Source organism: Haliotis rufescens, unplaced genomic scaffold (assembly GCF_023055435.1).
Source record: "Haliotis rufescens isolate VD_foot unplaced genomic scaffold, xgHalRufe1.0.p SCAF_3, whole genome shotgun sequence".
Lineage (NCBI taxonomy): Eukaryota > Metazoa > Mollusca > Gastropoda > Lepetellida > Haliotidae > Haliotis > Haliotis rufescens.
Window position 1 is genome coordinate 30,132,143 of NW_025964001.1, and position 288,358 is coordinate 30,420,500.

General features: G+C 39.0%; 5 protein-coding genes across 6 annotated transcripts; 2 read left to right on the forward strand and 3 right to left on the reverse strand.

The window, feature by feature from the left end:
- The first annotated feature begins 18,548 nt into the window (after positions 1-18,548).
- On the forward strand, positions 18,549-27,615 carry LOC124145662 (kelch repeat and BTB domain-containing protein 8-like). Of its 2 annotated transcripts, none has more exons than XM_046515531.2 (2): positions 18,549-18,611; positions 25,204-27,615. In XM_046515531.2, exon 2 carries the CDS (start codon positions 25,251-25,253, stop codon positions 27,108-27,110), a length of 1,860 nt encoding a protein of 619 aa, XP_046371487.2. In that variant the 5' UTR covers positions 18,549-18,611; positions 25,204-25,250; the 3' UTR covers positions 27,111-27,615. The 2 variants fall into 2 exon arrangements, with proteins under 2 accessions (XP_046371487.2, XP_046371478.2); XM_046515522.2 differs by lacking the exon at positions 18,549-18,611 and adding an exon at positions 18,621-18,976.
- Positions 27,616-41,540: 13,925 nt separating this feature from the next.
- LOC124145672 (unconventional myosin-VIIa-like) lies at positions 41,541-144,772 on the reverse strand. The gene is made up of 42 exons (XM_046515543.2): positions 144,591-144,772; positions 122,769-122,875; positions 116,511-116,573; positions 114,751-114,894; positions 111,165-111,273; positions 108,680-109,254; positions 107,773-107,922; positions 106,585-106,677; positions 104,676-104,750; positions 103,491-103,541; positions 102,183-102,422; positions 100,531-100,670; positions 98,609-98,726; positions 97,454-97,618; positions 94,491-94,602; positions 92,308-92,414; positions 91,038-91,195; positions 89,599-89,824; positions 87,441-88,235; positions 85,559-85,672; positions 83,733-83,957; positions 79,922-80,053; positions 78,796-78,954; positions 77,637-77,707; positions 76,117-76,306; positions 75,105-75,202; positions 68,768-68,855; positions 60,360-60,764; positions 59,616-59,752; positions 59,035-59,234; positions 54,165-54,287; positions 52,221-52,387; positions 51,896-51,972; positions 51,235-51,316; positions 49,778-49,859; positions 48,872-48,972; positions 47,908-48,027; positions 46,423-46,487; positions 45,129-45,297; positions 44,865-44,948; positions 43,730-43,849; positions 41,541-42,032 (listed from the first exon to the last, which is right to left on the reverse strand). Exons 1-42 carry the CDS (start codon positions 144,640-144,642, stop codon positions 41,859-41,861), a joined length of 6,663 nt encoding a protein of 2,220 aa, XP_046371499.2. The 5' UTR covers positions 144,643-144,772; the 3' UTR covers positions 41,541-41,858.
- An 11,904-nt stretch (positions 144,773-156,676) lies between these two features.
- LOC124145677 (zinc finger protein 318-like) lies at positions 156,677-175,110 on the reverse strand. Its single transcript, XM_046515556.2, has 7 exons — positions 174,728-175,110; positions 167,349-170,033; positions 165,573-165,710; positions 165,199-165,298; positions 164,058-164,176; positions 160,317-161,982; positions 156,677-158,643 (listed from the first exon to the last, which is right to left on the reverse strand). Exons 1-7 carry the CDS (start codon positions 175,070-175,072, stop codon positions 158,564-158,566), a joined length of 5,133 nt encoding a protein of 1,710 aa, XP_046371512.2. The 5' UTR covers positions 175,073-175,110; the 3' UTR covers positions 156,677-158,563.
- Positions 175,111-178,266: 3,156 nt separating this feature from the next.
- On the reverse strand, positions 178,267-200,749 carry LOC124145686 (GRIP and coiled-coil domain-containing protein 1-like). The gene is made up of 10 exons (XM_046515568.2): positions 200,672-200,749; positions 197,669-197,786; positions 195,643-195,797; positions 192,637-192,759; positions 191,251-191,340; positions 189,460-189,588; positions 188,531-188,722; positions 186,250-186,616; positions 183,947-184,086; positions 178,267-181,996 (listed from the first exon to the last, which is right to left on the reverse strand). Exons 2-10 carry the CDS (start codon positions 197,751-197,753, stop codon positions 181,205-181,207), a joined length of 2,073 nt encoding a protein of 690 aa, XP_046371524.2. The 5' UTR covers positions 197,754-197,786; positions 200,672-200,749; the 3' UTR covers positions 178,267-181,204.
- Positions 200,750-283,761: 83,012 nt separating this feature from the next.
- On the forward strand, positions 283,762-284,982 carry LOC125384367 (forkhead box protein G1-like). Its single transcript, XM_048403394.1, has one exon. The coding sequence runs from the start codon at positions 283,762-283,764 to the stop codon at positions 284,980-284,982; it is 1,221 nt and encodes a 406-aa protein (XP_048259351.1).
- Positions 284,983-288,358: the final 3,376 nt, after the last annotated feature.

Consider the following 288,358-nt stretch of genomic DNA (forward strand, 5'->3'; position numbering starts at 1 on the left):
GATATGAGTCATAATATAGTCAAAAATCTCTTAATATTAGAAATATTGATCCATTACAGTCAGATTCTGTCCACAAGTGTGAAATATTATTTACTATCATCAACCGACAAGAAATCTTAAGATTCCATTAATTGTAGATTTTAAAGGCATTATCCCACTTCTGGTCAAGCTGATATGGGTCATAATATAGTCAAAAATCTCTTAAAATTAGAAATATTCACCTATTACATTCAGATTCTGTCCACAAGTGCGAAATATTATTTACTATCATCAACCGAGAAGAAATCTTAAGATTCCATTAATTGTGGATTTTAAAGGCATTATCCCACTTCTGGTCAAGCTGATATGAGTCATAATATAGTCAAAAATCTCTTAAAATTAGAAATATTGACCCATTACATTCAGACCTTTGTTCATAGGTTTGAAATGTTATTTACTATCATCAACCGACAAGAAATCTTAAGATTCCTTTAATTGTAGATTTTGAAAGGCATTATTCCACTTTTGGTCAAGGTGATACGAGTCATAATATAGTCAAAAATCTCTTAAAATTAGAAATATTGACCCATTACATAAAGATTCTGCTCACAAGTGCGAAATATTATTTACTATCATCAACCGACAAGAAATCTTAAAATTTCATTAAATGTAGATTTTAAAGGCATTATCCCACTTCTGGTCAAGGTGATATGAGTCATAATATAGTCAAAAATCTCTTAATATTAGAAATATTGATCCATTACAGTCAGATTCTGTCCACAAGTGTGAAATATTATTTACTATCATCAACCGACAAGAAATCTTAAGATTCCATTAATTGTAGATTTTAAAGGCATTATCCCACTTCTGGTCAAGCTGATATGGGTCATAATATAGTCAAAAATCTCTTAAAATTAGAAATATTCACCTATTACATTCAGATTCTGTCCACAAGTGCGAAATATTATTTACTATCATCAACCGAGAAGAAATCTTAAGATTCCATTAATTGTGGATTTTAAAGGCATTATCCCACTTCTGGTCAAGCTGATATGAGTCATAATATAGTCAAAAATCTCTTAAAATTAGAAATATTGACCCATTACATTCAGACCTTTGTTCATAGGTTTGAAATGTTATTTACTATCATCAACCGACAAGAAATCTTAAGATTCCATTAATTGTAGATTTTGAAAGGCATTATTCCACTTTTGGTCAAGGTGATACGAGTCATAATATAGTCAAAAATCTCTTAAAATTAGAAATATTGACCCATTACATAAAGATTCTGCTCACAAGTGCGAAATATTATTTACTATCATCAACCGACAAGAAATCTTAAAATTTCATTAAATGTAGATTTTAAAGGCATTATCCCACTTCTGGTCAAGCTGATATGAGTCATAATATAGTCAAAAATCTCTTAAAATTAGAAATATTGACCCATTACATAAAGATTCTGTCCACAAGTGCGAAATATTATTTACTATCATCAACCGACAAGAAATCTTAAGATTCCATTAATTGTAGATTTTAAAGGCATTATCCCACTTCTGGTCAAGCTGATATGAGTCATAATATAGTCAAAAATCTCTTAAAATTAGAAATATTGACCCATTACATAAAGATTCTGTCCACAAGTGCGAAATATTATTTACTATCATCAACCGACAAGAAATCTTAAGATTCCATTAATTGTAGATTTTAAAGTCATTATCCCACTTCTGGTCAAGCTGATATGAGTCATAATATAGTCAAAAATCTCTTAAAATTAGAAATATTGACCCATTACATAAAGATTCTGTCCACAAGTGCGAAATATTATTTACTATCATCAACCGACAAGAAATCTTAAGATTCCATTAATTGTGGATTTTAAAGGCATTATCCCACTTCTGGTCAAGCTGATATGAGTCATAATATAGTCAAAAATCTCTTAAAATTAGAAATATTGATCCATTACATAAAGATTCTGTCCACAAGTGTGAAATATTATTTACTATCACCAACCGACAAGAAATCTTAAAATTCCATTAAATGTAGATTTTAAAGGCATTATCCCACTTCTGGTCAAGCTGATATGAGTCATAATATAGTCAAAAATCTCTTAAAATTAGAAATATTGATCCATTACAGTCAGATTCTGTCCACAAGTGTGAAATATTATTTACTATCATCAACCGACAAGAAATCTTAAGATTCCATTAATTGTAGATTTTAAAGGCATTATCCCACTTCTGGTCAAGCTGATATGGGTCATAATATAGTAAAAAATCTCTTAAAATTAGAAATATTCACCCATTACATTCAGATTCTGTCCACAAGTGCGAAATATTATTTACTATCATCAACCGAGAAGAAATCTTAAGATTCCATTAATTGTAGATTTTAAAGGCATTATCCCACTTCTGGTCAAGCTGATATGAGTCATAATATAGTCAAAAATCTCTTAAAATTAGAAATATTGACCCATTACATTCAGACCTTTGTTCATAGGTTTGAAATGTTATTTACTATCATCAACCGACAAGAAATCTTAAGATTCCATTAATTGTAGATTTTGAAAGGCATTATTCCACTTTTGGTCAAGGTGATACGAGTCATAATATAGTCAAAAATCTCTTAAAATTAGAAATATTGACCCATTACATAAAGATTCTGCTCACAAGTGCGAAATATTATTTACTATCATCAACCGACAAGAAATCTTAAAATTCCATTAAATGTAGATTTTAAAGGCATTATCCCACTTCTGGTCAAGCTGATATGAGTCATAATATAGTAAAAAATCTCTTAAAATTAGAAATATTGACCCATTACATAAAGATTCTGTCCACAAGTGCGAAATATTATTTACTATCATCAACCGACAAGAAATCTTAAGATTCCATTAATTGTGGATTTTAAAGGCATTATTCCATTTATGGTCGAGGCAATATGAGTCTTAATATAGTCAAAAATCTTGTAAAATTAACAGTATTAACCCATTGCATTCACATTCTACTCACAAGTGCGAAATGTTATTTATTATCATCAGCCGAGAACAAATCTTAAGATTCCATTAACTGTAGATTTTAAAGGTGTTATTCCATTTATGGTTGAGCGAGTAAGTGACTATGGTTTTATGCTGCTTTTAGCAATATTCCAGCAATATCACTGGGGGACACCAGAAATGGGCTTCACTCATTGTACCCATATTGGGAATCAACCCAGGTCTTCGGCGTCACGAGTCAATGTTTTAACCACTAGGCTACCCGACCGCCCCCACTTATGGTTGAGGTGATATGAGTGATAAATAGAGGTTATCACGCGAGTGTGTTTTGGGATGGTAAATATCCTGTATTAGGAATAAACATTGTATTTAGTGAGCCTTGGCTTGTTAAATACATAGTAATTGATATTTCTCCAGATTCCCGATGGTTAATTCTGACTTGATCCCCGAATGACAAGGGCGATGCCATGTTTGTTTATAAACAGTGAAAGTAGTCCCAACTTGACCTTTGACAATTGCATCTCTATCCGCATATGACCCCAACGGATATCGTTTTTATCCATTGGCTTTATTCTGCTGAGAAACCTACCCATTATATGATAATACAGTATAAAATCTCATAAAATTAGAAATATTGACCCATTACATTCAGATTCTGTCCACAAGTTTGAAATGTTTTTTACTATCATCAGCTGAAAGAAAATCTTAAGATTCCATTAACTGTAGATTTTACAGGTGTTCTCCCTTTTTCTGGTCAAGGCCATATAAGTAATAATATATACTGAACAACAAAAGTTCCTGTGACATTAAATAAGATTTAATGCAAAGTTATGTTTTTTACCAAATCTGAAACAATTTCTGTTTGCAACAGAACAAAAGACTCCTGTAAATGTTCAAATGGTTTAATTTGTCATACTAAATGTTTCTGAATCAGCTCCAAGTCATATGGTCTATGGCGAATGTGGTAGATACCCGTTATATATTTGTTCATATTTACGTTTACTCAGATACTGGCTCAAAATAACAGAGATGTCGCTGGAACGAATCCCAAGAAAATGCTACGAAATGATTGTCTATCGTGAAAGTGTTGGTTACGTAACCTGGGCATCAAACATTAAGCATTTACTCTTCTCTCTCGGATTTGGATATGTTTGGCTAAATCAAAGCGTTGGAGACAAAATGTATTTTCTTAGCTCTTTTAAGCAGGTAGCAATTGATATGTTTACTCAAAACTGGAGGTCGTCACTAGATAACAGTACACGCTACGACGTCTATAAAACCTTTAAATATTGTCTAACACCAGAGGTTTACCTGCATACTATAACAGAGATAAAAATTAGAGACACATTTATTAAACTCAGGCTAGGGTTAAATGATTTGATGTGCAACAGGGGTCGCTTCTCCTCTATTCCTAAGGATATGCGTTTTTGTCCATTCTGCGAAAACCATATTGAAAACGAATTACACTTTTTGTTTATATGTCCAATTTACGACAACCTAAGATTGAAATATATGCCTGATATCACTAAGAACCACTATTCCATGAACAAAATATTATCTTTTAATGGTATCCCTAGTAAAAAATTAACTAAGATATTACAATACATCTATCAAAGTCTACGAGTGCGTAGTAAATTACTTAGTAAATCCGATATGTCCAGAAATAATTAGTTGTTTTGAAACTTTCGCATCTAGATCAGGAGTATCTACATTTCATTTTTGTCTGTTTGTTTCTACTAGAAATGCATATACATTTAAATTGTCAAATTGTCATGACATGATGAGTATATTACTGATAGATCCTTTTGTATTGAACGTCGTGCTATGGCTGAAAGCCTTTGCGACGTAAAACTTCATATTTCCATTCCATTCCTTTTGTATTTTATACTACTACTGCTGCCACTGTGGTTATTACCACTGTTATTACAATACCTCTATTACATGTCAAGCATCATATTAGTTATCCAATAATTATATAATGCGCTGTACAGCTGTAAATGATATTGTTTATCTGTATGTGTATATGGGCCAATGGCCTTTCATACAATAAAGATTGATTGATTGACTTCAGAAAATGTGTGATTTCATAAAAAACATGAACATGCCAAAATGTCAATTTACAAATCAATAGGGTGTGTGTCCACCTCTGGCTGCAATGCAAGCAACATGTCTTTGTCTCATGGAATAGACCAGGCGTCTCACAAAGTCCTGTGGGATATCTGTCCATATCTGCTGGAGCATGTTTGAAGTTCCTTCTGTGACTGTGGAACACGTGGTTGACGTCGAAGGCGCCGATCCATCTCATCCCATATGTGCTCGATTGGTGAGAGATCTGGGGAGTGAGCCGGCCAGGGGATGACAATTACGTTGGTTGGTTGAAGAGAATCCTGAACAAGTCGAACAATATGAGACCGAGCATTGTCATGTTGAAAGGTAATGCCTGGGCCATGATGACGACAAAACGGTAGAACAACAGGGCCAGTGATCTCGTCGCGGTAGCGCTGTCCATTGAGATTTCCCTCTACCACTATCAAACAGGTCCTCTGTCTTGCTGTAATCCCACCCCATACCATAATGCTGCCGCCCCCGAACCAATCTTCTTCCATAACACAACGATTGAAGTAACATTCACCTTGACGTAGGTACACACAAATCCGTCGATCGCTTTGGCTGAGGTGAAAACGAGACTCGTCAGTGAATAGAACTTGTCCCCACTGCATGGCCGTCCAGCGTAGACGCTGTCTACACCAGTGTAGACATGCTTGACGGTGGTTTCCTGTCAAAATGGGACGTCTGGCGGGTCTTCTGGCGACAATCCCTGCACATCTGAGGTGGTAAGGTACGGTTTGTGAAGATATTCATCAAAGGCCAGGGATGCTTCTTGCAGTCACTGTTGCTGGCTGGAATCGATTTCGTAGGTGTATTGTTCAAATCAAGTTGTCTTGTCGATTACTGGTTACGCATGGCCTGCCACTCTGAGGATTGTGTCTGACTGCATTCGTCTGTTGCCAATGTTGCCATAAACACCAAATTGCTCACAGGCACTCATTTTCGGACAAGCGTGGCATTTCGTAATGTGGAATAATTGCGTAATTTTGTTGTTTTTCTGAGTAGTTGTTGTCAGCATGATGCTAAACAATGCACATGGAATCCAGTTAACGCACATGTTTTTATACCCATTCTTGGGTAGTGAAATGCATGGGGCTTGCATAAAAGTCAACTTTTGCATCGAATGCATGCTTTTCTGTAGCAGTTGCGTTTTTGTGACTAGATTCCATACATGTACTACAATATTGAAAACCAAACTTTACTTGTTTGAAAAATACACTAAAATATTGGTGTCACAGGAACTTTTGTTGTTGAGTATAGTACCTGGCAAATGAAACGAGAACAAAGAAATACTGCTTATTACCATAGTTAATGTAGAGATCTACTTGAATGTTGAGGTAAAATGTACATATTGATAATCTATGTCAGGCAGAATAGTTTCTTTTTGTCTTTGCTTCAGGAGTTCAGACATGGTGTACAAAGTATTAGTAAGAATTAGTCTTCAGGCTAATCATATGTCCTGTGATGAAAATATGAGGGCTATATTGAATTTTACTTATCGCGTACATGACGACACTTTCAAAGACATGTTAGGAGGGCTTACTTTGATCAGAAACATTATTCTTCAAGGTCAAATTGTTGGTTCTCAAACTTGCTCCAAGAGAGCATTGCTACCTTTTATTGGTGCATTCTCACGCAATTTATTTGGTGCCGCCCTGACAGCGACGTGAACATAATACGACAACATATCAATATCTTATCAAACAGAATGAGAGCTGAAGAAGCAGCTTTTAATGTGTCACAGGATTACATGGGTTCGTACATATCTAAGGCTAATGACAGAATGGATGGTTTGAAGCAAGGTATAATTCAAATAATTCCAGTAAAGTAAAATTATTTTTTTCTGCTACAACATTAACAATATGAGCTTATGACCTTGCTTAAATTTACACTGAAGTTCTCACACCCTTCATAGAGATAGTTCCTCCTTGGAATTCAAGTATCAACAATCTCCTGAGCAGTAAGAGATCTGAACAGACAACTACTCAGTAGTAATTAGGGAATCATCTTGTGACATGTTTATGGCTAGTGTGTCAGGTCAGTGCTAGCAGTAGCTTGCCTGTATTCAGTTGTTTGAGCCCTCAACAGACCAATGAACCCTTCAGTATAAACTATCAATTTCCACTTTCCCCAGTTTGGCTTTAGCAAGTCTAGAAATAGACAAATACACATATCCATGGAAGGTGGTAATACATCAATCTATACAGATGTTCACAGGTCATAATCAACCTATGACATTTTATACACAATATCATCATACAATCTACACTTAATGGAATGTTAAGATTTCTTCTTGGCTGATGATAGTAAATCACATTTCAAACTTGTGAGCAGAACCTGAGTGTTATGGGTCAATATTTCTAATTTTAAGAGATTTTTTGCTATTTTATTACTCATATCCCCTCGACCAGAAATGGGATAACACCTATAAAATCTACAGTTAACGGAATCTGAAGATTTTCTTTTGGCTGCGGATAGTAAATCACATTCTAGCTTGTGAGCAGATTCTGAATGCTATGGGTTAATATTTCTAAGTTTAAGAGATTTTTTACAATATCATTACTCATCTCCCCTCAGCCAGAAATGGGATAAAGTATATAAACTCGACAATTAATGGAATCTTAAGATTTCTTCTTGGCTGATGATAGTAAATAACATTTCTAGCCCGTGAGCAAAGCCTGAATACTTTGAGTCAAGATTTCTAATTTCTTGTCGGTTGATGATAGTAAATAACATTTCAAACCTATGAACAAAGGTCTAAATGTAATGGGTCAGTATTTCTAATTTTAAGAGATTTTTTTACTATATTACTATTCATATAACCTTGACCAGAAGTGGGATAATGCCTTTAAAATCTACAATTAATGGAATCTAAAGATTTCTTGTCGGTTGATGATAGTAAATAATATTTCACACTTGTGGACTGAATCTTAATGTAATAGGACAATACTTCTAATTTTAAGAGATTTTTGACTATATTAATACTCATATCACCTTGACCAGAAATGGGATAACACCTTTAAAATCTACACTTAATGGAATCTTAAGATTTCTTCTTGGCTGATGATAGTAAATCACATTTCTAACTTGTGAGCAGAACCTGAATGCTATTGACCAATATTTTTAATTTTAACAGATTTTTTGCTATTTTATTACTCATATCCCCTAGACCAGAAATGAGATAACACCTATAAAATCTTCAGTTAACAGAATCTGAAGATTTCTTCATGACTACTGATAGTAAATAACATTTGAAACTTGTGAGCAGAATCTGAATGCAATGGGTCAATATTTCTAATTCTAAGAGATTTTCTACAATATCATCACTCATCTGCCCTTGACCAGAAATGGGATAACGCCTTTAAAATCTACAATTAATGGAATCTTAAGATTTTCTCTTGGCTGCTGATAGCAAAGCACATTTCTAGTTTGTGAGCAGAATCTGAATGCAATGGGTCAATATTTCTAATTTTTAAGTGAGTTGGGTTTAACACCACTTTTAACATTATTCCAGTTATATCACGGTGTGTCAGCTTAATGTGGGAGGAAAGCCCAAAGTGATGGTGCTGACAAACCTAGAAGCATTATTGGGGTGAACCGGGATTCGAACCAACCATCATGGTTGCTGGCGGATCCAAGGGACGCAACTCTGCACAGACACGGCCACCTGTGCCCCCTCTAATTTTAAGAGATTTTTAACTATATCATCACTCATCTGCCCTTGACCAGAAATGGGATAACACCTTTAAAATCTACAATTAATGAAATCTTAAGATTTCTTCTAGGCTGATGACAGTAAATAACATTTCAAACCTGTGAGCAAAGCCTGAACACTTTAAGTCAAGGTTTCTAATTTTAAGAGATTTTTTTACTATATTACTATTCATATAACCTTGACCAGAAGTGGGATAATGCCTTTAAAATCTACAATTAATGGAATCTAAAGATTTCGTGTCGGTTGATGATAGTAAATAATATTTCACACTTGTGGACTGAATCTTAATGTAATAGGACAATATTTCTAATTTTAAGAGATTTTTGACTATATTAATACTCATATCACCTTGACCAGAAATGGGATAACACCTTTAAAATCTACACTTAATGGAATCTTAAGATTTCTTCTTGGCTGATGATAGTAAATCACATTTCTAACTTGTGAGCAGAACCTGAATGCTATTGACCAATATTTTTAATTTTAACAGATGTTTTGCTATTTTATTACTCATATCCCCTAGACCAGAAATGAGATAACACCTATAAAATCTTCAGTTAACGGAATCTGAAGATTTCTTCATGACTACTGATAGTAAATAACATTTGAAACTTGTGAGCAGAATCTGAATGCAATGGGTCAATATTTCTAATTCTAAGAGATTTTCTACAATATCATTACTCATATAACCTTGACCAGAAATGGGATAACGCCTTTAAAATCTACAATTAATGGAATCTTAAGATTTTCTCTTGGCTGCTGATAGCAAAGCACATTTCTAGTTTGTGAGCAGAATCTGAATGCAATGGGTCAATATTTCTAATTTTTAAGTGAGTTGGGTTTAACACCACTTTTAACATTATTCCAGTTATATCACGGTGTGTCAGCTTAATGTGGGAGGAAAGCCCAAAGTGATGGTGCTGACAAACCTAGAAGCATTATTGGGGTGAACCGGGATTCGAACCAACCATCATGGTTGCTGGCGGATCCAAGGGACGCAACTCTGCACAGACACGGCCACCTGTGCCCCCTCTAATTTTAAGAGATTTTTAACTATATCATCACTCATCTGCCCTTGACCAGAAATGGGATAACACCTTTAAAATCTACAATTAATGAAATCTTAAGATTTCTTCTAGGCTGATGACAGTAAATAACATTTCAAACCTGTGAGCAAAGCCTGAACACTTTAAGTCAAGGTTTCTAATTTTAAGAGATTTTTTTACTATATTACTATTCATATAACCTTGACCAGAAGTTGGATAATGCCTTTAAAATCTACAATTAATGGAATCTAAAGATTTCGTGTCGGTTGATGATAGTAAATAATATTTCACACTTGTGGACTGAATCTTAATGTAATAGGACAATATTTCTAATTTTAAGAGATTTTTGACTATATTAATACTCATCTGCCCTTGACCAGAAATGGGATAACACCTTTAAAATCTACAATTAATGAAATCTTAAGATTTCTTCTAGGCTGATGACAGTAAATAACATTTCAAACCTGTGAGCAAAGCCTGAACACTTTAAGTCAAGATTTCTAATTTTAAGAGATTTTTTTACTATATTATTATTCATATAACCTTGACCAGAAATGGGATAACACCTTTAAAATCTACAATTAATGGAACATTAAGATTTCTTCTAGGCTGATGACAGTGAATAACATTTCAAACCTGTGAGCAAAGCCTGAACACTTTGAGTCAAGATTTCTAATTTTAAGAGATTTTTTTACTATATTATTATTCATATAACCTTGACCAGAAATGGGATAACACCTTTAAAATCTACAATTAATGGAATCTTAAGATTTCTTCTAGGCTGATGACAGTAAATAACATTTCAAACCTGTGAGCAAAGCCTGAACACTTTGAGTCAAGATTTCTAATTTTAAGAGATTTTTTTACTATATTATTATTCATATAACCTTGACCAGAAATGGGATAACACCTTTAAAATCTACAGTTAACGGAATCTGAAGATTTCTTCATGACTACTGATAGTAAATAACATTTGAAACTTGTGAGCAGAATCTGAATGCAATGGGTCAATATTTCTAATTCTAAGAGATTTTCTACCATATTATTATTCATATAACCTTGACCAGAAATGGGATAACGCCTTTAAAATCTACAATTTATGGAATCTTAAGATTTTCTCTTGGCTGCTGATAGCAAAGCACATTTCTAGTTTGTGAGCAGAATCTGAATGCAATGGGTCAATATTTCTAATGTTTAAGTGAGTTGGGTTTAACACCATTTTTAACATTATTCCAGTTATATCACGGTGTGTCAGCTTAATGTGGGAGGAAAGCCCAAAGTGATAGTGCTGACAAACCTAGAAGCATTATTGGGGTGAACCGGGATTCGAACCAACCATCATAGGTTGCTGGCGGATCCAAGGGACGCAACTCTGCACAGACATGGCCACCTGTGCCCCCTCTAATTTTAAGAGATTTTTAACTATATCATCACTCATCTGCCCTTGACCAGAAATGGGATAACACCTTTAAAATCTACAATTAATGAAATCTTAAGATTTCTTCTAGGCTGATGACAGTAAATAACATTTCAAACCTGTGAGCAAAACCTGAACACTTTGAGTCAAGATTTCTAATTTTAAGAGATTTTTTTACTATATTATTATTCATATAACCTTGACCAGAAATGGGATAACACCTTTAAAATCTACAATTAATGAAATCTTAAGAATTTCTTCTAGGCTGATGACAGTAAATAACATTTCAAACCTGTGAGCAAAGCCTGAACACTTTGAGTCAAGATTTCTAATTTTAAGAGATTTTTTTACTATATTATTATTCATATAACCTTGACCAGAAATGGGATAACACCTTTAAAATCTACAATTAATGGAATATTAAGATTTCTTCTTGGCTGATGACAGTAAATAACATTTCAAACCTGTGAGCAAAGCCTGAACACTTTGAGTCAAGATTTCTAATTTTAAGAGATTTTTTTACTATATTATTATACATATAACCTTGACCAGAAATGGGATAACACCTTTAAAATCTACAATTAATGGAATATTAAGATTTCTTCTTGGCTGATGACAGTAAATAACATTTCAAACCTGTGAGCAAAGCCTGAACACTTTGAGTCAAGATTTCTAATTTTAAGAGATTTTTTTACTATATTATTATTCATATAACCTTGACCAGAAATGGGATAACACCTTTAAAATCTACAATTAATGGAATATTAAGATTTCTTCTTGGCTGATGACAGTAAATAACATTTCAAACCTGTGAGCAAAGCCTGAACACTTTGAGTCAAGATTTCTAATTTTAAGAGATTTTTTTACTATATTATTATTCATATAACCTTGACCAGAAATGGGATAACACCTTTAAAATCTACAATTAATGGAATATTAAGATTTCTTCTTGGCTGATGATAGTAAATAACCTTTCAAACCTGTGAGGAGAATCTGAATGCTATGGGTCAATATTGCTAATGTTAAGAGATTGTTGACTATATTATTACTCACATCCCCTCAACCAAAAGTGGCATAAATGTTATGCTTTCAAGAATGAAAGGAATCTTGAGAGTTTTGTTTTCTGAACATTGTCAATCACATTTACAACCTTTGAGAAACATGTACTTTGACAATAAGCTTTGAATATGAAACTACATAGTTTTAAAAAAAGCTTCGTCCCCTTCACAGCTGTAATAGGCTAACTGATCATCATGGAGGGACTGACTGCACAATGTATGACATTGTGCTAGGTCTGTATCTGCCTTGATAGAAACCACAGAAAAAAGGTAAAAAGTAAAGGTATAATGACTTACCTACACATTCTCGTCTTTCAAAGAAATATTATCTTAGAAACTTCAGCCACTTGGCCTTCAACAGCAAGGACCAGACGACCATTTTGATCAAGTTGTAAAGGGAGGATAACTCTTACTGTTGCTTTGTCTTGCAAATTTTAATGTCAATGATGACAGAGCATGAGATAACAAGTTCAGTTCTCTATTAGTAATGGGTTTATTAAATATATGTTATCTGTCTTAAGTTGGTAATTTTGAAACCTTTCTAAATATTTCAATCATATTAAATAATATCATTTAGATTCCATATGGTCTCCCCAGAAATATGAGGGCATTTTGCTGGCAAAACGGTTTTGAAAGCTTCAACGTATATATGTCAATAAGCTACCAGGAATGGTTCAATGAGTTTCCCAGTTATTTTAATACTGACCAGGAAGGAGATTTTATCATACCGGTTATTACATATGTATTTTTTCCTTTAAAACAATGAGAAAAAGAATAGTGTTGTGGGTGAATCAAAGGAACATTAAAGAAATCTTTTTTTAACAAGAGAAATCTTTTTCAACAATTTCTACTCTAATATTTCTATATGTAATTAGTTTCTTTTATTTTTTAAGTTAGACTTCTAAGATGAAGCACAAACTTTCTCACATCCTGCATCTGCTATGCCTGGAAGCAGTTACATGTACCTCCACCATTAATATAAGAAAATAGTTGCTTTTATCATCATGTACACAATAATCAAATGGAGTGATTTTGAATAATTGTTACCACTAAAATCTAACATGATAATGATAGTAATATTTACAAAAAATGACTTTGGGACTTGAGAATACAAACAAAAATACACACATCAGTTGCCAGAGGGCTGTGAGGTGATGGGGCTTAGAAATCCCTTGAACAGTACAAATTTAACTGTACCCCTTTCAACTCTGACATGTTGAGTATTCATTGTTTGATGTTAAATGACACACTTAGTTATATTCAAAATAATTAATATTATTATATTGATGTACATACCCTCCCACATATATTTTGTGAACATCATGGCCTATTGTACAATGTCATGAGTATTTATTCCTAGACATTTACCTGCTGTTTTACTGTGTATGAGAAGAAATATGTCGAACTCTCATAACTCTTGCAAAATTGCATAACACAAACATCCTAGGAACTTGAATTATTACGCTTGTATCCCCACCAATGAGTGGCATAACAACTTTAAAATACATAAATTAGAGAATAATTTTATTTTCATTTGGCTTTTGCATTTTTGTAGGAAACACTGTGTTCAGAAGTGGCCAAGATAGCTATTTAACAGAAAATTTACTCTGTTATTAAACATGTCACCACCTCACAAAGGTTATGATATGATAGACAATTAAATAATACATTTGGGAGTGATATCATGGTTAGAAATTAAACATGGCAATGGGCAGTAATTACAGATAATAAGCAACACGACCATATTTACAGGAATTGCATTTTGTCATGAGCGATATTGTATTCCGCTTTAGTTCCGCATTACCACTTTTATACGCTGCTATATTTAGCTGCAAATGTCGGACATCGACACAGTAGCATTGCCATTGGCGCACTTTGCAGAACGGAGTAAAAATACAAAACACAAGAAGTACAGATGATTTTGCTCTTATTAAATGTTTGTCAATTAAACACATAGTTGCATGCCACAGATATAATTCTCTACGGTGTTTATCCCAGTTCTGGTCGTATCCCAGTTCTGGTCGCTACACACGCACAGCAAACACAGAATGATACTTCAGAACAAACTGAACATCTACTCACACCTAACATTTACAAAACTCCTCAGACCGTCAAACAATACACAAACCTTTAAAGCGTTAGGCATCTTCCAAATTAATACTGGCCTTCTAGAATATATATAAGCACACACACACAGAAACCAACGCCAATCTAAAACATAAATAAATTTAAAAAAGATCACACCACCCCAACTCTCCCTTCGTCCTGGGACATAGCGCTCCTTGTATATATCTATATGTATAAAGTAAACTCCATGTTGTCACTTCCTCCCGGGAACCATACGCCGACCCCTCCCATATAGGAATATGCAAATAATAATGTCTCCAAGACACGTGCTGCCAATGCGTAGTCAATACGACGGCTGTCTACGAGTGCTTTCGAGGGCATGTGAAGAAAAAGCATAACCGATCCGATATCAAACGTATTATATAATTTATTCTATTTTATTTCATTAAATCAGTAAATATATTTTTTTATGCTACAATTGTATAACTATTTTACAAAAATAACGATACAAAACCTACTACGAACGCCACAGCGCTAATATTTTATAATGCTAATAGTTCCAATAAATGAAAATTCCACAATAAACTAGGAGCGTTGTTAAATGAATATTCGATATTCGCCGGTAAGCAAATGTTATTAGTTAATGGCAGTTTGGGGCAAGCAGTGATAATGCGATTTGTTGGAGCAAGATCTTTTTTATCAAAGGGAGGCTACTCTTAAATTCCAACACAAAGAGGACGATCGTAATTTTGCAATCGTTACTTCATATTACCTGTTTAGTTTGAATAGTTCAGCATACAAATAATTAGGTCTTTCAGGTATAACAGCATAGCTTCAACAAGCATGGTACCAGACATATATAAATTGTAGCGTGTAGTAAAATGTACACACACACACACACACACACACACACACACAGTGATAGTTGCTTTGGTACCACAGCTTATTGGGAATGTAAGATCAGAATGACTGCAGCCGCCGGAGACGTGTGATGTGTTCAGAATGATTTATGAATACATTAAAATGTTGTGGTAAAATGTGGGAACTATGACCATTTACTATTTCAGTGACCGCATCTGTGGTCCAGTTGATAGAGCGTATGCCCGGAGAGAGGAGGCCGCGTCATACCAAACAGTTAAAAGATGGTACTTGTTATCCTGACTGGCGCTCGGCATTAAGAAGATGAAACAAGGACTGGTCGGCTCCGAGTCAGTATTATGTATATGAGTGGGATATTCCTGTCAAACTGCGGCAAGGTATCTCACTGGGCTAGTACTATAAAATCGGTATTAGTCTGGATTGGTACCAGCAGCGACACACACACACACACACACACACACACACACACACACACACATATGTATGGTACAAATGGGTGCGAAGCGCTCTCTGTGAAGAGAGGCCATGTGTTTTGTTTACACGTGGTTGACGTGAATTGTCAAATGTCCGCGTGTGGTACATTGTGGTTAGTGAATAAACTTATGTGTGTTGAGATTCTTCTTGAGTCCTTAATTTAGCGGTTTGTAATTTGAAATTATTGAGGGTTTGAAACAGAACCACCACCACGCATCTGTCTGGTAACAACAGGGACCGTAAGCTCCAGTGTATCCCAGTTAAAGTAAACAGGCTTACCATCTGTGACCATGTACACATCGTTATTAAAGGGGAAGTGTACACGCAAAAATCACTTTCTTTCTTTTTCTAAACAAAACGCAATTTTAGAATTAGTTAGTATCTGTGTTTGAAAATATACACTCATTTTTTTTCACAGTGAAAGTAGGAAGCTCACAATAGTGTTAGGGGGCACGGGTGGCCAAGTCGTCTCAGGCGCCGCAATTCGCTGTGCAGAGTTGCGTCCCTTGGGTACGCCAGAAACCCGGTTCGAATCCCGGTTCGCCCCGATTATGTTTCTAGGTTTGTCAGCACCATACCCGTGCTCGTGGGTTTCACTGAAGTGGTAAACGTCTAAGACCTGCATCACTTCGGGCTTTCCTCCGACATTAAGCTGACACGCCGTGATATAACTGGAATACTGTTAAAAGCGGCGTTAAACCAAACTCACTCACTCACTCACTCACAATAGTGTTAAAATGATATGCCGTTATGAAGCCTTCGTTTTACGAGCGAAATAGGCCTGAGTTATCCCCCTTAGATTATGGCGTAATTGGTGCCAATTCAACTGGGTCCCTGTCTATTCTCAACGCAAAAGATATCAAGGACCAGTTTGCGGTAAAACAACATGGTCTACGACACACTCCGGCGCAGTGGTGACTCAGCATAACACAATTCTGGCTGGCATCTGAGACGCTAGAATCACAAAACTGTACCTACACCACGTGAAGCGGCTCTAACAAAGCATGATGACGTCATAATTTTTATCAATTGGCACCAATGACGTCATATTGCAAGGGGCATAAGCCATGGTGTTTTTGTTATGGAAATAGAACACTTGGTAAATGTGAAAAATATAAATCGTTTTAATGCAAAAAATATGTTAATTAAATTTGATGTTTTTATATTTTTGTCTATGACACTTCTATGTTAACACTTTTAATGTGGAAAAAGTACAAGAAAAATTGGTTCATTTCCGTGTGAACTTGCCCTTAAAACATGGATACAAGATTTCAATTGTTCCCTGTGAACATGGTGATAATCCTACAATATGTGAGGCATGGGTCAAGTTTTTGCGACGTTACACTGCAGCTAAACTGATGCATGGCTGTTTCGCGGACATAATTTTGTCCGTGCCTTATGGATAAATGAAAACAAATATATCATATTTCTGCATCGTTAATTGTCAAGGGTATTTATCATAATGGAATGGAGATGTTATATAGGGAATCTCACCCGAGTGTCTTTTGATATCAAATACATCAACACGAGGTGATAAATGTGGAAACATTCCGAGGCTTGTCGAGGATTTTTGCCATTTTTATCAACGAGTGTAAAAAGTACTGCTAACAGCTTCAGTAGCAGAGCCATTAGTGATGTAATTTGATTGTGACGTCATGGTAACCAATGACGTCACAAAGGCCTGCAAAGCATTGTGATGTAATTTAATTGCAGCGATATCTACAGTGTAGATATCGCTTGATCTCATCCAAGCGATATCTCCTGTGGGAGCCAGTTTTGGATGATAAATAGAGAATCTCACCCGAGTGTCTTTTGATATCAAATATATCAACACGAGTTGATAAAAGTGGAAAAATTCCGAGGCTTGCCGAGGATTTTTGCCACTTTTATCAACGAGTGTTGATATATTTGATATCAAAAGACACGAGGGTGAGATTTTATTTATCATCCAACATCATTCTTGAATTTTTTTCAATTTGTAGACAGTAATTAGCAGTGTCTTCAGTGTAAAAAGTACTGCTAACAGCTTCAGTAGCAGAGCCATTAGTGATGTCATTTGATTGTGACGTCATTTTAACCAATGACGTCACAATGGTCTGCAAAGCATTGTGATGTAATTTTATTGCAGCGATATCTACAGTGCAGATATCGCTTGATCTCACCAAAGCGATATCTCCTGTTGGAGCCAGTATTGGATGATAAATATTGATAATCAAGAATAATATTTCTGCAACACCTTCAGTGTATTAAATATAATAAAATAAATCATTAGTGAAATTATTAACTGGTACTGAAATGTAATTTTGAAAATCATTTTTGTAAGCACCTAGAGGGGCGGTCGGGTAGCCTAGTGGTTAAAGCGTTCGCTCGTCACGCCGAAGACCCGGGTTCGATTCCCGACATGGGTACAATGTGTGAAGCCCATTTCTGGTGTCCCCCGCCGTGATATTGCTGGAATATTGCTAAAAGCGGCGTAAAACCATACTCACTCACTCACTGTAAGCACCTAGAACTCATTTAACGGGTACAACTACTCTACGGTAATAAAATATTCGTTATTTTTATAACTTATTTTTACAGCATAAAATAACTTGTATTTCTAGTAAACAGTTTAACTACAGCTTAACTAATTCCTATATCTCTCAGCGCGACGTCAATATGGGAGGGCTGCACTAAGTCGGATGTGACGTTAAATAAACGAGCTGTGCTATACCGGCTCCCAGCTTGGCGCAAGTTGACGACGCGCATAGGGATTCAGGGAACCAGCTTATGCGAGGGAGAGGTTCCGCGAATGAGTTATCCCCCTTTGTTTATATTCAACAGATGTCGCTGTGTGTCTTCACTTGGCCTTCCAAGCCCGTTCTTTATTAATTAGGTATGTGAGACGTTTTCTGTAACCATTTATCATTTATCACGAAGTTTGAAAATCAAACAATCAATATGGCTCCTGTTCTTAGACCTTTAAGTCACGATGAATTTTCTTTCAACGCAAACAAATACTGTCTGTGACATTTTCGGTGATCCACATAATCAGCGAATATGACTCATTCCGTCTCCGACTGTCTGCTGAGATACTGATAGCAAAGGTCCATTCTGTGTATTATTTCACTGAGTGTAAACAGAAAGTCCACTTTTGCTTCCACAAGACATGTAGGACTGCATCGAAAGATGGATTTGAGGAATATGAAATCTACTATGTTTTTTCCTTGCCGAACGCAGGCTGTCCAACAAGATTTAAGGGTAAGGACTGCCTCTCACGTCATAGTTCTATGGGGAGTTAGCTCTACCTGTGGACTTGTTGGCACATTCTGTGCATTAACTATGATCTATAATCTGTTTCCTTCCAGATTTTAGAAGTGAGACCCAGTGAGCTAATGTGGTCTGTTGTTAGCGACTGGGAAGCATTTTAAAATTATTATCCAGTCACCTTTTTTTCAGAAATAGGTACATGGTACATGGAAAAAAACTATCACGATCATCTTGAGCATCAGCTGGAACACCCCCCACCCCCACCCCCCAATTGCATGTGCCAAACTTCAACTTTTCACAGTTCTTCACCTGCATGTTATTTGGTGGAAAATGTAACCTCACTCAATAGCATCAAATGACCTCTGAACTTCCATGAACACATTTAATCACATGTGTGTCTAGACCTTCCTGAATATACAGAATCACAAAGCTGAAAAATGGTTCTTCTTTTTATGAAGTTGAAACAATACAGAGATCTGTCAGCTGATCAAGGTGAATCTGAAAGAGAATGAAAATGTTTAGTTTAATAATTTTATGTGTTTTTTCTTTTATTGATAGAATGAAAGATCATTTATTGTCTGAATGTGAAATTGCATATTTAATATCAATGGCACAGCTTTAGGAAAACTTCAAAGATTTATACCTTTAACTAGCCTATTGACGAAGAATGAAATGAATTTCTCCCATTCTTCCATTGATTGTCAGGGATGTTATCAACACATCTTGTTATCAACATGATCAACAAGGTTATGTGAAAACAAAACAGAAAATAAACATATCCTGGCATCATCAGTTTTTGCTCGGATAAGACACACATGCTCATGAAATACAAGGAATATTAGAACAGTTAATATGGTACCTACCTGGTGGTGTGGTCAATGTTATGTTATTCAAATGTTTAATTTTAAATATGAAAGTCTATTCAGCAAAAGTCAGTGCAGCCATGCCGCTTTGGAATGACATAGGTTGTTTGCCCTTGCCTCATGCACAGTGGGGCAATCCCCATCACAAAACAACAATAAAGTTAACTCCGGGTGAAAAAAGTGTCAAAACTTGAATAATTGAATGTATTACACAAACTCATAAAATATTTACACAGTGATAATGCACATCACTCCCCTGGCTCGTTAAGCCAGGGACACCTGACACAGACAGGCATGCATTAGATCGGATTAGTCCAATGTGAATATGTGGGGCGTGTGCATTGTGCCCATTTCATAAATATGAGCGATGTACATTGCCATACTTCTGGTTGCCACTTTTTGCACTTGCCGCAAAGTCAACTCTCATCACATTGTGATTCTTCTGTATCTGTCGACTCTGCATCAAGAACTGCCATGCTACTGACACCAGAAGTACCAAGAGTCGTTGAAGTGGGCGTGGTATTCCTTCGAACAGTAGAAGTTGTAGACTTTCTGGACATTTATGTGCAGGTCACTGGTGTTGATTTAATCTTTCTTTACGCGCCACTATTGTGGACAAGATATGCAAATTGGATGTAACCTTCAAATTGAAAGTTAGTGTCATGCATGATTGGTTGAAACTGATTTGCTTTCTATTACATCTGATAAGACTAATTGTGCCACTTTCTGAACTGTTGTATTCTGGGTTGGTTTCCTCACTGTGGTCAGCAAGTTGTACAGGAGGGTTGGTCTTTGACGCATGCAATTGTTCAAATTTGGCAAAATTAGAGGATGAGCTATAACAATACTTGAATTAGCACCCTTGTCTGTGCTATTCCAACACTGGCAGTAGGCAGTTATTGCAAGCAACTGAAGTATGTATGTGCTGGAAGTTAAGATCGCCTTAAATATGCCGCTGAGCACATGCGAATCAAGGGCACATAAGTATGTTTCTAATACTAATAGACCCTTTACGGGGTGGTGCCTGTCTCAACATTCTCTTGCATCTCTGATGTAAGAATTCCCGGAACACGTCATGTTCTGAATTGTCATCGATGCATTCAGAAATTGTATCACCAACTGTTAACTCAGTAATCACTCTTTTATATTTGGATGAATTTATGTTTCTATTTTTTTCAACCACCTACATTGAATCTGAGTCAAAATTTTCATAAATCTACTGATAAAACATTAATGGCCTAACTTGAGATTTTATGATACAATGTTCATGTAGCTAGGAGCATCTTGCTTCCCTAAATAATATCTCTGGTTAAATGGGCTTTGATTGATATATGCGAAAGGTATACATGATTTATATACCCTGACCGAAGAACTATAACTAGAAAACTACTTCATGGATTCTTTTCAAATTTAGGGAACAGTTTCTATACTGATAGTAATAGAAAAGTGCACTGCAAAGTTTACTTTTGATGTGTCTATTTTCTGAAAAAATAAATGATATTTTTCATCTTTTGAATTTAGATTATTTATTTAATTCAACATTTGTGCGACCTATAACTTAAAAACTGCTTCATGAATTCTTTTTAAACTGGGGGTACAGTTTCTATACCAATAGGAGAGGTGCAGTGCAAAGTTTGAGTTTCTGAGTAATATTGCTTTTTTCATGTTTTGAACTTAGAAATATGTTGGCGTCGAAGTCAGGGGTATTAGTTAGCCCTGCTCACTTTTTGTCTTGTTTATTACACAATTTGTTGAAACCTTTGCTATCACTCGTGATTTGTATATACTCCTAAAAACATTAAACCAGATTTTGGTGCAGGAAGTAACACACATATACTATGATATAGTGCACATGATGAGTTATGACATGTCACTAACAGTAACACACATATACTATGGTATAGTGCACATGGTGAGTTATGACATGTCACTAACAGTAACACACATATACTATGATATAGTGCATATGATGAGTTATGACATGTCACTAACAGTAACACACATATACTATGATATAGTGCATATGATGAGTTATGACATGTCACTAACAGGACAATGATGGGCACGTGTCAAGCATGAAGAGGGGTAGGAAAATGACGAAATGTCATGAGAGCTTGGTATCTTGCATCAAGTACTACCTAGCACCTCTTGCCCTTGGCAGTTGTTTGCAAGTGTTCAAGTGTCTGTGGTTCAGTACGGCGCTGACATGCACAGCAATTCAACTCATCCCATATGACCTGCACATTATAGAGGAATACTGCTGTTACACTTGCATGTATGCAGTCTAGTATTGTCATGTTGAAAGATGACGATAGCACAGTTCATAATCATGATAATGGGAACAACATTCGGCTGTGGGATTTCATCAAAAGTTGGGGGCATTAATTTGCCTTTTACTTGCTTCATATTTGTTCTAGCGGGGAAAAATAACCCACATCATTATGCTGCCACCACACCACACCTCCTATGTGCAGTTTTCGGCAAAATGTTCATGTTGATGTCATTTCATCCTGGCTCTCCAATCAGCTCAATGCATCCGTTCACCGATGGAATTAGTCATTCCATTGTGTTTCAGTTAACTTTGAATTTGTTGCTAACTGACAATATTTTGGCAAGTAAGAACACTGTTAGAAATTAATTAGGGCTCCAAGCCGAAAGGCACAATTCTGTTCCAATTTTTTATGTGCATCACGACAGTTGAGTACAAGTTACCAAAATAATCCCGCTGGTTAACTTTCTGTCACACTTTACATGTGTCTGCTGCTTTTGGTGCTGAACATTTCATATTCTTTGACTTCAGTCATTAGTCACACGGTTTGACAGCCATATTGGATTCAAGATGTTCAGAGTGCATTTCACTTTGTTTTGGATACATGTTTTTAAAACCCGTCTACCATGACTACTCTGTTGTATTTTATGTTTTCATTACTTCACAAAAATCATCTGCTACGGAGTTGCCATCTACATAATGGTGTAAGTGGTAGTTCACAAGTAAATATGGGCTTCGATTCCATACATGGGTACCATATGTGAAGCTCATTTCTGGTGTCCCTTGCCACGATATTGCTAAACCGTTGCACACACACACACACGCACGCACGCACACTTTTATAAGCCTACTCATGCTGTTTCACATGAAGAGCATGCACATTTATTGCTCCTGTGGTTTTCCTGGGGTGTTACTTTTCTGCATTGTTATGTTTGGGTTATGCATCGTTCATTGCTGCTTTTGATGATTTCAACATGCAACAACTTCTCACATGCTTTGGAAAGTCACATGATCAACATGAAACATTATGCATGAATGTCTTGAATGATCAGTGCAAATTCGTCAGTGTTATTAGGAGGAATTAAAACATGCAATCAAACCCCCTCTTTGTCACTCAAGGACATGTCATGGTTCTATCATAATCTTTTACTGACATGTTACTCAACTAATTGCTTATTATTAGTCCTCTTTCCTGTTTGTTCACATTATTTAACAATAAAGTTTATGTTGGCATCCGTCGGTAGCATTCATTAACTTCTTGTGTTCATAGGGTACAAATCCAGTTTTTACCCTCCCGAATTTGAAAAAAAGGGGGAAGGGTTATTGCGATTAGCATGTCCGTCCGTCAACCGTCTGTTTTCCGTTCCCAGAGCAGAACACCAAAACCGTTAAATATTACTTGTTGAAACTTGCTATATAGATTAGTCTAGTGATGAACTGGTACCCTTGGATGATTTGGGATTTTTCTTTTTGTTTATTTTTTTATTCATGACAAGTTGGACTTATACTGAAAATGAGGGTAGTTCTCATTTCTGAAGCAGAACTCCAAAACTGTTGAATATTTCTAGAAGAAACAAAATTCTTATATGCCCCATGGCATAGTGGATAGTGATGATGCTATTTATAATGTTACATTCGTTTTCTTGTTTACGTGCATAAAACTCAAAATACATCACACACCCAGATTCAGTGCACAGCCTATTACCATAAAACATATTTCACACTCAGTTTTAACATACATCCCCGAATTCGTTGAACATTTTAGAATCAAGTGTCAAACTGTCTTTGTCGCTATCGCAAATTGTTTAGATAAAATCATACAAAATATACCCGGTTTGAAAATGAAAGTTGTGCTCTGAAAAACATTAACCATGTTAACATTGAAAATGTAAACACGCATGAGAGCTGTAATCTGGTAATATGGTAAGCTGATTGGTGATACTGCGGTGACAACTAGTTGACAGTGAAGAGGACTTCTGTTGAATTTGGCTATGATTTAACAGAGATAGTACGCTTAGAATTATTAACAAGGATAGCTTTTGTTCCTCTGATCATGGGTTCGAATCATGGTTCGCCCAGATTTTCTCATGTACGTTATTTTCAATAGACATCATGAGACTAATGACAATGTTCTGTTTGTTTTTAATAAAAGTGAATGCATATGTTCACAGTCACAACAAAAAACAACTCTTGAAGACAAAATACTGGTATTTGTTTGCAAAATAAGGTCTTAAATGAAGTGTGATTCAAGTAAAAGGGTGTCCCGTATTTAATTAGTATATAAAAACAAGATAAAGAAAACATGAAATGTCTAGATTCTTAAATACACAATGTTGTTTGGCTAATGCCAACCATTTGACAATGATTCCAGCCATTCGGCAAAGTTGGCAATTTTTACCATGCTATCTGGTTCTCCTATTAGATGATATTGTAGATCAAAGAAATTATTATTATTATTATAAATGGTTGGAATTTGATGAAAGCTGATCGCTAGGATGGTCCAACTGTGACTAATGTTTTATGACATTTCAGATGAGTTCATCTACATGATCTATGCACTCCACAGGGGGCACGGGTGGCCCAGTCGTCTAAGGTGCCGAGATTCGCTGTGCAGAGTTGTGTCCCTTGAGCACGCCAGAAACCTATGATTGTGGGTTCGAATCCCGAATCCCCCTGATTATGTTTCTAGGTTTGTCAGACTCAGCACCATACCCGTGCTTGTGGGTTTTACTGAAGTGGTAACGTCTGAGACCTGCATCACTTCGGGCTTTCCTCCCACATTAAGCTGACACACCATGATATAACTGTAATACCGTTAAAAGCGGCGTTAAACCCAACTCACTCACTCGCTCACTCACTCACAATATACCAGGGCCAAACACTCAAGGGATTAATATCATGACAATCTGTCCACACAATTGGGATACAATGAAATGCAATTAATCTTTCATGTTGCTAAAAAGTAGCTGTATCTTTGTCCAGACAGAGAATATTCCTAATGGACATTTTAACACCCTGGGAATTCCTTTTCAGATGCTAAAATGGGCTAATAGTAAGTTTATGTCTTTATCTTCTGTATGTTTCAGAAATGTAAAGAATCACATGTCGGCTGCAGCTTCCATTGAAAGACACAATGGAATCGATGAGTTATGAAAATGACGCTCATCATGGTTCTGTCCTTGAAGAGATGAAAAGTATGTTTGATGACAGACAGCTAATTGATGTTGTAATATGTGTCCAAGACGCACGCATTCCAGCTCACAGAAATGTTCTTGCTGCAACCAGTCCTTATTTCAAAGCCATGTTCACTACCAACCTGACTGAGAGCCGACAAAGGCAAATTCTTCTTCATGAAGTTGACCCAAAGTCTGTATCTCAAATCATCAACTATGCATATACTGGTAATCTTGAAATTACACGTGGAAATGCACAAAATCTTCTTGCCACTGCATCTCTGTTTCAGATTTTGCCTGTACAAAAAGCATGTGCCAAATTTATGGAACTTCAGTTAGATGTGAATAACTGTGTAGGAATATACTACTTTGCTCACATTCATAGCTGCGAAGAGCTGAGAGTAAAGGCCAGAGAGTTTATTGAGAAAAATTTCCGTGATGTATATAAAACTGAAGAATTCCTTTCATTGTCTCACGAAAAAGTGTCAGAAATCATATCATCAGATGAACTGAATGTTGAGAAAGAAGAAATTGTTTATGAAGCTTTAATTTTGTGGATCTATCATGAAATTGAAAGTAGAAAAGAGTACCTTGGAGACATGCTGCCCTTAGTCAGGTTAGGACTTCTGACAGTGAAATACATCCAAGAAAACATTGCCTCAAATATACTAGTAAAACAGTCAAAAAAGTGTGCAGAATTGCTAGATGACCTCAAAGATTTTGAACAGTGTCCTGAAACATATGATGGTGAATACAACTTTGGGTTGTGCCTGAGATCAGGGATGATTCAACCAGAACACTGCATTCTCTTTATTGGTGGTATTGACCAAAGTAAACCATCAATTAACTGTTACAATCCATTAACTCGTGAAGCATTCCTGATGGAAACATTCCCAGAGACGGATGATCGCAGTGGTTATTACTGTGTTGAAGATCCAGCTGTATGCGTGACAGAAGACAATATCAACTATGCTGCTGGTGGCAATTACATTTATCATGAAAACTATGGAGAAACCCCTTCAGATGACTCATTTGATGATTTTGATGACGAAGAGTCTGTAAGGAAAGACTTCTATCAGTATGATAATGACCATAATAAATGGATTGCCAAAGCACCAATGCTGTTTCCGAAATCAAACTTTTCTCTTGTGTATCTTGATGGAAAGATTTACAGCTTTGGTGGGCTTACAGTCAATCAACACCCAACTGAAATAGTGGAATGTTATGATATTGGGAAAAACAGATGGAATTATGTTGGGATGATGCCAACAACTCTAGTAGATTTGTGTGCTGTTACATACAGAGGTGAAATCTTCCTGTTGGGCGGAAGAACTGGAGTGGGAGCTCACAATGTGGTTATGAAGTTTGATCCAAGACGCTTCGACTGGACTTCACTCGCGGGAATGCCTACTCCAAGGTTTAACTTTGGAGCACATGTAGTCGATGATGATATTTTTGTTGCAGGAGGTCAAATCTACTCCCATCTGACTCTTACAATAAACAGAGAAGCTTTGAAGTCAGTAGAAATATACAACATTCCAGAAAATAAATGGAGACAAGGTCCAGATCTGCCTGAGGAAATGTACAATGTGTCTTTGATGCAGGTAAATGGAGCTCTCTACGCTTGTGGTACAACGGAATACCAAAGATCTCCTTTTCGCATATATCGTTACAATGTTGTGTGTAGACTGGACATGTATAGAAATGAGTGGCAACAAATTGAATCTGACTTGTGTGACATCCGTAGCTATGCATGTGTGTCAGCCAAACTCCACACAAGAAAATTATCACAAGTCTTCCGACCTGAAGTTGATACATAAGAAAAGGAGAAATGAAATCTTGGAAGTTTGTTCCATGGGATTATTATTTCTTATTTCTGCATTGTTTATTGGCTGTCTTGCCATCAAGCACATATTTGCTTGATAAACTTTTATACCTTATCATCTTTTTTATATTAAATTTGTTTTGAATGAATGTGAAGGTGCAGAAGCACCTATGAATGACTAATGTATCAAATGCTGTCAGAAACTGACTTGAAATATTGGGTTAATAATTTTGTAACACAATCTGTTATTTGAAACTTGGACATTTGTACTTGCTATTTCAGCTGCAAAAAAATAAAACTGTGTTGAACGTATTATTTTTATTCAGTTAAGTAATTGAGTGAGGCTGCTGTCGTCATCAATTACACCTAGTGTTTGTTGCAAGTTTTAGAACAGTAAAGAAACATGCTCGACTGGAAGTGCACTTTTACAAATGCTTACAAATGCTAGCATATATCTCCCGGTTTGATCTTTAGACAAATAAACGGCTTCTTCTACTTGTGATTTTGCTGACATTCCATTTCTTATACCTGAAATTCCCACTGGATTTGAAAAGCAATCCTCGTTCAACAGTCTTTCAAAGATCATCATTATATCATTTTAGATAACATTGAAATGAGGCATTTAATTATAAAATTGGATATGAATCTATAATCCAAAAGAAAATTAATAAATATATAGACATATTAAACAAGTCCCTATTCAACAAACTGAACGAAGATGCCCTTAATCATTTTCAATATTTTTAAACTTAACCTATCTCACACTATGCATTTCTCTTTCTTCTTTCAATCCTAAGTAGAAACATGTCTGAAATAAAGGTTCTTAAGTTTATTCACCTGCATGTACCTCACATTGCCATGGTCACCTCCCAGATCTGGGTCATGCACTCTTGCAGGCTGGTTGACCTACATGCACCGTTAACATGTCAATCCCAGCCAACTCATTCTCTTTCAAATCGCCACACAGTGTAGACGTGTTTGACCTACAGGGAATCCATTCTTGGTTTGTTCGTGTTTTGCCATTTTGCCTCCTCCTACGTCTTCCTGCCTGCAACGTCTTTGCCCTTCTTGAGTTCCAACCTCCATATTTTGCCAGATCTTCGCTTATATCCTTGTTTGGATAGTTTGTCTTTTTTCATCATGGACGAGCAGCCCTCATGGTAACCAATGCGTACGATGTGTCGGCATGCCTTCTCTCCTTCAGACCTTCACTTCAAGTGCCCTGGCATGTGTAGTATTTCAGAGTGTTGTGAGCTTTGTGGCGACATTCCAGCCGAATCATTCAAACTCGATCTGCACAAGTGCTGGCGCTGTGTATCCGATATCTAATTGAAGACTAAACAATAGACTAACAATAAAGTCTAAGAAGATTGTGATTCTAAATCCTTTCTCACTGAAGACATGTCAACCGTTTCTACGAACCTATCTTCAAAGTCAACTTTACCCTCGACAGCTTCTGGAGGCTCAGACGAGGCTCAGTACTTTCGTTAGACGTTGGTGCAACCAACCTCACGCCATCTCAGCTTATCAAGACCTCTCATAATGCCTCAAACCCTACCAATAACCGTCCAGTTGCTTTGTCGTTCCCTATGACTGACACACAATGGTCACTCCATTCGATCATGCAGGCTCTTCTCAACACTCTCCTGCTACATCTCGACAATCGAGATCTCCAATCCAACACTCCTAAGGAGGCCACCATACGAACCTCCCACTCTCGAGAGGTGTTGCATGAGGATCCTCATTCATCTGTTGAGAATCGACAAACTTCATCTTGATGCTCAACTTATCGTCTAGCATCTACAGTCAATTCACTCTACCTGGTACGACTATCAAATAATCGGCACTCTACAGATCTTCAGTCGGGGTTCACGAAATGAACCTTCGAGTCTCGTCTAACCCTCTGAAGTGTGTCAATCCTTAGAGGTCCGTTTAAACTTTGATGTATGCTTTGATGTTCAGTGACGTTCGTCGAACCTTCAGAGGGTGGTCATCTGGAGAGTGGTCTTAATGCTTCGAGGCGTACTGACCTCTCTACCTTCTTCCAGGTTGACAGACACTACATCGTCCTTAGTGGATCCACCACCAGAAAGAGTCCTCCGATCACTATAAATTCCCGGCCTAGTCCTCAGTGAGTTTTGACAAAGCCGATCTGGTTACCATTCTCATCAGGATTGCAGATAAACTGCATCTTGTCCCATTGGCCCCTTGCCTAACATCACGCTTCCTCCCAGACCCATCCCACAGGACATGGCCACCAACTTAGACAAAGCTTTCGGTTCTTTTCGCTGACAACGTGATTAGCTTAAGTCTACGCACTTTGTTTCAGCTGATGCAGGTACACATGGCTTAGCAACGGTTGCTCCCGTCCTGGATGGTGACATTGCAAACTTAGCTCCTAAGCGTCCTCTCTTGGTCTTTTGTGGATGATAGGGATCGTGTGCCTTCTCAACCCTTCCAAAGTGCTGTGACCCTTATTCAAGATAGGACGACAGCTGTCTTCGATCTTCTGCAGGATCAATCACCACTCTTCGCAGATGTGGTGTTTTGCAAGAATGCTCTTAGGATGACCAATTTAAGAACCGGTGATATCAACAACCATGGTCTACACCCTCTGACCGAGAAGGATTTCGAACACATTACACAGAATTTTGGCCCTTGCAACGGCGGCTCGAGTGGGCGAAATTCACGCATTCGCTAGCCTACCTGCTCCAGTCGCAGACCCGTGCTGTCGCTTCCACTATGGCTTCACAGTAATTGTTTTTTCTACTGCAATCATGGAGGGATGCTTCTGGAAATTTTCTATTTTTTTACATAGGTCTTGCCAAGCAAGTCCATGTGTGTTTCTGCTTCTCGACATCCCAAATCCTTCTTGGCACATTGTAAATAAATTCAAATTCAACGTGAACGTAAATTTCACACTTTTTTTACTGAAAGACTTCATCATTTTCTAGTCTAGACCACGTAAATTGTGGTACGATCCACGCCATTGAAGAGCATGACAGGCAATTAACAAAGTCACAGAATCAAACCAACCGACTACCCCCTCTTACTGCAAGCTAAATGAGTATTCTTTGACAGGTCTGCATGAGGTTTGTAACTTCAAACCCAACTTCTTTATTCTGTAGTTTGGAAGCATATTATTATATGATATTGAAATAAATGTGGTTAGAAATGAAATCAGAAATATATTTGCATTGTGTTTGATGGAGGGTCGACTGACTACATCTGACTAACTAGCCTTTGAAGTGCATGGAACTGTGAAGTAACTACATACCCTGTACAATTCGGGGCGGTCGGGTAGCCTAGTGGTTAAAGCGTTCGCTCGTCACGCCGAAGACCCGGGTTCGATTCCTGACATGGGTACAATGTGTGAAGCCCATTTCTGGTGTCCCCCGCCGTGATATTGCTGGAATATTGTTAAAAGCGGCGTAAAACCATACTCACTCACTCACTGTACAATTCACATTCATTATGTATACTCATCGTCAAACAAAACGCGAATTCCATACATGTTGGTTATTAAGTGAAGAATTACTCATATTCAAGAGATGTTATATTGGTTAGATGCACAGATGAACATACTAGTATGTTGTGTGAACCGGCGCCCATGAACGCATCACATGTGACGTCATAGATCCATGACTCGAGGTGCACCATTTGTCTCATGCAGGATAAGCATGTAAAGTTTTGAAATCACGTGCAGCATATGATAAGAATAAAGACACTGTGGTAAAACTTGATTGATTGTTAGTGTTGTCATTAATTGGTACACATTGGAAACATCTCTTCTTAAGAACATGCTTCTCTCTATATGTTTCTATGGTTCGCGTTTCTTTTGGCGGTGAGTATATTAAAATAATACATACTATCATCATGCAATGCAAACAACATCGCAATATCCAACCAAATCAAACAATACAAATAAGATAATGAATGACAGGATGTCCGGTTGCTCTCCAGTTTCATTGAACAAGTCCGCCAAATGCAAAATATTCACTCTTGCATAGTAGAGAATACTTTATGACAGGAACGCAAACTCTATCATGGAGATCGTGAAATAATGTGAATAGTTGAATAGCGATGCTTCTGGAAATCAGTTGACGTCTTCGCATCCAATTACCTCTGAGACATCTTTGTGACGGACGTCAACGGCCTTCACCAGTTCGGATCCTTGGTTCTTGCACAACAAGTCTCCAAGACACATCTGCACGGATTTCTTAGCCAGCATTACCTCCAAACACATCATATATAGATGATACAATATTATATAGTGACTATAAGTTTATCCTAATAATACCAGCAATTAAAATGCATATTTCTCTTTTCAAGTAATTATTTGACATACTTTGAAACATGTGCAATGTATGATTCTCAATTAATTAATTAATTAATGCAATGTGAAATTACAAAAACAATCGATATATATTAAATCTGATTTTTAATTCATTTTTTTCACATATATAATTATATTGGTTGGGTAGTTTCAAGATTTTGTTTTCCCATTATATATCTTTTCAGGAAGACATTATTCTAATAGTAAAATAATATCATCAAATACATTTAGATGTGACCGCTTCGTGGTCTAGTGGCAGAGCGTCTCTGCACGGAGAACGGACGGTCGGGGGCTCGATCACCGGCCGCCTCATGCCAAAAGACGGTAAAAGATGTTAGTTGTTGTAAATTGCCATTATACAATATATACACATTGGACATTATGTACACATTACGTATTGCGATAACATCTTCAATCTTCATTGTGTCTTAGTTACGTATACAAACCCCAAGAAAAATCAAGCTGGGAGAAATCATTTTACAGGGTCTTCCAAAATGTCCCACTGCTTTGTTTTCGGCAAAATCTACAAAAGCAGGCGCGAGAAGATAGTGTAGAAGATGCCAAGTACACACAGGAGTTGCCAACTGTAAAGCTTCTGCCAACATGGACCACAATTAGGTACACGTAATATACTGGGACCCAGTCAGTAACCAAATATAGTTAAATATACCTTAGGCACCATATCCACCATAGCGATATAAATATATACTCTGGAAAAATAGAAACGCAAACAAAAAAAAATCGTTAATATCTGTTGCCGACATACAAACTTAATACCGAAAATGAATTCGTAATGGATTGGAATTGAGTTGTGTGCAAAGAATTAGGTACTGTGGACATTTGGTGAAAAGACAGTAAAAACACGTGAGAGTCTGGCGCCAAACCAACATGACATGCATCTGCAACAACACTTTGCATGCCATCACGATCTTACAGCAAGCGAACAGCGAAAATATGCCACGAATGATGGCAGCCCATTCCAACAACGCCAACGACCGACTGCAAACGAAAGAATCATCTTCAGTTGTAGCCAGCGCACGCAGCGCCATTACAAGACTGTGGAACCGTTATCAGAGACAAAGCACAACACGGGACCTTCCCAGACCCGGATGCTAAAAATGCGAAGCTCTCAGGTGAACAACTCAGTTTTCAGGCTACATGTATTTCCATGGGGACGCTTGCATTGATCTTTAAATATTTCCACATATGAAGCCAGCCATTGCATAGAATATATAAACCGGTTATCAAGCAATTCCGTAAAGTCCACAATCATTAAGTATTTTTTCACAAAATAAATACATTGGAGTTTAGCAGCAATATGGGGTCCATTAAGAATGATAAACTGGTATAAAATGTTGTTTTAATTTGGGGAATTCCTTATTTGTTGCAATTTTTTGCCAAAATATGTTTATGCGTTTTTACAGTTAATATACATTTCAAATTCACTACAGACTATGAAATTTGGTAACGAAGTAACGGAGACCAACTACAATTTTCAGAATTTTTAAAAATACTCCATAAATCATAAATTTCCGAACCATAAAAATCGGAGCAGAATGCCGAGAACATGCAATCAAGAGGCAAAACACAAACAAATAAACAATATAAGAACAAATAAGTATAGGTTTGATCGGAACGACGCCACCCTCTATACTCCTTCTATTGCGTTGAGCTTACTTGTATAAACTCACAAAGAGACTTGGTGGCATGGGGTATATTGGACTTTTTTATGCTATTTTCAAACATTGTAGGTTAGTTCGTCGAGTAAATCTGACGATAACGATACAAATGAACACAGGTTAATAATGTACAAAATATATTTATGTGAATATCTATATGCAGATTAATACATACAAAGTATTATCACATTTGTCATCACATTGTTGCATTCTAAATTCATCAATATGGACTTACAAATTTACAACTTAACAACACCAGTATGCAACTCACTTGAGTCTTATTTTAGAAGATGCAAGGCAACATCGGCATAATGGATCACGTTGATCTCTCCTTTCAACAAGCGCAGTGTTAGAGTTTCCAGTTTCGATTTTCCTGTACTTAAGTTTCTTCAAAGGGCGTTAATGTGTGATAATGTGTTTATAATGTGTTAAAACATTTTAACAATTTTTATATATATATTTGAAAACACTTTATCTATTTGCGGATGCTGTGGTTGTCGTCGGTTCTTGACACAAGTCGTTTAGAGTTGTCGCTGTGGCTCTACAGTCTTTGGTGGTGTACTATTATTTATATTATTTATAACCCACGAGCACGGGTATGGTGCTGACAAACCTAGAAACATAATCAGGGCGAACCGGGATTCGAACCCACAATCATAGGTTTCTGGCGTGCCCAAGGGACGCAACTCTGCATAGCAAATCGTGGCGCCTTAGGCGACTGGGCCACCCGTGCCCCCCTTTAGTCAGAAGCTAGATAGATGTCACATGGCTTTATCAAGTAACATAGTTACAAAGATGCCCCAATGATCAGTTGTTATCCTCTTCCGGTTCATTGATCGAGACACTTTATTGTGCTTCAAACTACCACGAATCTATAATGGTCTTGTATTTGAACGTTCATCTAAAGGTTCTGATACACTAAGCAACACCAACATTTCATAGTTGGCATGTAAATTTGGCCAAGCATTAAGTTTACTTTCCTTTTTTGATAGTTTTTTTAAATGGGGTTATACGTCGCGTCCAAGATTATTGCACTTGTATAGCGATGTGTGTGTGTGTGTGTGTGTGTGTGTGTGTGTGTGTGTGTGTGTGTGTGTGTGTGTGTGTGTGTGTGTGCGTGTGTGTGTGTGCGTGTGTGTGTGCTTGTACTAGTCCGGACTGATGCCGGTTTATAGTGCTAGCTCACTGAGATACCATGCCTCAGTTTAACATGAATACCCCACTCAGACACAGTATACTGACTCCGAGCCGACCAGTCCTTGTTTTAGCCCCTTAATGCCGAGCGCCAGACAGGGTAACAACAAGTACCATCTTTTAACGTCTTTTGGTATGACGCGGCCGGGGATCGAACCCCGGACCTTCCGCTTCCGCTCCGGGCGGACGCTCTACCACTAGACCACGGAGGCGGTCATCTTCGATGATGATCGTCATGGAAGGGATTCTCCCGTCTGGACTTCATTCCCACCAATTCATTGATTCTTCACTGTTCTGGTTGACATCCACCTATTTGGATAATCATTATTGCTTCAGAACAGATGTTGCAAATGGTTGAAGACGTGTAAGTCCAAGCAGGGCTATCTCCTCACGCCTTGGCGTCATGCGAGGTCTTGCTAACCATGGTAGATCCTGTACAGCATTGGTTTGCCTGTTTTCGTACCAGTCTGCTGATTACCGTGTACAGCTACCTGAGGACTGAGGTGACGTTCAATGCTCGTGAAGGTCATGCCTGTCGAATGCATCTAATAATACGCCTTCTTTGCGCCTCTGATAACCTTCTTCTTGCTATGTTCACAGATAATGCTCCAACAATGCAAGCCAGTGATGTTAAATACGGACAGCTAAATGATCGATGAAGATGAGAGTGTCACGATATTCTTATAACTAAGAAAATAAAAATAATATTGGCAAGAACATGTCCTTTATTGAAATTGAGGATTGTTCACTATTGTATAAGACAGCAGAGATTGCCTCTGGAGCAAAGTCTTTTTTATGATAAACTTTTTATAAGACAGACAAACATTTTCAATCTATTGAAGGTCCAGCAACAATAAAAGCCCTGTGTCAGATGGCTTCTCATTCCATAAGTCCTTTTGGGAAGATACTTCTTATTAAGGTCACTGAATTATTGTTACAGTTGGCAGTCTCTCTGTGACACAAAAACAGGGTATTATCACGTGTATACCTACTTCTGATAAGCCTAGACAATATCTTAAGAGTAGGAGATCGATTTCTTTGTTGAGTTGTTCTTAACAACGTTTATCATCTGTCCTTGCTGAACGATTGAAAACTGTTCTCCCCAAATGAGTACAAATCAAACTGGTTTTATGTCTCAGATATATTGACAATAACATTAGATTATTCTATACTCTGCTAAAAGAGAAACGCAAAAGCGATTGCAGATGTATATTTTATAAACTAGTATCTCTTCTTCATAATTCCGTCATGTAGCCAAAGAAGTGATGGTTGGTCCATGATGAACATGGCAATAGCCTCCCTTGCATATAGGAACTTGGAGAATGGCCGTATCAAGATGCATCCCAATCCTCCATAATTATCATATGACTCTTGGGATTGAGCTTCTGAATATCAGTGTCTAGTTCCGGTGAAGTGTCAAGTGGCCCCATATGATGTGTGCAGCACTCCATTAAGTTAAATTGTGGAGTCTTAAGTCCATCACGCATTCATTTGAGAAAAGTGATGGCATTATCTAAATTGTTGCCTAAGTCAAGCATCACCAATTTAGCTGGTAGTTAGTGATATCTCTTGACGAACGTGTTCCTGGGGGGAGGGCTCCATGAACCTCTATGCGGAGGTCTTTAGGAGAGGAAGCCGAAGATGTGATTCGGCTGGCTTATCTAGTCGTACGATTACTGAATGAGGAATTATAGAGTATATGGGCGTAAGGTCAGGCTTCTAAAAAGAGTCTGAACCTTCCCTAACAGAGAGTTACGGATTGTTCGATGAAGGGACCTTCGTTGTTCCCTTCGAAACATGCTCGAAAGACGCAGACTTAGAGCGCATATCGCGTATCCGAGCACACTTATGTCTGTAGAGTTAAAAGTTCTCATCAGCTAAGTTTCAACAATGTTCACATCTGTCTAACCAGGGACATACACCATGGCAGTCACTGCACGTAATGTGTGGATCACGTGTAGAAAAAGTTGGTCACAAACCTTCCTTTCCTTTCTGTTCATATTTACAAATAACTCTAGAACTCAAATACCCAAGAGTAAGTTTTTATTCTCCTTCAACTCAAATCACGATAAGAAAGAGAATGAATTGGCAGGTCAGATCACATGTTCAGGCAGCACAAGATCCATGCTTTGCAAGTGATAGTGGTGACCATTGTCACAGCTGGGATAAGCTCGAGTGAGGCGTTTTTTTAAAGCTGGAAACTGGTTCAAGGAGTGTTTCCGCTCTAGGATTGGCTGAGAACAGAGAAATGCAAAGTGTGAGGCAGGATAAGTTTACAAATATGCCAAATTTCAACTTCATCAATTATGCAGTAACATGCAAAGGAGAAGATATTTTAGAGGATGGTAAAAGTGCCAAGGCCAAAGTTGGGGTTACAGGGGGTCACTGGGTCATGTATCCAGTATTAGGTCGTGTTACAATAAAGTGACCAATCTTTGATGTGCTGTAGGTCCCTTAATTTACCTTTGATCCACCACGTAAAGCATTATGTTGCAATATGTCACATAAATGTTTAAGATTGCAGTCACTATGATTTTTTCACAATTTATTCAATATTTGAACATCTTTTTAGGCCTACCTGTACTATCAACAAATTAACTTACTTCATACTTAATACTAACAATTAGAGTTACCTGCTTTTCAGTGGGAACCTCTCCGGCCTTACCTGTCCTTTGTTGTTAAATGCAATCAGCAATATCCAGCTATATGCAACGGTCTTTAAATTATCGAGTCTGGGCCAGACAATACAGTGATTGACATCATGAACATCTATTTAAGCAATTGGGAGCGAGTCTGACCACCCAATCACGTTAGGCATCTCTTACAACAAGCATAGTCGCCTCTTGCGGCAAGCATGGGTTGCTGAAGACCTATTCTACCCCGGATCATCAAGAGTACAGAGGGCACCGGTGGCCCTGTCGTCTAAGGCGATATGATTCGCTGTGCAGAATTTGTGTCCCTTGGGCACGCCAGAAACCTGATTGTGGGTTCGAATCCTGGTTCGCCCCGATTATGTTTCTAGGTTTGTCAGCACCATATCCGTGCTCGTGCTCGTGGGTTTCACCAAAGTGGTAAACGTCTGAGACCTGCATCACTTCGGGCTTTCCTCCCACATTAAGCTTACATGCCAGGGTATAACTGGAATGCTGTTAAAAGCGGCGCTAAACCCAACTCACTCACTCACTCACTCACTCGTACAGCTTATGTCTGGCAACCACATATGGTAGCCCAGCAGTGGTAGTTGTTATTTGGGCTGGCAGCAGTAGTTGCCACATATGCTTTGCAATGGTTGTTGCCATTTTGGTCAGGAAACATTGTTGCCACATATGCTACCAGGCCAGCAGCTGTTCAGTAAATACTCAAAAGTACAATACCAATGTGGCATCTCGTGAGATAATTTCTGCATTATTACTTAAAACTCAATTCTAATGATGTAAACAAAATATGATGTCATCATAAGAAAATACATGCCAAAGTTCAGCTCTCTCAGTCTGCCAATTTTAAAGAAAAAGAAGTTTACAGAGCCAAAATATGAATTTTAAGAGAATTTAACAGCATGATCAAAACAAGGTCATGATATTATAAACAAAGAGCCCCAGAACTGATCCCACAAATGGCTAAAAGAGAGACCAAATTTGTAAAAAAATTGCAGAGAAATAACCAAAAATAGTATTTTCAATATGGCTGTCACGAAAAACAAAACACGATATATACCTTCAGATGAGCTAAAAAGTCAAAGTAATAATATGGTCTGCACATATTCATAAAGTTACAACTGTTTGTGATAGATTTCGATGTGATTTAAAAAATTCTATTAAAAACTTAAATTTTTTCCTGTTTTGTTAAACAAATAAATTGAGATTTTCTTTTCATTTTCCTGGAATGAAGCTGAATTCCATTGTATTTTCACAAATCATATTAATGTTTCATATTCTTTAACCTTGTAGTTTGAATGAAGACATTAGAGATTTTTCAGAAGGTCTTATTATGTTTATTCTAATATATGCCATGAATAATTTCATTTTAGAGTATGATGCAAGATCAGCCATAAGCATATTTGAACCTTTGGTCCTGATGAGCTAAATAAATAAGACAAACAAATATCACATCAGTTATATAAATTTATATATCATTCATTTGGTGTATCTGTTCTGGTGGCATGTCATCAACTTCTTTTTGACTCCTCCATAATCCACCAATACCAAACATATAGTAGTTGCAAATAACTTGTATTTACACTCAACATATTTGATTTCCAATATAACTTGCTCTGCCAGTAACATGTCTCCTGATAGTAACAAGGAAGCAACCATTGATATTTGTTATGACTCAATGCGAGGTTCGAAATTAAGCAGGAGAGTCAAGGGATCCTTGTAAGAATGCTAATGTTAAAAGTTAAAGATTTACATTCCCTAGATTCAAATTCCATCTTAATTTCGAACACTGTTGCACGCATGGAAACATACTCGTAACACATGGATTTATTACATTTCTTCTGCTGACTGACAGATATCATAGAAAAACATAAGATTCATTCTGGTCATTAACCCGCTGGATGCCAAGTTATTTTTCTGATGCACACTTTCATAATATCTGAAAGTGACCAATGTGCGAGAATAGTGCTCACACAGCACTGGATCTACCTCCGGCTATAAAATTATGCAAAGATGGTGGATATTAAATTTCCTACCTGATGGTGTAAATTTATGATACTGAAAATATTAAACTGGTATGAAAAACGGACACTGCTGTGTGTTGTCCGATATATTGTTATGCAAAAGAAAATCCTGCAAATTTTTCACACCATTTTGTTCGAGTTTTTTTTAAGCCTTTGATGATGTCAGAGAAAGACAACATTAGTATGTTGATGAATATATATCTCACCTAAATTTCAATCATAGAATGAAAAATCTAGATTTGTTATGACACAATGACTGTTTTTACCAAGTAAATGATGTCTTGAATAGAAAATGCACCTGTCTGGCACCAATGGTTATTCATTAACCTGTTTATATGAAAATAAATTAAAATCTAAACACTGCAAAGGAAATATGTACATGTTGCAGTTACATTTACATTTCATCTTCTAACACTTGTCTTAAGATAAGAAATATCACTTCTGACTTCTTATGTAGACTATGTGCAAAGAAATTGGAGATTATCAAAGGTTAAAAAATTGTGTTGCCTTAATCTATGTATGATATAATATCGACACAAATATCCATAGTGAAATTAATTGCGTGAAAAGATATGTAACAGATACGCAAAATTAATTTCATTTGGAATCTGTAAGTGTTCTTTTATTCATCCGGCCCCAAAGAAATTACCAAATATGTACAACAATGTTGACGTATGACATCACAATGGGTGACCAACTTTTACAAAGTGGCGTGTTCACCTGCACATCAGTGCTCAAGATTTTACGAAGGGACTTTCATTGATTCTGGGATCGTATATATACATAAAATGTGTCATGTAAGTTAAAGCAATCAAAACCATTCTGACATCCGGAGCATTATTTGTTTTTATGTTTTTCCTTGTAATCAAGAGAAATAGTCAGAAACTTTGTCGACTGAGCATCATTTTGTATCAGTCATGGCATCATGCAGGACAGAAACTCAGACAATTTCTGTTGATTCTAAGAAATAATTGTAATGTATCTATTTTCTTGCTACAAAACTCTTCCCATGCATATTCTAAAAATATTGAGCCAATGTATGCAATGAATAGATAAATGGATCTCTCAAAACAGGAGAAAATGCAACACAGTTAAAAATCTGAATTTTGTTTTGTTTACATTTCAGACAAGTTTGGTTTCAATTCTCTGAGTAAATATTTGATATAACTTTTATAAAAATGCACTAATGCTGTTAACAGTGATTTAGTAATGTGGAAAAATTGTCGAGATTTACAATGTACCCAATTTTCTGGGGTCATAATTTCATAATTTTTGTTTGCCTAAAATGACAGTTTCTAATGTCACAGAACAGAATCTGCTGCAGAATACCTAACAATGAAGTGTAATTGTGTGTACGTGGTGTATTTTGAGTTTTATTGGTGTTCAAAGTGAGGGCTGAAGGTGTGGGTGGAAGAAGAAGGACAAGTATGTCACTCTGGCATCCAGAGGGTTAAAGGCCTACAGCCGGCTAGTTTGACAGATCACAGTGCATAGTGTATTTTGGACATTTCATATCCTAGAAATGTACAATGTTCAGTGGTTGTAACTGTATTCATATATTATGTTGACAGACTTGTCAAATGCACGACATCAGAAATATCAGCAGCTCACAGTGGAAGAGTACATTCTTCTGAAATACAATATTCACCAAACTTTGATGGTCACACATTATAAATAAGGCTAAAAAATAAAAATCTTGGTTCTCAGGCACCACCTGCTTCATCACAAAGTCCGCCGCACGTTTCATTTTTATTTCCATTTTTAAAAATAAATAAAAATCCTTAAATATTCCAAATCCAACAGTAATCAAATACTGTATTCCACTATTTTACTCATCAAGGAACACATTTATGTAGGGAGGCCCTGTCCCAGGTTGACTGTACACAACTTTTTATTTGGTTGAACAACTTTTTATTTGGTTACATTCTTTAAACAACAACAAAAATGACACCGCCCACCCGCACTATATTTTAAAAAACCATTGCCTGAGAACCAATTCTTTTATTTTATTAAGCCTAATGTCACTGTGTTTAATATCATTGGGTAGGAGTGACTGACGTGATGAAAGGAATGCGACATATAATGTAAAGCACATATCAAAAAGTGTAAAGATAGGGCATCAAATACAACATTACAAACGTCATTCTCATACATGTAGTTCTGGAAACCTTTACTTAGCGATGGAATTAAATTCCATCACATTAGCATCAGCAAATGTATACTCACTGACAAAAGAAATGCAAATGCGATACATATTGTTTAATATATGAAGAAACACTCATATTCAAGAGATATTAGTTTGGTTCGATGCACAAATTAACATACTGTTATGTTGTGTGAACCAATGCTCATGAACGCTGCACATGTGACGTCATAGATCCATGACTCAAGATGCTCTGTCTGTCTCATGCAGGGGCGGTCGGGTAGCCTAGTGATTAAAGCGTTAGATCGTCACGCCAAAAACCCGGGTTCGATTCCCGACATGGGTACAATGTGTGAAACCCATTTCTGGTATCCCCCGCTGTGATATTGCTGGAATATTGCTAAAAGCGGCGTAAAACCATACTCACTCACTGTCTCATGCAGGATTAGCGTGTAAAGTCTGGAAAACGTCAGCACAACGTGATTAGAATAAAGACACTGTGGTAACACTTGACTGATTCTTAGTTTTGTCATTAAGTGGTACACATTGGAAACACATACTTAACGTACATATTTCCCTATATGTTTCGATGGTTCGCATTTCTTTTGGCATTGAGTATAGGATAGAAAGTATTTCGGTGACTTCATCTGGATTTTACTGTTTTAAATCCATCCAAACTGCATAATACCAGTACATGTAAGGATTTTTGGTATCTACTCCTGTCTGTGTGCAAGAATCACAGTGTTTTGTGAACCGTTTCTCTCTCGTTCAATCTCATCCATGTCAATAAGCCTTGACATGCGTTGTGTGCCCTCTGTTGGCAGCAGAAGACCCTGTACTTGTAATTCATCCACATAGTCTTTCATCAGATGCGCTATCTGTGATGCCTGAAAATATGCCAAAGTATAAATGTTACCATGGATTGTAATAAGAGTTATCAGTGACTACAAACTGATGACTGTAACAAGGCTTTCATATTTGACAACTTTACACGGACAATTTGTACACGTTGTTCATCTAAAAAAGGACTGTAGTTCACATGCTTATATATTCAAAGGCATATTAATAATGTCTGCAGTAGTCTCCATCAGTTATCTAACAAACTCAAACAGTCATCATTCTGTATAAGAAAAGATAACATTATAAGTTGTAGCAGGATCACTCTGGGCAGATGGGGTTTTATGCGTCCCTCGTTACGTTTTATACCACTCGCACACGGGTGAGGCCAAGCCTTCCACTATTGTTCTTGCAACTGTTTCTTTGCAGGACGTCCATCTGTTGACCAAATTATTTTCACAAAGTCTCAGGGTGGTAACCTTTGATGCGTAATCCACTAAACTGTTGTTGTTTTACCTGAGGGGCCATCTTGTAAGTTAGTTCACCAACTTTCAGTTTCATATAATGCAGTGAGCGATGAAATTTGATATTTCTAAATATGTTCAAAACTATTGAACATGTGTATATGTTTTATTTTATAATCAACAACCATAGGCTACCTAAATGTTCTACCTTTGTTTGCTATATTGATAAATGAAAGCTTTCATTTTGTATACTCATGGTGATGTAAAGCAAGGTTGCGTATTGTCGCCACCGTTATTCTCTGGTTTTATTTATTACCGGGTTGACAAAATTAATGACCTGAACAGTGGTGTCAAAATTGATGAATCTATGCCGAATATGATACACAAGTGTTGGGGTAGAAATAGTGAGATGGATGTAGGGATATGGTGTGTTGTGTACGCATGTCAGGTGTATGGATTCACAAAGAATGGCATAGAAATAGTGAAATATATGTGCCTGTATGCGGGTATATGTGTAGATACATGAGGGGACATGGAGACCTAGGGTCGAATGGGTGGGTGTGCTTGTATTTACTTTTCGTGTTTCTTTTTCATCTAAACATGTTTTGTGCTTCTTGAAGGTTGTTTCGGCTGGGCACTGTACATATCCACCCCGAAATATCTAGTATTTTATGTGCTGTACAATGCTTGATTCTTAAACAAAAATCCTCATCTTTTTCTTTATCTTAAATAAAACAACTAATTTGGTGAACACTTAATTATTAGCTCTTTGCTTTGGTGATGAACCCCCTCTTAATCCAGGTTAAGCAAGACACCTGCTAGACGGATTTCGACAAAAATTCGCACAACATCGCATTAGGGGATTCGTAAGTATTCAGTTGGTCACCGTCCTACAAATAAGCCGTTTCTTTTTCATCCTTGTAAATTACTCTCACAAGTCCTCTACCTGTCTTAGAGCACAGCCAAATACTCACATTTCATGAAAAGCATATGGACAGCCCAGGCATTAATCTTAAAGTATATGCACATGATGCTCAAACAAATAATTTGGTTGGAAGTTGGAGAACATGATTAGGATAATTGTACTATACATGACAAATTCCCATCTGATCGGAGCCTTTAGCTGTGCTCGAACTACTGGCTGAGTACTTACGAGGGATGAAAACAAAGGTTCAGCAGTTTTGATAAATAAAGGGAAGTAATTTGGGAGAACATTTTAGACGTAATGGCTATTTTCTTCAAGCCAAAATAGCCTTCTTTCAATGTTCAAATGGAAAACTCACCTGGTTTGTATTAAACATGAACTTTGTTCCCTTGGCAACATGACCAATGACTATCATGATGCTTTTGATGGCAGGACTCGAGTGAACGATCTCTGAGTAACTGTAGGCAGCGAGCACTCTCTACAAAATAATCAACAACTTCAGTGGACAGGCTGCTATATTAGTACACTTTATTCTTGATGTAATTTTATGAAGGTGGATATCAACTTTCCTTTGTCCAATATCAAAATACAATCACTTACAAGTAACCAAACATAATTATGTTCCATTTGAGAGTTTTCAAGCTACACATGGCTATTACAAAAAGTTGATACATAATATTGTTAATATGGATATTGAAGGCTATTGGAAAGTTGATTTCACGAGAAATATGAACACCATGACTGCTGAAATAGACAGCACATATATACTAGACTTAGTCAACAGGTTAACACTACATACAAACTAGGGGTGAATACATACAGCAAGGTCATGATACAATACCTATCACGATACACAGGCCACGATACAATATGTATCACGATACACATATTTACGTCAAATCGCCTGGAAACTTCTTGACAAAAAATATTTCAGGGCAGGTTCAAAAGGAAAAGCTAGCTGTAGACACATGTTCGTTGTGGCTATATTTGTAGTGAACTTGAAACATTAATTACAACACATTTTGCGATATCTCACTGACAAAAACGCCAGGGGTCAAACAAATAGTAAGTAATTTCTTTCAGCAAGTGTATCATCTTGTAACGATATTGAAAAAAGGTATCGTGTATTTTTGGCACAGGCTGTTTTTACAATTTGGTTGCATGTTTGAAATTGGAAGAACAAAGTGTGCAGGTCAAAAGTACAAAAGGGTAAACACAAATCTTCAAATAATCTGCTATACCAAAAGATAAATTTGGGAGTTTGAGGAAAGATCACCTAAGAAAAATACATCCTATGAGATAATTTCCTCGCAGACAGACTAAACCTTTTTAGGTTCATTGATATTAGTAGCTTCATGGTTTTATATGGTTAACTGCAGACTATTCAAGAAAAGTCTCTTTGTAAATTAATCATATTTTGATTGTCATCTTGTCCACATTTTTAATTTATCTAATCCTCTCTTGTTGGCATAACCCATGAAAACGTTACTTACAAAGGTCTTGCTCTCCAGAAGATGTATTCCACCTTGGTCAACAGCCAACAGAAGAGTTTTGGGAAGGACAGATGTATATGTTTGCTGAAACAAAATTCCACTTTCTGTTTATTCTGGATACAGATAAAGTTCATGTGAGAAATGGATTCTACATTACGTAATGTATTATTGTTGACATGTCAACAGAAAACATCTTGTCAGTTAATTCATAAATAAATCAAGAGTAATCTGATGATGACAAAAAAATACTTTGAAACTATTTACCCCAACTTCGAAGACTGTTGCACCAAATAGTTGCCAGGCCATGAGGACCTGAATGAAGGACAAGACGGCACTCTGGGGACTCATATCCAGCACAGTTTTGTGAGTCGTGGAGATATCTTCAAGTCTTATCATCATCCTCAAATCCCTTGGTAGTATTCTCACCACAGAGCTGGAAATAAATAAAAAACACCATAAATCATATAATGAGTCAGTGAGTTGGGTTTAATGCCACTTTTAACATTATTCCAGTTATATCGCGGCGTGTCAGCTTAATGTGGAGCAAAGCCCAAAGTGATGCAGGTCTCAGACGTTTACCACTTGGGTGAAACCCACGAGCACAGGTATGGTGCTGACAAGCCTAGAAACATAATTGGGGCGAACTGGGATTCGAACCCACAATCAAAAAAAGGTTTCTGGCGTGCCAAAGGAATGCAACTCTGCACAGCAAATCGTGGCGTCTTAGAAGACTGGGCCACCCATGCCCCATAAGTCATTTAGACAGGTCCATGAAATCAAATGAATTATCATCACAACCAGGACTTCTACTGAGGTTCCAATATCCCCTAAACTCTCCTGGATATGTAGTCATCAGTTAAATATGTCAACAAAGTATGTTGCTATCAGCATTGCTAATCAGATATTTTCGGCATAGCTACTGACAACAAACGTATAAACATAAATATGCAGAGACGTTTGCCCCATGATACAAACAAAGATTTACAAGAGTATGATATATTCCCGCCCAAGCCCCCCCCCACCCCACAATCTTGTGCAATTTGGAAAAGGAGTTTGGCTACTCATACACCACTTTTGACACACACCAGACAATACACATGATGACCCATGGACAACTGGACAAACAGGCCAGGACAGAAAAATTACACAAGAATTTCAGTCAGGTGAGCTAAATAATTATAGAATATTTTAACTGATCATGACTGATGTGGCTTGATGAGCATACAATATTCAGCACTTGCCTAATGTGTAAACAAAGTTTCTCAAAGAAATGTGAAGTGTGCTCTTGAAGGAAACTTTACTTTAATACAACATTTATCAGACTTGTTGCCTTAGAAGTGCATCAATTTTCTTAATTTCCTGAATAACAAAAGGTACCAGTTCGGCACATGTACGACATGTTTCTAAAGTATCACAAAGAAATATTTACTGGTTTGTGAGTTATGCTCAGGAAACAAACATTACGGATGGACGTAGAGCCCATTTCTATACCCACTTCCAAATAATGTTTTGGCAAGGGACAACCACCTTAAATTCTGCTTGACTACACTGGCCATACCTGTAATCAATCTCTCCACTCATGTCCTCGATCTCCGACTGAACTTTTAAAGCACACAGGTGAACCTGAAATAATAGTTTTATGAACATTAATTAAGTATCTACCTCTAAATGAAAATAGACCGTTTTCAAGATATGCTCCAGAAACGGAATACCCTTTACCATAGTTCCTCAAAGCTTCTAAAGTTTTTACATTATTTCCAAACCTTGACCTAAATAAAGACAACTTCTTAAGATCCAACAATTGTCAAATCTCAGGCTTGTACAAGTAAAAATAGTTACTAATGACACAAGCATATTCCACAATAACCTCTAAGATGACCCTGACCTTTGATAGCTAGCCTCAATGCAGTAGGATTTGTAACCCTACATGCAAATATAAAGATTCGGTAGCAGTAACCATGCCTCACAAACTGACAATGACACGACCATGTTTTACATGTCTTATCTTGACCAAAAACTTTTCAAAGCAGGGCGACCATGCTAGAACAGTCACATATCACATGATGCATGAAATGATACATGTAAAAATCCTTTTAGAGAAAGCGTAACCACAAACATTTTGGGGAGAATGTTCTTGTGATCTAGACTTGACCTTCTCAGTGCACATGCTAAAAGAACTCCCCAGGTCCACATGGAGTAGATCCATTGAAGGATATCCTCTATGTCAAAATTCTTTGTGCCACATTCAAGAAAAAAATGATACATCTACTTTTGACAATTTCCTTGACATACATGCACTTGACATTTGATGTGGTAGGGTTTGATGAGAAACATGCAAATCCAAACGTTCAATGCCTGTAGAGGTAGGTTCACAAAAACCTGGACTGTGACCTTGACCTTTGATTAACCTCTATTAAAACTCTTTCAAAGATTGGCCTCAACCCAAAAAAGTAATTTCTAGATGTTGATTGATGTTTCATGTTTACGACTTGATTTGATATTCAATTTTGTGGTTTGATCATACAAACCACACAAATGCTAGCAGGGTCATTGTTTCAGAATTTTGTTTACCTTTATCCCCCTAGTTTTCAAAAAGGCATTCTGTTGCATGTCCCTGTATAAAGAGCATCAACCAAATATGGACAACAGGTGCCTTGTATAAAAGCAAGTGTACCACTAACAGAAAATATTCTTCATGGAATTGATTTGGCAACAGAGAATGAATGTTAACTGAAGCCTGCCAAGTTGCATACAATGCATGTCAGCACAAGACAGCCACAAAGTTAATGCAGTTAATCTTTATATTATGTCATCATTAACTGGTATTATGATTGATTTGGTCCTTCGTTGCCAAAATCCTACCTGATAGATGCAAACGTCTGACTTATACTAAAGAATTAATGTGCCTAACATCTTCTGACAATTTTTCACATATATGGAAAAGAACTGGATGGAATCACTAATGGTTCATAAGCCCATTATGGGATACTTTAAGAGTAAATAGTCATGATTATAGACAAACAAGTATCACTGGAAAACTTACAGCATCTTGAGTGGAAAGAGGTTTTCGTTTTTCAAACACATCTTCGAGCAGCTGGTGAAACACAAGATCGCACTCCACAGGGTCCCCAGAGTTAATGTAAGGCTTGATAAACAACCGTTTCTGTAAGCATAGATTGATTGGATTAATGTACACATGTATACATGTACAATAGTTAAATCAGCAACATCAGTGCCACAACACTGTAGCTCAGCTGTACATGTAGACAACAGAAAAGTTGATGTCAGCATTGAGAATTGCAATGTTTGTGGTGTACTTACACAGCCAACAAAGAAACGTAAGGCCAAAAGTGTAAGCAAACTATAATAAGCTAAATGCTGGACGATACAAAACTTTAACTATGTTATATGGTACTGTATTTTATTGTTCAACAGTGATTGTAATTGTGTTACGTTGTTTATTTTGGGTTTCAGTAGACGCTCATTGTAGTTTGTTTGGACAGTGATTAGTTGTCAGGAAGTTACTATATTTAGATTCTAGTCTGATGTACAACTTCCAGTTTGGTATACCGCGGACAGTGATAGTATGTTCTAGTACCAATGGACTGATGAGGGCACTGTCTGTGGCTGGGAAGGTTGTGTATAAGGAGAAATATAGAAAAAATGTTTTCACTTGCTTCATTTATGCATGCCATCAGTTATATTGTCACAGGTGGAATGTTTTCAATACATGTAACTACCGGCTCCCTGGTTGGTTTGTGTGTCAGTAGGACACTAGGTGCTGATGTTCCTCTGGAGATGAAGCTTCTTATCAAGCCACAGATCCTTGACAAGTTCAAAAAGCTCATCCAAATAGGTGTTTGTTACAGAGAGATTGAACTTGGAGTGTAACGATGTATCAACTACCAATATAATGCAATCGTTAGCCCTGCGATTGTACTATACATCAATAGGAATAAGGGTGAAGTAGCTCCCAATAAAACTGGCTGTTCTCTTTCCATCCTTACTTTGAAAATAAGCTTCAGGTCCTTGACAGCTCCACTTCGTGACAGTCTTTCCCACTTGCTCAGTGTGTCAGACAGTCTTTCATCCACTGCCATGCATCTCTCTGAAAAAATACACACATTATTAATTGGTCTTTTAAATTTTCTTAATATCTCCTTATGCAAAATGCAGAGTGAGAGGTGTTTAATAGGCTTTGCCTGTTCACAATCCCATTCCTTCTTTTTGGAAATATATATTGTTTATATCAAAATGCAGAGTCATTGTGTTCCAATTTGAAAGTGCAATATGTTCCAAAATTTCAAAAAGAATCCAGGTAACTATTGGCCAGTTAGTCTCACATACAGCACAACCGCCATGTTCACTATGTTTCACTATGTTTCACTATGTTTCACTAAAGTCGAAAGGAGTGATTTTTCCATCACTAAATTTCATCAATGACTGCTTGGTTGCAGATTCCAAGCCAGGATTTGACCATTAGTTTATTTTAAGTTTTGGAGGGTTGATGAAATTGAGCTAAAGTGTATTAAGCATAAAAAGTAACAGAGAAGGTTTCAGGACTGTGGCTCTGTTGCCAGGAGATGTGTTTGTGTGATGTTACAAATGACATGTTTAATGGGTTTTTTTGTTTTTGCTTTGTTTGTTGTTTAACGCTGCATTCAGCCATATTCCAGCTATATGATGGTGCTAGAGTTTAATGAAATATATGAATCAAAATATAGCTGAAATAGCAGGTATATAATATAAAGTCTTTATCATTTGCACAGAAAGTTCAATCAGTTTCATTTTATAAAGTCAAAATACAAGGCATTTTATTTATGAAGCCCTCTGTCATTTTGATATCAGTCTTAGTAGCTGAATCTCATTATAAGTACAAATATTACTGGCCGCTGAGCCAAACACACACCTACCTGAACCACTCATTACTTCATACATAGCAAACCCTTCAGCATCTGATCGCATTCCAATTTTCACCTTTATCATTTTGGTGAGCTGAAACAAATTTGTTGAAATTGATTAACACTGACAAGAAAAGGAGTCACTGTGACAGGCGATATCATGGAGACTTGTTATTCATTTTAATACACATATTAATGGACTTTCGAAGTCAACAGAGTCTAAGCTGTGTGAGGTCCAGCTGAAAAAGAAATTGTTCCAACCAGTTGTGTGGCTAATCTCATCACACAGTGCCTAGACCACGAAAGTGATGACGTCACAGAACCTCATATTACTGTGAGTGAGTGAGTGAGTGAGTGAGTTTGATTTTACGCCGCTTTTAGCAATATTCCAGCAATATCACGGCGGGGGACACCAGAAATGGGCTTCACACATTGTACCCATATCGGGAATCGAACCCGGGTCTTCGGCGTGACGAGCCAACGCTTTAACCACTAGGCTACCCGACCGCCCCGAATGAAGAAGGAAGTAATGAGGGCTTCATTTATTGTAGGCAGAAGGGAGCATGTCCAGATGGGAAATAAGAAGGCTTTTTGCGTCGGGATGAAAGAATGATAACTGGCTAAGTTGCAAATATTCTAAATATTAGATTAAACAAACTGCTTTCAATCCAGTGAGCTCACCTTATAATAGAAATTAAAAAAAATTATTCACCTCAGCCTGTTATCACATGGCATTATCACACAGTTGATGCAATAAAGGTTTTGTATATCCAAAATTATGGGCTGATGTGGTGGCCATATTGATTTTTTTATAATGAAAAGCATGCTCTTGTAGACAGGGACATGAAGAACAAGATGAGATTTGATATGTTCAGTAGTCTAGAAGAACAGGGCTCGATATTAGGAACTTGATTTAACTTGCACCAGGTGCATGTTGGTATGAAAAGCTCATTGCACCAGACAAAACCAGGTTGCACCCTGCTCTCATAAAGTTATCAATTTGAAATATATATACATAAGCTAGTCTAAAACAGTAAAATCTCTGATGAATGTGTCATGTGTCATGAATTGCACATACTACAGCAATTAGTTATGTAACAGTATGGTAAATAATGCTTAGATATACCGAGTGTGTCCAAAGGTAATAAAAAGATTTGAATTTTCTTTTGACATGCACTTGATGCATGTAGACATTATTAAGGCTGCATTGTTCAATTATAGGTTGCACTGGTGCATGTTTCATATAGTCAAATCAAGCCCTGAAGAAGATAGGTTTCTGTGTGCAGTGCCAACAAATAATGCCAAAAGCACACTTTGAAGACATGAAGGGGAGATAAAAATGAACACAATAGTGCTTTGAATTCAGTTGCTTTAATGAAATTTCTTGCACAACAAATTACTTCATGACTATTTTCTCACATTGTTCAGGGAGGTAAAATTTCAGAACTATACCTGTGAGTTAAACATACCTCTCCACATACTGCTGCAGAATCAAACTCGATGATACGATGTTCACCATTCAGGAAGTACATATGCTCGGTCACAGGCCGTCTATAAAACACCCAAAAAGCATATAAATATCATTTACATGATCCAGGTTTGTTGTATGATAAATGCTTGTCATAGGCAGAATAGTCCAGGTTTGTTGTATGAGAAATGCTTGTCATAGGCAGAATAGTCGAAATGATTTGTTATGTGAATCTCTCTCACACACACACACACACACACACACACACACACACACACACACACACACACACACACACACACACACACAAAAACACACACACACACACACACACACACACACACACACACATATATTGTTTACATCCTGCAGAACAGACCCATGAAGATCCAGGGTAGAATAGGTCTTCAGCAACCCATTCTTGCTGTAAAAGGCGACTAATCTTGTCGTAAGAGGCGACTAACAGGATCGGGAGGTCATGCTTTCTGACTTGGTTGATGCATGGCATCATATCCCAATTGTGTAAATCATTGCTAATGATATCAACCACTTGATCGTCTGGTCCAGACTCGATTATTTCAGACCGATGTCATATAGCTGGAATATTGCTGAGTGCTGCATTAAAAAATAACCAAACAAATCCTACAGAACATCTTCCTCACCTCTGAACTGTGCAGTGAATTTCTTGTTTAGATGGTGGGAATGTTCTTCTTTTTGCATCCGAGGTTCTTGAAAGAGTCTGAAAAAAGTGAAAGTCGTCTATTGCTTATGCCTAAAAAAGCAGCCGCAATCTCAAACATGTCCTCAGTGCACAACACTTGCCACCAGAAAAAAGTATCTTGAACTATTTGGATCAAATACTACTGAACTATACATCAATTGGGGGGGGGGGGGCACATATGATGGACAGTATTGTACAGTATTTATGTAGCAATGAAATGATTTACCCTCCCTTTTTGGAGAAAAAAAATCAAAATGGAAACATACCTTAAAGCAGAATCTTGCAAATTTGCCTTCTTCTGTTGTGGTGTCAAGAGAACACTTCTTCAGATGCACCTGCAAGTATTTCAGCACTCTTGTATTAGCTGGAGCCATCACCCCAGCTGCCACACACATTAGTTGCCAGCATCTACGATTAACTTGACTGTTAGGATCTGAAAGACATTGAAATAGAGACAATTCAACCATTTACCATGGATACATAGTAACCATTCCTATATGTAAAAAGCCCAGAAAAATCAGACAACACGATAGATAACAAACTTGATAACGATACATGTACAGTCATAATAGAAAGTGTTCATTGTACATCTGGACTGTTAATGCCGATTTTATAGTGCTAGCCCACTGGGATACAACGCTGCAGTTTAACATGAATACCCCACTCAGATACAGCCGACACACTGAGCCAACCTGTCGTTGCTTTAATGCCGGGCACGAGACGGGGCTACGACAAGTACAGTCTTTCAACATCTTTTGGTATGATGCGGCACCGGTTTACCCTAATGCAGAAATCCTGCATATTTGATGCAATCTAAATGGAAAATATGCAATATAATTTCTCCACTGCATCAGTCATGACACAGATCGTTCAGATTGTCAAAAAGAACTAATTGCACAATACTGTCAGAATATTAAGATTAAGTAATCATTCACGCTTTTTCGGTCCGGCTTTTTCCCCACTGAATTAACAAAAGCATTTTGTTTTGATACAGGTGTCTGAATGTTTGCACCACTAATTACAGGTTTATAATTATCTAAATATTGCGGAAAATAATCCCATTAGTTCTTGTTAAGCAGAAAAACCCTTAAAAAGGCAAGATTTATACTACAGGTAGTCCTTATGATACCTTAACTATTGGGCAGTTTGGCAAGGACTATAGGACTAGTGCCAATTTCTAACACTTATGTTATTCAAGTTGGTATTTACAGCAACAATTGGTATCCTGTAAAGCTGAAGGTGTGTTATCTATTTTAGATAGCAGCACTGCATTTACACCAACTTGTGGTATTTTCTCACTTACAAAAATATTTGTAAAAATCTTTCAATACCTTCAGAGTTGTCAGTAATTTTTGGTATGTGATTTGTATTCCTAGTTCTCATTCACATAGCTGTTTTCACCTAGAACCAGTGTAGCCTCTTACCACAAGCATAGTCGCCTTTCACAGCAAGCATGGGTTGCTGAAGACCTACTCTACCCCGGATCTTTACGGGTCAAGTCATCAGTGTGAAGATATACCATGGGTAACAATTTCAGGTGGCACCGCCAGAAACGGTAACTGTCAGGTTTTACACTGGAGAGCAGGCGCTTGGTTGGACTTGTCACAAGACTAGAACTAATAAACCTCATCATAACACAAAAGTGTTATCTATTATCATTAAACAAGGATACAAGTCTTTGTTATAATTGGCAACACTTAGTGGGGAGGGAATGGATGATAGGTCACTGTGTCAGTCATCACTTGTCATAGATAAGTATTGATATAATATACCAATATAATGCATGAGACTTAAAAACAATACATGTAGATAAAGTCATTTCAGATGAAATGAGAAACATACTGTGGGAATGACCTTCACTGTTACCTTGACCATATACGTAGGTCACTCAACCTTTTCAGATCTGGGCCCACCTCTAAGCAAGACCCATTACATGATGCAGATTATTAGTGATGTTAGGAGGGAGGGAGAGGGAGAGGGAGAGGGAGAGGGAGAGAGAGAGAGAGAGAGAGAGAGAGAGAAAGACAGAGACAGAGAGAGAGAGAGAGACTGAGGGACTCAGGGGGAGTTACTGTAGAGGCAGTGAAAGCTTTATCCAGAAGAATAGATGCTATTAGAGAAAGATTTAAAACAAAACAAAAACAATTACATAAAACAGACAGAAATACATTTAAAGAAATTTGAAATTTTCATATCGAATCAGCTCTTACCAGGGTGATCTGTTGTTTGCTTGATCAGTTGCATATAGAACTCATTACACAGGTGGTCATTCTCAAGGCACTTCAGCATAAGGTTCTGTATCATTCCAGTGTTGTCATGTGAATCACCTGCACCTGAAAATAATAGAGTACTGGAGTCATGAATTTATGATCTAAAAGAAGTTTCTTATTTGAAATAATGGCTGACACAAATGAAAATAGAACACAGACTATGTAGTTTTGTAGAGCTATTCTCTTTGGGTCTGTTCATATCTATTCCTATTAAAATTCATATGAAAACACATGTCAGGACATTGCCATGTTAGTACAGCATCCAATGTTTAAACCAATTCTTTTGATATCCAGGAGAATTAGACCAAGTTTTCTGCAATTCAGCAGGTTACTGCTGATGGCCTAGAGGAAGAATAACCTAGAGTGGAGGAGATACAGAAGCTCACCTTTGATTAGTAATAAAACATTTGAGGCAAGAGATCGAAAGAAGGAAAAATGCATAGTGTAATATAGGAAAAGCATTAAAAAATTCAATTTATTGTAAGATTTTCAATTTTTCATAATATATTTATGTACATATTACGGTGGCCCATAAGGGACATGGAGTTTGTTTTTCAATATTTTGATGTTTCACTTACTTTTATCGTAACCTTTAGCAAATGAACACAATTTTTTATAAAAATATGTTATAAATCATGTATAAAAACAACTGAAACATGGAAAATGTACTTTCAAGTAGCTATTGAGTCGCTGAAATGTGAAGCGAAAATGTCAAAAACTAAAATGGAAATGTCAAAAACCAAAACGAAAAGGTCAAAAACTAACATGAAAATGTCAAAAACAAAAACGACAATGTCAAAAACAAAAGCGAAAATGCCAAAAACTAAAATGAAACCACAGAAAACTATTTCCACTGGGTGATAATATTCCCACCGCGGTGGAAATAGTTTTCTGTATTTTCATTTTTGTTTCTGACATTTTTGTTTTTGACATTTTCATTTTCGTTTTTGACATTTTCGTTTTTGTTTTTGACATTTTCATTTTAGTTTTTGACATTTTCGTTTCACTTTTCAGCGATTCAATATCTTCTTCACACATGATTTATCACATATTTGTAAAAGGTAATGATAAAAGTAAGTGAAATATCAAAATATGGAAAAACAGACTCCATGTCCCTTATGGGCCACCGTAACATATGAGATTTACATTTCATTCCTCCATTGCAGCCAAATTGAAATTTTAGGGGTGGCCCCATATCTGAAAATATTTTGAATGTCATTGCCTACAACTGTGCCAAGTTTTATCACAAAGTGCACACTTTTTCATGAAACTCCTGCACCAAGGAGAACTAGAAAGTGTTTTTACTCGTAAAAACATATGTCTCCCCCCACTCCCCTAACCCCCATTCATTCGTTTACTTCACGTTAAACCCCATCTCTTCATTCCCACCCTCCATTACTAAATAACAGAGACAAAAAAAGAACACTTAGAAATTTCAAACAACTAATGGGCACCACTTCAGTGCTGGGTTAATGTGTATACAAAGTTTCGCGAAAAAATATTAAACGGTTTCTGAGTTATGGTCAGGAAACAAAGCTTACCCCCATTCAGAGTCTATGTTCAAGTTATCTCCATGGAAACGAGAAAAAATAAAAATGTCAAAAATCTCTAAGTAGCAAAAGGCACCACTTCAGTGCTGGGTTAATGTGTATACAAAGATTCGCGAAAAAAATATTAAACGGTTTCTGAGTTATGGTCAGGAAACAAAGCTTACCCCCATTCAGAGCTTTGTTCAACTTATCTCCATGGAAACGAGAAAAAATAAAAATGTCAAAAATCTCTAAATAGCAAAAGGCACCACTTCAGTGCTGGGTTAATGTGTATACAAAGTTTCGCGAAAAAATATTAAACGGTTTCCAAGTTATGGTCCGGAAACCAAGCTTACCCCCATTCAGAGTCTATGTTCAAGTTATCTCCATGGAAACGAGAAAAAATAAAAATGTCAAAAATCTCTAAATAGCAAAAGGCGCCACTTCAGTGCTGGGTTAATGTGTATACAAAGTTTCGCGAAAAAAATATTAAACGGTTTCTGAGTTATGGTCAGGAAACAAAGCTTACCCCCATTCAGAGCTTTGTTCAACTTATCTCCATGGAAACGAGAAAAAATAAAAATGTCAAAAATCTCTAAATAGCAAAAGGCACCACTTCAGTGCTGGGTTAATGTGTATACAAAGTTTCGCGAAAAAATATAAACAGTTTCTGAGTTATGGTCAGGAAACAAAGCTTACCCCCATTCAGAGCCTATGTTCAACTTATCTCCATGGAAACGAGAAAAAATAAAAATGTCAAAAATCTCTAAATAGCAAAAGGCGCCACTTCAGTGCTGGGTTAATGTGTATACAAAGTTTCGCGAAAAAATATTAAACGGTTTCTGAGTTATGGTCCGGAAACCAAGCTTACCCCCATTCAGAGTCTATGTTCAAGTTATCTCCATGGAAACGAGAAAAATAAAAATGTCAAAAATCTCTAAATAGCAAAAGGCACCACTTCAGTGCTGGGTTAATGTGTATACAAAGTTTCGCGAAAAAATATTAAACGGTTTTCTGAGTTATGGTCCGGAAACCAAGCTCACCCCCATTCAAAGTCTATGTTCAAGTTATCTCCATGGAAACGAGAAAAAATAAAAATGTCAAAAATCTCTAAATAGCAAAAGGCACCACTTCAGTGCTGGGTTAATGTGTATACAAAGTTTCACGAAAAAATATTAAACGGTTTCTGAGTTATGGTCAGGAAACAAAGCTTACCCCCATTCAGAGCCTATGTTCAACTTATCTCCATGGAAACGAGAAAAAATAAAAATGTCAAAAATCTCTAAATAGCAAAAGGCACCACTTCAGTACTGGGTTAATGTGTATACAAAGTTTCGCGAAAAAATATTAAACGGTTTCTGAGTTATGGTCCGGAAACGGTGGGAACGCCGACGGGAACCGTGCCAAAAACAATATGTCTCCCTCCATTCTGGGGGAGACATAATAAATGCTGAACAAAAAGTAAGACCCTAGTGACAGTAAGGCCCCAGTAACTGTAAGACCCCAGTAATAGTAAGGCCCCAGTAACTGTAAGACCCTAGTAACAGGAACACCCTAGTAACTGTAAGGCCCTAGTAAACAGTGAGACCCCAGTAATAGTAAGACCCAAGTAACAGTGAGACCCCAATAACATTGAGACCCCAGCAACTGTGAGACCTTAGTAACAGTGAGACCCCAGCAACAGTGAGACCCCAGTGACAGTGAGACCCCAGTAACAGTGAGACCCCAGTAACTGTAAGACCCCAGTAACAGTAAGACCCTAGTGACAGTAAGGCCCCAGTAACTGTAAGACCCCAGTAACAGTAAGGCCCCAGTAACAGGAACAACCTAGTAACAGTAAGGCCCTAGTAACAGTGAGACCCCAGTAACATCGAGACCCCAGTAACTGTGAGACCTTAGTAATAGTGAGACCCCAGTAACAGTAAGACTCCAGTAACAGTAAGACCTTAGTAACAGTAAGACCCTAGTGACAGTAAGGCCCCAGTAACTGTAAGACCCCAGTAGCAGTAAGACCTCAGTAACAGTAAGACCCCAGTAACAGTAAGGCCCCAGTAACAGTAAGACCCTAGTGACAGTAAGGCCCCAGTAACTGTAAGACCCTAGTAACAGGAACACCCTAGTAACTGTAAGGCCCTAGTAACACTGAGACCCCAGTAATAGTAAGACCCCAGTAACATTGAGACCCCAGTAACTGTGAGACCTTAGTAACAGTGAGACCGCAGTAATAGTGAGACCCCAGTAACAGTTAGACCCAGTAACAGTGAGACCCTAGTAACAGTTAGACCCCAGTAGCAGTGAGACCCCAGTAGCAGTGAGACCCCAGTAACAGTGAGACCCCAGTAATAGTAAGACCCCAGTAATAGTAAGACCCCAGTAGCAGTGAGACCCCAGTAGCAGTGAGATCCTAGTAACAGTGAGACCCCAGTAACAGTGAGACCCCAGTAATAGTAAAACCCTAGTAACAGTGAAACCCTAGTAACAGTAAGACTCTAGTAATAGTAATACCCTAATAACAGTAAGACCCCAGTAACAGAAAGACCCTAGTAACCGTCAAACCCTAGTAACAGTAAGACCCTAGTAACAGTGAGACTGTAGCCAAAGTAAGACCCTAGTAACAGTAAGACCTCAGTAACAGTAAGACCATAGTTACAGTAAGACCTTAGTAACAGTAAGACCCTAGTAACAGTGAGACCCTAGTAAGACCCCAGCAACAGTAAGACCCTAATGATTTGACAAAACATGTCATCACGATAAAAATATACATATCAGCTTCCTGATTCTGGCAATTTCATAGGAGATGTTTAAAGAGCCAAAATTGCATCTGGGGACATGATAAGAGCATTACAATACATTGTAAGCAAAAATACTTAACAGATCAGATTTGATCACTTGCGGAAATTGACAAGTCATCATTGGTTGGAACAAGCATGTAAAGTTCTGGCTTCATTGGTACACTGGTTTCTGAGGAGGTGATGCTTACAACAGATGACTCATGATTTAATGTATTTTCCAATATGGCCACTGGCAGCCATATTTGATTTCCGAACATGCATTGAACAAAGATGGTACCAAGATTCCAGTTTTGATGCCTTGGGCCCTCTTTAAGTAACAAACAACCACACAAAATTTCAGCTGAATTCATCAAGCCATTTTAGAGGAGATTTAAAAATCTTTATAAACGATGAGGCTGATGGACGATATAAGCTCATGTGGCTTTTCAGGACAGATGAGCTGATAAAACATTACGATATCAACAAATTGACAAATAAACATGGACATACTTGAATCTTCAATTCCTGCATAGACTAAAATGGAGTTGAACATTTTGACTGCCACTTCCTCCACTGAAGGGTCATGGATCACTGAGAGGGCTTGACGGAGTGGACTTTTGGTGTATGACCAGTAGTTAACATTAAACTGGCCACTCTCGGATGAAGACGTTGCATATGTGCGGAGTCTTTCAAGTTTTGTCTTTGTCAATCTGAAAGACACAGACAAACTTTAAGCACAATGTCATATGCGGTCATTTGAAAATTGTTAGTTCTCAGAACAGTTTCATATTGTAACAATCATATTTCTATTGTAATTCTTTTTTTACATAAAATACTTATATCTGTATAGGTAATTGTATTATTGATAGTATATCATACATACTCGAACCTCGTTGTGTCAAATTCATGGGGACCTAGAAAAGTAATAGAGTTATCCCGGATTCGAGGTAACCAACAAAGTGAATTTCCCAAAACCAAACATCATGTTATGAGCTATTATTATGTTATCTTGTTGTATTTTTTTTAATACTACATTTCATCATCAATAACCATATCATAACAAATGATGAAATACATGTATGATAACATACCTTCGAAGGGTGTTTCTTAAGAAATTGGAGCTACTGTCTTGCAGTGGACGCTGAAGCAAGCGTGATTCAGAAAGAGCTCTACGACATCTAACTATTTCCTCGTAGACTTTTAACTTCTCTTCGTCAGTCATCTTTATCTGAAATAGAGAGGAAAATACAACATATCATTTTGATTTATCACAAGTCCCATTATATGTTCCACAATCATCACATGCTGTATGACCCCCTCACACTGCTACACCTGCACACGTATTTCGTACATAACAGTTCCACAAATTCATAATGGCCAACAAAACAGAGACAAATTTATTGTGATCAACATTGGGTGACAACTATATACATATACTTTCTTTTTGAGGGACATAAACTACTTCAAATTTTGATATGCATACCATACATAAGTTATGATTTGAAAAGCTTACTTGGTAAAAAGTATTTGCAAGTTTTATTTGCGGTTGTCAATATGCTATTTGCCTGGGGGTTTGACAGCAACAACATAGCTAGTAGCATAGCACTCTGTCGAATGGGTTTGACAATAGCACTAAAAGCTTTAAGAAATTTTCAGATCGAAGTGCAGCCCCAAGAATGACATGTTAAAAGTTTCATAGATCATTAGTAACTGTTTCTGATACATATACTTGATATTACAAAACCAAATGCAGTGGTGGCATCAAATTCTGAAAAAGATCTCAAAGCATCCCCATTTACTTAAACAAACTATCAGTAGTAAAAAACACATCTGACCTTTTTCATGCTCTCAAAGTCCATTCGTATCCATGATGCATGAGAAGGTGAGTAGCTTGCAATCAATAGGCCAACATCTTCTTTGTAGCTTGTCTCAAACATATATGTCTGTTGTGGACTTTGTGTGTGGATCTGGTTCCTCAATTCCAAGGTAATGTAATTGTCATTGGGATCCATGGATACAGATTCAATATCCGAGAAGAAAAAGTCATTTATAACAGATTTGTCTTTTGCTCTCACAAATTTGATGCCATCCATGTTCACAGCCAATAGAGCATCACTGGTATGAGACCACAGTCCTCTATGCACAATTGGAAATAATGTACATCCATACAAGGGAAACTGTTTCACACATGTCAGATACCATACTTTTGCTGCAAGCTCAGTCTTTCCACTTCCAAAATGCTGCAATGAAAAATGTTCTATGTTTGAATAATTTGAAAAATGGCAAAAAAAAAACTGTAATGTTCTTTGTCATGTACCTTAATTGAAAACACAGCCATGACCTCTGTAGCTCACCTATGCCTTATTATGAGGCTGACTTTAATATTATCCAGGAAGGTGTGATCTGTTTGGACACTAACAGACCAACTACATTATAAATGTACTGTACTCCAAATGTACAATACTACAGTACCCTTTAAACACTGTCCAAATGTACAACTACATATGAGAGTGCCAAAAACATGGTCATAACATAGAAATTCAGTACTTGTACATTCTGATATATTGAGGTGACAGAAGAATGCATTTCTCTTTCTAATAAACATCACATATCAGAAAAAGGCACTGCATTTTCCCCAAATCATAAGTTGATGTTGTGAGATGCTGCTGCCCAAAATCACACAATAGTTAACATTGTTAATATACTCTGCAAAACAAGAAATGCAAAAGTGATTTTAAACATCATATAAATAATCAACAGATGTTTATGATTGTTAAAAATTGCCACACATCATTGTAATTATCCCAGGTTCCATATAGTACACATGGAACAGTAGATTTTCAAGGTGAAGGTCATCTGTTCTCAATATCCTGTATGGCAACCTCCAGAGTCCCGAATTGTGGCCAGAGTGTTCACCCACTCTGCCTGCAGTGTTGTGCCAAGTGTCAGAGGTTCTGTGGTTGATGCTGACATGCTTGCAGTCTCAGTGCATCCCATAAATATTCGATTTGGCTTTAATCTCAAGACCTGAAGGGCCAAAGCAGGACCTGGATGTTGTGAGTCCTGAAAAAGTCTGTTGCCACTCTTACGCATCGTGAGGTCAGGCGTTGTCTTGTTGAAAAATGACGTTGCTTGTTGCAAAATGGGAAGGATGTGTGGCCGATGAATCTAATCCGTGTAACGTTGTGCCGCTAAAATCTCCAGAAATGGCAACTAGTCTGTTACCCCTACCAGTGTAGGGGATGGCTGCCCACATCATCACACTACCACCACCAAATATGTCCACCTCCTGTATGCTGTTTTGTGCATAACGTTCCCTGCGAAGCCTTTAAACACGTCTACCATCTGCACGGCGAAGTATAAAATGTGACGCGTCATAAAACCAAACTGGTCTCCATCGCAGTTGTGGCTATACTCTGTGACCTTGACACTAGGGTTGAAACTATACAGCAAGGTCATGATACGATTTGCATCACAATACACATATTTATGTCAAATCACGTGAGAATTTCCTGACTATAAATATTTCAGAGCTTGTCCCAAAGGAAAAGCTAGCTGAAGACATGTTCATAGCAACTCTTCTTAGTAGTGAACTAGTTAACTTTGACCAAAATGCTGGGGTGGGGATCATTAAACAAATAGAAAGTAATTTATTTCAGCAAGTGTATCATCTTGTGTCGATACAGAAACGTATTGTGTATCGTATCATACACCGATGTGTCATTTCACCCCTACTTGACACCATTGATGCCACAGATGACATTGCAGGTCTGTCAAAATGACACCTTGACTTGGTCATAATGTGCGAACACCTTCAGTGTGTAAACAGTTCCTCACTGTCTGGGCCGACATCCTACTCAATCATGGTATTGGCATAGTTGTAGTGGAGGTCGTGGTGGTTCTTTCATGTAAGTGACATAGCCGTATGAATCTGTCATGTGCTATAGTAGTGAGATACATGGTCGCCCAGATCTGGGAAGGTCACGTGTTGTCCCATGTGTCTGGTAACAGTTTCATAGATGAGTCTCCTGGATGCAGTCGGCTGATGGTGTTGTTGCATTGGGCTTCCCTCAGTCGTGGCATGTTTTTGCTGTTCACTTGCTCTTAGATTGTGATTGCATGCCAACGAAAACCCAAGGTTTTTATAGCCCAACAAGTGATGCTGGAATGTGCTTGTCAGTTGGTGTGTTTCAGCGCCCATTCCATGCAGAAATGACCAATTCATTTTTGGTATTAGTTTTGTGTGGATGTTCTGCAACACTGTCAGATATTTACGACTTTACTATTTTTTGTTTCTTTTTAGCAAATAATTTTTTTATTCAAAGAATACTACCAATTCATTTTTGGTATTAGTTTTGTTTTGATGTTCGGCAACACTGTCAGATATTTATGATTTTACTACTTTTGCGTTTCTTTTTAGCAAATCATTTTTTATTCAAAGAATACTACCTTTTCTTATCAGTACCTAAAATCCTGCATTTGATCTCTCTTCACTGTCAACAATCCATAATTAGTTGCAATACTAATAGTATCTCCCTTCTCATGGCTCTCATGAATGCACAAGGCAGGAAAAGCTCACTTGGAGTATTCTTGGAATTATTAACAATGATAACTATTGCTTCATATTTCTAAAACCTTGATTACATCAGTGTCACAATATACCCTGAGGATCGGTGGATTCTGACATAACACCCTGTACAGTTAACAGTTAACTGAATTTAAAAGAAATTTACCCAAAACTGATTCCCATCCAATTTTGGTGGTTTTTTTCATTCTAAATCTAGTAATCCGGGGGTACCTAATCCTACATATCATCCCTAAACCACCTCAAAATTCCAATTTGGGGAAAACATCAAGGACCTGCAAATATGGGGCAAACTTCGATGAAATTATTGTTATATTTACATCAAATCAAACCTCAGCAACCTTGGCACCACAAAGACATGCAAGTCAGCGAGCCTGACCACCTGATCTTGTTAGTTGTCTTTTGTGGCAAGCATGGGTTACTGAAGACCTATTCTAACCCAAGAATGTCGAGTTCCTGTAGAGTTGCCGGAAGGACAGGGCATTGTGAGAGTGCTGGCCATTCCATGCAGAGAGTAGTCTCCTGCTCTAAGTGGGCATCAACAACCCTGGCACAAGGAGATCATATGAATGAGGAAGAGAGAGAAGTCCGGTCTGATTGTGCCAGCATATTGTCTCATGTACACATCCAGAATGTCATCCCTGTAGCATACAACTGTCATCATGCCATGCTACATGGAGATCAGTTCTTCCAATGCTACTGATCCCACACCAAATCATGATTGAGCCCCCTCCAGAGTGGTTAATATGTTCCGCTATGTGGAATCCTGAAATCTTTGTCTATGCCACACTCGGGCATGTCTTGTCGTAAGAGGAAACTAATGGTATCGGGTGGTCAGGCTTGGTTAATGCATGTCATCGAATCCCAATTGCATAGATCCATTCTCATGTCACTCACTGGATTGTCTGGGCCATACTTGATTATTTACAGAGCACCGTTATATAGCGGGAATATTGCTGAGTGTGGTGTTAAACAACAACAAAAATCATATGAAATACCAACCAAAAGTGTGTATGTATTTGGGATAGGGGTTGGTGGTGGTTAGTTCGGTGAGAGGGAGAGGAAGCCTCCACCATAATATTTTCCATATTCTCACTTGTATACATGTCATAAAAGCATGTTGTGTTTAATTACAGAAACACCTAATTTACAGGGTGTTTTCAAAACCTGCTCTCGCTTGCATAATGTTCAAATTCAATCTGCCACAGCAACCATGAATAAACATGTAAAGTTAGATTTCTGATGATATTTTCTAGTGGTCTGTACGTTGTGCCATTACGGAGTTCTCAGTTTGCATTCCACAGACTATAACTTCTAGTTTCTTTTAATGCTCAAGTGTGGTTTGTATCCTTGCATTCATTACATGTTGTGCATGTATGTAGCTACCGAGAGATTGTCATGTAATGGTTTGACAAGGTGGGACAGTTGGTTTGGGGCAACAGTGGAGAGAGGGAGAGATGGCGGAGGGCTGAGCCGATTGTGTCTCTAGGTGTATGTTATCTTAAGTTGGGTCCACTGATTGCACCGACTGCAGACTTTTTCAAGTCGAATGAAGATACAGGTGGTTCATCCTGGTGTTATTTCTACAAACAGTTATGTAGGTGTGTACGACAGATGAACTGGTGCCTTGATATACAACAAGAACAAATCTTGTTTATTGCTCCATGATTCGGATGTGTATCATCATCTTATGGTTCATTCTTTTACATGTATGTTTGGAGGCAAGAACAAAGGCACCGCCCATCCTTATCAGACTGAGATGCAATGAAGTTTTACAACTCAATAACAGAACTAGTTTACTTTCCACGATGTGAAATCCAACTCACTATCTGAACATGACAGACTACATTTGCATCGATATGGAATAATGTGGCCACTGTAACTTCTCAGCTTGACTGTTGACTTTAGTTGTTCATAGCTTTCTATACTTCAAAATTTGCCAACTGGAATGATGTTTGCCTATGACCCTGTGTCAGCACTGAATCTGGTATCTGTTCCTTGTAGTGGTTAAGTTGAATAAATATCATTTTCCTTGGTCAATGTATCTTGTATTCATCCTATGAATAGAGTTTCCTGACCATGCTCTGTGTCTTCACTGTGTGTAGACATATACTGATCCTAAATATACAGAATCCGAGTCTTCCTGTAATGTCCTTCTAGATCATGAATGCTAAATTTGCTTCTACAACACTGTTGAAAATTATACAACTTTTTACATTTGTGGCATACTCTTCTACCATGAACCTTGGCACAGTTTCTACATCTAAATGTGAACTTGGCTGAAATTGTGGGATTCTGATAGTAAGGCTTATTTCTTATGCCATAAATACTAGTTTCCTTGTCAAAAAGTGATTTGTTTTGTAGATTCTTCTGCTTTACAAATGCTTATGGCCTTCTGAAGTGACAAGTCTTCTGTCCTTAACAGTCTTTCTTTCACACTCTTTTACATAGTTTGTCCCATAAACTATTCTATCTCTAATGTGTTTAATCTTGTACTGTCCCAAACATGCATCCTTTCGATTCGGTTCTCAACTGTTACATATTCATCAATAGTTTAATGATTTCCCTGAAATCTTGTATTGAATTTCTGTTTTGGTATTGTGACATTCTGTTTTGGGGTACAATAATCATGGATTTCTGAAATAATACTTCCATCTTGTTTATCTCACACTGCTCCAATGTGAAAGTGTTTAACATGTCTCTTCCATCTTGCCCAATGATATACGGAAATGCATCACATTGGTCATTCTGTTTTGCTTTTGACATTCCTTAACTAAGAAAAAGTTCCATGGCTCATTCTCATCTTCTCCAATTTTCTGCTATACTGTTGTTATGGAAGTCTAATTCCAGTGGTGGCTTTAAATGTTCCATATTTACTGTAATTTAATACTGTAAAATTCCGACCATATTTATGAGGGTGTAAAAACTCTGGTGAACATGATGGTAGCGACCATGTTTTCATGAGCTTACAAGCTTCCTGTTGAAAATCTTAAAGTTTTGAGGCTGGTTGGCGGAGTTCGTCAGAGCAATTTGAGTTGTTTACTCACTTCATAGTAAACTTAATGATAGATATGCCACCCCTTCTAACACCATGTTGTGTTTGCACAATTGTCCGTTGGACAATAGGCAGAAAGAACGGACACAGTGCGACCAGCCATCACGACTTTACTGAACAAACTGTTGTTACAGGGAAAGGCCAGTGTGCATGTCTCCTGGCTCATGATACTTCTTCTACAGCTAGTTACAATCACTATAACTGTCTTCCTGGCTGCTTCCACCCTCCGTAACTTCTTCCAGGATTCAGCAACCTGAAAACAAATCAACCTGTGGGAGAGAAACGCTCTTTGTGCATCTCGACTCCTGTGTACATCTTGTAGATGGGCACTTCCAACAGGAAGAGTGTGCGTCTCTGGTGATATTCCAAGTGCCTATAGTACTTGGGAAGGGAGTGAGTGAGTGAGTGAGTGAGTTGGTTGGTTTTAATGCCGCTTTTAACAGTATTCAAGTTATATCACAGCAAGGAGGAAAGCCCGAAGTGATGCAGGTCTCGAACGTCTACCACTTCAGTGAAACCCATGAGTATGGGTATGGTGCTGACAAACCTAGAAACACAAATAGGGCGAACTGGGATTCGAACCCACAATCATAGGTTTCTGGCGTGCCCGCGGCACGCAACTCTGCACAGCAAATCGCTGCGCCTTAGAAGACTGGGCCACCCATGCCCCGTCTTGGGATGGGAGATACTATCAGTGTATAAACTAGTAACGGATAGTTGACGGTGAAGAAGACTTCTGAATATAGTTTTATGACAGTCGAAACACAAGATCTTTGGCAATAACATAATTAACATTTTTTGTATTTGTAGGAATTCTGTGAAGTTTCAGTTTTATTGGTGAAGTAGTTTCTGAAGAAATTGAAAATTTTACAATAAATTGTATATTTATATACTTATCCCATCTCATGCATTTCCTCCTTCTTCGATCCTGGTGTGGAAACAATCCTAAAACAAGTTTCCAGCTTAAAAAAAACCCCACTTCACCCAAACACACGTCAGTGTCACCATAGCCACCACCATAAACAGTGGGTCATACTCTACCTCTAGACCACGGAGGTGGTCTTCAGTGAAGGCGATAGTACCCTCCTAGAAACATGTAGATTAAGTGTCTGTACTGATGCAAAACACGTTTACTTAAGAGCTCAGGGTTTTACCTTGACTTACAAAAGTGGAGGTCCAGGGCAGCAGCCATATCAAAAATATGATTGAACCTTTTTTATCACATTTAGGTGTCATCATTAAAGGGGAACAAACATGTTTTCTGGCCAGTGGTTCCTGTGACGAAGTTTATAACAATGTTTACAGATGACAGACAAACAGACCATGATATAAGCTCACTTGACTTTCAGTCAGGTTTGCAAAAATTACATGATTGTCACAAACCGCCTAATATTTCACAACTTTCCCACTTGGATTAGCAATTGTATTGGAAAATTGTATTTGTCCACCCATATTTCTTTCATGTGTGTATCTCCAATCTCTGCCAAGAAGAGTGGGCAGACAAAATATTAAATAAAAAATATATACTTTGTTTCACTAATTGTCTATCTTATTTTCTTACATTTTGAAGTTTAAAATTTGGTACCAGTCCTTAAATTAACTTATGACAAAGGTTGAGTCGCTTTGCTTCGGAAATGAGTAGCTGAAGAAAGATCAAGCTGACCTGGTTCTTTAATGTGTCTGCAATTGTAGCGGTATTTTTCCATTACATGGGAGCATAATTTTCCACAGCAGTGGGGAATATTAAGACACAAAACCTTTTTATTAATTCACTTTGGAATGACTCAACTCAAAGTGGGCATCAGATTAGAAACTCAGAACAAAATATGGACAGCTTTATTCAATATATGATTAATTATTTACACCTGCCTTTTCAATAGTGAGATCAGAGGACATATTTTGTTTGTTATTTAATGCCAGCAATAAAAATGGCAGCCTGTTAATAATCCACACAAACCAGGGATTGATATTATTAGAAATAAACCACGCAGTCAGGATGCAATCAACCATGTCACTGAGTCACTCCATTTAGTAACCTCTTATGACAGGTATAGGTAACTGGAGTGAGTGAGTATGGTTTTACACCGCTTTTAGCAATATTCCAGCAATATCACAGTGGGGGACACCAGAAATGGACTTCACACATCACACATTGTATCCATGTCGGGAATCGAACCCGGGTCTCTGGCGTGATGAGTGAATGCTTTAACCACTAGGCTACCCAACCGCCCCTATAGGTAACTAGAGGCAGATCTATTTGAGCCAACTACATGCAGACATAGACAAGGACATATTACCCAAATGACTAGTAGCAGTAAATGTGACAGAATGATTAGACACTGGTCAGATATCCGCCAAAGATTTGTTACATATCTGGTATGCAGATGCAATGTGTTTGTCCTGTGGATTTGCTAACTTGAACTCTTACGTATTGATTGGAAATATTAGGTATTAATCAGAGCTGGAACATATTGCAAAGAAGTGTTTATTCAGAAGAGAACATTCTTTGCCTTATTACAGACAATATGATGACATGTTCAGAAGGGCTATGCACTGTTGAGCTAATACTTTGCTTGACCGTAGAAGAAACTATTAATTCATACCTTGTGAGCTCTGGAAACTTCCATTGACCAGTTCCGACCAGAAGAAGCAAGTATCCGACCAGTTAGATACTGCTCAGCTTCACTGTATCTGCAACAACAACCTAACATTAATTCTTCGTTACAATCAACAATTGCTAGAGAGTACCAGCACACTGTTTGTATCCCTTGGTACAACAGTCCCACATCTCTGTGTGTGTTGTTGTTGTTGTTGTTTAAACGTCCACTCAGCAGTATTCCAGCTATATGACAGCGGTCTGTAAATAATCAAGTCTAGACCAGATAATCCAGTGATTGCCATCTTGAGCATCGATATACGCAATTGGAATATGATAACATGCATTAACCAAGTCAGCGAGCCTGAACACTCGATCCTGCTAAGCAACTTACGACAAAAATAGTAGCCTATTACGGCAAGAATGGGTTCCTGAAGACCGGATCTTCACGGGTCAACTTGCAGGATTTGGGCATTACATTGGTTTCATTACACCAAATAACCTTAAAATCATGTAAGTGTTTATTATGGGCTATGGAGTTCAACCAACACAAGGAATAGCTCAAACATATCTTATTTCAAAATGTAAATTTAAATGTGATTGATAAACAAGCCAAGAGATCCAAGTTTCTTTCCCTAACTAAATGAATTACAAAACATAATTTCAAGTGTGACAAGTAAATAGTGAGTAAGTTGGTTTTAAAGCCTCTTTGAACAATACTCCAGTTATATCATGGTGTGATAAAGATAAAGAAGAAAGCCCAAAATGATACCAGTCTAAGACGTTTACCACTTTTGTGAAACCAATGGTGCTGACAAACCTAGAAACATAATCGGGGCATATCAGGATTAAAACCCATGATAATAGTTTCTGGTGTGCCAAAGGGACACAACTCAGCGCAGCGAACTGCAGGGCCTTAAGTGACTGGGCCACCCGTACTCCTGACAAGTTGAAAAACAAAATAGGAGTACCTTGAAAACATGTATTAGTTGTTAAATGGAATTATAAGTATATAACAAGATATTCAAGGTGTGGCTAAGATTTCATTTGGCCAAGGAGTAACATCCCTTGAAACATCAAGTGTACACAAGTATTTCCATTCAATAACAATGTTAAAGCAAGGGCCGGTCAGTCTAGCTTTCGGTGGCAACAAGAACAGGGGCGTGTTTCACAAAGCAATTGTGGAAATACAATCATCACAAGCCTATGTTAAAGTAATTACAATAGTCACTATTATCACTAAAAATTGGGCCCTGGATTTGATGGAGTTTGTTGCTCATTATTTTTAAACATCATGCCTTGAACCAACTGGTGTTGGCCTAAAAACATGAAGAAATAGGAAATATCTGAAGTACTCAGGTTGAGAAGGTACACAGCCCTGTACAAGGAGAAGTTTGTGGAAATTCTGAAGGACTGGTTTGAAAGGATGCAGAACCCAGGGACATGAGGAACAGGTACTGAAGATTGTTCAAGGAACCCATCTTGGGATTGTGAGTATTACAGATTCTCAGGGATAAATATTTTGTGCGGTGGACGACAATGAATGAAGATGTCTTGTGAACATGTGTCACCAGTTGGACCAGAACCAGGTATTTCATCAGAATTACCCAGTGGACTATGGCAGGAATTAGTATTTCATTTCTCATTCCCATCAGGACCATTTGCTGGTTTTTCAGTAGCCTTTTATTCTAGTTGGCATGTAGTTATGTTGCTCTAGATGACAATTACCCAGTGTGTAATCAAGGTTTGTTTACAAGATACAAGGGGTAGCTGAAACATTCTGAGCCTATGATCGATTATACTGGTGGAGTTGGTTTCTATTCTTGTTCAGTGTAATCCCCTCCAAGGTCCAGAACTTTCTGGCAATGATGCTGGAGACCCTTGATTCCACAGGTGTAGAAGGCTTTTTCCCTGTGTAGACCACAGAGAAATTACATCATCAATTGCATAGTACTTGCCAATGGTTCTTTCTTCATGTTTGGAAAGAGGTGGAAATCTGATGATGCCAAATTTAGTGAATACGGAGGATGCTCAATAGGTTTCTGAAGCCAAAACATCAAGCCCAGTTCTTTCTTTCTTCAGAATGTTCTCAACTCTCTCAGGAGAGATGCCTGCTGTATTGGCTATGTATGTTTGAAAACAATATGCTGCCTGGTTGTGTATTAAGCATGCAAAGTATTGTAGTTAGTTCTGTAAACTGTTAAGGGTGTTCCATACATTCTTCGTAGCTTGCTTCATAGCTTTTCTGACCGCTTTTGCGCTTTTGGGGTCTAGTAGCAGAGCATCTCCCCAGAGAGGAAGATCGAGGGTTCGATCCCCGGCCACATCATACCAAACGATATTAAAAGATGGTACTTGCTGTTACCCTGTCTAGAGCTCACCATTAGGGGTTGAAATAAGGACTGGTCGGCTTGGAGTGTTAGCACTATAAAATTGGCTTTAGCAGCCACACACACACACACGCAGACGCGCACACGCACGCAGACGCACGCATGCACGCATGCACACGCACAGCTATGTAAATGCAATAATCTTGGATGTGACGTTAAACCCCATTTCACCTCACCTCACAGGTTTTCAGACACCCCTTATACCTCTATCCATCTCAGAAGTCGGGAGTTACTATTAAGAATATTTGGAGCCATGGCTATCATCCAACATCCACCATCTAAATGAAGGATGTGTCATTGACAGAACCTTTTCGATCATTAGAAGCGTGGAGGTGAATCGATCATCTGGAGGGCAGAGATATCCTGTGATCAAGTGGGAGCGAGCTCCGATGTAGATGATGTCCTGGTTAAATGTTAGTTTTTATTTGGAAGGATGAATGATGTGTCAAGAGAAGAGTCCAGACACACTTGTAGTTGAGATCTGTCCTGATTGGCTGCAAGGATGTCGTCGTCCAAATATCCATGGAGACAAACCACATGTAGATGGGCGAAACTGATGACTGGGGGCGTAATCCTGGTGAATAACCATGGGGCGATTGAGATCCTGAAATCAAGTACCTGGAACTCAGATCGGTGGCCATATCGGAGATATTTCTGGGACTGGGGATGAATCGGCACCTGCAGATACCCACCCAGAAAGGTCAATGCTGAAGAGCCAATCTCTTTGATGTAGTGTCAAATGTAATTTGAAGACAGATTCCATCTGGAATTTTTTTTAGGAGGTATCAAGAAGTGCTTGTACAGGACCTTGAGATCTATGATCACTCATCTTGGTAGAGTTCTTCTTGAGAACCAAGAACACAAGGGAGTAATAGCCATACTGGTGTCTGTGTCTAGGAATTTCCTTATGGCCTGCTCGTCTAATGAGGCTTTGATGGCTAGGTTGATGTCTTGAAGTGTAGCTTGTAACCGTGAGAGATGACGTCTATAATCTAGCGGTCGGACTAAATGAGTCTTGATATCTGTGAAAGGACTTTAAGGCCAGAAGGCACTGTGAATGTTACACTTTTCATAGCCAGCCAGGAAATACTAGAGATTCTGCTAAGCGGGTTGCTGAACAGTTCCTGTTATGATTCATGTGTTTTACGCCAGTATAACTTGTAATGTCGTGATGAAGGAGATGTAAATCGATGTATTGTATTATGGGCCTCATATCACGATACAATACTGTGTCGCCATATCGTTACACCACTATGACATCACCATCCTTCTGGCATGAGATGAAACAGCCTTAGATGGTACTTGCGACAGGAGTTGACGTTGCATCCAAAGTAGTTGGAATGAAGTACAGATTTGCATAGACAGAAATTCCTCTTGCATACTTACCATACCATGAAGTAAGCTGTGGATCAATCCGACTTTGTCTAGATGAAGTGACCTACTTATTGGCGTGGCTCTCATACAGATGACATGTCCGAAAGCTATGAATTCACAATGCCCTTCAGAAAGTGGGCAAATATAAAAAATGTTATATTTGGTAAAACACTTTCTTAATAAAGAACAGATTCTAGAACTTTCTGGTGTTTGAGTCCCATCCAGGATTCGAACCCACACTGCCAAAGTGAGGCACCTAATTGCCTCGCATCAATGCACTGAACCGACGAAATGTTCATTGACACATATGGTAAGTGTGGTTAAATGAGTTCCAATTGAGAACGGTTGGGTAATTGGTACCACAATGCATTTTTGTATGGTTTACCGTATATGACCGCGTATAAGTGGAATTTTGAGGACCAGAAAAAAGATTCTGTAGAAAGGGGTCGGCTTATCCACGGGATACATTTTCATGATAGTATTTTTCAGATCGTGATCTGTCAGAAACATCGCCTGAATGACGGTCCGATAGATAACAACTTCCCGAAAGTTTGGAAGTTGCCACGACTAGAGCCATTATTGTTATAAATTATCAATAAAGTTATTATTATACACCAATGTTGTCATTATTAAAAAAAATGTTATGCATGTTACTACTTCCGATAATAAGTTTTCAATTGAATGTTCAAAGTTTATCGTTCTTCGTAAACTCCACAATCTTTACATGTAACAATATATGTAATTCACAGCTATAATATATAATCCCCAGATAAAATCGCCAATAGCTATTACGTACGTTTTGCAAAGTTCATAAATTGAAAGTGAACAAGTGTCTACCTTTATTGAAAGCGGCAAATAAACAACTGTATCGGCGAGTTATTCCGTTCGCAATTTGCATGTGATCATCTGTTTCCTGTGACGTCACAAACGGTGACCACTGTGATTGCTTCCTGTTGTTTAAAGCAACACGGTACACAAGGAAATGAGCATTGATAATAACGGGCCGATTGGTATTGTCATGTTGTTTACACAAACATTTTCAAGTTGTGGGTGCTTAGCGATCGTGTTGGGAGTAGGGGCTTAATTCCTTTGTTTTCGAGAGATTAGTTTAATTAACTGGAAAAGCCTGTGAGTAAGTGATGGTCATTCAATGTGTTCCTAGTATGATAGTTTATTTAATTCAATTGGATTAACATACAATAGTGGTGTAAAGGGGGTTATAAAAGTTGGTATATTTTTACTGACTGACATTTTCATCATGAGTTTTAAACGAAAACGCCATGCTTACGATGCTGAATTCAAACTGCGAGTCTTCGCTCCAGCTGATATATTTTCTCACGGGTTCATAATTCTATATACACCGATTCACAAAATGGCGCTTGGTTGTTGATGGGAACATATAACGATCATTATGAGATTTAAAAAACCCACGAGAAACGGCTTCCCACATTATGAAAGTGGATGACTGGTTTGTTAAATCTTTATTAGAAATAATAATGACTTTTTCAATATAATTACAACGTTTTTCATCTTATATTTCTGCGAGTACCGGCACATGTCTTTCAGTCCGACTTCGCACTGTTTTTTGTCTTTCAATTCCTGATTCGGCTTATCTGCGGGTCATATCATTTTCTTTCGTATTTCAATGGTCAAATTAACACCTCGGCTTATCTACGGGGTCGGCTTATCCGCGGTCATATACGGTAATTGGGTGGAAATGCAATTTTCAACAGGGTACAAAATACCCCAGAAAGTATACATGCTATATTACAAAATCAACAGTATTCTTATCAGAAATATTTGTTGTCACCAGTAATGTATATTTTTAGGTAGCCATTGCAAGTGGCGAACAATAGCCAATAATAGAATTTAAGTCACATAGGCAACTGAAATTTTTACTTCTAAGAGGGTTGGATAACAATTTTGAGACCACATTCTTTAGATTTCATGCTATGTTTATGAGTGAGTGAGTGAGTGAGTGAGTGAGTGAGTGAGTGAGTGAGTGAGTGAGTGAGTGAGTGAGTGAGTGAGTGAGTGAGTTTGGTTTAACGCCGCTTTTAACAGTATTCCAGTTATATCGCGGCGTGTCAGCTTAATGCGGGAGGAAAGCCCAAACTGATGCAGGTCTCAGACGTTTACCACTTCGGTGAAACCCACGAGCACAGGTATTGTGCTAACAAACCTAGAAACATAATCGGGGCGAACCGAGATTCGAACCCACAATCATAGGTTTCTGGCGTGCCCAAGAGACGCAAAGTGAATCACGGCGCTTTAGACGACTGGGCCACCCGTGGCCCCCCCCCCCCCCCCACACCATTGTTTATGAAGGGAGAGATACATGTTAGTTTTACAGTACTGTGTGGTTCAGCAAGTCATGAGAAGACTTTACAGAAAAAGCCAACTATGAACATACAAGCAGGCTATGACAGGTCACCTGATCTACAGACAGATGAGCAGCTCAAGGCCGTGACATGAACTCACTTGACTTTCAGCCAGGTGAATCAGAAAATAAAGAATGAGCACATGAATTAGAATATATCTGGACAATAAATTCTGTCGATGAGAAACCCAAACAATTACCTAAATGGTTTGTCCTCCTCAAACTCTCCCCAAATCACTTGTGCCTGCAAACCTGCCAACTGCAAGGCAACTTTCTCCGACACAGAGAATTCATCCAACTGAAAAACATCCAACAACAAAAATCAGTTCATTTTACACCTCAGTTTTAACACAGACAACAAGGGAGTACATATACCCATATCTTAGTGACATGTGACCAAAGGCTGAGATCGTCTTCACAAGACAATTACACATGATAATCTTAATCTCTGCATATAAATTAATGCCTAGCATTACAGGCAATACGACTGAAATTGTAAATAATCATGTCTAGTTTTGTTTTATTGCACATTTCTCCAGTTTGTTCACCAAGGATAAATGGCATTTCAGTAACAAGTTTAGTGAAAATGTTAAACAGTTTTCAAATGAAGTTACATGTTGGTAACTTTGTACATGTCATTCTCCTTGAAGCATCGGTCAAAAAATCATCTTCAGACTTTGACCTCAAGGATGACCTTGACCACTGACATGACTGGTCAATGTGACAAAAAACACTTCCCTGGGTTACAAAGGAGATGTTCATGATATATCACCGACGATGTCCAAGTGCCCAGAGACAGCCAAGCACCATGCAAGTGTGTGTGTCTTTGTTGTTTAACGCTGCACTCAGCAATATTCCAGCTATATGACGGCGGTCTGTAAATAATCGAGTCTGGACCAAACAATCCAGTGATTGACCACATGAGCATCGATCCACGCATTTGGGATTGATGACATGCATCAACCAAGTCAGCGAGGCTGACCAATAGATCCTATTAGTCATCCCTTACGACAAGCCAAGTCGCCTTTCACTGCAAGCATGGGTTGGTGAAGACCTATTCTACACCGGATCTTCACGGGTCCCAAGCACCATGTGGTTATCAAGATGCTGGCCCCCTCTCATGGCGGGGGCTAAGTTGATGAGATATTCCCAAATGAATCCACCAGTCTTTCCTAATGAGCTGCAACCTGGTGTAGACTGCCGCATGCTTACCTTCACAACTTTGTTGACAGCTTCAGCATACAAGAGATGGTATTCCACTGGGTCATTTGGAATGTCATGAACATGGCGGTACACTCGTTTCTTGAACACCAACTTTGCATCACTTCCTCCTAAGGCTAATTTTGGGCCCTTCTTGTTTACAGTCTCATATTTGCTTGGTTGTGCTGACAGTCTGTCCAAGCTAAACAAATGAAATCAAAGTTGAAAAGACAGCAAATAATCAACTACAAACAAGGAGACACAGGCAGGATTTCCCCTGCTCTTGTCTTAGATGTTCATAACAATCATAAGCTTCAGTACTTCTCTGGCAAATATCTGATCATACCATCCAAACCTGTGGTTTGTCCTAGAGCCTTTGAGTGACACAGGGAGAGTCAAACATGATATAGTTACATCAACTGATTCCTTCTATACTTTAAATGAGGAGGGCATGGGTGGCCCAGTCGTCTAAGATACCACCCAAATTAAGGGGACACACCCTGACATAACTGTTAAAAGCAACGTTAAACCCCACTCTTAATCACTCTTTCAATGTGTTTGTTGTCTTCTGTACTTTCCTATTGTTTTGTTGTTGTTTAACGCCGCACTAAGCAATATTCCAGCTATGGTGGTCCGTAAATAATCAAGTCTGGACCAGACAATCCAGTGATTGACATCATGAGCATCAATCTACCCAATTGGGATACGCTGGCATACATCAACCAAGTCAGCAAGCCTGACAACCTAATCCCGTTAGTCGCCCCTTATCACAAGCATAGTCGCCTTTTACGACCAGCATGGGTTGCTGAAGACCTATTCTACCCCGGATCTTCACGGGTAGAGTATAACCCAGAAGAATATGTAGTGTATGTCGAAACTACAAACTACATTAGCACAAAGGTAATGTTAGACGTACCACTTCTGTTAGCTCTAACACCTAAGAAGTAAGTTTCACAAAGAACTCACATGACAAAGTAGACACAATTTATGGATAACAACTTTGATAGCAAAAACGTTATGTTGACATATAATATGACATATAATAGTCAAACTACAACAAATATGACTTTCGAGTCAATGTATGGCATTTATGATATATATATGTCCATTGTCTATCCACTCAAGTTCATTTCAAGGCATCAATAGTGGCAATCTGACCATGGTTGCTATAAATAACGGTGAGTTATGCGATCTTCCGATCACTTCACAAACGATTTCGCCAAAATGAAAGTAAACAGATTTACAACACTTTTTTATAACCCAACAGTGTAAGTACATGATTAGTTTGCATACTTCAGTACGGATTTGTTGACATGGTATATTTCTGGTGTTACATGCTGGCAGTAATGTATTTGTGTTCGGGGAAAAAACCCATCAAATCTCTTCAACCCCGTGTAAAAGACAACCCCCCTTGAAAGCCCCCTAATTCTAGATACATAAAACTTGCCTTATACACAGCGATATATGGTATGTGTTGCCTACAGTTATGGTGTGTTTTTTTAAAAATGAAAGGTATGCAAAAACATACGTACTGTTCCCACTGGGCCAGAATGTCACTCACATATTCATATCTCCTTACAAATCTTTCAATATCTCCAGTAACCTGCAATATAAGACATACATACATGTACATCATAACAATATTACTTCATCATATTAAATCTATTTTGTCCACAGTTTAAACTAGCTTTGAAGGGCGTCCCATTCAAGACAACCTGCAGAGTACATCTCCTACAAATTCAAAATCAAATCCCAAAATTCATTATGTATCATTTATCCATAAATTCTGTGAAAGTGAGTGAGTTAAAATTTTACGTCACATCAGCAATATTTCAGCCAAATCATGAGACAAAAGTATACATTAATAACAAATATATTTAGAGTGTTTTACGCTACTTCACCTCCCCTCAAGGGTACAGCCACTAACAATCTAAGTTACTTAGTAGCACTACCAATTTACAACATAACACTACGTACATCAAAACTAATCAATTAATTCAATTTCTTTTAAAAAACAAAGAATTAATTGTTTGATAGGCATTACTTAGAAGTTGACAGATGACAAAGTTCAGATAATTCATGGATAACAACTTCTGTATTCACTGTTAAGGCGAGGTTTCAGTATACACAACTGGATACCATATTCGACGTAATAAGCGCCCAGGGTGCTCTCAAAATTAGAAATAGGGGGCTCTTATTAGATTATTATGTTGGTGAAAAAAACAGAGTTGAAAGATAAATTTCGTGGTTTATAGTGACAACCTGAAATGTTTATGTACGACAGATATATTTTTCCAGAATTTAATTGCCCATAATTAAGGGTGCATATAACACACGAGTGTGTATTATACGCGAATAAATAAGTCTTGTGTACAATCAGAAGGGGTGCTAATTGGGATTGTTCACTAGCCAATATATCAGCAAATATCACCGTGGGCGCTTATTACGTCGAATACGGTATGTCATATTGTCGAGGGATATGAGTATTTCATGCTTGTTAAACATGGCTGCCGTGACATCATTGGCCTTGTAGCTTGAGATTTTATCAATTATGTACAAGGTTATGACAGATAAATGTAGCAAGACATTAACTCGGATATGAAATGAGAGAAATACGGTACAGATGGGAATACAAAGACGAATGTTTTCATATGGTAATTGATAACTAGATGAATATATTCAGTCAGTTACCTCATAAATTGACCATCCTTCCACACTTCCAAGTCCGATCTTTTCTGCTAGCCTTTCCAACAACTCCGTACTTGTGTCACAAGGTAGAACTGTTACAGCTTTTGTCTTCCCATCCATGAAATACACCTTACAAATAATTGGGCTCAATGCTCTTACACTCTGGAAACAAACAAAAACATTTCTAAAACAGTGCCCAGAGTTCTTTAGCTCATCTGAAAGAGGTTCTGATATTTGCAACAATGTGAAATACGGCACTGTAGCTCAACTGAATGAAAACAAAGATGGCCACTAACAAAAGTTGTTGTCAGCACTGCTATTCAAATATTTTCTACCCAGATACTGAGAACTAAAAACTAACACCAAATGCTATACATTTGAGCAAAACACAAACACATAAGTTTGCTTCCTCATTCTGGCAATTTTAGAGGAGGAGTTGTTTACAAAGCCACAAATACGTATTGAGAGAACTTATGGGCATGTTATAAACACAAAGATCAAAACATGATCAAACTTTAAGATAGCAACAGAAAGTAGAGCCTAATGGCTTTTTAGCTCACCTGAAACAAAAAGAAACAAGAAAACAGTGATATCACTATGCCAAGTCACGGGGCACATAAGAACTGTGTTTGTTCATATAGTAGTAAATAATATGGAAGATAATGTTGAACATGCCTTTGGAATTGCATTCATTGCAATAATTTTAAACAAAGCAAAAAGCCTTTTCCCCCATATTGGTCCTGTTGTCGATGAAAATACTACTCACCTCGTTAAAGCCATAACATCAGTTGCAACCATAACAGCGTCGATTGGGAAAAGCTTAATTCCAATTCTGGGACATTTGCTGAATACTTCAGCCCCTAAGCAGGTCTAGGTAAATTCCTCAGTGATGACTAGCACTTCTAGACACTAAACAGTGATTTTGACACAAAAGGCTGTATCTAGGTCAATGACTTGGACCCAAGAAATGTAACAAGTCAATGGCAAATGTCAGTAAGTCAAAAAACCCACAAACTTCTGTCTGGACAGCCTTTAATAATTTCACAATGGCCAATATATATGAAGTGGCCAGTGAACGTTGAGATAAGAAAAGCCCTACCCATTTACATGCGGCTGCAACATTACTTACCATAATTTCAATTGCTGATGGCGGCAATTTTCGTGAGGACACACGGGGGACTGTCAAATGTTTGTGACACATCAGGGCATACTTGCCAACAAGAGCATCTGAGCAATTCATCTTCACGTAGGAGAGCAGGTACTGAAAAACAATCCACATGGCCTTGTAGCTCACCTGAAAACTTCAGGAATATTCACAACATTACACTTTAGGCGAGGTGAGGTGAGGTGAAATGGGGTTTACCATCGTGTCCAAGATTATTGCACTTATATAGTGACGTGCATGCACGTGTCTGTGTGTGTGGCTGCTTGTACTTGTCCGGACTGATGCCGATTTATAATGCTAGCTCACTGAGATACCATGCTGCAGTTGAACATGGAATACCCCACTCAGACACAGTATACTGACTCCGAGCCGACCAGTCCTAGTTTTATGCCATTAATGCGGAGCGCCAGGCAGGGTAACAACAAGTACCATCTTTTAACGTCTTTTGGTATGATGCGGCTGGGGATCAGACCCTGGACCTTCACCTCTCCAGGCAGATGCTCTACCACTAGACCACGGAGGTAGTCATAAGACAAGGATAAACAGGAACACACAAAAATTGACTGTCGTCAAAGCATCTGAACTGAACAAACTTGCTGTCAGCATAGCCATGCAAACAAGTTCTGCATAAATATCAAACAATAGTTATTACTGTTAATAATTCAAAGAATACAACTTCTGTTTACATCAGTGTCATAGTTCTTGTATTTTGGCTGTCATCACACTTTCAAGTCTTCAGGTTTTCAACAAAAATCCTTTTCACTGTAAACTATACATAAGCAATTAAGATACTAATAGTACCTGCCCCTGAACCCTGTACCTGTGCAGCCAGGATACATATAGAATACTTAACATGCTCCCATGAAATACCAATCTTATAAGTCAATAGGTCTCGCTTTCACCGTCAGATACCAGAACTATTCACAAGTTTATAAAATGTTATTACACGGAAATGGGTTTACCTTTTTATTTATTACTTGCCATTTATAAATTCTTTTTTTTTTTAAATTTCACTGTCGTGTGTACATAGGCAGACATCTACACGAACCATGGCATAGTGCAATGGAGTTTAACAGAATAATACTTCAAACACGGCCAACCTTTAGAATTCAGGGGTCCATTCCACAAAGCTATCGTAGAGCCATATACTCCCATACAATAACATGGACTTCCGACTGTCGTTGTGCAACAATTGCCTTGTGGAACAGGGTCTCAATGCCACAAAGCTTACAATCAAGTCTCAATATTCTATGATGTGATATGAAGAGTATTGTCGCAAGATCCATCAGCGAAACAATGCCAAGTGACGTCAACCTAGCAACAGGGTTGCTGGTAAGGGGAGACAGCCTAGTAACAGGGTTGCTGGTAAGGGGACACAGCCTAACAACAGGGTTGCTGATAAGGGGACACAGCCTAGCAACAGGGTTGCTGATAAGGGGAGACAGTCCATCAACAGGGTTGCTGGTAAGGGGAGACAGCCCATCAACAGGGTTGCTGGTAAGGAAGACAGCCTAGCAACAGGGTTGCTGGTAAGGGAAGACAGCCTAGCAACAGGGTTGCTGGTAAGGGGAGACAGCCCATCAACAGGGTTGCTGGTAAGGGGAGACAGCCTAGCAACAAGGTTGCTGGTAAGGGAAGACAGCCTAGCAACCCTGGAAGACAGCCTAGCAACAGGGTTGCTGGTAAGGGGAGACAGTCCATCAACAGGGTTGCTGGTAAGGGGAGACAGCCTAGCAACAGGGTTGCTGGTAAGGTGAGACAGCCTAGCAACAGGGTTGCTAGCAAGGTAAGGGGAGACAGCCTAGCAACAGGGTTGCTGGTAAGGGGAGACAGCCTAGCATCAGGGTTGCTGGTAAGGTAAGGGGAGACAGCCTAGCAACAGGGTTGCTGGTAAGGTGAGACAGCCTAGCAACAGGGTTGCTAGCAAGGTAAGGGGAGACAGCCTAGCAACAGGGTTGCTGGTAAGGGGAGACAGCCTAGCATCAGGGTTGCTGGTAAGGTAAGGGGAGACAGCCTAGCATCAGGGTTGCTGGTAAGGTAAGGGGAGACAGCCTAGCATCAGGGTTGCTGGTAAGGTAAGGGGAGACAGCCTAGCAACAGGGTTGCTGGCAAGGTAAGGGGAGACAGCCTAGCATCAGGTTTGCTAGCAAGGTAAGGGGAGACAGCCTAGCGACAGGGTTGCTGGTAAGGTAAGGGGAGACAGCCTAGCGACAGGGTTGCTGGTAAGGTAAGGGGAGACAGCCTAGCAACAGGGTTGCTGGTAAGGTAAGGGGAGACAGCCTAGCAACAGGGTTGCTGGTAAGGTAAGGGGAGACAGCCTAGCATCTGGGTTGCTGGTAAGGTAAGGGGAGACAGCCTAGCATCAGGGTTGCTGGTAAGGTAAGGGGAGACAGCCTAGCAACAGGGTTGCTGGCAAGGTAAGGGGAGACAGCCTAGCATCAGGTTTGCTAGCAAGGTAAGGGGAGACAGCCTAGCGACAGGGTTGCTGGTAAGGTAAGGGGAGACAGCCTAGCAACAGGGTTGCTGGTAAGGGGAGACAGCCTAGCATCAGGGTTGCTGGTAAGGGGAGACAGCCTAGCATCAGGGTTGCTGGTAAGGGGAGACAGCCTAGCAACAGGTTGGCAACAGATAGGCTTGTGGCTGGATGTACCTGTGTGGGGTCCTTGTGGTGACCGGGATGACCTCATAACAGTCGCTGTCTAGGCCTTTGAAGCGTCCATGGTGAACAGGAAGACCCTTTATAAATTGATGGCATGTGTCTGTGTGGTCCATGTGGGAAGCAAGCGGTCATCAGCTGGGAGGCTGCTTATCCTTATAATAGTATTGACTGCCGTGTGGAGACCATCCATCTTGGTGGCTATGACGGCCAGGCAAGAATCCAATAGAGATTCCATCACCGTTTTCTGCTTCATGAACATCTGTTCTAACAGGTTGAAGGAGAAAGCAGGAGTTGTAAAGGGTTGGGGATGTAGACGTTTCAGCAGGAGCAGCAGTTGATGGAGATGAGATGATGTTCGCAATCTTCTTGGTCGCCTCCTTTCTCCTAGAATTCTTGATAGAATCCAATAAATGGTTAAAGGCTGACTTTGATAGGAGGAGCACAGCTGGCATTGAGTCTCTTCAGTCCAGATGGCATCTCTGCATTTCTAGAAAGCAGGATGAATCTTCCACTGATTTTCAAGCTGGGGGAGAGATCAAGGATGCCATGACTGACTCACACCAACACAACTTATCCTCACATTAGTATCAAGCAACACAGTGACGATGTAACACGAAAATCCTCGGCTACAAATCTGCTACCAAGCTGCTGGAGAAACCGTGAAAAGCTGATGTCTCTAACACACAGAGGAAAGAAGTGAGGATTTTCCCGCTTTAGAAAGCTAAAGAGTGGTGGTACTAATGCAGTGACAACTGGTTATGTGTAGTTCAGCTGACAATGAAGAGGACTTCTGTGGAAAAATTTAAAGATTATTTGTTGTGTGATTGCAGCCAAAATACAAGAATAATGGGTTTCTTGAGTGCCCAAGGGATGCAACTCTGCACAGCGAATTGCAGCATCTGAGACAACTGGGCCACCCCTGCCAGGTATGAGATCTGTTAGGTTTGAAAAAAAAATCAAATTTGGTGGTGGTGGCAGAGCTCAAATACATTAAGCAGCCCTCCATGCAAGAGACTGCCAATAGATAAAATTTGAAGAAACTGCATCAACACTAAAACAATATCTCTTCTGTTCTATAGCAGTGGAGAATATGAAATTTAAGCGATAATGTCATACCTTGTGCAAGTTTTTACTTGGTGAAAATGCAGCTGTACACAGGCAAAAGATGATCCATGCAATAACCAAGCTGTCAGCCTCAGGGTTGCCATTGGTTTGTTTTATCAACTGGCAGAATATTTCATCACGTAGTGCAATGCGTTCTATTCCCATTTTCACTATCGTCTGCATAATTTGCATTGAAGCGTCATCCGTCATTTCATCTCGCATAACCTTCGTCAATTCCTGAAAAGAGAAAAAAACAACAAATGTAAGCCTTTGAACCTATCATGGTGGGATATCACATTCACAGTTAACAGATGGTTGAGGGTCCAAAACATCAGTATCTTGCAGACAATCTAACCAGCAAAACAAACTTTTTAGGAAAGATGTGTGATAGATTCCATGACATGAAATAGTAATACACTGTAGCTCACCTGGATATGTAATTACAGTTAAACATTTAGTAATGTATTTGCCTTGCAGAGGTCCTTGCATTTCTTTGATAACAGAACCAATAAACAAGAGGCTTTAATGTCTAATATTTACATTTTTATATTGAATGAAATTTTAAAATGCCCCTGAATTGAAACAAAGAGTCCTTAGAAAAAGACAAATCCTGTCGGCCCCCACAAATTCGAAAGTACAAATCATAAGAAACATTTCTAAATAGCAAAGATACTGGTAAAGACAATGTTCTCTTCAACAAATTAAGCTGTTAGCATCGGGGGGAACAAGAACATTAAGGTTTAGTTTTACTACTTAAGTTGCTTCGAAAGAGATTAGGGGCAGTGGGTTACCCTAGTGGGTAAAGCGTTCGCTCGTCACGCTGAAGACCAGGGTATTGTTCGATTCCCCACATGGGTACAATGTGTGAAGATCATTTCTGGTGTCCCCTGACGTGATATTGCTAGAATATTGCTAAAGCCGCGTAAAACAATACTCACTCAAAAGAGATGATGTTTACAGTGTAAGGTCAAATTTAGGTCAAAATGTAAAATATTGCAACAGACCAAATTTACATTTAATTTTGAAAAAAATATGATTGAGTAATGGTTATAAAAAGTGCAAAGGCCAAATCAAGGTCATAGGAATACAAATATATAATTTGCAGAAAAAAATTAAATGTTTGAAGAATAACATGCAGAGCACATATCATAATATAGGGGACAGTGCCAGAGTACATGTTCATCTTCTAAAACAGAGAATTCAATACGAAGCATGTCCCTATTTAGTACAGTACATAAACCTTTCCTAAGTTTCTGAATGCCTAATGCATTATACCCGTACCCACTACTTCTATGTCATATATATATTCTTCTTTTTTCATATCACTTTTCAAAGTCAACCAACATCTTGAGCAATCCATACCTCGCCAAATCCATAAAAGCAGATTTCTAATATGTGTAGCCCAATTTGAGTACGTTCTATTGCAGGTTTGTTTGAGCATATCATAGCATTGCAAAGGATACCTCTCACGTGGCATTGAAATCAGACGGAGCCAATATCCGATGCAATTCACTTAACGGGTGATTTAAAGGGACTCTCCCACAGTCACCAGTCGTTCTTCTTCAGAAGTTCCATACTCTATTACTGGGTGAAAACAACCAACTTCGGGGCTATGCGCTATTAATTTTCATGTTGATAGTTAGCACACACTGGAAAGGCTTAGGAAGTAAAATACTATTAGTATCTGAAATGGTTAAGGATAGTTGACAGAAATACAGGACTTCTTGCACTGATGTATTCAGGGTTTTGGATTTGTAGGATTTATAGTTGGTTTGCCTTTAACCAGGTGATTCAGTTTAAATATCCAACTTATCACACTAATTTATTCATATACATACCTTGAACACATTGCAAGCCATAGTGATGTTTTCACAGTCGTGTAAATGAACAAGTGAAGTTGGAATGAGACCTGACTTGCAGAATGTAAGCATTTCCCCTTTTGTCAGACGATCCTAGAATATAGAAGTACATTCGAAGTTAAGATAAAAAGAACAAATTTTGATTGACATGTATTCCAGATTGATCAACATTTCACAATTGATCCCAAGCCAGGTCATCCCTCTGACAGCTAATCCTCTTGGCAGCCAGAGTGGGTGAGTGAGTGAGTTGGTTGGGTTTAACACCGCTTTTAGCATTATTTCAGTTATATCATGGTGTGTCAGCTTAATGTGGGAGGAAAGCCAGGTCTTGGACGTTTACCACTTCGGTGAAACCCACAACCTAGAAACACAATCAGGGCGAACCGGGGTTCGAACCCACAATCATAGGTTTCTGGCGTGCCCAAGGCACGTAACTCTGCACAGCGCATTGCGGCGCCTTAGACAACTGGGCCACCCGTGCCCTCCTTGGCAGCCAATCATGAACTTCTATGCTATGCCATATGTTATGAAGCATGTTTTATGAAGCAGTCAGCAATTTCAAGGATGTCTCAGTGACCTGAAAACAATGGATTCCGCACCAGGACCACCTCATCTCCATCTTTATTATGTCTTGTGGTATTTGACTTTTTCTTATGTATTTAAAAATTGTACATTATTAATCCTGTCCAATTGAAAAGCCCCTGTCATATAGCTGAAATCATATATTGTATGATGCGTAACATGTTTCTAGTTTTTACGCTGCGACTAAATTTTTTCCAAAGTAAGTATCGAAAATAACCAAAATATTACATACATGTATTTCAAAATACAAAACAATGAAACCTTGTACATGCACAATGATTTTGAATCCAGTAACACTTCTTATTTATTCATTCTAGCCTGGTTTCATTTTAATTCTTGAAATGATTAATTGAAAACAGATATGGGCCTTGATTTGAAAACTCAAAAATATATTTTTGAAAATACTTCTTCAGTAATGCTTACATGCATTCTAGATAATTATTTGCTTTCCAAATAGGTTTGGTGTTGTTCAGAATAAATATGATCACAGGAATGCTTCACTCTCAAATGATGTGTACAGACACTACCATGATCACCTGGAAATTTATGTCAAAGCTGCAACAATTCAATGAAACAATACATTGATTACTATCTGTGTAGTATCTGCAAACATAAAATAGCTACGGGATAACTCGCAAAGAACAATGAAGAACAGCGTGTTTTATTTCACGAAAAAACATTGATCTATCATGACGTCATTTCTGAAGATTCAAACATGCGCTCGCAACTTGATGATGTATATTTGACGACGTTTTTTTTAAGAGGGGAGTGTCCAGTGAGTTTTTCCCCATAGATGTAGCTGGGCAAAGCAGAACGATCGTATCCAGAAGTGGGAGAGATATGACAGTCAGGATTGGGAGAAAAAGGTACAGGAAATCAACGCGAGGATTGTGAGAATATGCAGGAAATACCCCCTGCAGCGTTTTATTCTATGATAAACAACTCTCACTCATCGTTTATTTCTTAAACATAATGTAGTAAATCACAGAACTGTTATCATGGCCACGGAACATGTCTGAACATGTTTCCTCATAAAGCAAACAGAACGAGGGGAAGTTTGTCAGATATATTATTCTCACACATGATGGAAAATTGGACATGGACCTCTTGAACAAATATAAGTGTCATCATTGGTGGGAACATGCCAAGTTTCCGTTTTATCAACAGAGTGGATTTAGAGAAGATGTTTACAAGGTACAATGTACAACAGATGCCAGACAAACAGGCCACAACCAATGTCAAGTGGGATAAATGTACTCTGAGCATATAACATACTTACTGCATCAGACTGTCTTCGTTTCTTCAAACTTTTTATAAGTGTTCCCCCGCTATCTTTGATGTGTGAATTGAAGTACCTTCCAGCGTACTCCAAAATATCATGAATGATGTCACCCTCTCCACTGGAGCTGTGTTTGTCGAAAGCATCAGGGGTCTGTGAGCGAATCGTGTCTACAGAATGTTGTTGCATAAGTCTAGAAAGTTTTTCCTCTGTTTCAGGGGAAAGTTCAGTTACTTCGTTACCATGAGGTTCATACTCACTAAAACCAATCTGAAACGGCAACGTCATTTCTTCCTTGTCACGCGGTGGTGAAACTGACCGAGACGTCAAAGTTGATCCCCTACGAGGTGGTGGTGGTGGTGGAGGAGGAGGTGGATTTGACGAAAAGATTTGACCACTATGACCAATTTCTTGATAAACACTCGACCCATCAATGTCTGTCTTCCAAACACTTTCATTTCCTTCTGTTTTGGGGGGAAGCAGCTCATCTGTTCCAGGAGAAGATGGTGGATCTGGTAGTCTGACATCTTCAGAAATTTGATCTAAAGGTGGAGGTGGGGGCGGTGGTATAGTTGGTGGTGGAGGCATACATATTGAAGACACCATTTCATCATTTGTGGATGGTAGAGCAGGTGGTGGAGGTGGCAAAGATGATAGTTCATTTCTGTCATCTGCGAACACATGTTCCTTTTTCTCACGCGGTGATCTGCTGTCATCAAATTCAGCAATAGATTTATCCACCTCAGCCAGTGCTTGTTGGATTTCATGGTCATGCAATAACTTCTCTGCCGATTCCTTAAAAAAAGAAGAAGATTAAAGTAAAATATTATTCATGGTTATAAGACAGATAATCCTAGTAATGCTGGTCATGCAAAGATAATACCCTTTGAAAGTGACTTACATTTATTTAAAGATGTTGCTGTCAGCATAAATTTTCTATATGAAATAAGGAACAATGGAAATTATGAAACAAGTTCATTTTAACACTGCCTTCCAATGTACAACAGTGGATGAATGTTAGGTATATTACATTATGACTATTTCATTCAAAACACAGAATAATCTGTGAGGCTTGTGCCGTCATACAACCACTTCAAAATAGTACTATGGCACTGTCGCTCACAAGGTATAATCAAAGAGAGGCAAATGTTTATATCAATAAAATCTAGTACTCCTGGTAAACTTTTCTGCGCGTGGATCTGAGGACAACATGAGGACATGCCAGGGGAACATTTTAATGAGTCAATCAGTGCCGAGGATTCTAAATTCTCAGTATGAGTAAGCAGAGCATTCAAACAAGTATATCTGATTCCTGTATCTCAAAATGAATATAATCGAAGAATTCCAACTGCCAAAAAAAATGAAGTCACAATATCATTGTTGTGGATATTTCATACATCCTGTCGTTTCTGAGCATCTACACCATGTACTAGTGAGGGTATATTTCTGTTCTGTTGTCATTTCTGTTTGCTTGGCTTATAATTACCAAATTGAGGTGTTAAAGAAATTAACCTGAATCATTTTAGAATGGTGATATCGGACTGGTTTAAGAACCTACACATATTTCAATGAGATTGGTGGTTGAAGTTTGCTCAAGTCCACCTGACATGACCTCTGGAAGTGTCAGATCTTAACGCAGAGAAAAGGTTACCGTCATTGTGAAAGCATACAAACACGCTTCTATTTTTTTTTAGCTGAAATAAACGAAAAAGGTATGCTGATTCGCGTAAAATTTTGCGTGGAATGATTGTTTATCATCTGTTATCAACTCGCTGTTGTTCGTGGAAGCGGAAAACACACAGTTTTGTAAGTATAAATAATACAGCAGATCCATATTGTCGAATTGTCGTAAGCTCCTACGACAGGTCCGACCCTGTCTTAATTTTTCTCATAAACTTGAGATAACTTTACGTTAAGACACCTTCAAGAATAGACTTAGCTAAAATGTTTTTCGCTACGACACCTTTTCGTCAATCTTAGCGCTAAGACAGCTTTGTGAATAGGCTCCGTCTCTGGAAACAAGCACTACCCACATTTTCAGTAAACAACCAACTTGCCAGCATTAAAACATTAAAAAATATAAAAATATAACTCCCAAATCATCTAAAGGTACCAGTTCACGACAAGACTGATTTGTAGAATAAAAAGACAACTATACTTGAGCATCAATGAGGAGAGAACCAAGGACATCAAATTCCTCGTTAATCTCATGTAGCGCCTCCGTCTTGTCCACAACAACAGCAGCTTTTCGCTCTGCCTTTTCCTCCTGCAGGAATTCAAACATGCTGTCAAGGTCAAGACTGTGAGGTGTTACTGCAGGCTGATGGTGGGTCCACATTGACTCAATCAATGTTGTCAAGGACTCTAATTCCACCTGTGATTCCCTGCAAGAAAACAAAGACTTCATAAGATCTATGAACTAGCACTAAAAAATATTGAATGTTTTCAATGACAGGAAACCATTTAGCTGAAAGTTTAAAGTAGGGAGTTTTGCATTTTGTCAGAATAAAATTCAGCCATACAATCTTTTTCATTGTCTGAGATTGTTCTCATTACATTGAAAGTTTGTAAGTCATTAACACGTTGACTGTTGATGCAAGTGCTATAAACTAGTTATACAGCATGTTTTTTTACACTTGTTTTGATGCCTTTTATAAAACTGAATCTAATTAGGGACAAACATTGACCAAGAGTTTCAGACTATTTCAGTCTACTGTACCTGAGAAAAAGTTAACTAGACAATTGTATGCATTTCTTGATAAAAAAGCAGCAGCAGCCCAATCAGGGCCCTTTACATGTACAGGAATTTATACTATTCATTAGGGCTGGGACGATACACCAACTGTGCGATCTGATACGTATCACGATACTTGTAAGTGCTCTTATCTGTGGTGTGTAAGCCATCTTTTTCATAGACAGGATAGTCAAATACCTGGCACACTGACGATTTACAGCTCCACAGTTATGTAGTTCAGAAAATAGTAAGTACTGTCCATTTGCTAAAAACATCTCTTGATGACGTCTACCAATGAACAGTGAATAGACCCTTGATCGTGCATGCCAGGTTCCAATCTTGCATGTTGGTTTGCAGATTGTCCTGCACCAGAATGCCATTGTGTTCTTAGTGACCTCGGTTTGGCTCCAATACGCCAGCAGAACAGCCTCTTCCACTGCTTCTATATACTAACTAGACCTTGCCACAAGTAGTGCATGAACTGGGCAGAACTGATAACAGTGGCGAAAACATGAAACTTTGATCGATCTCCCCAGTTGCTTGTGTTTGACATCAGGCTGTCAAATTTTCACTGGGTTAAATACAAGGTCTGGATTTTCCCAACAAGCAAGCTGCCATACCCAAGTCTATCACTACTAAAAAGTTGATTGGGTTAAAGACTGTAAATCCATCTGCTCTATCAGTTCATATGGCTGTCATTCCAAACCTGTGGGACTACTCTTACGTCCCATGAGGGAAATCTGAAGCGCTTCTTTTGACCTTCAAGTCTGAATCTCCTCAGCATGGCTGTTGTCTCTGGCACAGTGCTGGACCTAGGAAATGCTGGAAGAGAGTTTATGGACGTCTTTATTACTTATGCTTGCCTGATTGTTTTCTGAATGGAGTGCTCTTCTGCTTGCATTCGCAGTTGTTGTTCTTCTTCACGCCTTCTCTTTTCCTCAAGTCTTTTCTTTTCCTCAAGTCTTTTCTCTTCTCGTAACATGTGTGCTGTACGCCTTGCCAGAACACCACGCATATAGCTCTGAGGTAAAAAGATTCAAAAGCAAGAAATTAGCATATATGAAACCTCATATCCCTGAGGATTTAAACTTGACGGAACATGTAGACTATTCACTTTGCAGAACTTGCGATTTCACTGACTAGTCATCAGTCCAATTTGTCCAACATTCATATGACCAAAAAAGTGAAATGTTTGTGCTGAATACTTTCTATGTATTGTCTGTCAAGGAAGGCTTGTATGAAATGAATGCTACACAAGAAGACCTGAGATGATAATTGAAATAAAACATGCATGTTTGTTTTCATGAATACTTTATGTATGACTGTTGATAATTAAATTAATTTCATGTCATATCTTTGTGGTGTTTACTATTCACAACCAGCATCTTTCACAAACACTGTGGATACTATTCCAACGTTTACTTAGGGAGGTCATGGGGTCTCACTGGCATCTTAATAATTTTGTATCAGCCGAATTCAGCAACATCAATCTTGGGAAACCAGTATCTATCACTCTTGGCAAATCACATTCAAAATTGCAAACTTGGGTGGTGCTACAAATATTTAGAATCCCTACAATATGGACAATATTTGAAAGAGTATTTGTTCGAACTTCTTGGTTGTTAACACCGCATTCAGCAATATTACAGGCTATGTGAGGGCGGTCTGTAAATAATCAAGTTGGGACCAGACAATCCAGTGATTGACATCATGAGCTTTGATCCACGCTATTGGGATACAACATGCAGCAATCAAGTCAGCAAACCTGACCACCCGATCCTGTTAGTAGCCTCTTACGACAAGCTTAGTTGCCTGTTGCGGCAAGTATGTGTTGTTGAAGACCTATTCATGGGTTTCCATTGACCATGATTAATGTTCTATTGTGGACACTGGCTCACCTCATAGTGAAAAGGTAAGCAACTCCTATATGTTTTAAGGGATTTGTTCCATGCCAATCATCTTGGCAAAAGGTCATTGCATACGGTTTATGGTTTATGTTCTCTGCAAATAAGCTTCTTTGATTGGCTAAATATGGTACAACATAGTTCAGATTTACCATGATTGTTACACATGCAAAATACATGGAGATGGCAATTTCAAAGCAATGATATATAACAGCAGCATACTGGATACCTGAATGGTGACAGCAGCTTTCCTTTTCCTCAAAAACGCCAGTCGGCTTCGAAAGCATCGAAAGTTGAATTGCAGAATCAACACAGCATGTTTTTTCTCCAAAAACGCTGTAACATAAAGGGATAAAACATATACCACATAGTAAGACCATTAAACCCATACGCTTAAAGCGGCATTTGCAGTAGGAACTAAAACACTCTTCATGGGCAGAGCTTATACGAGTGATCTGACTGGTCAATATGACATGATAACACAAATGTCATTGGTTAATGCATAAACCGGTGATGAGAAGACATGACATGTTAACACCAACCCACGTGGGCCGTTCGACAACAAGGATGTAAGTCTTAATGGTAATAAAACTCAAACCATTCCAAGACTTTTCAACAAACACGTAGGTCTTTGGGTTCAAAATCTACCTGCCATGTCGTCTTCACATCTTCAAAAAAATGTTACTGTGGAATGTCTACAATTTATGTTTTCATTCCAGTCCAACACACACAAATTAGTCCTGCACTTGTATTCTCTGGACGAGAATGAAATACGTTTGTCGTGATGAATAGGAGCAGTGAACAATTTACCAAAGTGACAGGACAAACTGAAATATGAAAACTTTATATATCTCTTCAGAATGGAGATGGGGAACTCAGATAAAAATATGGACAGCCTTACATACTTCGAAAAGATGGTCAGATAAATATTTGTTCTCACTAGTAATTCTGTCATGTGTGTGAACATGGATTTCAACATTACTTTCATCAAATTTATTCATGTCGCTGGCTACAGGGATCATCCTCTCTTGTAACTACTTTGGCATGAACACATTTTTTGGTTTCGCAGCTCAAAGCAACAATGTCGCTCTCAACTTAATTTTTTCTCCATCCATGACGGAGCATCTGAAATATTGTCAATGCCTCGACAATCTTCCTGGTCAAATAATTTCAACAATGGAACACTCACAGCCACATTCACGGCGTCATCACAAGATTCCTTAAACACACACCCCATGTGATCAGGTTTATGACCTTGGGATGAATAAATAAATTTGCATTTTTAAGTAAAGAACTGTTTTCGTTAATACTATGATAAAAACATGCTGTACATAGTATTTTGGGATTGCTTCTAAAACTATTTTTGCCCCCAATCGACCACGCTATCTCCTTGCAATCATGCCCCGAACATGCATCGGAATTAGATAACTGCTTACGCCAACTGTCAAGTATTTGCAAGTTCATTTGTCTTCAATATGAGCAACAAAACACTTTTTGTGATGCTTAATTTGGCGAAGAGTTGTTCAAAATTATCAGGCACCAATGGTGTTAGGGGAGCATCAGTTGAAGGTGCAAGCATTAGGCCAGACACAGACAGATGTGGCAGGGAAGCAGGCTAGCGGCACACCAGAGCAGTAGCACTAGCAGGAGCAGGGGCCAGACCAGGTGCAGGCAGCGTCGATGTGAAGGGTGCAGCTGCATGCACCATATATGCAGCTTCAAAACTGAAGGAAGTGGGGGTTAAGACATTTGGCAGCCTGCTAACCATAGAGAAAACCAGAGAGGAGGTAGTACCTGTAGACACAGCAATACTATGTTGTAATTGCTGCTGCATACAGCGCTAGAGCAAGCGCCTGAAACACCAAAAACTGAGTTACGGACAGGTTTTGGCACTCAACACACTGGTCACCTGTATGACTTATAACCAATATTTTGATATCAAAGTAGAGTTTCCATCATAAAGGCAGGAACAGGGTCCTGATCCTGCTTTGGTCTTGTGGTTTTGAGAATTAAAAGTTTTTCTATTTCATTCCACATTCCCTGAAGTTTCAGATTCATCGTGCCTGTCAATTCAGAGAAGATATTAAAAGTTAAGGGATGGACAGAAGATGGAATAAAAGACAATACCATGAAGTGGCCTGGTGAGGTAAAAGAACACAACATTGCTCCAAGACAAAAGCTAAAGATAATGATGTTCAGCCATGTAACGAAAATATACTACTCAAAACAAGTTAAGGAACACCCAATTCTTTCATATTACTACAGTTATATAGTCATGACATGACAGATTAACTATAGTAAAATGAAAGAATATGTGTTCTCTAACTTCTTTTGATTAGTATAGTTCAGATTGACAAGCGAGAGTGAAAAGGTGAATCTTTCACTTTGTATTATGAGGAGAGCAAATCTAACCTTTCCTGAGCCAGAATCCACGCCAGTGCTTCTGGATGCATATCACTTTGATTGTTAAGAACTGGAAACGAAGATCCTCCAATGGTTCCAAAACACTGTTTCGCATGAAAACCTAAAGAAAAAACTTAACTCATTAATGAAAGATCAAGGATCTTGTTCTGGAATACTTGTTCTAAGATGCTCTGCTAAAAGATAAAAGGCTCGGACTGCAAATTATCTTGTGACAAAGTACACTTTTTGAGTTACGTCATAACGGCTTGTCGCCACAATGCTGTTCAGTCTAACTCCCCCTTTAACAAACTTATCCTTGGTAACATCCTTTTTTCATGGCGGATCCACATCAATTATCAATCAGTGAACTAGTTTCTTTAAACTTGTAGAATAATTAATTGTTATTACCTGGGGGTAAGATGAGCTGAAATTGAGTTTAATGTTGTGTCCAAGGGTTATTGCACTCATATAGCAACGTGTTATTACCTTGGAAGAAATTTAGCAATATGATGTCAACCATCTTTTATGCAGCGGGGTTTTCCCAAACATATTCAAACCACCGTGTTCATGCCACCGCTGCCACAAAGCTGCCTCAGGGGGCACTGGTTCCGTAGGAATTATGCATCTCGACACAGGCATGAGCACAATCTCATTAAAATCAGATCTTAGTTCTCACTATCGCCAAACAAAGATCTGAGGACATCCAATTATGGGTTACGTCAGAACGACCTTTCATCCGACCAATCAAAGCATCGCTTACCAGATATTGAAAGTGACAGTCAGAATGTGTTTTCTAATCATGCAACCTTGAAAACATTAACACAGGGTATTCCGAACGACAGTTACGGCCCGTAGGACTGTTTCCGTCAAAATTATCCTCTATCTCTCGCTTCCGTGGGATAAACATTTGAATGGAGGAGGCGTTGCACAGTACATGGGAAGCACTGCCATACAATCTCAACCATATATCAGACATTCCGGAATGTTTTTTTTTTTCAGTTTTCAAAATTTTAATCGAGAAATGTGTCAACATATTTTTCAAGAGTAGTCTGAAATGTCGCCAGGCTGAAACGAGTGAAGTAAAGCTCGAGAAAGCTGCTTTCTAATTGGCTGATGTAGACTTCTTGTTAGTTGTTTCGGTGGTTGTCAAAGTTCGCTAAAGGTCGTTCTGACATGACCCTAATGGGATGCATTAGGTAAAATAATTTACATCTATTTATGTATCATACACATTTTCTGGGGGTCGTCAGTATGATTTGTTGTTTGTGGGGAAAAATCATTTTAATTTAATTCTATATAAAGAGCATGAGTATTAAAACGTTGTAAGAAATGGATCAATACAATAACACCTCTGATGATTCATAGTACTAATGATGGACACATGTTAAAAGGTACGTATATAATGCGTGTCCAATGCCGGATACCACGGATCTCGTATCCCGCAAGGTATCTGCCACCGGATACCAGGATGCGTTTTGGGTAAGTGTACGGAGGTATTCGGAAGGAATCCGGATACCGGAAACGTCATTTTTTTGCTGTGTACAGAATAATTTGGATAAATCCTCATTTTAAACCCTGATGACTGGTATGTATTTTGCAACTGAGTAAAAGTTGGTTGAGAGATGCAAAGTAGATTATCATTTGTAAGAATTCTAAAAGATATTGTCAGAATTTTAAAAAATTGAAATTAGAATTAAGTAGAAATGTTGATATAAATAACATTAAAAATCAGTTTTTTATTCTGCACATTATTCTTTCCTCAATTACTAGTGAAGGCATTTCTGTGACAAAGGATATTCGTGTGTTGCATATGTAGACATGTTGAATGCTGCAATAGTTAAGGACTTGTGGGAAATAACACAAAGGCTGTTTAATAAAGAGAGTTATTTCATTGATGCAAGTTACCCAGAATGACTTGTTTTCTGATGTAGGAAAAGCTGTGGCAATATACCGTTATCAAGGCGGTTTTCTCATTCTCTTCCATCATGTCAGTTCAGTTGAATATTGTTAGTTTAGAATAGCATCATTTGCACAATCACTACAAAACAAGTGCTAGTTAAAAATATTCAGTAGTTAACAAGTGGTTTTGAATAAAGGTGCATCAGGGAAACATTTCAGATTGGCTCCATCTTTACATTCCACAAGATGTCGCAGCTCACAATGAGCAAGGAAACAGGGAGAAGTTTTATTCAACGCTCTTTGAAAGAAAAAACATAAAAAGATTGCAGCTGTTGTGTCATTTTGGGCTTTTTTTGTTTGTTTGTTTGTTGTTTAATGCCACACTCAGCAATATTTCAGCTTTATGACGGTCTGTAAATAATCGAGTCTGGACCAGACAATCCAGTGATTGACATCATGAGCATTGATCCACGCAATTGGGATACGATGACATGCATCAACCAAGTCAGTGAGCCTGACCATCTAAGTGCATTAGTCGCCTCTTAAGACAAGCATAGTCGCCTGGGATTAATTCAAACATTAAGCTTTACAGACAACAGGATACGAGTGAAATACTGATCAAAGTGGCATGAAACCACACTCGCCCACAATAAGATTATTCCCTGGGATATTGGACCTTTTATCCTACCTTATTCATATGTATTCATTATATATTTTAGTATACCGTATTCGACTTAATAAACACTCACGGCGATATTTGCTAATATATTGGCTAGTGAACAATCCCAATTAGCACCCGTTCCGATTGATCAATGTACACAATACTTATTTATTTGTGTATAACACACACTCGTGTGTTATATGCACTCTTAATTATGGGCAATTAAATTCTGGAAAAATATCTCTGTCATATATATACATTTCGGGCTAAACCACGAAATTTACGATCTCACCAAAATTTATTCTTATAAGAGCCCCCTACTTCTAATTTTGATAGCACCCTTATTACATCAAATACGGTATGTTTCTTCATAGTACTTTCTGGTTTAATTGCTTTATACAAAAGTACTGACCTTTGTGATGCCAATTTGACATTCGGTTTTTGGCAAATTCAATTCTTCCAAAATAGTCTTCACATGGCTTCTTGGTTCCCCTTCTTCCAGATGCGAGGAACTTGTGCCAATCAGCAGCCCATACTTCTGCAGGAATGTTGTGATATTCATATGAACCGGGTACCCCTTGCAAAAGAATGCAGAAAAACTTTAGTAACAAGACAGAGATTGTGATTAAGCCATGTTTCTTGTCCCATAACCTGTTTTATTGAAATCATTCATTACTTTTTCTAACTTCTAAATTCATTTTAGAATTATCCTTCAGGTATCATATTAAAGATAACATATGTGTTTTAAAATGCCTCTCAGTAGCAAAACTATACTCACCACCAAAAGAAAAACGGATACAATACATGTTGGTTAATATATGAAGACTTACATTTTATCAAGAGATATTAGATTGGTTTGATGCACAAACGAACATACTGGTATATTTGTAACAACTTTGGATTTGGGTGCAATAATATTTATTGAACTAAATGACATACCGGGGTAGTGAAATACAAAACTTTGGCAAAAAAACAAATCCAAATCACCAAAAGGCACCAGTTCCCCACTAGGCTGACATGCATAGCAGTTTCAACATCTGATGCTGACACAAGAAATAAAAAACATAGAAAATTTTGCAGAACATGAAATATTGACCTGATAATATATGGACATCTCATGACATGTGCATAGTGTACCTGGGCAAGATAACAGGAGACAAACAGGATATCAGATGCTGACACAAGGCAATACAAACATGGGGCCGGGGTGCTTATTTTTCAGCAGGGCACAGCAGCCAGCCAATATGGTATGTACTGTACTTTCTTGAGTATTGTGCACACCCAAGTATAATGCCCATCCCCCTCTAGGGGATTCAGTATTTTGGAGAAAATTATTTTTTCAAGTAATATGCACAGAAAATAATTACACTGTACCACTTCAGCGAATTCAGGTAAACGAACAGGTGATAAAAAACTTGGTCAGTACAAATTTGAAATTTGAGATAAAAAAAATCACCAGACATATTGATTTATCATTTAAAGTGTATTTTCTGTTCTGCTAGGCATTGTTTTACATGCAGAGATAAAGATTATCTTGTGTATTTTTCTTAAACTGGTAATTTCTTACCTCCCTCTTTATTCTGATGATGTCAAGCATCCCGGAATAACGGAGCTGGGTAAGTACTTCATCATCAACAAACTCACTAGCCTTTTTCATAGCATTGGGTTTCAAGCAGCGCACATACCTGTAATATGACAAAACTATTCAAAAGAAAGCATGAAATAGTCACATACCCAGTCAATAATAGTATGTTATACTGAGTGCATGACTAAAGTTCCTGAAAACAAGAGCTTAGACTTGGAATCAATGACTTTCAAAGCCTTTTCTTATCACACATTATTACATGTACATGTACTATATTGCTGAGCGACTGATGTAAGGGAAGTAACTCTAATGATTTACTATTCAGTGACTCGCCAATATATTTCTGATATCCAAATATTTTATACATAGAGAATTAAGAATTGACAAACTGATAAACATGAACAAGTAAAACATTTCAACAATGCATCTTGTTTTGTAACAAAACTTTTCATCAATTTCTTTCTTAAAGAGGAGTGAGTGAGTGAGTATGGTTTTAGGTTGCTTTTAGCAATATTCCAGCAATATCACGGCGGTGGACATGGGCTTCACACATTGTACCTATGTGGGGAATTGAACCCGGGTCTTCAGGGTAACGAGCGAATGCTTTAACCGCTAGACTACCCGACAACCCCTTCTTAAAGAGGAACTTATTTAATCTAGATTTCATACCAGAGCATTTGTTTGTTTGTTGTTTAACGCCACACTCAGCATTTCAGTATTCTAACTATATATTAGCGGTCTGTAATTAATTAAATCTGCACCAGACAATCCAGTGATTGACATGAGTATTGATCTACGCAATTGGGATACGATGACATGCATGGACTAAGTCAGCAAGCATGACCACCCGATCCCGTTAGTCACTACATATGACAAGCATAGTCACCTCTTATGGCAAGCATGGGTTGCTGAAGACCTATTCTATCCTGGATCTTCACAGGTCCATAACAGTACAACCTTATTATGGTAACATTTATGCCAAGTTCGAGCAAAACAACATCAACAGATTTTGAATAAAAAAGATAAATGTTTTCTTTTCAACAAAGTCTGTGTCTACACAATTATTTATGCCCTTAATGACACCTTGAATCTTCTCACATCCTTTCTCGTATACACAGAGGTTCAGCTTTCTAAGCCTAATACTCTTGAGATTAAAGTTTTGAAAAAATATCAAGAAAAATCCGTAGAATATTAACAAGGTATGTCATGAACAAGAGAAGAAGCAGACATGCCAAAAATTCAGTTTCGTAATCCAGCAGTTTTGGATAAGATGATTTTAACGCCGCCAAACCTGCATCTAAAGAGAATGGTCAAACCAAGCTCGTACTTGTTCATTAAACTAAAACTAAAACTTAACATATATTCTCAGCCCCACTGCATATAAAGCAAATTTTATTTGACTTTAAGTATTGGCCAAAACATAGCAAAAGTCAACGGCTGCAACTGAATCAGAAATCGGTATCAGCTAAAAACTATCATGCACAATAAGTTATTTGATAAACTACATGCTTGCTTGCTGCATGGCAACTTTCATAATGATATATGCAGAAATGGCTTGAGTAAAAGTGACATTTTCGAAAATCCAAAATGCATGTTCTGTCGTGTGAGCCAAATAATTATTTGCAAAGAAGATGTCAAATTGGCCTTGAACATTTTCATCAAATATTAAGCTCTCAAACCCTCATGTCTCTGAGAAGCTTCTAAAAAAAATTCAAAGTATAAACTTTTTCCATTTCTAGAAAAGATGTGTTTCTTTTATTTTCTGGCAACACCAAGTGAATGCCTCTCACTTCTTCATTCACCAACTGTCAAGAATAAAAACAAAGACAGAATAGATAAAAAAAACCTAAATGACAATAATATTAATTATGATATTAATAATGGGTGAAGCATGTTTTACTTACCAAGGATTAGTGAGAGCTAAAACATCAACAAGGGCAGATAACTGATGCTTGAAGGTATCCCCAACAGTTGGTTTATTACGAGCAGTGCGGGATATTGTTTGTCTTCCATCAAGTATTTCTAACCTCACTCCAAGAAGATCCTGTCAAACAAAATTCATCTCCTTTGTAGTAGCCTCAAAATCAGCACAGTGAAAGATGGTTTCATTACATGCAAAAACAGAAGCCGTCCCATCCCTACCTTTTTCCTGCCTAAAACTATTCTACCAAATTTACTACCCAGGTATCTGACCCCCTATCACCCGACCCTACCCGGGTACCCACTGCAGGTCTTAAGGGTTGGGAACAAAATGTCTGATTGGGAATTGTTTTACCGCAGCCCTGGCCATAACTATTTAGATACATGTATCAAACGATCAGATCATGCATACATAGAAGTTGACTGAAGCATATCTCTACTCAAACATATGCAGCAAGTCAAAAGAAATGTGTGCATCGTCAGAATGAAATGTGAACACTGGCGACATGTTGTGTAACCATTGAGCAAGAGTGAGTTTTTGTCTTAAAAAATATATCACGTGACTAACCAGGGGTCCGGGTAGTCCTGTGGGTACCCGGGTCCTACTCAGGACCCACCCGACCCAAGTACCCGAGTTACCCATCCCAGCCCTAATTCACAGTACAACTTTACAACAGAAGGTCCCATGCCAAAATTGTAAAAACAAACTCAAAAGCAGCGTCAAATAACTTTACTTGCTGTTGGGAAAACATATGCCCTCATACTACCCTACTCTAAGAAGTTATGAGCAATTTGGTCAGATGACCTTGACCTTCAATCTCAGCCATGAGCTGTCAGACAATTTTAAATAGAAAGCATATTTGGGGCACAAAGGTAATGTTACTTTGGCCTACTCCCAGCAGGCACACATTTGAGGTTGGAATTTTCTGAGGTTTCATAGTAAAAACATTGTATGAACATTGAAGAGGCCAGTGATGCTATTACTTGCACAACTTATTATGGATAGTAGACAGAGAAGAGAACATCTAAAGATTTTATGGTGTGATGACAGGTGATCTACAGGGTTTAGGCACTGACGCAATAGAGCTTTACGAATATCTTTTAAAAGGGACTGACTGTAGTTGAACCAAGTCATATTTTTTTAATTGTAAAGGGGATGGCATACACAAAATGTTCTGTGGTATAAGCTCTACTAGTCTGTGAGGTTGTGAAATTGGGTTTAACGTTGCGTCAAGATTATTGCACTTATATAGCGACGAGCATGCAGGTGTGTGTGTGTGTTTGTGTGTACTAGTCCGGACTGATGCTGATTTATAGAGCTAGCTAACTGAGATACCATGCTGCAGTCTAACCCCACTCAGATACAGTATACTCCGAGTCAAACAGTCCTTTTTTAGCTCCTTAATGCCAAGCGCCAGTCAGGGTAACAACAAGTACCATCTTTTAACATCTTTTGGTATGACGGGGATGGGGATTGAACCCCGGACCGTCCACTCTCCGGGCTGACGCTCTACCACTAGACCACGGAGGCGGTCACGAGTCAATGACAGTTGAGATGAAATGTACTCAATCTGAATGACAATACACATTTTGTACAAAATCAAAAGGAAACATACTACATAGTTAAACATTGTACCTGAAATCGGGTGAGGTCCTTCACAAATTCGCTGCTTGAGTTATGCATAAGTTCAAACAGCTGGTCCTGCTGTGTATCCTTGTTCTTGTCCAGAAAGCCTGTGGCATTATAAATAACAACACCCGCATAATGCCTGATCCCAAATTCCTGTTCCCAAACCCGCCTGTCTTGACCCTTCAGGTAGTTGTCATGGTCACCAAACTCCTGATGCTGCTTGTTGAGATAGGTCTTGTCAGTGCCCTGTATCAATTGAAACGAACAATATCATGACACAAACAGTAGTTCTCACAATTCAGTAGCTCCACAAAGTCACTTTCACCTAGAACTGTAATACTTAAAAGTTGTATTGGAATTTATGTTCAATACATTGCAACTGTCTTCATTCATCGTACTGGAATGAAACTAGAAGTCCCAAAGTATGATTGTATAAAACTAATCAACTTACAAATATTCACCAATCCTAATTTCAAGTGTTTTGGTGGAATATTTTTCATATTCAAACGTACAAATCCTGTGTCGTAATGCTAGCAAAAAAAACGGAAATCAAACCTGGTGCGCTTTGCCCGACCTCAGCATAAAATGTTGCTATTTCAATATCAACAAAGTCTTCAAATATACACCTTGGCAAAAGTTGACGTGAGAAAAACAAAAACAAAGATTGCGAAATCTGACTACAAGTTTTCAGTAAGTGCAAAGGTCACCGGATGTGATATCACAGACAGGGGTAGTCAGCTGATAATCTTTCGACATAAAATATTTACAGTAAATTTGGAAATATATCCTGTTACACCCAGAATAAACACAAATCAGTACATAATGTCAGTAAGCATTGCTCATATGAAAATTTACTATGTGACTTTGATGATATAATTTGCATATTATTAAATCTGTTTGACCTTGTATGCTCCTGTGACCTGGTAGGAGATGTATCAACAAGCCACATGCAAGTTTCTCAGTATCTTTTATTTGAAGTTTTGTTGTTACAAGGATCACCCTTTGTTGTTATATTGAATATGAAAATATGATTCATCTAACTGTGAGGTATGCTGGTGATTTTCTTTTGCAATAAAAATAATATCCGATCCAATAGATTCTACATCTAGAGATATCGCAATGACCAGCTTCCATAACAGTTGCACGAATATGGGTGTGACAAATATCGTTTAAAAATAACATTCATGCTTTCTTAAATTTGATCAGGTATTCGCATATATAAATATATTTTCCTTTTAAAGAGGTGTCCAGATAAGCAGGGTTCCACTGTATGATAAACAGTATCAGTTCAAATGAATCCTCTTCATACATTACCTTAGGAAACCTGCATTCCTCATCCAAAATCTTCATTACACATCTTGGAGCCTAAAATATAACATACGGTACATTATTATTCAAAACTGATTATTTCTAACTGATTTTAACTTCAATGTTTTAAAAACTAAGATTGAGTTCCAGTGGCAATTGCCGCCGCCACCCCCCCAAATCTCCCATGTTACCAGTGTTCACTACGAGGAAGTAGATCACCATGAACACCTTTGAATAAAAATTTGATTCAGGAGTTACATAAGAAGGATTATTAAAAGGACCAAAAACTTCTTGATATAAAAACACATAAAAAATGGAACAATATCATATAAGAAAATCAATACATTAATAATTTCCATCTAGTCTTAACAGATATGGTAAAGAATTCATAAATTCAAACTAACACAAAGCACAGATACTTATGATGATCTACATGTGTGGAAACAATTTTGGAAAATATATTAGCTATACAAAACCAGTCATCAAAATTTCTAAATTCCATCATGTTTCCATGAAAACAGCAAAAGAGAAAACTTTCAGAATCTTATAAAAGATAAAAAACAATCATAGTGGTTAATGTAGCAAGTTTGCTGAAGCTAGGATACATAATATTGTAAACATGGATCGTACAAAAACTCTACCCAAAATTTATGTTTCACCATGATTCCATGGAATCGGCAAAAATAAAAAAATTCAGAATCTTCAAACTAGCAAGAGGCACAAGTACTCATTGTGGTAAATGTGTGTAGCAAGTTTGGTGAAGCTAGGGTGCATGGTTAAAAAGATATAGGCCGTACAAAACACCCACCCTAAAAGTTTACGTTTCTTATGTTTCCATGGAAACAGCAAAAATTTAAAAATTCAGATTCATCAAACTATTTGGTGCATAGTTAAAAAGATATGTGCCGTACAAAACACCCACCCTAAAAGTTTACGTTTCTTAATGTTTCCATGGAAACAGCAAAAATTAAAAAATTCAGAATCTTCAAACGAGCAAAAGGCACAAGTACTCATTGTGGTAAATGTGTGTAGCTAGTTTGGTGAAGCTAGGGTGCATGGTTAAAAAGTTATGGGCCGTACAAAAGCTCAGACGGAAGGATGGACGGAAGGCTATATACCCCCGATTTACTTCGTAAACGGGGGTATAAAAAGCTTTTAATACACGTTAAAATACATTAAAGACATACCAACCTTTTCAATCAATTCAACACATTTGCTGTTGTCTGTGAATGTGATGTGAGAAAACTCTATTTCTTCTTCTTTATACTGGAAGAGAATCAAACGATATTGAATTAACAGTTAACTGTGTGGACTTCTTAAGAAGTATTGAAGGTTCATATCAGTCCCTTTTACAGAAATCTTATCCGAGAAGATAACAAGCAGTCTTTTGGATTTGTTCAGCAGTGGATATGTTCAACTTCTGACCACTGAAAAATAGATGATTTGATTTCAACACTCTTCATCTACAATGAATGTTACATGTGACACTGTAGAACATTGTAAAATGATTCCTGTCTGTTAACAAACAGTTATGGCTGTGTCAAAACAAAAAAAATCTCAATTCTTGTCAACAAAACTGTTGACACCTTGTTAACAAACTTATTCCAGAAAAAGAACAATGATATTATTGTTAAAATATTTTTATTTTCATAATTGTTAAGATGAAGCTGAGCTGGACCCTGCAGTAATGTCAGTGTTGTAAACAAAGCATTGTGTGCTACATGCCCTGGCTATCCTCTTTCAGACAGGAACTGACTAATCCCAATGCATCCCCATACCATTGCCCATATTTATTAATATCTAACCGGAGGGATAAAAAACTGTGGCAGAGTATCATGCGCCCAACAAACACGCAAACATCTAAACTGTGCGCCGTGCATAATCAAGTGAGTGAGTGAGTGAGTATGGTTTTACGCTGCTTTTAGCAATATTCCAGCAATATCACGGCGGGGGACACCAGAAATGGGCTTCACACATTGTACCCATGTCGGGAATCGAACACGGGTCTTCGGTGTGATGAGCTAACACTTTAACCACTAGGCTACCCGACCGCCCTGCATACGCATAATCAAGAATCTCCCATCAAGAATCAACAAATATTCAAATCAAAATAAGCTTCCTTCAGGACCCTGGGCTAGATATTCACCAATCATATGTCAGAATAATTCCCCAGGGAATTTGTAGTGTTTGCAAAGCTTAAATTTGACCAATCGCATAACTGGAGGCTTCTATTATCCTACATACCATATTATGATGACCTATACCAATACCTATTCCATACATAATCAGTGTGTCACAACAATTCATAAAACCATTATTGTTTGTTTATTCCTTGTTTAAAGTCACACTCAATATTCTCAAGATTGTGGACCAGACAATCTAATGATTGACATCATGAGCACTGATGAACGCAATTGGGATTTGATGACATGCATCAACCAAGTTAGCGAGCCTGACCACCCGATCCCATTAGTCGGCTCTTACAACAAGCATAGTCGCCTATTACGGCAAGCATGGGTTGCTGAAGACCTATTCTACACCGGATCATCACTGGTCCATAAAGCCATTACATGATATCCCATATATAGATCAGATAAAAATGGCAATGGTGGGCAAATTCTAGAAACAGTAAACTATTTGCAAGAGCAATAAAAAGGTTCGACGTGAATTTTTTGTTGCCTTCCCAGTGGATTGTTTCTTTATCTCTGCAAGGTTTGTGCATTTTCACAAGCCATAGAAATTCATTGTTATGAGAGTGAGTGAGTGAGAGAGTGAGTTGGGTTTAACGCCGCTGTTAACATTATTCCAGTTATATCACGGCATGTCAGATTAATGTGGGAGGAAAGCCCAAAGTGATGCAGGTCTCAGACGTTTACCACTTAGGTGAAACCCACGGGCACGGGTATGGTGCTGACAAACCTAGAAACATAATCGGGGTGAACCGGGATTCGAACCCACAATCGTAGGTTTCTGGCGTGTCCAGGGGACGCAACTCTGCACAGCGAATCGCGGCGCCTTAGACGACTGGGCCACCCGTGCCCCCTCATTGTTATGAGAAGCATATATATGTGTGTGTGATGACATAAATACAAATGCATACCTTCTCCTGTTCCAGTGCAAAAACATAGTGGTTGAAGAACCTGTGGAGCTTCTCGTTGGTGTAGTTTATGCATAGTTGTTCAAAACTATTTGTCTACAAAACAAAGAAAATATTGGTTACAAACAGATAAGAAAATAGGAAAATATACACTTTTAGAAAACGCTACAACAGATGCTGAGCGTAAGTGGGTGGGGTTTGAAGGTAGCCATATATCAATCATTCTAAGTGTTGTTGAATCTTAAAACAAGAATGCCAATCACTTCACACATTCTTCCTCCAAAATTAACCATATAAAGCAAAGTGCCTATTGATACTCAAATGAAATTATGCACAAGAAAATTGTTCCTCAAAGACTGTAGCCATGACACATTGCCTGTGTGGTACCTTTAATACAGAGCACATAGATGACAACTGCCGTGACAAGTCACTTGCTATCTGTCGACTCCTGAGTGAAGCCCATAGCTAGTGCTTCGAATCAAGAACTGGCTTTACCTTATCTGTTTCTGTGAGGGGTTCTGTGAGGGGTTACAGATACACGTTTAGCAAAGATATGTTCAGTCAAGTTGCTTTACTGGTAGTTTAACCTTTAGCCTGCTGAATTGTTTCAGCATAAGGTGCTGTAAAGAGGATGCACAATTTCAAACAGTCGGTGCTTCATTAAACAAGGGCCAATAAAAGGGTCTTTTTTTGGTTATAGGTATCAAAAGACGGCTCCCACAAAGGCAAATTGTAAGAGTATGTCTGTTATTTAACAGACGATACAGGTCGTAGACATTTACCACTTTGGTGAATCTGACAGCACAAGGACTTTTTTGTGTTGAAAACACAAATGATTAGAAACAGGATGAATCGGCTAACAACTAACAAACTAACAACTGAACAACGTGACTCCACATCACTGAAAACTAGGCACCTAGATCACAAGGAATGAGCCTCTAAACGAGGGCCGCGAGACAATGCAGCACTTTCATGCAAGACTGTGCATGATCTGCAATATTCAAAGATGCACATGCGAAACATTTATGGCCGCTGCTGCCATCACACTGACATGACAACTTGCAACAACATACATTTGCGTGGTCTTTTCAGCCAGATGAGTGAATAAATACTAGTTGAAGGAAGAGCAAAATAATACCAGAATGATCACATGTGTATTATACATTAAAATCATGCTATTTAAGTAGTTACCTGGAAGTTTTCAAAACCAAAGATGTCCAATATCCCAATGAATTGTGTCTGATTTGATCCCGGATTTGTACACTTGTTGATTGCATCAACCAGCCAAGCAAATGTGCGTGAATACAAAGCTTTTGCCATTGCATGTCTGTTCTCACTAGCCTGGAAAATAAATAGAAACATCAGAAATCTACTCATACTTGTGCTTTATTATCATTGTAGCTTCTAACTATCCTACTATTGTTTGTTTGTTGTTGTTTAATGTCACACTCAGCAATATTCCAGCTATATGATGGCGTTCTGTAAAATAATCGAATCTGGACCAGACAATCCAGTGATTGACATCATGAGCATCGATCCACGCAATTGGGACACAATGACATGCATCAACCAAGTCGGCAAGCCTGACCACCCAATCCTGTTAATCAACTCTTGCGACAGGTAGGGGTGACTATTGGTCTGGAGATCACCATTGCGATAACTATTGATATTGAAAGAAACTATTGCAATAACTATTGATATTGCAAGCAACGATTGCGATAAATATCGCAAGAGGTGATAAACCGGATCGGGTGGTCAGGCTCGCTGACTTGGTTCATGCATGTCATCGTATCCCAATTGCGTAGATCGAGGCTCATGATATCAATCACTGGATTGTCTGGTCCAGATTTAATTATTTACAGACCGCCGTCATATAGCTGGAATATTGCTATTATTATAGTGCGGCATTAAACAACAAATAAAACAAATCACTGTGTGGTGGTAGTGAGCACTAAGATCGGATTTAAATGAGCCTAACCTTAACATAATTAAGTAAGTAAGGATTTTCAAAGTTGATGAACTGACCAGCAACTATATTCATTTTTTTTTTACCAATTATAAAACAAATATGCAAATAAACAGAGACAGTATTAATTACCTCTTGAAACTTGAAGGGTATGCTTGTGACTGTGCCCCGGACCTGGATTTGCCGATATAATGCTGCATCTCGCAAACCATCCATTTCAAATCCTAACAGATTACAAACAATGCTCAAGATCCTGTCATCTTCTTCAGTCAAAACACTTTTCTCCCCTTCATCATCCTCAAATGACAAATTTCCAAGCAGTAAAATGGCTGACAGTACTGAAAACATTCCATTCACCATATCTGTTGAAATGTTCAGAACATTCATGGCAAGGCGCAAGTTATCAAACATGGTGGAATCATCTACTCCAGGCAGGGTGAAGCATCCACTCTGGTTCAGATATGCATACGACTGTGGTTGGCCAAGCTGGAACTGCTCTGCTACTTCAGGACAAGCCTGTGCTCCTGCAACTAACTGGTAGAAGACATGGTAGTTGCGCTCATTCGGAGACTGGAACGTGATTCTTGACTGTTCCAAGAGATAGTCTTGTACTATGCACCCTTTTATTTGACAATGCTGATCAAAGCACACCTGCATGAATTTTCCAAATCGACTAGAGTTGTCATTCCTTACAGTCTTTGCATTCCCTGAAACAGAAAGGCGCAGTAATTATTGTAACACCAACACTTCAGACTTGACACTGGTCATACATCCCTACTGACAAAAATTTGAAGTTTACGCTCCAGTTTTAGAAACTCAAAACTTATAAACCATTTTCTGAAACAGGAATTTGGTCATGTCCTTGAGGTTCCTTGCATCAGAATATGAAAATACCTTCTTTTCTTGCGCATAATGCACTTTTTGCTCAACTGAAATACAGCTGTGTAGAGGTGGGGTTTGAGCATTATATACATAGACATTACCACTATTATGTAAACCAGTAAATGAAGTGTCGACTAAAATCCATAAGATCAATTAAGCCTGCACAGTCATCCCGATTCAGAGTTTCTGATGGATTCCATGGACTCCATCCGACTGTACCTATTGAGCAATGTGTAATGTCTTCATATGCTCCAGCCTTTGCTCTGAGAATTCCTGAACGAGGGATCCCAGGGAACCAAATATTTTTTTAGAAATGTCCTGATCGCCAAACTGTATCAAGTGCTTTCTGAACATCCACAAACGAACAAATTATTTCTGTTTCCAAGCTTTTAAAAATTGAGTTGATATTAATTATACTCTCAAGACCAGTAGCTTTTTTTTTTTAAATGCTGAACAAAGTTTATGATTCACCTCTTATTTAAGCTGCATAAAGGCAAAAGAAATAAGTCTTGGTTCTCAGGCACTGTCCACATCATCATAAAGTTCATTGCATGTTTCATATTTGTTTCCATTTTCAATTTTGTTTTTGTTTTGTGTTTAAGTATTAGGATTTTTATATTTTTTTGAAAATGGAAATAAAAACAAAACGTGCGGCAGACTTCATGATGATGCAGGCGGTGCCTGAGAACCAAGACTATTATTTTTTTCAGCCCAAGTATTGCATTTTCTTCATTCTTAACACCACATAGATTATCTATATCAAAGACATCTTCTGCTGAAACTTCATTAATAGTTTTGAAATAATTGAATACTGATTCAACCCATGAGAGTAAGCATAAGCTGAAAAGGAATAAGTCGTGGTTAACAATCTTATCTGTTGGACCTGATCAAAGACATTTACGCTAAACATGACAATTACCAATAACCATGCTTGATTAAAATGTGCTAGTGATTTTGTCAATTATGTACCTCGATAAATTTTTATATCCATACAACCTCTTTCTTTGTTTAGGTTATATGGATGAACAACTTCTTTATTACAATTAGGATTTACGTTTCAGTGTAACACCATTATCAAGCAGGTGATGTACAGAGTATGGTTGACAAGCGTGTGTACAGGTAGGTGGCAGTGTTTATACAGATATACAAAAGACTTGATCATGGTTGATTGATGGTTGGAGTCGTTTGATGTCGATGGCAGTGTACCACATTCCACGTAATTGTGGACAAGCTTACATTGGCGAAACATCAAGTACCCTCAAAACCCAAATTTTTAAATCTCAGTCTCCCCAGTTGACTCTAAGTCAGCTTTTTTAGACCATAACCGTGACAACCCCAGCCACAGCATCCAGTGGGCCAAAATCAAAGCCCTTATCAGGCTTGCAACCAACCTCAAAGACTTCAAAATCAGAAAACATCAACATTGAAAGACTCAAACCATCAATCTGTCGTGATCAAGGCCATTACATACCCCTTACGTATCAACATATCAAAGACCCCAATCAGTCATAATCCTTTTGTTTGTACTCCTGACTTCACCTGAACATGTCAAACATGAGGCCAGTACAACCAAATTTGTGGCATCAATTGGTACTCTTGCCCTGGTGAAAATGTTCCCTATAATTCTCTCTAATTTCAGGTCAAATAGGAGTTCTGGAGATGCCTCCCTGGTTGCAGCATAACTATTATTTCATAGTAAACTCTATGCTTTAAGTCAAAGCATTAACCATCTTACCAAAAGACTCTAGAACTGTGTTTGCTTCCAGAATTTGCTGCTCAGTCCAGAACGATGTGTGGTTAGTCACAGAACACAGATATTGCAGGATGAACTTGGTACTCTCAGTCTGTAACACAGGACATCAGTCTATAATATATTTTATCACATATCTAATGAAACAAGCTTATGACAAAAAATGTTATTTCCCTACATCACGTTTTCGAAACACTAAACAATACGTAACCATGTGCTTAATAATATCATCAAGGTAGACTTCGAAACCCACTGAAGACATCAAAGTCTTCGCCACCTGCCGCTGAAGTTTTGTTACGAATTAAGCTGCATGAGGTAAGATAATCAATAAGTAATTAAAACATGCCTCAAAACCTACTTTTCCACAAATGCACATTTTTATCAAACTTGTTCTTAAGATAATTTTGCATCAGGACAATCGTATGCACTGCTGATGTATTGGCTGATGTGCATAAACTTCTTGTCTGTAATGTCATGTGACTGATCATGTTGTGCATCTATCTTTAACTTGACTGTAATTGAGGAGCTCCAAGTCATGTGACTGTAACATGATGGCGCCTGATCGACTTGCATTACCACTATGAAATCAACAAGACATGGTCATTTGACCATCTAAGTGTTAACAGAAATAAATGTGCTTAAAAAGGTCAGACCTAATTTTAGTGCATTGGGATTGTTATTAGACACGTAATCAGAAATACTTCTTAGGAGCACAGTACACAAGGATACATTGGGTTGCAAATAACCGAGTACATAAAAATCACATGTTGCACATGTGTCAGAAACACGAGAAGGATTAATGCCCTTGACCTCCGTGACCTCATCAAATCCGGATTATGAAATACTACCAAGGGTAAAATTCGGTTAAAACAGGACGATCTGTTTCTCTCGAATACAACGATAATCTAGGAATAAATATGACACAAGACCGACATACCGGTATTTATTTACAAACATTTATACATAAACCTGTTATTTAAAATAGACACTGAAATTGTTATAGATCTACTCTACCAATAAAAATATCAGCAGCATCGCAGACAGCAATTTTTTTTATGAGCCAAATGTGCAAAGAATTCAGAAAGTGGCCGATACAGAAATTGCTGACTTCTTAAAGGAAAATGAAAGACAATATGACATATTAATATTGACCTCCAACCTTAGCCTAAATCAAACAAAATCAGACGATTTCAAGATAATTCTCCCACGAAATTAAATGAAATACTGTCCAAATGTTTCATGAGTGCCAGAAAATGCACTGGTGACGAATATCAACCTGCTTCATTACATGAAATGCCTTCTAGTTTTGATAAGCAATTAAGAAAGCTAAATTGTGGCAGATTCCTCTGAACTGATCGCATTTTCAGGCAAATGCAAGTTGTCCTGGTGTCAAAACAAGGACAATTAAAGAAAGATGTAAAAGACAACTTGCCCAACAAATCTGAGCCCTGACAGTTGTGGAAGTAGATAAATTGTGGTCATTGGGAGAGTTGTGCAATAGTAATCCCGAAGCCATAATAAACACTCTCTGGTGACTAAATTCGATCCATTTTGGTACAAGGTCATGCCCGCATCACAGAAATTTAAGCTGCGGGGACAACAGTGTTAAAACTGAAACTGATGGTAGAGAGTATCACGAGATAGACGGACAAAAGATGCGGAAAATCCGACAAGGTATGTGGTTGCAATGTTCAAATTATACAAATCCCTCAGACCTGGGGATTATTGTATTGTTGAGAGTCCCTTCCATGTTGCCACTGCTTGCAAATGTAGGGCCCCTCCATGCCATATTTGGTTTAAGAGGCAACCAATACAAAAACAAAACAAGCTTGGAAGTATCAATAAAAAACATGGCTTCCGGAGCCGACATTACCATTGACAAACTGAAGAACTACTACAGTGCATGTACACACCTGATATAAAAGTTGTAAGACAACAACGTTGCAACAACTGACACAAGTGTGAACAATTATTCTCGCCTTTCAGATACACAACACAGGGTACAAGGCAGTCTAGTTTTCTTCACGGCAAATTTGTCATGACCATCAATCCACTGTTACTTCGGCAGCTGAAGTCTCCTCCATGAGTAGTGCACAAGTTGCATCAGTCACCAACACAAGTTGAGCATGTTGTCTGATGCTGTTCACACAATCTGTGGCAGTCTTCTATGAGGTGGGTCTTGCACATCAATGTTGGGGATTCCATGAATCCTTCCAATTCATTTGACAATGACCAAGTATCAAAATGTAGATGCATTGCTTACTTTCCAATCAGTGCTTCATCGGGTGATGAGTAAGTAGACAGTTCATGTGTACTCGCCTCATTTCGAGTTTTTTCCTTTTTTCACCCCACCTTTATTGACAATAGACAAACCACAGTTAACACATTCCCTTACATACCCTTGTGGTTAAGGGTTACTGGGATGGTAAGAATGTCCTTCTATGGTGAATGACACAATAATGAGGTGGACAGGATAGGGATTGTGCACCAGAAAAGAAGTAGGCTGTGTAGGAGGAGACAGGATAGCAAAACGTAAAGTTGAGACTTGACCATTTTTCTTTTATCTTAACACAATCTGAGGTATATATATATATTTTATTTTTTTTCTATGTTGTAATAATTTGCCACACTTCCTTGTCCTAGTTTAATGGATCAATCTCAAACCTGACAAAAAAAACTGACCTCCAGCCTACTCCAGTAATCTTTGCATAGCATTATTGATGTTTGAAATCAGGATGGTTTTACATAAAATATAGTTTATATATTTAAACGCTGATTTAATCATAAATTTGCTTTGATAAAATGCAATTTCAAGAGGCATTATTGTCAGTTATTTGAATAGTGCCGAAATGTTTCTATTCATTGGTCACTATTTTCATACGGGCACTGCTTAAAGGTGTGATTGGTTTTACAATCAAAGGGGGTCAGGATATCAATACACAAACTTCACTTTGATCTATATTTAGAATGGGTTGCCGTTTGGTCAGTGAATTTAATTCAACACACTCGCTTGTGCATTAATCTATGTACATTTCCTTCATACAAAAAAAGCATTAGTATGCAAATCTGGTAGCCAGAAACAGGATATTTTTACTATAAGCAATCCTTAAATTGTCCACATTTCTTGTGTCTACACTTGCACGTGACACAGCTGACAGAAATATTACAGTTGATCTAGTTAAACCTCAAAATCTGGTTCCAAATCAAAAAGCACTGGATTAAAATCAAAGTGACATTGTGTAAAATGTATTACTGCCCACATGACATTCTGGCCGATTTAAGTTGTGAAATAATATCAGACATAATCATATTTTGCAGAATAGGTATTCCACATCTCTGAACCAATATCAAACAAAAACACAATATCTCCAAAACTCATAAAACACCACCAAGCACCTGACAGACGAATAAATTTACTTCTGGTTTGTTAAAAAATATCATGCCAAGTTCCGTTTGTTATCAAGCCAGAACACCCCATGGCTCTAGCTACTTAAAAAGTTCATCTGGAAACAATAGGATCACAACAAAGGCATATCAAGGACTTTATCCCATCCACAATAATTGTACTGACCTTGCCAGCTCCACTTTCCCCACTGATGATACAAGACTGGTTGATGTCCGTTTCTTGAAGGTTTTGGATGGCTGCCTCTGCTATTGCGAAAATGTGAGGCTCAACCTGGCTTATCTTCTTTTTGCTGTATTCAGTGACATTTTCCTGGGAACAAAAAGCAGAGTAGGAATAATAAGATACCAATTGTGGGACATTATAGGAAATATCCTACAGCAACAGGATTCAACCTTAATTTGTTATGGTCTAGCATAGAAGGGTTTAATCACACAACAAATATCAAATTTGTATACTTTCAACAAATTTGTGTCAAGTTGTGGTAATGCAGGAACACCAATTTCAATCAACGCCTTCTTATCAAGAAGTTCCAGAGAAAAATTCTAAGAATGATAATTGCCTAAAAGGAGGCGTTGTATTAACACAATATAGTGCCAGAGCACTGTTGCTCACTTGGCTATGTAGTCCACAATTAACATTGTCAAAATTGACAGCCACTTAACAAAAGTTGTTGTCAGCATTGATATTCAAATATTTTCTACATAAATACTGAGGACAAAAGTAATAACAAATATAAAACAAGTAACTAAATTTCCACAATGTTTCTAAATATGCAAGAAAGATGCACTATTTCCAAAGATTTGAACATGTATGATGTGATCAAATGGAGAACTATACAAGCCAAAGTCCAGCTCCCTCATTCAGCCACACTACAAACCACTAATACCAAATTTCGTTACATTTTGAAAACAGATGGTTGAGTAATGGCCATCAGGTGATTGATCGATTCCAAGTCCTTGAATTTCTCTTCTTAGGGGCACTCATGCTAGTTGAAGGTGACCTGACATAACTAAAAGTTGTGTTGATAGAAGGTGGTTGAGAAAAATGGAGACCCATGTGTCATATTTTAAAGTTGACCGCTTCATTGACAGCAGCGGCAACTTATCATCCAATTTGGTGCATGAGAGATTGCCCTTTGCAGAGTACTGAAGATCGGGGGCAAAAGATTGTGGAGCAGATGGTAGAGATCCAGTGTGAGCTCCAGGAATGAGTAGTCAGGAAGAATTATTCCAGTAGGCTCACACTCTCCCAAGCTACTGGCCTCAGATACATGTCCTACACAGCCTGTTGTAGATCGGCGATAGATTCCGACTTTAGATTCTAAACAACGATCCATTTAGCTACCAAAGCAGTGGTTGAGGTTGGCTTGGATGCGACCCTAGTCGATCATGCGAGGGTCCAGGTGGGAACTGGTGTAGGGGTTGTTCACGAACCCCATCACAATGCAACACCACATCCTTCCTCCCTGGCTGGGATATGGGACAGTGCTGGTTAACCTAACAACTTGTTGGGATGACTGACAGTGAAGAGGACATCTGTTAAAAATCAATGTTTATTCGTGTGAGCCAAATTGCTGGAATTGTGGCTATGATGTAACTGAGGTAGGATACTCAGAGGAATTAAAGCCTTTTTAATATTGCTGCCATGTGGTCATTGTTGGTGGGAACAAGCATGTGAAGTTTCAGCTTCTGAAAGTAATATGTTTACAGACACCAACAGGTGCTGGACAAATTGGGATCGATGACATGCATCAACCAAGTCAGCAAGCCTGACCACCCGATCCCGTTAGTCGCCTTTTACGACAAGCATAGTCGCCTTTTACGGCAAGCATGGGTTGCTGAAGACCTATTCTACCCCGGAATCTTCACGGGTCCAAAACTTTATGAACTTGAGGACGAGGACTAAAGACTCGACAGACAACATACCTGTTCATATATCTTGATGTCTTTGTAAGGGTTGACTGACACCAGGATGGATCCAGTAAATGTCTGTTACCTTGTCAAGGAAATTGTCAAGAACAAAAAATGGCTCTGAAGCTCACCTGAATAACAATGAGTTTGGACTAAAGCCACTTTGAACATTATTTCAAATATATTACAGTGCGTCAGCTTGGGGAGGTGAGTTGAAAAAGAGTTAACGTTGCATCCAAGATTATTGCACTTATATAGCGACATGCATGCACGTTTGCGTGTCTGCTTGTACTAGCAGTTGGACTAATGCCGATTTTATACTGTGCTAGTTCACTGAGAAACCATGTCCCCTCAGACACAGTATATTGACTCCGAGCCGACCAGTCCTTGTTTTAGCCCCTATATGCTGAGCGCCAAACAGGGTAACAAGAAGTACCATCTTTTCACCTCTTTTGGTATGATCATGATGATGCAGCCAGGGATCGAGCCCTGGACCCTTCCACACCAGGGTCCCACCCAGAATAATGATGTCATTATATGGTTGAGCATTGGGGTAACAGGGGGTTTGAAAGAAAGAGACTGTACTCTGACAATCTGTAGGTCCCTTGCCCTCCCTTAACGACCAAGGCAATGGATCAGGGGTATTCTGTAACTTGGAAAAACACTGATAACATCCTAATAACATACAACATGATGCTGGTAGCATGGTTGAAGTTAGTGTGATGCCAGTGAGCTGTCCCACTGCCATAAAAGGCGGGAAGTGTGATCTTTGAAGTACCTGTTAACCTTGATAAAACAGGAAGTTTTATTACATATCATGACGTTATTAAATTGGACACGCTCAAATGGTACGGGTATATGCTTAACTGTCATATGCATATTTCAATCCCGCAAGTGGGAATAACTTTGTAATCAACCGAAATAGAGCAATGACACTTTCTGTTTCCACCTCTAACACAGTTTTCTAAAAGCAGGAAGGATGTAATAAGACCAGACGTATTTATTTCCAAAACCTAAGTGACATAATGATATGTAGAAGTTTGGTGCAGTATATTTGTTTAGTGTATAACAATAACAGAAGACATGCAAATGGACCTCCATGTACTGCCACTTGAAGCCAGCTATCTCTGCTTGTAGCTATATTTCAATTAAGAACATTTATCTCAGTTCTGATCTGCATGACGTATTATTTGACTTGAGCGAATATGTATGGAAGTGAATTAATTTGTAAATGCCTTTTTCATATTATGTAAGAAACAGAGATGTGGTTAAGTCCCTTGTTCTTTTCGCCAAAGTAGGGTGTAAAACGTCTGCACAGTGTGTTAGTTTACACACTACTTTGACCTAAGACGAATGTACTTGTATACGGCAACGAGGAAATTGCCTCTGCTGAACACACTTAACAGTCCCCCAGTGCAGGAAGTTGAAATCAAAATAGATATACCACAGAGCATACATTCCCAACAGCATACAGCATATTAAAAACAGAGACAAGGCGCTGTAGCTCTCCGGGGATTAACATTTTGGTGGTAAAACATCCCTAGTGAGTTAAATCAAAATCAGTGCAATAGAAAACACACGTTTGCAAATTGAGGCTTCCATTTCCTTGACACCCAAAGAGTTACTTCCTTTAATTTCAAGAAATTGTGCAGGAAAGAGGTCATAAAACTTGTCATAGATCTTTGGCTGTATTATATTGATAATAACCATTATCCCTGTAGGTTCTCCTGATTCCCGATGCTTACTTCGGACTCGATGCCATGAGGTGAAATGGGGTTGAACGTCACGTCCAAGATTATTCCACGTGTTATTAAAGGACGTGTGTGTGTGTGCATGCGTGTGTGTGTGGCTGCTTGTACTAGTCCGGACTAATGCCAATTTATAGTGCTAGCACAATGAGATACCATGCCAAAGTTTAACATGAATACCCCACTCAGACACAGTATACTGACTCCGAGCCGACCAGTCCTTGTTTTAGCCCCTTAATGCCCAGCGTCAGACAGTAACAACAAGTACCATCTTTTCACGTCTTTTGGTATGGCGCGGCCAGAGATCGAACTCAAGACCTTCCGCTCTCCAGGCGGACGCCAAATGTTGGTTATAACTATTACCAATGTTTTTTCAGGGCCAGTAGTAACAAAGGCTTAAATAACTGTCACATTTGATATTGAAATATTGATATTACTAACTGTTTTTTCACCCCACTTTGGCTGCCACATGCAGGAAATATGAATAAAACTTAGATAAATCAATCAGAGCTTTTAGCAGCATATAGCATCGTCCTGATTATAACATAACCCTCCTTTGTTGATGTCAGACAGTGATCCGGTTTGGTGTTATTGTGATAAGTATCTCATTCAGAGCTTTTGGAGTGGCTGGTAGGTTGTGATAATGGCTTCTGTGATGGTTTGGTGTCATTGTGATAAGTATCTCATTCAGAGCTTTTGGAGTGGCTGGTAGGTTGTGATAATGGCTTCTGTGATGGTTCCTTCGACATGTTGCATCTGCTATTAAACAAGTGTCCTGTTGACAAACCCCAGCACGGCATGTTTTACTCCTAGAACGAGAGAAACTCAGTTACATTGTCTGGTAATGGGCTGCTGTACGAGGGCTGTTCAAAAAGTTCTAAGCCTAACAAATAAAACAAACATTTGTGAAAGTGTTTTTAATACACTTCTCATATAGATAGTGAAGCTTTTTACTTCCAGTCAGGAAGAAGTTTTCTGAAGCCACCTTCGAAAACCGCATTCACGGCAGCTTTGAGGCCATCGTTGTCTTCATAGCGCTTTCCACGAAGGTGTTCATTCATTCAGTCAGCATTCCTCACAGCTTTTCTTTGATAGAATCTCTCAGGCGATGAAGCAAATTTGCATAGTAGGCACCGGTAATCGTCTTTTGACTTTCTAAGTAATCAACAAGTATCACACCCATTGCATCCAAGAACATAGTTGCAATAACTTTCTGCACTGATCTTGAAGACTAAAATTTCTTTTGGGCCGGAGAAGTTGAATGGTGCCATTCCATGGATTGACGTTTTGACTCGGGATCATAGTGGTAGCCCCATATTTCATCACCCATTACTAATCCCTTTTTAATTTGACAAAATCCTCCTCAATTACCTCTAAATTTTCTCTGGCATTGTCAGTTCTTTTTCCTTAAGATCAGAATTTCAAAAACTTTGGCATCCAACGAGCAGATATCTTGTTCATCTGTAAATGTTCATGAATAATAGTTTCAATGTATCCATGGCTTAGACCTGTGTCTTCAAGAAGTTCAGCAATGGTAATACGTCTATATGACAGTATAAGTTTTTCAAACTCCTTAATTGAATCTTCATTGATGGAAGCTGAGGAATGTCCAGACCTAGGGTCATTATCAAGGCTTGTTCTCCCAACCTTAAACATAGCTGCCCAACGTTCAACAGTGGAATAGCTAGGGCACTTATCCCCATACACTTGTCACTTGCAGTCATGAATTTCTTAGGGAGTACGCTTCTCTAAAGTAAAAAAACTTGATGACTGCTCGGTACTCATTCTTTTCCATTCCTGTGTCCATTTGGACCCCTATCACGTTCAACTGGCTGTCACTGATATACAAACAGCCTCAACAGACCAAATACACTTGCCATGAACTACTCAAACAATGTTCTACATTGACTAGGTCACTTTGTTCAGGCCCATAGTTGAAAGTTAGTCAGGCTTAGAACTTTTGGACCAGCCCTTGTATACACTGGTTACCAGTAATGTACCAGATTATATGTATATGTGTTACTTGTCCTGTGGGTACCCAGGTCCTACGCAACCCAGCTGATCTGAGTACCTGACTTATCCATCCCAGCCCTAATATTTACATATATTCTCGGCATTATTCCAGAATAGGACCTCTTGTCATTTCGGGATTGGTTGCCCACAATTGGTCAAAGCAACTGAAATGATGGTTTGAAGCAATCAGGAAGCCCAGGGCACTGAATTTAGGGGTGGAGGCCCAAATCAAATTTGGGTTGATGCCAATGATGCGGTTGTTGCCGTTGACGCCAATATCTGTCTTGGTTTAGGCATTGGAGCTGGTTGTGTAGGATGTCCTTTCCTAGGCCGAGGTGGCTCTTGGTTCCTCTTGGTTCTCAGGCTGTGGAAAAGATCCAATTGGAAGTAACAAGTTCCTGTGTAATGTGCACTTTCGTCCTGCTCCTCAACAACTGTATACACTCGTATGGATGGATGCAGCAGGGCCAATTTATGTCCACCATCAAAAGCCTCTACCTTCACAAGTACTCGGTCACCTAATGCTAGAACAGCCGCTCTAGTCTTCTGGTTGTAGTACTTCTGCTTACTGCGTGATTTAATAGCTTACCAAAAGCAGTGTCATACGCCTAACAAGAGTCATTTCTGAAGTTCCTTTGTCTACTTATTGATGGACTTGACTTACTTGGCTCCATGTCTGACCAACATGCTACATCCACCAGCAAACGAGGGAGCCGTCCATCAGGAAGAAGGGGGACAACTCTGTTGAATCATGCCCGGTACAATTATAAGCATGGACCAATGATCCAACATGATCTGTCACCACGAGAATGTGTTGCTGACCTTTCAATGATTTCAGGGTCAGGAAGTCAATGCATACAAGCTCCAAAGGTTATGATGTTACAATGCCAACCAATGGTGATCTTCAAGCAGTTGGGAGTCTTTCTCCATAAACAAGTTACACGGTTCTGTATGTGTGCTTCAATATCACAAATCATCCCAGGCCAATAAAATCTCTCATATATTACCGATATAGTCCGATCCCTTCCTAGATGTCCAAAATTATCAGAGTGATCGTAATGCATGACGTGGCGCAGAATTTGGAAGAACCACCTGATCCCGCTTTTCTCCATCCTTCATGGTCATTTGATAAAGCTTGACAAGTGCTGTGAGATTGGCAACATCTGTAAACGGTATTCTGTCGCGCCTTGTCTTCTCCCTTTTGTGTCCAATGACAGTAGCCAGGGCTTGGTCCTTACCCTGAGCTCTCCTCCATTCTCTAACATTGCCTTCACACTTATCATCAATGATCATCAGATTGCCATGATCATCCATCATTATCGGCTGAGACACAAAGACTCAATGTAGATAGATAGGTGTAGGGGACGCATTGCAGATGGCCTTAACAGAGTCCACTCGTAAACTGGTCCAGTTTTGAGGGATCTGATGGAGTTGAAAGTCGGGAAAGAGTATCCGCATCAACATCTTTCCCAGGCCGGTACTTGATGGACAAGTCCCACTTAGAGAGCAATGCAAGGCACCTATGTCCAGTAGCATCTAATCTAGCTCAATTGAAATATACATTATTTCATAAGTCATAAAATAGCAATAGAAGGTTTTTTTCAATATGGTTGCCATGATGACCATACTGAAAATTGAATTTGTACTTTGTAATTTGAATTAATCTAGGTATCATCCATGTGAAATGTTTTGCTTCATTGGTCCAGTACTTTCCATGTTGAAAATGTTTACAACAGACAATGCAAGACAGACAAACAAGCCAAGCTAACTTGTATTTAAACCAGGTGAGCTGAAAACACGGAATCCATGAATGTCCCAATCTCATTAAAATCATATCTTAGATCTCGCTATCGCTAAACATCCTATTACGGGTCATGTCAGAATGACCTTTCATCCAACCAATCAAAGCATCACTTACCAGATATTGAAAGTAAGAGTTGAACGGAAGAGGCGTTGCACAGTACTTGGTAAACACTGCCATACAATATCAACCATATATTAGACATTCCGGAATGTTCGTTCGTCCAGTTTTCAAAATTTTAATCGAGTAGTGTGGCAACATATTTTTCAAGTGAAGTCTGAAATTATAAAGCTAAAAAAAGCTGCTTTCTAATTGGCCGATGTCGACTTCTTGTTAGTCATTTCAGTGGTATAACCGAAAATTCTTTTACGGTTTTCAGTTATGCTCAGGAAACAAAATACGGACGGATAGATGGACCCGATGATGACTATTTCCCCCCTGCATTACATCCGGGGGGGGGGGGGGGGGGGGGGGGGGGAGGAGAAGAGAGAGAGAGAGAGAGAGAGAGAGAGAGAGAGAGAGAGAGAGAGAGAGAGAGGAGGGAAGAAATCAAAACACCCCAAAAATGTATCATTATATTACACACTACATACTTATTGCATCAAAAATTTCATAATATTTGTATAAATGGCTGAGAAAAAGGCAAAAATATTATTATCAATATGACTACAACCACATGTTTAATTGATCCATTGTGGTCCAAAAGGATACATAAATCTTGTCTTTCTGATATCTTGTTTTCAAATTGATATTGATACCATTTTCATCAATATCACTGATGACTGTCATATTCGGAACTCCATCTTCTGGTCTTGCACCTGGTAAAAGAAAAAATATTGGATGTGACAAGTAGACAATGAGGTAAATTCATAGACTGCTGTAGAGTGTCCCCATCAGTCGAGTCATGGAGTAAATCAATAATTTTGCTCACTGGCATGGGTCGTAGCAATGACATTCAATCTCTCCTTTGCCAAATATGCTGAATTGTTGAGTTCAAGATTAATGAGTCCAAATGATCAGAAACAACACCTAGGTCATTTTTCCAAGGCAATGGAGTTGCAATGGAGTTGCAATGTTAATGACTGTAAACATAGAGGTTCCACTCATGCTGAACTAAGCTGGAATTACGATGGTTACATTTTGGCTGGACTAACGAGTCTATGCCTTGTCCAATCAAAATTGCCGAAAGAACTGGACATGCGGTTCGTAAACATGGATTTCAACGTGCAGATTCTGATCGACTGCAGGATTTGCAAAGCATGTGTACCGTCAACTGGGCATCTACAGATATTTTCCAAATATGTTTATGTTTTAAATCAAGGTGCTCAAATGATTTGATGCACTTGCATTTTATTACAGTATAGATCTTGATTATCCTTTTTGCTTAAAGCAAATGCAAGAGATATGAGAGGTGGAATCTGATTAGTCAATGAGAGGGACATAACAGCCACTGGTACCACTACGTTCAAGCCACGAAATCCCAGCGAAGTTCGTCAAGCATGGAAACTGGACTTTTGTTGTCAGTTAACACCCTTGCCTCAGGAAGATGACCTCAGGTCTGTGGAAGGAGTCTGTCAGTGTTAGGTCATTTCAAGAATAGTCTCGCGTGAAGCAGTTGAATATCAAAATGTGTCGTTCATACTCTTGTGGGGCGGCCATACTGTAAATCTGATTCAAAAGTCATTGGTGGGAACCAGCACATGAAGTTTCAGCTTATATCTTTTCTGAGGAACTGACTGACAATGTCATGAGCTCAGTGGCCTGTCAGTCAGGAGCACTAAAATGATTTCAATACAATTACTTTACACAAAGGTATAAAATACAGGCCTGTAGACTGTCAGTATTTCTGCAATAAAAATATTGAATAAGCCCTTTCACTGCACATCCTGTTTGTGATATTACTTTTGTAACAGTTAATAGCAAGCTGCGTCAGTGCGTCAATGCCCCAATGTTATGCTCTCAGCACAACACAATTACAGCGTATGATTTTGTGGGGGATTTCTCCACTGCAGGCTGCAGTTAATAGCTGACTGCAACACATTCTTTGCTGGAAAATTAAAACAATAATAATAGGCCATTTACATCATGTACATTGCAAGTATTTCCACTCCAGTCAGCATGTGGTCAGAGGCATTCTCAAAGCACTCTTATTACCCCAGTCACTGGATCAGTGTCAATCAAGAATCACTCTCAACTCCTTGGGAAGTATAGAACCCAAGCTGCCTGATAGGCACTAGAATTACCGTAATACATGATCATAATCACCTCAAAACGATGTTACAATTAATCTTGATCATTTCACTAACGAAAAGGTTTTGGACCAGTCCTAAACGCATCTTCCCACTTTTGACATATTTTTGACATAACATACATTACAGTCAACAGGTTAGCCAATCCGTGCAGATTGAAAATTGAACATCTTGACTTCGCATGCCTAAAACCGAAGATGTCTGTGTCCCACTACTAGGTTTAGATCTAGGCTGCACATCCAAATTGTGTGTCTGCATATCTGTATCAGACAGATCATTATTTTGTCATATGTTAACATTTGACAACTTCGATATCACTTGCGCTGTGTCCAATTTTGCGATGGAAAAAGGACTGTTTTCTTTATGACATCTTCAGAGAGTTCTAAAATAATTATTTTATAATCTTTTGTTTAATGTCTGTATTTATGGTCCAAACTATCCATTTGTCCTTCAAGCTTTTAATACCACTTTCATAGAAATCCGCAGATTGGCCATCTAACCACGCCTCAGTGGTAGCCTTTATGTCCTCGTCATCCTGGAAGCGCCTTCCACGTAGGGCAGATGGCATTTGCCGGAACAGGAAATAGTCACTGGGGGCTAAGTCTGGGCTGTACAGTTAAATAACCCACCCTACAGCCCAGACTAGTATTAAAAGCTTAAAGGACAAATGGAATAAGTGTATTGAGGTGAATGGAGATTATATTGAAAAATAAAAGTGCAAAAGATAATCTGCGACTTGGTCTTATATTGAAGTTGCAAAACTTATTGAACGCCCCTCGTATATGCCACATTTATGTGAAATATTCATTCCATCGACATTGAGATGTCTCTGGTAAATACAGGATGTTTTCTCATCCTCAAGTCTGTTACACTGTTTATAGATATATATAAGACAGCTACACAATAAATCGCAAAGAACAATGAAGAACGAAGCATGTTTTACTTCACGATAAAACATGTTCTATGATGACATCACTTCTGGAGATTCGAACATGCGCTCACAACTTGATGACATCGTATATTGGACAACGTTATTTTTGAGAGGGGAGTGTCCAGTGAGTTGTTCCCCAAAGATGTAGCTGGGTAATGCAGATAATCGTGATGGCTGAACAATCGCATCAAAAAGTGGGAGAGATAGGCCAATCGGGAGAAAAGGTACAGGAAACTGACGTGAGGATTGGAGAAGATGCAGGAAATACCCACCTGTGCATATAATGGATTTGTCCGACATTGCCGAGGTTGGATTCTATTGAGGGAGTCATTATTTAAATATAGGGTAAAAATGTTTAAAGCTTGTACTTTTATCAATATCCTTCAAGAATCTGTACATAATGTTGATCTCATTAGAAATAAACGACTCGTGGTCTTTGTTTATCGTACAATAAAACAACTCCCACTCGTCGTTTATTTCTTAAATATCTCATTCTAATTTATTTCACTATGTAAGGGAGTGGGCAATATAGATAGTTATTGCCAGTACATAGCTTCGTTCTTTTTTTAAAAAAAAGCTGTTTGATGTAAAAAAAACAAAGTTATTTTTGCAGTTTTTGTGCTTATTTACTTCAGTGTCTAAGAAAGAGTTGGACATTAGTAGACCTACTACTGTATATCATAACCACAGTGACTGGCTTATAAACCATGAGACCCATGAAGATTGGTCTTCAGCAACACATGATTGCCGTAAAAGGCGACTATGCTTGCTGTAAGAGGTGACTAACAATATTGTGTGGTCAGGCTTGCTGACTTGGTTGATGCATGTCATCAATCCCAATTGTGTGGATTGATGCTCATGATGTCAATCACTTGATTATCTGGTCCAGACTCGATTATTTACATACCGCCGTCATATAGGTGGAATATTGCTGAGTGTGGTGTTAAACAACAAACAATCATATAAAGCATGAATTCCAAATTCCTCACAAATAACACAATACAGTTTCTTCACTTTATCTCAAAGGGAGGCAAAGGTTGTTATTTTATGCTACCTGGTACATAGCATTGAGTTTCAACTCTATTACAATAAACTCAACTCTGTTTACATCGGGCTTCTTCAATAGATAAGTTCTTTTGACCATTACCAAAAACCTTGAACTTTTCATGAGTTTTAACGTTAAGTTAGGATTTATGATTAAATTTTTTAACAAAAGAAGAAAATTAACATATTTATGAAACCATCTTTCAAGTATTTCACTTTGTAGTATATACAAATATTTGTAGGAAGCACTTACAAGTTTCCAGTCACACATTGTATGTAACCAGTTTCTACTGTATTCACATTGAATTGTATTCACACCAAAGGTGAATTGTTGAATATGATTTTATGTATCACAGTAACCAAGCGCTATTAAAATTATTTTTTCATTTTGTGAGGCGTAACAGAGTTGAACATCCTCGCGGATTAAGCTAGTTATTTATAAAAACAAAATTTAAATAATTAAACACATCAATGTACTGCGTTGATCAAGAAAGTACTTCTCAAGTATCGTATTCTCCAATTCCAAGAGAAAAATTATTAAGGACACTTATTTTGGCTAGTTGATCATCAGAAAATTTATCGTTTTTCAGATTTTTACCCGCTTCCAATGGTAACAGCGAAATGTTGCATTGGCATTTACATCCGTAAACAAAGTCATAAAAATAGATTAAAAACCTATTTATATCTTATATTAGGGCTGGGACGAGTCCAAATTTACTACCCAGGTACCCACACCCCTATTACCCGACCCTACTCGGGTACCCGCTGTTTGTGTCAAGAGATAGGTACAATATGTCCGATTGGGAATAGTTTGCCAGTAGCCCTGGCAGACTGTTTTTAGATACATGTATAAAACGATGTGGTCGTGCATACACTGAAGTTGACTACAGTTTTAGCTTTGTTCAAACATATTTAAGTTTGAAGGAACGTGTTCATAGTCATGAAGAAATGCGAACATTAGAGACTTAAAATTGTGGTGTAACCATTTAGTTATGTAGTGATTTTTTGTCATGAAACAATATCTTACGTGACTAACCACGGGTCCGGGTGGTCCTACTCAGTACCCACCCGACTCGGGTACCCGAGTTACCAATCCCAGCCCTACTTTATATAACCTTAATATCGATGACTGAGCTGCCAAGAAATAAGCCAAATAAATAGATATTAGAAATGAATGTAATTCAAACAAATTTATTCTGTGACCTTGATATTTAATCAAATACGGATCTATGTTGTTTCAGAATATTCCAATACAAAATGTACGACACATTACACAACTCTCACCTGTCACCTGAAACTACCTTTGCAACATGGCAGCAGTTACAGCTAAGTGGAATCCTTACCAGATCTAAATATGAATTACTTCACACTTCCTTAGCCATTAAAACACAAATATTTAGGTCTTTATTTATGGATGCTTCTAAATTATGTTCTGAACGCTGTTTTTGTTATATCTGAAATGCCCACAGAGTGTCACAACTCACCAATCAGGTGAAATATGTTGATTCCTTTAGGACCTTTTTGCATATTTGCTCAAAGTTAATTCGATATTTATCAACAATTGATCGGTATTTAGTTCACGATTATCGATCTCTCTGATCTATATCGAGAGCCAGCCCTACCTATTTGTCTGATCATAAAACTTGACCTACTCCATTTTCTCCCAAAAGACCTATTGGTCATAGTCTTACCTAAACCAATTTTCTTACATTAACCATAGTACCATGTGAACGGATCAACAATGACTGAAATAAGCCTTGAGTAGATGTATTGGTGTTAATGTACCTTTAAGGTATATGTGTTGCGCAGTGGAAGGCGACATTCACGTGTCTACCTTTCGTCTCTTCTACTCCACTTGAAATTATACGATCAATGGGGAACTAAACATGATTCTCTTCCAGTGACATATGGGGAACTAAACGTGATTCTCTTTTTATGACATGTTGGGAACTAAATGTGAATCTCTTATTGAAATATGGGAAAACTATGGTAGGTCCATGACCACAAATGCAGGAATGAATAGCTATCTATAGGACAGGGTTAGAAATTGGCACTAGTCCTATAGTCCTTGCCAAACTGCCCAATAGTAAAGGTATCCTAAGGACTAGTAGAATTTTGCCATTTTTAAAGGTTTTGCTATATGCTATCATTATAAGAACTAGTGGACTGAAACTGTTAGTTTCTAATGCTGTAGGAGCAAGTAAACACTTTACGTTTCTAAGGGCCACGAATATTGGTCCATCTAGTATATACAAAGACCACGAATATTGGTCCATCTAGTATATACAAAGACCACGAATATTGGTCTATCTAGTATATACAAAGACCACGAATATTGGTCCATCTAGTATATACAAAGACCACGAATATTGGTCCATCTAGTTTATACAAAGACCACGAATATTGGTCTATCTAGTATATACAAAGACCACGAATATTGGTCCATCTAGTATATACAAAGACCACGAATATTGGTCCATCTAGTATATACAAAGACCACGAATATTGGTCCAACAACAACTAGTTTGTATAAAGACCACGAATATTGGTCCATCTAGTATATACAAAGACCACGAATATTGGTCCATCTAGTTTGTATAAAGACCACGAATATTGGTCCATCTAGTATATACAAAGACCACGAATATTGGTCCATCTAGTATATACAAAGACCACGAATATTGGTCCATCTAGTATATACAAAGACCACGAATACTGGTCCATCTAGTATATACAAAGACCACGAATATTGGTCCCTCTAGTATATACAAAGACCACGAATATTGGTCCATCTAGTATATACAAAGACCACGAATATTGGTCCATCTAGTATATACAAAGACCACGAATATTGGTCCAACAACAACTAGTTTGTATAAAGACCACGAATATTGGTCCATCTAGTTTATACAAAGACCACGAATATTGGTCCATCTAGTATATACAAAGACCACGAATATTGGTCCATCTAGTATATACAAAGACCACGAATATTGGTCCAACAACAACTAGTTTGTATAAAGACCACGAATATTGGCCAACGACCGTAAAGTGTGTCTTGCTCCAACGAAGGAAAAGCCTGCACTGTGAATATGGTTAACTATAGGAGCAAGTACACACTCAGAATTTCTGATGACCACGAATATTGGCCAACGACCGTAAAGTGTGTCTTGCTCCAACGAACGAAAAGCCTGCACTGACGATTGCAATGCATCACGTGTCAGCATTCATTTTCTGCACGTGAAACGAATGCCACGAGCTCATTTCCGCGAAGCATGTGGCGTTTATGCTAAATGTTCATGTTACATGAACCTAAACAATGTTTGTTTTGTTTTTATTATTTTCTCTCCTCAACAATATGATTTAAATCATCAACAGATCAGGATTTGAAAAATGAAACGAAAACCAAAACTAATGCTTACGCTGAAAGAATTTGTTGCTGACTCATAACTCAAAACAAATACAAGGAAGGACACGTCAGGGCCTAAAAGGCAATAAGTTCAATTTGTTTCCTTGTTTGAATAACAAAAGAAAACACATAATCAACACTGAACAGTTTCATGTTACTGTCGTGTATTCTTTCACTCAAGTAACAGTGATCAAAATTAAGCATGAAAACCATGTCCTAACATTAATCTTAAGATACATATACTCTGCAAAAAAAGTAACGCAAAAATAACACAATCGTTAATATCTGACAGAGTGTTACCAACATCCATTCAAAATTAATTCCAAAAATGAATTGGTCATTTCTACCTGGATTGGAATTGATTTGTGTGGAAAGAATCAGATACTGCAGAAATTTGGTGAAAAGATGGAAATATCGCAAAAACACAACCACATGAGAACCTGGAGCCGAAACACACCAATGTGAAATGCACGTGCAACATCACTTGGGTTTTCATATGCATGCCATTACAATCTTACAGCACGTGAACAGCAAAAACATGCCACAACTGACGGAAGTCAAATGCAACAACGTCATCGTCAAAAAGGAGAATCATCTTCAGCTGTAGCCATGTTTTTCCATGTAGCACCGAGCACAATAACAAGACTGTGGAACCGTTATCAGACACACAGGATGACACAGGACCTTTCCAGATCCCGTTGACCACATGTCACTTCTAGAGTGAACCTGGGTGAACATTCCCCAGGCCACAGGTCGGGATCTGACTGCTTCCAAGGGATAATGATGCCACTCAGGTTTGGACTTTCACCTTGCAAATCTACTGTTCCATGTGTGTCAAATGGAACCTGGGTCAATGACAATGATATGTGCCAATTTTGAACAATCGATTATAATCTGTTGAATATTTAAATGGCGTATAACATGTACATGTAAAATCACTTTTGCGTTGTTATTTTTCAAGAGGATATGAAAAGGTGCTAAAATTCAAAGACTATTGTAGCACAAGTTCCTGTGACACCAATATTTTAGTGTATTTTTCAAATAAGTAAAGTTTGGTTTTCAATATTGTAGTACATGTATGGAATCAAGTCACAAAAACGCAATTGCTACAGAAAAGCATGCATTCCATGCAAAAGTTGACTTTTATGCAAGCCCCATGCATTTCACTACATCAATTCCAGCCAGCAACAGTGACTGTAAGAAGCATCCCTGGCCTTCGACAAATATCTTCACAAACCGTACGTCGTGGCCTCAGATGTGCAGGGATTGTCGCCAGAAGACCCTCCAGACGTCCCATTTTGACAGGAAACCACCGTCAAGCACGTCTACAGTGGTGCAGAGAGCGTCTGCGCTGGACGGCCATGCAGTGGGGACAAGTTCTATTCACAGATGAGTCTCGTTTTCACCTCAGCCACAGCGACGGACGGATTCGAGTGTACCGACGTCGAGGTGAACATTACGTCAATCATGTGTCATGGAAGAAGATCGGTTCGGGGACGGCAGCGTTATGGTATGGGGTGGGATTACAGCAAGTCAGAGGACCCGTTTGATAGTGGTAGAGGGAAATCTCAATGGACAGCGCTACAGCGACGAGATCATCGGCCCTGTTGTTCTACCGTTTTTGCGCCGTCATGGCCCAGGCATTACCTTTCAACATGACAATGCCTGGCCTCATATCACTCGACTGGTTCAGGATTCTCTTTAACAAAACAACGTGAATGTCATCCCCTTGCCGGCTCGCTCCACTGATCTCTCACCAATCAAGCACATGTGGGATGAGATGGATCGGCGCCTTCGACAGCAACCATGTGTTCCAGAGACACTCCAGGAACTTCAAAAACATGCTCCAGCAGATATGATGGACACACACGCTATTGATTTGTAAATTGACATTTTGGTATGTTCATGGTTTTTTATGAAATCATGCATTTTCTGAAGTCAGTATGGCAAATTAAACCATTTGAACACTTACAGGAGTCTTTAATCTGTTGCAAACAGAAATTGTTTCATACTTGGTAAAAAAACATAACTTTGCATTAAATCTTATTCAATGTCACAGGAACTTTTGTTGTTCAGTATATCTTATATATACTGTGTTTTCAATTCAGAGATAGGTTACCTGTAGATTTAACCTTATAAGGACTTCAAAAAAATTAGTGCAGTAGACTGAACAAGAACAAATAACGAATTACATGTGGATTATACATTGATAAATGATTCCAACAAGATATCTCAATGAACAGACAAAATGGCGAATTGTGGGTGCGACAGAATGGAGACATCAATATCCCAAGTTGACGGAATGTTTGGTAAATCAAAAGATGTTTCAACTGTGGAACAAGTGCCATTAAACAGGTGGGGTTGCAATGAGACCTGGGCGTGGCAGGCCTAAAAATTGTAACCTAGACAAGATCATTAATAGCACTACACAATAGATTCAACTCTGCTCCTGTTATCCAAACAATAACAGGAAGGTGAATTTCACCATCCGCCTTTAAAATCCAGCTCTCTGCAGCCCTCCAGATAGCAAGGCTTCCTGTGAAGGATCTGACCCTTACAGCTAGGTGGCAAAGACTGGGGTTTATTTGCATACAGTACATATATGGCAATAATGATCAGTTGTATGGGGAGATTTCATGTTGATTGACTTACAGTATTCAATCACATTGTTAGTACTACCGTATATCGAAAGATATACGACTCTGAAGAGAAGCATACTGTTTTCTCCGTTAATCACCATTATTCAGTTTTATAAATAAAATTGACAATCCTCACCCTATTAAACTTATATTATTATTTATCAATGAAATTAATCTTGTAGAAAAAATAATGTGATATGTTCACAGCTCTTTGGTAGCAGTTTTAATGGAAAATATCAAAATATAAGCCGTACAAGGTCATCAGCTAAAACTTGAATGAACGAATGAATATTGTTTTACTCCGCAATTTTCCAGCTATTCACGGCGACAGCTAAAACTAGAACTGGAGTGCAAAAAACTTGCGGAATGCAAAATAACAATAAGCCTGCACAATACCATCTACAATGCACATGAAATAACTACTTAAGATGTTTTGCCATGCATACTATTGGGTGATGGAGGTTGACATGGAGTATACAATTTAAGAAAGCAATACCAGTGTGCAACGATCAACTATTAAACTATAGAAAGTAATGTAGCCAAGTCCTGTAAAACCATAAAAGAAGTAGTGGACAACATCTGCAGATGGCAGTGTCCCCCATGTTACACTGTCATCAAACAGTGGCATGGCACATCAGCTCATGATGCCTTGAACAAATATGATTATTATCTGGGTAGCTACTATGTACATCTTCTACAGGAACACTTTCAATCGGCAAAATCAGCACAAAATGATTTGTAAGCTAATGATTCTTCCAACTCGCACTGCAGGTACTTGTCCATATTGATGTGAAATGGTTTGGATAAACTGCCTACTGCGATACAGCAGACGGTTCAGGTCTTCCCGAAAAGACACTCTCCACTGGCATACCCATTGACTTTAGAAAAGCATGCAGATTTTACTTTGAAGCGGGGTTATAAGGGATTTATTCTGCCTCTCAGAAATCCATGTGCAGCCTGTATTGCTCGTGGTGGGGTATAAGAGATTTATTCCCCTGCTGAGAAATTTATTACCGTCCACAGTATTTTATCAAGATCACGTGCACCAATCAGATCTCATCATTCTGACATGGAAGTATGATAAAAGCCCATGTACTCTATTTACAGTACATATATATCTAATTCATACTCTGTCTTGAAAGCAGTAACAAGCATATGACAGTGTGGTCATGTTCAAAGTATACTGTGATGACTCACATCAGATAGATTAATACTTCTTCCTACTGTTACATGGCATAAAGAAGATGGTGCCTTCCATTCATAACGATAAGGTTGCCGGTGCCAACTATGGCAATGTAACTAAATAAAAGTGGGTATAACTCTGCAAACAAGTCAATGTGACAGTGTTGACAAAATTGTTGGGGACAGATGTTGTCACAGTGAGTGAGTGAGTGAGTGAGTTGGGTTTAATGCTGCTTTTTACAGTATTCCAGTTTATATATCTGGGCATGTCAGCTTAATGTGAGAGGAAAGCCCGAAGTGATGCAGGTCTCAGATGTTTACCGCTTCGGTGAAACCCACGAGTACGGGTATGGTGCTGACAAACCTAGAAACATAATCAGGGCGAACCGGGATTCAAACCCACAATCATAGGTTTCTGCACAGCGAATCGTGGCGCCTTAGATGACTGGGCCACCCGTGCCCCAAGATGTTGTCACAGACCCTTAACATTATTTCATTATATTTCAAACATTTTACGTGATGATTCTAGCAGACTGGACCTGGGGACACACACTATTACCAAAACGATGCACATAATCGTCCATAACATATAGGAAATATGTACAGTTTAATGCTTATATTTGTGTTTAGATTTCATAAACGTTTTTGAAATTAACCATACCAGGACATGAATTAAACTCCAATCTGATAATGATTCATACAGGAAATTCTTTTTGAGCTATCATTTAAACTTTTCTTCAGGAAATGCCTTTAAGCATGACCTTGACCCTTGTCATGACTGGTTATTATGTCCAAAAGCAATATTCCCCATCTAAAGAAGATATACACTGACATCCCTGGGATGACCAAAATACACTGCTTGGTTAAAAAAAAATGATGTGGCAATTTCAGGCAAAATCTTAAAGCACACCTATTTACATTTCTTTCAAAACAAGAAAGAAGTGAGCAAAGCTCACATACCCCCGTTATCCCCGCTGGTCAGCAACAAATAGTAAATAGTTTGTTAATTAATTAAATATTACATATTTCTAACTGATTTTAACTTCAATGTTTTAAAAACTAAGATTGAGTTCCAGTGACAACTGACCCCCCCCCCCCCCCCCCCAAATCTTCCATGTTACCAGTGTTCACTACGAGGAAGTAGGTCACCATGAACACCTTTGAATAAAAATTTGATTGAGGAGTTACATAAGAAGAATTATCAAAAGGACCAAAATTTGTTGATATAAAAACACATAAAAAATGGAACAATATCATATAAGAAAATCAATACATTAATAATTTCCATCTAGCCTTAACAGATATGGTAAAGAATTCAAAAATTCAAACCAACACAAAGCACAGATACTTATGATGATCTACATATTTGGAAACAATTTTGGAAAATATATTAGCTATACAAAACCAGTCATCAAAATTTCTAAATTCCATCATGTTTCCATGAAAACAGCAAAAGAATAAACTTTCAGAATCTTATAAAAGATAAAAAACAATCATAGTGGTTAATGTAGCAAGTTTGCTGAAGCTAGGATACATAATATTGTAAACATGGATCGTACAAAAACTCTACCCAAAATTTATGTTTCACCATGATTCCACATGTTCCATGGAAACGGCAAAAATATAAAAAATCAGAATCTTCAAACTAGCAAAAGGCACAAGTACTCATTGTGGTAAATGTGTGTAGCAAGTTTGGTGAAGCTAGGGTGCATGGTTAAAAAAATATGGGCCGTACAAAACACCCACCCTAAAAGTTTATGTTTCTTAATGTTTCCATGGAAACAGCAAAAATTAAAAAAGTTCAGAATCTTCAAACTAGCAAAAGGCACAAGTACCCATTGTGGTTAATGTGTGTAGAAAGTTTGGTGAAGCTAGGGTGCATGGTTAAAAAGTTATGGGCCATACAAAAGCTCGGACGGAAGGACGGACGGACAGAGCGCTATATAACCCTGATTTACTTCGTAAACGGGGGTATAATAATGCGAGACAATGGCGGCCATCATACAGGATAGGGGTGACTATTGGTCTATAAATCTCTATTGTGATAACTATTGATATTGCAAGCAACTATTGCGATAAATATCGATAGTTTTCAGTGTATCATTTTAGATGGATTTTAGAGTTGAATTGGAACCTTGGAACTGAAGTTTCCTTTGAATGTGATAACCATAACAACAAATAAAAAGTAAAGTTTGAGCTATGACTGATTTGTTTTTTCTTTACCCTAATAAGTTAAGAAAAAGAAACTTCCACATTACCATGTGTAAATTACTACCACTCATGATCAAAAGAAAAACAAATTTGAACAGCATTGCATGTACAATGGAAACTATCGATATTCCTAACTGAAATCGATACTATTGATCGGAAACTGATTTTACAATCAATTTATTGACATTAAGTGCTTACCAATAACAATATATCGATATTTTGATTTTTCGTGACACCCCTAATATAGGACATGTGGAGTATAGATCATTAACATTCATTCCATGTCACATCCCTGATGATGCTTAGCATACAAGTCATGACCAGTGATTTATATTTGAATTACTGCAATCCCATTTTAATTCCATAAGTTCATTTTATTCCACATACACTTACAGTATATCAAATTTCCCACTCGTAAAAAGCAGAAACGTTTCATGGTAACTGACCAAAAAGCATTTTTAATATTGTTTGCAAGAGCATTGTCACCTCGTTTCCAAATAGTGCCCTTAGTAGGCAAATTGGCAAAAATACGATTACTTTGCAAAAAACTTTGGTTGTTTCTTTATTTGTTTTTCTTAAAGTCAGATGTATTTTAACATAACATTCAATGCAATAATGTAAAATTTCAAAAAGCTCTTCCTGTTTAACCACAGCAAGTCAAATATGGACCAGGCAAAGCAATGGACAGTCGTGATGAGTAATGAACCACACCACCAGGGTAACAGGCCTCAAAGTTTAAATCTTTACCAAGTAGCCATATGGCTACAAGTATTTTTTTCCCAGGTAGACAGTGGCAAAATCAAGAAGTCAAGCCAATATTGTAGGTAGCCAAAGGCATTTGAAATCATCTTTTATCAAATAATTATTACATGTACAAGTCATAGCACTACTCAATACTACAATACTAGTTGTATATTAGTGGAAACTGTACTTGAGTTTTGTTATTTGTGACTTGGACAATGATGCAATTTATGTTACTAGATTATATATATAGGTATATCCTTGCTTATCCAATAAACTATCAACTAAAATAAAATACTTATTACATTAATATTTATGCATTTCGGTTCATTGTTGACTTTAGGAGGAATTATTTGCAAGTACAGTTAGTAGCAGACATGTTTATTTTTGTGTCTACATGTGTGTAGCAATAGAATTTAGTCGCCACGAGATATTTTTCAAGGTAGTCATATGGCTACCTCTCAATTTTAGACAGTAGACAAATTGAAATTTAGGTCATATTGGCGACCGTTTTAGTCGCAACTTTGAGGCCTGGGTAAGATGATACATGAACTGCCAAGTAGCAAATCCTACACACACAATCCCCACTGAGTCTGCTTTTAGTTTTACAACAACCATGAAGTCCTGGGGACATGACATAAAAACATTAAGATATTGATGAGGATGAACCTCCATGTGTGATGGTGTATGGTTTGGTAGCTGCATGAAATCATGGTGCATGGTTACATTCCTACCATCAGGAAGTGGCCACTTCATGGGTTCATTGCTCGGTCTCAACCGTCCAGATGATTCAGTGATATTATAAATAGGATGTTCATGACTTCATGAGGTCCTAATGCAGAGTTTTACGCAACGCACAAATGTGCGTCCAGTACGTACAAATGTAGATAAACTCATGCAGCATTTTTTTTTATTGTGTCCCGGGGATGCACAAAAATATTCATATTACCTACAGCCCATCAAGAGCAGTTATGGGTGTCTGTTATTTCATACATCAAACATGACAACTGTCCACATGATCATGGATTCATTCCAGGCTCTAAATTTATTATGTAAACATACAGTACATTACACTAGATACATCAAGTATTATGCAAGGTTAAAAACTACATGATATCACCTCAGGTGAACAAACGGGAGATAACAGGTTTGGTCACGAAAATGTGAATTTTGTGAACAAAACATCACCAGACATGAAGATTGTTCTAACATTTAAAATTGTACAAGGTATTCCTTGTTCTCCTTGGCATTGTTTATCAGCAGGGATGAAGATTCCTGTGTGTAATTGGCTTGGACACTAAGCCAAGCAGGTTTATGTTTTCTCTAAGATCTACTGGTAAATCAGTCAAAATGTACCCAAAAATATAATGTAAAAGAATATTGAAGCAATGATCAAAGAAAATGTATCTGAAACTATTATTTTACCAATATTCAAATATCAAGTTATTCTAGTTGCAGTTTTTAATTATAATTAAAAAAATTAAAATAACCCTTATATTAAGTGTAGTATTTTGGTATGTTGTCGGAGATATTTTCTGTATGGTACAGTCTGACGACTCATCGTTTGATGCTTCTTTCTGACATGCCATGACAAGAATATGCTGACATTTATAAGTCAAACTAACATAAATATGTATTTTAACGAGTGAAAGTATGGCATTTATGATACATGTATCCATTCTTTAGCAACTAAGGTTTGCTTCAATGATCGTGGTTGCTCCAAATATGACTGAATTGGTGTGATCTGCCAATCAACAATAATAAAAAGAATATGGAATTAAATTTTGAATAAAATTAATATATTAGATTACAAATGTAAGTTTAGACACACAATGAACAGTTTTTTATACCCAGATAGTGGTTTGGTTTGTTTGTTGTTTAACGCCGCACTCAGCAATATTCCGGCTATATGAAGGGGTTCTGAATAATCAAGTCTGGACCAGACAATCCAGTGATTGATACCATGAGCATCAATCCACGCGACTGGGATATGATGACATGCATCAACCAAGTCAGTGAGTCTGACCACCCAATCCCATTAGTCGCATTTTATGACAAGCATAGTCGCCTTTTACAGCAAGCAAGAGTTGCTGAAGCCCTATTCTACCCCGGATTTCCCCAGTGTATTAACAGGATTAACTTTCACAGTTCAGTCAACATGTATTTCCAGTGTTACATGCTCGCGGTTATGTCTTTGCTTTTGGGGAAAAACACCATAAAAAGAGGTTATCACGTGATTGTTTTGGGACAGTAAATATCCTGCTAAATACATAGTGTTTATTCCTAATACACAATATTTACCATCCCCAAACATACAAGCGCGATAACCTATTTATCATATAATGTCACTCTTCAATTCTATGTTCAAAACGTTTCTTCCCATGTCTCACAAACATTACTAAACACTGCAAGTTTGCCTGGCATGTGTGCATTAATATATATTACGTCAGAAGGTAAGTGATGTGTCAGTCGGACAGTGACAACAGTCAATACAGTTCCAAATGAAACCTGTTTCTTATACAGTGGCGTAACTACATTTAGGCAAAACAACAATTGACAACACAAATTGTTTCTAATTGTCTTTTTCGGCAATCCATCGGTCTGTCCACGAATATAACTGCCCTCCATCAAAGGGAAGCTACTCTACACACAGCAACAAAATGATGCAAGGTAACAATTCAGACATTTCGGCCAAATCCAACTGTCATCATTTGTGGAAAGGATTCCAAGCCTCAGAATCCTACAAGCACAGCTATAGAAACTGATCTCGCAAGGCTAGTGTCCTCGCTAAATTGTTTCGCAATTTATATCACCAAAAGGTGCCAAAACTTGTCAAATGCCTTAGCTACATCACAGTTAGACACCGATTTACAATAAATTAGACTATTCTTTCGAATGATAGCAATTATCGTTGTATTTTCTCAAGGTTCCTGATGGTATGTTCTGACTCAATCGCTGAATGACAGGGGCGATGCCATGTTTGTTAGTAAACAGTGAAAGAAGTCCCTACTTGACCTTTGATATTTGCATCTCTGTTCATATATGACCCCAACAGATATCGTTTGGCTTTATCCTGCCAAGAAAACTACTACCCATTATATGATAAACTCATTATATGTGTGTAAATACTACTAGATGCACAGACCGCCTCCGTGGTCTAATGGTAGAGCGTCCGACCGGAGAGCGGAAGGTTCGGGGTTCGATCCCCGACCGCGTCATACCAAAAGACGTTAAAAGATGGAACTTGTTGTTACCCTGTCTGGCGCTCGGCATTAAGGGGCGAAAACAAGGACTGGTCGGCTCGGAGTCAGTATACTGTGTCTGAGTGGGGTATTCATGTTAAACTGTGGCATGGTATCTCAGTGAGCTAGCACTATGAATCGGCATCAGTCCGGCCTAGTACAAGCAGCCACACACATACATACACGTGCATGCACGTCGCTATATAAGTGCAATAATCTTGGACGCGACGTTAAACCCCATTTCACCTCACCTCAACTACTAGATGCACAACAAACACCAGACAACAAGGCCATGATTTGTTTGTTTGGTGTTTAACATCTCACTCTGCAATATTCCAATAATATGACAGTGGTCTGTAAATAATCAACTCTGGACCAAAAATCCAGTGATTGACATCATGAGCATCAATATATGCATTTGGGACACGATGACATGCATCAACCCAGATCTTCACAGGTAAACAGACCATAACATAAGCTGACTTGATCATTCAGTGAGTTAAAATTTAATGTCGCATTGACCATTCAGCAGAAACTTTAAGCCCTGTGCCTTGTGGAATTTTGAACTTTTTATAAAATTTGATTTCTTTAATATTTTATAACAAAATCACATTGATATGAAAAAGGTAAGATGTCTTCAAAAGAAGGAACCTGCATGACAAACTTCGGATCCCAAGCTAATGGCCCCTAGCTATTGCAGCGCCAGTTCATGTTAAAGGAGCTGTAGGACTTATTCAAGGGGACTCAAGAGAACTCTTCTTTATAGGACTTACTGGCACACACATGTTAACAAGCGCTACCAGGCAAAACGAGACCCCTGAGAGCAGGGAGAGTCAAGTAAGGGAGATAACTCCCGTTTCTAAAAACCTGCCAAGCAAACCTGTGTTGACGCAGGGTGCAATTTGGTTTGTTTCTCCACTGCACCTTGTGCAGTCTGCAGTTCACAACTGACTGCAGAACAGATAAACTGATCAGACAATGTTAGTCTTCTCATCACACAACATATTTCTGATATAACACAAAGCGCGAGCGCTCTGTTTAGGGCAGTCAGTGTGACATACTGTGTTTGTGATCAATGGAAAATGTGGCGGGTTTTACTGATTACGGTTTTCTTTGACTAGGCCTGAAACTGCAGTCGCATAACTTTCATCCTGAGACACCATTTGTCCCTGACCATGATAATACTATAATTTTGGTTATTAGTTTATCATGTCTACAGTTAATTACTGATCTGCGTCCCTTATTTTCTAAGACATGTTTATTACCTTTAGCCAGGGTGCGTAGTAGGGCTGGGATGAGTTCAAATTTACTACCCAACCCCCTACTACCTGACCGTACCCAGGTACCTGCTGTAGGTCCTATGAGTGGGTACAAAATGTTTGATTGGGAATTGTTTGACCAGAGCCCTGACAAAAGTATTTAGGTACACCATAAAACGATCTTGTCATGCTTACACAGAAGCTGACTGAAGTTTTATCAATCTTTTAACATATAAAAGTCAGAAGGAATGCATGCACAGTCAGAAAGAAATGTGAACTTACAGTGTAGTGACTTGTATTGTTACCATGGAGTTCTAGATCATTTTCAGCATTAAACAATATATCATGTGACTAACCACGGGTCTGAGTAGTCCTAGTGGATAGCCTTGATAACTACAGACACATGCATTTTACTGATGGTCTTGAGATAGAAGGTCTGCCCGGAGAGCAGAGGGTTGGATGTTCGATCCCCAGCCGCATCATAACAAAAGACGTTAAAAGATGGTACCCGTTGTTACCCAGCCTGACGCTCGGCACTAAGGGGCTAAAACAAGGAAAGGTCAGCTCAGAGTCAGTATATTGCGTCTGAGTGGGGTATTCATGTTAAACTGCAACATGGTATCTCAGTGAGGCTAGCACTATATACTCGGCAAACTAGTACAAGCAGCCACAGCCACACACACCAACACACCCACACATGCATGCATGTCGCTATGTAAGTGCAATAATCTTGAACGCAATATTAAACCCTATATCACCTCATCCACTTAATTCTTGACACCATTCTTTCCAACAATATTTATAACATATTTAGCAGGGTAAACTTCACCTAGGGTGGAAATGTTTTACAATGAATCACGAGAGCTAACTTTTGCACGAAACCACTACCTCACTACCTCTCATGATAATGATGGTAAGATTTATTTTCTCAATATTAGGAATGTTCAAATGACACAGAAATTATATTTTGTAATTTTCAGCTGTCACTGGTCTCTGTGAATATCTGGCTTCTTTCTTTGAATGTCAATAGTTTCTTGAAGTTTCCTTTTTTCCCCCAGTGATTGATGTTGGAACATAGAAATATGATTTGTTGCCAGGAAATAATGTGGTTGTTTAGCATAAAAAGTGTTTCCATATATGACTGTAGATAAACCAGATTTTGAGAAGCAGAAAAGACTCTTAAGAAAGTGGTTGGCCTATGTAAAGGATACACTTTCATCAAACTACTTCCTGTTGGTATAAAATCTAAATTGTATTGCTCAAGGTGAAAAAACAACGCAATAACAAATTTTGTCCATGAAATTGTGAAATTAGCGATTAAACATCACTAGACATGAAGATTTACCATTTCGATTGTATTTCTTGCTATGCCAGACATTGTTTTATATGCAGGGATAAAGATTACCATGTGTATTGTCTTATAAACTAAACCAGAAACAGCAATCAGCTGCCATTCTCCCAATCATAGACATATATACAATAGATCAATTTACGTTTTTGTCCCAATTTACCAGACCCATGAAGATCCGGGGTAGAATAGGTCTTCAGCAACCCATGCTTGCCGTAAAAGGCGACTAACAGGATCAGGTGGTCAGGCTCTCTGACTGGTTGAAGCATATGTCATCGATCCCAATTGCGTGGATCGATGCTCATGATATCAACCACTAGATTGTTTGGTCCAGACTCGATTATTTACAGACCTCCATCATATAGCTGGAATATTGCTGAGAGTGGCGTAAAACAAAAAATCAAACACAATCTACCAGTGATTCAGTTAAAACATAACCAATAATATAACGGAAAAGGATTTTGATGCAATGATAGAGAAAAGTAGTAGATGGAACTATTATTTTACCAGATGAAATATATTCTGATATTGAGTTATTTTAATTTCAAGTTTACTTTATACATCATTTATCATCTGACAGGACAGGGGGCGCCGCATAATGAATTTGAATTATGTACATCAGGTGAGATCAGGCGATATCTACATTGTAGATATCGCTGCAAATGTAATTGCATCACAATGCTTTGCAGACAATTGTGACGTCATTGTTACCATGATGTCACAATCAAATTAGATCAATAATGGCTCTGCTACTGAAGGTTAGCAATACTTTGACACTGCTTATTACTGTCTACAAACTGAAAAATTTGGAAGAATGATGTTGGATGATAAATAAAATCTCACAATCGGAAGCCTCGGAGTTTTGCCACTTTTATCAATGAGTGTTGATATATTAAATATCAAAAGACACTCAGGTGAGATTCTCTTTATATACATCATATGTACATCATATGTACATCACATATATATCATATATATATCATCTGTCATGTTTCATTTCGATTATACACGCCAGAAAAGAGAGTTGTCCAGGGTTTCTAAAATAGTTTGTTTTGTTGTTTAACGCCGCACTCAGCATTATGAGCATCAATCCATGCAATTGGGATCAATGACATGCATCAACCAAGTCGGCGAGCCTGACCATCCGATCCCGTTAGTCGCCTATTACGACAAGCATAGTTGCCTTTTATGGCAAGCATGGGTTGCTGAAGACCTATTCCACCCCTGATCTTCACGGGTCGGTTTCTAATATAGCTCCTATTCAGATGAACTATAACAAAAGTGACATATTTTGTTGCAAGGCTGTTAATTAGATCAGCAATCTTATCAAAACATCAACCCTTAGCACTTCACTTGGGAACACCAAAGAGCATGGTTCAGTCTGTCATGATAGAATGGATATATATTGTCAGGTAGTAGGTTTTCGGACATCATGTTTTCGGACAGCCATGTTTATTGCGATGACTCGCCCCATTGCAAGGGGTGTGGCATCACACAGACATTGTAAATACTCAGATGATAGCCTGTTTTTAAGATAAAGTCGTCTTTTATAAGTGAGTGATATGTTGTACAGATGTGCCTGTGATTAGTGAGAAAACTATGAATGTTTCTTTAGCGTTCGAGATCCCATAACAGGGAAATATATATAGTGTACTTTCAATGTTGAGCCATGTTACCTGTAGATTTGATGGCTTAAAACATAGCATTTAGATACATCACACTGACAGCGCAAACCTAAATTTAAAACTAAAAACGTATCATGAAATTTCAAATGTCAAACATAGTGCTGTCAAACGTACAAATGAGCTCGCTCTTGCTACATTGAAAACACAGTATTTTAAATTACTCTTTCACCCTTCAACTCTTGCCGATTTCACATTGAGGCTTTTACTGTGACAAAAAGTATAGAAAATAAAAATATGACACATGCCTCGAATCACTGGATCCGAGTTCTGCCTGAAAAAAACAAGCCCCTGTGCACTTGGAAATATGAAAGAGTTGACTGAAATGTTTTATAAATATACAGTAGATTCTATATATACTTCAATACCAATAGATCTACTGCATGCTTGTTTCTTCTCTTACCTACTTATCATAAAATGAGAGAGAAAAGGTAAAATTAGTATGTAGATCTAACTGTCCATTGATATCAACAAATAAAGTGATAAATAAACGGAGAAACAAAGAATAATATAAACCAGTCTGGTCACAACATAAAAAGCCTGAAATTTTAGAATATCGTGATTTCTCAGTGTATTTACCCTGCAGGGCAACTTACCATGGCTTCTTGGCTGAGACCGATCAAGTATCGCTGCCATCCTGTCCGACATGACGGCAACTAGGAGATTTCAAGGAAGTACCGGCTACGCATAAGAACCTCATGTGTCCGACAACTGTCAATTAAAGCTAGCAGACGCTGTGGCCGTGACTCATTGTTCGGTCTGCTTTCAAGTTATCGCGCCACTCCCACGATATCCTTCCCTTAGTTGCATTTGCGCGAACGCGACATGTTCCTGGTAGATGTTCGACACTGAATTAAACACTAAATGTCAATGACTAAACTGTACCCTGAGTGCCTATCCAGAGTGTCCAACCTCTTCTACCCCCCTCCACCCCCACCTCTCTCTCTCTCTCTCTCTCTCTCTCTCTCTCTCTCTCTCTCTCTCCGGGTTCGGGTTCGGGTTCGAATAGATCTTCAGCAACCCATACTTGTCATAAGAGGCGATTAACGGGGATCGGGTGGTCAGGCTCGCTGACATGGTTGATGCATGTCATCGTATCGTGGATCAGACTCGATTATTTACAGACCGCCGTCGTAGAGTTGGAATATTGCTGAGTGCGGCGTTTAACAACAAGCAACAAATTTTCCCATCTATATCTATATGATCGCATCTATGAAGACAAGCGTTTGGCTCATGTTTTATCAGATGTAAAGGACGAAAATATCATATTATGAATCGTCGAATCGCGATTGTGGTTACCGTATTCGACCCAATAAGCGCCCAGGGCGCTTAAAATAAAGATAGAAGCTTAGGGTGGGCGCTTATTGGGACCAATTCAGAGTCAAATTGGCGTAAATTCATCAGTAAGCCTATCGATATTCTTCCGTTGCTGGGGGGCTAGAGATAAACTGTTACTTACGTTTTACTGGTGAACATCTCCTCATTAACCAACTACAAAAGATTCTTGACCGTATGTAAAAAACAGGTGAGCAAATCTTACTTGGGCATCCGGGAAAAGGGGGGGGGGGGGGGGGGGGGCGCTTATTGGGACATGGGCGCTTATTGGGTTTAATTATAGCAAATCCTGTGACAAGGGTAGGTGGAAAACAGAATCTTATTTATGGTAGATACTGAAATCAAGTTCAGGTATTTCAGGCTGTAGTTTCGCATTGATCCTGAAATTAGTCATGTGCAATGAAAAAGTGTACTTGCAAATTGAGCACAGTCTGCATATTACAGGAGAATCATGCTTCATATAAAAACTGAAATTTTGTAGGTGATGATATAATACCATATCCTTTAACGTTACGAACGTTCCTATTGAATATGTTCCTCCTTATAACTATTTAGTCATAACCTTTTAAGAAAAATATCTTGGAATAAGCACTTTGATAGTGCTATTTACCGATGCAAAGGGCAGTATTTGGTATTTAAAGTTTTTCAAGACTTAAACATGTGCCATGCATATAACGTTTTCATCACTGGTTATCGATAGCAAATTTCTGCCCATTGTGTTGCATGGCGCGGAGGGATGAGGTATGGCTATTGATAGTAATTCACATCTCGTCGCCTGAGAACCATAATGTCCTATGTCCACAAGTTTTGAGTCAATAATTTTTTTAAATTTGGAGTGTTGTATGATATTAACTTATAAAACATTGTGCATTTATTTCAAATAAAACAAACAAATAATTTATAAGTTGTTTTTTTTAAGCAAAATTAATTTATCCATCTTGTCAATTCACAGATAAATGTTATTTTTATGTAAGAGTACCAAGGGAGTTAGGACATTTGTTTTCAGATCCACACTGTTCTCTCTCCATGAGTAAATTCAATTGGCGTATTCTTATTAATCTGGACCAATGTTTTCACCCAAAGAAGAGATAACATACTTGAGACAGCTTATTGTGATGAAATCATCAACTTTTATTCAGTATTTCAGCAGACAGATCTCGGGGGAGTTGCCCCCCAATGTTCACGTTCTACAGTTGATAAATGATAACCAAAGGGTTTTATCCCAAAATGATTTGGAACTAAGATGTCACATGATCTGTCAAGAATTTGAGTTGTTAGACATAGAATCACCGAAAGAAACTATTTTTCAATAACAGGGGCTTCGTGAAATGTATAACAACGTTAGAAAAGTGCCCATTTGGAACGAAAATACAAAAACATCATTTTTGGTCAAATATGGACGTAGGACCATCTGGTTCCCAGGCGACGATCTAGAGATTGTTAATATGGTTGCCTGCAAGTCTTTTCCTTCTATTCAGATGTCCACTTCAATCATGTCCAAAGATGTCCAGTTTACATTTATCCTTATAAGCGTTGTCATAAGTATTTGTATGTTGATTTTACTTAATGTTATGTATGAGAGATTTACGTTCATCGGACAAATGTTAAAAAATATGATGCTGTTAGACATGATACTATTAAGTGGGCTTCAAAACTCTAAAAGATGTTGTATAAAGTAGGTTCCGGAAAACTTTGGGAAAACCAGCAGATACAGCATATAGATAGGATTAGAACAGAGTTTTTGATACTATAAAATGTATTGTGTAAGAGTAAGTGAGTATGGTTTTACGACGCTTTTAGCAATATTCCAGCAATATAAGGGCGGGGGACACCAGAAATGGGCTTGACAAATTGTACCCATGTCGGGAATCGAACCTGGGTCTTCGGCGTGACGAGCTAACGCCTTTAACCACTAGGCTACCCGACCGCCCCATACAATCTTTCCATGTGAAGCCTAACATAAAGTGTATAACAGTTCATAAGTTTAGTCGAGCAGTTCTCATAAATTAAACATAGAAACAGGTGGATACATATAAAAACACCAACAGAAGAAAGACATTGTAAAGTATGTAACAGTGGATATGTAGATAATGAGTATCACTTTTTGCTTGTTTGTGAGGCTTATGCAGACCTGCGTCAAATTTATCTTCACAAGAAATACGACGTACACCCCACTTTACAGAAATACAAAATATAATACTGTCTGTTGGTAACATTGTTTGTTGATTAACCCCACACTCGGCAATATTCCAGCTATATGACAGCGGTCTGTAAATAATCGAGTCTAGACCAGACAATCCAGTGATTGGCGTCATGATCATCGATCTACGCCATTGGGATACGATGACATGCATCAACGAAGTCAGCGAGCCTGACCACTCGATCACGTTAGTCGCCTCTTACGACAAGCATGGGTTGCTGAAGACCAATTCTAACCCGGGACATTTGACATTGCCGCAATGTTTGTATTTCATATTTCAACTGCTCGTTGGCTACGCTATAACTGAAGCTGTATGGACCGATGACCTTCGTCCATGCTGAATAAATATGATGATGTGGAAACTAACAGAAACATATTGTTGTGAAAATCGTATTTGTCTACAAATCTCCCTGTGTTTGAACACGATCAGGATTCATGATCATGTGTGATACACACGTTAAGACAGTCTTGTTCTTTCCACTGACATGTAATTAATAGCTTTAACCCAGCAGTAGTTTGTTTAAATATTATCCACCAACATCTGTAGCGATCACCTGAATTCTTTGTTTGGCTGTTGGTTTGTTGGTTTGTTGTTTAACGCCGCACTCAGCAATATTCCAGCTATATATGACGGAGGTCTGTAAATAATAGAGTCTGGACAAGACAAACCAGTGATTGACATCATGAGCATCGATCCACCCAATTGGGATACGATGACATGCATGAACCAAGTCAGCAGTTTTCATATGTCAAATGCTTTTTAATTATGTTTATTGTTTTCCTTCTTCAGCTTTTTATCTTTTGTTATATTGTAAAAATATTTGTTCAAGTTTGACACAAACAGTTTTTTAAAATTTTCATGAAACCAGTATTTCACCCACTGATAACCCTGATTTGCTCCTCTGATCCGTTCGCGCTTTACTGCGACCTCTCATCCTCATCTGCTTCATCCATCTTCCCGAAGCAAGGGGAGTTAACGGACTTCAAAAGTTCAGCTTGCACGTTTACATAGAGAATCTCAAGCGTTGATAAAAGTGGCAAAAATCCTCGGCAAGCGTCGAAATTTTCCCACTTTTATCAACTCGTGTTGATATATTTGATATCAAAAGACTCGAGGATGAGATTTTATTTATCATCCAACATCATGCTTCCAACTTTTTCAGTTTGTAGACAGTAATTAGCAGAGTCTTCAGTGTTACAAGTACTGCTAACAGCTTCAGTAGCAAAGCCATTAGTGATGTCATTTGATTGTGACGTCATGGTAACCAGTGACGTCACAATGGTCTGCAAAGCATTGTGATGCAATTTTATTGCAGCAATATCTACAGTGTAGACATCGCTTGATCTCATCCAAGCGATATCTCCTGTGGGAGCCAGTTTTGGATGATAAAATTAGTTAACTCCCTTGCCTCGGGAAGATGGCTTCGTCTGGTCCAGATGGTGTAGCTGATCCACCTATTTCTGTACAACTGTAATAGGTACGATGTACTTCTCCGAAAATTGTTTAACACCACCCTCCTTTGTGAGGGCATTCCCCTTTTCCTGTTGTTTTCACAACGCTGCACGAGCTTGTAGTAGATATAATCTACTTACGATTATAATTTGGTGTGTCAAACACACCCAGGCAATGTCCTTTAATGTTAATATTGTCCAAGAGGTACGTTTTGCACTCGGATGATAGCTCAGGGTGATGACGAAAGACAAAAAAACTCAGGGGAGAAGTTCTAGAAGACAGCGGCCATGTTTATTGTTGATGGGGAATATCATGACAGTGATCACGTGACAGAACACAGAATTCAGGAAGTCGGACGGCGAATCTTCATCGTCGACGTGGTCGTTGGTGAGGCGGTGGCAGTAGCCGACGCTACGACTAGCCGTACAATCCGTCCGCTTCTGTCGATGATCTTGGCCCGTCGCTCTGATTGACCAGCTCAGTCAGTTTTTGTAGAAAGACGTATTACACAAAGTTGGGAATTGTCAATGACCCACGTACATGCGCATACGGAACATCCGGCGACGTGAGGCGTTAATTGACATTAGAAAGTAGTGCTGGGAATTAAGGGACCTGCCTGGAGGGGGGTAGTGCGGATACGCCGAATGTTTGCTGTATACATTAAACATACAGAGGGGAGAGAATTTCGGTGCACTTTGGAAACAATTAGGTATTTTAGATAAATGAAGTTTTAAATAAAAAATATTGAAATGGTTTGCACTATAACAATGCTAGGGCTTTAACTAGGGTACTTGGGTCGGATGGTTCCTGAGAAGGACCCAGATACCCAAAGGACCACCCGGACCCGTGGTTAGTCATGTGACCTATTATTTAATGGCAAGCATTATCTGGAACTTCTACGGTTACACTATAAGTGACTAATGTTTGCATTTCTTTCTGACTCTGCACGCATTCCTTCTGACTATATATGTTTGAATAGAGATAAAACTTCAGTCAACTACAGTATGCAGGACCCAGATCGTTCTATACGAGTATTTAAATACATTTTGCCAGGGCTACAGTCAAAGTATTCCCAAATCGGACATTTGTACCTATTTCTTGAGACCAACACTGGGTACCCGGGTAGGGTCGGGTAATAGGGGGATGGGTACCCGGTTAGTAAATTTGGACTCGTCCCAACCCTAAACAATACCCCTTATACAAGTCCGTGGTACAAGTAAATAAATGAATAACAGAATTGTCAACATCGTCAAACAGTTATACATAACATTGACAAGTTGAGCGGAGGTTCCGGCTCATATACAAAAAACTTTGGACGTTTCCACCGAGCACATCCTGCTCGCGGTCGCCCATGCACTGGGATTCGGAGTACCAGACTGCAATATATCACTGTTACACAGTGTTTGCGTTTACGGCGTCCCATATACAAAAATACGCACTGAAAAGAAAATAGGATGCAAAAACAGCAACACTTCACACATAACTTATTGTTGTTTTGTTTCGTGTTTCCCTCGCTCTCTAAACTCATGTGATAATGTGTATCCAATATTCGCTGGGTTCCGGTGCTAGCCAGATTTCGGTGTGAACGCGGGAAACTGATAGGTATCTGATGACGTTTCTTTTCCATGTCGTGTCCGTAATGGTAATCGCTGATTGGTTTACAAAACGGAAATAGAAACGTAAGCTAATTGCAGACCTTGATCACAGGTATTACACTGTAAAAGGCCATAAACTTTGTTAACGTAAAGTAAACTTACGAAGTAGGGTCGAAAACATAATGTACGTATATGCATTGTCGTTTCCATATGATAGTAATATTTTCATGATAACAGTAAGATCTTTGAAATTGGGAGTCTTATATTGTGAGCCTTGACTCGGCAAATCTAGCAGATGGGGAATGTTATTTGCGCTAAAGGTAGAATGTGTATGCAAAAAACTTTATTTTAGTTACTAACTTCAAAAGTCTAAACTGGATAAAAACGAAAAATTTAATCAAGTGTAGTTGGCTCGAAGATATTGTCATACAGCTACTTTAACGTGTAAACATACGTTTACAAAATGTATATACATATTTACATAATTTATAAGCATAAAGAAATAAAAGTTAAAGTAAAACTTTATCGTCCAGCACTGTTGGCGCACTAACGCCTTACAATAAATGTAATATTAGATGATTAATAGTCACAGCTTGACCTGTCCGTCCTTTGTGACGTTGTCCGTCATTTGTCATTAAGGATTGCTGACATGCCACCTGTCATGTATGTTAAGTGTTTCCGGTGCGGAGACCCGCTGTCACTTACACAAAGTCAGGAAGTCGGACGGCGATTTTTCTTCGTTGGCGTTGCCGTTGGTGTGGGGGTTGCACAGCCGACGCCTCGACGAGCCGTACAAGCCGTCCGCTTCTGTCGATGATCAGCCCTATCCCCCTGATTGACCAGGTCGGTCATGTTTGGTAGATAGAGGTATTACATGACGTTGGGCAAGGTCAGTGACCCACATACATGTACATAGGCAACATCCGGCGACGTGAATTGGTTTGTTTGTTGTTTAACGCCGCACTCGGCAATATCCCAGCTATATGACGGCGGTCTGTAATAAATCGAGTCTGGACCAGACAATCCAGTGATTGACGTTATGAGCCTCGATCCATGCAGATGGGATCGATGACATGCATCAACCAAGTCAGCGAGCCTGACCACCCCATCCTGTTTGTCGCCTCTTACGACGACATCCAGCCATCTGTAGTTGCACGGACAGATAGCAAGTAGTTAACTTCAGTGTATTATATTTGAAGCCACGCCAATATATTTAAAAAAAAGAAGGTACATTTGTTTCTTTGGACTTTCTTAAAAAGTGATTTATAATGCAGTTTCATGTTTTATTTTGTTCCTTCCATATTATCTAAAACATGACATTTAGCAAAAGACTATTTGCCTTTGGAGGATGTTGGCTGCGAAGATGATGATATTATGTGATACTGGCATTTTATAAACCTCTGGGAGTTAAACTGCTCAGGTTCCAATTATTTTTCAAGGTGTCTGTTTCATGAACGTCAGTAAAGTATCCCAGTGTTATTTAGAGTATGGGCTATGTGTTTGTATTTTGTGTCAACATATCACTTCAGGGCCATACAGTTTGTTTGTTGTTTAACGCCGCACTCAGCAATATTCCAGCTATATGACAGCGGTCTGTAAATAATCGAGTCTGGACTAGACAATCCAGTGATTGACACCATGGCCATACAGTCCAGAAGCAGAGCCAGGAGGCATCTTTCAGGGTGGACAATTTACAGCGTATTATGATTTGTGGTGTTTGATATGGCAAATGCCTGTTTTCTACAAGTTTAATATGAACTGGGTCTTGTTTGCAAGTCAATGCACTCTTGTCTCAGGTATTTTGCACTTGCTCAAATGTTAGTGTGCATCAGAGTGGTAGGAGTTGTGTTTGGCGGCTCTCAATTTAGAATCAATGAAGATATTGTCATTAATCCTTTTTGTTTGTTTGTTTGTTGTTCAACGCAGCACTCTGCAATATTCCAGCTATATGACGGCGGTCTGTAAATAATCGAGTCTGGACCAGACAATCCAGTGATTGACATCATGAGCATCTATCCACGTAATTGGGATACGATGGCATGCATGAACCAAGTCAGCGAGCCTGACCACCCGATCCCGTGAGTCGCTTCTCACGACAAGCATGGTCGCCTTTCATCGCATGGGTTGCTGAAGACTTATTCTACCCCGAATCATTCATTCATTAAAATATGAGGTGTACACATACTTACAATAAAAGATTTAGCAGGAACACTGAGTCTGCCTTGAGAAGCATGTGTAATGCAGCAACTATGTGGCAAGTGTCAGGCAAGTGCTTTCTACCCTCTCACAAGGTATGCAGTCTCAGTGTGAGTGGGTACCCGGTAGGAAGAATTGACAATTAGCATAAGGGGTTTATCAAAACTGATATCGCGCTCAGATCTACAGCAAACATCATTAAACAAATCCCAAACTTGACGTCACCCGGGTTATTATGGTTGTGACTTATGTAGTAGTCGTCAGAGGTGACTTAATACTTCACGGAATAACACGACCAATGAAGGAGACGCCTCAATACCTAGTTTGACATTAAAGAAATTTGGACTTGGGGGGTTTAATTAATTTACCTGAGGGAACAAGAAAAGTGAAGGATGAAGGAAAATGAACATCACGCTTGTGTTAGGAAGCAAGGGAAATTGCAATGATCGTAAAAAATCTTGTCAGGAAGTTTGGCTGCCCTATTTGGTAAGGGGATGTCTCTCCGGCACTCCTTGGGTCCCCACAAATTAACTAACAGTGAGCTTGTGGGGAGTGTAGTCAACATCTTCAAGAGAAGCGTGCATGTGATAAACGCTCTCACATTTATCTTAAACAACACAACAGGCTTGTTGAGTCAAACAATTGGGATTTCATAGAGTCCTGGATGACTGGTGTCCTGATTAAATTGTCTTTAATGTGCATGAAAACTTTGAACACGAATAACTATTAATTTTATATTTCAATTTAATTTTAACATGTTGTTGTGTAAAATTACTATTGGTGGGAGGCGGGTGGACTTTTGGTGATTTTGTACACGAGTTGTTGGGGGCACTTACAATGTACACACTACTTAGGCCCTTACAATGTACAAATTATGAGCGGTCCCTCAGCGGTACTATTGACTACCTTTCATTTGTCAACACTGTTACACAGACACAAGTATTTGCCCCAAAGAGTCCATGTGACACATAGGGATACTATACACCTGTTCTCGTTAGATACCATTGAGCTCGGGTGGTCAGACTGGCTGACTTCATTGATGCATGTCATCGTATCCCAATTTCGAAGATCGATGCTCATGATATCAATCACTGGATTGTCTGGTCCAGACTCTATTATTTACAGACCGCCGTCATATAGCTGGAATATTGCGAGTGTTGTGTTAAACAAGAACCAAACAAACAAACGAACAACCAGTTCGACATGGATTGATTAATGAGGAACCCCTGGATGAGTTATAAGTCGAGACAGGAATTCCCTGTCTTGTAGGAGCTGTGATCTGTCCTGTCTGGCCCCATGGAGATGGAACAGATGGAGGTGTGCGAAACTGATGACTGGGGCCAATGGGAGTACCTGGAACTCGAAACGGATGCCACTGTCTGCGAATCTGATACGAGGGATGAATTGGTACGCATCCTTGAGTTCGATGCTCAATAGCATTTATCATCCAAAACTGGCTCCCACAGGAGATATCGCTTGGGTGAGATCAAACGATATCTATACTGTAGATATCGCTGCAATGAAATTTCATCACAATGCTTTGCAGACCATTGTGACGTCATTGGTTACCATGACGTCAAAATCAAATGACATCACTAATGGCTCTGCTACTGAAGCTGTTAGCAGTACTTTTTACACTTAAGACACTGCTTATTACTTTCTACAAACTGAAAAAGTTGGAAGAATGATGTTGGATGATAAATAAAATCTCACCCTCGTGTCTTTTGATATCAAATATATCAACACTCGTTGATAAAAGTGGAAAAAAATCCTCGGCAAGCCTCGGAGTTTTCCCACTTTTATCAACTCGTGTTGATATATTTGATATCAAAAGACACTCGGGTGAGATTCTCTATATCTCCTTGACGTAGCGTCGATCGTAATTTGCAGACAGAGATCGGGACCTTCAGTACCTTGAGATCTTTGATCATTTTCTTAATGGCTTTCCCTTTTTTCTTGGCTGCTTCTTTGATGATAATTTGGAGGCCTTCTTGGGCAGGGGAGTTTCGCAGATCTTCAGTGCAAGTGATATCTCTGCACTTCCAGCATGACGTATGTGGATCCCCTGAGACCAAAAAGCGGCCGCACTTCTGACGCCATTACTGAATACGCCATTACTGAAATCACAACGCACCAAAACCCACTGATACTCACGTGAAATTCGCCCACACGATACAACCAATAACAACTTCTAGTAGAATAAATAGTAAACAAACGGACAACTTAAATTGAACGGACAAGAACTAGTGTGACTACATAACCAGAGTGCTAGAGTTGGAGCAGCTACAACCGAGATATTGACTCTAGCACACACAGGAAAAAAGTGAGGAATTTCCCGCCTTTGCACATGGAAGAGCTGTAGTCCAAAGTGATATTATGGCTACAACTAATAATGTTTTGTGGACAGTGAAGAGGATTTCTGTGGAAAATCTGAAAGTTTAGTTTCAGTGTGATTGCAGTCAAAATACAGGATTTATGGCAATGGTGTAATAGAGGTTGAGGATTCGTATGAATTTCTTCTGTTGATGTCCGATATATGCTGGCTGACCCATGTCGATAATTTGTGTTCTGTCTCTCCAACATAAGTCAATCCACAAACGCCATTTATGACGTTTTGTGAAGTATGTTTTACCTGTAAAGTTAGATTTTCATTAAGGATCAGTTATCAAAATGGGACAGGTTTTGCATATTTTTGGCGTGTCACATAAAAGAGGGGTTAGAATGAAATATATCCTCCCAACTTTTTTTCAACATTTATTAATGATGTAAATAAATCGTCGTTTTTTAAATAGAAGTTGCCTTCACGTTGAACACAGATCGATAACAATTCCACTTCCGGTTGAGTTTTCAGTGTTGTTGTGACTTTCAGTGCTGTGTCCTCCATCTTAAAGGGTCAAAAGGCTCCGGCTTTCACTTAGCTGTCCAACACTGATTGGCTGCAACGAGTTGATTTGCTGATTAACGCAAATGTGCGAGACAAGAGACTGAGCAACCGCCTGTGAGGGCAGTGGAAATAAACTTTTAGGCAATGTCTATAGATACAAATGTCTAAACACTGATTGGTTACCTATGATCTATGAAGAGTTTGATATTACAAAGGGCACATGTTAATATTTTTTTGAAACCTAAACAATGAGACTGAAAGGACGATGAAAGCTCATCGAATGTCTTTATTTGGAAATCTCCCCTGATGATTATAGTTGGATTAAAAGAAGTATCCCACAATGAAAGCACATTCAGATTTCTGATAGTGTGGATGACAAGATGACTCAGATTGATTTGGTTTCCCATTTCTGTGTTTCACAGCTTTGATATTTAATCATGTCATGTCAAAGACCTATAATATCAAAAATAAACATTTGATTTATTTGAGGCCCATTTTGCCATTGCATGGTTGACCCTGAAGTTCCTTCGTTAGAATTGGTCTTCAGCAACCCAAGCTTGTCATAAGAGGTGACTAATGGGATCGGGTGGTCAGGCTACTGGCTTGGTTGATGCATATCATCAATGAATTGTCTGGTCCAGACTTTATTATTTACAGACCGCCGTCATACAGCTGCAACATTGCAGAGTGTGGCGTTAAACAACAAAGTAAGAAAGAAAAAAACTTTGATGTAAGCTACAGCACTGGTACTGTATTGATAAACCAAGAAAAACCTGAAGATGACATTATTAAAAGAAACATAATGCTAGCCACAAGCATTTGTAAACAAATAATCTGGACCATCAGCCTTTGGGGAATTGTAGCTGATTCACAGCACACCGTCAAGTATTTCATATCATCATATCATATGCATCAATGTCAATGAGCACTAAACAGTTTAACAACAATTTATCTTATGAATCATAACTTCAAATGGAATAATTCAATTCATTCGCCCCTAAAAATGACAAACAACTTAATCTCATAAAGACCTTTTATTTGCAACAACCTTTCTTCAAATCATGACAACATCACAAGTTGAATAAGCCAATCAAATGTAGTTACCATGCATGTTCAAGAAATCTGGTTTTTATCAACAAAATCCAAAAATTAAGTCTTCAGGACAAGCTAAAGACGGCTTATCATTTCAATTTAGACAAACCATAATAATAATAATAATAATAATAATAATAGCATTGAGTCTGTGAAGTGGAATATATAGTTCATGTTCATAGCTCACCTGAATGTTTCTGGAATATCATAAACCAGAAGGTCTAACAAGGCTAAAGAGGAAAATGCAACAAAAATAACAGAAGTGTCTACACAACAGACATACTCAGTGCATATTACTTAATTAGACAATGATACATGCGTAAATGGCTATGAAGAGGGCCAAAATTACAGATTTATCATGATTGCCCTGGCACTGATAGTAGCCATAAGGTTAAAGTTGTGCCCAGTATAACAATACACAGCACAACACAATGTGTTATAAGACACAACATAAAGTATGTACCATCATGACGATACATGCAGAAATGGCTGAGCAACAGATACAAATGACATTTTTTATATGATGGCTATAGTGGCCATGTTTATAATAGGATTGGACTTTGTTACATGCTGGTCTGACATTCATGCAATTTTAGCATCCTTAACCCAAAGGTTTCACCAGTGTTTTTGAAAAGGCAGAAAACCGAGATAAACTGTATGTAAACTAGATAAACCATATGGGTAATTTAATGGTTAGGGTCCATAACTTGGACAAAAAATCCAAATACTCCAAAAGAAAATGTTACTCTGCACAGCACAAACTTACAGCATATCAAATTTCAGAATGATACATGCAGGAAAGGCTTGGTAAGTGTGAGTGAGTGAGTGAGTTAGTTTAACTCTGCTTTGAACATTATTCTAGATATATCAAGGCATGCCAAGTGAGAGTGCCATGGCACTGTAGCTCACCTGGAAATGTAGTCAACAGATACAAATATCAACAAAGACAGCCCCTTAACAAAAGTTGCTTTCAGTGGCCATATTGAAAAGAAGATTCTAATATCTTGTACAAATTGGAGTGAGATCTTTGGATGTGAATTTTCAGCTTTATTGGTCACCTGGTTTCTGAGATGATGATGATGTTAACAGTGCAAAGAAATGCATTTGGAGAGAATTTAGGAGAAAAGTGCAAAGGCCAAAGCAAGGTCAAAATCTTAAAATGACAACAACAAAACAGAACATGTGTCCTACACATCTTCATAAAGCTTAAGTTCTGTATCTAGACCTTGTCAGTTTCTAAGAAGATACTTAAAGATTTTCTAAAGTTAGCGTTTTTACTATTTTTCGTAGGTTACTTGCATGAACGTATGTGAATGTCATTGTATTACTACACTTTACATCCATGATTCAGATTACTGGTACCACCTCAGAAGAAAATTCTTGAAGACATTTAAAAATTGATTTTCTTTATTTCTAACAAAGCAAACAAAAATTAAAAGTCAATGGACTGATGACAAATGGGCAGACATATGAGCTCATTTGGATGTTTGGTCCTGTCAAGCCAAACATCAATATCAATGCTATTAAATGAATGACAGATGAAATGTATATACAATGGATGTATGTATTCCTAGCTGAGATAACAATATAAACACAATAAGCACAAATCATATGATTTAGGTTTTTAAGCTTTCTTTACCTTTATTGAACCTCATAATCATAATGCTCATAGGTGTGCAAAAATATTATGTTTTGACAACTTTCTGACACACCTAACAGTCTATCCACAACACTAAATGCAAGAAATGCATTAATATATTTAGGCTAAGCATGTTGAAAGGTTCATAAAAAGTGTAGGCAAGTGACAACCAACACTAGTCAGCCTCATATTCATCGAGTACCTCAAAGTCACTATCCATGTGCACGCTTTCACCGCTACCATCGCTGCCAATATCTGAAACAAAGGAGAAAGATGACTACATCACAATCTGTTAACATTTTCCAGTTTCCTACATAGTAAATGAAATCATGTAAACTTATCTTAAAACTAAAAGTGTGACTTCAGATATGACATGTTTTTACTGACATTATTTCACACTAAACTCAGTATAGATTCATTTCAGGAATGAATATGATTTTTTGGTTCATCTATTGCATATCTCCATATGATTCACCTAAAGATCAGATCTGTCTGCAAAACAAAGATATAAGGACATCCCATGAATTCTAAGAATAACCTTTTGTGAACTTTGATTAACCAGTGAGATGACTGACAAGAAGTCGACATTAGCCAATCAGCATGGATCTTTCTCGAGCTATACAGCACTAGTTTCAAACTGTCCACTTCCACTCCAGACACCCCTTAGAAAAATATTTTGACAAAGTTCTTGATTCAAAATTTGAAAACGGAACAAAAGAACATTTTTATTTCTAGAAGGACTAACAGGTGGCCTAGATTGTATGGCAGTACTTCCCACGGGCTATGTAAAGTCTCTTTCGTTCAAATGTTCACCCTGTATCTGTCATTCAGTATTCTTCGCGTTAAAGTGCAAGTCTCATGGATATATATAACTTTGCAGATTTGGATAGATCATAACACCATAAATGCAAGTATCGTATTAAAAAAAATGAAAGCGGCGCATAAATAAGGTTCATTTGTACTTTTGTCCTCTCTATCAATTTTGAAAGCTGAATCAAAGATACAGCGGAGGTGGAGCCTTTATATACAGAGGCTCCATATACGGTCTTGTTAGATAAAATTACCTCCAATATTACACGTTTGATCGCACAATCTACCTACAAAATTACATGCTTGATCCCACAACACCCTAACAGTCAAGCCTGCTCCATTCACTGTCATGGTCGGCTGCACACGTTCTGGGCAAATACATTCTCCTATCCCCAAGTAAACAATGATCATTAATTTTGTACACTCTACTTTCTATTTATTAGCATGATTAAAGGATTGAAATATACTCCTCTTTCTTTCAACAAACAGAAATGTGACAAAGGCCATTTACATCACAAATTGAATTTACTATTTGGTGAGTAAACAACATGCAAAACACTATTTCTTGAATTGTGTTTATTGTTCGCGTTTCATTACTTTCATTTATTTTGTTGTGAGACTTTTCTATGTAAAATATTTGCTGATCTGTGCAGCAAATGATGAAGCATCAATTGTACTTAATTAATGGTATGTCCAACTCGGACAGTGACAATAGTTTTTGTGTAATAATGGAATGTGAATGTTTCACAGAAGATGAATTGGTGTTTTCCCTACCTGTGACAGACAATAGTGACACAAATAATCAGGATGATCCCAATATTGAACGCATGGTTTACAAGTGATTGCAAAACACAGATTGGTTCATTTGTTAAGTATATTTTCTCCAAATCACAATATCCCATTGTAGTCTCGAAATAGCACTGTGAATCCATGTCAATTGCTGACGACTAGCTTATTCAGCAGGCTATTACTAATATCTATCATTATACTAATATCTATCATTATACTAATATCTATCATTATACTAATATCTATCAATCTGTTTGTCTGTAAGGAGCAACAACATAACCATAAGAGTACAGAATTAATTTGCAAGCAGAAAAGTGATTTTAATTTACCTTCAACATCTGTAACCGTGTTACTTCCAGTTGCTTTGGATGACACCACTGCAGGCTCTCCTGGACAAATATCTGAACTGTCAATCAAATCAACCGTAGAATCTTCAGTTGTCATTTCCATTTCTTCCTCAAAATCCTTCGCAACGACTGGGATCTCAGCATCAAGGCAACTAGTGTGCTCTGAAGTATCTTCTTTGAGCAGCTCAGACACTTGTGGCTGGTCGACAATGATGTCAGTATCCTTTTGCAGATCAGCTGAAACCGTTATCTGTTCATCGACAGTGCTTTCTTCGGGAGGTAGTGTGTCATCTACATTTTCTTGAACATCACTCACTTCAGAAACATTTTCATTTTCATTCACTGTCAGATTTTCTACAGCTTCTGTACTGTCTGCAACTTCAGAACTTTTCTCTGTATCTTTTTCACAGGTGGGGATTCCCTCAACTTCAGCTGACAGAGAGATCTGCTCATGACTCGGTGTATCATCAGCAACAACAGCAATGCTGCTGTCCATCTTCATGTCATCTTGGCAGCTAGCTGCATTCAAACTTTCAACATCTAGTTTACTTTCATGTTCTACAACATCCATCGCAGGAGCTAAAATTGGTGCAGTTTCAACCAAATCAACATCAGTATTGGTGCCGTTCTTCTCTGTATCAACCGCTATATCTTTGCTTTCCATAATCATGTCGCTGGACACGTTGGAGATTTCAATAGGTTTCTGAGTATCTTGCGGTTTGGGTTTCTCATTGTCAGGGATTGCTTCACTGGGCAGAGGAGGTGGAGGAGGAATAGGTATGTCATCAAGGTTGATAGTTGATGCACAGTCTCGGCCTGAGGAAGCAGAGTCCTGATAGAAAACACTGTACAATTCTTCAGCAGAGGAAGAGGAAGATGGATGTTTTGGCAGCGACAAATTCTGTGATCTTGGTGGTGGTGGTTTCTTTGCAGCTATAGGCGTTGACAAATCTTCTTCGATACCAAGTAACTTCATGTCACTCTTCGTGTCACTCTTCGTGTCACTCAGTTTCTCACCTTCTTGATTTTTAATTTCATCTGGACTTTTAGGTCTGACACTGCAAGGTTTCTTTACTGTACCTGAACGTAGTTTATACACAGGCAACTTCTTAGTTGTGGGACCTCCTATTGTCAGAAACATGTCAAGTGAGGGAGGCTGAACACTTTCTGTTTTTGTAATGGCTTTCTTCACAGGGACAGCTTCTGACTTACTCTTGGCTCTTAACAACTCCTTTTTGGTAACTGGTGTCCAAGGAGGGAGGATTCGAGGTTGTGGCTTTATCCCAGTTTTTCCGGTAAGTTTTATTGCTATTTTCCCTTTTGTTGTCTCTTCTTGTTTGGTATCTCCAGGATTTTCTTCTTTCTGTGGCTTTGCTTTATCTTCGCAACTGCTTTTATGTTTCGGAGAAATTGGTGTTTCCTTTTCCTCTTGTTTTATCTCTTGCTCACGGCTGTCCAAGTTACTTTTGGATTGTTGTAAATTCTCAACCACATGAGGTACTTCATCCATTTCAATTTGCAGGCTTTTACCTTTTCTAACCTTTACTTTTTCTCCATTCTTTTCCTGTTCTTCTTTCACTTGTGATAAAAAGGCAGTCTTTTCAAGAGTGTATCGTTTCTCGTAAAATTCATTTTGTTGTAGATGATTCTGTAAGAGAAGAGCATGTCAAAATTAAGCATAGTTACACTGATGCATTTGTTACATAAGGACTTCGACCCATGAGGATTCAGGGTAGAATAGGTCTTCAACAACCCATGCTTGCCTTAAAAGGCGACGGTGCTTGTCGTAAGAGGAGACTAACGGGATCGGGTGGTCAGACTCGCTGACTTGGTTCATGCATGTCATCGTTTCCCAACTGCATGGATCGATGCTGATGATGTCAATCACTGGATTGTCTGGTCCAGACTCGATTATTTACAGACCACCATCATATAGCTGGAATATTGCTGAGTGAAGCGTTAAACAACAAACAAACAAACATAAGGATGTCACTTTTATATTCATCTTCTCATGAAACACAACACATAACATATAGGTGACACAGTGTCAGTATACCTGTCCCCTGGGCTACTTGTCTTTCATTCAGGAGTCAGAATGAAAATTTCAGTTTACAGGGCCAAATATAGAGCTTGAAAGAATATCAGCATGGTCAAGACAAAGGTCACAACATATTATTTTGCAATAATTGGAACATACATGTTAAATCCCACAACAAACCAAACAAATACCAGATTTGATTACATTTTGTACAAAAATGGCTGAGTAACTGCCACGAGATGTTTCAGTTTACAATATGGCTGCAGTGCAAAGGTTAAGTGAAGGTAAAATATCAAAGACCTTCAGTCTGGTGAGCTAAAAAGATTAAATTAAAGTACTTTTCAAGCCTTATTACCATGAAATGAGAAGAAACAGTGTTATCAATATCCCCCGCCATGTAGCACATGAGAATGTTGTTTGTTCATATATTAGTGAATGTAAATATTAAAAAAAGAGTACCATAAAGCATTAAGAAGCCTTTACCGACTTTATGTCATCAGGAAAATTATTAAATGTGAAATTAATACACACAAAAGGCCCCTTCTCTGGAAAATATTACTCAATCTTGTAAAAGTTGGTGAGGAATGAGTGAAACAGTGAATGAGTGAGTGAGTTGAGTTTAACGCTGCTTTTTAACATTATTCCAGTTACCGTATTCGACGTAATAAGCGCCCCGCTCTAATAAGCGCCCACGGCAGTATATGCTAATATATTGGATAGTGAACAATCCCAATTAGCACCCCTTACAATTGATCGATGTTCACAAGACTTATTTATTCACGTATAATACACATCCGTGTTATGTGCACCCTTAATTATGGGCAATTAAATTCTAGAAAAATATATCTGTCATACATAAACATTTCAGGCTGTCAGCATAAACCCCGAAATTTATCTTTCAACTTTTTTCACTTTTTTGGGAAAGCCCAAAGTGATGCAGGTCCCAGACGTTAACCACTTCGGTGAAACCCACGAGTATTGGAATGGTGCTGACAAACCTAGACACATAATCGGGGCGAGCCGGTTCGAAACCCACAATCAAAGGTTTCTGGCAGGTCCAAGGGACGCAACTCTGAACAGCGAATCGCGGCACCTTAGACGACTGGGTCATCCATGCCCCCGAAGTCTGTAGAGTGTTTTTGCACCTACTGGGAAAAGTAATTAGTAGTCCATATGTCTGGCAATGGTCACCTGGAGGGGTGATGTAACTCTCTCCAGGCCAACCGACCCTCTTATCAGGATGGTAATCTGAGCATTTCGTGTTACATATTTATTGTTACATGACAGAGATATGGCCCACCCACTTCCTCATCCTTTGCTTAGTGTTATGAAGCAGGGGGAGTGAGATGGTTTTATCGTCACCTTGAACAGTATTTTAGTTATTTCATGGCGTCATAGCTTTATGTGGGAGAAAAGTCTGAGTGTGAAGTCTGAAGTAATGCAGGTCTCAGACGTTCACCGCGTAGGTGAAACCAGTGAGTGTAGCGCTAACAAACTGGAAACATGAAATGGGTGAAGGCGCAAGAGGATGATCAAAGGACAGTAACTTTAAATTGGTCAGAGGTGCATTCACTTTGTGTTATGAGCACCGAAACTAAGAAGCAAATTGCATACTATTGTATCAAATATTCAAACTTCTGTTATTTTGTGTACCAAAAATAAAAGAAATTAACAATACTTCTTACCTCATACTTGGCAAAATGTTCTTCACTCTTGATATGTGATTCTGCACTTGTCACATCTCCACTGAAGATATGACACAGAGAGCAGTAGAAGGCATCTGTACTCATCATGAACTCCACACCTAAACAGAAATCCAAGGACTTATACTAACCCCCCAAAAAGGCATGGCAAGTCTGTTGCATGTAATGCTGCTTTCCATAGTATTTAAGTGATATCATTATGCGTCACCTTAATAAAGGAGCCTATTTTATGCACTAATAAACAAAATACTTTCATTGCAATTATAGCACCCTTGGATAAAGAGCGCAACATAAGTGCCTGCCCAGTGGGCTGTGTAACGGCTATGAATCATATGTTGCTGTAACTAGTTCTGCAAGTGAATAAAACCTGTTTATACCAGATTTCTCCTTGAAATTTGGTAGGAGGAAAAACAACAAGTCAAATCTGACATATACTTGAAAAATAATATCTAGGTAGCCTGGCAGATGACTGAGGACAATTTTCTGTTGCCATCAACCGAAGACCATGCGGTCAAGAAACACAAAAGTGTGCAAAGAAAAACAAAGTCAAGGCATGTAATAGAAGGGAGGTGATGGTTGAAGGGGAGGTAACTCTGATCGTTTCCCTAATGAACAGCCATTCCAAACCAGTCAAACAAGCATGGGGTCCTGTGGTATGGGATTGAAGAGATAGGGAACATGGAATGAATGCGAGCGAGTAAGTGAGTAACCTGAAAAGTTCCACTTTGCCTTGGATGTATTGAAAGAATTCACGTTATTTTAGAAGATAGGCTCCCTGGCTGCATACACAAGTTTTTCATATCAATGCCTAATTGTTTTAATTAAAAAGATCAGACATTTTTATCATGTTAAAGATAAACGCCATCTGTCAGTTATCTATCTGACATCAAGAAAGTTGACAATCAATGGTTGCTGAAGTGAGTGAGTGAGTGAGTATGGTTTTACGCCGCTTTTAGCAATATTCCAGCAATATCACGGCGGGGGACACCAGAAATGGGCTTCACACATTGTACCCATGTCGGAAATCGAACCTGGGTCTTCGGCGTGGCGTGTGAACACTTTAACCGCTAGGCTACCCAACCCAATGGTTGCTGAACCGCTTGACAGAGTATGTACAACTTACCTTTCATTGCCTTCACCTCCACGGTAGCCCCCTTATCTTGCCCTTTATCAGCATTTTGTGTGACATCAGTCAACCAAGGACGATCATATGGGTCGCATTTCTACAAATAAGAGTGTGCATCAGTGTCAAGATTTTCTGTAAACACAATTACTTTAAAAATCCTGAGGGTTTGCTCATATGATCATGATGATACAGCTGAATATTAAATCTACGGTGAACTCTCCTTGAAAACAGTCATTTTGCTTGGTTATCGATTTCAAGCTCACAAGGAGGTGGAACTCTGTGCTGAGGTCAGCAATGCCTGTCAACACGACACATGGCGAAGCATAAAACATATCTGTGAATATCATAAACATTAAACAACATTGTCTTACCTGTTTGTGTTTCTTTGACTGCAGGTGAGTGAAGTAGTCAAACAGAGATGCTGATACATGATGGCAAACTCCACACCAGTGACCACCTGGGTCGTAGAACTCATGTTTGATGCCTACACTACTTTTCGGTTTTGTAACCTATATTACAGAGAAATGGTGTCATCATTGATATACTCATGTCAATAAATAAGAAAACATTGGAAACAGTGTAGAATGTTTTAACCTGCTGCATGGACTACACAAACGTATGTGATCAATACACAGTTCTGATAATCATTATGTGATTATCATGATGATTTTACTCACACATATCTTCTGTGAGTACATATTGAAACAAAAATATTGCATCTAATGAATGTATCAAAAGCAATCACTATCATGATTATTAGGCAAACTTGCTGTTTTTGTTAGAATTTTTCTCCTATAAAACTGTTGATAGGACTGATATATTTCAAACGACAGCTAAGTAGATTGGTAGTTACTCAATATTTCAATAGGAACAGTCTGTGAAACATTCTATCTTGTTTAAACAGATAAAAAGCATTTTTCCACTATTTCTGAAAGTACTTAAGTTTATTGCATTTAACAACTTTTTGATGTACATTCTTACACCATTATCAAGCTGAAGTGACAACCGAGTAATGAGTGGACTATACACAGGGAGACGACATCAACGAGCAGATTCACACACACCCCCCCCCCCCCCCCCAAAGGGTTCCCCTCTTGCCTCATCTTTACAGCAATCAACATGACCCATTTTGAAGAAGCCCCAATCCCAATAAATCCAACCTAAATGCTGGGACAGGACGGTAGATGACACCTTTGTCATCCTCAGAAAAGACCAGGACCCCACCTCACTTACACCAGCACCTGAACAGTGACAACACACAACAGGTCCAAGTAAAGTTCACCAAGGATACAGAGACAACCAACAACTCTCCTTATCCTACATCTGCATCACCCCACCCTACATTAGCTTCACATCAAATCACCATATTACTTAGGGAACAAGCAGGCATCAATACCATCTTCACTGAACATAACACTTCAGCAAATCAGCCCTCTCAGACCACCAGCAGAAGTTCCCAGCGATCAATTCAGTTTCACAGTCCAAATCCTCTCTACTAAACATCAGGACAAACTCTTGGAAGCCATAGAAATCTGCCATCACAAACCTTTGATCAACAAAGATCAAGGGTTTTACGTCCCGTCTGACTATGAAGATCTAACATGATCTAATCAAGCAATAGACTCTCCAGTCAACTTGTTACAACTTTTTAATCCTTCCTGTACATCTGGCTTCATTCAATTATTTGTGTGCTTCTTGTTACCCATTACTTGTTTGTTGTTAATGTTAATCTGCTGCTTATAACAACATAGCCTGTATATATATATACTGTGCATTACTTGGTTGTGGTCACTCCAGCTTGATAACGGTGGAAGAAGCTACATGGAAACATTGATAAACGCAATAAAGCAGAAATTGTTATCCATAAAGTTGTATGTGTTTATATTCTGAAATACTGATATCTGAAAATATTAAATTAATATTCCACTACTATGGCTACCATATAGTAAATCAGACTCAAACCTAACAAACAACTCCAGAGAAGGATTACAGTTGGCGAGATCAACGGTACCGATACTGCCCGACAACCAGGCAAGGGGACAAATACCATTTCTGGTTATTATGCAAAAAAAACGTGAGCTTGGCAAATCTGATTTCGTACCATTAAATTATCTGAAGTTCTAAACAGTAACAAACAGACCACTCACTTCTTTGGAGGGCTCTTCCACATCCTTTTTCGCAAGAGACGGGCTGTTTCGGTCTTCTTTATCTGCCTGTTTGAGGACAAAGGCTGACTTCTCTGAAGCTTTTCTCAGTTGTCTAATTTGTATTGATATCTCCTCTTGCAATTTGCTATTTTGTACCAACAAAGGATCTTTGTGACCATCTCTCTGTCGCTGTCGTCTTCTCATGATTTCATTTTGATGCTTTTTAAGTTTGCCAAGTTCTTTTTCCAATAATTGTAACTTCTTTTTTCTGTCTTCACACTCTTTCAACAGAGTTTGTTTATCTGAAGTTGATAAGGTTTTCAGCTTGACCTCCTTTGGTTCCTGCACAAGAGGCTTGCTTGGCTGAGCTTTGTCTTTACGTGACATTGCACCAGACATTTCATCCTCGACATCAGGCTTTCGTTTTTTATCCTTTGTGCTTTCTCTTTCTCTTTTGACCTTCTGAATTTTCTGAGCAGGACTTCTATCACCTTTCGATTTGGATTTTGGTGCAATCACAATTCGAGAATACTCAGGTGATTCTTCGCGTTCTCGCTTCACTGCTCTTTTTGTCATTTCTGGTGACTTTTCTTTTAGTTTTTTTCGATCATCAGCTATAGGAACAATTGTCAAATTTGCAATGCCTGTAGGTCTCTTTGGTTTTATTGGACCAATTTCTGGAGATGGAGACATATGTGGAGCATATGGTTGTGAAAGATGAGAAACTGGTGTTGTATAGTTATGCTGGGCGTATGGTGATGCATAGCTATATGTGGGAGGAAGATGTAGATGTGGATTTCCTGGTGGTACCAAACTTGGATGTCCTGCCTGATGACCATAAGCCAGAGGAGGAGGAGGATACATACCACTGTAAAATGAAGAGTACTGCAGAGGGGGAGGCTGAAAATGTGAAACTGGAGTAGGCTGTTGACTGACTGTGACTGCAGCACTAGGCTGATGGATCAAATCAACATCCCTAAATGGTTCATTTTGACTCTGATGTGGCAACACCTTTGGTTCTTCTCTGTGATGATCAACAGCATAGTCTTTATATCCTTCATCAGAATGTTTAACTTTCTCTTTTGCTCCTTTTAAGAAACTTTCAACTTCACTTCTTGCACTTTCCTTCTTGAACAGTTTTTCTCTGATGTCAGCACTAGATATTCCACCACCGAGAAAAGAAGCATTTTTATTGATAGAAAACTGTGATTCTTCTTCCTTTTGCTTCTTCAGTTTTGCAAGCTCTTGCATTCGTTTCGATAAATCAAAATTGAATCCTATGGACTTTAAGATATTTTGTACAGTTTTGTCCATATCCTCCCCCTTTTTTCCTTCAGTACCTCCCGATTCGGTGGAGGGTTGAGGCTTCATCCATGACGGTATACATGAAGATGGATCAATTGTCGTCTTTGGATTTGCACTTGTCTCCGAATTGTGCACTGGCATGATCTGAGATTTGGTCAACTCTTTGTCTAACACAGGAAACAGAGCCTGTGACTGTTGAGCTTTATTAATAGCAGCAGTAAATTCAGAATCCCCATACAAAAACTTTTCTTCATCATCTGCATCCATCTCGTTCTGCACAAATCCTGGCACATTTGTGTTTCTCCGCAATGCTGAATTAAACTGCATCTCCATACTGACAAGATTATCCGAGGGGAGAGGTGCTTGAAATTTTTTCAGAAAGTCTGAGACCTGCTCTGCAACACCGCTTTGGGTACTTGCAGTATTCCCACTTGCTGAGTCACTTTTTTTTTTGAGGATTGACTTGAGAGGTTTAGCAGCAACAGGTGGTGTTTGACTCTGAATTACATTGCCAATCCCAGATGGTGATAATTCCTTATCTACTTGTTGAAAAAAGCTACCTCGTTTCTCCCTCTCAGACCTTGGGGATCTTTTCTCTGAATTCGGTGAATATCTGCCTGATTCACTTTCCCTATGGCCTGCCACTCTGTTATTCCTTTCATGGCTGTGAGATCTATTTCTTTCAACCTCATGTTTATACTCATTTGCATAGACATCATGATCATGATTTTCAAAACGATCAACAGATCCTCTTCTTCTCTCACTTTCATAACTCTTGTTGAAATCATCCCTCTTCTCATGGGAAAAGGGTCTTCTTCTGGAGTCATCACAATCCTTGTATCTATCATATTTCTTTTTACCATGTCGGAAATCTTCTTTGTCGTATCGGTCTCGACTTCTTCTATGTACATCCTCATTATCCACGTTTCTATGGTCGGGCCGATAATGACGAGAAGTTGCCCTTTGGTGGTCTTGACAACTGTCACTGTATTCATCATGACTACCTTTCCAATCTTGATCCTTTGATCCAGTCTTTCTAGCTTTGTCATACTGACTATCATCACCCGGGGTTCTCTTACTATATCTATCAAGTTGAATGTCATCACTTCTCTTATACTTTTCTGATCTTTGTGTGTCCTCGTGCTGCCAGTAAGACTTCTCTCTCTTGCTATCAAAGCCATCATCAGAATACCTCCCCCTTGGTCCATAGTCTCTTGTTCCGGAAGGCCCTGTCAACTGTTCAACCATATCTACAGGCGGTCCTAAGCGTTCAGACAATGGGGTACCTCTCCTTGGAGAATCACTAGCTCTGCTGTCCTTGAAGAATTTTTCATTACCAACCGTGATTCTCAAGGATTCTGCATCTGCTGCCAAATCAATCTAAAACATAGACAGAACATAAAAAGTTTTTTTTCACTCTTTAATCATAGCTGGAAAGTACTGCAGATGTTTAATTGAAAAATTGATCTAATCATGAATTATGTCATAAACAAAACCGAAAGTTTACCGGTATTTCAAATGAACATTGATATAATATGTAGAATAGAATAACTACCTCACCTGGTTCTCATGATGAAAGAGTATTGAACATCCTTGCACATTTTCTACTCAATCACCCATGTACCTTTATAAAAATAAATCAGCAGTCCAGGGGAACTAAAACATTCCAAGATCTTTATCCAGTTAGCTCAAAGTTTTCTATGGTACTTCTTAATTTAACTGTTTCTGTATTTTTGAGTATTCTTAATGAGACTTGTTTGTTTGTTTGTTGTTCAATGCCGCACTCAGCATTATTCCAACTATATGACTTCGGCCGGTAAATAATCAAGTCTGGACCAGACAATCCTGTGATTGACATCATGAGCATCGATCCATGCAATTGGGATAAAATGACATGCATCAAAGCAAGTCAGCGAGCCTGATCACTCGATCTCGTTAGTCACCTCTTACGACAACCATAGCGGCCTTTTATGGCAACAAGCATGGGTTGCTGAAGACAGACCTATTCTACCCAAAATCTTCACTGGTCCTTAACAAAAAAAAAAAAAACTTTAAAAAAAAAAACTTCAAAAAGAAATCATATCAGAAATATGAAAAACTGCACAACTACTGGTACTCCAGGATAAGTTGAACCAACTCACTAAACATGTTTGAAACAATTAGGCAGTGCACAGAGTTTGGGCAGTTCCAGTAGTAGCACTTTCTAAGCTGGTCATTTGCACCACATTGAAGTAAGCAATGCAGACAATCCATCAGATAAATACATAAGAACTGACTTTGATTTCGGATTGTTTAAAAACCTTTGTGAGTGAGAGTGGTCTGCCGCCGCACAGTTTTTTTACACAACAATTTTTATCATAGGTTACATATATAATAAGTGATCAATGGTCATGATGGTGTCTTTATGTTTTGTGAACTAATCTATTTATTTTTTCCAAACACATTACTCATTATATTTATCTATTAATGTAACATCACATTATGAGACAATATTCAATAAACTGAGTGAAAGGTCATATATAAGGATGGACACATTAATTTCATGTTAAAGTATAATAAAATGTAACATCAATTCAATTAAAAATTAAGCTGTCAAACAGGGATTTAAAGTGGACAGAATTACCCCGCCCTTGTCAAATAGGATATTTCACAAAACTTAGTGGAAATGAGGTTAATGAGCTAAAGGTTTCTTTAGAAATAGACATAAATACATGAAATGATAATAAATAGTATCAAATAGTAATAATATTAACAAATAGCAATAATTAATGATGTAAAAAGAAATCCTGACATTTATTTTGACAATTTGTACTTGTCGTGTACCGAGAAGAAAAAGAGTACCTACATGATCCTGTAAAATTGGAAAAGACGCAGTTTCAGTCATAAAATCAGGCCCAGTTAGTTATGGCAAAGCTGTTTCCCTGTACTGTATTCCTAAGTGTATGATACAAGATCATGATAAACGTAGGATGGAAATTGGTTGCATCGTCAGCAGACCTTCAGCACTCCCTGACAAAATAGAGAATGAAATTGCAAATGTTGTCCAAGCTGTCACAATGGGGTTCAGTATTTTAAGAAACCTGGTACCTGGCGTAGCCTGGTAGGATGGTTTCCACAAAAGACATCCAGAGCTGTCTATCAGATGGCAAGAAAAACTGAGCCAGAGCAGAGTCAGGATGATGAATTGTCCAATTGTTGAAGAATATGTCCCAACTCCTTTTTTTCATACATTAGTTCAAGTGCTATAAATGGGTTTGCAAACCCCAAAACAACAGTAAAAAAATATGAGTATAGATACTGATTAATAAATTGATGAAGCACCATTACGATTGATGCCATGTTGACTGATTATGGCAGATAGGACAATTGAACTTTTAACAGCAGTTTGGGTGATAGATTGTATTATGCAAGTAGATGTACCTATAATGAACAATCAGTAGCCTTATCCTTGGTAGAAAGACTCTTAAAAATTTCCACATTGTTTCCATGGAAACACAAGAAATAACAAAATGGTACACATGCGTTACACCGGATACCTACAATACTGGATGAGTTCATGTGATGTTCCTATAATAGGATAATCATGCACGAAAATAGAGAAAATAAAAGTGGAGAAATTTAGGTAATAATTAACATTAAAATTGAGCTCCACGCACCACTACAGGTCTAGTGGAACTAGACCGTGTATGTCAATTACCTTTATAGCAAATAGATATAATCATCATTCGCCGGAGGTCTCTAGCTATTGTTCAGGACCAGATGAACGACAGTTTAGAGGACTTTCAACTATAAAAGGTAAGTAATTTCCCAAATCCTAAACTAACCCTAAAGATCGCAAAACAGGGACCAAGGGCTAAAGAGGTCTCTGTAAACAGGTATGGATACTTGTTGTTGCTGTAAAATGGACACGATCATTGAGGTGCCTTGGTTGCTAAAGAAATAGTTCATGCAAATTTTGAACGCACAATACAAAATGGAGGAAGGTATCTGGTATAATGCATTCTTTCCAAAAACAATAAAAAAGTGAAAAAAAGGAAAGAGTTAAGCATGTGGTCATTGATCATGTTTATTACACATGTACAGTTTCATGCAAAAATATTTATGTTTGAGAGCAATTGCTCAGAAACGAAGCCTGGAGTTTTTGAGACTAAGTCCATATTATCTCCATGGAAATGTACCCCCCCCCACAATTTTTTTTGGAAAAACTTAAAATAGTTAAAGGCCCCAGTTCAGCTGATGAGCAAAGCATGTGCCAACTTTTGTTCAAAAACATAAAATGGTTTTCAAGTTATGGCTCGGAATGGCAAGGGAACACGGACGCCAACTGAGGAACCGAGCCAAAAAAAATTCATATGATATTACAGCTAAGGTACGTATCTCAAGAAAGAGACATTATTAACGCCTGTGCATTTACCATTACAAATACAAACCCTAACAACATGTAAAATATTCCTGCATACTTTTGATGGTCTATAACCAGTGCCAGTTACTGTTGGTCCTTTATTGTTTCTGGGATATTCCCCCAGACTAGTCCCTCACAGCTAGTGCTTTATGTGGCCAGATGTGTTTGTAAGTAAATAATTATGCTTATCTCATTTCTAGAAATTAATTTGAATTATAAAAAAATCTTTAATGGTACATTTGGAACAGAATTATACCTTAAGCATGTGACAATTGCAAAATTTTGTGTGGTTGCACAATTTTGTTGCAGTTCCCATGGACTCAAATAGAAACTGGCAGGTATTTTAATATCCCTAGAAACAAAAGCCTGTGCACAATTTGCAAGGAAGGTCATTTTTTGATGGCTTAAAGTGAATGAGTGAGTTGGGTTTAACGTCGCTTTTAACTGTGTTCCAGTTATATTATGGCGTGTCAGCTAAATGTGGGAGGAAAGCACAAAGTGATGCAGGTCTCAGACATTTACTACCTTGGTGAAACCCACGAGCACGGGTATGGTGCTGAAGGACCTAGAAACATAATTGGGGCGAACCGGGTTTCGAACCAACAATCATAGGTTTGGGGTGACCCAAGGGATGCAACTCTGCAAAGCGGATTGCGGTGTCTTAGATGACTGGGCCACCTGTGCCCCCTTTATGGCTTAGTGCCGGTGATTCGGTCAGAAGCAGTTGTAACATAATTAGGTGTATTTGTCATTTCTTAAAATGAATTTGTATAAATAAAACACAATAGGTTTAGGGTATGAATTTTGAGAAAAGTTTGTAAGTACATTTTATTAATGTTTCTTGCCTCGCTGTCATTTTTCATTACATTTCAATGTCACTTGTCAGAGTCAGACTGTATTGTGTATTTTATAACCTTTTGTCCCTTCACACGTCTTTTCAGTAGATACTGCAGGCTATAGTTACTAAACAAATATTGCAAACTCTCTACAATGCTGAACTTATTTAATGACATCCGGTGTAGAGATCATGGATCACTGAGAGGAGATTATGCACACTCAATGACTCCTAATGTCACAGGTATTGTTTCGCCGGTGTATCTGGCAAACAAAACATCCCAAATTACATCATAGGGTATTATGACGTATTTGAAAAGTGGTACTGTATTCTAAAGGCAGACCTCAATTGCTGTCATTGTATGTTGTAAATAAATGCCCAAGGATTAAAATTATATACATATCTTGTGTCTTGTATACTATTTTGTGTCATTGGGACACATTGCTAACATCAAAAATTGGGCCTGTTTTTAGTCTTGTCCTCATCTTACAAGGATGCATTGAAAATAGACATAAATTGGTATAGTTATTCATTCAGGACACACCAAAGATAAATTAGAAAATGTTTAAAAAAAAAATTTAAATTAAAAAAAAAATCAATCTAATTGTTACTACGAGTTGGGAGTGACTACCATTAGTCTCCATGGCTACGAATTATTTTGATTAAGAGTTCACCTACAGCCCCAAACATAAACTACCTGCTTGCACTCTAGGATCAATGAAAACACGCTGCATGTTGTTCTGTTTGACACGTTTTCTTAGACTGCTACACATTGAACACACTCTCCCTAACTTGGAAGTGTGCTGGACTTGTGTATATATATTTTTAGGTGCATACTTTGTCATGTGATCGTCGCTTCGACGGTGAAACGTCACCCCTTCTGTACTCAAAGTGGTCATGCCTTTTCCTTTCCATAGATGTCTCGTGAGTATCGCGATTGTCATCACCAACGAAGTGTGGACTTTCGCGACGATCTCTGCCGTGTCTATCTTGTATATGGGTCGAACCTCTGCCTCTCGAGGATCGTTGAACACCACTATCACCACTGTCGCCACGATTGTTCAATGTAATGCGTAAACCTTCTTCTCTATTTGTAACACTGCCTCGTCCCCTGAAGAACTTTCCCCGACCCCTTATAAGCTGAGGACGACTCCGTGACCGACCTCTTGAGTTGAATACCATTATCAACGTTTCCTCCGCACGTCCATGATGGCGGCTCTGTTAACACGCATGTCTGCTAACCATTTGTGTGTTCGTTACGACAACTTCGAAATTAGATATTAGGCTACAACATTGTGTCGATTGTACTCTCGCCTCCAATAATGTGTGGGAATGTGATGCAATAGAAACATTTCTCGAAACACAAGTACAAATATAATTTTTAGATAGCGACATTGCGACATCTGTCAAATCGGGATCACTCGGGTTTTCCCGCTATTTGGGATTAACGGGACTCGTTCCCTTCGTCACCACATTCAAGTCTACATTCGGCTTGTCCCGGAATGGGACTAGTTGGTGAGGTCACAGGTGTCGTCATTCGTGACCCAGTCGTGTTATTCCGGGACAAGCCGAATGGAGACTCGTATGACCGTCGAAGGTTTCCATTTTGGCGTATGAGTGAGTGAATATAGTTTTACACCGCCTTTAGCAATATTCCAGCAAAATCACGGCGGGGGGACACCAGAAATGGGCTTCATACATCGTATTCATCTGGGGAATCAGACCCGGTCCTTCGGCGTGACGAGCAAACGCTTTAGCCACCAGTCTACCCCACGTTTGACAACTTATGACAACGAGAACCACTTAGAACAAGAACAAAAACTGTTATTATACCCGCATTGTATATGTTGGCGATACAGCCGCGCTCGCTTATTGTCACATTCCTTTTGTAAAAATATTAAAGGAGAGGCAAAAAATGTGACTCGTCACTTAACCAAACTTTTGTCTCCATCGCAGTTGTGACCTTGACACAATGGACGTCGCAGCCGACGATGCAGGTCCGTCAAAATGTCACCTCGAACAGGTCGTCCAGCGCGAATACCTTAAGTGTGTCATCGGTTCCTCACTGCCAGGACTGATACCCTACACAATCCTGGTATTGCCATAGTTGTAGAGGTGGCCGTGGTGCTTCTTTCACGTAAGTGACGGTGCTGTAGGAATCTGTCCTGTGATCTAGAAGTGATACGTGGTCGACCAGATCTGGGTAGGTCCTGTGTGTCTGATAACGGTTTCAGAGTCTTCTTATGGTGCTTGGATATATGTGGAAAAAACTGGTTACAGCTGAAGATGATAATCCTGTTTTTATAGCCCAACAAGTGATGTTGCACGTGCATGTCATGTTGGAGTGTTTCGGTGCCAGGCTCTCACATGGTTGTGTTTTTGCGATTTTCCCATCTTTTCACCAAATTTCAGCAGTACCTAATTCTTTCCACACAAATAAATCCCAATACATGCAGCAATGACCAATTCATCTTTGATATCAAATTTGTATGGATGTTGGCAACACATTGTCAGAAATTTATGATTTTTCCATATTTGCTGATTTTTTTGCGAGTATATGATGTCCAATCAACATTTACCGTATTCGACGTAATAAGCGCCCAGGGCGCTCTCAAAATTTGAAATAGGGGGCTCTTATTAGAATATTATTTTGGTTAAAAAAAACAGAGTCGAAAGATAAATTTCGTGGTTTATGCTGACAGCCTGAAATGTTTATATACGAGAGATCCTTTTTTCGGAATTTAATTGCCCATTATTAAGGGTGCATATAACAAACGAGTGTGTATTATACGCGAATAAATAAGTCTTGTGTACATTGATCAATCGGTAGGGGTGCTGATTGGAATTGTTCACTAGCCAATCTATTAGCAAATATCGCTGTGGGCGCTTATTAGAGCGGGGCGCTTATTACGTCGAGTACGGTACCCATAGTCTGTCAAAAATGGGAAAGAGAAATCAAACAAACATTTCATAGAAAAATGCATTTTTTAATCTAGAAAATGAACAAAAAGTACAAAGTTCTTGGATTTACAATTCAAATTTATTGAAAAGATAATTTCCACAGAAAAGAATTATACATTATAGGCTGAAATTAGTGTATGACGAGCTTTATTATTTCGGTAAGATTTTCAAAGCAAATTTAACTCATATTTATTTAGGAAGTGAGGCAACAATGTGCTTTTTGAATAAGTTAGAGCACCAACTGAAGCAATTACTTCAAAACATAATAATCATATACAGTGAATTATGGTTATAACGAACTCTATGGGACCACTGATTTAGATTTGTCATATTCGTAGTTTGTTTTACGCATTTCGACTGTCAGACATCTTTTATCAAGTCATGTGACATCATGTTACTCGATAAATAACAAAAGTGTGCACATGAACAGAATATATCCGCTTCAATCACTGTGTTACTATTGTTACTTGGTGTAATTTGAGGACAAAGTATCGGTACTTAAAGAGTAAATCAATTGCCTTCAAGTGTTTATAGTGTTTGAACAACAGTGGATGTTTTGATTGGCAAATCGGTAACACGTGAGGAGCTCAGCTTAGGGATTAACAGTTCGTTATAACTTGAACATTATCGTTGACAGAGTATACACACGGGACCACAAGGTGAGTTCGCTGTATCCGTTATTTCGTTATGAACGTGTTCGTTATATCCATCAACTTTATCTGATAAAATATATGGCAAATTGTGGGGACCAAAAGAACAGTTCTTTATAAGCATGTTCGTTATAAACATAGTTTACTGTAGTATTTTTAACTGAGAAACACATCCACATGTAAAAATGGAATCAAACCATGGGCGGATACAGCGTTTTTGAAAAGGGGGGGGGGGGGGGGGGGGGTGGGGGGGGGGTGGTGTGTGTGTGCACGATTAAGATCTATTTATTGTCTTTGGTGGTAATTTATACAGAAATAAAGATTTTTTTCGAAATAAAAAGGGGGGATGTGCACCCCCGCACCCCTGTGTATCCGCCCATGCAAACCATCAGTTGAAAGACTTTAAGATACACTGACTTCCATTTCCACGCTAGAAATGACCATAGCCCATCAAGGTATATATATCCCTCCATGCGGACATCCTAGTACCTCTGCCATTGGCCAGCACCATGTGAAGATTCGTCACATCTTACAGAGTCAATTCAAGCTATTGCATATATTTTTAAACTGTATCATTTTTGTGTTAGGGTGAGTGAGTTAGTTTTAAGCTGCTTTTAGCAATGTTCCAGCAATATCATATGCAGGGTCCCAGAAATGGGCTTTACACATTGTACCCTTGAGGGGAATCGAACCCAGGACTTTGGCATGACAAGGAAACACTTTAACCACTAGGCTACCCCATCGCCCCCATTTTTGTGTTGAGTCTCCACATTCAGATGAACATGTCATAGAATGGTTAGCCTCCATTGATAAAATATCCTAAAATGGGAAAAACTATTTCCATTTGCATATTTATCCTTTATTTACATTGGTTGTACTTTCCACATTCTTTCATGGAAGCCCTAAAGGGAGCTAGCGATACAGACACTTTGATGCATAAAGGTAAATTGTCATGCCCCTTTAAATACTGTTGCAGTTGTAGTAGCACATCTATGAAATTAAACAAACAATATGTAATCTTGTTGGTTTGTTGTTTTATGCACTCACAAATATTCCAGCCATATGAAGGCGGTCTGTAAATAATCGTGTCTGTACCAGACAATCCAGTGATTGACATCATGAGCACTAATCTACGCAATTGGAATACAATAACATGCATCAACTAAGTGAGCTAGCCCACCTGATCTTGTTAGTCGAACCTTACGATAAGCATGGTTGCTGAAGAACTATTCTAACCCGGATCTTCACGGGTCAACAATATGTAAAGCGCACTGAAAGGCCAGTCTGTTCTGGTTTCAGAATATGCACGTTTGTTTTCAAACAAGAGAAATGTCAGGTTAAGTGATATGCAAATTAGCCAGTGACAGTGGTGTAATGCAATTCATCATTGTTCAGTGGGAATGTTGTGAAGAAACTGGAACTGTTAGTCGATAAACTGCTGTACTGAGAATGTATACTGGCCACTGAAACACTTCTTAGAAATCTCATGTTTCCTCTATAAGATGTTAATTTTGTGCAAGCCATTGACCTGCTGTCTAATCTGTTTAATGCTGGTACAGTGGCAACTCACTACCTTACCTCAAGTTCTAGTCATACAAAGAGTGCATTTGCAGGACACGGTCATTAATAATCCCAATATATCACATAATAGAAACCAGGTTCTAATAGAGCCTTGTCTATTATTTTTTGGACAAAGTGTATGACCCGGCATCAATAAGAGGCTGGCATGTAATGGAGGCCAAACATCTAATAGAGAAAATATGGTATTGATTTTAAGATTAACAAGCTGCCAGGTTTACTTACTTGTACACAACTGAGTGGTTGGAATTGCTTTCAAGCTTTTGCTCTTTAAGAAGAATATCACCATTTCTGTAATATTGAACAGCTTGCATGTACATGCATGATACACATAGGATTGTTGATGATGTAACCATATACTGTATATATCAAATCACAAAATGTAAGTATGCACTGTAGAATACAGATATATTTGACTGTGTACTGTATACAACTAGAAAGGTGTTTGGATTAAGTGCTAAAACAGAAGAAGACCCATTCCCCCCATTTTCTGAATGTGCTGAAACTTCCCCATCAGAAACATGTGTCATGAACCATTTAGACTTTACCACACCAGGCGACAGTGGAGCTCACACATGCCCATTGCAGTACAAATTAGTGACAGAAAGTCCTACACCGCTAGCTACCCTAATAACTAAGTTGCAAGCACTTCCAGTCTAATAACATCACTTCCAGCTTTGAAACAGGAATTCCCACACAAAATAATGGTACAAAAGGTCAACACGTCTCCATACCATACTAACAATACTTCCTGAATAAGTCTATTTACAAGTCATTTTATGAGTTTGTTTGTTTGTTGTTTAACGTACACTCAGCAATATTCCAGCTATATCACGGCGATCTGTAAACAATCGAGTCTGGACCAGAAAATCCAGTGATTGACATGATGAGCATCGATCTATGCAATTGGGATACTATGACATACATCAACCAAGTCAGCGAGTCTGACCACCCGATCCTGTTAGTCGCCTCTTAAGACAAGCATAGTCGCCTTTTACGGCAAGCATGGGTTGCTGAAGACCGATTCTAACCTGAATCTTCACAGGTTCATCATATGAGTGAATGACCTTGACATTTGACATAATCATGACATATGATAGGTGTTGAAATAGTTGCTTTGAGTTAATCTGCAATGATTATATAAAATCTGAAACTTGCACCATGTTTTATAATTTGAAACACACACCTTAGAGCCAGGGTAAACCTGGGAGTAGTACTCGCGATCATAGGGATGCAACATATATACATATATACATAAACATCATATATACAGTGTTGACACGTGAAAGAGTAGATACCTTTAACAGGAGACATCAATACATGTATATTGTTAAATTTATTTGAAATTTTTATATCAGTCAGAATATTTCTTTAGTAATTTAAACATTTCTTTGGCGTTTTTGATGAGTTACGTCACATTTGCTTCCATTATTCAAAATCTAAAATGTTTCATTTTTGAAACATGACAATGGCAACAGTCAAATCTATGCAAAGTTTAAAAACTTGGAGCCTTATATACTTTCTAGGGGAATAAATTTTCTAATGCCATACAATATCTCCAGTTGTTTTACACACAAAAAAACACACAAAAGTTCTTATGATTTGAACAAAATATGTTGTCATCATAGGGAGACTCAAACATGATAATATCAGAAAAGTTTACAAAATCAAAAATACATTTTTTATAGTATTTAAGAGCATTACATTACATTTTGAGCAGTGGCCATAATTAGGTAAAATAGCTGCTTGTGGCAGCCATTTTGCAAATTGACGCAAACGTGAAGTTTCAGCTTCCATGGTAAAGTTGTTCTTCTGTTGCAGTTCTAAGGTCAAATTATATTAGCAGAACTTGAAATATACAGCTATACTTATACCAAATTTTATTACATTTGGAGTGAAATTGGCCAAACATGGCCAAAAATAAATCTTTCCATATGGCTGCCATATTGACAATTGTACATTTTATTGCACAATATTCCTAATTTCAGTGTCAAATTCATGGGAAAAAGAACAATCTTGACAACAAAGTATTTTTAACTTGGAGATACTGTGTGTGAACTTGTAATGTTCTTGCTTGGGGTAGATTTGTCTCACGGGTAAATACAACTGCTTAACTTTCAGCACCCTACAAACTAACATTTGAATTTACCATATCTTTCTCTTTTGGACTGAACTGCAGAATTGTCATAATGGCTTTCAGCATTTGCTTCTTGCCACTTTTATCTGAACTTATGAGAAAATTATAGACTACATTTTTTAAATATTCTAAATTGGCATTTTCTCGTGTCACATTTCTTTGCTGTTTCCATAATTCTTCTGTTAACTTTTCATTTTCTTCTTTGAGTTTATCTTGCCTTAGGCTACTGGTATGTTCACTGTCCCTTAATGCTCCTTCTAACTGTCTCTTCTGTTTCCTCAAACTGGATAGTTCCACATCCCTCCGTGCCTGTTCTTGGGAAAAGTGAAGCAGCAAAGTTTCTCCTTGATGTCCATGTGACTGTGCAAGGAGTTCTTTCACAGCATCTTTCCCATCCGTATCTTTCTGCTTGCCAGCTTCCATGGCAACATCTGAGTACTCATTCATCTCACCTACATACTCCAGGTCCACATTGTGACTGGTAAAGGTTTTCAGTGCTGATAGTTCTCCATCTTTCTCTGCTAACATTGCAATGGTCCTCTCTCGCTGCTTCTTTAATTCATACTCCATTTCCTTGATTTGTTTGGCATGCTGTGACTTAACTGTTCCCAGTGTTTGCCTGTGCTGTTCCTGATCGGTCTGCAGTGTTTTACTGAGGTGGCTGACTTTCAAATCTTTGGCTTCTTGGACCTCTTTATGCTGCTGGTGACCCAGCTTTAGTTTCTCTCGAAGTTGGATTATTTGATCTTTTAACACCTCCAGATCTTTGTTGGATGAATCCTGCAACAAGTCAAAGGTCACATACAAACACTGCATTGAAACAGATGAAATGTTCAGACAAAAATATGGAAAGTATAAGCTTTACTTTATTTACTGTACTTGTAATCTGTTATCGTCTATACACTGTACCTCATGGTACTTCCAAAAGGTGGAGTGAGGGTCCCCCCAGACCATCAAGTGATCGCATTTCTTGCATATTGACAGGGATAACAACGACGCCATCCCTGTCCCACAACACACACACAACTAAAACTTACAATAGTAACAACAAAAAAAACAGTTACTGAAGAAAAATACTTCCTAAACCAGTTGAATTACTAAGTTGAAATGGGGGTTTAACGTCGCGATCAACATTATTGCCTTTACATAGCGTGTGTATATAGCATGTGTGTGTGTGGCTGCTCATACTAGTCCAGACTAATGCCGATATTATAGTGCTAGCCCACTGAGATACCATGCTGCAGTTTAACATGAATATCCCTCTCAGACAGTATACTGACACTGAGCCAACCAGTGCTCGTTTTGGCCCTTTAATGCTGATTTTTAGACAGGGTAATAACACGTGCCATCTATTAACATCTGGTATGACGCCAGTCAGGAATCGAATCCCGACCTTCAGCTCTGCTACCACAATGGAATTACTAAGTAATTACAACCTGAATATATACTGAATATCAACTCAACTGCAGGGTGAAACACAACCAAAATGCTGGAAAACACACAGGAAAGAAGTGAGTTTTTGTCCTGCTTTGCACATCCAGCTATGTGCTAATAAGAGTACAACTACCCATGTACAGTTGACAGTGAAAATACAGTGAAAACACAGGATTAAGGCGATTAATGATAGAGGTATGGTATGCCTACCCCAATGTTTACAAACCTGACACGAGAGACTGTCAGGAGTGATATTTTTTTGTTGTTGTTTGTTTAACATCACACTCAGAAATATCCAGATGACAGTCTGTAAATAACCGAGTCTGGACCAGACAATCCAGTGATTGCCATCATGGGCATAGATCTGGGTTACGATGAAATGCATTAACCAAGTCAGTGAGTCTGATCACTTCTTACGACAAGTACGGGTTGCTGAAGACCAATTCTAACCCGGATCAAAAGGGGAATGAAACCTGATTGGGTCCGTGGCAGCAATACCTGCCCTATCTGAGCCTTGCCAGGGGGATTACTCCCAGGTGACTGAGTCACGCCAGTTCAGGGCCTTGGAGATTCAAGGAGATTACTGCAGACTACTAGACTTGCAGCCAATGAGACAGATCCTAGGCCACCCTTGAAAGTTTTGAAGGAGTTAAATCTGGGGCGTGGCAAAGGGGTGCACAGGATCAAGAACCTTTGACCTAGTAGGGAGAAGCAGGTTAGGAAAAGTGGGGTGGGGTTTAATTTTCTTATTTTACCAAATTTGTATCTTTTCGGGGTCATTCCTGCATCCCATTATGGTTAACGAACAGGCTCACATACTTGGGACAGACTCACATACTTGGACAGGCTTGCATAATTGGACAAACTCACATACTTGGAGGGACTCACACACTTGGACAGACTTACACGCTTGGACAGACTCACATACTTGGACAGACTCACACACTTGGACAGACTCACATACTTGGATAGACTCACATACTTGGATAGACTCACATAATTGGATAGACTCACATACTTGGACAAACCCACATACTTGGATAGACTCACATACTTGGATAGATTCACATACTTGGACAGACTCACACACTTGGAAAGACTCACACACTTGTACACACTTGTATACACTCACACACTTGTACACACTCACACACTTGGACAGACTCACATACTTGGACAGACTCACATACTTAGTAATAGACTATCAGTCCTGTTAAGATAGAAAGTACATTTCTTGATTTTGCACCCTTGATCTATTTGATCTACGAAGCAGGAAAACTGATGTAGATAACTCACCTTGTTTTTGTTTTTGAGAACAGACTGTGCTCTCAACTTGTACCTTTCAAATTCCTCTTTGACATGTTCTAATTCTTCTTTGTATTGAGCACACTGTGGATGCAGGCTGTCTGTCTTTTCACTGTCCCCAGACAGCAGCCCTACAAACATATACAATGTTTGAGGATTATGAGATATCTTACAGTCATTATAACACACAAGCAATACCAGTGGTTTATCTCAAAATGCCCCCAAATAGCCAAACTATAAAGGGCAAATAAACACAACATAGCAATTTTGCAGACTTTGAAACTTTAGAGCATAGCTAAATACAAATGCTTGGCCAATAGTAAGTTTGAAAAACAGAAATAAGGTAAAACAGACGATAAAAAATGACAGACAAAATCACCCCCCAAAATGAAAACATCCACCACTGGGGAAATTTCCCTGGCTGGGGTTTTAATGGGTTCCCGGTGTTTGACGCGCTGCGCCGGTTCAATGATCAGGCTCGCACACAGTCTATCTGCTTCCGCCTTAGATTCCTAAATCGCATCTCATTCTGTCAACTGGCGGGTCCAGCGGGGGGATGCAGGGGTGTGCATGACACTAAGTTTGTCCAGCAGTAGAATGTGTACACACAGCTCTGCTAATGGAACCTGCACGGCATTTCTACATTGTAAATCATACATAGTTTGTTGGGAGTTTATCTATGGGATCTGACAAATTCTGGATTGGTTTCATTCGTTTGTTGTTTAATGTCACGCTTAGCAGTATTCGAGAAAAATCAAATGTTGACCAGACAGTCCAGTGATTCATGAGGTTTGATCTACTATATGATGACATGCATCAACCAAGCTAGACTGACCACCTGATCCCATTAGTTCCCTCCACGGATAAGCATGGGTTGCTAGAGACACGGATCTTTACAGGGCAAATAATTCTGGAACAAAATCGTGTCGGCTGTGATAGCCTTCTTCTGTAGTAGGACTGCTATATTCTTCCACAGAAGATTCCGATGGAAACAAAGGACATTCTGACACACAACGCAATGCTCAGTCAAGGTCAAGTTTGGCGATGATGGGAATCTATCCAGGACTTCCCTATTCTTCACAAGTAGGGCAAAAGGAGGATATTTTGTTGTTGAGGCCAACAATCTCCTCTCAGATGACCGGATCAACCCTTACTAGTTGTATGATCAAAGTACTACAAGAGGGATCAAAGACAGCTTGGTAACATGACTAACAACCTGCAACATGCTGAGAAACAAATACACATGTTGTGTTGTATATGGAAGCATACAAACCTAATGCAATAAGTAGACAACACAACAGGTGAACTGGATGCACCATGCAAAGTACCCAGCAGCAGAACGCTGTTGTCTACAAATTACTTATGTTATTCAGTTTATAACGAGAAGAATGTGTCCTCTTTACTATTTCAAGGTACATACAGTTATGGAACACCAAAAATCAAGGCCTTTTCAAGGCTGCCAACTGTGATTTTCAAGGTTCTTTTAGTTGGGTTATTACTCTGTCGGTACATTACTAAATCCAGCATACTATATATTGGTAGTAAGCAGTTTCAACATCACTCAGTTTCAAACGATTTATTTTTTACCAAACAATATATATATTAAGTCTGTCATGAATTCTTCAGGGTGTTTGGCACACAAATCTATCACTGTGATAAATCTCACTTAAACATCTTTGGTACATATCTTTCTGTCCTTTAATACTTTGATGAGCAAGTATATGTCACTTTTGTACATATTCAAGGCTTTTTAAGCCATTTTGGTGATTTTCAAGGCTTTTCAAGGTTGACAGTACAAAATTATCAAGGCTTTTCAAGAGGGACCTTAAAATTCAAAGCCATTGCAAGGCTGTATGAACCCTGTATTTGAAAGAATTAAAACATACAGTCGAAAGTTTCAACTGTGTTTCTGTTGTTTCAAATGGCAGACAAAACAAACAATGACATGCCATGCAACTGAACCATTGGTGAGTGAGTGAGTGAGTGAGTGAGTGAGTGAGTTTGGTTTAACGCCACTTTTAACAGTATTCCAGTTATATCACGTCGTGTCAGCTTAATGTGGGAGGAAAGCCCGAAGTGATGCAGGTCTCAGACGTTTATCACTTCGATGACACCCACGAGCACGGGTATTGTGCTGACAAACCTAGAAACATAATTGGGGCAATCATAGGTTTCTGGCATGCCCAAGGGATGCAACTCTGCACAGCAAATCGCGGTGCCTTAGACGACTGGGCCACCCGTGCCCCCGAACCATTGTTCCAGGTCACCACAGACTAGGACAATCATATACACACCTAATATGTTTATAGGATTCTCCAGTGTTATGTTGGCAGCTTTAAGTTGCTCCAATAGATGAACAATTCTCTCTGCTATGGCATCAGGATCCAGGTGGCTGTCTTCTACAGGGAGGGAGGAGACTGCAGCTGTTGCCAGGACCGTGTTCTCATGGTCCAGCTGACTGACCCTCTCCTTCAGCTTGGTGATCACCTCCTGGTCTTTAACCCTCATCTTGTCGTAGTTGCCGATGATGTCCGATATTTCAGACAGGTTGGCTTCCAGACTGCATATTCTTTCTTCCGACTGCTGTGCACACACGTTGTGTTGATATTCTGCCTCATTCGCCCGCCTTGTTTCTTCAGCAACTTGCTGCTGGTAGTTTGTCTGCATGTAGAAAACATTGCATATACAAACTACAAACAAGAAAAAAAAGTAAGCGTGGCTCACTAATACCCCCGACCCCCCTAGTGTGTCAGTAGTTTCAAATTAAATAGCGAGGATAGGGATAGGGTTTGAAAAATTCATAAAAAAATGGAAAATTAATAAAAACATTTTTTTTCTTTTGACTGCACCCCTCGATATGACACAGATTATATGTAGTAAGTTTGAGATGAATCCACTGAATAGTTTAAGAGAAATCGCACGGACAAAGTTTTCGGACGGACGTTAGGGTTTGAAAAATTCATAAAAAAATGGAAAATCAATAAAAACAATTTTTTTCTTTTGACTGCACCCCTTCATATGACACAGATTATATGTACTAAGTTTGAGATGAATCCACTGAATAGTTTAAGAGAAATCGCATGGACAAAGTTTTCAGACGGACGGATGGAACCTTGGTATAACTATATACCCCCGACATTTTGTCCAAGGTATAAAAATTAAAACTCCACTGGGTGAAAATGATGTGATCAGTGTCATCATTAAATAAGTGACTACTAACAAGGAATGACACTGCTGTCACCTGTCAGCATTCTCATTAAGTTAAGAGTGAGTGGGTATGGTTTTATGCAGCTTTTAGCAATATTCCAATATCACGGTGGGGAAACCGGAGAATGGGCTTGACACATTGTACCTATGTAGGGAATTGAACATGGGTCTTCGGTGTGATGAGCCAATGCTTTAAACCACTAGGCTACCCCCATCGCCCCCATCAAGTTTTGAAGCTACAGTCTTTGTCTTGAGTATGTTTCATGTTTCATGTTTCATAAAGAAATGTGGAATAGTTTAAGTTCCACAACTGGCTGACTTGAATACTTGCTAACTTCCATAGAAGTGCAAATGCACCTGCACATTAGTGCAATGACCCTGTGCCTCACCTGGGTATGCAGTCAACAAAGACAGCCAGTTAACAATGTCAGCATTCATCATTGTTCATAGTCAAATCATTTTTGCACAAATACTGACAACTAAAACGAATGTTAGAGAAGTTTACAGAACCAATATGCATTCTGAGAGAATATAATAGCATGGTCCAAACACCAAATCAAATTCAAAATATAATTAAATATGGCGAAAAACAGAACATATGTGTGCATCCCACCACAAACTTAGTACATACCAAATTTCACTACATTTTTTTTTAAAATGGCTCAGTAATAATTATAATCACAGCCATCATTCACAGTTCTATTTCAGTAAACATGTTTCCAAAACCAGGAGTGACTACATTCGAACTAGAAATGCAAATAATTTTGCTATTCACTGACCAACAATAAGCCTTCTTACCAAGAAAATGGAAACTGACATCGCTGACAGCTACATATTCTGTAGAATGTGACTGGGACAGACGGTATTCTGTAGAAAGTCCCTACTTAGATCAATAGGATGATGTCACTGGAGGTTAATGAGGTCTGTTTCAGGCCCCTTAGTTAACACTAATATAGAAGAAATACAAAAATACTACTACAGGTTTGATTGCTGTTTCGGGAATTTGTTTCATTAGACTGTGAGAGTAAAATCTCCTGAGAATATTGCAAAGGACAAGTTATGGCTTCTATATCAGACTCCAGTGTTTTGGGAGCAGGCTGCTTACATGCTTTGTCTGAAAATATGATCAGGATATTTTTGAAGAAAAGAAGTTCTGCTTTGAAATTGAAGCTTGCCAATGATGTTTTGGAACTTGTAATAAAAATGGCTACCACAAATACTTATTCATGTATACTACTCAAAAGAAGTTAAGGATCACCCGATTCTTTCATAATGGTAAAGTTAATCTGTCATGACATGAGAGATTAACTATAATAATATGAAAGAATCAGGTGATCCTTAACTTCTTTTGAGTAGTACATATGTCACCTTGAGTTCCTCCATTTCTTTCTGCAGTTCCAACAACAATGGCGATGGAGTGTTAGATTTGTTGTCCGATTCCTTCAGCTGCTTCCTTACAGCTGCCAGTTCTTCAGACAACAAATTAATTCTTTTTTCGTACAGTTCAAGGTCTTGTGAGCCATTATTTTTCTCCTTTAGGGCACTCTGCACTGTGTCAAGCTGGATAAAATGAACATAGAACAACAGTTTGGTTTAACAAATCAGAATCATGTACATGATTCACCATCCATCAAATATTGCAAAAGTCTGCATTTACTGTTTGTCTGATCAAGTGTCATATACACGGATGTAAATAGATCTACACCCTGTAAATCTGGTTGAGAATTGTTGTCAGAGGTGACTAACGGGATCGGGTGGTCAGGCATATTTTATCCCAATTGTGTAGATTCATGCTCGTGATGTCAATCACTTGATTGTCTGAAATACCGCAGAGGGAGGTGTTAAACAACAAACAAAAACTTAGATCCACGACTGATACTATGTGCTTCTCTCCATCAATAAATAGATCAGATAAGACTATAATCTAAGTTCGTTTTTCTTTCCATAACTAGCGACCATTAGTGTCAATGTCAGCCAATCATCATACATATACATGTTGAGTTTATGAGAGAGTGAGTGAGTGAGTTGGGTTTAACGCCACTTTTAACAGTATTCCAGTTATATCACGGCGTGTCAGCTTAATGTGGGAGGAAAGTTCGAAGTGATGCAGGTCTCACATGTTTACCACTTCGGTGAAACCCACGAGCACGGGTATGGTGCTGACAAACTCAACTATGGTGAGGACACAACTCTACACAGCGAATCACGGCACCTTAGATGACTGGGCCTTCCGTAATCCGTTGAGTTTAGTGATGAGAATGCATGGCAACAGTAAAACACATTTTAATAACCATTACCTGTGTTTCTAGCTGTTCTTTTGCTGTCCTCTCCTGCCCCAATAGTAACTGTAGTTCTTTAAGCATGACACCATGATCGGTTTCTTCCTTTTGACGCTCCAGCTGATGTGCTCGAATTTTGCTTCTTAGCTGCAAAGGCAAAAAATTTAATTGAGAGAGAGAGAGACAGACAGAGTGAGAGTGAGAGAGAGAGCAGTTGGAAAAGTGTGAGCCCCTTAATAACATCTCACTTGACAGCCAAAAGATCCTCTTGCATCTTGAGAATGCTCTCCAATGAACTGTGGATGAAGCCCCATTGACTTATTCTCATGGTGATTGGTGTATCTCCTGGCATGCCATACTAGGATTCATGAAGAGGAGGTACCGGGTATGGTATGGCACAATCCTACCACAAACTAACTGATGTTTGATCCAATCCCCATCACATCTACTGACCATGTGTCCTTGACCCTCGTAATGGGTACATCCATGGCAGTGGCAGAGGATTTCACCAACTTGTTATTAGGGGTGTCACGATAAATCGAAATATCGATATATTGTTATTGGTAAGCACATAAAGTCAATAAATCGATTGTTAAATCAGTTTCCGATCAATAGTATCATTTTCAGTTAGGAATATTGATAGTTTCGATTGTATTTACCATATCAATAAAATACATGCAATGCTGTTCAAATGTGTTTTTCTTTTGATCATGAGTGGTAGTAATTTACACATGGTAATGTGGAAGTTTCTTTTTCTTAAATTATTAGGGTAAAGAAAACACAAATCAGTCATATCTCAAACTTTACTTCGTATTGGTTGTTATGGTTATCACATTCAAAGGAAACTTCAGTTCCAAGGTTTAATTCAACTCTAAAATCCAACTTAAATGATACACTGAAAACTATTGATATTTATCGCAATAGTTGCTTGCAATATCAATAGTTATTGCAATAGTTTCTTTTAATATCAATAGTTATTGCAATAGTGATTTCCAGACCAATAGTCACCCCTACTTGTAATTATCCTCATCAATAGATGGAAGTTCTGGAAATGGAGACTCTCTCATGTGTCTTCTTTTGAGGTAAAGGCAATTTTTCATCGCTCTTCAAATTAACTTGGACATGGGATGGTGCAGGTGGAGACTTTCCCGTGGAACGAGATCGCTTCTGTGACAGTGTAGAAACTATAGGGTTGAAGTTCACAAGTTTTTTCCATCTCCTGTCTCTTTTTAGCCTTCTTCCAGGTGTCAGACATCTTGTTAACCAAGACTACAGAGGGCATCTATCCTCTAGTGTACAGAGAGTTGGTCCACACTTCCATCAGGTCAAGTGCGACCCCCAGAAACCTTGTACTTCCTGCACTCTATGCAGGCTGAAGATGGTGAGGGAGACACCATTCTTCCCTTGACACTTCATAAAGGTATTACTTACGTGATCAAACCTTAATCAACCAAAAGTAAGATACTAAGTATCTATGACTGTCACTAGAAAGTAGAAACCATAGATTATCTACTGTGAATGAGTGATGGAGTGAGTTGGGTTTAACACTGCTTTGACCAGTATTCCAGTTATATCACATTATGATAGCTTATTGTGGGAGGAAAGCCTGAAGTGATGTTAGATGTTTACCACTTATATGAAACCCACAAGCACGGTTATCTAGTTGACAAACCTATTCTGGGCCTCTTAAATGGCACAGACATAACCTGGAATTTGAATACAGAGGCTGACTAAGACACAAAGAAAAAGGATTCAAACAAACAATTACCGGGTAGCTTAAAATTTCTTTGACTTTGAAAAGGATATTACCTCTGACAGCTGACTTTGCAATGCAGTTTGCTCCTTTTGGGTTTTTTCAGTCGTGAGATGAAGAATCTTTTGTAAATCTTCAATTTCCATCTGGAAAACAATGAGTTAATTGTATTAATGCCTTTTAGGTACAGTGTGACCTATCCAGATCTTGACTGCCTCTTTCACAATACACTGTCTGAGAGGGACCCATATCAATGGTCATTTAATGAATAGTTCATTATTGATCCGCAGTAAGTAAAAATATAATGCATACTATCTTCTCCTTGCAGTAGCTGCAAAAAAAGCCACACAGGAGAGGTTTACAGTCAGACTTCTTCGAGACTGATTAATTTCACAACTTAACACATTTTACCTCCAAACAAAATGTCTAAAGTGTGAGTATTTGGTTTGTTGTTTAACGCCTCACTCAGCAATATTCCAGCTATATGACAGAGGTCTGCAAATAATCGAGTCTGGACCAGAAAATCCAGTGATTAATATCATGAGCATCGATCAACGCAATTGGGATCGATGACATGCATCAACCAAGTCAGCGAGTCTGACCACCCGATCCCGTTAGTCGCCTTTTATGACAAGCAGAGTCGCCTTTTACGGCAAGCATGGGTTGCTGAAGACCTATTACCCCAGAATCTTCACAGGTTCAAAGAGTGAGTAAGGGGACGGAAGTGGTGCAATCTAGGGCTGGGACGGGTAACTCGGGTACTCGGGTCGGGTGGGTCCTGAGTAGGACCCGGGTACCCAGAGGTCTAACCGGACCCGTGGTTAGTCACGTGGTATATTGTTTAATGTAAAAAACTCACCATAGCTTAGTGGTTACACTACAAGTCGCTAATGTTCGCATTTCTTTTTGACGATGCACACATTCCTTTTGACTTGTATATGTTTGAGTAAAGATAAAGCTTCAGTCAACTTCAGTGAATGCATGATCTGATTGTTTGATACATGTATCTAAATAGTTTAAGTTGGGGCTGCGGTAAAACAATTAACAATCAAACATTTTGTTCCCAACTCTTGAGACTTGCAGTAGGTACCCTGGTAGGGTCGGGTAATAGAGGATCGGGTACCTGGGTAGGGTCGAGTAATAGGGGTCGGGTAATAGGGGTCGGGTACCCGGGTATTAAATTTGGACTCGTCCCAGCCCTAGTGCAATCATGTACAGGCTCATCTGTAGTAAACTAAGCATTTGACTGATATAACTAATATACAGTAAACTACGGTTATAATGATCTCAAAGGGACCCCAAATTTTAATTCATTATAACCATAGATGGTTATAAGCATATGTACAGCATTTATACAACAAATGGACGGGACCATGAAATAATTTGTTATATCCGTTGTATATTCATTGTAAGAGTGTTTGTCATAATGTAGTTTACTGTACCCTCATTTTCTTCTTGTCTGCTAGGAAGCTGGCCTCCAGGCGAGACTTCTCCTGAGTCAGGGTTGCCAGAGAGGAGGACAGAGTGTGGATCTGTGTTGTCTCATCCTGGCTCTCTCCACTGGTCTGCAACACATCATCAGCACAGAAATAGTAGCTGCTGTTAACACAAGGCAATGCCCAAACCGGTTGCAATGATTTACCAAATGTTTTGGCATTGAGATACACTCTGCCATAACACCAGTTTTGTATTATGAGGTGTGTACGGACACATAACAATACATGTACATAGCATAAGGGTCATATGGATAATTGCATGAAATTTAAAGTAAAATTAAATGAATTTGGTTGGTTGGTTGGTTGGTTTGTTGTTTTACGCCGCACTCAGCAATATTCCAGCTATATGACGGCGGTCTGTAAATAATCGAGTCTGGTCCAGACATTCCAGTGATTAATATCATGAGCATCGATCCATGCAATTGGGATTGATGACATGCATCAACCAAGTCAGCGAGCCTGACGACCCGATCCCGTTAGTCACCTTTTACGACAAGCATAGTTGCCTTATATGGCAAGCATTGGTTGCTGAAGACCTATTCTACCCCGGAATCTTCACGGGTCAAATGAATTTGGATATTCATGATTTCAGCGTACTTATCCTGACGCAACACGCAACAATTTCTGCTCTTCAATCATATAAAACAGAACCCCAGACAGGCCTTTTCTTTGTGTGAATTTCCAAGTGCCAGTGGTTACCAATCAGATTTATCTGTCCTTGATATCTCATTGCCTCCTCATCAGCATGTAACTTGATATACAGAGGGGGTTGGTTGGTTGGTTTATTGTTTTACACCGCACTCAGCAATATTCCAGCTATATGACGGCTATATGTCTGTAAATAATCGAGTCTGGACCAGACAATCCAGTGATTAATGTCATGAGCATTGATCCACGCAATTGGGATCGATGACATGCATCAACCAAGTCAGCGAGTCTGACCACCCGATCCCGTTAGTCGCCTTTTACGACAAACATAGTCGCCTTATACGACAAGCATGGGTTGCTGAAGACCTCTTCTACCCCGGATCTTCACGGGTCTCGAGAGGGGGGATATATACCGGTAGGGGGGTCTGAGGCTTCTTGTGTCAAGACAAGTATACCAATATCATAAATATCCAAATTTGTGTAAAACATTTCTTATCCTGACACATCACATAAGTCCTTTGTCGCCTCTTACAACAAACATGGGTTGCTGAAGACCTATTCTAACCCAGATATTAACTAGTTGTATGGTCGAACTGAAAAGGTCAAATCCAGTTTAAAATTTAAAATACTGTTTTGGCCATGACCATAAGTAGATTCAAATCTCTTGAACATCATTGGTGGGAGGAAGCTTGGAAAGGGGCAGCTACATTGATCCTGTGGTTTCTATGGCAATGATGTTTACAGTAAGAGGAAATGCATTTTGAGAGAAATTAGTAGGTTGGTCAAAGGTGAAAGGTCAAACATGTACTTCTGGCACTCTAGCTGCAGTAGCTAAGGCCAGCAGGGATGCAGTTTTCGTCCAGACCCCTAGAACTGTAGCTTTTGTAAGGGTCTCATGAGGTGTGTGTCAACAATACTGTATTACAATAGATAGATTTCAAATAAAATGTATATGTTGGGTTACAGCAGGTTCATACCTAAAGCAATTAGACAAACTTTTGACGAGAAGATATGTGAGGTAAACATATATATCCTAGTTCCTATAATCCCTATCAGCAAGTATTAACAAGGTGCAAAGAATTGCTACAACACTAGTTTAAAACTCCACAAATTATGGAGAGCGGTGCATTGCGAGTACATGTATCAGCTCATGAAGGAGCTTGGAGCATGTGCAGCAGCGACAGAGAATGTATTCCTTGTGCATCATGCAAGGGTGACTTGCACAGTTTAAATACAGTCTACAAAGAGTTCAGGTTTATTTTTCACATATTTTCAACAAGAGAATGTTCTGTCAAAGTGTAAAAGTAGGAATGTGTTTTAAGTTGGGAAATATCCTCTAACTCTCCATTCCTAAAAAAATAATGGGCCTGGGCTCTAGTATATTTAAGGAATGGAGAGTTTCTTGGACATTCCCCAAACCGCCAAAATTATGTCATATAGCCATTTGAAGTTATAAAAATATCACTTGTCTGGGTGATTCTTAACTGTTCACCATGAACCCCTTATACTTCAAGACCAATCTTGGAAACCCCTAACAGTGAGGTATCTGTGTGTAGCAGGGCGTGGAGTCGTCCCACAGATGACATCCTTACCTTGTCAGCTTGCTGACGGGGTTAACCTCTTTGGTCATCTGGACAAGGCGTCCGACCTCGGTCAGAAGGTCCGTGGTTTGAATCCCATCACAGGACTTGGAAATTTTAAGGCCGTTACATTGGCGCCCAACATGGGGCTGAGCACGTTCATATTGAATTTGAGCAAAATAAGCCTCAGTACCCTACTATCGACCCGGGACGTGCGTTCTGTTGATGGGGGAGTATGTAGCAGGGCGTGGAGTCGTCCCACAGATGACATCCTTACCTTGTCAGCATGCTGACAGGGTTAACCTCTTTAGTCATGTGGACAAGGCGTCCGACCTCGGTCAGAAGGTCTGTGGTTCGAATCCCATCATGGGACTCAGAAATTTTATGGCCGCTACATGTGGAGAGAGCAGACCCTGGGCAGTAATCTCAATACAGACAATGAAAGGCCAGGAGGAAAAAACAGAAGACGTAGTAAACAAAATAGAAAAGAAATAAACAGAAGAAGAAAAAAGAAACCCACACTCATTGAGGAACCTGACCTGACTGAAGAGTGTGAGGAAACTTTCCCCCAATTCTAAATACATGTTCGAGATCCTTAGGGTATAACCTGTGTGACTGCATACTAGAAACTCATGTGATATTTCTGATATGACATAACCGACCAACCGGTCAGGACATAAGCTCACCTGACTTTCAGTCAAGTGAGTTAAAAAGGAGTACTCACACTGGATGCCTGATCAGCTGCAACCTGGCCTGACTGGAGGGGATCAGTGAAGTCACTGGGATCAACACTCTTTCTGGGGGCGACAGACAGAACCTTCAAGCTGGCCTCAAGAGCCTCTTTCTCCTTAACAAGTCCTTTGTAGGCCCTAACAACATCTGTAGAGAAAACAATATTATCAGAAACACCATAGGCCATTGAATTCTGAAGACCATGAATTTGTTTGAGATCATTATACATCATGGAGAATAGTAACTGATCATATTTCAAATAATTTTTTAATGTTCAGTTAATACTAAATATACAGCTTTAACATTGAGTGAGTATGGTTTTACGCCGCTTTTAGCAATATTCCAGCAATATCACAACGGGGGTCACCAGCTTCTCACATTGTACCCATGTCGGGAATCAAACCCGTGATTAGGGAACGCTTTAACCACTAGGCATTTGCTTGATAACGGTGTTAGAATCTACACCGAAACGTCACCCAATTGTAATAAAGAAGTTGCTCATCCATAACAATTTTGTCTTAGTTACCATTCCAACTTCTAAATGCCACTCAAAGAAGTTGTATGTCTGTGATTGAATATTCTCACTTGCACCATCAACATGAACACAATGAAAGATACACACTAGTTTGTTTATTGTGTATTTGTTGTTTAACACCACACTCAGCAATATTCCAGCTAAATACGGCAGTTGGTAAATAATCGAGTCTAGACCAGACAATACAGAGCTTGACATCATAAGCATTGATCCACGCAATTGGGATACGATGACAAGCATCAACCAAGTCAGCGAGCCTGACTACCCGATCTCGTTTGTCGCCTCTTACGACAAGCATAGTCACTAATTATGGCAAGTATGGGTTGCTGAAGACCTATTCCACCACGGATCTTCATGGGTCAAGATACACACTAAAAACTATTGACTCCATACACACTTAAAACTAATGACTCCATGCATAAACTGACAGTCAACAACATTCTGTAGTTATCAATCAAAATACTTTAGCACCTATTTGACACGAATCATCTTCAAAATATATGAAAGATGGCTATCTGGAAGCCATATTGAAATTCAAATTTTGATGCCTTGAACAAACTTGAACTCCCTTATAGTAACAAGCATCATACATGACGAAAAACTTACGACAGAAGTTCACATGCCCTTTCGAGCCACCAGAAAAGGACAACTTAACATTTGATACGACTGGATGTTGTTATTGTTTGTTGTTTTACACCGCACTCAGCAATATTCCAGCTATATGACGGTGGTCTGTAAATAATCGAGTCTGGACCAGAAAATCCAGTGATTGATATCATGAGCATCGATCCACGCAATTGGGATTGAAGACATTCATCAACTAAGTCAGCGAGCCTGACCACCCGATCCCGTTAGTCGCCTTTTACGACAAGCATAGTCACCTTTTACAGCAAGTATGGGTTGCTGAAGACCTATTCTACCCCGGAATCTTCATGGGTCCGATGATATGACTGGAGGTCAATGGAAGTGACAAATGGCTTTTGTCCAGGTGAACAAAAAGCAAAGGTATCTTCATCAGAGTCTTAGATGATATCTGTGGATCTGTTTTGTTCTGTTATTATATAATATTCTGTAGACCTGAGGTACACAGCGGCAGAGCGCCCACCTGGAGAGGGAAAGGTCTAGGGTTCTATCCTTGGATACGTCATGCCAAAAGACGATAAAAAATGGTACCTGTTGTTAGCCTGTCTGGCGCTTGGCATTAAAGGGCTAAAACATGGACTGGTTGGCTCAGAGTCAGTATACTTTGTCTGAGTGGGGTATTCATGTTACACTGTGGCAAGTTATCTCACTTGGCTAGAGCTATAATATCTGCATTAGTATGCACTAGTACAAGCAGTCACACACATACACACATGCGCATGCACGTCAATTTATAAGCGCAATAATCTCGGATGCGACTTTAAACCCCATTTCAGCTCACCTCACCGCACTCTGGATTCCTACTGGATCCTACAGTACTCTGTACATCTGATGTACCTACCCCGTAGTTTGGATTCATATTTCTTGATCTGTTCCTTCTGTGATTCTACAATGTTCTGAAGGTCTGAAGTGGTTGGTCGTTCCATTGGAAATTGGCTTCAAAGCTTCATTTCCCTGCACTACAAAAGACAGAAAAAAGTGTAAAATGTTTTGCAGCTAACCTGCATCGTATATAAACAATCGTACAAATAATATCGTATAATAAATCTTAAGTCATCAGAATGCTTGCAAGCAATGCTACAAGAGAATATCAATAGTAATCATTGTTAATATTTCTAAGAATTCTAGTTAATATGTTGGTTTACATTGCACTATACAAATCTTTTGGATTTCCAACAGAAGTCCTCTTCACTGTCAGCCGGGGCGGTTGGATAGCCTAGTGGTTCAAGTGTTCGCTCGTCACGCTGAAGACCCGGGTTCGATTCTCAACATGGGTACAATGTGTGAAGCCCATTTCTGGAGTCCTATGCCGTGATATTGCTGGAATATTGCTAAAAGCGACGTAAAACCATCCTCACTCACTCACTCACTGTCAGCTGACCCTAATTAGCTGTGTTTTCCTTCACCACTGTTCTGCGCATGTACCAGGTGCAAAAACTTTCCTTTATTCAAATAATGCCACATCCAACTAGATGCACATAAATGGGCAAGGTGGGTGGGATTATCACTGATGTAACAGAGGTAGTATTCTTAGAATTATTAACGAGGGTAACTAGTGTTTGATAATTCCTGCACACACCATGCCTCTATTACATCATTGGCAGAAAAGCCAGAGGACTGGTGGGTTCTGACACCTAGTAATCCTTGGAGAGCTGACTGCAAATCCTTATTTATAAGCCACCATGAAGTATTATCAGAACATAACCTCTGAAAGGCCCTATTCAGAGATAAACCTTCTGTGTTTTGAAATTTGATGTAGTCACAGTATGGATAATATACCTCTTACTTTAATTTGAAACCTAGCGCTTTAGAGTGGGGTTCCAAATTTATAAATATAAGTACCGTATTCGACGTAATAAGCACCCGGGGCGCTCTCAAAATTAGAAATAGGGGGCTCTTATTAGAATATGTTTTATGGGGAAAAAAACATAGTTGAAAGATAAATTTCATTGTTTATGCTGACTGTGCGTATTATATCGAATAAATAAGTCTTGTGTACATTGATCAATCGGAAGGGATGCAAATTTGGCTTGTTCACTGGCCAATATATCAGCAAATATCGCCGTGGGCGCTTATTAGAGCAGGGCGCTTATTACGTCGAATACGGTAAGAACAATGAGTCCACTGGGCTGATGGAAACAGGGAGTTGGTTGTTCAGATATGTTTGTTTGTTGTTTAACGCAGCACCCAGCAATATTCGAGCTATATGACGGCGGTCTGTAAATAATCGAGTCTGGACCAGACAATCCAGAGATATGTGGTATATATATACATCCAGCTGACGGGTGTCCCACAGTGATGTTTTCCACTTGAATATGTCTGATGGAGAGACCCTTTCCATGTTAAGATCGTGTTCTTCCCTGACACGTCTGCTAAGATGTTGAATTTTCCCGCGATATGTGGGGACTCCATCCTGCATCTGATCAACTCTGCCAAGACAAACAAAAGTGTAGTCCCCTTCAACAAACTCTTGATCTTGCTCCCCCTTTCTTCTGGTTATACGCAACCACTGTGGTAGAATCGATGACGGTATCAGGTGATGTTTCCATGTCATGAGTCCATATCAAATTGCTCGCATTTCGAGGCTGTTTATGTAGAGCTTCTTCTCATGGTCTAGCCAGCTTCCACATACTGTTACACTGTCTATGTGAGCTCCCATCCTAACTGGATGTGTCTGTGAACAGGTTGTGTTCAGGCGCAGGGAATATGAGGGGAATTCTTGTCATCACTAAGGTGCCAGGTTCTCCGATCTCATTGAGTTCAACCAAACTTGGAGGGGTCGTAGCTGAAATTTTTCTCTCAAGGTTAGATCCTGCATAGATGCTACTGTCCACTCCTAGGCATGACATCAACCCGTGAATTGACTTGTCTGTATGATCTTTAACGTGTATGATCTTATCCTCGTTTTTTATGAAGCCCTGGTGTAAAAAGAATAATGATCCTATACACACACGAGACCATGCACTGGCTTGGTCTCAAACTGTATTTCATTTGTTGATCAATGTGAGGATACCCCCTTAACTATCAATAAAAGCAACAAATTTATGAGCTTATGGGTTTGCACATCACAAAGTCGTGACCTATTTGAGATTTCTCGAATATCATTTGGGTATCAACAGGAAAAAAACAATAACAAAGGCAACAACCAGTCCCGGTGAATTGTCAGAGTTCAGTGCCCCTTTAACTGTAACCTCGTAAGTGTCCAACAGTCCATCACCACTTTGTCCCTCTCGTTCATTTCCGTAATGTCTTAGACAAGACGATAAGTAAATTTGCACACAAATTTGTACTTAGGTTAACAGTATGGAGGTGGATCTATCGTTAGGCGTTCGGGCTATAAACAATCCCAAATCGTAAGTTTGAATTTGTTGCTTGTCTTAGTGACATATGTGACCTACGGCAGAGATCGTCTTCACGACAAGGTGCTCTGGCCGTGTGTATGTTTGTATGTGTGTGTGTTTGTGTGTCTGTGTGTGTGTGTGTGCGTGCGTGCGTGCGTGTGATGCCTCCACAAATTCAGGGTAGACCCTTGTCATTCTTACTGTCGGTTTACTTTGCTGCAGTTATCTTCATATTTTCACATAAACATACCTATTAGAGACTGTTTAATTAGTGAATTACAATGCCAATGACAGGTGAGTTTGGCATTTGTATCACGGTATACTCCACAACAACAAACTGGGCCTAAGACTACCGCGGAAATGCAGTCCGAAGCTGAACAGGCGACAGCCTTTGTTCAATGACACGACCATCTTTCTGTTTCCAGCAGTACTGTAATAATAAAATGTTCAGAGCTTCTTAACCATCTACATTTCAATTTGTCGGACATGGCATATTTATTTACCTCCATGCCAGTTCAACGTGGCAGCCTTGTTTTGGTTATGAATGACGGCGAATTCAGCTGCGACTGATCTTGTAATCTCGCCCGATATGACAATGGCAACCGTCACATCTTGCTTTTTGAAATTATGTACTGTATCGATATATAGATGACTAAACTAAATATAGCTATTACGTTTGGAAATACACGAGTTATAATAAAAAACGATGTCTAACGGGGAAGAGTGTAGTTATAACTAAGTACTCACGTAAACTTTGCACATCTAAATTAATTTTACGTTGGTACACGGATGGCGTATATATATAGAATACTGAACGGGCTTCCGTGTAATACCACTTGTAGGAAACGAGTGATTAGTTCTGATATCTAACGAGCGATAGAGTCAGATACCAGAAATATTCACAAGTTTCGTAAAACTGGTATTACACGGGGGCGAGTTTAGTATTTTATTTATTACCAGTGTTCGAAATACCTGCCTGCCCGACCGTCCGAGACGGGTTGAGTTCAACTCGGGCTGCCAGATTTTCAAATTCCCCTGCCCGACGGTCGGGTTATATTTCATTTGTAAAAATATTCTAAATATTTCCCGATGATAAGCATTATTTACATGATGTATTCTAGGATATTAAATACAAATCTGACCTAAAAGTGTTTGTTATTTCTTTTCTTGCATTACTTCATGTTCAATGAATTCGATTTAAAGTTTTAATTAAATTATCCCGAGAAACATATGATTATAGTGGGCAGGCAGGTTTTGGTCAGAGCTGGCAAGTTTATCTCTTTTGTGGTCTGGCTGAAAATTTGGGGAGTTTCATACCCTGTAAAAAATATTACTTGTTGTTTATAAGAAAAAAAATGATTTCACTGTCATGTGTGAATATACCAGAGAACATACATCGGTATATGGTCTCTGGAGTATGCGCAGACATCTACCCGATCCACAGCTCACTCCAATGATGGTCCCTCGTATTAATTAACCATGCTCCATCTGGGTTTAACAAAATAAAACTTCAAACACGTGAAATGTTTATATTTATTAATTTAAAACCATTCAACGGCCCACCTTTACAAATTCAGCCGTCTGTTCCACAAAGATGTCGTATCGCTAAAGTTATCACAACTCCCATATTAACACTCAACTTTCAGTCGTCTAGCCGGCGCCATTTTAATTAGCCCGCGTAATCACCAGAAGCCAATGAGGGCCAGCCACTTGGGCTGGGACGGGTAACTCGGGTACCCGGGTCGGGTGGATACTGAGTAGGACCTGGGTACCCACAGGACTACCCGGACCCGTGGTTAGTCACGTGATATATTGTTTAATGACAAACATTATCTAGAACTCTATGGTAACACTACAAGTCACTAATATTCGCATTTCTTTCTGATTATGCACCCATTCCTTCTGATTTTTCATATGGTTGAATAAAGATATAACTTAATTCGACTTCAGTGTATGAATGACCAGGTTGTTTAATACATGTATCTAAATACGTTTTGTCAGGGCTATTCTAAAAAATGTTCCCAATCGGAGAATTTGAGACATCTCCTAGAGACCTACAGTAGGTACCCGGGTAGGGTTGGGTAATAGGAGGGTGGGTACCCAGGTGGTAAATTTGGACTCGTCCCGGCCCTACCAGCCACCAAACAAGTGGGCTTTTGATCAGAGAGGGGCCAACTGTAAAACCTCGTTGACAGCGAGGGGTATTCCCCTTGAATGCTCGCATTTGAGTGGATGATGCTTACTATGAACTTTCACCTTGCAAATTCATCTGCGTGAGTAAATGTGTATGTACAATTACGTAATCTGGTATACAGAAAATACGTGAACGTGTTTTTGTTTTTTTGTAACAATGGAATTCAGTTCATATGCTCAACAGCAACGACCCTTATTTTTCAGGCAAATTGCACATAATACAACAATTACTACTCCCTTCTTGTGATCCATGTTTCATGGTATAAACCCACCAGCTCTGTATTTGTCGTCATTCACTTGATGCTCAGTTACTGACTTTATTACAGGTATAATTAGTGGTAGAACTACTCAGATTACCCGACAATGACTGCACAATATCTCAATAACGTTCACCACTGCCTATGAGGGTCTCAAGGTAATAAAGCACTCAGTGGTTCGCATTGTGTCTGTGGTAATTATTTCATCTACGACTGGGTTATATATCCACATCTGATATGGTGAAAGTATTACATGTTATGTAATATGCACGTGGCAGCGCAGCAAGAGAGGAATGATCAGTAGAGTGATCAGCAAAAAAACCGATCAGTTTGACATATATATTTATCATCCAAAACTGCCTCCCACAGGAGATATCGCTTGGATGAGATCAAGCGATATCTACACTGTAGATATCGCTGCAATGCTATTACATCACAATGCTTTGCAGGCCATAGTGACGTCACTGGTTACCATGACGTCACAATCAAATGACATCACTAATGGCTCTGCTACTGAAGCTATTAACAGTACTTTCTACACTTAAGACACTGCTAATTACTGTCTACAAATTAAAAAAGTTGGAAGAATGATGTTGGATGATAAACCAAATCTCACCCTCGTGTCTTTTGATATGAAATATATCAACACTCGTTGATAAAAATGGCAAAAATCCTCGGCAAGCCTCGGAATGTTACCACTGTTATCAACTCGTGTTGATATATTTGATATCAAAAGACACTCGGGTGAGATTCTATATATATATATACGATTGCCTTGTGGAAAATGGCCCTGTTTAGAATCACGTCACGATGCCCTACTCGATTATTTACATACCGCCGTCATATAGCTGGAATATTGTTGAGTGCGGCGTTAAACAACAAAGAAGCAAACAAACAACCAAGAAAACAAGCAATAATTGTTAGTGAAGAGGGTTCCTTCAGTACATAGGCACGCTCTTTGGTAACATACACTGTGTAACACAGCTGTATGTTTATTAAACGGTTGATCTCTTCACAGGCGCCCACATGGGTACAATGTGTGAAGCCCATTTTTGGTGTCCCCCGCCGTGATATTGCTGGAATATTGCTAAAAGCGGCGTTAAACCATACACATTCACTCACTCATTCTTCACAGGCGAGAATAAATAATAAATCAAACATTCGTAGCTAATGATAGACTGCCGAGGAAATACAACTTGGTCATATAATTTTAAGTGCTCTCGCGCATTTTCTAGTTATGGCGTCTGCTTTAGTGATATAAGCATGGGCATGTGAAGGACTTGCCGAGACCAGGACATGCACGGATGACCAGAGCCAGTGAGGTCAGGGTCATCACTGGCATCCCTACAACAGTGTCCCTTAGGCGTCAGGCGTCGACTGAATGCAGCAGGATTAACCCCCTGGATGCCACAGGGACATATATGTCCCTCCTCTACAACCCTCACTTTGAAGTCGAATAAAGTTCAAAATACATCTCCCACACAAATACACTTCACAGTTTTGAATAAGGTGGGGAATTCCCTGTTCTGTGATATCACTGGCATTTTAGGTCAAGCAAAAGTACTGAAAATGATCTCTGAAAATTAGGTACATTGTAAATGTCGCCATTTTTTAGAAAAAAACCTCGGCATCCAGAGAAGGGCCAGAAGACCAATATAAGACGCCCACTCCCCTCACCCAACAAATGCGGGGCCGTTAGCCTCGTGCCAGGTTCAAGCACACTGGAACTTCAGGTCATAGAGGAGGATTCATTGATCTGACAAGAGTCGGTTTTCATTGCATCACACTGATGGTAGGACTCTGGATGCAAAGGGGAACATCTTATCATCAGCGCAACATCCAGGAACAGTGGCACGTGGTGGCGGCTCAGTGGCGGTATGGGGATGTTGCTTCTTCGATTATAAACTTGATTTGGTCACAGTTCAGGAGACATTAAATGGACAAAGGTACCAATATATCACAATGAACGGTTATGGTTATCTTTTTGATAACCATGCTCTTGCTACACGTCCTGTCTTCACGGACGACAATGTCCGACCCCGAGCTGGGACTGACCATCTCCAGAACTCTGAGACTCTGCCTTGGCCCTGGGACGTAGGGTTAGACCCAGGGACCCTCCAGTACAAAACCTCACAGAAGTGACCCAGGCATTGCATTAGGAATGGCAACACATCACTCAGTTGAGGATCAGGCGTCTGGTGTGGGCATGATATGTCTTGCGGGTGGGATCCGTGTTCGGGGTGGCTACACCAGATATTGACTAACACAGTTGATCATTTAACTGTGACATGGGTACAGTGTTACTAATTCCTCACAGTTATCATACTTATATTGTCTCTATTTATCCCGAATTGCACTTCTTGCAGTCGCTGTCGAATAGAGTTGTGGTTTTTTGTTTGCAAATGCTCATTCCTCCTATAATTCATAAAAATAACATCTTATCTGACACCAAGTCACACTTTTGATTGCTTTTGTTTGACGATGAAGCTAAATTGTGTACGGTTCAGCAACTAATTGGTCTCAACCCAGGAATTGTCCAAGCTGTTGATGTGGCAGTTTGATATCGATTCCTTTGAATATTGTTGTCTTGTTGACGTGACGGCCGTAGCAAGTCATGAGTGTTGCACTGCTGTAGATAACGTATCCAAAGAGATCTTATTGTGTTTCGATGAACATTAAAATGTCTGGCAACTTTGTTTTGAGTGATTCCTGTCTGCAGCATACCCACGACTTGTGGACGTTGGTTTTCCGCAAGCCGTGACATTGCATCAGCGTTATTTAAGGTTAAACAAAAGTGTTTTGTCACTGCCTGTCAGCTGAACAATCATTGCGTGCTGTTCACAGCAAAAGCTATGTGTGTGAGTATCATCCTCCCAAGAAACACACAGATATCCAAAGTGTGTGCCGTGCATGAACATGCACGTGCAAATTGTGAATCACGACCTTGAAGTCGAGTAGAATATGTATTGAAAGATGCATTATTTAATTTCTGAATAAGTATAATTTTATACAACTTTATAGAAAGCAGATACTTTTTTCCGTTACAATATTTCTAAAACCATGTGTTATTTTCGACTATTCCCTCTTTTTTTAAAAGTTATTCCACAAATGATCTTTTATTGTTTCCTTTTACGTCAGCTTCTTCTCGCAGTCTTCCGACCAGTTGTCTTGTCTCGCGTACATACCTTTTGGTTTGTTTTGTTTGTTGTTTAACGCCCCAAGTCAACGAGCCTGACCACCCGATCCCGTTAGTCGCCTGTTACGACAAGCATAGTCGCCTTTTACAGCAAGCATAGTCGCCTTTTACAGCAAGCATAGGTTGACATAGGCATACTGATGCCTACTGTTTCAGGCATGTACCTTGGGCTCATTGTAACATGCTTACAAAAAGAGTTTTTGTAAGCATGTATTGCATGAGTTGTATTATATATTTCAATATACAAATACAAGAAATCCTTATGACGGTTTGGGATACATATTTCTACTCTTCCTCTCAGCCCACCCCCACCCGAAGATTTCTATAATGAATATATTTTATGGCAACATAAAATATCATATGAAGTGTTATTTTGTAATGTTGTGACGTTTCCTAATTACCCCTAATGGCAACCAGGAGCTTTCTTTGTTACATGGGGTAAACGAAGAGGTCTCATTTTCGGACTATTACAATGCATGAAGTAACACAAGATTCTCACCTTGAGATATATCTTTATTCAATTAGTTAAAGGCCACAGACCAAAAAGCACATAACAGATCGACAATATATTAATATAATAGTATAAAATTGATTTAACTCACATTCTTGATAAAAGGACATGTAATTTCATCGCGTGTGCCTCCCAATTTCAATCATCAGATTATACATCCGCATCTGAATCTGGTTTAACACAACCGAGTCAACCTGTGTCAGATATGACTCGGTGTTTAATACTGATTTATATGTTGAATGTGCCATTAAGTTAGAGTTCGCATTGATAGCATGCAATCTTTGACTATTGCAATCGATTACACGTTCTTTAAACTGGGAAATAACCACATCGGTGTTGCCAACACCTTGCATAATCCGGGTGTAACAAAATCCATCTTGAAACAGAACGTTCCCAAGATGACATATCCACACAATCCAGTCCTTATAATATCAGAAAGGTTTGCTTCTGCAATCGATCTTTACTCATTATAAGAAGTTGTGTCTCAATATTTTATACATTTTGTCATATAGTCATTGCAGGTATTTTGGGGCAGGTAAAGAATAATTTTTTTATGAATTTATTTTGCACCCTTTCAGTTTGATTCAGCACTTCATGGCCCCCCATATGTCGGCACCGTAGGTTAATATTGGAAGTATCGGACCTCTGTAAAAGATCCTCGTTGCTGAAGCACATAGAGTGCAATCTTTACATTATTTAGCACATCTTCTCTGCTTGTTGTGCCAACAGTTGTCGACATCTTGTCCGTAATAGTGTCGTAGTCAAATACAGTACAAGATATTTGTAGAATGATACGGATTCTATCTTAAGTCTCTGTCATACCATTTCTCGTCATGTCTGAGATATCCGCCTGGCCATTCCTGAAAACAATAATCTTCGACTTTTGTAAGATTTAACTTAGGCTCCATTTTTCACAGAATGCGTTTACGGTTTATTTGTTCCTGAAGTCTGCTGCCGAATCCGTGGAGTTGGTGACCTCATCATCATACAGCAGAAGAGGTATTGGTATAATCCTCCTCGGCAGTAGACGGGTACCCACACAGCACCGGAAATCTCTGTCAGACCGTGATCCGTCAGTATGCAAGACTGTAGTTTTGAATACATACTTCCCGGAACACTCAAAATGTTGCCATGAATTCCATATTTATGATGCGGCGTAATAGAAATGAATGTTTAACGCAAACGTTTTGGCAAAGTAAATTAAAACACAAAAGTATCTCCCACCTGTCAGATTTTGAAGTCGTTCTGGTTATATTTTAGTAAATTCACGGGTACTGGTAATAACATTAATGATGCCCCTCTGAAGGGATGCGCCGAGGAACCTTTCTTGTGAAGCGGACGTACAATCGCCTTGCACCAAATTTTCCAGTTTTCAATATTTGATTAAGAAAGTTCATAAATATTGGAAGTATCGTTTGAATGGAATGTCGAAGTAGTTCATGGGGGTTCCATCACACCCTGGCGCTTTATTCTGTTTCAGGTTACGCATTGCCACCATCACTTTGTGTAAGGCTATGTCCATATTTAGCTGATCAGGCAAATCTTGATTTATTTTTAACATTCATTACAGTGAGTATCGTGCTCTGATAAATCACTGGCAACTTCATGTGCTATTGAGGAAGTGACTTCTCCTGAATTTAGCAAAATTCTAAAACGAAAATACCATTATTTTAGATAAACTTGTAACACGAGAAAGACTTGCTTTTGGGAGATTTTAGTTTTTCTACCTGATCATCCTAAATGTGAACGCGTGAACAATTCCTACAAGTTGGGGACTGTGAGACTGCCATTGTTACCAGTAAATGTGAAAGATCACGTTGTTGTGCCACGTGGCAGAATATATTGTTTGTGGAAAAGTTTCAGTGTTGATTACAGCAAACTGATAGAGGATGACGTGAACTGGGTTAAAGAGTTAATTAGCGTTTCCTTAGCTGCTGCTGTCGTTGTTGTTGGGCTACGTGGCAGAATATATTGTTTGTGGAAAAGTTTCAGTGTTGATTACAGCAAACTGACAGAGGATGACGTGAACCGAGTTAAAGAGTTAATTAGCGTTTCCTTAGCTGCTGCTGTTGTTGTTGGGCTACGTGGCAGAATATATTGTTTTTGGGAATGTTTCAGTGTTAATTGCAGCATAATGATTGAGGCTCTCGTGAAATACGTTAAAGTGTTAATCAGCGTTTCCTTCCCTTCGTTGTTGTTGTTGTTGACACTGGGAGAGACTGCCAATATTTGTTACGAGGTGATTCCCAAGGTGAGACACAAGATTATATTTCCAAGGTGTCGAATATGTACCGGCAGCAGTAAAAGTAACAGTTCCAATAACCAATGTCAGGTCGGATGTTCGGATAAAGTCAGCGTCAGATATGTTTGTTCTGATATCAACTGCGGGGCAGAAGAAAGTATACACCTATGTTTATATGTGGATAAAAATGAAACAAACAAGAAATGGTTACAGTAAACTACGGTTATAACGAACTCAAAGGGACTACTATTTTTAGTTCGTTATAACCGTAGTTCGTTATACGCATATATACAGCATAACTACAACAAATAGTCGGGACTAAAAAGTAAGTTCGTTATATCCGTCAGTTCGTTATAAGCGTGTTCGTTATAACCGTAGTTTACTGTATTTGATGGTGATGCATTTCATTCGGGTGTCATAGTTGTGCATTTTAACCTTAAGTTTGCAGTGTTTCGGCGACTGGTTTCAGCCTCATAACGTCTTGATAACATATACAATTGTTTGGTCAGGTATATCTATGAACTGCCTTGAATGCAGATTCACTTTCTTTTATTGTTAACAGTGCACTGCCATGTAACAATAAATGTAAACAAACAGGTTCTTGGACCTTTCTTGCAGTTCTTGAATCTATATACACACTATTACCTGTTATTTAATATTGAAGTGCATCGTCTCGCATTTACAGTTTGGATAATTGCTCAAACCACATCGGAATAATTAATAATTCAATAGAATAACCATATACTTTGTGAACCGCCTCCGAGATGTAATGGATAGAGCATTTCCCTTGAGGTGACAGGTCGCTGGTTTGGTGCCTTCGTTTTAGGTATTCGCATGAAGGCGACTTTATAGTTTTAGGTATTCGCATGAAGGCGACTTTATAGTTTAAGGTATTCGCATGAAGGCGACTTAATAGTTTTAGGTATTCACATGAAGGCGACTTCATAGTTTTAGGTATTCGCAGGAAGGCAACTTTATAGTTTTAGGTATTCGCATGAAGGCGACTTCATAGTTTTAGGTATTCGCATGAAGGCGACTTCATAGTTTTAGGTATTCGCATGAAGGCGACTTCATAGTTTTAGGTATTCGCATGAAGGCGACTTCATAGTTTTAGGTATTCGCATGAAGGCGACTTCATAGTTTTAGGTATTCGCATGAAGGCGACTTTATAGTTTTAGGTCTTCGCATGAAGACGACTTTATAGTTTTAGGTCTTCGCAGGAAGGCGACTTTTATAGTTTTAGGTATTCGCAGGAAGGCGACTTTATAGTTTTAGGTCTTCGCACGAAGGCGACTTTATAGATTTAGGTCTTCGCACGAAGGCGACTTTATAGATTTAGGTCTTCGCAGGAAGGCGAATTTATAGTTTTAGGTCTTCGCAGGAAGGCGAATTTATAGTTTTAGGTATTCACTATAAAGTCGCCTTCCTGCGAATACCTAAAACTATAAAGTCGCCTTTATAGTTTTAGGTATTCGCATGAAGAGGGCGATTTTATAGTTTTAGGTCTTCGCAGGAAGGCGGATTGTCGTGCACTTTAAAGTTTCTTGATGTGAAGTTCTGTTTATTCAGGGGATTATGATTGAGGAGTAGTGTGAAAAACTTCCCTGCGCCCCCGGGGATAGTTGCGGGGGCTATACTGTCCAGAACTGATGTATCAACTTCGTTCATATTACCTACATTAAGTTATATATAGTTATAATTAGCTGACGTTGTGTGCATCACATTCGAGACGGAATACATGTAGATTTCACATTTCTTCCATGTGCCGAGGTGGTGGATGTTTGTGTGTTAGTGGTCTTATGTATAGAATCTGCAAGAAAAATGTTTTTCATTGAAAATGAACTTCCATAGATTGCAAAAGAACCACGAGAACTGACAGCACCAGGAAGAAATTTAGTAACACTGGCAGATTTGCCACAGAACATCCCAACCTTTTTCAAATAATATTTTGATCAGAAAGTGAACGATTTGTTTGTTTTGTTGTTGTTTAACGCCGCACCTAACAATATTCCAGATATATGACGGTCTGTAAATAATTGAGTCAATCCAGTGGATGACATCATGAGCAGCATTCACGCAATTGGGACACGATGACATGCATCAGCCAAGTCAACGCCCCTTACGACAAGCATAGTCGCCTTTTACGGCAAGCATGGGTTGCTGAAGACCTACTCTAACCTTCTTCATGGATCCGAAAGTGAACGAGATACAACTCGTCCACTACTACTGGTCAGCGACAACGTCCCAAAAAGAAGAAATATTAGGATTTGCAGAGATGACGCGACAACTCGAAAAGACGATTGCATGACAACACAAGGACTGTCAAGGAATACACCGACGGTGCGTCACGTGCTTTGGAATTAGCTTAATGTATCTGCGATGTATGTGGATATTGATTTTAAATTATGAATTATAATTATTATATTCATGTAACATATTATATTTAAAATTTATTATTTGCATCAGGTGTAGTATGTCTTTATTGTAACATATGTATGGAGTACTTAAAACAACGGTAATGAAATATAACCGGCAAAATACAATTTTGTCAAATTTTGATACGACGATACGAAAATACATGCACCTTACATTGTTTAAGTCAGTTGGACAGGAGGCAAAATCGAAGGAAGGCGTCTAGCCATCGGGTACCAGGTTGTTACACCCGATAAAAAGTCGCCTTCGTGCGAATGAACCGGTGGTTTGATCCCCTTGGCCGCGTCATACCAAAATACGTAAAAAAACGGGGCTTGTTGTTACACAGCCTGGCGTTTGGTATTAGGGGGATCAACAACAAAAAAGACTGGCCTCCTCGGAGTCAGTATAATGTGTCTGACTGGGGTATCCATGTCAAACTGGGGCATGATATCTCAATTGTAACCCTTGTTAGCTCAAGTTGACACTACGTAGACACTGGCTTTCAAGTACATCGCCTAGTGGAGATAAGTTTTCCATAAGTTTCCGCCAACCACGACTAGGAGCGCATAAAGCCTCCACCTGCGCCTCGCCGTGAATAGCTGGAAAATTACTGCTGCGGCGTAAAACAATATTCATTCATTCATTCCACGTGTAGCTAATGAATTTCAATCTTTTCTGATAGACTCATGACAATTATAATTTGATTACTTCAGGGTCGGGTTAAAGCGTTCGCTCGTCACGCCGAAACCCGGGTTCGATTCCCGGCATGGGTACAATGTGTGAAGCCCATTTCTGGTGTCCCCCGCCGTGATATTGCTGGAATATTGCTAAAAGCGGCGTAAAACCATACTCACTCACTCGACTCAACGTCTCCCGAGAGACAACAATAATTGAAATAGCAACAACAAAAACAACATGATTTTGGTGTATATTAGTTAAATATTGAAAGTTCAGTTAGATTTTGTTTAAAAACAACAATAGATAACCATGTATTTGTTTGGTGAAATATTAGTATTAAAAAAACTATTGCAAATTATAAATTTCTGTTTGATCATATCTACATTTCTCTTGTCAAATCAATATCATTTGTCATTCAAAGAGTCGATTGTTGAATTTCGTCAACTATTACGTAAGAATAGAATTGAAGATTTTAATGCATAATAACTCAATCAAAATCCACGCGATTGCTTCCACACTGCTTCCTGATAGTTCTGCTTGACACATATGTTGCAAGAAATCCTGTTGTTTGACCAGCTAGAGCTTGTTTTCCCCATGCCCCCAGTGTGGCTACAATGCTATCACATGACGGCGCCACCGAAGCCAATGTATCTCCACAACTCTCCGTAGACACTGCCTGCGTGTTTAAACACAAACATCAACTATTTTTAAGGATGGCATCGTTACACGACTCCCAAACTAATTAGACCATTCATTTATAAACAGCCTTCAAGTTAAAAGATTGCTATACAAGTGAGGAAACAGCCCCATATGTTACCCCGACTTGCAGGTAGCCACATAGCGTGTATTGTGAAACACTCTCCACCCAGGAGACCGACGGGCGTCTGGCTCGTCCTGGAAAATGGCCGGAAGAGGAACAAGGAGAATATGTTCCGGCTGTGCTTCCACTGCAGGCAGCGCCCCTCGGGGTAATGACGTCACACTTTCCGCTTCATTGTAGCTAATCAGTGCGGCGTACTATTGCCTGTGACAGTAACTACTGTAGTCAGTCACTCCTGGGGCGGTCGAATTCCAAGCAATGTAAAGTAACACAGTTTGCAAACACAGCGAGGCTATAAATAACCATGCCTTATTTTGATTAAGCCGACAATACAAAACACATTGGAAATGTGTTGGCAGTTTAAATTTGTGTAGGAACTCGCCTCCAAGAGATCCTTGAATTCCAGATTGAGGAACATCAGATGTGAGAAGTTATACATAGACCCCGGGAAACACATCGAGAGCTTTGTTATCCCAAATGTAAATTTTTATTGAGATATATCATACTATATTGTTACGAGATAAATATACTGGGTTAACAGTTTAGATGTTTAGTATAGATGTAGATTTTGTACTTGTTGTGGCAGGATATAGTTTTCATTTTTGATAATTGTAAGTGGTACCAATGTGACTGAGGCGATCATAAAATGTCAGGTGTTCTGTTGGACTACTCCCACAGCTCGTAGGCTATAGTGACCTCCCTTGGTTGTTTACTCCGTCCAAGCTCTTCACACCTTCGTGACCCTCCTGGTTTAGAGAGTTCCGCTGCGAGGAGCTCGTTTACAGGCTTGTGTGCAGTTATTCACTTCCGGGGTTGACTACATTGTTCGAGACGGGGTAGCAGTTTCTAGAAGGCTGTACCGATATGAGAGGTGATGTGAGGTGAAATGGGGTTCAACGTCGCGTCCAAGATTATTGCACTTATATAGCGACGTGCATGTACGTGTGTGTGTTTGTCCTAGTCCGGACTGATGCCGATTTATAGTGCTAGCTCACTGAGATACCAGGCCGCAGTTTAACATGAATACCCCACTCAGACACAGTATACTGACTCCGAGCCGACCAGTCCTTGTTTTAGCCCCTTAATGCCTAGCGCCAGACAGGGTAACAACAAGTACCATCTTTTAACGTCTTTTGGTATGACGCGGCTGGGGATCAAACCCCGGACCTTCCGCTCTTCGGGCGGACGCTCTACCACTAGACCACGGATGCGGTCGTCGGATATGAGAACGAGACAAGGGTGACTCGAGGTCTAATGACATGGTATTTTGCCTGTCGCCGTTTGTGAAAACATTTACATTATATACATATATCAAAATATGATGCTGTAATTTGCAGCAATGACACCAGTATTGCTTACATAATAACAGTCTTATTGGAAATGCCATTGGTAAGTGTATTGACCAAGTAAGTGTATATGTTAAATGATGTTTTTCAAACTGTCCCATCACCTTTCCTTTCCAGCCGAGGGCACGTGCTTGCCCAGTTGGCTAAGGCGCCTCCATTCGCTGCGTAGAGTTGTGTCCCTTGGGCATGCCGGAAACCCATCATCCATGGTTTGCATCCCGGTTCGCCCCGATTATGTTTCTAGGTTTACCAGCATCATACCCATGCTCGTGGGTATTACCAAAGTGGTAAACTTCTGATTTTGATATCTGCACCAGCTTCGAGCTTTCCTCCCTCATGTATATGCATCGAGTTGTCATGCCACGCGTTGATATAACTGGAGGACTGCTCACTCACGCACTACTCATCGGGGATTGTTGTCATTTTCATTTATGCAGTGAATGTATAGAATGCATGACACCAGAACTCTGGCTTGTACAACTGCTCGAAGAATTCGTACTTTAAATGGCCATAAACTGTTTCAACTAGGACATCAGTGAACGGCTGTACCTTCTGTGTGCTTGCTCACTAATTTCCCTGTTAGACGACTGTGCCGAATCCCTCATCTGCTTATTGTGTTGGATCAACTGTGCCCCAGATGTAAGTCTCTCGTCTCTTCTTGTCCTACATGCTGTTGGTAGAATGTCCCCAGACGCTGACATCTGTTTATAATGACTTTATAACACACTTAACATACACCCATACGGCAACAGTCTTACTACGTAAGTATTCTTAAGAACTTTACATCATGTTATTCCCATGTAGCAAAGATAACGACTCCAGTTTCTGATGTATTAATGATATATTTAATGACCGTTCAAATATCCATTCATAATTTTAAGAATTTCAACATGTGCGCGCAATAATGAACTTTACAAAGGCTGAAACTCCTCTACCATCGCGGAAATCGGCAGAGAAATAAAAAAAAAGTGGGAGGTGGGACACATCCGGGGGGTAATCAGGGAATAGATTGTGCATCTAACAACTTCCGTTGCTCGCGAGCTTTCAGCATATAAATGTTTAGTTTTGCTTTTTCAATAAAATTTTCTTTCCATTGATGTTACCCACAATTATTGTCACAATGGTAAATTCAGAGGCAAAGTGACAGTCCTGAACTGATGAATATATATGTTAACTGCATATCTGTAGACTGGCAGCTTATCCCATACACGGTAGTTTAGAGAAGAATACTTGTCCCCATCCCTGAAGAGTATTTTATTCCATACATCTAGCTGTCTGTAATAATAAAAAAAGCTTTTCCTGTATGTACCATACACTTCTTCCAGAACATTTCAGTTAATGTGGGAGGTAATTCTAAAGTGATGCAAATATTTTCGCGTACCACTTACAAGTGAAACCCGCAAGAACAGGTATTGACTGACTCTTCTTATAACATACAGTACACTGTACAAGAGGGAGCGCAAGAGAAAAATAACATATTCATTTTTGAGTGTATGCTTGTTTGTTGTTTAACGCCGCACTTAGCAATAATCCAGCTGTTTGACGGCGGTCTGTAAATAATCGAGTCTGGACCAGACAATCCAGGGATCGATGTCATGAGCAGCGATCCACGCATTTGGGATACGATGACATGCATCAGCCAAGTCAGCGAGCCTGACCACCCGATCCCGTTAGTCGTCTCTTACGACAAGCATAGTCGCCTTTTATGGCAACCTTGGGTTGCTGAAGACCTATTCTACCCCGGATCTTCACTGGTCCGTTTTGGAGTGAGTTATACCACGACGTATCAGTTAATGTGGTAGGCAATTCTAAAGTGATGAAAATATTTCTGCGTACCACTTATAGGTGAAACCCGCAAGAACAGGTATTGTGCCGACAAGGATTATAGTTAGCCGACAAATCATACTTTAACTTTACACGACATCGAGGGTGATAGCACTGGCCTCGGGCACTGATAAAAAATATTCGTAACATCACGGACATGACAGTATTCATTTCAACATATCAAATAATGTATAGTGTTGTTGTTGTTGTTGTTGTTGTTGTTGTTGTTGTTGTTGACCCTCTGATATGTTAAACCCGTAAGCGGTCATAAAATCACTTTCCATAACCCGTTTCCAATGCATTATTTTTTTGTGTCGGAGACAATACCTGCCTCGTTCTCTTTTAAGGTTGATTTTGTTGGACTGCGTATATGTGTCAAAAAAACCTCGATATGTTCAGGTATTTAATGTGTCCACGTCTTTTGGTTTATGTAAAGTCTGGTTTTTCTGATGTCACGGTACAATATCTATAACAGTATTTGTTAATCTATGTACACATAGCGCACACACATAAACACACGCACGCACATACACGCACAAACACATACATACAAAAACATAAAAACACACATACACGCAGAAACACATACATACACAAACACAAAACACACATACTCACAAACACAAACAAACAAACAAACAAACACACACACACACTTGACCCAATATGACCACATGACCACAAACACACACATACACACGCAGACACAAAAAACACACACATACACACAACCACACACACATATACAAACACACACGCACACACAAACAAACACACAGTATGACTTCCCTGTTGCACAGCAGTTGATGCATGTATACTTACAAACAGGAATGGGGAATACCTTCTGTCAAATTTATCTGATGAAAACATTATTTGATTTACCAAACAGTTTCACGTCTCTGTCATCAACCTATCTGTTATCAGTCGGGGACTTCACTTGAAATCTTGTATAATCTCACTTCTTAAATAGATATCTTGACATGCATAGTCATCAGACATTAATACCATAGTCGCCTTGGTATTGTGTAAAACATATCGTAAGGCAAGACCTCTCAAGAAAATAATATTCCACTTTATATATTGCTTGTTATTCTGTTAATTGTGATAAGTGGATAAGACAAATTGTGATTACTAGCTTGATGATTACCTGATAGTGTGCCTCGGCTTCGAAGGTTATACAGACACTATCTCAAACATGCTACAGGAAGAAGCTCACACAGATATTAAAAGAAATCTCACACAAAATCACTTATTTGTATTCTCCTTTTTGTTTCTGTTTCTTAATTTGTTTCTGTTTTGTCTCTATTTAAAATTTGTTCTTGACTTGTCGAACAGCATATGAAAGGCGTACGTTAGGCGTCTAGAGGTAGGTTTCGAAAGAAGTTGTTTTTCTGCGTAGGTACAACAGTACGAATTATGACATTTGCCAAATAATGGCACCATAAAAATATATACATGATTTCTTTTCTGAGAGTCTATATTTAAAACTTCAAACGGAGTTGATCCTTGGTACTGGCATATTGCACCACCTTGATATGGAAGTCCTATGGGCACTTTTGTTGAAAGATTAAGTTTAAAACCTTATGGGTTTGAACTTCGGTGATAATTTCCATTCAACCTGAAAGAAGGCTCAGCGCTAGCGTGGATCACACCGTAATACAGAAGGGTTTCTGTTTTGTTTGGATTAAATGTTTTTGCCAAATACCCCATTTGAAAGAACATAATTAATCAAATTTGGAATGGAGGTTTTGCGCTTGTGGAACGAAAAGGTGTCATCTGCGAACAGGCTGACTTTGCCCCAGAATTGAATTATTTTACTTGATCATGAGCATCGATCTACGCAGATGGGATACGATGACACGCATCAACCAAGTCAGCAAGCCCGACCACCCCATACTATTATTGAAGGCTTATTCTAACCCGGATCTTTACGGGGAACTACGAAATGTGGAATAGTTCGACTGGATAGACTACTAGATTCCCTATAACTTGTTCAGTTAATCCATTTCTCGCCAGATAATTAACCATCAATAACACCACATTCAAGATTTACAAAAAGAGCAACTATCAGCAGCAGCAAGTTTCATGTTTTAGAATTTTTTTTATTAAACATCAATAATCTTATGAAGAAATGTATACTGAAATTCTATTTTTATTCTGTTTCTATTCTATTTTATATTGATTAAATATATTCTTCCTGACCAAACTGTCTATTAATTGTCTTTGTCATTTAATGTAGGCAAGTAAACCCAGTAGATTTTAATACTTAAGGGCATACCTGATCACAAATTTGAAAAAGGGAAATAGCGTAAAACAGACGATCTAAACGACAGGTGAAATCGTCTTCCAAACGAAAAGAAACCGTCACTTAGGGGATTCCACTTACTGGGATTCAAACGGGGTCCCGGTATTTTTCGCGCTGCTGTTTCAACGATCGGACCGGCTCCAAGTCTGCCTGGTGGTTTATGGGGATCTTCCTACTTCTCCAGCACCTATTGCTATAGACAAATTCACCCGAGCTTGATGATTGGTAAAAAAATAGGGGATTAAGGGGGCATCTCACATATGACACAACTACTTGGTGAATATCTCACAAAATATAACGACATATCTAATTGTTGATCTATATTCGTATACACTGTACGGCGTGAAAATGTTTAAAATATATAACAATTAGTGTGTGAGCATACTGACCATTTAATATGATTTGGGCTATCAAAAGAATTACAGACAAGAAACTCTATTCCACTGTGGCAAATGCCCATGTGAATTACAGGTCATTCCCAATTCTAAGTGGTACTTGGGTTTTGCCGGATACAAGTTCATGATTAAGACCAGACATCAAGCTTCAATTCATTTGAAAACGTTTCCAAAGAGGATGCCAAACCACCATTAACACCAAAGATGATTTTGACACGAAGCACAATAATATGTCACTGAGCAGTGGGTCGACGCCAAAATATCATCTTGAGTGGTGGCATTCAAATCTGTACAAATGCTGCAGGTTGAGCAGGATGATACTGCGATCACAATGTCACACAAGAAGTAATATTATCGAAACCTAGACCATGCCCGTGACAGGGAAAAGAGACAACTTCTTGCCAACCAGAAACCAGTGAACGATTATCACAATGCTGTTTCACTTTCAGTTGGACTGTGAATTATGTAAATTTTAGATGAGAAGGAAAATGGTATGTATGGAGTATTTGTGCGTCACAAATCGTTATCTATGTGTTACAAGCATCCGCCGGTCCAGCACATTGTTTGCTATGACCCCAGCTTAAACACACACGACGGGGATTATCCCTTGGCCAGCTGCTGGACAAGTAAGAAGTCTCCTCTTATTGCACCCATACAGGATGTTAGTAATAAAAGCTAGTTACAGATTGTCAATTGTTGTTTTAATTATTCACAATATCAAGGTCAAATGTGACGTATCACACATTAAAAATGTATGCAATGTTGATATTTTTTAAGGATAAACAGAAATAGCTGAAACAGTAAATGTATAGCTGTTTGAATCTTACATCAGCCATTGAAAACCTTTGTGAACACTGCACCGCTGGGCCGGTACCTTTATGTCATGCACCTTAATATAGTTGTTTTGGAAGTCGATTACGGAGCGTGTGATTTCTGCACTTTCACTTGGGCATGTAAATAAATACTTTCTACGAATGTTATGAATTTTTCTCTCTGGGAAACTGACGAAATGTATCTAGGAAAATTGATATTCCATACAAAATCGCAATAATTTTTTCAGTTCATTTGCCCTTTAAGGCACACGTTTTGTACAATGCCCGTTTTAATTAATGATATGATTGTCTACCTCCTTTAATTTGATTTGATGTTTTTTATAGTGCCAGGTATACTCTTGGAACACCTAAATCATAGAGGTTTGTTTTTTTTTTAAACAAAAACTCGTCGTCCATGAGGTCATCCACATTATTTATGAACGGGTGGGTGAAAAAAATACTTCAAGAATAGAAAAATAAATAAGACATTTTTTTACCAATTGTGTAACTTATTTTATGACATTGTAAAGTTTAGAACACTTGCTACCAGTCTTTGCGTTGCTTCGGAAACGGATATTTAAAGAATATAGCTGGAGAAAGATCAAGTTGACCTGGGTTCATATAAGTGTGTAATGGTTGGAGAACCTTTTTATCACATCGGGGCATCAATTTCCACGGCAGCGGGGAAAATTGAGATAAGAAAACTTTGTATTATTTGAGGTAAAAATTCAGGGCCAGCGGGAGATGAGAAACAGAATAAAATACAGACAGTCTGATAGAGGAATGGTCAACAACAATTTGTTATAATCAAAACAGTACCCTTAATAATATAGTAGTCCTTACACTTCTGGAAATTCATTTGAATCATTTTTCGTCACCTATACGTTGAATTTGATTTATTTTCTTAGTTACCCAACTTTTTATCATTAAGTCTGAATCTTTAAAATGATTACTATACCATAGAAGTTCCATAATTGTTTCATCTAAATCATATTTATCAGATATTTCATGCTTACTGCAGAACACAAGTGTTTAAAACGTCTTTACAAAATGGATTATCAACATGATAAATGCCTATTTATACGAGATCCTTTACTAAATCGTTAAAAGCACTGATATCTATCATCCGCAAAGCACCTTCTTCACAGGGCGTAAGCAAATTTATACTCTTTATTTTATCAGTTTATCCTTCCAAATAAAGTTATAAAAAAACATTTTTAACGTTTTCATGAAAAAGTCCGCCAGTTTTGGCGATGACGTAAATATAAATTATGTACTATTGTATGCAAGTGTTTTGATTACCGTAATATTACCAATTTAATTTTCTTCTTCTCCAGCTCGCCAATATTCTGTTTATATGTTCAAGTCTTTTTGTCGTGTTAATGACCCAAAGGTCCTCCAGTTGTGGATTTAATGTAACCCACGGAACGTCTAAATATGCCAATCTCATTGTTTATTTTCACATAATTTTGCTGTTTTTCAGTATGTCAATCCAAACTGCTTTAGTTTTATCCACATTAATCTGGAGGCCCTATATTTGCTTATATTTCAAGAGTATCTAAATCAGCTTTGAGGCTTGATTCTGTTCCATCGTGAAATAGTTCGGTCTTAGTAGCGTAAGTCTAATTTATTTTTCATTATTATTGATATTTATCCCTAAACATAATTTTTCTAATGATATTTCCTGCCACTTCAGCCCCAAGAAGGAAGAGTTTTAGAGAGCGGGTCACCCTGAATGCAGCCTCTTTCAGTTTGTGGTGAGGTGAAATAGGGCTTAACATCGCGTCCAAGATTATTGCACTTACGTGCATGTACGTGTGTGTGTTTGTGTGGCTGCTTGTACTAGTCCGGACTGATGTCGATTTATAGTGCTAGCTCACTGAGATACCAGGCCGCAGTTTAACATGAATACCCCACTCAGACACGGTATACTGACTCCGAGCCGACCAGTCCTTGTTTTAGCCCCTTAATGCCTAGCGCCAAAAAGGGTAACAACAAGTACCATCTTTAACGTCTCTTGGTATGACGCGGCCGGGGATCGAACCCAGGACATTCCGCTCTCCGGGCGGACGCTCTACCACTAGACCACGGAGGCGGTCCTTTCAGTTTAAAAATGTGGATACATGCCTATTTTGAGTATAATGAGACACATACACTGAAAGAGTTCGTTTATACCAATTATTCTTTAAAACAATCTTCTACATCGGACATGGATGAACATCAATTTTCTCAAAGTTATGTCATGCCACAGGTGTGGTGTGGCGATTGATGAAGGTGAAGGTCACATACACCTTTACGCTACGTGATACAACGGCGCTAACGCCAGTATCTGTTGTGTATCATGGCGGTGCAAAATAAAACGTGACTCGTCGCAAAAACAAAATTTACGTCACTGTCTTTGATTCCTGATTTGAGCGTTCGCACGCCACTGAACACGTACACATCGACGCTGACGTCGCAACACGGCACCAAAATACAACCTTCTTGCCCGAAGTCCGCTCACGCAGTCCATTGCGGATGGTCAGTGTTGACACCAAACGTAGACCAGGCGCATTGGCGGCGTTTTCTATTGCTGTAAATGGGATACCAGGATGTACCGATCATGACCTGCAATTGTGATGCATGATCTCCCAGATCGTTGTCGATCTCGTGTTGATTCAAGTTCTTGGTATCGACCCCAAAGGCGTGAAATTGTGCTCTAGTTGACGTTCAAATGACGGGCAACTGCTGGCTGAGACTCTCCGGCTTTCAAACGTCCGATAACAATGTGTCGAGATTCAGGATCCAGTCTTGGCATAACGAAATCGACCAGAGAGCAAACAGTTTAACACTGTCATCAAACGAATATGTCCTTTTTGTACCAAACATAACAACTAATTATTTCCCTGGTATTATTATACCCATATATTTATCATATACTTCCCAAGAAAGGTTTCATTGATATCCACATCACCATGACTGGGGCCACTGCGAAAGGAGTCTAACACATCAGACTTCAAACTTGCTAATACTTTGAGTGATCCTAGTTATTTCAGTGATAGGTTGATTTAGGCCTCATCTGTGAGGCCGTTCTCTTTGTGCTTGGGGTCGCTGTTCAGGTCAGTATTAATATCACCTCGTGGTAACTTCAACATTATCTAAACCCATAGCACTCCCTGTAGTTAGGTCTATCACTACTATCCTCGCATCTGCTGCATAAAGTGTCCCTGTCAAATACTTTCCTACCATAAACCGAATATTTTAACACATGGCCCCATGTCCGACCTGGTGCTACAGTTAAAAGGAATATATATATATTTTACCTATGAAGCAACACCACCTTCCGTCGTTAGACTGTCATTTGTAAACGGGTTTTAAAGTCCTGAGATTAAAATATGAAAATGATAAATTACCAATCACGTGACCATGGTTCTCCCGTATGTTGCTACGTACCTTGAGGTGCATGGTCTTTAGATGTGTTTTGAGTTTTGATCACGGGTCCCAAAGCAAAGTAAAATTAAAGAGATTTTTCTTCTGATATCCAAGACAAGAGGTGAAAAGGGTTAGAAAGTTTTCCGTATTAGCATACATATTTGTAGCAAATACTGCAAGTCAAAACAATCCCATCTGCCAGTTAATTCAGCTATTACGACGAATTTGGAGTCAAACCCACAGTCACTGGATCCCGGCGCGACGAAGAGACACAGTTATGCCAATCTAACAGCAGCGTCTTTGACGCCTTGGCCACCAGTGCTCCCGTAATACGACAGTGTGGGTAAGACACTAGCTGAAATGCAAAATGAATCCACAATTAAAAACACCCATACAAATAAACGCAAATGATTTTTGGTGACTATGCTGGGTTCATGTAATGGATGACACACTCTACCACTAGTCGATGATGTGTACATGACGTGTTAAAAATCAAAATTAAATGTCATGAGGGTACGAATCAGACCTTTGGGAACGTTGGCCTGTAGTGCCAGTGCCAGCTGCGGCTGCGGCTGCGACTGCGGTGCACGCTGTGGCACTCGTTCATCCAACTGATCCCATAGATGTTCGATAACATTTAAATCCGGTGATCGAGATGGTGAGGACAGGACCTGAATATTATTGATGTGTAGGCATGCAGTTGTTGGTCGTGGTGTTAGTGGTCGGACAATACCATGCAGGAATCCTACAGTGCAGAGGTTGCAGTGGTGGTCCTTTGCCGTGACTAACCCGGATGTAGCGGTCTGGTGCTGTTGTGGACACTTTCGATCTCCCGGACCTGGTAAAGTCACGCGTTGTCTCGTGGTGTTGGTAACGATTCCTGAGTTTCAGAATGGTACCTGGAGATACATGAAACGCCCTGGATACGGCAGCCCTGATTCACCCGTTCACAAACGACCGATGACGTTGTTCTTTCTCTTTCACTTAGTCGCGGCATGTGTGTGCTGTGGTGCAATTGTCCAGAAAATGTGGACACAAACGAAAAAAGGTCACTTATATAGGCCTTGTGTTCATGTTTCACTTGCAGGTCGCACACGTGCACTGATCACGTGATTTGCACGTGGATGCATTTCGGCGAATTTGCAGGCCAACTGTTTTGAAGGTTGAAGTGGCGCGGGGAAGCAAACCGCAAAACATTCATTTTGGCGTCTCCAAACACATGTGCGTCCATCTTCGTTCGAAAGACGCTACCGGTACTCATTTGAAACATAACCTCTCGCCGCTGTGCACGTCGTCAACGTTGGTGACGACATCTGACCATGCTGACCTTAAATCAGTCCATTTGTTCGGATGTCTGGAAGTGATTTCTGAGATGATGTACGTATAAGTTGGGTTATAGTGGATGGGTGGCATCCAAGGCCGATCTACATCACATGAAGCTGGTGACGTAGAACTCGGGTTATAGTGGATGGGTGGCATCCAAGGCCGATCTACATCACATGAAGCTGGTGACGTAGAAGTCGGGTTATAGTAGATGGGTGATGCCAAGGCCGATCTACAACATCACATGAAGCTGGTGACGTAGAAGTCGGGTTATAGTGTATGGGTGGCATCCAAGGCCGATCTACATCACATGAAGCTGGTGACGTAGAAGTCGGGTTATAGTGGATGAGTGGCATCCAAGGCCGATCTACATCACATGAAGCTGGTGACGTAGAAGTCGGGTTATAGTGGATGGGTGGTAACCAAGGCCGATCTACATCACATGAAGCTGGTGGCGTAGAAGTCGGGTTATAGTGGATGGGTGGCATCCAAGGCCGATCTACATCACATGAAGCTGGTGACGTAGAAGTCGGATTATAGTGGATGGGTGGTAACCAAGGCCGATCTACATCACATGAAGCTGGTGGCGTAGAAGTCGGGTTATAGTGGATGGGTGGTAACCAAGGCCGATCTACATCACATGAAGCTGGTGGCGTAGAAGTCGGGTTATAGTGGATGGGTGGTAACCAAGGCCGATCTACATCACATGAAGCTGGTGGCGTAGAAGTCGGGTAATAGTGGATGGGTGGCATCCAAGGCCGATCTACATCACATGAAGCTGGTGACGTAGAAGTCGGATTATAGTGGATGGGTGGTAACCAAGGCCGATCTACAACATCACATGAAGCTGGTGACGTAGAAGTTGGGTTATAGTGGATGGGTGGCATCCAAGGCCGATCTACAACACATGAAGCTGGTGACGTAGAAGTCGGGTTATAGTGGATGGGTGGCATCCAAGGCCGATCTACAACATGACATGAAGCTGGTGACGTAGAAGTCGGGTTATAGTGGATGGTTGGTAACCAAGGCCGATCTACATCACATGAAGCTGGTGACGTAGAAGTCGGGTTATAGTAGATGGGTGACGCCAAGGCCGATCTACAACATCACATGAAGCTGGTGACGTAGAAGTCGGGTTATAGTGGATGGGTGGCATCCAAGGCCGATCTACAACATCACATAAAGGTGGTGACGTAGAAGTCGGGTTATAGTGGATGGTTGGTAACCAAGGCCGATCTACATCACATGAAGCTGGTGACGTAGAAGTCGGGTTATAGTAGATGGGTGACGCCAAGGCCAATCTAAAACATCACATGAAGCTGGTGACGTAGAAGTCGGGTTATAGTGGATGGGTGGCATCCAAGTCCGATCTACATCACATGAAGCTGGTGACGTAGAAGTCGGGTTATAGTAGATGGGTGGCATCCAAGACCGATCTACATCACATGAAGCTGGTGACGTAGAAGTCGGGTTATAGTGGATGGGTGGTAACCAAGGCCGATCTACATCACATGAAGCTGGTGACGTAGAAGTCGGGTTATAGTAGATGGGTGACGCCAAGGCCGATCTACAACATCACATGAAGCTGGTGACGTAGAAGTCGGGTTATAGTGGATGGGTGGCATCCAAGGCCGATCTACATCACATGAAGCTGGTGACGTAGAAGTCGGGTTATAGTGGATGGATGGTAACCAAGGCCAATCTACATCACATGAAGCTGGTGGCGTAGAAGTCGGGTTATAGTGGATGGTTGGTAACCAAGGCCGATCTACATCACATGAAACTGGTGGCGTAGAAGTTGGGTTATAGTGGATGGGTGGTAACCAAGGCCGATCTACATCACATGAAGCTGGTGGCGTAGAAGTCGGGTTATAATGGATGGGTGGCATCCAAGACCGATCTACATCACATGAAGCTGGTGACGTAGAAGTCGGGTTATAGTGGATGGGTGGTAACCAAGGCCGATCTACATCACATGAAGCTGGTGACGTAGAAGTCGGGTTATAGTGGATGGGTGGTAACCAAGGCCGATCTACATCACATGAAGCTGGTGGCGTAGAAGTCGGGTTATAGTGGATGGTTGGTAACCAAGGCCGATCTACATCACATGAAACTGGTGGCGTAGAAGTCGGGTTATAGTGGATGGGTGGCATCCAAGGCCGATCTACATCACATGAAGCTGGTGACGTAGAAGTCGGGTTATAGTGGATGGGTGGCATCCAAGTCCGATCTACATCACATGAAGCTGGTGACGTAGAAGTCGGGTTATAGTGGATGGGTGGCATCCAAGGCCGATCTACATCACATGAAGCTGGTTACGTAGAAGTCGGGTTATAGTAGATGGGTGACGCCAAGGCCGATCTACAACATCACATGAAGCTGGTGACGTAGAAGTCGGGTTAAAGTGGATGGGTGGTAACCAAGGCCGATCTACATCACATGAAGCTGGTGACGTAGAAGTCGGGTTATAGTGGATGGGTGGCATCCAAGGCCGATCTACATCACATGAAGCTGGTGACGTAGAAGTCGGGTTATAGTGGATGGATGGTAACCAAGGCCGATCTACATCACATGAAGCTGGTGGCGTAGAAGTCGGGTTATAGTGGATGGTTGGTAACCAAGGCCGATCTACATGACATGAAACTGGTGGCGTAGAAGTCGGGTTATAGTGGATGGGTGACGCCAAGGCCGATCTACAACATCACATGAAGCTGGTGACGTAGAAGTTGGGTTATAGTGTATGGGTGGCATCCAAGGCCGATCTACATCACATGAAGCTGGTGACGTAGAAGTCGGGTTATAGTGGATGAGTGGCATCCAAGGCCGATCTACATCACATGAAGCTGGTGACGTAGAAGTCGGGTTATAGTGGATGGGTGGTAACCAAGGCCGATCTACATCACATGAAGCTGGTGGCGTAGAAGTCGGGTTATAGTGGATGGGTGGCATCCAAGGCCGATCTACATCACATGAAGCTGGTGACGTAGAAGTCGGATTATAGTGGATGGGTGGTAACCAAGGCCGATCTACAACATCACATGAAGCTGGTGACGTAGAAGTCGGGTTATAGTGGATGGGTGGCATCCAAGGCCGATCTACAACATCACATGAAGCTGGTGACGTAGAAGTCGGGTTATAGTGGATGGGTGGCATCCAAGGCCGATCTACATCACATGAAGCTGGTGACGTAGAAGTCGGGTTATAGTGGATGGGTGGCATCCAAGGCCGATCTACAACATGACATGAAGCTGGTGACGTGGAAGTCGGGTGATAGTGGATGGGTGGCATCCAAGGCCGATCTACAACACATGAAGCTGGTGACGTAGAAGTCGGGTTATAGTGGATGGGTGGCATCCAAGACCGATCTACATCACATGAAGCTGGTGACGTAGAAGTCGGGTTATAGTGGATGGGTGGCATCCAAGGCCGATCTACAACACATGAAGCTGGTGACGTAGAAGTCGGGTTATAGTGGATGGGTGGCATCCAAGACCGATCTACATCACATGAAGCTGGTGACGTAGAAGTCGGGTTATAGTGTATGGGTGGCATCCAAGGCCGATCTACAACATCACATGAAGCTGGTGACGTAGAAGTCGGGTTATAGTGGATGGGTGGCATCCAAGACCGATCTACATCACATGAAGCTGGTGACGTAGAAGTCGGGTTATAGTGTATGGGTGGCAACCAAGGCCGATCTACAACACATGAAGCTGGTGACGTAGAAGTCGGGTTGTAGTGGATGGGTGGTAACCAAGGCCGATCTACATCACATGAAGCTGGTGACGTAGAAGTCGGGTTATAGTGTATGGGTGGCAACCAAGGCCGATCTACAACACATGAAGCTGGTGACGTAGAAGTCGGGTTATAGTGGATGGGTGGTAACCAAGGCCGATCTACATCACATGAAGCTGGTGACGTAGAAGTCGGGTTATAGTGGATGGGTGGCATCCAAGGCCGATCTACAACACATGAAGCTGGTGACGTAGAAGTCGGGTTATAGTGTATGGGTGGCATCCAAGGCCGATCTACAACACATGAAGCTGGTGACGTAGAAGTCGGGTTGTAGTGGATGGGTGGCATCCAAGGCCGATCTACAACATCATATTAAGCTGGTGACGTAAAAGTTGGGTTAAAGTGGATGGGTGGCATCCAATGCCGATCTACAACACATGAAGCTGGTGACGTAGAAGTCGGGTTATAGTAGATGGGTGACGCCAAGGCCGATCTACTTCACATGAAGCTGGTGACGTAGAAGTCGGGTTATAGTGGATGGATGGCATCCAAGGTTTCTTCCAACTTCAGCTGCAGTTACTCCAGCTTGCAAACTTCAAACTGAAATGCCAGCGATTCCCTGACAAAAAAATAATGTCATAACATTGGTGTGATACCTGTATTTACTTGATTTACCTATGTATACATGTCTTAGGGTTTTTTAGGTGTTTGTGGATATTATAAGCCAAATGGGCAAGGCCAGGTCTGTGTATGGTACATTACTTACACAAGATATATCAATAAGTATTTATCGTCAACTATGTGAGAACTATTGCGATACAACAGATATAAATTTGCAATAATCTAATACATTTTGCAGATTTAAGATATATTCACAAAAAATCAATGTAGGCTGTACGCTGGTTCATAATTCCAGACTGTATTATTACTGAGCCCCAGAATAGTGCAAGCACATCATTCTCTTCCAGAAGTTCAATTTGAACATAGTGGAGAAGAATTCATTTCGATCATTTATACAAATATTCACAGTGTAAAAGAACATGTCTGTCACAATGAAAGGCATGTCTGCCACATTTAGAACATTCTGTTGATGTAATGGGTCTTAAGAGTGTATTGGATGCAATACCTAAGATAAGGATAAGTCAGCGCTAGTTTCCATAATACATGCAGTTTAAGTTTTGAGTGAATAGACCTGTATCTTACCAGATCCTCTCTCAGTTTCGACCGATCTTCCCCATTCAAGGATATTGCATCACATACATCACGTTCTGATCCATTCAGTTTTGAAAGGAGGTATCCCAGTACTTATAAAGTTCCAAATGACATTTTCAATATTATATTTACAAGCAGTTAATATCATTGTTTCGTATATGCTAGTGCTAGTTTTGATATTATGAACACTGACTAAGGCTAAGTATGCACATATTATGTTTCATAGCAGAGTAGCATGAGTTTGTACACAGCCTTCCGAGGAGTAGCAGCCTGCATTTGCGACGACGTGAATGCGTGTATGCGTGTATGCGTGAATGCGTGTATGCGTGTATGCGTGTAGGAATGAAGAAATGTAGAAGTGTAGGCGTGAATGAGCAGGTTAAGACCAACATTTTGAACAACAAACCGTCTTTACACATTTGTTCATCCAGGTACAGAGCGAAGAAATTAGGAACACGGCCAAGAAGTTGCTTCAACATCTCAACTGATTCCGACGAGTACAGGTGTTGGTGTTTATGCAGCGATATACTGTGTTCTCAATAGGAATTTAAGTATTCTTTGTTTGCTGCCATGTATTATACATCGAGAAGGCGTTATCCCGTGTCTGTCTCTCTTGCAGAGTGTAGATTTCCAATTGGCTGGCACAGGTTGTAGTCCGCCAATCCGACTTCATTTCACGACAACCACACATTTAAAACCTCTTTGTAGGTTGTTTGCGTCAGTAATGGGCTTGTTGGAAACAAAGTGTCACAAATATTTTGCCAGCGGATGCAAATCCCGTAACCTAGTATCTTTTCAGTGGAGCTGTGTGCTGTAATGTCTAGCGCCAGGGTGTAGAGCGCGCAAACAGAAACTATGTTGACAAGTTAGCACCAAAGCCGCGAATAAACACCCTCAATTGCCGTAGCCATACCTCACACGTTCACAAACAAACGCAATCGGTTTTACTCTAAAAGACATTTTGAGGAGATTATGTTTTCTGTGAAATAGTATTTACTAACAGATTATGAAATGTTTAAGGGTAAATCATCAATTACATTGCGTTTACACAGAACAGAATGTTTTCCAAGTGATTGTTTATGTAGAATGACTAACACCACTTATCTAATGCACACAGTTAATGTCGAAGTTTCTTTTACAGATTTTCAGTGTTTCTCCTACATTCGGCATACAAGTTAACCATACGAGTGAGTAACTTCAAATACCGACACTTTGAAACAACAGTGCGTCTAAGAATGTCTTAAGACACTATATATAATTACACATTTGTACTGGTTACTTCAACATATGATATACATGCTGTACCACATACTCAATTTTGAAATAATGTCATTATTACGTCTTAATATCTCGTGGATAGTGTAAACAATTCTTTTCAAAATAAGACTGCTTCGAAAGATTATTTCATTTTATGTGACGAGTAATACTACATTACGTAGCATCAACGATTGTTTCACGTATTTGGGGCGAAAAATGCATATCTGACATATGTACGTGGTGGCAAAAGTATTACATTATATCATTAACTTTAATACAATAATTGGCAGTGATATTGTCTGATGGTGGTAAAGAAAAATTATTACTTATTACGTTGGTTGACTCTGAAGTTCTGAACCCCGCATTGCATAAAAATGAAATATTTTGTTGTGGACATACCATGATGATATAGGGGCATATCCACAAAAAGTCAATTGAGCAATTCATTTCGCTGCGACGAGCCAGCAAAAGAAGCAGGTGCCTGTGATCCTTGGAAAATGGACAAACTTGAGGAATGTGCTGTGATCAAATACTTGCAGAAGAAGGGCTTAAAAACAAAAGTCACCCATACACAATTAGGGAGGTGAGATGAAGCATGGCACGAAGATCCTTGAAGATGTCTCCCCTCCTGGAAGGCCTATCACGTCAGCAACACCACAATATGGGGATGACCGACCGGGAATTGACCGAGCATCATATTGCTTGTTCAATAGACATTTCCCAGGAATGAGTACATCCATTATCAAAGAAACTTGGGCAATGAAGAAACTATCAGCCCGTTGGGTTCCAAAGCGTCTGGCATCTGATCGAAAACGCACCAGACAGAACATGTTTCGTGATAACCTAGCTCTGTTTGAAGCTGATCGAGAAAGGTTCGTGCAACGATTTATGACTATGGATGAAACCTGGGCTCACAGCTTCCAGTCTGAGTACAACCAACAACCAAAAGAGTGGAAGTATTTGATATCACTACACCAGAGAAGGCAAAGACTGTCCCATCAGCTAGAAGGGCTATGGCTTCAGTGTTCTGGGATGTCTAAGGTGTCATCTGGACGGCCTATCTTCCAGTTGGCCAGACAAGAAATGGAGTATATCATGCTGCACGCACGTTTGAGGTAATTACTGGAAGTTATTAAGACTCAGGGATGAGGGAAGCTAAGAAAAGGTGTGCTCTTCCATCAGGACAATACGACAGTGCACGGATAAGTCTTTATCATCGTTTCAATCCACGGATGTGGCTTTGAATTCCCTCTGCTCCCAACTTTTTGCCTGATCTGGCTCCGTCACACATCCATCTGTTCCTAAACATGAAGAAAGCTTCTAGCCATTTCGAACCCATTTCGACTCGGGCGATGACGCCATAGCAGCTGTGGAGAAAGTTTTGGGCAGCCAAGAGAAGGACTTCTACGAAACTGTGAAATTAATTCCTCCACCATCGTTGGCGGAAGTATATCAATGTGGAAGGGAATTATAATGTCCATTTTAATGTCTTTAGGTCAAGTCGTTCTATTTGAGGCTCAAGACATATCAGTCACCCTCACATGTGTACATACTTATTCACTGCAAACAGTGTAAGTACAGCATAAAGCATATACAGACATACAGACCAATTTGTTAGTTGTAACATTATAGAATAAACTCTCCTCTATCGCCTCACATGTACAAACCCGTCCCTTTTACACACCAGTATTTGTATACATAACAGTCCCAAACACGCCAGTATGTATATACATGTAAGCCTTTCACTTCATATCTCATGTGACCATGAAGATATTTCACATGGACAATAATTTATTCAATTTGTATACTGCCTCTATATTTGTACGAATGCTTCGTTCCAGGTTCGTTCACGCTATGTTTTGCGGTGGAGATGAAAAGCAATGGCGATGACGTATCCGTTTGACCGTCTGTCCAATACGAAAGGGGAAGTGCTGGTTAAGGTATTGGTAGGTTCGGCTTTATCCGAGGCTTCCAATTCGTTTGTTTGATGATGAACCTAATTCTGACGGTGCAAGGATGACCCACATACCCCATGCAACGGACATTATAATTATCATTGTTAAAAAGCGACATTTGCATTTGTATAAACTAAATTGCAATTTCAACAATCATTGAACACACTCAATAAATATTCCATTTGTGTTTCTCAAGGAATAATTTACCAAACCATCCCGAGCTTGCTCTGGTGTGCTGAAAGTGATACGAAGGAACGTGACAGCATGTTGCCCTGTACGGAGATGGGGCAAACAGCGATAGTGGGGACGCAGATCCAAATTTCTGATACATTTGTCTGACTGCCTGACTTGGTTGAAAACATGAACCGGAACACCAGTGAGCACTTCGAGAAACTTTGCCTCCAGGGCCCACTTGCACAAAGCGATCTTAGCGCTAAGACTATCGTAAGCCTATGTTAAAGTATGGGAGTTACGATCATCTTAGCGCTAAGATCGCTTTGTGCAAGTGGGCCCTGTAGTCTGGTCTGCCTTTATACACCGTACCAAAGTGTGTCACCTCTGAAAAACTCTTAGAAGTCTGAAACCCTTTTCTACTCAATCATTGCAATTACAAAATGTGAGAGGCATGCACGTATGTTGTACACGAAAAAAATACTTGGTTATCCTCTTAAGATTATTACTATTTTCCAAAAATATTTTATAAACTTTTTTTGATATTATTGATGTCTTAAAATGGTCCCATGTCAAACTAAATCCCCAGTTTTATATGTAACTGAGACGGTCGGTTGAAATGGTTGGAGTGTATTGGTAGTATTTCGGTCAGCGAGCATTTAGGTAGATCAAACTTTGGCTGACCAACTAGCTAAACTGATTCACCTATAAATCCTACAAACAACAAGCATTATTTCGGCCAAGTTGACCCTGAGAAGAATAAGCTGAATAGGTCCTATAGTGTGTCTCGGCAGCATCTTTCCTGTTTATCAACAAGCCTACTCGCCTATAACGTTCGTTTCTCGAAGAGCTGCCATGCATATGTTATCACAATACCAGGGTTGGTTTAAGCCCTAGGCCTTCCTCTAATAGGTCCGCCCCGTTAGCGGTATGTGACGTCTACACAGTATGTATGAAATCAGGAAGTATGATTTCTCTTCTTGGAAATGTAGTTAATGTGTGATCGATTTACTGTAGCCTATGGTGAACTGTGGCAGGTTCTGTTAGTTAGTTAGTAAGTTAGTCAGTTAGTTTTTTATACCATAACTACTGTGAGCTATTTTGGCAAAATTTACATTATTATTTTGAAACTACACAAATCAAGTACTAACGCCTTTTCACCTTATAAACACTTACTGTAACGGAAAATAGACTCCTCAATCGTCATGGCTGGAATATATTGGAATCATGATAAGATTTGTGGAAATCTACCGGATAAAGGACACACCCACCGGATATTTGTTTTTCTGAAAATAATGGTTGTTGGTTTGATGTTTACTGTCGCATTCAGCAAAATTCCAGTTATCTGACGTGGTCCTTAGTCAGAATAGTGTCACAAACAAAAATATTTCATACCAGAAAACCCGTTTAGGAACACAAAGATATAGTATTACACAACACGCCATGAGATGTTCGTGAGGATTACTCTCTGTTAGAAGTTGTAACAACCGGTGGAGTCCTGACAACCAGAAAAACAAATTAACCAAAAAAGATGCCCTAAGCCGTTTTCTTTCTTGCACTTGCCATGAGAGATCAACACTACCAATTTGACAAAGTACCACCCTCATTTTCGCTATAACATCAGAAGCCCGAGTAGAATTTCCCAATCTGCAGCTCTAGGTGACGAATTTTGGCGACTTATTCAAAATCACGTGCCTCTAGTCGAAACGGTAATTACAATAATAATTGTTGGTCTAAGAAGACCGTCCCCTACACAACCCTTGCCTGTGCCAGCTCCCTCTAGGGCATCCAAGTATAATTGTCAGAAGAGCGACGTGGGGTCACTTTGCTGCATGGCTTCCTGTGGCTTTCCGTCGAGTGGATATCTTCAAGCACACTCGCTCTAATTAGCCTCATCTCAATTGCTTTGGTCTTCATACTCTAGTTTATGGTCTTCATACTGTAGTTTACGGGTAAGATTATCTCGCAGTTGTAGTAAGATATTAAGTATGTGCTACAGGTACTGAAAACACAGGCACAAGGGAACCAACAAACTGAGACCCTCCTATATTGTACAAGTGTACACCTTGCGTGATTTTGAAGACTCGACGAAAACATTTTCGACTTACTTGACGCAGTAAACACATCATCAACTGCTTAGTGTGGTGGGCGTTTTCTGGTCGTTTAGGTGAACCGTACGCTTAATGACTTTGCGATTTGTTTCGTTTTCGTATTGATCACATAGCGTAGTGTCCACTGTCTCTCTTCAATGACATTATATTTTAGTTGCCACCGTGTGGCTTCATTGATCACAAAGTGTAGGGTCCACATGATACAATGACATTCGTAGGTCGTCACTATTGTTGTTGAGAGCATGATGCAAACCGACTCGACAGGTGGTTTTATATCCCATCGCAGAATATTACACGAGCCTAGAGGTTGTCTACTGAGCTAATGCGTCATCTAGGAATATATATGTGTGATGTATTAACTGAAGAAGCTGTGTACAGAAGTTTATGCGAGGGATACCTGAGAAGTGTTTCCCCTGGCGGATAGTGGGGTGGGTTGAACGGTATTGTCCACCCATCGCACGCTCTGCTGCAGGTGTGATGGCCTATCAGCCAGCGTGTTTTGTCACCAATGGTTTGCTATTGAGTGGAGTCAGTGTAGTATGATATCTCTCGTGACACTAACTGCTGCTCCTACGCTCAGCTCGCCAATTTGTACACTTTAATTGAGTTTACAAACACTTACCCGCCAGGAAATAACATGGCTTCTACATATAATGATTTCAAGTGTTCTGGGTCTTCTATCCGTACATTTAGACCCCCTGGGACAACGCTGGAACGGAGCAGATACTCTTGTCTAATACCCGCGGGTTACCTATTATGGCCTTTTAAACAGCAGGACAAGAGGGAATATTTGGAAAAGATTGAATGACAAATGCAAGTGTAATTGTTGGTTTTGAACTATCCACTGTTGTTGTTTAGAAGTCACTAATATTACCAGAACAATAACCCGCTTTGTGACTTGGATGGTCAAACAATTTCAGTCTGTTTATCTCACAAAACTACCTTTATTGAACATCACTGTCTATACATGGCAGCTGGTTAGATAGGATACTATAGTCACATCGGATATATCCTCACTGTAAAAATACAAATGCAAGAAACGGCACCGAGAACATCATATTGACAATTTTCCTTGAGCTGTCCGATTTTTGTCACCGTAAAAGCCCTTGTGATTGTCTCACTGAGACACGTGCTGAGTGACGTCAATCATCTTGCCTTAATTGCCTCACTCACCTCATGTAATATAGAGTTCACTGTCGACCATTTTCTGAATTTCATTCGTGCGATAAATGTATAAGCTATTTAAAAAAAAAATAATATCCACACGTTCACAATCGTATCTTGCATTTCATAAATCGATTTTTTCAATAATTTTCCAGTGTATTTTATTCTCTCTGTAGGTTGTACTATCCACATTGACTCTCAATACAATAAATATATCGGACTGGGAAATGAAAAATGGAAGATTGGAAAAGTGTCAGTTTTATACATATGTACATATGTATATATACATCTCATATAACGAAGAAAATTGAAGCATGTACTCTACTGAACAAAATGTAAATATAAATGAATGATCACACTTTAGGAACATGAGAACCTTCTTTTCTGTATCTGAACAATGACAACAGCCAATATGAAATGTAAGATCACACGTTCCTTATCCGCTTCGTCCTGGCTTGGTATCTCATGCGAGACTCCTAAACGTTGTTCGTTATTTGCTAAATGGTTTATGAAACATACGAAAAATGATATCATTACCTAAATAAAAGCTGTAGAAGATCTTCATCCCCCAACACATGTAAATGCATATGTGAATAAGGTATGCATCCGTCACTTGCTTCACGTCACATCCGTCACATCACTTCTGTCACAGGTTAATCTCATACACATCCTCGAGCTGGTGTTACTCAACAAAAAGTCGAAACTGTCAAGTACTCTAATTTGCCTTCACGTATTTGTCATATAAACCCTAAACATTCATAGAGGTCCTTTTGTGTGTTACTTGTAATTTGATGTGGTATCTGAAAAGGAATAAATAGTACAAAAGGACTGATTATATTGTGGAACTCTGTCGCGAGTACGTCTAGGGCCAGTGAACAAAAGCCGGGGACAGACTGTCGCCTGTGCGTTGTAGTAATGTGCTCATGCTGCAATATCAGAAAGCCCAACGTGTGCACTTCGTGTGAAGACCCAAATAATTGCCGATCGTCTCCACCCTCCTATTGTACAAAGCCCGGCGGCAGTGCCTCTTCTGCGGAAAAATCATGGCATATATACTGGAAATAACGAACAGAGTCTTTCTTGCTCATCATAGCCTTTAACAGTCAGAATCATATGGTCATTCCGTTGATGGTTCATTATTATCTTGATGTCAGGAGGAACACCCCTGTATCGAAACATCACAATTATGATTTACACACATTTGCACTTACTGATTTACAGGATTCAAATTTCTCCAGAGTCCGCTGAAAAGAACCAAAGAATACCGGAAGTAGAACTAAATGTTTTTGTGTGGCTCCTAAAATTTATATGATCTGTGTAGTGTTGATGGTTCTCTATAGGGCTGGGACGAGTCCAAATTTACTACCCGGGTACCCTACCCCCTATTACCCGACTCTACCCGGATACCCACTGTAGGTCTCAGGAGATGTCTCAAAATGTCCGATTGGGAACATTATTAGCATAGCCCTGGCAAAACGTATTTAGATACATGTATTAAACAATCTGGTCATTCATACACTGAAGTCGAATTAAATTATATCTTTATTCAACCATATGAAAAATCAGAAGGAATGGGTGCATAGTCAGAAAGAAATGCGAACATTAGTGACTTGTAGTGTCACCATAGAGTTCTAAATAATGTTTGTCAATAAACAATATATCACGTGACCAACCACGGGTCCTTCTCAGTACCCACCCGACCAGCATACCCGAGTTACCCGTCTCAGCCCTAGTTTATAGTTCCGTGAATTCTTTGGCATAATTGTGTATAATTATCTGAAAGTATTTTCTCAACAATTGTAAAGCCATTTAATAATTTCTGCTTCAAAATACTGCAACGACACATAACGAATTAATGTGCACACGTTCATACAGCAATTGGTAGTCACTAGCACGTCAAGTTAGAACTTCACAGAACGTGATCGAATTCTACCTTTTCAAATGTGTTGCCATCCTGCAATGTTCCTTGGTAAAAAGCTGTCACGTGGATATTGATATATTCCAATTTCATATGTTTATGCAGTTGAGGATCACCGGTATTTGTTTGTATTACCCATAAGGGACAGGTAATATTCTAAAACTGTAGTTAAATGTATGCCATACAGGGTTGATCTAGTTTTATTTGTTTTGATCGAATAATCTCCCTGTTAGGTGATCCCCCAAGGTCGATCAGGATGGGTTTTTTTCCAAATAAAATAACTAGACTTCATCGTGATTTACTCTCTACCAAACTAGCACGTCGTGAACTTCTCGAATGGTCGGAAAGTACTTCTGCTGTGCATTCTCAATCTTATCTCGTCTCAAAGAATATGCATCCATAAACTGATCTACATTGGGCACGAAGTGAAACTATGATACAATCATATGCACAGTTTTTTTTGTATCCAGTATATAGACATCACTAGGCATCAAAATAAACTGTGCATATGATAAAATCATATATATATATATATATATATATATATATATATATATATATATATATATATATATATATATATATATATATATATATATATATATATATGCGCGTGTTTTATGTCCATGGTAAATGTCTGTGAACAGAGGGTGAGAGAGGTTAGTTCAACACCGCGTTTAAAACAGCTTTGCGACATTGTTTCCGATTTGTTTATGAAAGGTTGTATTTACAAAGACTTGTTGGCCAAAACGTCTGGATGAGAAAACTCTCAAAGAATAACATTACGTTACGATCATGTTCGGTACCACCTCTGTTGTCATTTAGGTCTTTATTCGGACACAAGCACTGGTTCTGGATAGGCAGTGACAGAAACGAATTATTTGAGAATAAACTAATTGAAAAGGACAAATCAGCAAAGCCTGAGTTGATTTTGGAAGAAACCTTTAAGTGTTCCCATACAACACTACTGATTCTCTGTCAAACTAGGGGGCACGGGTGGCCCAGTCGTCTAAGGCGCCACGATTCGCTGTGCAAAGTTGCGTTCCTTGGGCACGTCAGAAACCTTTGATTGTGGGTTTGAATCCCGGTTCGTCCCGATTATGTTTCTAGGTTTGCCAGCAACTTACCCATGCCCGTGGGTTTCACCGAAGTGGTAAACATCTGAGACCTGCATCACTTCGGGCTTTCCTCCCACATTAAGCTGACACGCCGTGATATAACTGGAATACTGTTAAACGTGGCGTTAAACCCAATTCACTTTTATCTGGTCTTTTATTTGGTTTATCGGCAAACTACGTATGTTGTGAGGCGTTAAACTTATAACTTAATTACTTCTGCAGAATTTCACCCTCTGGCATTCTTGGTTAATCCATCCAGAAAAGCTATCAATTTGTTTTACTAAACAAGTGTTTTTTCTAAGTCAGAGCAACCGTTACGACACACACACGCACGCACACACGCACACACACACACCCACTCACACTCACACTCACACTCACACTCACACTCACACGCACACATACGCGCGCATTGTTTGAGTATTTCTTCTTGAACCTTACTATACTTCTTTAAAGCTGTCAATGCTACTGTCGAACCCTTTCGACAGAGTGTGTTCCTAGCCGTGCCGCTACCGTCGAACACATTCGACAGGCGACACCCCCAAATAGAACTCGCAGTCACTGTTTACCACGTAGGTTTCGTATCATTTAATGATGTTCGATATGCATGGTAAGCTTTCCAAATATCCAAACTTAAGTAGTTTATGTACCTAAAAAACTCATTATTCTGCAATTTAAAATGGTACCGGTCAAATATCCTGGCACACAGCCACCCGTTACGGCCATTGTTGACTTGAGGCACTTCACGTTGGTGGCATGCAGTACGATAAATTTTTTATGATGTTATGGGTTTTTTCATTTGATGATTAGTTTATGTTAGTTGACACAAACAAAACACTCATGTCCCTTCATTTCTAAAAATTAGCAACTTTCGGTTTCATTTATTATAAACCACAACAATCTGGATCATTACATCATCGATTGTCGGAAACGGACAGGATCATGATAACGGCGGTATATAAACGATACCATATAAACAACTCTACATGTATCGTGATCCAGTAGTACTATCACAATCTTTTTGTTACATCTAACTTACGTTTCTAGAATTATTTTACATTGATGTGTAAAATAAAACATCTCATATTTATCGAGTTTTAATTGATTTCGTTTGATAAACTTTCGGACATTTGTATGCTGTCGGTGTTGGTTTAGTTGAACAGATACTGACAATAATTCTACTTGTAACTCAAAATCTAAACTTATTTTCATTCACATTCAATAACAAGATAAGGCTCATAATGAAAAATAACCATCACACACGCAATTGTATCCATCATCTCACGTACGGCATGCTGACATCGAGACAAGATATGCACAAGTTGGCGAACTACCATCGGGAACATTCGGGGATAGATTGAAATGAAAAAGACATATTATATATATTCATTTCATCATATAATGAAGATCTTTCGCTGAAAATCCCTCTCAGTACGTATGAGTGAGTATGGGTTTACGCCGCTTTTAGCATTATTTCAGCAATATCACGGCGGGGGAACACCACAAATGGGCTTCACACATTGTACCCATGTGGGGAATCGAACCCGGGTCTTCGGCGTGACGAGCGAACGCTTTAACCACTAGACTACTCCATCGCCTCCAGTACGTATGAAAGTAGGAAGATTTAACTGGCGACCGGGTTTCGTGTAACGGACGGATCAAGACATATTTGTCGTCTGTAAAATTCCTCTTCACTTTTTAAAATGGTTATTTTTCTCAACGTAACCTAACAGGTATTCGGAGCATCTTTTGTCCTACAAGAAGAAAACATCGAAAATAATATGGACACCTAAAAATGAGGACCTCTATAATTCTAATTCTATCTGTACAGTTTTTCACATAGTTTTACGTGGGCGTAGAAGTAAAGTATCTTATTGAATATTTGTACTGGTCAAGTGACCCACTATTTGAGTGCTCATGATTGTAAGATCTTCTGTTTAGATCTAGGTGTAGTTAGATTTTAATTTGGATTTGTTTACTTTTCATTTTTATGAGTACTTAACCAAAGATATTCAAGGAATAACATACACTTTTTAAAATTCAAAATTAGGCTTTTCTTGACAATTATTTTGCCATGATGGCAGAGGCACTTGTATACTGACCAAACGAGGGTGGTGTGATTGCATACAAGGGAAAAAACAGGTTTGCAGCAGTATATGCAAAATTACGGAAGCGTAGTAGGGCCACGGTGAATTTTTTTTGTCTAAGTATCTCCTACGTAGGACTTAGTATCTCCTACGTAGGACTTAATATCTCCTACGTAGGACTTAGTACGGCCTAGAATAACTAACTCCCACGTAGGACTTAGTATCTCCTACGTAGGACTTAATATCTCCTACGTAGGACTTAGTACGGCCTAGAAGGAGATACTAAGTCCTTTGTAGGAGATAGAGATACTTTATATACTATCTATTTGATTAGTGCATTGTCCTTTATATAGTTTTCTGGCACGCTGTCCGGCTGCTGGGTGCGTGGTCCCCCTCCTGTGTCACCCACACCTCATTGCATTCATTGTTTATAGTCGTAGTAGTAAATTGTTTATTGAAGTGTCAAGCGTACTTGAACATGTAAAATATGCATGATATTTACATATAAAATACAGTGCGTCGAGCCACAAAATGGCCCATGAGACACTAAAATCAAATTATATACACACAGAATTTTTAAAAACTGCTTGGTTGTATAAACAACATTTGCTTCTTAAAACATTTTAAAAAGAGTTGAGGTTAAAAGGCCTTGTATTTTACTTTCGTTCATTATACAAATTAATCTTCATCATTAAAGTTATTAAATCAAGGATTATTTTCACATGCTGCATTAAAAAGATTGAACCGTAAATCATCACAAAACTTATATTGAATTAAACATTGAAATTCATTTTGAATCATATTAACATGTACATCATTTGGTAAAATACAATATTTACTCACCTGTGTAATATTGTATCATTGTGTAATACCTTTGTAGGATTATAGACTGGGACATTTACGTTCTTTGTTTAGGAAGACGATATATGTTTACCAGGTGTGACTTATATGATATATAGCGTGTGATTATTGGTATTACCAAAGTGTCTTCCACTACTATCTACAGAATAAACATATACTAGTATCAACCTAACTCGTAACCAGTGGTTACAGACTGACCTCTTACACCACTTAATGGCTGCCTCATCGTTAGTCAGTGGTGGTTGTAGAAATATAAGTCAAAGTAGCAGTGGTAGTTGTGATAGTGATAGACGCAATGGAAGTGACTGTTTCAAGTGGAAACTCCCTAAAGAGATAAACAGCGTGATGTGTTTAATGTCCTATGGTGCAATGTACACCGCCAATGTGACAAAAGTCTAACCTGTATCATAAAAGCAAGGTTTGTTGTATTTCATATACAGTGGTGGTAAATCATATAATCCTGCCTACAGGCAAGTGCATATAAAATAGCATTAACTGAACAGTTTGAATGTTCTTGTAAATGTTAATATATTGTAACTACATGTATGTTCACACAGCCGGCCATGGTGTGTACAGTTGAAAAAATTGCCATGATGGCTATGTTGTAACCAAGTTCACACAAGGTCAACCAAGTTGCCATAATACCACGGTGAATATATGGCAACCCAGTTCACACAATACCAAAGCCAATATATTGCAGCCAAGTCCACACAGGTCCATTCTGAAAAATTGCAGTCCATTTCTGACTAGACTAAGGTGACTAAATATATTGCAACCCATTTGACACAAGATATTGTGAAGATTTTGCAATCATGTCCACACAATATCATAACGGAAAAAATTCGACCCAGTTTACACAAGGCCAGACGCTATATACATGTATTGAAATGCCCTCTGTACATTTCAAAGGTTATTGTGAATATGCATGCATAGAAAATAATTACACTGCAACCCATTGTGTGTATGTGTGGTTGTGTGTGCGTGTAGTGTGTGTGTGTGTGTGTGTGTGTGTGTGTGTGTGTGTGTGTGTGTGTGTGTGTGTGTGTGTGGTTGTGTGTGTGTGTGTGTGGTTGTGTGTGTATGTGTGGTTGTGTGTGTATGTGTGTGTGTGTGTGGTTGTGTGTGTATGTGTGATTGTGTGTCTGTGTGTGTGTGTGTATGTGTGGTTGTGTGTGTGTGTGTGTGCGTGTATGTGGTTGTGTGTGTGGTTGTGTATATGTTTGTTTGTTTGTGTGTGTGAGTGTGTGTTGTTGTTTGTGGTGTGTGTGTGTCGTGGTGTGTGTGTGTGTGTGTCGTGGTGTGTGTGTGTGTGGTATTGTGTCGTGGTGTGTGTGTGTGTGTGTGTGTGTGTGTGTGTGTGTGTGTGTGTGTGTGTGTGTGTGTGTGTGTGTGTGTGTGTAGGTGTGTTTGTGTGTGTAGGTGTGTTTGTGTGTGTGTTTGTGATAACCTATTCCACAAGGCCCTGGTGAACAGAAACATACATAGAAAATAATTACACTGCAACCCATTGTGTGTATGTGTGGTTGTGTGTGTGTGTGCGGTTGTGTGTGTGGTTGTGTATGTGTTTGTTTGTTTGTGTGTGTGAGTGTGTGTTGTTGTTTGTGGTTGTGTGTGTTTGTGGTTGTGTGTGTGTGTGTGTGTGTGTGTGTGTGTGTGTGTGTGTGTGTGTGTGTGTGTGTGTGTGTGTGTGTGTAGGTGTGTGTGTGTGTAGGTGTGTGTGTGTGTGTGTGTGTGTGTGTGTGTAGGTGTGTGTGTAGGTGTGTGTGTAGGTGTGTTTGTGTGTGTGTTTGTGATAACCTATTCCACAAGGCCCTGGTGAACACAAACCGTACAGCAGCTTTGGTTTCGAGTGTAAGCTGGCAAATGGTAGTAATTGCCACAAGTGTTGAATGTAAAGTACAGTTGTACAGCATGGTTTGTTCCTACACGCACAAGGCGCTTGAAAGACATGCCGGACATAGCGAGACGTGACCGGGATAGTTGATAGAGTCCCCCGCCACATGGGTGTCGCTGCCCCCACACGAGCACGCTTGGATTAGTGTCTGTTTGGGGTGGATGGACGGGAATGGGGTGTGTTTGTGTTCACATTTTTCATCGCTTTTCTAAATTACAACCGTGAAAATATACTGCTTGTTCTTTTGCTTTCAACGCGTGAATACGCCGATCAATGTGTATATATCATTACAGTCGGCTTGACACCATTACACCTTGTTAATAATGATACATGTATTCTAGTAGACCCACTGGTTTAATTTGTCATAGCTCTACAGTAGGGTCAGTGTTAAATAGTTCAGGAATAGTTTTAGATAATGAAAAAGTTAAGGCGGGAAACCACTCCAATATGTCCTCTCTAAACGGACATATGTCCTCTATATAAAGGACACACCCTCTCCTCGCGGAGGACTAAATACAAATACCTGTGTTAAGCTTCGTTATAGATATGTTAATTCACAACATGGCATGCTGGAATTATTCTCATGAGCTACTTATATATTTTGTCATGTAGCATTCAAAAGCTACAGTACTGATGATGACAGGGATGACATGGATATAGACCAAGTAATTATTTCAATGCAGTGTTTTGGTACAGATGCGAGTACCTTTACTAAGTGCAAAGTACAAGCATGTTATCTAAAACGTCGTATTAATTTTAAGTTGCAATCAATAAGGTAATCTTCAACTACTCACATATTAATTTCACCATGGTATGATAACTCCAGTGGCTAGCGGAGGCACGAGTGGCCCAGTCGTCTCAGGCGCCGCGATTTGCTGTGCAGAGTTGCGTCCCTTGGGCACGCCAGAAACCTATGATTGTGGGTTCGAATCCCGGTTCGCCCCGATTATGTTTCTAGGTTTGTCAGCACCATACCCGTGCTAGTGGGTTTCATCGAAGTGGTAAACGTCTGAGACCTGCATCACTTTGGGCTTTCCTCCCACATTAAGCTGACACGCCGTGATATAACTGGAATACTGTTAAAAGTGGCGTTAAACCCAACTCACTCACTCACACTCCACTGCTTGCCATACAATGTTTAATGCATTTGATTCCTTTGTCATAGATTGACTTTAGTTAAGAAGAAAACCATTCATCATTCTACTGTACCTGCTCACAACTGTAGACAGCTACAAGATATTGTGAAAGTTATCATTCGACCATAGAAACAATCGCACATCAAAATACATCCTTTACTAGTTCCATTTATCAGGTTTCAAGCATTACCTATGTGCATTCAAGTTTTCCATGAAGTGTCACGAAGTCCGATGGAGTAAATCAACTCACGCCATAAAACAAACCACAATATACAAGTGTCCCCGACGTCTCGTGTCATCCCTGGTATAAACACAGTGCACTGTCATTAATAGTAGGACCTTACACATATGCTGCTGCCACTCAGGGGACCAGTTGTAATGCCTATTGTGCTTGTAATACATGCATCATTAAACACGACATACATGCATACATATAAAATATACATGGTTTATATACGATATAAATGCACACATAAAACATACATGTTTTATACACTCTATACAAGCACACATATAAAATATACATCTTTTATACACGATCTACATGCACACATATAAAACATACATCTTTTATACACGATATACATGCACACATATAAAACATACATCTTTTATACACGATATACATGCACACATATAAAACATACATCTTTTATACACGATATACATGCACACATATAAAACATACATCTTTTATACACGATATACATGCACACAAATAAAACATACATGTTATATATACAGTATACATGCACACATATAAAACATATATGTTTTATACACGATATACATGCACACATAAAACATACATGTTTTATACATGATATACATGCACACATATAAAACATACATGTTATATATACGATATACATGCACACATATAAAACATACATGGTTTATACACGATATACATGCACATATATAAAACATATATGTTTAATACACGATATACATGCACACATAAAACATACATGTTTTATACACGATATACATTCACACAAATAAAACATACATGGTTTATACACGATATACATGCATACATATAAAACATATATGTTTTATACACGATATACATACACACATAAAACATACATGTTTTATACATGATATACATGCACACATATAAAACATACATGTTTTATACATGATATACATGCACACATATAAAACATACATGGTTTATCCATGATATACATGCACACATATAAAACATACATGTTTTATATACGATATACATGCACACATAAAACATACATGTTTTATACACGATATACATTCACACATATAAAACATACATGGTTTATACACGATAATATATGCACACATATAAAACATATATGTTATATATACGATATCCATGCACACAAATAAAACATACATGTTATATATACGATATACATGAACACAAATAAAACATACATTTTATCTATACGATATACATGCACACATAAAACATACATGTTTTATACACGATATACATTCACACATATAAAACATACATGGTTTATACACGATATACATGCACACATATAAAACATATACGTTTTATACACGATATACATGCACACATAAAACATACATGTTTTATACATGACATACATGCACACATATAAAACATACATGTTATATATACGATATACATGCACACATATAAAACATACATCTTTTATACACGATATACATGCACACATATAAAACATATATGTTATATATACGATATACATGCACACAAATAAAACATACATGTTATATATACGATATACATGCACACAAATAAAACATACATGTTATCTATACGATATACATGCACACAAATAAAACATACATGTTATATATACGATATCCATGCACACATATTAAACATACATCTTTTATACACGATATGCATGCACACATATAAAACATATATGTTATATATACGATATACATGCACACATATAAAACATACATGTTATATATACGATATACATGCACACAAATAAAACATACATGGTTAATACACGATATACATGCACACATATAAAACATATATGTTTTATACACGATATACATGCACACATAAAACATACATGTTTTATACATGACATACATGCACACATATAAAACATACATGTTTTATATACGATATACATGCACATATATAAAACATATAAGCATCGAAACACTGCATATAAGCACACATATGAAATATATAAGCATCGAACACTTCATATATGCACACATTTAATAAATTCATTAACACACGACATACATACACACATATAAAAATACATGCATCCAAACACTACATACGTGCTCTCATATAAACCATACATGCATCGACACACGATATACATGCACACATAAAACATACATGCATCATTAAACACGACATACATGCACACATATAAAATATACATGCTTTATACACGAAATACATGTACAGATATAAAGCATATAAGCACCGAAACACTGCATATATGCACACATTTAATACACGCATGCATTAACACGCGACATACATGCACACAGAAAATATATAAGAATCGAAACACTACATATATGCACACAATCAAAACATGCATGCATTAACAAACGACATACATGCACACAGAAAATATACTAGTATAAACATCGAAACACTACATATATGCACAAATTTAAAACATGCATGCATTAACACACGACATACATGCACACCTATACAATATATAAACATAGAACACTATATATATGCAGACATTTAATACATGCATGCATTAACACACGACATACATGCACACATAAAATATAAAAACATCGAACACTACATATATGCACGAATTTAATACATGCATGCATTAACACAAGACATACATGCACACAGAAAATATATAAACATAGAACACTACATATATGCACACATTTAAAACATGCATGCATTAACACCCGACATACATGCACACAGAAAATATATAAACATCGACACACTTCATATATGCACACATTTAAAACATACATGCATTAACAACCGACATACATGCACATATAAAATATATAAACATCGACACACTACATATATGCACACATTTAAAACATGCATGCATTAACAACCGACATACATGCACACATAAAATATATAACCATCGAAACACTGCATATATGCACACATTTAAAACATGCATGCATTGACACACAACTTGTATACATACTTTGCACATAGACATACACCGACAAAACAGTTCTACTTTCATTCACCTATCCTCCCAAGCTGTCGAGGTCGTCACGGAAAGCGATAACTCGTCCTTGACCCAGTTAGCGCCTTTCGCCCAGTCCTGAAGCCCAATTTCTTTAATACAGCTTTAAATAGAGTTTTACTAATTAAATCATATGCAACGAATATGTTGTTAAGAGAAAATAAACGTCTTTAGATTATCATGTGTTCCACTTTCTGTTGGCGAGTTACATACTATACGTGGGAGTATCAATGTCCGTTTCTAACTAAACCCATGATTTCATTGGATATTTCGTGCCTCACTAAAACACATTATTTCTACAGTTCTTTGAAAATAAAATCAGAAAAAAATTTCCTCATGTAAATTTCACCGTTAATTCTAATCAATCCTAATCACAACAACCTTGTTTTTGGTTATGGAAAGCATGCTATTGTATATTTCGCATTTCCTTAATCTTGCAAGTCTTCAGTACATAATGGTAGTGTTGCAATGGCGGGGATATTTATACTTTTGTGCAGCTGTTAGGGCATATTGCCTGCATTTCTTCGTAGCTTGTTTCCAAATTCTTTAGATCGTCTAACCACGCTGGAATAGGAAAATACACTTAGCGTAAGCAGAAGGGACAATACAGGTGTTTCACCTATTGTCAATATTCACATTGAAGCTCACAAATCCTAATTTGTTGATATCACCTCAATAAGTCTCCAATCGTCACCTCATCTCACAGCGTTTCAGACCGGCACGGTGATACGTCTCGGTTTACCCTGAACGTGAGTGCTACAAAGCAGGGGACCGATCACGAATGTGATTCCAGCGAATAAACAAGTCGCTACATCCTGTAAGCAGGGAAAGTAAAGGTTACTTTTCATACCCGGTGTGTTTATGCAGCGAGACCCCCGCCACCCCGGTCGTTGAGTGTTGCAACACCTGGCAGACAGCTCGACCCCACCCGTCAGCAGCGTCACACACAGGGGGCGGGCGTCCAGTCTGCTCCCGCCACTCACCCGTCATATCTAACATTCTTCTACTCGGTACATGACACCTCCCAACTCACGGAGACACGCCGCTCTCTGAAGGTGATTAAAGGCATGATTTTAAAACAATGACAATAATGTTTTTTGAAAAATCAGATATATGTATATGTACACATGTTTGGTAAGTGATATATACTGATGAGTATTCTGTCAGCTCAAACATGTGTAGTGGTTAACATGTCCCTGCATTAGGTCACTCTAACATATGTGTAGTTGTGGGTGATCATTTATTTAACTATCAAGACTGGGCGGCATCACGCTGCGCATAACAATTAGTTTTCACATCTACCCGAGCTGTAGCCGTGTGTCAACTCCACAACAGCAGTCAGTCAAAGCACAAATCTCACGGTACCTGGATCATGGAACGTTGCGGAGGAACCGGCACTAGTAGGGTAGCTGGATCATGGTATGTTGCGGGGGAACCGGCAGTAGTAGGGTAGCTTGATCATGGTACGTTGCGGAGGAACTATCACTTGTAGGGTAGCTGGATCATGGTATGTTGCGGGGGAACCTGTACAAGTAGGGTAACCGGATCATGGTACGGCGTGCAGGAACCGGCAGTAGTAGGGTAGCTGGATGATGGTACGGTGCGGAGGAACCGGCAGTATTAGGGTAGCTGGATCATGGTACGGTGTATGGGAACCATCACTTGTAGGGTAGCTGGATCATGGTACGGTGCGGAGGAACCGGCAGTAGTAGGGTAGCTGGATCATGGTACGGTGTATGGGAACCATCACTTGTAGGGTAGCTGGATCATGGTACGGCGTGCAGGAACCATCACTTGTAGGGTAGTTGGATCATGGTACGGTGCAGAGGAACCAATACTTGTAGGGTAACTGGATCATGGTACGGCGTGCAGGAACCATCACTTGTAGGGTAGTTGGATCATGGTACGGTGTATAAGAACCAGCACTTGTATGGTAGTTGGATCATGGTACGGTGTGGAGGAACCATCACTTGCAGGGTAGTTGGAGCGTGGCATGGCTAGTGGAGAAACGGAATAGTCTTCCCGTTCTATTTAAATATGTTGCCATCGGACATTAAAAGTTACGCAGTGTCATATTTAAACTTAAGAAGCATAAACTGTTGATTTTCAGCAGGAATGATCCATGTATGTCAAGACTCAAAACAAAGTGTATGTTGCTCTTGGGAAAGGTAAAGACTTTCTACATGTGTAATATCCCAGGTGATACCACTGCCTCTATCAAGCACAACGTGAATGTGTGCAGGACGCCCCGCTGCTGTATTTCCAACAACCTTCAACGTATGCGCCCTCAGAACACATTCTCTCCCCGATACAGCTTCAGTATCAGCATTTCTGATGTCTAACTGCCATCGATACAAATTTACCAACAAATTTTACCTAATTTGAAGAAGCAACATAACATCTTCAAGTCAATGTTGACATTTGCAAATGGTCAAAACACCCCTTCCAAATTGTTTGATAGGCAATTACATAGAAGTTGACGGGTGACAAAGTAGACACAATTTATGGATAACAACTTCTTTAAAACTGTAAAGGCGACGTTTCGGTATAGATCGGCAAGACAGTCTTGCCTGACAACGGTATAAGGATCTGTACCGAAACGCCTTTACCGTCGCCTTTACCGTCGCCTTTACAGTATTAAAGAAGTTGGTATCCAAAAAGTGTGTCTACTTTGGTACCGCTACCAAGTTTGTAAATGTCCTGAACATTATCTTGATATTTTCACGTCACCTCGATATAAATGTATGTTTCTAAACAAGTTTCTCAATTGCATATTTTTAAACGCTTTCGAAACTGATTCGTATATTGTAATAAGAAAGATGTTTTAATGACATATGTCAGTGTTAATGTCATGCCTGTATTTTCATGTACCCTGGATGAGTGGTATTTAACCATTAAAGTCTTGGTGAGACAATCGGTCACATGGTAGCTTGTGTAAACCGCTCACATCAACACGGACTCAACAATAGCAACACGCTCAACATTAAAATGTAGTAGATTCAACATCTGTATCTCTGTTGTTAGGGTTACAGGTTTCTACAAGTATAAGTGTCATCAACCAGCTAAAGTTAAGTCTTCACATACATGCCTACTGACGCTTTTGTATAAATGTAAATATCACAGTGATCTACGGTACCATAGCAGCTTTCCAAATACCATGCAATGTCAAAGTGCAAATTAAATGCTATGTTTAAGAAATCTACATGGTGAATGTGTTATAAAGTGACTGTATTACATTGTAGACCAGTTCCCAGATATCAGTTCCCACACATCACCTTACCAACACACATCAAATAACACAATTATGACCAATGTTTTATTTTAAACTACAACTTTCTATCTAGTTCTGACCAGCTCATATTATACATAAAGATATAATTGGTGTCAAGGCAATCCTGGTTTGATCTCATTTCTAGATTTAACTTCATGAATATTAATTGTAGAACTAGACCAGAAATAGAGTAAGACGCGAAAAATAAAACTTCCCCTTTTTGTGTGTCAACGTGGATAATACTGTCAAGGTCGCTTATTGTCTTCATTGAGCGGTATAGTCAGCGTCTATACAACTGTAATTAATGTCATCGATCGTCATTGAAGGTTTATAACTCACTATTGTCCATATATTAACTTCCATTGAATAGTTTTTATATGAATAGTTTGTTCACAAATACGCTTAAAATGAATAGTTTGTTGGCAGTTGTGAAAAAAATGAATAGTTAATGTTTTGGAAAATACCCAAACATCATATTTTTTGTGTTAATAGTGAAAATGAATAGAGCTTTTTATGGTGCTCAGTTCATAAATATTCTGTTGGATACAGCTGGGAAAGAAATAGATTGTTCTAAAAAAAAATCCCCAGACCCCCTCCATCCCTCCCTATAAAATCAAATCCCTTGTGCAAATTAGATACATTTTTAAAGAATATTTAACTATAATAACATCACGGTGTATTTTTAGAACTAATATTATAAAGGTAAGGACTATAGTATGTATGACTATCACATCTTATCAGATCGCTAACTCAATAACATCCTTCACATTAAACTATCTATATTGTTATTTAGATGCAAATACAGTACAACTATGAGGTGTTACATTATTGATAAGAACTACTTGATGTCCATATACACCGTAAATGGTCTGTGTTACAGGGGAGTGGGGTGGTGGTAGGGGAGTATTATACTATTCCATGTGTCAGCGCTACACAACTACATTAGATCTACTACTTGGAAGTTTAATTTAGGCAGCGATATAAAGTTGAATCGAAAAATGTCGTAATCAGCTAATACAGGAATATTTAATACTATACTATATTCCGCATAACGTACAGAGACAAACGATGGCATATTGGATAGTCGGACAAGTCCACTTAATATAACCATATATGCATATATAATTCCTTTTGCTTGAACCGACTCTGTACACAAGTTTTTCTTACTGTACAAGTAGATCAGTAGCTGGAGGATGACACTGTGTGTAGGTAGCCATTATCATCATCATTGTTGTTAAAAGAAAATAATAACCAATCTAGATTATCCACCGAAACAGATCAATTGGGCTTAAAAGGCAAAATAGCGGTGACAATTATTGGAATGGAAACAGCTACAGTTTCACATGTGATGGCGGTGTTAAACATTATCAAATCTTCTCATCCATTACCATATCCTGTATCTCTAATTGCACCAATTTCTGTTCTCCAAAGCCGTGAAGAAAATATTATACAAAAATAAGAAAGACGATTAATTTCGACATGGCATATCTCCAATTAAAATAGAAAGAATGTCAGTTAAATGGAATATAGCTGTATCACTTAGTATTTTCCAGAGGTTTGATGGACTAGCCTCTAGTCAATGTACTTGTCACGAAGTGTCAGTTTCTGTAGTGATTGAGGGAGGAAGGTTATTGTAGCTATCAGAGAGGATCCGTGTGGATTTGTCTGTTAAAGTTGCTACCATAGGCAAGTTGGGTGTCTGGGCGATAGGCCGAGCTCCTGTATCAATCATTACATGGAGTAGAATGGACGACGAGGTGTTAGGTTTCTTACAGACCTCATATTGTCCTGGACAGCACGTAGTCATGTTTGACCCGTGGCCCCAATTTATTCCTCTCTCATTCTGATGTGCCACATGGGTGTTGAGCGGGGAAGACTGTTCGCTCTTCATCCATCTCGGCACTCGCTGCGGATCAAGTCTTCACCCCGTAGCAAACTCAACAATCTGTTTGATCGCGACAGATTTGTCGTTCTCAAAAGGAGCTTTACAGTCATTTTAGCGAGTCTTTATTAAGATACCACTAAAACCGACAGAAGCGGGCGTCCAAGTGTCCAAAAGAGGGTGTTTTCCTAGTCAAGGAACGTTCGGGGAGGGCGAATATTTAGAAATTCTTAATGGGTCGATATTAAATTCGTGCTGAGATCATAGTTCGTCAGCATATGACTTATCGATGGAACAGACGCTTCAATGTCCTCGTAATCAATGGGTGCTTATATTCAACATGTGATAACACCAACTTTCCCACTGGTGAAATATCACAATATATACCCAACCGAATTTATCATTTTTGATTGCCAAAATGTAGTATTCGTAGTCATATGCTCATATGATGCTGGTTTGAAAGTTGATGGGTGTTTAGTTGATCTTGAGAATACATGATCTAGTTTTCTTAATATCTGTGCTGAATGTTTTGTTTGTTTGTGGATTTGACTGTTCTTGTTTGTTTGTTGTTGTTTTTTGTGTGAGGAAAAACAGGTTTTTGCAAATATTTTAAAGGGCAATTTATTCTTCATGAAAGCCATATCAGTAATATGGACAAATGGCAATGCAAAGAGAGTTAATGTCAGTTAATGGACAATGGGATCAAATGGCAACGTAAAGAGAATGATATCAGTAATACGGGCACTGGCATGAAATAAGGATAATGTAAAAAGATTCAAATCAGTAACTTGGGAAGTGGCTTCAGTTTGGTACGGTAAAGGAGTTATTAAATTAATTAATTACATTATTATTGAAGATGTGGGCATATGTGTAACATGGGTAATGGAAATTGAGTTATATCAGTGATTTCGGAATATTGGCAACAGCATTACATGGATAATGTAAAGATACTTATAGCAGTAATATGGAAATTGGCTTTAAATGTGTAATGTAACGGTTGTTAATTGTAAAGACAAACATAGTAGCAGTGTTGAGATTGATATAGGTGAAATTGAGAGAGTTGATGTTATCTATGAGATCAAATTGTAAATGACCGTGGCATGTGAGAATAGTTATATCATAAATATGATCATAAAGATTGACGTGTAGATAGTGGGCACATATGTCTATGTAGATAGTGTTGATGTCATGTACGAAGAACAAGTGTCTATGTAGATAGTGTTGATGTCATGCACGGAGAACAAGGTGGTCAGATATGTCCGTATAAATAGTGTTGATGTCATGCACGGAGAACAAGGTGGTCACATATGTCCGTGTAGATAGTGTTGATGTCATGCACGGAGAACAGGTGGGCAAATATGTCCGTGTAGATAGTGTTGATGTCATGCACGGAGAACAGGTGGTCAGATATGTCCGTGTAGATAGTGTTGACGTCATGCACGGAGAATAAGTTGGTCACATATGTCCGTGTAGATAGTGTTGATGTCATGTACGGAGAACAAGGTGGTCAGATATGTCCGTGTAGATAGTGTTGATGCCATGCACGGAGAACAAGGTGGTCTCATATGTCTATGTAGATAGTGTTGATGTCATGCACGGAGAACAAGGTGGTCACATATGTCTGTGTAGATAGTGTTGACGTCATGCACGGAGAACAAGGTGGTCAGATATGTCTGTGTAGATAGTGTTGATGTCATGCACGGAGAACAAGGTGGTCAGATATGTCTGTGTAGATAGTGTTGATGTCATGCACGGAGAACAAGGTGGTCAGATATGTCTGTGTAGATAGTGTTGATGTCATGCACGGAGAACAAGTGGTCAGATATGTCCGTGTAGATAGTTTTGACGTCATGTACGGAGAACAAGGTGGTCAGATATGTCTGTGTAGATAGTATTGATGTCATGCACGGAGAACAGGTGGGCAGATATGTCTGTGTAGATAGTGTTGATGTCATGCACGGAGAACAGGTGGGCAGATATGTCCGTGTAGATAGTGTTGATGTCATGCACGGAGAACAAGTGGTCAGATATGTTTGTGTAGATAGTGTTGATGTCATGCACGGAGAACAAGGTGGTCACATGCGTCCGTGTAGATAGTGTTGATGTCATGCACGGAGAACAGGTGGGCAAATATGTGCGTGTAGAAAGTGTTGATGTCATGCACGGAGAACAAGGTGGTCACATGCGTCCGTGTAGTGGGTGTTGATGTCATGCACGGAGAACAAGGTGGTCACATATGTCCGTGTAGATAGTGTTGATATCATGTACGGAGAACAAGGTGGTCAGATATGTCCATGTAGATAGTGTTGATGTCATGCACGGAGAACAAGTGAGAAGATATGTCCGTGTAGATAGTGTTGACGTCATGCACGGAGAACAAGGTGGTCTCATATGTCTGTGTAGATAGTGTTGATGTCATGCACGGAGAACAAGGTGGTCACATATGTCTGTGTAGATAGTGTTGATGTCATGCACGGAGAACAGGTGGGCAAATATGTCCGTGTAGATAGTGTTGATGTCATGTACGGAGAACAGGTGGCCAGATATGTCCGTGTAGATAGTGTTGATGTCATGCACGGAGAACAAGTGGCCAGATATGTCCGTGTAGATAGTGTTGATGTCATGTACGGAGAACAGGTGGGCAAATATGTCCGTGTAGATAGTGTTGATGTCATGCACGGAGAACAAGTGGCCAGATATGTCCGTGTAGATAGTGTTGATGTCATGTACGGAGAACAGGTGGGCAAATATGTCCGTGTAGATAGTGTTGATGTCATGCACGGAGAACAAGTGGTCAGATATGTCCGTGTAGATAGTGTTGACGTCATGCACGGAGAACAAGTGGCCAGATATGTCCGTGTAGATAGTGTTGATGTCATGCACGGAGAACAAGGTGGTCACATATGTCTGTGTAGATAGTGTTGATGTCATGCACGGAGAACAAGGTGGTCACATATGTCCGTGTAGATAGTGTTGATGTCATGTACGGAGAACAAGGTGGTCAGATATGTCCGTGTAAATAGTGTTGACGTCATGCACGGAGAACAAGTGGTCAGATATGTCCGTGTAGATAGTGTTGATGTCATGCACGGAGAACAGGTGGGCAAATATGTCCGTGTAGATAGTGTTGATGTCATGCACGGAGAACAAGTGGTCAGATATGTCCGTGTAGATAGTGTTGATGTCATGTACGGAGAACAAGGTGGTCAGATATGTCCGTGTAGATAGTGTTGATGTCATGTACGGAGAACAAGGTGGTCAGATATGTCCGTGTAAATAGTGTTGATGTCATGCACAGAGAACAAGGTGGTCAGATATGTCCGTGTAAATAGTGTTGACGTCATGCACGGAGAACAAGTGGCCAGATATGTCCGTGTAGATAGTGTTGATGTCATGCACGGAGAACAAGTGGTCAGATATGTCCGTGTAGATAGTGTTGACGTCATGCACGGAGAATAAGTGGCCAGATATGTCCGTGTAGATAGTGTTGATGTCATGCACGGAGAACAAGGTGGTCACATATGTCCGTGTAGATAGTGTTGATGTCATGTACGGAGAACAAGGTGGTCAGATATGTCCGTGTAGATAGTGTTGATGTCATGTACGGAGAACAAGGTGGTCAGATATGTCCGTGTAAATAGTGTTGATGTCATGCACAGAGAACAAGGTGGTCAGATATGTCCGTGTAAATAGTGTTGACGTCATGCACGGAGAACAAGTGGCCAGATATGTCCGTGTAGATAGTGTTGATGTCATGCACGGAGAACAAGTGGTCAGATATGTCCGTGTAGATAGTGTTGACGTCATGCACGGAGAACAAGTGGCCAGATATGTCCGTGTAGATAGTGTTGATGTCATGCACGGAGAACAAGTGGTCAGATATGTCCGTGTAGATAGTGTTGATGTCATGCACGGAGAACAAGTGGCCAGATATGTCCGTGTAGATAGTGTTGATGTCATGCACGGAGAACAAGTCATTGATATATGTGTAGGTAGTGTGTTAATGACTTGCTTCGGAAACAAGGTAATCGTGGATAAATGTGTATGTAGTGTGTTAATGACTTGCGTTGGAAACAAGGGAGTCGTGGATTTATGTGTAGGTCGTGTGTTTGTGGCTTGCGTTGGAAACAAGTGAGTCGTGGATTTATGTGTAGGTCGTGTGTTTGTGACTTGCGTTGGAAACAAGTGAGTCGTGGATTTATGTGTAGGTCGTGTGTTTGTGACTTGCGTTGGAAACAAGTGAGTCGTGGATTTATGTGTAGGTCGTGTGTTTGTGACTTGCGTTGGAAACAAGGGAGTCGTGGATTTATGTGTAGGTCGTGTGTTTGTGACTTGCGTTGGAAAGAAGGGAGTCGTGGATTTATGTGTTGGTCGTGTGTTAATGACTTGCGTTGGAAACAAGTGAGTCGTGAATTTATGTGTAGGTCGTGTGTTTGTGGCTTGCGTTGGAAACAAGTGAGTCGTGGATTTATGTGTAGGTCGTGTGTTTGTGACTTGCGTTGGAAAGAAGGGAGTCGTGGATTTATGTGTTGGTCGTGTGTTAATGACTTGCGTTGGAAACAAGTGAGTCGTGAATTTATGTGTAGGTCGTGTGTTTGTGGCTTGCGTTGGAAACAAGTGAGTCGTGGATTTATGTGTAGGTCGTGTGTTTGTGACTTGCGTTGGAAACAAGTGAGTCGTGGATTTATGTGTAGGTCGTGTGTTTGTGGCTTGCGTTGGAAACAAGTGAGTCGTGGATTTATGTGTAGGTCGTGTGTTTGTGACTTGCGTTGGAAACAAGTGAGTCGTGGATTTATGTGTAGGTCGTGTGTTTGTGGCTTGTGTTGGAAAGAAGGGAGTCGTGGATTTATGTGTAGGTCGTGTGTTTGTGACTTGCGTTGGAAACAAGGGAGTCGTGGATTTATGTGTAGGTCGTGTGTTTGTGGCTTGTGTTGGAAACAAGTGAGTCGTGGATTTATGTGTAGGTCGTGTGTTTGTGACTTGCCTTGGAAACAAGGTAGTTATGGATATATGTGTAGGTCGTGTGTTAGTGATTTGCGTTGGAAACAAGGTAGTTATTGATATATGTGTAGGTAGTGCGATGATGAGACGCTAATTTATCCTAAACAATTTACTGGTGGACACCAAGACGATAACAAGGTTTACTTCCGTTATTGCGCTTAAAGAACCAGTGGAACTGTTACCTTGGAGACTGAAAAGAGATATTCTCAAGCTTGTTAGTTTGAAAATATCCGGGTTCAGTCGACACCTGCGAGTGCTGGAATAAAACAATGGTTTCTGTTGCTATGGTAGTACCTGTAAAGAACCTGACAAAGAGATAAAAATCACTTTGTAATGTGATAATGTATTTCTATTTGATATCAACATACATTATCTGAAGGACTAAACATAGTGAGTGGCTGTCGCTACATCTCTACAGCTCCTCTCTGTCGTGTAACCGGCTCTTTGCGTGCCGTGTTAAAGCTGCGCCACGAGTCAAACACGATAAATAACCCTCATTCTTTCTCATTCTCTCCGACGCTGCGAATCTAAATGACGTAGGCACAAGGACATGAGTTTTGGCTACTAATGATTCCTCATGGCCATGGTTGGTTCTCGTTTAAAGCGTATACAGAACTTGGCCTGCATACGCCATGCACGTGCATGTTCACTAATTACACATTTGCGGGGAGGCAAATGCACTTCTTACATTGAGAGAATGAACGACTGGTACCAGCATACATGGGGTGGGGGCGGGGCGGGGTGGTGGTGGGGGGCGGAGAGTGAGTAGGTTGTCATCTCTGGGTCTTCCATTGTGCTAGACGTGTCTTTGTTGAAAATTGGCTTAGATAAATTGTCTACATATTGTGATATTCCACCAGAAACAAAAAGATTCCACCCAAAATATATGGAAAAAAGGTGTCCTGATCCACTGATTGCTAAATATCATTATATTGTAAATTACGAACATTTGTACATTTTGAGATTATTTGTTTTTTTATGTTTGTATCCTTTATCGTGAAGACCGTGTTATACGGTACATCTCAATACAGCTTAAGGGATACAGAGAAAAGTTTATAGCTCTTCTTTGAAATAAGTAGAAGATGATAATGGGTTGGGTATGGGAGTGGCGGTTTGGGTGAGACAGGGATTTTATAAAAATGTAACATTTAAATACCAGTATTAATATAACTGTTCGCTAGACATGATGGATGTCCCGGGAAAAGATATTTTGGTTCCCCAAAACAGATTTTCAATACAAATCCAAGTTTATAGGTATTTAGGTAATATCCAAAGATTTCTAGGTAATATATTAAGGTATTTAGGTAATATAAAAGGGGTATGTATATTTCTACAGAGTAGGTAATATATATATAAGTCTACCTATCCTCGTCACATATTAGGTTACATAGAGGTGCGGACCTTGTAATCAAAAAGTGGATGTATTTGATGTTTGATTACAGAGCTTTGGGCATTGCAGCATGGCTATTCTGCTTATCGCCATCTCACTTTGTTTTGTGTGTAAAACACCTTTCTCTCCCTTCCTTCCCGTTATAAGTTTGTAATGCTGCAAATAAGGCATAAAGAGGAGTTCATTATTTGCGACCAATGCTTAATGATAATATGTAATAACTTATAACTACATCGTCGACGCATATACTACACGCGATCTGCTGTGATGCGCCGAGTGAATTTCTGGGGAGGAGCATGTCAACTCACAATTTACGGTTATTGGTCGAAACATGTGTTCCAACTCTGCTGTGTTTCTGTTGGTGGAAATGATTTGTGCGGCTAAGCAACAACAAAGATGTAATGCTGGCCCTGTCCCGAGAATTATGGCTGTCCACCTCAGAGTGTCACGGGCTCGCTTTGTCGTACTTTATGGCCAAAGCTCATACAAAACAGTCACATTGTTTCAAAGAGTTTCCCACATAAGCACAATCGAAAGCCTCCCCAAGATAGGTATGCTGATACCAGGCAGAAAGGGTACGAAATGGTATGAATGTTGGATGGTGATACAAACAACACAGCACAATCATGAGTTACTGTTTAGCCTTACCACAAGACATGCCAAGACCAACGTTGTCTGATAACTTCATGAAGAACTACATGGCTGGGTAAGACTGGCGCATCATTTTCAAATCTCTTTGTTTGCTTTCAGATACAGGGACTGCCTTGAAATCGTCCGGATTAGCAAATTTCAAATTCAACAATAATTTTCAGGACAACAGGCTTTTATGACAAACGTGGCTTCACTGTATATATACGTTTAGCACTTTGTTCGCATTTGTTATTCTGGAATTTAGAAGTAAATGTAGTGGGACAAAATCAGAATATGCCACCCCATCATTATTAACAACGTTGATTTGCCCACTCTTAAAATATGAAGGGACGTAACAAAAGAACACACACATACACATGTGCATGCAGTTATCAGTGTGCATACCTGAAGACAACTGACCCATTCTATCAGGTATCTAAAGCTATATTAAACTAGTAGAATTAACTAAGCTTGAAGGAATATAATGCATAATACTACAATCCTCTGTGTAATGAAAACCTAGCTCGACTTTATATAACCCTGACAACAGAATTTACTCACTGTCCGAATGAACACTAAGCGTATGTTGCCATGGTCCTCTATATAATGAACACTTGGCGTATGCTGGGACGGTCTTCTATATAATGAACACTAAGCGTATGTTGCCATGGTCCTCTATATAATGAACACTTGGCGTATGCTGGGACGGTCTTCTATATAATGAACACTAAGCGTATGTTGCCATGGTCCTCTATATCATGAACACTAAGCATATGTTCCCATGGTCTTCTATATAATGAACACTAAGCGTATGCTGGGACGGTCTTCTTTATAATGAACACTAAGCATATGTTGCCATGGTCCTCTATATAATGAACACTAAGTGTATGTTGCCATGGTCCTCTATATCATGAACACTAAGCATATGTTCCCATGGTCTTCTATATAATGAACACTTGGCGTATGCTGGGACGGTCTTCTTTATAATGAACACTAAGCATATGTTGCCATGGTCTTCTATATAATGAATACTAAGCGTATGCTTTGGCGGCCCTCTATATAATGAACACTAAGCGTATGTTGCCATGGTCCTCTATATAATGAACACTAAGTGTATGTTGCCGTGGTCCTCTATATAATGAACACTAAGCGTATGTTGCCATGGTCCTCTATATCATGAACACTAAGCATATGTTGCCATGGTCCTCTATATAATGAACACTAAGTGTATGTTGCCATGGTCCTCTATATCATGAACACTAAGTGTATGTTGCCATGGTCCTCAATATAATGAACACTTCGCGTCTGCTGGGACGGTCCGTAATATAATGAACACTAAGTGTATGTTGCCGTGGTCCTCAATGTAATGAACACTAAGTGTATGTTGCCGTGGTCCTCAATGTAATGAACACTAAGCGTATGTTGCCGTGGTCCTCAATATAATGAACACTTCGCGTCTGCTGGGACGGTCCGTAATATAATGAACACTAAGCGTATGTTGCCGTGGTCCTCAATGTAATGAACACTAAGCGTATGTTGCCGTGGTCCTCAATGTAATGAATACTAAATGTATTTTACCACGGTCCTCCCAATGTACAGCTTAGTAGCGGGAGCAGGCACTGCACGTTGTATCACATGGGAACTTGTAAATGGCGAAAACACAATTACAACCACTTTTCCGTTACAGGTCAACTCCCGCATTGCCTCCATATTGCTATGAAGTGAACAAGTATTTAACGACGGAAATTGATTAAATGTCGGATAAAACGCCGTCCCTGGTCGTAAAACATTCAAATTGCCGTATTGATGCCATCACTTGATCTGTCTTCCATTGTTGAATTAACAGAATATTTCCATATCACACAACTAGGGTGGAAACATGTATACATTACGAGCTTGCTTAATTGCCTTTAATTTCATTTCCGAGAAGGAAATAAGTTCGTCAATGTTAGCGCAATGGCTGACAAGTATAATATGATATTGACAAATACTAAGGGCCATTTGGACGTTGTCCGCTTTATTTTCTCATGTTCGGGTGATTGGAAATGTGGTGATAAATTTCAATTGCCTGTCTCTTCCAACTGACCGCAAACAAAAGCATAGCCCGTGCCTGCCTGCACCTGCGTTTAATACGCTATATAAAACATGCCTCAGTCGTTTGTCGTCAGTCAAATTATTCATGGGAATAACAGTCTTGTCTCTACAGTAAATTTAGGTTTTAGAACTACTGTGAAATAGATTCCTTTGTTCCTGGTCAACATTCAGTAGCATCTATAGATTTAAAACAAATTAGGAGATGGGCAAAACGAAGGGGATTTAATTATGAACTTGTTTATTGCAGTTTTTTCTACGCATGTGAAGGAAGGAGTATTAATTTTTTTGCACCCAATCACGACTGTCATTACATGATATCCATTTGGATATTACATCATACTGCGCGTGGCTTCCATGTATTACATCACTCTATGGGTGACGTCTATGTATTCAATCATACTGGTATTCAATAACATTTTGTGTGACGTCTATGTATTCACTCATACTGGTATTCAATAACATTCTGTGTGGCGTCTTATGTATTCACTCATACTGGTATTCAATAACATTCTGTGTGACGTTTATGTATTCACTCATACTGGTATTCCATGACATTCTGTGTAGTTTCTATGTATTCCATCATACTGCGTCTGGCTTCAAACTTCAGTGGTTAAAGCGTTCGCTCGTCACGCCGAAATCCCGGGTTCGATTTCCCACATGACTCACTTTTGGGTGGAAAAACATCCGTGTCATCATGTCATGTCTACAACAAAAGATTTAATTTTTACGCAAATTCTTCTTTGTGAGTTTCAGAACTTAGCAATATGTGTTATCCACCCTGTTAGTGAGTGTAACGATGTGTTTGTATTATGTACTCTGTCAGTGATGAAATATGTACGTATTACGTACTGTGTCAGTGATACAACATGTACGTATTATGTTCCCTGTCAGTGATACAATATGTACGTATTATATTCCCTGTCAGTGATACAACATGTACGTATTATGTTCCCTGTCAGTGATACAATATGTACGTATTATGTTCCCTGTCAGTAAAACAATATGTACGTATTATGTACTCTGTCGGTGATACAATATGTACGTATTACGTACTCTGTCAGTGATACAACATGTACGTATTATGTTCCCTGTCAGTGATACAACATGTACGTGTTATGTTCCCTGTCAGTTTTACAATATGTACGTATTATGTTCCCTGTCATTTAAACAATATGTACGTATTACGTACTCTGTCAGTGATACAATATGTACGTATTATGTTCCCTGTCAGTAATACAATATGTACGTATAATGTTCCCTGTCAGTAAAACAATATGTACGTATTATGTACTCTGTCGGTAAAACAATATGTACGTATTACGTACTCTGTCAGTGATACAACATGTACGTATTATGTTCCCTGTCAGTAAAACAATATGTACGTATTACGTACTCCGTCAGTGATACAATATGTACGTATTACGTACTCTGTCAGTGATACAATATGTACGTATTACGTACTATGTCAGTGGTACAATATGTACGTATTACGTACTCCGTCAGTGATACAATATGTACGTATTATGTTCCCTGTCAGTAAAACAATATGTACGTATTATGTACTCTGTCAGTGATACAATATGTACGTATTACGTACTCTGTCAGTGATACAATATGTACGTATTATGTTCCCTGTCAGTAAAACAATATGTACGTATTATGTACTCTGTCAGTGATACAATATGTACGTATTACGTACTCTGTCAGTGATACAATATGTACGTATTATGTTCCCTGTCAGTAAAACAATATGTACGTATTACGTACTCCGTCAGTGATACAATATGTATGTATTATGTTCCCTGTCAGTAAAACAATATGTACGTATTACGTACTCTGTCAGTGATACAATATGTACGTATTACGTACTCTGTCAGTGATACAATATGTACGTATTATGTTCCCTGTCAGTAAAACAATATGTACGTATTATGTTCCCTGTCAGTAAAACAATATGCACGTATTACGTACTCTGTCAGTGAAACAATATGTACGTATTATGTTCCCTGTCAGTGATAAAATATGTACGTATTATGTTCCATGTCAGTGATACAATATGTACGTATTACGTACTATGTCAGTGATACAACATGTACGTATTATGTTCCCTGTCAGTGATAAAATATGTACGTATTACGTACTCTGTCAGTGAAACAATATGTACGTATTACGTACTCTGTCAGTGATACAACATGTACGTGTTATGTCATCTGTCAGTGATACAATATGTACGTATTATGTTCCCTGTCAGTGAAACAATATGTACGTATTATGTTCCCTGTCAGTAAAACAACATGTACGTATTATGTTCCCTGTCAGTAAAACAATATGTACGTATTACGTACTCTGTCAGTGAAACAATATGTACGTATAACGTACTCTGTCAGTGATACAATATGTACGTATTATGTTCCCTGTCAGTAAAACAATATGTACGTATTACGTACTCTGTCAGTGAAACAATATGTACGTATTACGTACTCTGTCAGTGATACAATATGTACGTATTATGTTCCCTGTCAGTGATACAATATGGATATATTATGTTTTCCTGTCCTGTATACTGAGGCTAATGAGTGTATAATACTTACACTGTCAGTAATACAATGTGGATTTTGTGTGGACCCTGTTAGTAATACAGTATGTGTGATATGTGTACTCTTTCAGTGATACAATGTATATATTGAGTTGGCCCTGTCAGTGATACAATTTATATATTGTGTGGACCCTGTCAGTGATACAATGTATATATTGAGTTGGCCCTTTCAGTGACATAATTTATATATTGTGTGGACCCTGTCAGTGATACAATGTATATATTGAATGGAACGTGTTAATGATACAATGTGTATATACCATGTACCCTTACTTTATTTACAAGGTGCATGTTGTGTGCAATCTACCTTTGATACACTGCGTATATTGCGCGTACCTTGTCAATGAGACACTGTGTGTATGTTATGTACCCTGTCAATAGTGGCGCTGTGTGGACATCAATACTTGCATACCATGAGCATCTTCCGCTCATTAATTATTTTTTTCCAGTCGAATGCCTGCGATTGCAGAGAGTGTGGGCCAGACAGAAATTGGCCACGGACGTGACAGTTAAGAGATGTGAACGCTTCACTGATCTACAAATGAGGGAGATTTAACACATTTGGACACGATTGACGATAAACGAACATCACGGATGTGTTTTGGCTAACAAATAAAAACTGATAATAGACGGGAACAAAAGATCCCCTACATTCAAACAGCTCTTTATTTAAACTGCTTGAGTGAACAAAGCCCTGTACAAGTAGCTGAGACTGCGCTGAGCACTTCTCGCCATATCGCTCGCGTCTGAGAGGGGATCCAATTAGAGAATAATACCCTCAACAACCTTGTCTCGCATACATACTCACTCCAAAGCAGTTTACTCGTTTGACGAAATAATTATATCGTGAATAATGAAATCATACGGAATCTAGAAGTACATTAAGTAAGCCTTGTTGGTGGAGTCAATACCAGTGAACAGTACACAATTGTTTACGAAGCTTTCGGCTTGGAACAGGATCTCTCTTTAACGCTTTCGTTATTTAAGTATATAATACCATACCAGTTCATATTTTGATTAAATTATATTTTTTATAGAATATGCAAGGCCACAATTGGTCAATACCTACTTTCTGGTGACATAATTCAATTAAACAGTATATATCAAACAAATGTTGGAAATGATGGATACGGGAAACTTTAAATGTGCTAATTTAACAAGCGAACATAGTATTAGCATACTACATCTTTGAGGGATAATGGTATTAATAATCTTGTAAATTCAAAACGGTTAAAATTGATTCGAATTCTTATAATTTGTTGTCAAAGTGAAATCATTGTGGTCATGTAACAAAATGACAGTTAAAATCAAGCTTCCGTTCACTTATCCTCAATGCTGGGCGTGTACTGAGGGTTTCCTCCTCACAATCCTACATCCTATAACTCCTACAGCTTATAACAACAATGTTCACAGTTGGGTGCACAGCTAGTCCCCTGTCTGTTACTATTTTAATTAAATTGACAAACCCATACAAAGAAGCAGCTGGATGGAGATAATAATAATGACAAAATAAATTGCACATTTTATTCATCAAGAATATAGATTCAACCGATTGTTTCTGAGTAAGCACATTACATATTCACAGTATAATCTTCCAAGTGATTATCCAAGTTTGATTAGATGACCTACAGCATCCAAGATTTGGATGGGTGTATTTAGTCCCTGGTTATCAGCAAATAATATGAAATAATCAGATGTGCCCTTAGCAGAGCAAAATTTTTAAAATTGTATAAGTTATATTGAATACATTTCTATAGCAGCACAACGTTTATGGTACAACGACCAAATCAGAATTGGAGGCAAAACTCTGTTTGACAAACCTTTGTATTCTCAAGGAATAGGAAATATTAATTATGTACTGAAAACACAAGGTAATTTTTTTTATCGTTTATGGACATAACGAAAAACATATAGAATGAAGCTTAACTTTTACAATACAATGAATACAATGGCATGTTGAGATGTGTGAAAGAATATGTAATAACAATACGCCAAGATAGGTAACGGGTCCGCTGAAACCAGTATGTTTGATCTTGTTGACTGAATATGAAAACGCCTGTAAATTCATTGAAAATAGATAAAGCAGGCCAAAATGTGAAAACAAATTGGATGCCATATTAGGAACATATTTTACTACCAAAGGATGGAATGATATACTAATGCTACCATTTAAATGTAAAACAAATACCAGGTTACTATGGTTTCAGCATAAATACCTTTGGTCACATCCATCAGATAATAAGATTATTAAGCTCAGCTTCTCGTTACTCTCATGGGTTAGTCAGAACCACCCTTCACTGCACTGTCCTGCTCTTACCAAAAGGGGGGCGGTCGGGTAGCCCATTGGTTAAAGCGTTGGCTCGTCACGCCGAAGACCCGGGTTCGATTCCCGACACGGGTACAATGTGTGAAGCCCATTTCTGGTGTCCCCCGCCGTGATATTGTTGGAATTTTGCTAAAAGCGGCGTAAAACCATACTCACTCACTCACTCTTACAAAAGGGAAGTCCCCTTCACTGTTTTAACTAAGTGTGGGAATATTTGGTCGTGGGGGTTTTGGCATGAAGGGGTTTGGGGAGACAATCGTACTGAACCACCCAGCAACAAGAAACAGTTCTACAGGGAGCTCAACATTCACTAAGGGTTGCAAAAAATAAAGTAATTCTTGAAAGACTATAGCTTAAATCGCGAAAATTGTATATCAAATATGTACAATTCATGCTAAACCTTGAAAAATGCTTGATTTGCTAACTTGAAGCGAGTTTATATGCTTTCTAATTACAATTAACACCATGTCTCTTATTGTGACCATGCAGTTGGTAATATAGTTGGTGAGTATAGTTTTACGCCGCTTTTAGCAATATTCCGGCAATATCACGGCGGGGGACACCAGAAATGGGCTTCACACAATGTACCCATGTCGGGAATCGAGCCCAGGGCCCACTTGCACAAAGCGATCTTAGCACTACAACTATTGTAAGCCTATGTTAAAGGATGGGAGTTACAATCATCTTAGCGCTAAGATCGCTTTGTGCAAGTGTGCCCAGGTCTTCGGAATGACGAGCGAACGCTTTAACCACTAGGCTACCCGACCGCCCCGTAATATAGTTGGTAATCGCCTTCTAGTTATGTAGTTTAAAAGACTCTCAATGTGATGATTTTTATGTTAAATTAGATACAATAATATCCCAAGAGAAAACTTTCCTTCCGGACTATTTTTTTGTTAAGGCATACCTACGTGCCCATAATTTGTTAAATTGGAAATTGGATAATCCGGTTTTGTTTGGAACAGTGCCGTCCAGATTCAAGGGGCTTCATTTAAATATGATATATTTTATATCACAAAGCATCCATATAATGAGACGTGAGACTTGGTTCGTTACATAAAGCCAGTGATTTTAATTTAACTGCACGGCCCTAGAAAATCAAAATCAACGAGGGCCAATGTTGCATATACCCGAAGTAAGACAAATCGTCTGTTGAGCCCGCCAAGAGGTGGAATACCTGAATTGATAATGGTGAGGTGAAATTGGGTTTAACGTCGCGTACAAGATTTTTGCACTTATATAGCGACGTGCATGCACGTGTGTGTGTGTGTGTGTGTGCGTGGGTTCGTGCGTGCGTGCGTGTTGCTGCTTGTACTAGTCCGGACTGATGCCGATTTATAGTGCTAGCTCACTGAGATACCATGCCGCTGTTTAACATGAATACCCCACTCAGACACAGTATACTGACTCCGAGCCGACCAGTCCTTGTTTTAGCCCCTTAATGCCTAGCGCCAGACAGGGTAACAACAAGGACCATCTTTTAACGTCTTTTGGTATGACGCGGCCTGGGATGGAACCCCGGACTTTCCGCTCTCCGGGCGGACGCTCTACCACAAGACCACGGAGGCGGCGAATTGATAATGAGTGCCCTTATTGAAGTGTTCTCTTTATCAAATTATTTTCTTGAAAACTATCGTCATCCTTAAATAAACCTTCTAACATTATCAAGAAAACTGATCGTCTGTTGTAGTCGTTATGTATCTTACTTATCGGTATTTTAAAAAAAAAATGTTTAAATGTTCAAATTCAGATCTTCAATATATCAACCTCCTGTTGCAATTGTTAATCCAACAACGGAGAAAATACAACCAGGGCAACCATAAATATCCTTCCCTCAAATAGAACAAATGTATTCTGCATGTCTGAATTTTTAAACTTGTTGGAAGAGGAAATCGAATCCTAATGAAAATAGTAACACATATGTTACCGTATTCGACGTAATAAGCGCCCAGGGCGCTCTCAAAATTAGGAATAGTGGGCTCTTATTAGAATATTGTTTGGGTGAAAAAAACAGAGTTGAAAGATGGTGAATTTCTTGGTTTATGCTGACAGCCTAAAATGTTTAAATACGCCAGACATATTCTTCCAGAACTTAATTGCCCATAATTAAGGGTGCATATAACACACGAGTGCGTATTATACACGAATAAATAAGTCTTGTGTACATTGATCTATCGGAAGGGGTGCTAATTAGCATTGTTCACTAGCCAATATATTAGCAAATATCGCCGTGGGCGCTTATAAGAGCGGGGCGCCTATTACGTCGAATACGGTAAGTCATTTACTTTAATTCATGTAGTTGGTATCTAAAGTATTTGTGCGTTAATTGCTGTCGCCTGGTTGCCATATTCTTTCACACATTCGTCAGTTTTCATTTCGCAATGACGCACCACATACATCAGCAAAATAAACTGTATAAATCAACAACTTGAAGGTGTCATATACTGCGTGTTTTAATGTCAAAGTAATAAGCAGGTGTTCGGCATGAACTGAATGCTTAACGGGAGATAGGAATTACTGTGTACTTTGATATCGATGCAAAATATAAGGTGGAAATTCACATATCCGTGCCAGGGACATTCAAATATTTTTATAGCGATATTTCACATTGAGGTTTGTTTGATTTGAAAATGAAAATATGTTTTTTGAGGGGAGCTGGAAAGAAACAGACTCTTTAAAAATATTTTCAGATTTTTTTTATTAGAATCTAAAAGAAATTGAAATTGTCATTTGGAGTTAAATCATACTTTTGATTTGTGCTGATATCAATGTATAGTTGCTTTAAATAAATACGTTTCAAGGCCCCTTTCAGCAATATGTATTTGATTTCTACTGGTTGATCTCGGGCGGGCGGGTAGCCTCGTGGTTAAAGCGTTCGCTCGTCACGCCGAAGACCCCGGTTCGATTACCGACATGGGTACAATGTATGTAGCCCATTTCTGGTATCCCCCGCCGTGATATTGGTGGAATATTGCTAAAAGCGGCGTAAAACCATAATCATTCACTACTGATTGATCTCAACATGAAGTTGCACTTGTAACAAGACATTGGTTCCCGAACAGTGCTGAGTCATTTGTACGCCTAACGAGTGTACCTTTGTATATTTGTATCTTGGGGTTTGGGCTCCGAACTCATATGCGTCGTGCCACTTTTAAATGTACTTTACTCATTTATTTTTTCCACCAATGAACATATGTCACATCCGGATCAAGGTGAATACGATAATATTCCCACAAAACAGTTCCTATCTTAAGTGTGCAAGTAATTGTAAGGGATGTATTTTTCTATATGATTCACACACAAGTTGGTTGGTTGGTTTGTTGTTTAACGCCGCGCTCAACAATATTCCAGCTATATGACAGCGGTCTGTAAATAATCGAGTCTGGACCAGACAATCCAGTGATTGATATCATGAGCATCGATCCACGCAATTGGGATCGATGACATGCATCAACCAAGTCAGCGAGCCTGACCACCCGATCTCGTTAATCGCCTCTTACGACAAGCATAGTCGCCTTTTACAGCAAGCATGGGTTGCTGAAGACCTATTCTACCCCGGATCTTCACGGGTCTCACACACAAGTAGTGTATGAAACAGATGTTCTATATGGCGCGCACAGCACCTACCTAGAATCGCAGCCACACATGCACACAGACACGCCGTGTGCACCCTGACATACACATATACACACCCTGGAGACTCCGGGTTGGAGTAGGGCAACAGAAACCTGACCATGGTACGAGGCGATTTCATAGACCGGTTTGTCAGGCTCGGTTACTTGGTCGATTTTTTATTTTGAAAAAAAAAATGAATACATAAATCTGTTTATTTTCGTGCAAATTCCACAATCAATAACATACCATTTCCGTGCAGCATGTGTCTGTATTTCAAACAGTTGGGGGCTACATTAACTTGAGATCCAAACAAGAGCATACTTATTGCTGACAATGACAGAACACACGCTCTGCTGGTGTATGTTGTGTGTGACGTCAGGGGCCACGTAGCATGGTCCCACAAAGACATGGCGCACACCGGCTGTGCGTGTTTGTGTGTAGTAGTGTAAACTAGTCACCAGACAAACTACCAGTAACCTTAATATTTCCATAAAGTCTCCACGCAATGCTGGTAATGGGCAAGACCGGACATGAGAGTATACGGCTGGGCCTCATATGAGTTATGTTGTTTAGCAATGTGGCCCATCATGTCGGTTCAACAGATGACCAGAGGCCTTCTGGCGTGTAGTATTTGTAAATGCACACTTGTTTAATCGCGACTGTTTACATCAACATATAAATACAGAAGCGCACACACATCGCTGGCTGTCCAGCTGACTGGAATACAAGGGCCAGGTGCCGTGCAGTCTGCATGTCCACACGCACTGCCAGCACTGCCGCCAGATAACTACATACCCTTACTCGTTCCAAATATACACCAGATTGTAAGTGTCCTTCTACAAAGACTGACGGACTGACAGACAGACTGATGATTGAAGGATAGATTGATGGATACATCATGCTTTATGCAGGGAGTGGAGTGCAGGTCATGGGCCCATTGTACAGAATGAAACCTATAGTATATTAAGTCAAATCCAGATAATGCAATATATATACCGATACATACATGGATACATGGATGGACTAGGGTAGGCTACGTGGGTAGGTCAGTAAACGTAGGTATAGGTGTGTGTGGGGGGTGGGGGGGGAGGGGGGGGGTGGGGGGGGGGGTAGGTGGGAAGGGGGGTAGGTAGGTAGGTGGGTGTGGGTGTGTGGGTGTGTATGTGTGGGTGTGGGGGGTAGGTGAGTAGGTGGGTAGGTAGGTAGGTGTGCGGGTGTGTGCGTGGGTAGGTGGGTAGGTAGGTAGGTAGGTGTGTGGGTGTGTGAGTTTTAGGTAGGTAGGTGTGTTGGTGTGTGCGTGGGTAGGTTGGTAGGTGGGTAGGTGGGTAGGTGGGTAGATACGTAGGTGGTAGATTGGTAGGTAGGTAGGTAGGTAGGTGGGTGAATGGGTGGGTGGGTAGGTAGGTAGGTAGGTAGGTAGGTAGGTAGGAAGGTAGGTGGGTGGGTGGGTGGGTGGGTAGGTAGGTAGGTAGGTAGGTAGGTAGGTAGGTAGGTAGGTAGGTAGGTAGGTAGGTAGGTAGGTAGGTAGGTAGGTAGGTATTTACCGCTACTAGCTTTCGGTAATATATAGGCCAGTTTTTGGTTAGCTGCAATGTGGGATGCTGGTGGAACCGCCGCTCAGTGATTACTACTCCCCTCTAGCCCCCGTGGACATCCTCCTTGTCCCCTGGCCGCCAGCTGATGCCATTGTTTATGTAACATGTTTTGCTTCAAGGTTTCAAGTTCTCGCTGTTTTGCTCCTTGAGTTGACTGCGCGGAAGCTCTTATTGACGGAAGGGTCGCCAATGTTTTCAGCCAGCAGGCAGATCCTATCTCTCAATTAATACCTACAAGTTGGACAAGCCGACAATTACAATCCCAGAAATGTCCACGTTGCTGGGAATTAATTGATAATTTGTGGATATCGCGCAAGTCTCTTCTTTTCTACCGGCTGAAGGTGGCTAATTGACTACTCATTAGTGACTTATTTGCCTTCCCCTGCACGCGCGCTAATGACAATGTGAGTTGTTCCATTAAGCACGGGTTTGACGAGCGCCGAGAGTTTGGCACCATGCGACGCTAGCTCTGCGACAAAGAGGTTTAAAGAACATGTATTTCTCATTAGGATGACACTTGAGAAAAATAGATCGATTCCTTGTCAGTGGCTAGCGAACATGAGTCAGCGGGCGGAGTGTGGAATATGAGGGGTTCTGCCTACCCAACCGCCGTTATAAGGGTAGCTCATTAGACAGGCACTCCCCCCGTCACGTGACCTGAACACACGTGCACACAGCCTACAGGGGCATGGGCCGAACACGGCACTCACAATAGCCATTGTAGTATAATTTGGTGTGCAATTCAAACAGGGGCGACATCCCCTTGTCTTGTTACACACTATCATGAGCTTAGAATAACAATGTCATTTTGTTGATTTCCAAATGAGAGGCACGTGACTGGTTACGTCAGAATGTGAACCGTGTTGGAGGTGCGCCAGAGCAGCACGTGCTCCGCTGAAAAAACTTGCTCATTACTTCCGTCAGAAACAACAACTAAGACACCCCGGTTGAGATGGTTCCATGTTGGTACTAGCAGAGTACCAGTAGTGATTGTATCTCGCTTTCCAGGCCAGCGATGCGTTGGATAACAGAAGCAAGGGAAGCAGCACAACATGGTTACACTTATGTTATTTGTGTAATGCTGCTAGAATGACGGGTGCGGTGGGTAGGATGTAGTGGGTGGGGTGAGGTGGGTAGGGCGTGGTGGGTGGGGTGGAAATAAGGAAATACATGTATTAACATCTGACTGCACATTGCTGCATAGTCTATAGCATTATAAGAATATATAACAATAATGTCTGACTGCACATTTGCTCCGTGGGCAATAGCATTTTAAGAATATATAACAATAATATCTGACTGCACAAGGTTGTGTGGGCAAGAACATTGTAAGACTATATAACAATAATATCTGACTGCACATTTGCTGTGTGGGCAGTATCATTGTAAGAATATATAACAATAATATCTGACTGCACATTGGTGTGTGGCCAAAAACATTGAAAGACTATATAACAATAATATCTGACTGCACATTTGCTGTGTGGGCAATAGCATTGTAAGACTATATGACAACAATATGATTATCTGACTGCAGATTGCTGCATGGTCTATAGCATTATAAAAATATATAACAAACATATGTGACTGCACAATGTTGTGTGGCCAAGAACATTGCAAGAATATATAACAATAATATCTGGTTGCACATTTGCTGTGTGGGCAATATCATTGTAAGAATATATAACAATAATATCTGACTGCACATTTGCTGTGTGGGCAATATAATTGTAAGAATATATAACAATAATATGTGACTGCACATTGCTGTGTGGGCAATATCATTGTAAGACCATATAACAATAATATGTGACTGCACAATGTTGTGTGGGCAATATCATTGTAAGATTATACAACAATAATATCTGACTGCACAATGTTGTGTGGGCAATATCATTGTAAGATTATATAACAATAATATCTGACTGCACAATGCTGTGTGGCCAAGAACATTCTAAGAATATTTAACAAGATTAAGTGACTGCACATTGGTGTGTGGGAAATATCATTGTAAGACTATATAACAATAATATCTGACTGCACGTTGCTGTGTAGACAATATCATTGTAAGACTATATAACAATAATATCTGACTGCACATTTGCTGTGTGGGCAATATAATTGTAAGAATATATAACAATAATATCTGACTGCACATTAGTGTGCGGACAATATCATTGTAAGAATATATAACAATAATATCTGACTGCACGATGTTGTGTGGGCAATATCATTGTAAGACTATATAACAATAATATCTGACTGCACATTGGTGTGCGGACAATATCATTGTAAGAATATATAACAATAATATCTGACTGCATATTTGCTGTGTGGGCAATATCATTGTAAGACTATATAACAATAATATCTGACTGCACGATGTTGTGTGGGCAATATCATTGTAAGAATATATAACAATAATATCTGACTGCACGATGTTGTGTGGGCAATATCATTGTAAGACTATATAACAATCATATCTGACTGCACATTGGTGTGCGGACAATATCATTGTAAGAATATATAACAATAATATCTGACTGCATATTTGCTGTGTGGGCAATATCATTGTAAGACTATATAACAATAATATCTGACTGCACGATGTTGTGTGGGCAATATCATTGTAAGAATATATAACAATAATATCTGACTGCACGATGTTGTGTGGGCAATATCATTGTAAGAATATATAACAATAATATCTGACTGCACATTTGCTGTGTGGGCAATATCATTGTTAGACTATATAACAATAATATCTGACTGCACATTGCTGTGTGGGCAATATCATTGTAAGACTATATAACAATAATATCTGACTGCACATTGCTGTGTGGGAAATATCATTGTAAGAATATTTAACAATAATATCTGACTGCATATTTGCTGTGTGGGCAATATCATTGTAAGACTATATAACAATAATATCTGACTGCACGATGGTTTGTGGGCAATATCTTTGTAAGACTATATAACAATAATATCTGACTGCACGATGTTGTGTGGGCAATATCATTGTAAGATTATATAACAATAATATCTGACTGCACATTTGCTGTGTGGGCAATATCATTGTAAGATTATATAACAATAATATCTGACTGCACATTACTGTGTGGGCAATATCATTGTAAGACTATATAACAATAATATCTGACTGCACGATGTTGTGTAGACAATATCTTTGTAAAAATATATAACAATAATATCTGACTGCACATTGGTGTGATGGCAATATCATTGTAAAAATATATAACAATAACATCTGACTGCACATTTGTGTGTGGGCAATATCATTGTAAAAATATATAACAATAATATCTGACTGCACATTTGTGTGTGGGAATATCATTGTAAGAATATTTAACAATAATATCTGACTGCATATTTGCTGTGTGGGCAATATCATTGTAAGACTATATAACAATAATATCTGACTGCACGATGTTGTGTGGGCAATATCATTGTAAGACTATATAACAATAATATCTGACTGCACGATGTTGTGTGGGCAATATCATTGTAAGATTATATAACAATAATATCTGACTGCACATTTGTGTGTGGGCAATATCATTGTAAAAATATATAACAATAATATCTGACTGCACATGTGCTGTGTGGACAGTATCATTGTAAAAATATATAACAATAATATCTGACTGCACATTTGTGTGTGGGCAATATCATTGTAAGAATATATAACAATACTATCTGACTGCACGTTGCTGTGTGGACAGTATCATTGTAAAAATATATAACAATAATATCTGACTGCACATTTTCTGTGTGGGCAATATCATTGTAAGACTATATAACAATAATATCTGACTGCACATTGCTGTGTGGACAATATCATTGTAAGACTATATAACAATAACATCTGACTGCACGTTGCTGTGTGGACAGTATCATTGTAAGAATATATAACAATAATATCTGACTGCACATTGCTGAGTGAAATGAAAGAATGAAATGAGATATTGTGATGTTACCAGTTTATTTCGTGCCAATTGGCCATATCTCCATTCAATGGACTAGCAGAAGTTGAAGCGTCTTAGTGAAATCAAGAAGTACTTCTCCAAAACTCGTATAATTTTTCTGGTGGCCTTACTAGTTGAGTCGGGTTTTTTGGTATGTCCGCGTAGCAGCAAGTTTCTCGATGCAGAATGGAATGCAGAATACAACATTCAGATCAGTATATACGATAGTAAAGCCATGACGATAGCTTATGAACGTGTGTTCAAACCCAGGACCTTGTTTGTCAACTGTGAATCCATACCTCACACAAGTCTTTCACTGATTACTGCAGTCTCGGCCTACATCTTCATATGGCGGACAATACTGTTGGTTTTCCTTATGGTCGTAACATGTTAGAAACTTGATTATGTAGTGCACATTTCCCTGCCGTGTTATCATTGTGTGGTGTATCTGTGTAAGAGCTATGTGTGAGTAGCGTGTCGACTCCTTCTAGCCCCAGACTCGCGGACTCAGCTCGGCGACACACATCCTGGCATCAGACGCGCTAGTTGGGTAGTGCGCTTTCTCTCTTTGACAAGGCACCATACAGTATTTCCCATTTAAATCTCTAGTTCATTGAATTATGGTCTTGAGGAATCTTCATTAAAGATTCCTTCTCGTGGCTAACATCTGTTTTCACGTTTAACTGATATTTGTCAACCTCTGGTTTTACTAATCAGTTAAATTTCTGGATTTAAATTTACACTTCGGAACAAATTTAAATAATTATAATATTCATTATGGCGAATAAGCACATTTTAACGTTCACATGAATCAGTGACGGATGACACCAGCATTACTTCCAGTATATTTTGTAAATATTAATGGTCAATGCAAAAGAATAAATAGCTGTGGAAATTACATTGTATATGAATGGACCACAGAAAATAGTGATGACACCAGATGTTAGCGAAAAGGGTAAGCATGTCCTGCACGACCGACAGTACCCGCCATTCATACAATTTGCATAAGATAATAAGTATTTATTTCCTGACGCAGAACAGCAGTACAGAAGGCTCAGAAAGTATTTACCAAATAAACCCAATGCATAAATCTCCCATCAGAAGACGATGATGAGTGGATTTCAACACTTGATAGGTACACATGGCTGCAGGTAAATTGAATTTAAGGGAACACAATACCACGATGGGTAATAGCAGTTACATTTTCGTCGGCGTTTAGTTAAATAAGTACATCTAGCAGAACAAAACACTTGTAGATCGTGGACATAACACAGTCGTAACAAGGTACTGACCGCGACCCGTGGATTCTGTATGGAATATAATATAGTCCATGGAGGTAAAATCCATGCATTTACTATATTGGGTATGAATGTGAAATGTTATGCCTCTTCCGATTACCTAAAGCTCAGGTTCAATGCCAGATCATGATTTTCTCCTATAGAAAAGTTTATATTTGTCTTTAATAAATAAAATTAATTCAATAAAAAACATTACGGCACCCAATCAGAAAGAAGTAAGTGAGAATCGAAATTTAGCATGTCACCATTTCATATCTATAACACACATAATTGAAATAAAATATATCCAACTCTTTGAATTTGAAATTTATCTGGGTTTTTTTTATATACATTTTTTTCATTTAGCGGTTTTTTTATGATGTAACGTGTGCATGAAAGACGTGAAGCTGAATTTATTGTCAGCAATGAGGGACATGCTATTGACAGATCTCTCGCATTCACGGCACATTGCATTGCACTACTATATGCACCCAAAACAAGGTGACAAAACTAATGTGTTTTAGGGTGACTTAATTACGATAACACGACATTGTTCATTAATATTACAGTTTGTGTTTATGGCGCAACACTCAGCTGAATGCCATCTTACAGTATGCCTCTTAGAAATTGACAGACAAATCTTGTCTCTGATACAGGATTTGTAAAGGGTTGAGTGTGATGGTGGGTTTATTTGGATGTGGGTAGGGGGATGGGGTGGGTGGGGTGTAGTCATCAACAGTTCATCTTCAGTTTCACATGTTGAATATTTCCCTTCATTGTGCGTGTGTTGAGAGTGAATTGTCAGTATACTCGAGTATTTCCATACAACGAAGGTGTTTGGGGATGTTTCGGTTTTTTAGGATTCAAGATTATATTATTTTTTTATGTTATGTAATCGCCTGAAAGCCCCATCCACAGTCACATTCCAAACTCGGATCTTTCTGCCAGTAACAGTGATTAAGGACAGCGAGACATCGGCTTGAATAAAACGTAGGTTGAATGAAAACTGTTGCTAAGTACCGTATCTACGACAAACAACACATGAGGTGACAATTGATGACGACGGTGATTCAGAGGCAGGTGTTCCCTTGCACACTAGTCACAAAATACTGGGTAATTGTCAAATTATCACCTAACTGTTTCCATGACAACTGACAAGCGCCAAGGGACATATTAACAGAGATTGTTTCAAATTAAAGAATTAATCGTAAAACACAGAGCTTGAATTATAGAGCACCTTCAGGTACACTGACATAAAGGGTTTTACTGAGTCATATGATTTGTTCGAAAATGTCTTGCCAATCAATGATATTGATATTTACATATGTTTTCCAGACACGCCGAGTTTTCAACACTGAATATCATGGGGCCATCATCATGAGTCCCTCCTTTCAGCCAGACAGAAGACCCTACGCTAAATTACCCGTATTTAGTAACAGAAGTGGCGAATGGATTTGATGAGATTAATTGATAGCTTTGTGAGAGTGTTACAAACATTTATAATGTTTTCAGAAGCGGCTAAATTGAATATTTATGTTTTATCATATTTCTTGTTTAAACGGGAATGATTTCTTCGTCGTTTAAATTTTGTAATCCATGGAGTTGGCCATTAAAAAAATTCCTGTAATCGAAGTGTAAGCAAAACGGTAGTGTAAACTTACTATTCATCTCTTGTAGCAAACATAAATTCTGTTCACATTTACTTTAATATGCACAAACTCTTCTCGGCTATAGTTACAGTGTGTGCAGCACTTACTGTTCACGACTATAGCTGCAGTGGATAAACCAAACCACTTACTCTTCTCGGCTATAATTACAGTGGGTACAGCACTAACTGATCACGGTTATAGTTACAGTGTGTACAGCACAAACTGTTCACGGTTATAGTTACAGCGTGTACAGCACTAACTGTTCACGGTTATAGTTACAGTGTGTACAGCACTAATTGTCCACGGTTATAGTTACAGTGTGTACAGCACTAATTGTCCACGGTTATAGTTACAGTGTGTACAGCACTAACTGTTCACGGTTATAGTTACAGTGTGTACAGCACTAACTGTTCACGGTTATAGTTACAGTGTAAACAGTACTAACTGTTCACGGCTATAATTACAGTGTGTACAGCACAAACTGTTCACGGCTATAATTACAGAGTGTACAGAACTAACTCTTCTCGGTTATAGTTACAGTGGGTAAATCACTAACTGTTCACAGTTATAGTTACAGTGTGTACAGCACTAACAGTTCACGGTTATAGTTACAGTGTGTACAGCACTAACTGTTCACGGTTATAGTTACAGTGGGTACAGCAGGAACTGTTCACGGTTATAGTTACAGTGTGTAAATCACTAACTGTTCACGGTTATAGTTACAGTGTGTAAATCACTAACTGTTCACAGTTACAGTTATAGTGTGTAAATCACTAACTGTTCACAGTTACAGTTATAGTGTGTACAGCACTAACTGTTCACGGTTACATTTACAGTAGGTACAGCACTAACTGTTCACGGTTATAGTTACAGTGTGTACAGCACTAACTGTTCACGGTTATAGTTACAGTGGGTACAGCACTTACTGTTCACGGTTATAGTTACAGTGGATACAGCACTAACTGTTCACGGTTATAGTTACAGTGTGTACAGCACTAACTGTTGGAGGTTATAGTTACAGTATGTACAGCACTATCTGTTCACAGTTATAGTTACAGTGTGTACAGCACTAACTGTTCACAGTTATAGTTACAGTGTGTACAGCACTAACTGTTCACGGTTATAGTTACAGTGGGTACAGCACTAACTGTTCACGGTTATAGTTAGTGGGTACAGCACTAACTGTTCACGGTTATAGTTACAGTGTGTACAACACTAACTGTTCACGGTTATAGTTACAGTGGGTACAGCACTAACTGTTCACGGTTATAGTTACAGTGGGTACAGCACTTACTGTTCACGGTTATAGTTACAGTGGGTACAGCACTAACTGTTCACAGTTATAGTTACAGTGTGTACAACACTAACTGTTACGGTTATAGTTACAGTGTGTACAGCACTAACTGTTCACGGTTATAGTTACAGTGGTTAGAGCACTAACTGTTCACGGTTATAGTTACAGTGGGTACAGCACTAACTGTTCACGGTTATAGTTACAGTAGGTACAGCACTAACTATTCACGGTTATAGTTACAGTGTGTACAGCACTTACTGTTCAAGGTTATAGTTACAGTGGGTACAGCACTAACTGTTCACGGTTATAGTTACAGCGTGTACAGCACTAACTGTTCACGGTTATAGTTACAGTGTGTACAGCACTAATTGTCCACGGTTATAGTTACAGTGTGTACAGCACTAATTGTCCACGGTTATAGTTACAGTGTGTACAGCACTAACTGTTCACGGTTATAGTTACAGTGTGTACAGCACTAACTGTTCACGGTTATAGTTACAGTGTAAACAGTACTAACTGTTCACGGCTATAATTACAGTGTGTACAGCACAAACTGTTCACGGCTATAATTACAGAGTGTACAGAACTAACTCTTCTCGGTTATAGTTACAGTGGGTAAATCACTAACTGTTCACAGTTATAGTTACAGTGTGTACAGCACTAACAGTTCACGGTTATAGTTACAGTGTGTACAGCACTAACTGTTCACGGTTATAGTTACAGTGGGTACAGCAGGAACTGTTCACGGTTATAGTTACAGTGTGTAAATCACTAACTGTTCACGGTTATAGTTACAGTGTGTAAATCACTAACTGTTCACAGTTACAGTTATAGTGTGTAAATCACTAACTGTTCACAGTTACAGTTATAGTGTGTACAGCACTAACTGTTCACGGTTACATTTACAGTAGGTACAGCACTAACTGTTCACGGTTATAGTTACAGTGTGTACAGCACTAACTGTTCACGGTTATAGTTACAGTGGGTACAGCACTTACTGTTCACGGTTATAGTTACAGTGGATACAGCACTAACTGTTCACGGTTATAGTTACAGTGTGTACAGCACTAACTGTTGGAGGTTATAGTTACAGTATGTACAGCACTATCTGTTCACAGTTATAGTTACAGTGTGTACAGCACTAACTGTTCACAGTTATAGTTACAGTGTGTACAGCACTAACTGTTCACGGTTATAGTTACAGTGGGTACAGCACTAACTGTTCACGGTTATAGTTAGTGGGTACAGCACTAACTGTTCACGGTTATAGTTACAGTGTGTACAACACTAACTGTTCACGGTTATAGTTACAGTGGGTACAGCACTAACTGTTCACGGTTATAGTTACAGTGGGTACAGCACTTACTGTTCACGGTTATAGTTACAGTGGGTACAGCACTAACTGTTCACAGTTATAGTTACAGTGTGTACAACACTAACTGTTACGGTTATAGTTACAGTGTGTACAGCACTAACTGTTCACGGTTATAGTTACAGTGGTTAGAGCACTAACTGTTCACGGTTATAGTTACAGTGGGTACAGCACTAACTGTTCACGGTTATAGTTACAGTGTGTACAGCACTAACTGTTCACGGTTATAGTTACAGTGGGTACAGCACTAACTGTTCACGGTTATAGTTACAGTGTGTACAGCACTAACTGTTCACAGTTATAGTTACAGTGGGTACAGCACTGACTGTTCACGGTTATAGTTACAGTTTGTAAAGCACTTACTGTTCACGGTTATAGTTACAGTGGGTAAATCACTAACTGTTCACAGTTATAGTTACAGTGGGTACAGCACTAACTGTTCACGGTTATAGTTACAGTGTGTACAGCACTAACTGTTCACGGTTATAGTTACAGTGTGTACAGCACTAACTGTTCACGGTTATAGTTACAGTGTGTACAGCACTAACTGTTCACGGTTATAGTTACAGTGGGTACAGCACTAACTGTTCACGGTTATAGTTACAGTGTGTACAGCACTAACTGTTCACAGTTATAGTTACAGTGGGTACAGCACTAACTGTTCACGGTTATAGTTACAGTTTTTAAATCAATAACTGTTCACGGTTATAGTTACAGTGTGTACAGCACTTACTGTTCAAGGTTATAGTTACAGTGTGTACAGCACTAACTGTTCACAGTTATAGTTACAGTGGGTACAGCACTAACTGTTCACGGTTATAGTTACAGTGTGTACAGCACAAACTGTTCACGGTTATAGTTACAGTGGGTAAATCACTAACTGTTCACAGTTATAGTTACAGTGTGTACAGCACTAACTGTTCATGGTTATACTTACAGTGGGTAAACCACTAACTGTTCACGGTTATACTTACAGTGGGTACAGCACTAACTGTTCACGGTTAAAGTTACAGTTAGTACAGCACTAACTGTTCACGGTTTTAGTTACAGTGTGTACAGCACTTACTGTTCACGGCTATAATTACAGTGGGTACAGCACTAACTGTTCACGGTTAAAGTTACAGTTAGTACAGCACTAACTGTTCACGGTTAAAGTTACAGTTAGTACAGCACTAACTGTTCACGGTTATAGTTACAGTGTGTACAGCACTTACTGTTCACGGCTATAATTACAGTGAGTACAGCACTAACTGTTCATGGTTATAGTTACAGTGGGTAGAGCACTAAAGAGTAAAAATATATTTCTTGCTGAAACAATACGGGAAAATGTTATATTGTTGTTATTTTTCGTGGTTATTGGCTCCTCAACAGTAGCACATTTGTAAAAAATTATATCACATATGCCATATGTAATAGAAGTTGGCATCATATAAAATATTCGTTTTACAAAAATTAATTACGTTACATTATACTACATTTGTAAGCTTATGATCCAAATGTGTTCATTCTGTGCGTTAAGAAGCAGCATCGTTGGACTCCAAAAGAAACTAATGAACACTACAGCCAAATTGTAACGTAGAATGCGCACTGTTTATATTATCCACTAGATTATAATTACAGTTGTTAAGCCAAATACGGACGTAGCGACACGCTATTCTTTCCTAACAATATCCACATACATGAAGCCTATCCGGTGAAGGTAGAGTCGGTACGGCCTCCCGCTCACGTCGGCGCTCTCCAGCTTCCCCATCCACGTATCGACCGGCAGTACGGCCTGCCAATCACTTCACACTAATAACGTGGAGGTGGAGCCACAAAATGGCGTCCTGCTATTGGTCGTTTGTGGGCCAGTGAACAGTTGCTGTGTGTTACTGGAGCCGTGAATGGCAGTGATTAACTGGAATTTACCACAATAATGAAACATGTTCCGCGCGGCCTCCTGCTGAAGCATTGCTAGCAGGGCTTCACTTCTTACATAGGCAGTGAGTGTCGGCGTCAGCTTCAGTCCGCCCGTGACAGCAGCACGCTAAACACCTATACCTCCGTCAATATGGTTCAGTTTGAAGAGAAAGCAAAGTCTTTGAAACGCTCTCTTAATCCTTTTAGTATCAGAAGAATGCTTGGAGAGGAGTCGGACAGCGACACTGAAGAGTCTAGTCTGGAAGTGGTCAACAGAACCCCACAGAATGACAGCGTCGCAGACAGAGATAACATTTTTGTAGATGTTGTCAGTGATGTTAAGGAGGAAGTTTCAGAGGCACTTTCAACAGAAGATGGAAGAGTGTGTGAGGATGTCATATCTGACACTGATATGGACAAAAGTGACGATGCTGAGAGTTTCTCGGAGGATAAGACAGAGGAAAGTAAGGGGGTGAACGACGATGGAGAGAAGGGGAAGAGTGAAAAGAAGCCCGAGAAACCCCCATTTAGTTACAATGCTCTCATCATGATGGCGATCAGGAGCAGCCCCGAGAAGAGACTCACACTAAGTCAGATATACGAGTTTATCATGAAAAACTTTCCATATTACAAAGATAACAAGCAAGGTTGGCAAAACTCTATTCGCCACAACCTAAGTCTGAACAAGTGTTTTGTGAAGGTCCCCCGACACTACGACGATCCTGGCAAGGGCAACTATTGGATGCTTGATCCATCTTGTGACGATGTGTTCATTGGTGGCACCACTGGGAAACTCAGGCGGAGGTCCACTCTGGCATCACGGAGTCGACTTGCTGCTCTCAAGAGAGCTGGATTTCCTCACCTCACCCCACCGTCCTACCCGTTCCAGTCGGACCGCCTCCACCCGTATGCTGCCTGCACCCCCCTATACTCACTGCCGGGCTTGGCAGGTAGTCGATACTCGCCTCTCCCATATCACCCCTACCCACTACAAATGACACCTGCCACGGTTACGTCTGATAGATTTTTACAGAAGAATGGACTAAATTTTTCGGTGGACAAACTGCTGTCGGAAACATCCCGGTCTTCGGAAACAGGGCAGGTCCCCTGTACAAACCCCATGTACGGGCGTCAGGAATCGGCTCTTGCTGCGTGGCGAGCTTCCTACTTCCTACAAGGATTCCAGGGCCTGGACCCCCAGCTCAGGGGTCTTGAGTTATATCAACATCTGAAAGCAGCGCCCGTGCCGCACATGCCAGGTCTGTCAACATATGCACCCCCGTCAAGACTGTCAAAGGCGAGCGGGACTCTCATCTCATCGCCTGATAGTTCATTCTCCCCGGTTTCAGTGAGTGACAAAACTACTGGCTAGCGTGTTGTGCTCATCTAAACAGACTACTTCTGGAGGTACGTAATGGCCAGAACTTTGATCAAACGGGAAGATTATCTCGTGATATGTGACAAACATTTAGATATATATGTGTTCTATTGTTCAGATATTACGAAAAGTGCTTAATTAGTCACCTGTGTTGAAGTTAGGTGATTTGTTGTGAGGCGGACAAGACAGCGTGTCTAGCGGAGCCGGGGGTGACAGACAACCACCTACTCACGACGTTGTGTAAGTGTTTATTTCACCTGCACACCTGTATCTGTATTACATTTCATATATTTATAAGCCAAACTGCGTATTAAATTCGTGACGTTCTCTGTATACACATTATTGTACAAGAATTAAACTATATTTCCTGGAATTATTTCTTTGGTTTTTGTATTGTCTCTGTTGCTTTTCACTTACTTTAAATCCTTGCGTCAGTGTCTGTCGTGTGTTTGTGGCCGTGTAAAGTGCGTGTGTTGTCTGGCAACAAGAAATCAGGCGGAAACAACAAATAGGATATATTTTCAATTTGAAGCTCAAGCGTTAACATCATGTCAAATCAAAGCAAATACGTTCTGCTCCTCCTGTACATAACAGGGTTGTGTGTGTGACAGCTTGTTGTAAGTTGGATTGAAGTGTCATAATTTAAAACATGGTCTGGAATTTGACACAAACTATTCAATTACGAACAATGACAATATTGTTTAATTTCAGTTTATAAAAAAACAGAGTGTACTGACTCACACACATGAATCTGCTAATGGGTATATTTTGAATTCCGTGGTCATTTCAGAACTTTTTATATGGAAAGTAAGACCTGGTTTGTAATATTTGTCTGTTTTTGGTTTCGCTATAACTTAATTCGTTTTCCATGTCAACACAACAAAACACTCTATACGCTGTTTTTAGTAAATATCATTTGTAATATTTTGATAATTTTCTGAAATGTAGGAAGCGACTGATCTGTCCTAAAATATATGGTTTGTAACAGAAAAAGCCTCGGTTATGATTAGATTTAGTCTATCAAACAGTTCAACATATGTTAATTCTCTTATTTAAGTCGTCTCTCCCTCATCGGAATATTTCGTCTTTGTCCTGGTTACTCATAGAAATATTATGATTAGCATCACACAAACTTTCAACATCAATTAAATTTGTTAAATATTTTGTTGTCCCTAAACATACAAATCTACACAAGAACAAGCTTTAAACACGTGAACCATACGCCTAAGATTCATGCCCTTTAAATCAGATAAGTAAACAAAACAATACGTGCACAAGCATTGCTAAAATGTTAAAATGTCTTACGGTCTTATATTATATATAAATGACTAAAATCATATGCATACATAGATACATACAAAAATAAATCAAGTCTACACATTAGAAGGAAACAAATATTCTTCAGATAATGTTCGCATAGAAATTAAGTAAAACTATTTTGTAAGTTGGAATATTATTTCCATTCACTGTCAATGGCTTGTTTAAGTCACCTTCTGTGTTATCAAGCATGTGTAATAAACATGATTTGTCATTCATTTCCCTGAGAGCAGGATGGTATTTGACTGTGCTAATTGCAGGAACGACCAGATAGAGTAGCCACGAGACTGTGGTGTTCGTGATGCAGGCAGTCAACCCCGACTGGGCACTGTTGCACAACGGGCATACGTTTGTGTCAACCTTGTCAAGAAATTATCCCAGTCGTTCCTACATCTCCCACAGCGCCTATAGGCAGCTGACAGACCCCCCCCCCCCCCCCCCCCCCCCCCCTCCCGTGACTAGCCAGGATTTACTACCCCATGCATTTTAAACGCCATGTAATAATGATTTTATGAAATCATATGAAAGTTATTTTTCATATTCAATATTGTACATGAACACTTATTTTGTAAGGATATTTTAGCATCTATTTTATTCTGTATTTTTACATCCATCCACATGTTCCTTATATCGGAAGTAGACGCATGCTGACTACATGGTAGTTATGTAGTAGGATCGGGGAAACTTTTAAAATACTTTTCCATGAAACATAAAATTACATAGACATTCATTTTCCCCCAAAATTTAGAAAATTACAAATTTGTATATGAGTTAGCAGGGACAGACTCGGGAGAATTAAACACCGGTGTTGCAAACTTGGGTGACGTGAGCGGTGCAGCACTCGGCACGTCCGCCGTTCTACACCTCGCTTGTCGCAGCTGCCTGCTCGCTAGGGGTGCCACCTTCACTAATCCCACCCCCACCGTCCATGGCACGCTCACTCACTCCCTCTACTCTCAAACCAAGCTGACCCCCATCTCTCCGCGCAAAGAAAGGTTAGACTAACACAATTCTCATTATTATCGATGTATCAAAAACTAACCGAGAGGAGATCGTAGGCAATTTGAGGAAGATTGTTTCCGAAGCTCCCAGCGAGCCAGGTGGGATAGTATTTACTGGTGGGATTAGCGCCTGTTCCATACAAGCGCTCAATAGCTGCAACAAAAACCTCCACTCAACCAATATTTACCATGCTCTCCATCCTAATGGTCTTACAATGTTCCTCAAACGAAATCTGTACACTTAGTTCCTTCACTGCTACTTACAAGTTATCAATGTGATCTGATGGAAGATTTGAATTTATATGTGTAGAGAGATTGACAAATTGTTCCAGTGTTTCTGGAGCGCTACCCCTTCAGAAAGTGTGAATGAGTGTTAGCGGCGGCCCTCATGAAAGCTAAGACGATAAAGTTAGATAACGTGGAGAGGATTACACTTATACATATACGTATACATATACATATATATATCGAATTCGGATTAGATTGTTCTCCCAAAATCCCTTTTAATTCAACAACGTGTTGACTTCTGGATAAGAAAATAGGTAATTCTTACACCGACTCTTTAAATACTTAAAATTGATCATTTGTCCGAGATATCGTCAACAAGACATTTTTCGGCATTCTCCCCAAAACATATGTACATTTTGATTTTCCAAGTCTCCTGGCAATACAACTAACACAGAGTGCGGAATGCATAAACTACGTTTGAAGATACATCCTCGTTAAATAACAGATGGTGTTTTCAATTAACATTTTAAATGGGTTTTTTAAAGTGTCTACCTTGAAGTAAAGCGCTGCAGATATTGGGTCTAAAATACACTTTATACGTATAGATATGTTAGTATTTATAATGGGACATATACACAGCTTCTCGTAACTAACAACGCCGCTGCCATAGAGGAAGGATAGCAGGATTGTTTGTTATTGTAATAAAACAGGTAGTAAGACCAGCCCAAGTGATACTGCAACAGACTGGACAGTATGGGTCGCATAGATGATATATGTGTGGAAAGAGGTAGACTGTTGTTTTACTTTCATATACTAAATGTATT

Excerpts from the sequence above, each read along its gene's own strand:
- LOC124145662 (XM_046515531.2), top strand. The coding sequence starts at position 25,251 with ATGGAATCGATGAGTTATGAAAATGACGCTCATCATGGTTCTGTCCTT.
- LOC124145672 (XM_046515543.2), bottom strand. The coding sequence starts at position 144,642 with ATGTCGGACAGGATGGCAGCGATACTTGATCGGTCTCAGCCAAGAAGC. Across the intron at positions 88,236-89,598 it reads CTCTCCTCATTGATGCTCAA|GAATCGGCAGAGAAGTTATT; the intron begins GTATAGTTGTCT and ends TCTTTTTTTAAG. Across the intron at positions 48,973-49,777 it reads TGAAGTAATGAGTGGTTCAG|AGAGATGCATGGCAGTGGAT; the intron begins GTAGGTGTGTGT and ends GTATTTTTTCAG.
- LOC124145677 (XM_046515556.2), bottom strand. The coding sequence starts at position 175,072 with ATGGTATTCAACTCAAGAGGTCGGTCACGGAGTCGTCCTCAGCTTATA. Across the intron at positions 165,299-165,572 it reads AGTCAAAGAAACACAAACAG|AAATGCGACCCATATGATCG; the intron begins GTAAGACAATGT and ends TCTTATTTGTAG. Across the intron at positions 158,644-160,316 it reads CACGGTTACAGATGTTGAAG|ATATTGGCAGCGATGGTAGC; the intron begins GTAAATTAAAAT and ends CCTTTGTTTCAG.
- LOC124145686 (XM_046515568.2), bottom strand. The coding sequence starts at position 197,753 with ATGGAACGACCAACCACTTCAGACCTTCAGAACATTGTAGAATCACAG. Across the intron at positions 191,341-192,636 it reads CAGACAAGAAGAAAATGAGG|ATGGAAATTGAAGATTTACA; the intron begins GTACAGTAAACT and ends ATTGTTTTCCAG. Across the intron at positions 188,723-189,459 it reads AAGAACAGCTAGAAACACAG|CTTGACACAGTGCAGAGTGC; the intron begins GTAATGGTTATT and ends CATTTTATCCAG.
- LOC125384367 (XM_048403394.1), top strand. The coding sequence starts at position 283,762 with ATGGTTCAGTTTGAAGAGAAAGCAAAGTCTTTGAAACGCTCTCTTAAT.